Source organism: Oryctolagus cuniculus, chromosome 6, assembly GCF_051225735.1.
Source record: "Oryctolagus cuniculus isolate XC-2025 breed Fujian yellow rabbit chromosome 6, ASM5122573v1, whole genome shotgun sequence".
Taxonomy (NCBI): Eukaryota; Metazoa; Chordata; class Mammalia; order Lagomorpha; family Leporidae; genus Oryctolagus; species Oryctolagus cuniculus.
Genome location: NC_142872.1, coordinates 79,266,334 through 79,554,691, shown reverse-complemented (window position 1 = coordinate 79,554,691; position 288,358 = coordinate 79,266,334). Strand labels below are relative to the sequence as shown.

The window sequence follows — 288,358 nt, the reverse complement described above, 5'->3', positions numbered from 1 at the left end:
CTTTTCCAGTTATATTCAGTGAGTTACAAAACAAACAGCTCGCACAACAATCAACTCTTTCCACGCAAATTCACTGGAAAATCATTTCATTTTGAATCCAATTTTGAACGACACAATCATTTTAGTTTATGCGAGTTTGCCCCTCTTACCTAATGAACATTTTCATGCTTTAAAATAGAAATCTCATTAAGATCTGGGAGCTCCTTGGTCTTTCCTCTGCAGTTTTAAGGAGGACACAGGGGCTCGGCAACCCTAAATTCACTCCCAACACCCTCCAAAAGTGAAAGGCCACGGACATCTCTCGGGTCCCCAGGGCTTCCCCGCCCGCCACCAGCCATTTACCGGTTTCCTGGAGCCGGGATTAGGTTTTAAGTTGGCCAGGCTCACACGCGGTAAAGCCCGCAGGAGGTCCAGGGCCCTGGCCCCTCCGCCCCGTACGGACCCCGCCATGACCTGCCGGGCCAAGAACTTCCAAGGGCGTCTGTAGCCGCCTAGACGCCACGGGGACCCCGCGCACTGCTTTACGGCCGCGGCCCCGCCTCTGTCGCGCTGCAGCCGCATGCGCCGCGAGGCCGGTACCCGGCAATGGCTGGCGAGTTTGTAAGCTGGGCGCTGTTACCTTACCCTTTAGACGTGTTTATTTGCTCATTTTTTAATCTTCGTGGATGTGAACCTGCGTATTTTGGGCTATCATGTTTTGTCCTCGGACTCCCGTTCGACGTGCTTTGTCGTTGTCTGGCCTTGCATATAGGCAGGTGTAGTATAAGGCACATGTCTTCTCTGAGCTCAGAGTGGACCCTGCAGTTTTAAAGCGCGAGCGGTACGTAAATTATCAGTTTTTGCACTTGGGTAATTATATACCGTCATATTTGAAGATAGTATCCAAAATCCAGCCACTAAAACGCCTGGCGGTTGAGATGCCCGCCTCCTATATCTGAGGCCTGGGTTTGATTCCCGCCGATGCAGGCCCTGGGAGGCAGCGGTGATGGGTGAAGTGATTGGGCCCCTGCCACACACGTAGGAGACCTGACCGAGTTCCCTGCTCCACCCTGGCCCGGTTCTGCACTTGCACATTTAGGGAGGGAACCAGGTAGGTGCTGTCTCTCCGCTTCCCAATTAAAAAAAAAAAAAAAGCCTTCTACTACCTACTACCATCCCTTGAATCAGATTGAAACTGTGTATTCTTATCCACGTGCGTCTGTATTGTGAATCACTATATGCCTGCCTACATCACAGTTACTGATGCAATTTTATATATTTGAGAGACAGACAAGCTGGAAAGTTCACATTTGCTGGTTCTTTTTCCAAATACCAGAAACTGTGTTAGGGATAGGAGGAGTTGGAGAAAAAAGCTGGCAAGGATCTCAGTCTGAGTCTCCCATATAGGTGGCAGGAAACTGTCACCCCTGCCTCCCAGAGTTTGCATTAGCAGGAAGCTGCTCTCAGGTGCTGGGGGTAAATATGGAATGCAGGCACTCCAATATATGCTGTGGGGCCTATGAACCACTAGGCCAAACACCGATCCGGAACTCACTTAATGATAGGGGCCATACTGAGCGCTTAGCATGTGCCAGAAACAGTGTTAAGTTACCCACATTCAATTTACTTAAGTAACCAACCTCTCTAGAGGTAGATGTTATCACATTTCACAGAGAAGGTAAGGCTTAGCAAGGTCAGATGGCTTGACCAAGATCTCATAGCAAGTGCAGAGCCAGGATTCAAATTTACCTTGCCTTCTATTTTAAAAATAGTAGTTTGGGTGCCAGTGTTGTGGTATAGGAGATAAAGCCACTGCCTGCTGTGTCAGCATCCCATATAGGTGCCAGTTCATGTCCTGGCTGCTCCACCTCTCTCTCTTTTTTAAAAAATTTATTTATTTGAGAGGTAGAGTTGCAGACAGAGAGGGAGAGACAACAAGAGAGGTCTTTAATCTGCTGGTTCACTCCCCAAATGGCCAGTGCTGAGCTGATCTGAAGCCAGGAGCCAGGAGCTTCTTCAGGGACCCAGGCTTCAGCCTGGCCCAGCCTTGGCCATTGCAGCCATCTGGGTAGTAAACCAGTGGGTGGAAGATCTCTGTTTCTACCCCGCGCCCCTGTATAACTTTCAAAAAATATTTTAGGCCGGCGCCGTGGCTCACTAGGCTAATCCTCCGCCTAACGGCGCCGGCACACTGGGTTCTAGTCCCGGTTGGGGCTCCGGATTCTGTCCCGGTTGCCCGTCTTCCAGGCCAGCTCTCTGCTGTGGCCAGGGAGTGCAGTGGAGGATGGCCCAGGTGCTTGGGCCCTGCACCCCATGGGAGACCAGGAAAAGCACCTGGCTCCTGGCTCCTGCCATCGGATCAGCGCGGTGCGCTGGCTGCAGCGCGCCGGCTGCGGCGGCCATTGGAGGGTGAACCAGCGGCAAAGGAAGACCTTTCTCTCTGTCTCTCTCACTGTCCACTCTGCCTGTCAAAAAAAAAATTTTTTTTTAAATACGGGAATAAAGATAGAAATATATTTTTATAATATAAAATATCTACATCACAAAATACTTAACATTATTATTCTAAAAAATACCAACTTCTTTAATTTTGTTATAAGTGAGTTTAATAAAGGAAAAGCTGTGTTCCTTTTTTTTTCTTTAATATTCTGTTGATATTTCACCATCCTGTTAGGGATTGTTCCTGCTTACTCTAAACAAGTAATCATGAATAGTGATATTGAGAGTATTTTGGAGGACAGTTGTTTCCATGTTTAAATCTTTTTTTAAAAGTTAAAATAGCAGTAATAACTACTTAAGGAAAAAAATCCATTCATTCCTTTAAGTAATATTTATAAACAAGAGATACTCTACTTGTTAGAACACACATGGGTGAAATCAAATAGGGCCAAGTTCGCAGGTTGTTTGAAATATATTAGGAGGGGCCAGCACCATAGTGCAGTAGGTTAATCCTCTGCCTGCGGCGCTGGCATCCCATTTGGTGCGCCTGTTCTAGTCCCAGCTGTTCCTCTTCCAATCCAGCTCTCTGCTATGGCCTGGGAAAGCAGTGGAAAATGGTCCAAGTGCTTGGGCCCCTGCACCCAAGTGGGAGACCAGGAAGAAGCACCTGGCTCCTGGCTTCGGATCGGCGCAGCTCCGTCTGTTGCAGCCATTTGGGGAGTGAACCAGCGGATGGAAGACCTTTCTTTCTGTCTCTCCCTCTCACTGTCTGTAACTCTACCTCTGAAATAAATAAATCTTTAAAAAAAAGAAAGAAATATATAGTAGGGTAGAATTCCCGATAGTATATTTTTAAAACTATTTATTTATTTCTTCATTCATTTGTTTAAGTCAGAGTTAAAGAAAAAGATCTCCCATCTGCTGGTTCACTCCCCAAAATGGCTGCAATTGCCAGGGCTGGCCCAGGCTGAAACCTGGAGCCAGGAGCTTCATCTGGGTCTCCCAGGTGGGTAAGGGAACCCAAGTACTTGGACCATCTTCCACTTCTTTCCCAGGCACATTAACAGGGAGCTGGATAGGAAGTAGAACATCTGGGACTCAGGCACCCATATGAGATGCCGGCATCACAGGCAGCAGCTTAACCCGCTACACCACAGTGAACCCCCTTAACACAGTAATTTAAAAAAAAAAAAAAAAAAAAAAAGTAGGCCTCCTGTAACCTAATTAACAAAAAAGCAAGGAAAAACAAGATATATGAGCTCCGTAAATGTAAGGCTCAGAAAAGCAGAAGAGAGGGGCAAAGAAAATAGAAGCTAGTTCCTGCCTTTCATGATTTTTACTTAAATATTTTTTTTTCATTAGAGAGTTTAAAATTTGGAAAGAAAATTGCAAAGTATAATTACAAACCTTATCCTGATCTACAGAAAAAAAAAAAGATACAAAAGATACACTATTTTCTACCTTAAAAAAAATCATTGTTGGGGCTGGCACTGTGGGTCAGTGGGTTAACGCCCTGGCCTGAAGAGCTGGCATCCCACACGGGTGCCAGTTCACAGCCCGGCAGCTGTGCTTCTCATCCAGCTCTCTGCTGTGGCCTGGGAAGGGCAGTGGAGGATGATGACCCACTCTGACTTAAATAAATGAATGAATGAATAAATAAATAGTTTTAAAAATATACTGCACCTGCATGGGAGACCCTGAGGGGGCTCCTGGCTTCTGGCTTCGGGTCAGCGCAGCTCTGGCCCTTGCAGCCAACTGGGGAGTGAACCATTGGATGGAAGACTCTCTTTCTACCTCTCCTCTCTCTGTGTAACTCTGACTTGCAAATAAATAAATACATTAAAAAAAAAAATTGTTGGGAGGCTGATGTTGTGATTCAGCAGGTTAAGCCACTGCTTTTGATGCCAGAATCTTATATCAGAGTGCTTGTTGGAATCTGGGCTACTCTGCATCTGATCCAGCTTCCTGCTAATGCTCCTAGGAAAGCAACAGATGATGGTATAAGTATTTAGGCCTCTGACACCCATGTGGGAGACCTGGATGGACTTCCTGGGTCCTGACTGCAGCCTAGTGCAGCCCTGGCCTTGGGAACCAGTGGGTAGAAGATCTCTTTGTCTCTGTTGCACTGCCTTTCAAATAAATAAATAATAAGTAGATATAAATAAATCTTTTTAAAACATCGCTTCTATTAGTGAATTTCTGATTGAATATTAATATCAGTAATTATTTTATGGTAAAAGCTTTTACTTGGGGCCAGTGCTGTGGTGTAGCAGGTAAAGCTGCTACCTGCAGTGCTGGCATCCCATATGGGCACCGGTTTGAATCCCAGCTGTTCCACTTCTGATCCAGCTGCTATGTCCTGGGAAAGCAGAAGATGGCCCAAGTCCTTGGGCCCCTGAACCCGTGTGCACATGTGTGGGAGAGCCGGAAGAAGCTCCTGGCTTCAGATCAGCCCAGCTCATTGTTGCGGCCAGGTGGGGAGTGAACCAGTGGATGGAAGACCTCTCTTTCTCTTTTTCTGCCTCTCGTCCTCTCTCTGTGTAACTCTGACTTTCAAATAAATAAATAAATCTTTTTTAAAAAAGGTTTTACTGAGTAAATGAGATACAGGAAATGTAAAGTAATATGATATAATTTTTTGAGGTATACAATATCTTCATGGTATGAATTATGTAATGCTATTGGTGGACACTGCTAATAGTAATGGAAATAATAAATGTTTGCAGTTAATAGTAGGCTGCATGTTTGTTTATCCCAAATCCAACAGGTTGATTAAGCTTATAAATCTGTCAAAATAATTTAATAATAAAGTAAGGTTGTGTGATGACTAAGTTCACAATACTTGATAGATGTAAGAGGACCTTGTTATATGAAAACATTTATTTCAGCAACAACTGAAAGTCCATCCTGATTCCAGACCCAGTTAATAGTGACTACTGGAGGCCAGCATCCCATATTGGTGCCGGTTCAAGTCTTGGCAGCTCCACTTCCATCCAGCTCTTGGCTGTGGCCTGGGAAAGCAGTAGAAGATGGCCCAAATCCTTGGGCCCCTGACCCATGTGGCAGACCCAGAAGAAGCTCCTGGCTCCTGGCTTCAGATTGGCCCAGCTCCAGTCTTGCGGCCAACTAGGGAGTGAACCAGCGAATGGAGGACCTCTCACTCTCTATCTCTCTCTGCCTCTTCCTTCTCTCTCTGTGTAACTCTGACTTCCACATAAATAAATCTTTTAAAGAAAAAAAGTGACTACTGAATCATTGCATTAAAAGAATAAAATGAGCCTCTGAAGATAATATAACTTGAAGTCTCTTGGGAAAACCTTGCACATTCCCAAAGACTCCTCCTCATTGTGTTTCAGTGCATGATAGTCCAATAGTCTGTTAACATAGGGTAATTCCGTTGAGGTCATTACTTTAGAAAATATTGTTATAGCCAGCATGGTGGTGCAGGTTCAAGACCTGGGTGCTCCACTTCCAATCCAGCTCCATGTTCATATGCCTAAGAAATCAGCAAAAAATAGCCCAAGAACTTGGGCACTTACAACCATGTGGGAGACCCAGATCATTTTCCTGGCTCCTGGCTCCTGGCTTTGGCCTGACCCAGCTCTGGCAGTGCGGTCTTTTGGGAAGTAAACACTGGATGGAAAATCTGTTTCTCTTTGTCTCTCTGTAACTCTTTCAAATAAATAAATAAATAAATATTAGGGGGCTGGCACTGTGGTGCAGCAGGTTAATACCCTGACCTGAAGCACCAGTATCCCATATGGGCACCGATTCAATACCCAGCATTTCCAATCCAGCTCTCTGCTATGGCCTGGGAAAGCAGTGGAAGATAGAGGTCCTTGGGCCCATGCACCTGCGTGGGAGACCTGGAGGAAGCTCCTGGCTCCTGGCTCCTGGCTTTGGATCGGCCAACTGGGGAGTGAACCATTGGATCAAAGACTCTCTCTCTCTCCACCTCTCTCTGCCTCTCCTCTCTCTGTGTAACTCTGACTTTCAAATAAATAAATAAATCTTTAAAAATTTCAGGGTGAACAGGGAATGAGAGTGGCAAATGAAAATAAAGGAATAAATATACCACTTGAGCCATAATATGCTACAAAATAGCCAGTCTTACCCAGCCATTCCACTCCTGGGAATTTATCCAAATGAAATGAAATTAGTATCTGAAAGAGTTATTTGAGGGCCGGTACTGTGGCATAGTAGACAAGCATCCACCTGCAGGGCCAGGATCCCATATAGGTGCCAGTTTGAGTCCCAGCTGCCCCTCTTCCAATCCAGCTCTCTGCTTATGACCTGGGAAAGCAGAAGATGGCCCAAGTGCTTAGGCCCCTGCACCCAAGTGGGAGACCCAGAAGAAGCTCCTGGCTCCTGGCTTCAGATCAGCCTACCTCCTGCTATTGCAGCCATTTGGGAAGTGAACCAGCAGATGGGAGACCTTTCTGTCTCTCCCTCTCTCTGTCTTAATTCTACCTCTCAAATAAAGTCATTAAAAAAAAAAGTTATTTTGGCCAGTGCCGTGGCTCAATAGGCTAATCCTCCGCCTGCAGCGCCGGCACCCCGGGTTCTAGTCCTAGTCGGGGTGCCGGATTCTGTCCCGGTTGCTCCTTTTCCAGGCCAGCTCTCTCCTGTGGCCTGGGAGTGCAGTGGAGGATGGCCCAAGTCCTTGGGCTCTGCACCCGCATGGGAGACACCTGGCTCCTGGCTTCGGATCAGCACAGTGCGCTGGCCGCAGCACGCCGGCTGCAGCGGCCATTGGAGGGTGAAACAACGGTAAAGGACGACCTTTCTCCCTGTCTCTCTCTCTCACTGTCCACTCTGCCTAGCAAAAAAAATTAAATAAAAAAAAAAGAAGTTATTTTACCCCCGTATTTATCACAGCTCACTTTGTGATAACTAAGATATGAAATCAACCCAGATGTCCATCAACTGATGACTGGATGAAAAAATGTGGTATCTACACACTATGGATTACTAATTAGCCATAAAAAATGAAGTCCTGTCTTATGCAACAAAATGGATGCAACTGGAAACCATTATGCTTAGTGAAATAAGCCAGTCTCAAAAAGACAAATATCATATGTTTTCTCTTATATGGGGCAGTTAATATAGAATACCAAAGAATGTATAGGAATGAAATGTCATTTGGGGATATGATTGTTTTTAGCCCTTATTTATACTTCTGTATAACTGTGGTCTTCCTACTTCTTACTTCTTGAAAATCATGATTAATGACAAATTAAACCTGTGAATATAGAGTAGATTAAAATTGTGGCTTTGCAAAAACTGATGAAAAGAGGGAAGGGAGGAATGGGGATTTGGGGACAGCAGGAGAGTGAGGGAAGCATGGTTGTCTTCTTGAAACTGTATCTTATGGAATGCATAAAATCTGTTCTCATTATATTAATAAAATTTTTTTAAAAAAATAGCCAAAAAATGACCAGTCTTGATTAACTTAATCCTGCATTTGATATTTAAAACAACATATACACACACTTCCCATTTGATCTTCCTCAGTGAGATAACACATTAAATCATATCTTAATAGCTTGGCACAGATAAGGGGGAGGATAAAGGAATTTCAGTTATTAGACTATTACTAAATTTTACTATGAGTCAAGAACAAATCACTTCTAAAATGGGACCAGGACTAGGCTGATTTTGTGATAATCAGAGGGGCAGAAAACAACTAGGTAAGTGACATTCCTTAGTGAAGGTAAGAGGAAGCCAAGGGCTGGAGAGTCGTCAATTCCTTTGATAACTGGGGGAAACTAATAGTAAGAGAAAGCTGTTATGAGGTCATGGAAAGGGACTGGGAACAATACCTGGTAGGTTTTATCAACTTTAAGGTCTGCACTCACACCTAAATAGGCATTTGTTTTAATTTTTGTAGTATGCTTATATGTTATGGAAAAAAAAAACTGCTGAAGGGCTTATGAGAAGCACACCAATCTCATTTCAAGTTTCACTCCTTATAAGCAATCACTATTAACTCTTTTTGTTTACACTAGTGATTGCCTCTTTTATAAATTAATAAAATGTCTCTATCACTCGTTTTATTAATTTTTAGATTTATTTTATTTATTTGAAAGAGTTACAGAGAGAGACAGGTCTTCCATTCCACTGGTTCACTCCCCAAATGACCGCAATGGCCAGAGCTGAGCTGATCCAAAGCCAAGAGCCAGGAGCTTCTTCCAGGTCTCCCATGTGGGTGCAGGGGCCCAAGGAGTTGGGCCATCTTCCACTGCTTTCCCAGACCATAGCAGAGAGCTGAATTGGAAGTGGAGCAGCCAGGACTTGAACCAGTGCCCATATGGGACACCAGCACTGCAGGCTGGGACTTTAACCCACTGTGCCACAGCAGGTCCCGTTTTATTAATTTTTTTTAAAAAAATTTTATTTTTAATGGTTTCAGACATTTAATGTATTTATTTGTTGTTTGATTAAATATCTTTCAAAAAATGATTTGTTTATTTGAAGGAAGAGTTAGAGAGAGAGAGACCTTGCATCTGCTGGTTCACTCCCCAGAGGGCTGCAACTGCCCAAAGCCAGGAGCCAAGAGCTTCTTCCTGGTCGTCAATGTGGGTACAGGGGCCCATGCACTTAGGCCATTCTCAGCTGCTTTCCTAGGCACATTGGCAGGGAGCTAGAACAGAAATGTAGCAGTCTCTAACTGGCTTTACCCACTACGCCATAATGCTGGCTCCTGATTAATTTTCTTTTGAAAGGCAGAGTAATAGGGAGAGATAGGAAGATCTTCCATTCCCAGGTTCACTTCCCAAATGACTGTAACTGCCAAGTCTGGGCCAGGCCAAAGCCAGGAGCCAGGAGCGCCATCTCGGTCTCCCATATGGGGAACCCAATGTACTTGAGCCATTATCTGCTGCCTCCCAAGGTGTGCATTAGTAGGAAGCTGGATTGGAGACAGAGTTAGGACTCAATCCCACTCACTCCATGTGACAATGGCTGCCCCTATTTTATCCATTTTTTAACATTACAAATTTACTTGTCGTAAAAAAGATAAATATTAAAATAATCTGAACTATTTCCTCCTAGTATTTTAGGTCTCCGGATGAATTTTCTGATTTAAATAATGCCACTTAAGTACTTTAAGCTTCTATTTTGGGGCAAATGTTTAGCATAGCAGTTGTAACACTGGTTAAGACACCATGTCCCATATTGGAATGTTTGGGTTTGATGCTCGGCTCCAGCTCCTGACTTCAGCTTGCTGCTAATGCAGATCCTGGGAGACACCAGCAATAGCTCAAGTAGTTTGTTTCTCAGATTGGCAGTGTCATACAGCCAATTAAGTTGCCACTTGGAATGTTGACATCCCATATTAGAGTGCCAGTTCAAGCCTGGCTCTGCTGTTTTAGATCTAGTTTCCCACTAATGCACCTGGGAAAGCAGCAGAAAATGGCCCAAGTATGTGTGTTGCTGCCACCCATATTGGAGACCAGGCTGGAGCTCCTGCCACCTAGATTCATCCTTACCCAGACCTGGTTGGTGCCAGCATTTGGGGATTGAACTAACAGATAAAAGATTTTTCTCCTCTTTCTCTATGCCTTTAAGGAAAATGAAAATAAAAAAGCATTTTTCAAATGAAAGTAAAATACAGAAGGAATAGTTCAGATATATGAGGACTAGGAAAATTCATCACCAGCAGAGGCCAGTATTATAAGAAATGTTTTTAAAATCTTGCAAGCAGGACAATTATACTAATGATAAATCTGGAAACATAGAAATAAAGAGCACCAGAAATGAGAATTTTGTGAAAAACACCAATTGAAAAGTAGAAACTGTCCTAATATGTGGAAAAGCAGGACATATGTGTGGAAAGCAGAACATATATGTGGAAACTAAAAATGTATTTCTGAATAGCCTATGGGTCAAAGAATTTTTTTGAATGGAATGAAAATTTTGGGGGCGTAGCTAAGCAGTTCCTAGGGGGAGATTTATAGCTTTAAAACACTTATATTAGAAATGAAGGAATTGACCTAAATTTAAGAAGTCATAAAAGAAGTTAAGGGGGCAGCATTATGGCATAATGGGCTAAGCTTCCGCCTGCAGTGCCAGCATGCCATATGGGCGACTGTTCGTGTCCTGGCTGCTCCTCTATTCCAGCTCTCTCCTATGGCCTGGGAAAGCAGTAGGAGATGCACCTGCAACCACTTGGGAGACCCAGAAGAAGCTCCTGGCTCCTGGCTTTGGAAAGGCCCAGCTTTGGCTGTTGCAGCCATGTGGGGAGTGAACCAGCAGGTAGAAGACCTTTCTCTCTGTCTCTACCTTTCTATATAACTCTACCTTTCAATATAAACAAATTTTTTAAAAGAGAGAGCAAAATGAAACCAAAATATGCAAAATAAACAAAAAAGATCCAGGAAATAAAGGGAATCAAATAAATGAAAATGGATTATGTAAAAGATCAATAGAATTGATAACCTCAAACCAGACCAACAATGATAAAACAGAAAGACAAACTCCTAATATCAAGAATGAGAGATCCTTCAGGCAGTTAGGAATGGTATGTCTCTCCCTCTCTGTACTTCTTTTAAATAAATAAATTGAAAATATACCAATATTATATAACTGTATACTTTTAATGTGTGAGTTGTGTAAGAGAATTATATTTTTATAAAGCCATTAAAAGAAAGGAAAAGATAGTTGATCCGGCACCGCGGCTCACTAGGTTAATCCTCCGCCTTGCAGTGCCGGCACACCGGGTTCTAGTCCCTTTCGGGGCGCCGGATTCTGTCCCAGTTGCCCCTCTTCCAGGCGAGCTCTCTGCTGTGGCCAGGGAGTGCAGTGGAGGATGGCCCAGGTACATGGGAGACCAGGAGAAGTACCTGGCTCCTGCCATTGGATCAGCCCAGTGTGCTGGCCGCAGCGCGCCGGCTGCGGCGGCCATTGGAGGGTGAACCAACGGCAAAAAGGAAGACCTTTCTCTCTGTCTCTCTCTCTCACTGTCCACTCTGCCTGTCAATAAATAAATAAATAAATAAATGAAAAAAAAAAGAAAGTAAAAGATATTTGAAAGCAAAAGAGTAGAAAGAGATGGGGCCGGCACTGTGGTGCAGTGGATTAACGCCCTGGCCTAAAGCGCCAGCATCCCATATGAGCACCAGTTTGAGACCCGGCTGCTCCACTTCCAATCCAGCTCTCTGCTATGGCCTGGGAAAGCAGTAGAAGATGGCCCAAGTCCTTGAGCCCCTGCACCCGCATTGGAGACCCAGAGGATGCTCCTGGCTCCTGGCTTCGGATCGGCGCAGTTCCAACCATTGCGGCTAGCTGGGAAGTGAACCAGTGGATGGAAGACTCTCTCTCTCTCTCCCTCTCTCTCTCTCTCTCTCTCTCTCTCTCTGCCTCTCTTTTCTCTGTGTAACCCTTTCAGATAAATAAATAAATCTTTTAAAAAAAAAGAATAGAAAGAGATACAAACAGCAACAATAAGAGAGCTGGAGTAACAATGCTAATATCAGACAAAAAAGGCTTTAATAAAGATAATGAGGAGCCTGCATTGTGCCAGCATTCCATATGGGCCACAGTTTGAGACCTGGCAGCTCCACTTCTGATCTAGTTCTCTGCTATTGCCTGGGAAAGCAGTGGAAGATGGCCCAAGTGCTTGGGCTCCTGCACCCGTGTGGTAGACCAGGAAGAAGCTACTGGCCCCTGGCTTTGGATCAGCTCAGCTTTGGCTATTGAGGCCATTTGGGGAATCAGCAGTGTCAGCATCCCATATGGTCGCCAGTTTGAGTCCTGGCTGCTCCACCTCTGATCCAGCTCTCTGCTATGGCCTGGGAAAGCAGAAGATGGCCCAAATGCTTGGGCCCCTGCACCCGCATGGGAGACCCAGAAGAAGCTCCTGGCTCCTGGCTTCAAATTGGCACAGCTCCGGCCATTGCAGCCAATTGGGGAGTGAACCAGTGGATGGAAGACCTCTTTCTCTCTCTCTCTCTGCCTCTCCTTCTCTCTCTGTAACTTTAATTTTCAAATAAATAAATAAATAAGTATTTTAAAAAAAGAAAGGTAATGAGAAACATTGTAAAATGATAAGAGGGTCACTCAGGAAATATAAACAAATAAGTAAAAACTGATAGAAATGAAGGATGAAATGGACAATTCAGTAACAATGGGGAACTTTAATTCCTCACATTCAATAATGGACAGGAAAAATGGCACAGTATTGCTAGGTTACAGATGATTCCAAAAACACTATAAATCAATTAGACCTAGTAGAAATCTATTGAACATTACCCAACAACAACAGAATATATATTCTTCTTTAATGCACATGGAGTAGTCTCCAAAATACTTCATTTATTAGAGCATTAAACAAACCTCAATAAATTTTAGATGACCAAAATAATATAAAGTATGTTTTCCAATCACATTGGAATTTGTGTAGGAAATTCAAAAATATATTGAAAAACATTGAAAAAATATATTGAAAAACAATTCTAAATAACCATTGTGTTGATACAACTGGAAAATTACCAGTTGAGATGCATGCATCCCATATCAGAGTGTCTGGATTCAAGTCCTGACTCCAATTTTGATTCTAAATTTCTGCTAATGCATACCTGGAGAGGTAACAGTGCTTGGGCCCCTACTACCCACATGGGAGACTCAGATTGAGCTCCAGGTTCCTAGCTTCGGCCTGACCAAGCTCCAGCTGTTGCAGGCATTCGGGGGAGTAAGCCAGCAGATGAAAGATCTTTCTCTATCACTCTCTCTCTCATTCTATGTCTTTCATAATACACTTTTCCATGAACTTTTTAACACCATAGCTATAATTGCTTATAGTAAAAAGGAAAGCTCTAAATCAATAACTTTCCATCTTTTTTTAATAAATTTTTCTAAATGTTTTAATCATTTTATTGTATGAATAGTTTGTTCTTCTATATAGTTGTTAATGTCAGATTCTCACACTGCTTCATCCTTAAAAGTAACTAACCATTTTTTTTTAAAGATTTGTTTTATTTTACTTGAAATTCAGAGTTACATGGAGAGAGGAAAGGCAGAGAGAGAGGTCTTCCATCCTCTGGTTCACTCCTCAAATGGGTGCAAAAGCTGGAGATGGGCTGATCAAAGTCAAGAGCCAGGAACTTCTTCTGGGTCTCCCACCCGGGTGCAGTGGCCCAAAGACTTGGGCCATCTTCTACTGCTTTCCCAAGCAATAGCAGAGAGCTGAATTATAAGTGGAACAGCCGAGACCCAAACCAGTGCCCATATGGGCTGCCAGCAATGCAGGCGGTGGCTTTACCTGCTATGCCACAGTGCGAGCCCAAGAAGTGATCATTTTATTTACTCATGAAAGTCTGGCAGCCCTTGATGTCAGGTATTTTGTATATATTTTTAGATACATCAATGTTTTAAACTGTATTTTGTTGTGAAGAGAACAGATTTTTTAATGAAATTTTTAAAAATAATTACATTGTAAGGGCCAGCGCTGTGGCTTAGCAGTAAATGCTACTGCCTGCTGTGCCAGTATCACATATGGTCGCTTGTTTGTGTCCCGGCTGCCCTACTTCTGATCCAGCTCTCTGCTATGGCCTGAGAAAGAAGTAGAAGATGGCCAAGTCCTTGGGCTCCTGCACCAGTGTGGGAGATCTGGAAGCTGCTCCTGGCTCCTGGCTTTAGATCAGCACAGCTCTGGCCATTGCAGCCATCTGGGGAGTGAACCAGTGGATGGAAGATTCTCTCTCTCTCTCTCTCTCTCCCTCTCTCCCTCTGCCTCTCTGTTACTCTGCCTTTCAAATTAATAAATAAGTCTTTTAAAATAATTACTTTATCATGAAAATAAAAATTGTCCTAAGTAGTTTTTGAATTTTGCAAAAATTTAGTAGGATGGAAGGTAAATGTTTTTATTTTTGCTTACAAAAATGTACTTTTCCAAAGTGTTATAAACTCTAGAAATCACAGGAAAATCATTAAACCTTGAGACAAAACATTTAAATAGAGAACTAACAATATTTTAAGTAAAAGACATAGAAACCTACAATTTTACCACCTGGAGTCTTTATGTAACTACTTTTTTAAAAAATTATTTATTTGAAAGACAGAGTTACAGAGAGAGAGAGAAAGAGAGAGAGAGATATCTTCCATCCACTGGTTCACCCCCCAAATAGCCACAATGGCCGAAGCTGGGCCAATTAGAAGCCGGGAGCCAGCAGGTTTTTCTGGGTCTCCCATCCGGGTGCAGGGACCCAAGCACTTGGGCCATCTTCCACTGCTTTCCCAGGCCATAGCAGAGAACTAGATCAGAAGTAGAGCAGCCCCATATGGGATGCCAGCACTGCAGTTGGCTGCTTTACCCACTAAGCCACAGCACTAGCCCCTGTAATTACTTTTTAATCTTATTTTATCTATGGTAGCAATTTTAATAATCTATCAGTTTTTTAAATCAGAATTTTAAGATTTTTAGGCAGTGCACTTTGTCAGAAACCTGTGTTTATAAATATTTTGAGTAATTTTGGATTGTAAATATTTCTGGAGAAGAACCAGAACTGTAGATGACAAAAGACTTAAAATCACCATAACTGAAATTGGAATAATAATGCAACGGTTAACAAGGAAATTTAGTTATATTTATTGTACATAGTACAATAGGAAGAACAGTAGTGTTTTACAATAGCCATGCCTACCTAGCTTTGTGCCCCGGTTGCTTATTTGGGTTTATAGGCAATAGTGTCCTGAAGCCAAGCCATTAAATAATAGGGTTGTGGGCAGCTAGTCAAACAGATGGGCCTGTTGATTACCAGGTCATTGGTTGCCATAGAGACACAGATAAGGGGGCAAGGGCATAAAGACAAGGAACTTGATAACTTCACTTTCCCAAATTCTTCTCAAAACTCCACTGTTTCAAGTATCCTCGCCTTACAATCTATGTGTGCCTCACCTTCAGGAAAGGTCCCTGTGGGAGGAGTACACATGGAGTGTGGAACGTTACATCCAAAAACCATAACAATAATGCAAGTTACAATGACAAATTATAAGATACAAGTTAGAATACTCCAAAACCCTCACTGGGTTTCATTATCTTGCTCCTGGGATAGAGTCTATACATGAGTCCAAGTGTAGTTTCATAACCAAGTCCAGTGTGGTCAGTGGCTGTGACTACCTTCCAAGGTAGCCCAGCTGCAGTGCTGGCAGGCATCTCAGTGCACATCCAATAAGCAGAAGGGTTAGTCAGTGTTGCAAAGTTGTTCAGTCCACCAGGCTATTTGTAGCCATCATGATGCATCCATTTGATGGGGTAAAAGTCTATCTGCCCTCTCTCAAGGTGAGTAACTGTTTATCATAACATTGTTTACATAACAGATCATATATTACAAACATTGGCCATTGCATTAAACAAGTTATTACCAACTATGACATAAGGTGGTGTAATGTCACAACTACAAGGCTGAGTACACAGTTAGAAACATTCAATGTTTTGGGTTTAGCACCAAGAATAGGACTTCACCCACTCCTAAGCCCCATAATTGGGTGGACTCAGATACCTTGAATAACACTGAAGACTTTATATTGTCCTCACCACAAGAATATTCAACCATTACAATTGTTGGGTGGTCTTTGGCACGGGGTGCCACCTAAAGAGTGATGTCCCCTCTCTTTTAGGGCATGTCCCCAGCTGCCATAGGCTGCACTGTCTTCTCTCTGCCTCCTGCCAGCTGTGGCTGCCTTGCTGCTAACATCTCGTGTCTGCTCTCAGGTTTGAACAGCTGCAGCTTCCCCCTCTGCTTCAGCTGTGTGTTGTCTGCGTTCTGGATCTTGTGCTTCAGGGGGTCTGGGCCTGCTGTCTTTTCACAATAGCAGTAAGCAATGCACAAGGAACAGACACAAGCCCCCGGCAACACTGAGGCCATAGGAGATATCTGCCTTTGTGTCCACAGTGGCGGCCAAACACATAGATGTCTACATACATCCAGTCATAACCATATAACCACACACAGCCTCAGCCACCAATAGCTGCAGCTATCCATGCCCCAAAATTGCTTATATGGGTTTACAGACAATAGGAGCCCAGAACCCATCCATCACATAACAGGGCTGTGGGCAGCTAGCTAAGTAGGGCCTGTTGGTTATGTGAAATCTGTTGCCATAGATGCACATAGATAAGGGAGCAAGTGCATAAAACCATGGAACTTGAAAACTACCTTCCCATGTTCATCTTTTCTCAACAGATAGCCCTCTCTAGAGGTTGTAGGCATGGCAGTATTTTGGGATAGTTTCTATCAAATCAACATGTATAAGAACTTTTTCAATAACCGTTGGGATTTATATATTTTAAGATTGGCACCAGTGACTCAATTTTTGTATCCCCTCCACCTTGTCTCTTTTTTTCAAAAATACTGCTGCTCTGTCATCCTATAGCCAGGTTTTGTTTGCTTTTCTTGTCAGGATGGACTTGGTCCTGGTTGTTTCTCTGAATTAGTCCCATGTTGGGTTGGAAATAATTGAAAGCAAGAGTCAGTGTTATAACCCCCTTCAGCCTAATATTTGACCACCACAGAGGTTATAAAAGAAGGGGTCCTTTGACCAAGTTTATTTGGAATCTATTCCAAAAAAAGCTTAACCAGTTCTGGAGACAAGAGCCACCATGTCAAAATGTTAGGTCAGTAAAAAATTGAATTTATCATCATATAGTAATACCAGATTTAGAAAAACTTTTTAAGTTAGGAAGCCTAACAAAGGTAGTCTTAGATTTTATTAGTACCTAAAAATTAGTACCTAATCTATTAAGAAGTGATCATTTTATTTACTTGAAAGGCTGGTAACCCTTGAAGTCAGGCATTTTGTGTAATTTTTAGATAAATCAATGTTTTAAACTTTATTTTACTGTGAAGAGAACAGATTTTTAAAGAATTTTTGAAAATAATTACACTGTCATAAAAAACAAATATTCTCCTAAGTAGTTTTTTGAATTTTGGAGCAATTTAGTGCAAGGAAAGGTAAATGTTTTTGTATTTGTTTATAAAATGTAGTTCACCAAAGGATTCTAGTCTTTAAGCCTTGAGACAAAACATTTAAATAGAGAACCAACAATATTTTAAGCATAAGACATGGAGACTTACAGTTTTATCAGTCTGAGTTTTTATGTAATTACTTTTTTGTCTTGTTTAATCTGTAGTAGCAGTTTTCTGAGTGTCAGGGTTTTTTTAATCAGAATTTTTGAAATTTTTAGTTAGTTCACTTTGTGGGAACCTATATTTATAAATATTTGTTAGAGTCTTTTTGAATTATAAATTTTTTAGGGAAGAAGTAGAACTGGGGATGACAAAAGACAAAAAAAATATTAAAATTTGAACAACAGTTTAGGGGTTAACAATGAGATTTGATCACATTTATTGTATATAGCATTTTAAAAAGCACAGTAATGTTTCATAAAATATTATTCTGGGCCTCTGGACATGTGAAAGGAGGGGAAACCCTTAAAATCTTTTACAGGCCCACAGGTCTTTTTGTATTATTAACAATCATGATCAATATAACATCACATCAGGATCACCAGAAATTTATAAGTGTCACATAAGCTGTGTTTATATCCATAATTTACCTATATAAATGTAACAAAGTTTATCATGAGTTTACGATCTGACAATACTCCTTATATATAACCCGTATAATCAGCAATCATATTTATAAGGTGAGAGCTACATCCTTTGAGGAGCTCTAGGGGCCCTGCTGGCAATCTCAAGGTCAAAAGATTTAATTTGAGGGGCTGGCACTGTGGTGAAAAGGATAAAACTGCCTCCCGCAGTGCCAGCATCCCATATGGGCACCATGGGCACCAGTTTGAGTCCCGGCTGCTCCACTTCTGATCCAGCTCTCGGCTATGGCCTGGGAAAGCAGTAGAAGATGGCCCAAGTCCTTCTTCCACTGCGCCACCATGGGAGCCCGGGAAGAAGCTCCTAGCTCCTGTCTTTGATCAGCGTGGCTCCGGCCATTGTGGCCATCCGGGGAAGTGAATCGGCGGATGGAAAACCTCTCTCTCTCTCTCTGTCCCCCCACCCTCTGCCTCTCTGTAACTCTCCCTTTCAAATAAAAATAAATAAAATTTTTTAAAAAAAACAAACTTAATTTGAAACTTAAGTAAAAAAATTAATAATCTTAACTCTTAAAACTCAGTTTTTAAAACACTTAAAACCCAGAAAATAATACTAAAGATTACCTTGAGAAAACAATTTGCTTTCCTTGGTCAGTTACCAAAAAGGTAAATAAAAACCCTAAAAGAACCAGCACATGAAAACATCCCATTACTTAGAACAATACATTAGAAAATGTGAAGAATAAAATAATTGTTATCTTTGACAATTAAATACATATATATGTATATATATATATATTTCAAAAAGATCGATTCATTTATTTGAAAGAGAGAGGGAGATTTTTCCATCCACTAGTTTACTCCTCAAATGGGTACAATGGCCAGGGATGGGCCAGGCCAAAGCCAAGAGTCAGGATCTCCATCTGGGTCTCCCGTGTGGGTGCCAGAGACCAACATACTTGGGCTATGTTTCACAACCTCCCCAGGAAAATTAGCAAAAATCTGATTTGAAAGCAGAGAACTGGGACTCGAACTGGCACTCCAAAATGGAACATCGGTGTCCCTTTGGTGACCTAATTTGCTAAACCAGAACACCCACCCCATTAATCATCTTTTTGTAAAAAAAATAAATTTATTTTTCAAGAAATACAGATTTCATATGTACAACTTTAGAAATATAGTCATTCTTCCCACCATACTTGCCCTTCCACCCACACTCCCACCCCTCCTCTTCCTCTCTCTACCCTTCCCAGTACCATTCTCCATTAAGTCTCATTTTCAATTAACTTTGTACACAGAAGACCAACTCTATACTAAGTAAAGATTTCAACACTTTACACACACACACACAAAACTGAGAACAAGTATCACAGTTAACTCATAATACAACTCATTGAGGACAGAGGTCCTACATGGGGAATTAGCACTCAGTGACTCTTGTTGTTAATTTAACAATTAATACTCTTATGTATGATGTCAGTGACTACCCAAGGTTCTTTACAAGAGCTGCATAGGCTATGGAAGCCTTTTGAATCCACAAACTCTGTCAGTATTTAGACAGGCCATAATAAAGTGGAAGTTCTCTCCTCCCTTTAGAGTACTTCCATCTTTGACAGCCACTTCTTTCTGCTGAGTTCTCACTCAGAGATCTTTCATGTCGAACATTTTTTGCCACAGTGTCTTGGCTTTCTACGCCTGAAATGCACTCACTGGCTTTTCAGCCAGACCAGGAAGCCTTAAGGGTTGATTCTGAGGTCAAAGTGCTACTTAAAGCAATTGTCATTCTATGAACCTGCTGTGTGTAATGGTTCCCATGTTAGAACATCCTCTCCTTTTTAATTCTATCTATTATTATTACAAGACACTTGATCCTATTTATATGATCACTTTAACACTTAATCCTATGTATATGTTCACTTCAAAACTTAATATAGGCTGGCGCCGTGGCTCAATAGGCTAATCCTCCACCTAGCGGCGCCAGCACACTGGGTTCTAGTCCCGGTCGGGGCACCGGATTCTGTCCCGGTTACCCCTCTTCCAGGCCAGCTCTCTGCTGTGGCCAGAGAGTGCAGTGGAGGATGGCCCAAGTGCTTGGGCCCTGCACCCCATGGGAGACCAGGAGAAGTACCTGGCTTCTGCCTTCGGATCAGTGCGCCAGCCACAGCACACCAGCCGTGGCGGCCATTGGAGGGTGAACCAATGGCAAAAGGAAGACCTTTCTCTCTGTCTCTCTCTCTCACTATCCACTCTGCCTGTCAAAAAACAAAACAAAACAAAACAAACAAACAAACAAACAACTTAATATGGTCACTTTAACACTTAAGATGGCATTTTTACCACCCACCTTAATGGGATTTGGGGCCCCATGACAAGTTTTTAAGCTGTATCATTCGAAGTATACAGGAATGTATGCAGAACTATACAGTTTTACAGTAACAAACTTCCTCCTCCCTCTTTTATTCCCACTCTTTTTTTTTTTTAACTGAGATCCATCCTCCATTTACTTTACACACATGATTAACTCTATGTTAAGTAAAGAGTTCAACAAATAGTATAAAGAAAAAAAAAGCAGCTGTTCCTTGAAAGTCAACACAGAGGCAACTTAAGTCATCCCTTTGTGAAGTGTCAATTTCACTTCTACAGATTTCATTTTAGGTGCTCTATTAGTTCTCACAGATCAGGGAGAACATGTGGTATTTATCCCTTTGGGACTGTCTTATTTCACTAAGTATGATGTTTTCCAGATTCATCCATTTTGTTGCAAATGACCAATTTCATTTTTTTCCACTGTGCAGTATTCCATAGTGTACATATCCCATAATTTCTTTATCAAGTCTTTGTTTAATATGCATTTAGGTTGATTCCATGTCTTAGCTATTGTGAATTGAGCTGCAATCATCACAGGGGTGCAGACAACTCTTTCATATGCTGATTTCATTTCCTTTGGGTAAATTCTCAGGAGTGGGATGGCTGAGTCATGTGGTAGTCTATATTCAGATTTCTGAGGTATCTCCATACTGTCTTCCATAGTGGCTTTACCAGTTTACATTCCAACCAACAGTGGATTAGTGCATCTTTTTCCCCACATTCTCGCCAAGATTTGTTGTTTGATGATTTCTGTATGAAAGCCATTCTAACTGGGGTGAGGGGAAACCTCATTGTGGTTTTGATTTGCATTTCCCTGATGGCTAGTGATCCTGAGCACTGTTTCATGTGTCTGTTGGCCATTTGGATTTCCTCTTTTAAAAAATGTCTGTTGGGCTGGCGCTGTGGCTCACTTGGCTAATCCTCCACCTGTGGCGCTGGCATCCCATATGGGTGCTAGGTTCTAGTCGAAGTTGCTCTTATTCCAGTCCAGCTCTCTGCTGTGGCCCAGGAAGGCAGTGGAGAATGGCCCAAGTGCTTGGGCACCTGCACCCGTGTGGGAGACCAGGAAGAAGCACCTGGCTCCTGGCTTCGGATCGGCACAACACTGGCTGTAACGGCCATTTGGGGGGTGAACCAATGGAAGGAAGACCTTAAAAAATTAAAAAAAAAGAAAAATGTCTGTTTAAGTCCTTTGCCCATCTCTTAACTGGGTTGTTTGTTTTTTGTTGTGGAGTCTCTTGATATCTTTGTATATTCTGGTTATTAATCATTTATCAGTTGCATACTTTGCAAATATTTTCTCCCATTCTGTCGGTTGCCTCTTCAGTTTCTTGAGTGTTTCTTTTGCAGTACAGAAACTTCTAAATTTGATGTAATCCATTTATTAGTTTTGGCTTTGACTGCCTGTGGCTCTGGGGTCCTTTCCAAGAAGTCTTTGCCTGTGCCAATGTCTTGCAGGGTTTCCCCAATGTTCTCTAATGATTTGGTGGTGTCAGCTCATAGATTTATATCTTTAATCCATTTTGAGTGGATTTTTGTGTAAGGTGTAAGGTAGGGGTCTTGCTTCATACTTCTACATGTGGAAATCCAGTTTTCCCAGCACCATTTGTTGAAGAGACTGTCCTTGCTCAAGGGATTGATTTTAGCTCCTTGAGTTGATTATAGATGCATGGGTTGATTTTTGGAATTTCTATTCTGTTCCATTGGTCTATCCATCTGTTTTTGTACCAGTACCAGGCTGTTTTAATTATAACTGCCCTGTAGTATGTCTTGAAATCTGGTATTGTGATGCCTCCAGGTTTGTTTTTGTTTTATAAGATTGTTTTACTTATTCAAGGTCTCCTGTGTTTCCATATGAATTTCAACATCATTTTTTCTTTTTTTTTAAGATTTATTTTGTTTATTTGAAAGACAGAGTTACAGAGAGAGAGAGAGAGAGAGAGAGACTTCCATCTGCTGGTTCATTACCCAAATGACTGCAATGCCAGAGCTGAGCTGACCTGAAGCCAGGAATCAGGAGCTTTTTCTGGGTCTCCCACATGGGTGCAGGGGCCTAAGGACTTGGAGCTTTCCCAGTCCATAGCAGAGAGCTGGATCAGAAGTAGAGAATCTGGGACTTGAACTGGTGTCCATATGGGATGCCAGTGCTGCAGACCAGGGCTTTAACCTGCTGCAGCATAGCGCTGGCCCCTCAGCATCATTTTTTTCTATATCTAAGAAGAATATTTTTTGGCATTTTGATTGGTAATGCATTGAATCTGTAAATTGCTTTTGGAAGAATGGACATTTTGATGACATTGATTATTCCAATCCATGAATGTGGGAGATTTTTCCATTTGTATCTTCTTCTATTTCTTTCTTTAATGTTTTGTAATTCTCATCGTAGAGATAGTTGACATCCTTGCTTAAATTTATTCCAAGGGGGCCGGCGCCGTGGCTCAATAGGCTAATCCTCCGCCTAACGGCGCCGGCACACTGGGTTCTAGTCCCGGTCGGGGCACTGGATTCTGTCCCAGTTGCCCCTCTTCCAGGCCAGCTCTCTTCTGTGGCCCGGGAAGGCAGTGGAGGATGGCCCAAGTACTTGGGCCCTGCAGCCCATGGGAGACCAGGATAAGCACCTGGCTCTTGGCTTCAGATCAGCGCAGTGCACCAGCCGCAGTGCACTGGCTGCAGCGGCCATTGAGGAGTGAACCAACAAACAAGGAAGACCTTTCTCTCTGTCTCTCTCTCACTGTCCACTCTGCCTGTCAAAAAAAAATTTATTCCAGCCGGCGCTGCGGCTCACTAGGCTACTCCTCCGCCTTGTGGCGCTGGCACACTGGGTTCTAGTCCTAGTCGGGGTGCCGGATTCTGTCCTGGTTGCCCCTCTTCCAGGCCAGCTCTCTGCTGTGGCCAGGGAAGTGCAGTGGAGGATGGCCCAAGTGCTTGGGCCCTGCACCCCATGGGAGACCAGGAGAAGTACCTGGCTCCTGCCATCGGATCAGCGCGGTGCGCCGGCCACAGCGCACTGGCCACGGTGGCCATTGGAGGGTGAACCAACGGCAAAAGGAAGACCTTTCTCTCTGTCTCTCTCTCTCACTGTCCACTCTGCCTGTCAAAAAAAAATTTATTCCAAGGAATTTGATTTTTTTTTTTTTTAGCTATTGTGAATGGGATTGATCTTAGAAAGCTCAATCTCCCTTGGCAATGTCTGTGTATACAAAGGCTGTTGATTTTTTGTGTACTGATTTTTATATCCTGCTAATTCACCAAACTCTCCTATGAGTTCCAATAGTCTCTTAGTGGAGTCTTTTGAATCCCCTATATACAGAATCATGTCATCTGCAAATAGGGATAGTTTGACTTCCTCCTTCCCAGTTTGTATCTATTTGATTTCTTTTTCTTGCATAATGGCTCTGGGTAAAACTTCCCAGGACTATATTTGATAACAATGGTAAGAGTGAGTGGACATTCTTTGCTTGTACCAGATCTCAGTGAGAATGTTTCCAACTTTTCTCCATTCATTAGGACGCTGGCCATGGGTTTGTCATCAATTGCCTTGTGTTGAGGAATGTTCCTTTTTTTTTTTTTTTTTTTTACAGGCAGAGTGGATAGTGAGAGAGAGAGAGACAGAGAGAAAGATCTTCCTTTTGCCGTTGGTTCATCCTCCAATGGCTGCCGCGGCCAGCGCGCTGTGGCCGGTGCACCGCGCTGATCCGAAGGCAGGAGCCAGGTACTTCTCCTGGTCTCCCATGGGGTGCAGGGCCCAAGCACTTGGGCCATCCTCCACTGCCTTCCCTGGCCACAGCAGAGAGCTGGCCTGGAAGAGGGGCAACCGGGAAAGAATCCGGCGCCCCGACTGGGACTAGAACCCAGTGTGCCGGTGCCGCTAGGTGGAGGATTAGCCTATTGAGCCGCGGCGCCGGCCAAGGAATGTTCCTTCTATACCCAATCTGCTTAGAGTTTTCATCATAAAAGGGTGTTGTATTTTATCAAATGATTTCTCTGCATCTGTTGAGATAATCATAAGGTTTTCATTCTTCAATTTGTTTATGTGATGTATCACATTGATTTATTTGCAAATGTTGAACCATCCCTGCATACCAGGGATAAATACAACTTCCTTTGGGTGAATGATCTTTCTGATGTGTGTTGGATTCGATTGGCTAGAATTTTGTTGAGGATTTTTGCATTTATGTTCATCAGGGAAATTGGTCTGTACTTCTGTTTCTTTGTTGCATCTTTTTCAGGTTCAGAAATTAAGGTGATGCTGCCTTCATAGAAAGAATTAGGGAGGATTACCTCCCTTTTGATTTTTTATTAAAGATTTATTTATTTATTTGAAAGTGAGAGTTACACAGAAAGAGAAGGAGAGGCAGAGAGAGGGAGAGAGGTCTTCTATCTGCTAGCTCACTCCCCAGTTGGTCACAATGGCCAGAGCTGCACCTATCTGAAGCCAGGAGTCAAGAGTTTCTTCCGGGTCTCCCACGCAGATGCAGGGGCCCAAGGACTTGTGCCATCTTCGACTGCTTTCCCAGGCCACAGCAGAGAGCTGGATTGGAAGTGGAGACACCCAGACTTGAACCAGAGCCCATAAGGGACGCCAGCACTGCAGGCGGCAGTTTTACCTGCTACACCACAGCGCCGGCCCCAAAGCTTAATTTTTAGAAACATATATAGTTTTCTTTTAATCTCCATCAACCCAATCTCACAAAAGATTTTTTACAAACTTTTGATATATTTTTAGTTATTTGTAGGATAATTATGACTAATCAAAATCTATCTCTTGTAGCCCATAGCTTTACTTATTAAAAACATTGTAATTATTTTTTTCTCTCTCTCTCCATTTGCCTGTCAAATAAAGAAAAATAAATCTTTAAAAAAAAAAAAAAAAAGGGCCAGCACTGTGACCTACACGGTTAAGCATCCTGTAATACCAGCATCCTATATGGGTGCTAGTTCAAGTCCCAGCTGCTCTACTTCCAATCCAGCTCCCTCCTGATACACTTGGGAAAGCAGCAAAAGATGGCTCAAGTGCTTGGGTCTCTGTAACCATGTGGGAGACCTGGATGAAGCTCCTGGCTCCCAGCTTCAGCCTGGCCCAGGCCTAGCCACTGTAGATATTTAGAGAGTGAACCAGGGGATGAAAGATCTCTGTTTTCTCTCTCTGTAACTCTGCCTTTCAAACAAACAAAAAAAAAAACCTTTAAAATTTTTCCTACCTACTAGCATTTTAAAATTTATATGTAGTTTTTATATTTCATATTTAAATTTGAAGCAATCCTTTCAAATTTCTAAGCACAAGGAATTTTTTAAAAAGTACATATACCATTTTTTATTCTTTTTAAAATTTTTTTCTCTTTTACTTTTTGTTTATTTTTTAAATTTATATTTTTGTTTTTTCTTTCTGGTTTAATTCTTATTACATATAGAATTTTAGCCCTTAGTTACTTTGAAATTGTCTTGAATTGTCTATCACATACCAACAATTTATGAAAGCATTTATGTTGGGGCTGGTGCTCTGCCTGCAGTGCCAGCATTCCATAAGAGTACCAGTTCATGTCCCAGCTGCTCCTCTTCTGATCCAGCTCTCTGTTATGGGCTGACAAAGCAGTAGAAGATGGCCCAAGTGTTTGGGTTCCTGCACCCGCATGGGAGACCTAGAAGAAGCTCCTGGCTCCTGGCTTTGGATCAGCCCACCTCTGGCCATTGTGGCCATTTGGGGAGTGAACCAGCAGATGGAAGACCTTTCTCTCTTTTTCTCCCTCTCTGTGTCTGTTAACTGTATCTCTCAAATAAATAAAATATTTTTTAAAAAAGCATTTATATTAACAGACCCAAATATACTGTTTCTATAGAATTTAAGCCAAGAATCATTAAATTTATATTTTGAAATAGCTATCTCATTTACATTTCCTGTTTACATTTAAAAGTTTACTTACATTAATTATGGAAACTGAAATATCAGGCAAGCATAGTCAACTTAAATTGTTATCATGAAACACAAAACACTATTTTACTTTGACATGACCTCAGGTTAGATTTATATTTTTATTTATTTTTTATAAAGTTTTTTTTTTTTACTTATCTTGTTGAAAGTCAGAGTTACACAGAGAGAGAAGGAGAGGCAGAGAGAGAGGGGTCTTCATCCCATGGTTCACTCCCCAGACGGCCGCGATGGCTGGAGCTTGTGCCGATCCAAAGCCAGGAGCGTCTTCCGGGTCTCCCACACGAGTATAGGGGCCCAAGGACTTGGGCCATCCTCCACTGCCATCCCAGGCCATAGCAGAGAGCTGGATCAAAAGAGGAGCAGCCGGGATTCGAATCGGCACCCATATGGGATGCTGGTGCTTCAAGCCAGGGTGTTAACCCACTGCGCCACAGCGCTGGCCACAGATTTATATTTTTATGATCTTAAACATCAAACAGACATGATTATAATCCTGACTGGCTCAGTAAACCCATTTATTAATTTATGTTGACAAATTTAAAGACATCTTTATTTTATTTAACCAACAAATGTTAATAATTATCAAAGACTTATATAAGTCCTATGAACTAAAAGGAAAATGGCTTAATATAGTTTTAATTTATGTAATACTTAATATCTCCCAGTCAATTAAAATAGTTCTTAGGGGACTTTTTTTACTACATAGATGCAACACACAACATGGATACAACACATATATACATATATAACATATATCACGGGAAAAATTCTAACAGTTTTTTTTTTTTTTTGGAAAGGCAGAGTGGACAGTGAGAGAGAGAGACAGAGAGAAAGGTCTTCCTTTGCCGTTGGTTCACCTTTCAATGGCCGCCACGGCCAGCGCGCTGTGGCCGGCGCACCGCGCTGATCCGATGGCAAGAGCCAGGTACTTATCCTGGTCTCCCATGGGCTGCAGGGCCCAAGTACTTGTACTTGGGCCATCCTCCACTGCACTCCCTGGCCACAGCAGAGAGCTGGCCTGGAAGAGGAGCAACCAGGACAGAATCCGGCGCCCCAACCGGGACTAGAACCCGGTGTGCCGGCACCGCTAGGCGGAGGATTAGCCTAGTGAGCTGCGGTGCCAGCCTCTAGCAGTTCTACAACAGCATTTAAAAAGATTTATTCTTCTTTTACTAACATTAATCAATTAGAATTATTTCTTGCTATTAGTTACTTTAATTAGCCATAAGTTTTAGTGAAAAACAATAAAGCAATTTTAAACTGTCATATATAAACATTCAGCTGGAACATGCAGGGCAAAAAATAGTGACTTGAACATTTACCTTCCAAAACAACTCTAATCCCAACAAAGATGTTGAGCATTTTCTCATGCAATGACAGCTACACCTGAATCTCAGAACTTTTAATTGGCATTCTGATAGACGCTTTCTATGGCACTATTCCTATGATTCTTGTTCCCAACTGTCAATTGCACCAGGGGCTTCTGTAGGAAATTATAACTTCATTTAAGAGATCAAGACGATCTCATTCTTTGGCATCTTATGCATACATAGGCTATGCAGCATTGCCAATTTTGTTCTTAGTCATAGGACCATAACTATAGGTATCCTAATTGAGATAGGACTTAGAGGGCTTGTGGATGAAATTTGAGTTCCCCATATTTTACCAAAGATTCTCACTCAGTGTAATTCTTCTTTTATATTTTTTGTTTTTATTGACACACAATAATTGTACATATTTATGGGATACAATGTAATATTTTGATACATGCATACATTGTAGTGATCAAATTAGGGTAATTAACATCCATCACCTCATATACTCAAGATTTCTTTGTAGTGTAAACACTCAAAAGTCTTTCTTATAGCTACTTAGAAATATACAATACGTTATTGTTAAGTATTGTTACCCTACTGTGCAACAGAACACCAGAAGGATTATTTTTACAATAAGGAAAAAATACTTCAATAAAGATAAACCTTTCTGAAGTTTATTCTTTTTTTATTTTTAAGCACTTTTCTTGAGAAACTTACAAAGGGCAGAGAAACAAGATTCCCAGTTGCACCCAGTTCAACTTACCCAGTCTTGGAATCCTATGACTCCCAAAAGTACGGTTTCCTTGTACCAACAATGTGTTTATAGGCAGCTGACATCCCAGGAAGGGCAGAAGGGAAGACATCCAAGAAAATGGAGTCAGTTTATGAGGACTAGATTGCTTGGTGAGCACACTTCCACTCCTGGCTGACTGGCTGGGCATTTACTACCAGCCCAAATTAGGCCCATGCTACTCACTTGTAAAGGCCACCACAAAACACACCAAACGTGGAAGTTAAAGGAAAGGTTTAGTTCTGGGTGGGTGGGGGGAAACCCAGCAGGCTGGAGGGAGAGGGCGAGAGAGGGTGAAAAGGGAGTGCGGTAGAGAGAGAGAGAGAGAGAGAGAGAGACAAAGCCAGCACGTGTGCAGGGAAGCAGGTCCTGTGATAGTCTTGCAGCGGGTAGGGAAGTGGGAACAGCGAATCTCATTAGAGTGGGGTTGGGGTTGCCACTGATGGTTGGGCCATTTGGTCCCCTGACTCCTAAGCCAGGCTGGGTCCTGAGGAGGCCACCATGGCGTCTGGGGCTTGAGATGGTGCTTTTAGATAAGATGGCATCACTTTGTTAACACCACTGAACAGCCCATTCACCAGAGATGAGAGTAGACGCAAGGTAACAGCTTTATGTAAGAAGCCAACATTCTTGGATAAAAAGCATAACTTTTTGATCTCAAATATGCTCTTTCCTAAGAATGCTGGCTTCCTAAAGAAACCTGTTTCTTTTCATCACCTCTCTTGTGAGCTGGATGTACTCTGATATGCTAGTAGACATCTCAACTAGTGACTTCACTGCTAGGTCACTCTTCACTGTCTGCCCCTCTTGTTAGTAAATTTTTTTTTAACTTTTATTTAATGAATATAAATTTCCAAAGTACGACTTATGGATTACAATGGCTTCCCCCCCATACCGTCTCTCCACCCACAACCCTCCCCTTTCCCACTCCCTCTCCCCTTCCATTCACATCAAGATTCATTTTCGATTATCTTAATATACAGAAGATCAGCTTAGTATACATTAAGTAAGGATTTCAACAGTTTGCTCCCACACAGAAACATAAAGTGAAAAATAATAGATGATTTTTTTTAAATGATGATGAAATCAGATCAGACCTATTGCCATGTTTAATCCCAGTGAGAGTCAAGTTGGGAATTGATAATTTCTTTTTTTTTTTTTTTTTTTTTTACAGAAGATCAGTTTAGTATGCATTAAGTAAAGATTTCAACAGTTTGCACCCCCATAGAACACAAAGTGAAATATATTGTTTGAGTACTCGTTATAGCATTAAATCTCAATGCACAGCACATTAAGGACAGAGATCCTACATGAGGAGTAAGTGCACAGTGACTCCTGTTGTTGACTTTACCAATTAACACTCCTGTCTATGGCATCAGTAATCTCCCTATGCTCCAGTCATGAGTTTCCAAGGCTATGGAAGCCCTCTGAGTTCTCCGACTCTTATCTTGTTTAGACAAGGTCATAGTCAAAGTGGAGGTTCTCTGCTCCCTTCAGAGAAAGGTACCTCCTTCTTTGAAGACCTGTTCTTTCCACTGGGATCTCACTCACAGAGATCTTTTGCCAGAGTGTCTTGACTTTCCATGCCTGAAATACTCTCATGGGCTTTTCAGCCAGATCGGAATGCCTTTAGGGCTGATTCTGAGGCCAGAGTGCTATTTAGGACATCTGCCATTCTATGAGTCTGCTGAGTTGGATCACTCTCCCCTTTATTTATTCTATCGGTTAGTGTTAGCAGGTACTAGACTTGTTTATGTGCTCCCTTTGACTCTTAGTCCTTTCATTATGATCAATTGTGAACTGCAATTGAACACTTGGAATAGTGAGATGGCATTGGTACATGCCACCTTGATGGGATTGAATTGGAATCCCCTGGTATGTTTTTAACTCTACCATTTGGGGCAAGTCAGCTTGAGCATGTCCCAAATTATACATCTCTTCCCTCTCTTATTCCCACTCTTATGTTTAACAGGGATCACATTTTAGTTAATTTTCAACACTTAAGAATAACTGTGTATTAATTACAGAATTAAACCAGTCATATTAAGTAGAACAGACAAAAAAACTACTAAGAGGGATAATGTATTAAGTAATGTATTAGTAAATTTTAAATAGCTTTGAATTTTCTTTTTTTCAATTATTAGATGGATTTCATTCCCTTACTTGAGGAAGGCAGATCATTTAATTCAAACTGTAAGAACAACAACAATAAGGCTTTTCAGAGGCTGTGGGATTTCACTGAATCAGGCGGGAACAACAGCAAATGGTTTGGGAAGTACAGGTAGGCAACTAAGACACCTCAACTTGAGCTGACCTCTGCGCCACTTACTGAAGTAAATTTTGATGGAATGATTGCTGGCCCCTGGAATTCCATATATTATATCAGGAGAAAATTCACAACAGAGACTTGTTCATAGTAAGCAGTAAAAATATTTTATATATTGATATCACAATGAAATCACTTAAAACCCTTACATAAATGTGTAAGAGTACATGACACGGGAGTCCTACCATTATCATGTTCAATAAATCATCAGTTTGAGTCCAAAAACTCTATTTAAACTCAAAGATAAAAACTGTACAAATAAGACCCCAAATACATGAGCCCCCAGATCCCCTATGCACCGTGAATGAAAACAGCGATTTCTACTCCCTAGCCCCTCCCATCTGACAAAGGTCTCCCCCAAGATCAACTCCTCTTGGGTCGGGCTTTCGGGCTGTGTTTCTGTGTCCTGTGCCCTCTGGAATTGTACCAAGTATTAGATTGGCAATGGATCTGCGGAATAAACTCACTTTCAAACCTTCGAATCACAATGGGCAGCAGAGGGTTCACCCAGCCTGGTGCTGAAATCAGTGCCTTCGACACCGCTCAGCCGGGAAAGTGGGGACTTTGGGGACAAGTCTCTGTTCTCCTTCCCAACTGTTTAAAGAGAGGGAGAGCTGACCCCAAATCTGCACCCTGGTGTGGACCTAAAGGTGGAACACAGAAACAGCCCCACCCGCCTCTCAGAGTCCGGCGCTCAGGACTCAATGAATAGACTCCGAACGCGGGAAACAAAGGAGCACCTGGCACCGGCCTTGGGGAGCGTTCTTCTCACTCCAGCGCCTGCCGAGCGGAAGGCTGAGGCGGGCTCCAGGGAGTGGCTTCCATCCTGGGACCGAGAGCGCGGTCCCCGCGGTCGGCGGCGACACCCGACTGGAGGCAAAGTCTCCCGGTGCCCGTGAGAGGCGTGGCGACGAAGGGCAGGTCCCCTCGGGCCGCAGCCAATCCCGGCGGAGAGAGAAACTCGGGCATTGTGACGCGTGTAGGGGGAAGGGCGGCGCAGTAGGCCTCGAGGAGTGAGGGCGCGCACAGAGTGGGAGGCGCGGCGCTTGGCGCGCACGCGCCTGAGCGCGCGCCCGGTGGGGCGGGCTGGGACTCGCCGCTCGCACGCCCTTGGGCCGAGGCCGGGCGCTCTTTCTCCCTTCCGCTTCCGACGCGCTGTCGGCCGAGTCAGTGTATGTGCGGTAACACCATGTCTGCTCCGCTGCCCGCCATCGTGCCCGCCGCCCGGAAGGCCACCGCCGCGGTGAGTGGCGGCGGCTCGGGGTACGAGAGGCCCAGTCGGCCCGCCGCCCGCAACTGCCCCTGGCGCGGTGGGCGTCGCAGGCCGGGGTGGGGTGCGGGTGGTCGGTGCGGCAGGGCCTGCGCCTTGCGGGGCCCTCGACGTTGCGGAGGGGGTGCGACCCCGGAACCCCGGCGCCCCTCGGAGGGGGTGCGCGTCCGTGCCTCTACCGCCTGGTTCTGCCGTGTTTGGGGCTGAGAGAAGCGTAAATCCGCGAGGAAATCGCTTCATTGTCTCGCCTTCCACCCTTGTCCTAAATGAAAGAAGTTTGGCGATTTGGGGTCTTCAACGCGTGTGAGGTGCTGGTTTTTAGGAAAGTTGTGTAAGGATCTCAAACTAATTTTCTGCCCCGGAAGCTCCTATTTCTGATGGAAAAAATTTCAGTGTATATGTGAGGCTTTGATGGTCTGGGTGAGACAGACCACTTCTCTTAGGACTTGGTAATCTGCTGTTGAGAATGCTGACCGGCGACCTGTGAGTGCTGAAACCTCACTTGCACTCTCCCAGGCACTGAAGGGGGAGAAGTTGATTCATACTTTGCCATTTAAAAAAAGGCTGCAGAGGTGAACTGATTGACCCCAAAAAGCGTTCTTGGGTTTGAAGCACTTGCGTTCCCATTTTCCAAATGTGTGTAACCTCCTGTGTGTGTGTGTTTAGGCTTTGTTCATTAATTCCCCCTCTTTTCTTCTAGGTAATTTTCCTTCATGGATTGGGAGATACTGGGTAGGTACCATTCCTAGTAACGGTTAGGAAATGGGGTCATGCTATTCTACCTGCATGGTCAAAGGTTCACTGATTAAGAACACTATTCAAAGTTGTATAAAAAAGGACTGCTGGTAATCTTTCTTACAGTCCAGTGATGAGATTCAGTCCTTTCTGTCTTAAAAGCTCCCAAGATTTCCTCCTGTCATGTTGAATTTATCATTTTTTAACTGTTGCTTCTGTAACATAATTAAAGTTGCAAAGGCTTCCTAAGTTGCTTTGGGTGTTGGATACCAGAGATGAGTAGAAACTATGGAGACAGTGTGCAACCCAGAGCTTTCCAGGGGACTTAAAATTTCACAGCAGGTTGAAAATAACTGGTTGGTTTTTAAAAAAGGCATTTGAGGAGGCTGTTCCACTGGGTTATAGCTATTGGCCAGAGTATGTGTGCATTGAGGATAAGACTGTTTTAGGTGATTGAAACATAAAATTAAGAGTAGCAGCATATCTCGGGGAAAAAGCACAGAATGGAAATGAGTAGTAATAACTGGAAATAATACTTTGGGGCACAGATAAGCATAGACTCAGGAATAGTCAAGATTTAACCTGAAATACTATTGCTTTGCCTGTATAATTGGATTGAATGATTGAAAGGCAACACTGTAGCAGCCTCTCTTATTCCAAAGAGTGAGTAACACTAAAAGCCTTTGAACTGCTGAGAATCTGCATCCTAAAGTGCCTGTACTTTATCACAGTGGGCTTCAGCTTTTGTATCTCTAGCTAAATGTATATATGAGAGATATGGACAGGAGAAAATAGCCAAAGATTTATGTGTTAAGGACAGTTAGAAAATAACATTAAATTTTGTTCTGTTTCTCTGGTTACCATAGATTTAAAGCTTTCCTTTCCAATAAACTTTGTAAAGTGTCAGGGAATAAAGTTGTTCATCTTAGCCAGCCATGTTAAGTCAAGCCTCTATTATATGTAGTAATGTTCTGAGGAACATTGTTGAACCTGTGTTCCATTCTGGACTCTAATAGATAGATGGAAGTTGATTTTATAAATGTGGACTTTAGTGACTACGCATTCCCAAAGCTATAATTAGCTAAAATAATACCCTGATGTCTGTGGCTTATTTTGATATCCCTGAGGTCATTAGCACAATTATTGAAATAGAAAACATTCTAATGATATACTTAGATAGTGGAAAAGATGGAAACTCAAGTAACATACATAAAATATTGACAGTGACCATGTTTAATACCTTGGCTATACTGTTATCTATGGATTTGATAGTTTAAATGCTGTGATTTGATAGTTTAAATGCTGCTTGGATCACTTTGTCGCACAGTTGCTAACACTTTGGCAGAGTGTCATGATTGCTTGACCATGTCTGGTCAGGGCCCACGGTCTGGGAGTGGCAGCTAAATATGTCAGGTGTTCATTACTGCTACATAACGTTGCTTATTGTACACATTAAAATGTAAGATACTGTTTGCAAAGCTAATTGTGCATATTGTGAAATACTGTTCCTAATTCTACCCAAAACTTAATGGTCATTAACACACCAAAAGATACATTGAGTAATATATCTCAGTAAGGTGAATAGCCTGTAACATATAACACATAAAAAAGATCAGAAAATACAAAAATGGATTTAACGTAGGGCTGTAATATGTACTTGTGTCAATTATTACAGCACACACATTTCTCTTGGTACATGACCGTGATTCTGCATAATCTAAAATCTTATCTTAAAATAATTTCCCAAATCTCAGGCTAATCTCAGGACAGCTGCTCATTTTCCTCAGTTCATTTCTTTGTATTGCTTACCCCAAGTCAGTAGAGTCTGGATCAGCAGTGAGCAGCAGGAAACCCAAAACAGGCCACACTAAGCCAATTCCAGTGACTATGGCTGAATACTTAGGTAGTGGTTAAGTCTATCAGGTACAGGAGACTGTGTCAGCTGGTTTGCAATTGATACACAGTTCTTAACTCAGATTGGCTCAATCTAAACCTTTTTGGCTTGGATGTGCTGTTTTTTAAAATATTTTGAAGTTTGTATTAGGGCATAAAGTAATCAAGTTTTCAAGCTGGATAAATTTTTATATGAATACACTCGTAACCATCAACCTGATGAAGATATAGAATATTTCCAGTTCCCGGAAGTTTCCTTTGTTCTATTTCTAGCTGTTATCCTCTGGTCCCCAGAGGTTACCATTTTATGTCTTCTATTACTATAGAGGAATTTTGTCTGTCCTTGACCTTCATGTAATATGGAACCACATAGTAGATCTCTTCTGCCTCCAGTTCCTGCTGCTCATTATATTTATGAATTTTATACACTGGAACAATTTTAATTTTTAATTTTAATTGAAATCAATGTGCTTTGTGGATACAATTCTAAGAACATAATGTCTCTGTCCCTCCTCTCCCTTTTTTTTTTTTTTTTTTAGTTTTTGAGATAACATTTTAAATTTATATTACAGCAAAAAGGCTTAATACTTCACTGAATGAGAAGTTTAACAAGTAAAAAAAAAAAGACCCTTGATTAGTAGGATTATAGACAATGGCTATAAATAATAATTGAATGGAAAACTGACCATTTCACCCACATACAGTGTATTTTAAAATAACCACAGATCATTAAAACTATAGTAGTATAACATTCTTAACTATTAAGTTTTACAAAACTATATTTGCAATAATACTGATATACACAGACATTTCTTTTTTCTTCTTTTTTTTTAAATTTTAGCTCCCACATATAAGGGAGAATATGTGGTATTTGTCTTTCTGGGCCCAACTTGTTTCACTGAACATGAGTTGTGTCCATTTTGCTTCAAATAGTAGAAATTCATTCTTCTTTATAGCTGATTAATATTCCATTGTGTATATATACACCACGTTTTCTTTGTCCATTCATCTGATGATGGACACCTTGATTGATTCCAAATTTTGGCTATTGTAAACAGTACTGCTGTTTGATACATGTATCTCTTTGATATATTGTTGAACACAGTTTTCTGTTAAACATACTGTTGTATAATGCTGTGTAATTTTTAAAGGAAATGTATGCTTTTTTGTGAAAATTCTCATATCAGTATCATGGAACTTCCCCAGTTGCTAGTTTTTTACTGCATTTGTTCCATTTTGCGTGCCCTCAGTCCTATATATGCTTTGGGTTTGGGTCCTCTGTCACTGTCTTTTTTCCCTCTTTCTGTGTTTATGTGTATATATCCTAGGGCACTTCAAAACATTTGTAGAAAAATGGAATTAAAAGGTAAGTTTGTTTTGGCACCAAGAAAAATTGAAATCCATGCATATGAGAGTTCTGCAAAATATCTGTGGAAAATGAATGTTATGAAAAATCTATGTAAGACTTTGAAAAGTTTTTGTACCAAAATAAACTTATTTTTTAAAGATTTACTTAATTTATTTGAAAGTCAGAGTTACACAGAGAGAGAAGGAGAGGCAGAGAGAGAGACAGATCTTCCATCCGCTGGTTCACTCCCCAATTGGCCACACCAGTTGGAGCTGCACCCATTCAAAGTCAGAAACCAGGAGCCTCTTCTGGGTCTCCCACACGGATGCAGGGGCCCAAGGACTTGGACCATCCTCTACTGCTTTCCCAGGCCGTAGCAGAGAGCTGAATCGGAAGTGGAGCAGCTGGGACTCAAACCTACGCCCACATGGGCTGCCAGTGCTGCAGGTGGCAGCCCCACCTGTTAACCCACAGCACCGGCCCCAATAAACTTTTTATAAAAAGATTTTTTTTATTACTGTGAATTGTTCTCCATTGTGTAGATATGCCACATGTTGTTACTCGTTTGAGGGGCCTTTGGGTCATTTCCACTTTTGACCTAATGGTACTGAGAACATTTGTGCATGAGTTTTTGCTCGATTATAGGTCTAGGAGTAGTTTGCAGGTCATATCCTAACTTCATGTTTACCTTTTGAGGACCTGCCAGCTGTTTACAAAGTGGCAACACCGTTTACATTTTTACCAGCACTGTGTGAGGGTTCCGAATTCTCTCATCCCCTTTAACATTATATTTTATTTTAATGTCTTCTTTTATTATCTCTTTGATTCTAGCCATCTGGGGTATGTAAAGTGTTCTTTCACATTGTTTGGATTGGTCATTTCCTAATGACTGGTGGTTTTGAACCTTTTTTTCTTTCTTAGTTGATATTCACGGGAAAAAATTAGAAGGCCATGCATCAAAAAATTAACTATTTCTGACTAAAAGAATTATGGTAATTTACATTTCTTTCAGCTTTTCTCTATTTTGAAATATGTATGTGTATACCTATACACATGAGGAAAGGTATGTGAATACCTATACACACAAGTAAAGAATATTAAAATTGTTTTGGTAACATAAGCCTGTAGAGATATTTAAAAACTGGTTACTTTCTTTAAGTTTTTTTCTTTTGTATAAAATGTAATGATAGGGGGCCAGCGCCGCAGCTCACTAGGCTAATCCTCCACCTTGCGGCGCCAGCACACCGGGTTCTGGTCCCGGTCGGGGCGCCGGATTCTGTCCCGGTTGCCCCTCTTCCAGGCCAGCTCTCTGCTATGGCCCGGGAGTGCAGTGGAGGATGGCTCAAGTGCTTGGGCCCTGCACCCCATGGGAGACCAGGAGAAGCACCTGGCTCCTGCCATTGGATCAGCGCGGTGCGCAGGCTGCGGCGGCTATTGGAGGGTGAACCAACGGCAAAGGAAGACTTTTCTCTCTGTCTGTCTCTCTCACTGTACACTCTGCATGTCAAAAAAAAAAAAAAAAAGGTAATGATAGGGGTTGGGGCTGTGGCGCAGCAGGTTAAATCCCTGGCCTGCAGCACTGGCATCCCATATGGGTGCGGTTTGAGTCCCAGCTGCTCCACTTCCAATCCAACTCTGCTATAGCCTGGGAAAGCAGTAGAAGATGGTCCAAGTCCTTGGGCCCCTGCACCTGCATGGCAGACCCGGAGGAAGCTCTGGCTCCTGGTTTTAGATAAGCTCAGCTCTGGCCGTTGCAGCCATTTGAGGAGTGAACCAGCGGATTTAAGACCTTTCTCTCTATGGCTGTATGTCTCTCTATAGCTCTGTCTTTCAAATAAATACAGTAAATCCTTAAAAAAATGTCATGATATCGGGGCTAGCGCTGTGGTAGTAGGTTAAGCCTCTCTGCCTGTGGTGCCAGCATCACATAAGGGTGCCAGTTCGTGTCCTGGCTGTTCCTCTTCCAATTCAGCTCTCTGCTGATGTCCTGGGAAAACATAGGAAGATGGCTCAAGTCCTTGGGCCCCTGTACCCACGTGGCTGAACTGGAAGAAGCTCCTGGCTTCAAATCAGCCCAGCGCCTGCCATTACGGCTATTTGGGAAGTGAAGACCTCTCTGTCTCCCTCTCTATGTAGCTCTGCTTCTCAAATAAATAAAGCTTTAAAGCTTTAAGAAAATGTAATGATAGTATCTGTCATTCCTATTTTATAAACACATATTTCTGAGATTGTAAAAAATTTTTTAAAAAATCTATATTTTGGAAATTATAAACTCTGTGGAAATATATGAAGGCACACACGTTGCTGTTCAGAGTTCATGTTTAACTAAAGCTTAAGTAACAGCCTTTGAATTGTTTTTGGGTTTGTGGTGTTTTAACAGCATTAGTGGTCTACACTTTTTAGATGTTTTAAAGACATTTGTCCTCACCAGTTTTTAAAGTTTTACTCTGTTACTAATTTATTAGGAGTTGAAACAGTATCTAATAGAGTCATCAAAATAATTTTTCCCCAGGCATGGATGGGCGGAAGCTTTTGCAGGTATCAGAAGTTCACATATCAAATATATCTGCCCACATGCGTGAGTATTTCTAATTTCTTTTTTTTTAAGTTCAAAATCTGGAGACCAACAATTGTGATAGCTTTACTTTTTCAGAAAAGCATTTGAATGTAATTTATTTTTGTCTTATTCAGTTTAAAAATAAAGATTAGTAAAATTCTTGAAAATGTTGATTAAATTTAATTTTTATTCCTTTTTTGGTGCTGTTGTTGAGAAACTTAAAAGATTGCTCTTGGAGGTCAGTTGAACTTCAAGCCAGAAAAATTATTGTAGATATACAAATATCTGCAATGTTCTAAAGATGTCTGTGGGAGTATATCTGAAGGAGATTTACATGTAAGATTTTTGAGAAAGCTTTATCATGTTGAAAACACTCAAATTTTGTTGATTAGAGGCAATGTGATGCACTGTGAAAAGATACAGGCTTTGGAATCTTGACGGATTTGGTTTTGAATTCTGGCTCTGAAAATGTGGATCAAAAAAGCTAGTAAATTTTGAGCAACCTCAGAAAACCATTAAGACTGGTGAATTTAGGTAAAAAAGTTGCTCAGAAGCAAAAGCCAGGAAGAAGACTAAAGGGTTCAGGTGCATGCTAGTAAGTTAAGAAGGTAGTAGCAATAGTATTGAGATAGATACATGGAAATGAAAAGGGAATGGGAAGAACTGTATCTGAGAAGATTTGGTAATAAAACCTTCTTCCTTTTTATCCTGAAATAAAGGACCTGTCTTCTATAGGCTGCAGTTGAGCACCATAGCTGTGGTGGCTGTGTCCTGTATGATTCTGCTTATGCAAGAGGCAGGATTCTTGATTATGTTGGAATTTATGCTATATTCTTATTTACTCAAGATTGAATTACTTTAAGGCTATTTCCCGGTGTACGGAAGTTCGTGTTCTCAAATAAATTTGTAAATGGTATTGTAACCTTTAAGGTAGACTTGTTCCATGCACCAGGAAGATAGTGGTAAGGTATAGATATTATATATTTTTTTTTCTTTCCTTTTGTACTTAGCTTAATTCAGATTATCCAGCATAGCTTTCACCCCAGACTTGAATTGGATGCAGTAGACACTTTGACAAATCTTATATTTCCTTACTTATTTAGGGGCTTCTTAATCAAGCAGATACATAGCAGAGAACTAGAAAATAAGAAGTGTGATCTGAGCGTATGAGATCATATCTGTGCTCATGTCTTTAGCCTCTTACCAGAGTCTGGTATTTTGCACACTTCCAACTGTCTTGGTTGCCAGTTTCCCTTCTCATGATTGAGAATTTAAAATGATTAATTATTAAGTAGTTTTTTTTTTTTTTTTTTTTTTTTTTTTTGACAGGCAGAGTGGACAATGAGAGAGAGAGAGAGAGAGAGAAAGGTCTTCCTTTTGCCATTGGTTCGCCCTCCAATGGCTGCCACGGCTGGTGCGCTGCAGCCGGCGCACCGCGCTGATCCGATGGCAGGAGCCAGGTACTTATCCTGGTCTCCCATGGGGTGCAGGGCCCAAGTACTTGGGCCATCCTCCACTGCACTCCCTGGCCACAGCAGAGAGCTGGCCTGGAAGAGGGGCAACCGGGACAGAATCTGGCGCCCTGACCGGGACTAGAACCCAGTGTGCTGGCACCGCAACGCAGAGGATTAGCCTAGTAAGCCGCGGCGCCGGCCAAGTAGTGGTATTTTGAAAGGGAAATTTTTGGATTTGTCAAGCTCAGTCCTTCACAGCTGTTGCATTGTCTTCAGGACACATCCAAAGGCATGGAGAACAGATTTGTTCAGATGTGAACATTGTAAAACAGCTTAGATGTTCAAAACATAGCATATGATTTTGTGTGAACCTTAAGTAATTATTCATTGTTAGTGAAATTTGTCAAATTTTAAGCTTTGCATTCTTACTTTCTTGTTGTTTTTCTTTCCCACATAGGCCCGTTATGCCTGTTACATTAAATATGAACATGGCTATGCCTTCTTGGTAAGTAAGAATTTCCTTTTTCAACAAGAACATTTTAGTATTACGAGAAGTGCTGTTGCATACACAGCAATTTTAAATTAGCTATTTTTGAATTGCAAAGTGCCATAATTTAAATTTAAACTTATTTACATTTTTATACTTTAGACTTGGAGATAAATTTAAGGAACTGTCCAAACAAGTAGAAAAGCTGGAGAGAATGCATGAATTGAAATATTGTGGGAAAATCTATCCTATTGCTTATGGGGCCGGCATTGTGGTACAGCAGGTTAAACTGCCGCCTGGTATGCCAGCATCCCATATGGGTTCAAGTCTTGGCTTCTCCACTTCTGATCCAGCTCCCTGCTAATGTACCTGGGAAAGCAACAGAAGATTGCCCAAGTGATCGGGCTCTGCCACTCACATAGGAGACCTGGGTAGAGTTCCAGGGTCATGGCTTAGACCTGGTCCATCCCTGGCTATTGCAGTCATTTGGAGAGTGAACCAGTAGATGGAAGATATCTCTCTCTCTGTCTCTGTCTTTGTCTCTAGGATCCTCTCTCTTGTAACTCTGCCTTTCAAATAGTAAATAAATAATCTTTAAAGAAAAAAAATCTGTTGCTTGATAAACCTTTCTTCATTTTAGTAAGCATTTGAATGCTCCCATGTGGTACACACTTTGGTTAAGCCACAGCCTCTTCATTCTAACAACTTCTTGCTTGGCTTCCTAGAGAGCTGACTAGCATTTAAGGAAACTGCTTCCCTTTCAGCCTTCTCAAGATATTCTTGCATTAACAGCCAAGAAGTAGGGTCAACTTCCCATTCCTCTTCCACGTTCAGCCTGTGATTACTCCCTGATGTGCCATGAGACTTCTATCAGGTCTTTCAAAAAATGATGACTTTCGAGCCAGCATTGTAAGTGGTTTAAGCCATCACTTGGAATACTGACATTCCATGTTGGATTGCCAGTTCAAGTCCTGGCTGCTTCACTTCTGATTTAGCTCCCTGCTAGTACACCTGGGAGTCTAGTTCTTGGGCCCCTGCTACCCACATGGGAGATATGCATGGAGATCTAGGCTACTGACTTGTACCTATCCCTGGTTGTTGTGGCCATTTGTGGAGTGAACCAGTGGATGGAAGATCTCTCTCCTTCTCTCTGTCACTCTACCTTTTTAATAAATAAATAAATCTTTGAAAAAAAATGATGACTTTCATACCTCATTGATAGTTACCTTTCGACTATAGCTCCTGCTACTATTTTATTCTTTGTGTGGTTACAGGTTTCAATATAAGTTGTCCATCCATAACCTTGACCAACTTGCTACTTCTTTGGCCTCCTTTTTCCCTCAGGGACATTTTTCTTCTCTCAACATGAATCATCTACCGTCCTTCTTGAGGTCATGTCATCTGGAACTTTCCCATTTTTAAGGCCTCTTAATTGAAACCTGTTGAGAATACTGATTGTGTGTATCCTCTGAGCTTACTTCCCTGTATCTATACCGTGTTCTGAGACCTTGTCAGGACCTTCAGTCTGGATCTTCTTGTCCCCTCTACTTGTCCCACCTATCTCCAACCCATCCTTGCATTTCGTTTTTTTATCTACTTTAGATTTCTTGGCAACTTTTACAAGGTTCTATTTACCTAAGCTGTGGTTCTTTCTTCTTCCATATCTGGCAAAATTCCCATTCTAGGATGAAAATGACAATCTAATGTTGCTGGAGTGCACATGTAAGCATATAACCTGAAAGAGACATAGAAAGAGCCAAAGGGAGGCTTCCCTGGTCTCTGGTTGAAGTGTCCATAATGCATGATGAACAAGTTCTGCAGATTATGGATAGGAATCAGTATAAATATCTATTTGTTCAGTAGAAATGAGGCAAGAAGATACATCAGAAAGTTTTTGGAAAAAAGAATAAAAAGCTAAGTTTATTTTGGTATAAAAAGCTTTGAAATTCATGCTTATGAGGGGCCTTCAAAAAGTTCATGGAACGCTTTGTATTTGAAAAAACAATACATGGATTTCAGTTTTCTGCAACAAAATAAGCATCTTTTATTTAAAATTTTTTTTGCTTTTGTTTATTTGAAAGGCAAAGACCATTCTTCTATCCTCTGGTTCACTTCCCAAATGCCTGTAATACCCAGGGCTGGGTTAGGCCAAAGCCAGTACCCAGGAACTCCATTTGGTTCTTCCACATGTGATGGCAGGAACCCAAGTACTTTGGCCGTCATATGCTGCTTTCTTTGGTTCATGTTAGTAGGAAGCTCATAAGAAGCAGAAACAAGAATCTGAGGCACTCTGATATGGGATGTGGTTGTCCTAAGAAGAAGCTTAACCTGCTGAACCACAATACTCACTCTTAAATTCCAGTTTTCCACACACTTTTTGAAGTACATTCTTAGTACATCCAATAGTAACATGATAAAAACATTCCATTCATTGGGCCAATATTGTGGCATAGTAGGTTAAGCTGCTGCTGTGATGCCAGCATCCCATGTGGATGCTGGTTCCAGTCCCCGCTGCTCCATTTCCAATCCAGCTCCCAGCTGATGCCCCTGGGAAAGCAGCAGAAGATGGCCCAAATACTTGGGCCCTGCCACCCACATGGGAGACCTGTAAGACGCTCCCAGCTCCTGGCTTCAGCCTGGCACAGCCCCAGCCATTGTGGCCATCTGGGGAGTGAACCAGTGGATAGAAGATCTCTCTGTGTCTCTTCCTCTCTTTCTGTAATTCTGACTTTCAAATCAATTTTTAAAAATTCCATTCAGAGCTAATGTTGTGGAGTAGTGAGTTAAGCTGCAGCCTGTGATACCAGGATTCCATATGAGTGCCAGTTTGAGTCCCAGCTGCCTTACTTCTGATCCAGCTCTCTGCTAATGTACCTTGGGAAGCAGGAGAAGATGGCTCAAGTGTTTAAGCCCCTGCACCAACATAGCAGACCAGGATACTGCTCCCTGTCTTTGGCCCAGCCAAGTCCCAGCCATTGTTGCTACTTGGGGAGAACCAGTAGATGAAACATCTCTCTTTCTCTCTCTCCCTCTCTCTCTGTAACTCTGCCTTTCAGATAAATAAATAAGTATTTCCAAAAAAAATCCCATTGGACTGACTTAAGATGCACTAGAAGAGGAGGGATTGGCAGAATTTATTGTAAACTTTTCTGGATTGCAGGTTGAGATACCTGCTTATATATGAAATTGGACTAGGTAATTTCTTAGGCTGTTCTTACCCTAAAATTAGTGTCTTGGGGACTTTTTCACATTGAATCTGTATCTATTTGGAGTAAAAGGAGCATATAGAATATCATATTTGTATGTTTAATTGTTTGGGCTCTGTAGACATTTTAAACTGAATTTCGTGTTTTAGAGAAACCCTATGGTTTGTCTGTTTTGTTGAGACTACTGTGAGTTAAGTAAAACATGCTTACCAAGAAGAGCTTTTCTTAGAATCAATTGGTTCTTTAAGATTTTGCCCTTTTTCCAGGTTTGATATTATTGGACTTTCACCAGATTCACAGGAGGATGAACCTGGAATTAAACAGGCAGCAGAAAACGGTAAGGACAGATTATTTTTATGAAAACAAACCACCCTTATTTAGTAGATTCAGTTGTTATTTGATGCTGATTATGTATTACACAGTTACCTGGCCTCAGGAGGCAGTGCTTCCTTTGTGAACTCTTGGGCACTTGTTTACCATGATGTCCATGTGGACTCACTTGACTACTGGGGTCAATGGAAGTGAAGTGACTGAGGATTAGTGGCATTTATCAAGCTTCAGCTCCATCAGATATAGTAATTTTGGTTTGATTTACATAGGCAAGTGGAGAATAGCAGAGTGTATAATATTTGGGCTAATTATCTTTAGTAAGGAAACTTAATGGCATAATTAATACAGTGCTGTAAAGATAATAAACAGTGAAGCTGCTATGAAAATTAATATTAGTGTGGTAATACTAGATACTACTGATTGATCACTTGGCTACTTTCTCAGTGTTTATTATAAATCACCCCATTTAACACCTCAATGATGTATGTAGTTCTGCTTTAAGAATCTCAAAAGCCTGTGCCATGGTTGTTATTCCATTATCCTTTATGACTATGGTTGGTTTGTTTTGTTGGTAAAAATACAAAGAATATTAACTGTGCAGGGATTTTTTTATCATTGTTGTTCTGGTTTTTTGTTTTGTTTTGTTTTGTTTTGTTTTGTTTTGTTTTTCATTTTATTTGAAAGGCAGAGACACAAACACAGAGACTGAACTTTCATCCTCCAATTCATTCCCCAAATGCTGGAAAGAGTTGGGGCTGGGAAAAGCTGAAGTCAGGAGCCTAGAACTCAATCTAGGTCTCCCATATATGTGGCAGGTACCCAAGTATTTGAGCCATCACTTGCTGCCTCTTGGGGTGCACATTACAGGAAACTGGAATCAGAAGCAAAGTCAGGACTCAAACTTTGGCACTCTGATTTGGGATGCAGGCATCCTAAGTGCTGTCTTTTTTATTTATTTATTTTATTTGAAAGTCAGAGTTACACAGAGAGGAGAGAGAGAGAGAGGTATCTTCCATCTGATGGTTCACTCCCCAGTTGTCCGCAATGGCCCGTGCTATGCCAGTCCGAAGCCAGGAGCTTCTTCCGGGTCTCCCATGCAGATGCAGGGGCCCAAGGACTTGGACCATCTTCTACTGCTTTCCCAGGACATGGCAGAGAGCTGGATTGGAAGAGGAGCAGTCTGGACCTTAACCAGCACTTATCTCACTATCCACTCTGCCTGTCAAAAAAATAAATAAATAAAAAACATGCATAGAAGTATCCTTTTCTTTTACTTGGACATGTATGTTCTGAAATACAAATAGGGCAGGTGCCGCGGCTCACTAGGCTAATCCTCCACCTAGCGGCACCGGCACACTGGGTTCTAGTCCCAGTTGGGGCGCCGGATTCTGTCCCGGTTGCCCCTCTTCCAGGCCAGCTCTCTGCTGTGGCCAGGGAGTGCAGTGGAGGATGGCCCAAGTGCTTGGGCCCTGCTCCCCATGGGAGACCAGGAAAAGCACCTGGCTCCTGCTTTCGGATCGGCACGGTATGCCGGCTGCGGTGGCCATTGGAGGGTGAACCAACGGCAAAAGGAAGACCTTTCTGTCTCTCTCTCACTGTCTACTCTGCCTGTCAAAAAAAAAAAAAAAATACAAATAGTACAATAGGATGACTTAGGTTGATGTAAGAAAAACCCAGGTGGTATGATAGCCTGACTGAGTATTGACAGATGCAAAATTGAGGTAATAGCCACATGGGGACTTATTACACTGCCCTTTCCACTTTCAAATGTGTTTGAAATTTTCCAAAATAGATTAGAAACCAAAAACTTATAGTAAGTTCTTTTAAATTTTTTTAAATAACTATTAAGATCTTAGAAATGGGGAAAATATGGCCGGCGCCGCAGCTCACTAGGCTAATCCTCCGCCTTGCGGTGCCAGCATACCGGGTTCTAGTCCCGGTTGGGGCGCCGGATTCTGTCCCGGTTGCCCCTCTTCCAGGCCAGCTCTCTGCTGTGGCCAGGGAGTGCAGTGGAGGATGGCCCAAGTGCTTGGGCCTTGCACCCCATGGGAGACCAGGAGAAGTACGTGGCTCCTGCCATCGGATCAGTGTGGTGCGCCAGCCACAGCGCGGCGGCCATTGGAGGGTGAACTAACGGCAAAGGAAGACCTTTCTCTCTGTCTCTCTCTCTCACTGTCCACTCTGCCTGTCAAAAAAAACAAGAAAAAAGAAATGGGGAAAATACATTGAAAACACATTGAATATTTGGAAATGTCAAACTACACATGCTGACTTTTTGGATCACCAAAAACAATAGAAAACAAATAGAAGCTAGAATCCTAAAGCTAGGCTTTTGTCTAAAGATAATATAGGTACTATCATTGGGTATAGAAATGTGTGTTAGACACTGTGGACATTAGGGAGGAGCTGAGCCCTGTGGAGAAGACAAGCAGGCCTTGTGAGTTATAGAATGAAATGTCCTATCTTAATAATAAACATGGTTTATGAATACTCGCCATTCCTTTTCTCCAAAATGATGAATTATTGGAGAGATTTAGGCTTACACTCAGACTCAGAGCTCAGAAAGAGTAGATCAAGGGAGAGGTTGCCATTGTGGCATATTGGGTTAAGTTGCTGCCCGAGACACTGGCATCCCATAATGGACACTGGTTCCTGTCCCACCTGCTGCACTTCAATCCAGCTCCCTGCTAATCTGCCTGTGAAAGTTGCAGAGGGTGGCCCAAGTCCCTGGTCCTATGCACCCACATGGAAGACTCACATGGAGTTCCAGATCCCTGGTTTTGGCTGGCCCAGCCCTGGCCATTGCAGCCACCTGGGGAGGGAATCAACAGATGGAAGATATCTCTATCTCTCATTTTTTGTGTGTCTTCGCCTTTTGAATAAATTAAATATTAAGAAAGAAGACCAAGAGAAGAGAATATGCTGTTGAACAAAAAAGAGGGTGCTCAGGTTAGGTTTTTGAGTACTTAGTGCCCCTGCCCTTAGGTAAAAGGTGTTTGAAATTAGAACTCAGTACTCCATAGTTGGCTCCTGTTATTGTAGCTTTTGAAGTATCTTTAGCTCAGCGAGGTGGTGTAATCAGAGGGAGTAATGCTTTGGGGGGAAATAGTCCCAATAGTTTGCTGGCTAGCTGGCAGCTAACACTCCCCCAAAACCCCAGCAGCCACCCGCCTGATAGCTGGTCTGATTCTACATCTTATTCCCAACTGGAAATTTGTAGGCTTTGCAAATAAATCCTTTATACTTTCCTTTAATAATGCTTTTATTTCTTAAGCCTTCTTTCTTTGTCTCTTAATTTACTGTCCCATTACCTAGTTGAAGTGCTCCTTAATTCTTAATAATTCTAAGGACTAAACTTTGTATAGAACAAAAACTACTTTTTAATTTGGGCACCTTTTTTGGTAGTGTTACAGTAAAAGCATTTTTGTGTTTTTAATAAAAAAAGTTGTAAATTTTAATTCAAAAGCAATTTCTGTATATATGTAAAAAATAAATCAGACAAATTTGAAAAAGGAATGGTTATTCCAAAAACACAGGATGATAATGATAACGACAATCCTAGGACTCATCAGCTGTTCTACTTGTATGATATATGTAAAAGTATCTTTTAGAAAAAGAAGTATTAATTTGATGTTTCTCTCCCATCATTTATTGGCTATAGAAAAAGAAGTCAGTGCGGTGATATTTTTAATAGAACGGTTTTAAATAGTATATCACAAATTGTGTCATCTACCTAACTACATACAATAAAAACTACAACTTCTAGGAACAAATGCCTAAGTTCATTGAGAAGAAAGAAACAAAATGTCTAGGAACAGACTTATTCATGAAGAATACCCATTTCTTAATGAAAGAACTGTTACAATGTACATAACAAGAAACTTTTGAAGATTTAGTTTATGCTGCACCTATAGAATCTGAAACACTTCATAATGAAAGTGTTTTCTTGTTTTGTATTTTAATGGAGTGCTTTGAATTTTTCACTCATTTCTACCTTGAATATACTTTGTAATTTTCTATTATTGTTTTCCTATTTTAAATTGTATCAATGGACTTAACTTTGAAAGTATCAGTGATTCTGTGGCAAAAAATACCCTACATGAAGGATCTCCGAGTAAGAAGAAGGGGCCGTCGAAGAAGGATGTACTTTTCTCTGAAAGGAGGAGAGAACTTCCACTTTGCTATGGCCTTGTCTAAATACTGATGGAGTCTGTGGTCACAAAAGGCTTCCATAGTCTTGGCAGCTCATGACAAGAACCTCGGGTGATCACTGACATCATAAATAGGAGTGTTAATTGTTAAATTAACAACAGAAGTCACTGTGCACTTACTCCCCATTTAGGACCTCTGTCCTTAACGAGTTGTACTATGAGATTTAACTGTAAAACTTGTTCTCAAACAGCATTTTTTACGTTGTGTGTGTGTGTGTGTGCAAACTGTTGAAATCTTTACTTAGTATAGAGTTGGTCTTCTGTATATAAAGTTAATTAAAAATGAATTTTAATGAAGAATGGGATGGGAGAGGGAATAGGGGATAGGAGGGGTGGGTGTAAGGGGAAGAACCACTATATTCCTAAAGTTGTACCTATGAAATTTGCATTCATTAAATAAAAGCTTTAAAAAAAATAGAAAGTATTAGTGATTAACTTTCTGGTTGTTTTTAGTAAAGGCTTTGATAGATCAAGAGGTGAAGAATGGCATTCCTTCTAACAGAATTATTTTGGGAGGATTTTCTCAGGTAAGAACATGTGTATGGTATGTCAGCACCATCAGCATATTTACCTAGAAATTTTGTTTCAATCCCTTTTCTATGGATGAGTCCTTTTTGAAAATGTCATTCTTGACTGATATACTTAACCTTTACTGCTGAATTTAGTTTGACCTGAAGCTAATTAATTTCTGTTGTGTACACACTTCTGCTCTTCTAGTTGTGAGACTTTTTTAGCAGTAGTCTTCACTTTTCCCTTCAAAATCAATTAAGTAGGGGCCAGTATAGCAGGTTAAGCTATTGCTTGCAATGCCAGCATCCCTTATGGTCACTGGTTCAAGCCCTGGCTGCTCTGCTTCCGATCCAGCTCTCTACTATTGCACGCAGAAAAGCAGCAGAAAATGGCTCAAGTACTTGGGCCCCTGTTATCCATGTGGGAGACCCAGATGAAATTCCTGGCTTCAGCCTTGGCCCAGCCATGGCCATGTGGCCATTTGGGAAGTTAAACAGTGGATGGAAGGACTGTCTGTCTGTCTCTCTCCCCTTCTCTCTGTAACTCTGCCTTTTAAATCAATAAATAAATCTTTTTTAAAAAAATCAGGAAAAAGATGAAGGGTAACCTGGAATGTATTTTCTTAAAATAACCAAAACAAGGGGCTGGTGCAGTGGCATAGTAAGCCAAACCTCTGCCCAGAGTACTGGTGTTCCATATGGGTGCTGGCTCTAGTCCCAGCTGCTCCTCTTCTGATCCAGCTCTCTGCTGTGGCCTGGGAAAGCAGTAAAGGATGGCCCAAGTGCTTAGGCCCCTACACCCATGTGGGAGACCTGGAAAAAGCTCCTGGCTCCTAGCTTCAGATCAGCCCAGCTCCACCATTGTGGCCATTTGGGGAGTGAACCAGTGGATAGAAAACCTTCTTTCTTTCTGTCTCTCCCTCTGTAACTCTACCCCTCAAATAAATAAATAAATAAAATCCTTAAAAAATAAAAATAAACCAAAACAATGTGGTTGTTTCTAAATTAGTTGGCCGGCACCGTGGCTCAATAGGCTAATCCTCCACCTAGTGGCGCTGGCACACCGGGTTCTAGTCCCGGTCGGGGCACCAAATTCTTTCCCGGTTGCCCCTCTTCCAGGCCAGCTCTCTGCTGTGGCCCGGGAAGGCAGTGGAGGATGGCCCAAGTGCTTGGGCCCTGCACCCCATGGGAGACCAGGAGAGGCACCTGGTTCCTTCCTTCGGATCAGCACGGTGCGCCGGCTGCAGCGTGCCAGCTCTGGCGGCCATCAGAGGGTGAACCAACGGCAAAAAGGAAGACCTTTCTCTCTCTCTCTCTCTCACTATCCACTCTGCCTATCTAAAAAAAAAAAAAAAAAAAAAAAAAAAAAAAAAAAAAAAGTTTCTAAATTAGCACCACAGTGTACTCTTTTCATTAAATAGTGCTGTAATAACACAGGTGTAAGTCCCCTGTTCTAAGATCATTACTAAGAACAGTAAGCTAGGAGACTAAAGAAAATTTATTCTCTTATTTGTCATTTAAGATAGGTTTTAGACATAAATATGTGATGTTTACTTTCAGCATCTTTTTTCCATTCTGTTCTTTTCTCCTCCCTTCTATACTTTCTTTGCAGACACTGTTTCCTCACATTGACTGCACATCTTTATTCTACTTCTCACCTGTCTCCATGGAACCCATCCCCAGAATGTTATAGCTTCTAATCTGTAAATCTTCTGAATCATCAACTTGGTGTTCATATAATTTAATTAGGGAAATTTCAGAATTCTGGAATCATTTAAAAAATAGACTTCAATAGAAAGATATTAATATACAGTAAGAAGGTATTATTAATTTGGTGTTTGCTGAAATTCAGATAATGTGCATTGTCATGTGCATTTTGATGTAAATGTAGGGATATGAATGTTTGATTCCAAATGGGAAGTATACATAAGAGTCTGTATTTGAGAGTCATTAATTACATAGTATAGGAACCAACTCTTAGTATATTAAGCCAGAAGGGGTGAGCTAGGAGTCTGTGGCATACATATCAGGGATAAGGATGAAAAAGAAGCACTGTCTCAGGAAGTTGCCAGAACTTGGAAATCCATCAGGACTTCCTCTCCATCCTTCTTCCTCTCTGTTCATTTGCCTCTCCATCAGGTGTTGGCATCTCAGCTTCTGTAGCCTATAGCTTTTTTAGCCCTTAAGCTGACATGTTACAGTTCAGTCATTCAAAGAGACAACCTGCCAGTCACTGAATCCCAGTCGCACAGTTCTGGGAGATAGAACATCCTATCTGGGATAAGAAACAATCTCATATCCCCATGTGGCACAGTGATCCACTGATACAGTCAAGAATTGCATCCAGATGGCTGACAGGGATGCATTTCCTAGGATACAAGGTGATATGAGTTGGGTGGGCAGATATTCTACACAGTCCTAATAGTCCTAATTACCCTGAATCCTTATTTTAAAACATAATACCAATTTGGGACTTGATTTTATACCTAAGACTTTTCAGAGGAGAAAATTATTATAAAATCTTTCCCTTTTTTAAAATTTATTTATTTATTTATTTGAAAGGCAGAGTTACAGAGAGAGAAGGAGAGAAAGATATTCCATCTGCTGGTTCATTCCCCAAATGGCCACAGTGGCCAGGACTGGGCCAGGCTGAAGCCAGGAACTTCATCTGGGTCTCCTGTGTAGGAGGCAGGGGCCCAACCACTTTGGGCCATTTTCTGCTGTTTTTCAGGTGCATTAGCAGGGAGTTGGATCAGAAGTAAGAGCAGCTTAGGACTAGAATGTGTGCCCATGTGGGATGCTGGCATCACAGGTGGTACCTTAACCCACTATATCACAATGCTAGCCCCTAGAATATTCTTATGGCACATTGTAAGTTTACTATGCTATTCACTATGTCTTGCCTGATCCAATAGTAAGTTCTCTTTGTGTAGAGAAATGTATTCCCTAGGACACAATGAGGTCTGTATGTATTTCCACCATTTGTGTGATATGATTTTTTATGGGCAATGTTAATGCAAATCTTTGAAGTTGCTGCTTGTATGCTTGTGTTCATTAACTTTTCCTGCTTGTTTTTCCAGGGAGGAGCTTTATCTTTATATACTGCTCTTACCACACAGCAGAAACTGGCAGGGGTCACTGCACTCAGTTGCTGGCTTCCACTTCGGGCTTCATTTCCACAGGTACAGTAGTTAATGCAACATGAGATTACTGGGCTAAGTAAGAGTTTGCAGATAATGTTGGAGAAAGGGTCATCCTTCATTTTTTTTTTTAATTAATAAACTTTACTTTTAAACAAAATTTACCTAAGAAGCAGAGTGGGAGGCAGGGAAAAAGGGAGAAGAAAAAGAGAACTCCCACCTGCTGGTTCACTCCCCAAATGTTAGTGATAGTCAGGGCTGGGCCAAGGCAGGAGTCAGGAACTCCATCCAGGCCTCCCTTTGAGTGGCAGAAATCTAGTAGTTGAATTTTATCACCACTACCTCCCAGGGTCTACATTAACAGGAAGCTGGAGTCAGGAGCCAGAGACAGGTATCTGACCCAGGCACTGTGATGTGGGGCATGATTATCTTTACACTATGCCAAATACCCACCCTAGACTATACTTTTTAGAGCAGTTTTAAGTTCACAGCAAAATTGAGGGGAAGTAGAGAATTTCCATATACCCCTGTCACCACACACACACACACACACAGCCTCTCTCATACTACAGTAGTACATTTGTTACAGTTGATGAACCTATATTGGAACATCATTACCACCCAATGTCCATAATACATCAGTCATTCTTTTTATTAAAGAATCTTCTTAGACTTTGGTGATGTGTTACTAAAATTTCTCTGTGTACTATTCTGTCTTTACTGTGGAATATATAGACTACAGTAAGAAACTATTGTCATAAATCTTATATTTGAAGAGTTTGATATATCTTAGGATATATATGGAAATTAGGGCTTGTTTAATACACAGAAATATTTTTGAATGTTCAATCTGTTTAGTGTTGGATAGCAGAATTTTGCCATAGAATATAATTTCTATAAATATTCAATATTGAAGCAGTATATTACATGTGGGAGACATGGGCATTATTTTCAAACTGATTTTTACATCGGGCTTGGTATCATCACTATTTCCTTGGCCAAATATTATGTAAATGCAGATTGAATATCCTTAAATTTAAAATGCTTGGAAACCAGAAATATTTCAGATTTCAGAGTTTATTGGACTTTGGAGTATCTGCACAGACTTTTCAGATGAGCATCCCTCATCTGAAAACCTGAAATCTAAAGTATGACTTTGAGATTTGGGAGCATTTTGGATTTCCAGATTAGGGATACTCAGCCTATGATAACATATTGTGTGTTCCTACACACAATATTTAGAACTATTTACAGTTTCATTTGTCTGGGATAAGTGCTATACATTTGAATAAATAATGTTATTTTGTTTTGTTTTTCGCAGGGTCCTATCAGTGGTGCTAATAGAGATATTTCTATTCTCCAGTGCCATGGAGATTGTGACCCTTTAGTTCCACTAATGTTTGGTTCTCTTACTGTGGAAAAACTAAAAACATTGGTAAATCCAGCCAATGTAACCTTTAAGACCTATGAAGGCATGATGCACAGTTCATGTCAGCAGGTGAGTATCTAGAAGCAGTGATCAGAGCCATAGATGCAGCTTCTTCCGTATATTTTTTTCCTTTTCTTTTTAAACACTTATTTAATTATTTGAAAGGGAAAGTTTCAGGGCCAGCGCCGCGGCTCACTAGGCTAATCCTCCGCCTAGCAGCGCCGGAACACCGGGTTCTAGTCCCGGTTGGGGCGCCGGATTCTGTCCCGGTTGCCCCTCTTCCAGGCCAGCTCTCTGCTGTGGCCAGGGAGTGCAGTGGAGGATGGCCCAGGTGCTTGGGCCCTGCACCCCACGGGAGACCAGGAAAAGCACCTGGCTCCTGGCTCCTGCCATCGGATCAGCGCGGTGCACCGGCCGCAGCGCGCCGGCCGTGGCGGCCATTGGAGGGTGAACCAACGGCAAAGGAAGACCTTTCTCTCTGTCTCTCTCTCTCACTGTCCACTCTGCCTGTTAAAAAATAAATAAATAAATAAATAAATAAGTAAAAAAAGAAAGAAAGGGAAAGTTTCAGAGAGAGAAAGAAAGAGATCTTCCATCCACTTGTTTTCTCCTCAGATGGCTGCAATGGCCAGAGCTGGGCCAGGCTAAAGCCAAGAGGCAGGAACTCCTCTGGGTCTCTCACATGGGTGCAGGAGCCTAAGCACTTGAGCCATCTTGTGCTGCTTTCCCAGGTGCATTAATAGGAAGCTGGATCAGAAATGGAGCAGCTGGGACCTGAACTGGCACACATATGGGATGCTAGCATCATAAGCGGGGCTTAACCCACTGTGTCATACAACTCCAGCCCCTGCATGCACTATTTTTAAAATTAATAACATTTGCCTACTTGGGAACTTAGAGGAGTTAATTAATATATTCATCTTAGTTCATTAGATGAAAGTTTATTCAGTTTAATTGAACATATATTTACTGGTTGTTATATATAAGTCTTAAGCATAATTCAAAGACAAACAATAAGCATTACCTTTTATTAGAATATGAAAGAGATAATTTAACAGGGGAGAAAGATGCACATACCTAAGTAATTGTGTAGAAAACAAAATGTTTAGTGAGCTATATTATAAATTTTTTTAATACCTTGAGAAACTGAGAAGAGATTATTCTCTTAGGAGGCACTGAGATCATGATGAAATAGCTAGATTTTGAAGAATGGGTGGGAAATGGATAGCAAGTGCAGGGAAGGGACTGTGGGACAGGAAAAGCAAGCTGCCCAGTTTGGCTGTGGTCTTATGAAAAGCTGGGTGTCACAGGACAGAAGAAAGGGGGCTTTTATGTTGTGCTGAGCTGGAATTTGTTCTCTAGGCAGCAGGGAAGGAAGGCATTGATGTTTTTGATCATAGTGAAATGGGATATTATCTCTGTTCTGGAAGCAGGTGAGGTAAAATCCAGTGGGATTTACAGATTAATTCTGTTGGGGTAGGAAAGAAGTATCAAAGAGGCCTCAGATTCCTACCTAAAATGATTAAGAAGATGTCATCATAAAGTAGGTGCAAGGAACAGTTTTAGAGTAATGAGGAGACAATATATAGGTTGATGAATATATTGAGAATGATGTACCCCATTATATCAAAATAGGATGTTAAGAATACCTGTGTGAAGCTTCATCCAGGAAATAGAGATTTGAAATAATTACCGATATCATTGATCATGAAAATGTGTCATGGGAGAACATCATGAGAAAAAGTGCTGAGGGATAGCACTTTTGAGAGAAATATTTATTGATTAGGATTTAGTTATTTGTTTATGTATTTGAAAGGCTGCATAATAGAGACAGAGGGACAAAGATAGAGATGTCTTCCATTTGCTGGTTCATTCCCCAAATGGCTGTAACAGCCAGTTCTGGGCCAGGCCAAAGCTAGGACACAAGAATTCTATCCAGGTCTCCCACATGGGTAGCAGGGGCTCAGGTATTTGGGCCATCTTCCAATGCCATCCCAGCTGCATTGTCAGGGAGCTGGCTCAGAAGCAGAGCATCTTGGGGCCAGTGCTGTGGTACAGTGGGTTAAAGCCCTGGCCTGAAGCAGCAGCATCCCATATGGGCACCGGTTCTAGTCCCGGCTGCTCCTCTTCAAGGAGAAGCAGCAGAGGAGCAGCCAGGACTTGAGCTAGTGCTCTGATGCGAGCATGCTTATGCTGCAAGCAGTGGCTGAAACTGCTGCACCACAATGCTGGCCCCTAAGAATACATTTCAGTGTAGGCAAAGAGAAAAGGAGGTAGGTGTTCAGAGTATGGGAAGAGTGGAAGGGAGCAGTGTCTCATGTTTCAGAGAAGGGTTAAGGAGAAATGTCCAGGAAGAAGCTATCCAATGTTAATTTACCTGTGACCTGGGATGTTTGGGGCAAGTGGAGCCAAACTTTAGAGTATTGTTGAATAGGGAGATGAGAAAGTAAAGGCACTTAAAAAAATTGCATATGTATTTGAGAGGCTGAGACAGAGTGCTCCCATCTGCTGGCTACTCCTCAAATGTCCACAATGGCTAGGCTGGAACTCATTCCAGGTCTGCCACTCAAGCTAATTACTTGAGCCATCACCTACTACCTTGAAGGGTCTGCATCAGCAGGTAGCTGAGACAGGAGCCAAGCTGTGTGTGGAACCCAGGTACTCCAATGTGGGATGTTTTAAAAAAGGTTTTGGAAAATAGAAGAGCAAGACATCTCTTTTAATGAGATGTGAGAAAGATTTGTGAGTGGGAAGAGGAAGGAAGAATGTGGGATAAACAGAAGAAAATTGCTAAGGGGAAATCTTAGCGGGCTCAATTAGTATGTAGAATTAAGTTCTGAGGTGGGTAGTGCTAGATGGCTAGATAGAAGGGGACAGATGAACATAAAGGGGTTGTCAGAGGAGTGAGTACTTGGAAACTCATATTAGGTACTTTTTATCCTTTCAGTAAAGTGGGACAGATGGTCACTTGATAAAAATGAACAAGTTGTAAACCCATGGCCTGTGGAGATGGCATTCCATATGGGTGCCAGTTCTAATCTTGGCTGCTCCACTTCCCATCCAGCTCCCTGCTAATGCAGCTAGGAAAACATCAGAGGATGGCTCAAGTCCTTGGGCCCCTACACCCACATGGGAGACCTGGAAGAAGCTTCTGGGCTCCTGGTTTCGCCCTGGCTCAGCCCTGGATATTGTGGCCATTTTGGGTGTGAACCAGCAGATGCAAATGGAAGATCTTTCTCACTCTGTCTCTACCCTGTAATTCTGCATTCCAAATAAATAAATAAATTTTTTTAAAAAAAGTAATGAGTTCTGGGTGGATTTGGGGCTTGAAAAAGCCTAGAATAAAAGTTGAATGCCAGGCAATGAGACGATCAATTTTAACAGGCTTACAACTGCTCAGCCTGATTAAATCAGTTTGCTTTAGGGCCAGAGAAAATGAATAGTGATATGACTTATATAGAAAGACAAGGAGGGGGCTGGTGTCCTAGGGTGATATGAGTCCAGAAAAGGGAGGAATGTGCTGGCATCCCAAGTATCCATAGGTGACTGAGAATCTGGAGCAGTTTTCTTCCTCAGGAATTTTGCATCACAGGTTCCCTGAACTTACCTAGTAGGCAAATCCTTGTGCAGTCACATTGACATCACTGAACTGAATGAGCAAGAGCAGGAAGTAGGAATAGGTAGGACAGGAGAAGAGGGTATCCCAGGGTACTTGGAGGACTTCAGGGTGTTGTAAAATAGAACATATTCATGTGTGGCTCTTTGTTGATTGACTATAAGGTTGAAGGCTCTTTGTATTGCTAAGTTATGAAACTGTGAAGAAAAAGCCTTGAAATACAAGAGCTGATAGCCAGAAGGGAGTTTGAGAGAGGTTAGAAAACTGTGAGCCAAGTGCAAGAAATTCCTTCTGTAAGAAATCTTTGGTATATTCATGTTCATATCTTTGCAGGGCTATCTTTGGTATATACTGTCTTTCCAGTGGCTGGTTGTATGTAATTCCTTCTGAAAGGCACAAGATAGCTTATGCTATGCATTTGACATTTCATTCTAATGATGATTGAATAGTAAAAGCCACGCATTTTCACTGATACTTAGGTGTCAGTAATTGTGCACTGACATCCTCGGTGTAGGTCTTGTCACCGCTAAATCTCCTTGCTCCTTAATGTTGTATTTTGTTCAAGTATAGGAAAATAAAGACCATTTTCATGGAACTAGATAATATGAAAGTACTTCAAAAAGTCCATGGAAAATGGAACTTAAAAATAAATTGATTTTGGTGCAAAAAATTTTTGAAATCCATGCATGCATGAGAGTATTCAGAAAGCATGCAGAGGAGCAGGTGTTGTACAGCAGGTTAAACCACCATCTGTGACTCCGGCACCTCATATGAGCACTGGTTTGTGTCTTAGCTGCCCACTTTTCCAGCTCTCTGCTATTGCACCTGGGAAAGCAGTGGAAGATGGCCCAAGTGCTTGGGCTCCTGTCACCCAGGTCCTGGCTTTGTCCTGGCCCAGCCCAGTAGGTGGAAGATTTCTCTCCCCATTTCTCTTTGTAACTGCCTTTCTAATAAAATAAATAAAATCATTTATTTAGAAAAAGCTTATGGAAAATGTATATGATGAAAAGAATATGAATGAATTTTCAGATTTTTTACATCAAAATATTTACTCTTTTTTTTAAAAAAAAAGATTTATTTATTTGAGAGTCTAGAGAGGGAGAGACAGAGATCGATCCTGCATCTGCTGGTTCACTTCCCAAGTGGCTGCAACAGCCAAGGCTGAGCCAGGCCACATCTAGGAGCTTCACCTGGGTCTCACGTGGGTGGCAGGAGCCCAAGCACCTGGGCCATTGGGTTTTCTCAGGCCATTAGCAAGGTGCCAGATTGGAAGTGGAACAGCGAACCTTGAACCGGATTCCAAATGGGATGCAGATGCCATGGTGCTGGCTCTGGAGCTATCATTTCAATGTACAACAATGTTAATAATCTTAGGAAATATCCTGAAATTTCTATTAGAGCCACATTTCTCTTTAATTAAATGTAATTACAAAAACATGGGTTTTGTGTTACCTATGCACACTACAAATGTACTTAATGGCACTGTAGTGGGAATTTAACTTCTGATTAATAATTGTTTATTAAACTACTTTATTCCAAACAGGAAATGATGGATGTCAAGCAATTCATTGATAAACTCCTACCTCCAATTGATTGATGTCATTAAGAGGCCTTGTGTAGAAGTACACCAGCATCATTGTAGTAGAGCATAAACTTTTCCCTGTGCCCAGTCTTGAAACTTCTAATGTTTGCAAGTGTTAAAATGTTTTGCAATTACACGCCAATGACACTGACTAAATAATGTCTCCTCATAGGAAATATATGATATTTCAGTTTCTATACGTGTATTTGTAAAATATGATCCACAATATACTGGTATTAATATAGGTGAAGCAGCTAGCTTCTTTTTCTTAACTGTAACTTAGCAAAATAATAAAATACTTCAGTCAGATTTTTTATTACATGATTTGAGAATTAACAGTATGCTTAAGGAAAATTTATGCAGATATGAATGAGCAGTTAAGATATAAGATTTTTGCATGCTGTGACTTAGTCTGTGGATTTATTCCGAAGTTGCTTAGTCACCATGCACTGTCTGATATTTTTATATATGCACTCATATGTAATGATTGTAATACATAGGAAGGAGAAGGTATTACATTATTCCTAATAATAGGAATAATGCTTTTAAGTGTCAGTAAAGAGTAATATTGTTCTCTTCAAATAATGGCCCTTTTTATTTTGGGGACCAGACTTTTCCCTGATGTCATTTCTGTTTAATATTCTTTTCTCCCCTCAAGAAAAAAAGTATTCTTTCTTGATTTTCCTTTATAGCAGACCAAATACTGCTTTCCTGCCATAGAATCTACTGTCAATAATGCTGTAATTTGATATTCTGAGTCACATACCTATGGTATTGAAAATCTATTTACACTTTAAAAGAAAACAACCGTTACATAAAACTTTCTGTATAACTTATTTCAAACAACTGTACATTAGTGTAAACTTAGACCTGGTCAGTGATTAGAATACAGTCTTCAATCCAGGTAACAAATCATTCTGTGTTTTTATTTTTCTGTATGTAAGTGAAAGAATAATTAGGTCATATTGTAGTATTTTCTGAAATAGTTAAGAACAATCTTAAAAACTAATTTCTGAAATTATTTCATCTCCTGGTAGCATAGTTTGTTTTCTGTATATTTGTTTCAAACCAGCTACTGTAGGAAACAAGCAGTCCATTAGAAAAAGTTGTTTTTTTCTGTCAATGAACTTATTTTAAGTTTTCATTTAGTCAAATGATTTTTAATGATTAGTTTTCTGTACTGACATAAAAACAGCAATCATTTGATTTTAAATAATCAAAATTTCAAGATTACTGAAAAAAATTATTGAAAACAAGTTTATGAGTAATAAACACTAATCAGAACCATGTACTGTGGTATATTTACTGCACAGTTTAATATGTAGCAAAAATGAATGCTTGGTATTTCTGAACTGTGTTAATTTTTCTGCTGTATTTCAACTGACCAAACAATGTTAAGAATGCATCTTTATAAATGGGTGCTAATTGGTAATGAAAATAATTTAGTAATGGACTATATAGGATGTTAATAATGAAGCCATATGTTTATGTCTGGATTTAAAAACTTTAAACAATCATTTACTGAGTAATTTTGCTTTACCTTAAAGAATATAAACTGTTGTTTCAGTTATATAAGTCAGCAAAATCTTATTTATGGCAAGAAATATTCCGTTGAAATGTTATGCTGTAATGTGGGAAAATGTAAATGTTTTCCACAGTTTCTATCAATGTGAAATAAAATTTAATTCTGACTTTTCTGTGACCATTACTATGGAATAAATGACTATACAGAAAATATCAAAGTAATCATAAAAACAAACATTCAGAGAGAAGCTTTCATGATGGTGTAGTTGGCTTGGAATGGAACCAGTCAAGAGAAATAATGTTATTACTCAGTTTTAATCTGCCAAAAACATAATTTTGTTTTTCAGTGTGTGTTTTATTGGACAATTTTTTTGTCTTTTCCTTTCACATAATATTCACTTGGATTTTAAAGTCACTCTCATAAATCAGTTATAACAAGAGTTTTTCTCCTTGTATTTCATCATTGACTTCTAGTTTTTTCCAATACATGAATCTTTTCTGTTCTGTTAATCAGCCTTTCCATTTCTGCTTTTGAATACTTAAAAGTAACCAGCTTACCTTTTATTCTCTGTTCGATTTTTGCGTGATCAGAATGGTAAGAGAATTCTTTACCAAAAAACATTGTCTCTAACTTCAACTCTGGATTTATCCTCCATAGCAGCACCTTATTTTATGGGATGCTCTTTTATTTCCTCATCCTTTTAAAAAATATTGTGGGCCAGCGCCACGGCTCATTTGGCTAATCCTCCAATTGTGGTTCCGGCACCCCGGGTTTTAGTCCCAGTTGGGGCGCCGGATTCTGTCCCGGTTGCCCCTCTTCCAGTCCAGCTTCCTGCTGTGGCCCGGTGCTTGGGCCCTGCATCCACATGGGAGACCAGGAGGAAGCACCTGGCTCCTGGCTTCGGATGGGCACAGTGTGCAGGCCGTAGCGACCATTTGGGGGGAGAACCAACAGAAAGGAAGACCTTTCTCTCTGTCTCTCTCTCTCTCTCACTGTCTAACTCTGCCTGTCAAAATATACATATATATATATTGTGTTCATCATTAGATGTGAAGGGCTTGATGCTGTTAGTATCTGTCCACCAAGATAACAAGAAGGGTGTGTGTGTGTGTGTGAGAGAGAGAGAAGTTTGCCTACTATTGCAATCAATCTTACTGCTACTTTTTAAAAGTATACAAATATGGGGCCAGCATTGTGGCATAGCAGATTAAGCCTTTGCCTGCAATGCTGGCATCCTATGTGGGCATCAGTTCAAGTCCCAGCTGCTCTACTTCTTATCCAGCTGCCTGCTAGTGTGCCTGGGAGAGCAGCAGCAGATGGCCTGAGTATTTGAGCCCCTGCACCCAAGTGGGAGACCCAGATGAAGCTCCTTGCTCCTGGCTTTGGACTGGCCCAGCCCTGGCCATGGTGTCCATTTGGGGAGTGAACCATTGAATGGAAGATCTCTGTCTCACTCTGTCTCTCCTCTGCAGCTCTACCTTTCAAATAAATTAAAAAAAAAAAAAAACAATTATAAGTACACAAATGACATATTTGCCACTCTCGTAACAAGTACCATTTTATTTTGTAGAAATTACTAAAAAGTAATATGTAATCTGTTAAATCCTTAATATATTCAAGGCAGTATCAGAAGAGCCAGGATTGGAATTGATGTGCCTGATCCATGGTCTTTATCACCTTGCTTAGTGCCTTGGAGAAGTAATTTAAGTGTTTTAAACCCTATATATTTCATATAATATAAAACACCTAGAATTGCTGGGTAAAATAGCTGACTTTCTAATCATAAGGAAATCTCCAGCACCCAGAGACAACTAAAAGGAAACTAAAAACCCACGTAATGCACTTAACTTGGGGTTCAGATGAATGAGGTAAGGTGTGGAAATAATTCACCATTATAAAGCCAGAATCCTTTTAAAGGTCACACACAGGTAAACTAGAAATGAATCTGTTGGGGCCAGTGTTCTGGTACAGCAAGTTAAGCTGCCGTCTGCAGCAGCAGCATCCCATATGAGCACCAGTTCAAGTCCCGGCTGTACTGCTTCCAATCCAGCTCCCTACTACTGTGCCTGGGAAAGCAGTGGATGATGGCCAAGTACTTGGGCCCCTGTCACCCCTGTGGAAGACTTGAATGGAGTTCCAGGCCCCTGGCTTCAGCTTGGTCCAGCCCTGGCCATTTGGGAAATAAGCTAGCAGGTGGAAGACCTCTGTCTCTCTCCCTCTCTGTAACTGCCTTTCAAATAAATCTTAAATAAATAAATAAATAAATAAAATAAAATATGGCTCCTAACCGTGGGAAGTGGAAGGAAGCTTATGTTGACCTGGGCTGTGGATTGGATCAGGGATCTTCCCTTGAGATTTTTTAACCAAGAGCTTGTCTTCTGCACTTAGATTTTTAAATTTATAATAATATGGGTTGGCAACACATAAGTTAATCACTTAACATAAAGAAACTTTCTGGATCTGCCGTAGAGGGAAAAACAAATACTTTATGGAAAGTGACACTTTCAAAATGTAAAATTTGAGACTAAAAATATTTAATCCTCTTAAAGGGAGCTTGAGGCCAGTGTTGTGGCTTAATGTCTTAAGCTGGCACCTGTAATGTCAGCATCTCATATGGGCGCCAGTTCGAGTCCTCACTGCTCTACTTCTGAATAGCTCCCTGCTAATGCCCCTGGGAAAGCATCAGAAGATGGCCCGTCACTCATATGGAGTACAGGATGAAGCTCCTGACTTAGGCCTTGCCCAGCCTTGGCTAAGTTCCAGAAACTTTTAAGAAATAGTTTTTAGATGGAGTATGAGAATGTTAAAGACAAAAGAATAAGTACAAAGGAATGCCAGTATAAAAATGCAGCCTTAAAAGTTTTTACAAGTGAAAAATATTCACTCAAAAATCTGAATAGAGAAGTGGCAAAATATTTTAAACTGAATGTTAAGTAAAATGGATCTGCTAAACTCTCAGTGAACTTCTACACAGCTGCAAGAAAGGATGCAATGTATTTAGAAAAAAATTGGGATACATTATCAGAAGAAAAATAATGTAAAAACCAAAAGGGGTGGAAGAAGTAGAACATACATTTGACTTGTCTAGAATTTGTATTTTTTAAGCGCTAAAAGGATATGGAAGAATTTAATAAACATGGTTTTCAAAACTGGCATTTAGCCTAGCACTTAAGACATCTGTATTCCACATTAGAGTACCTGGGTTCTGGCTCCTGACTCAAGTTTCCTGCCAATGCAATGAAAGGCAATGGTGATGACTCAAGGAACTGGATTCCTTCCACTCAGGATTCCCAAGGACTGTATTTCTGGCTCCCAGTCTCAGCCATTGTGGTCATTTGGAGTAGTGAGCTGATGGATGGGAGTTCTCTGTCTACCATTCTCATAAATTTTAAAAAGTATCTACAGAGCATGAATGTGGAAGAAATGAGGTATGTGAGGGCAAGAGAGGGAAGAAGCAAGCTTGCTTTTGGTATACATTGTTCATATTTTTTATTTGGTTAGAATAGTCATACCATAATATGTACCATTCTAACCATTTTTAAGCTTACAGTTCAGAGGCATTAAGTACATTCAAATTGTTGTGCAACCATTGCCACCATCCAACTCCAGATCTTTATCATCTTCCCAAAATGAAACATCTTAACTCATTCTTCAGATTTCCAATCATGATAACATATGACCCACAAAAAGATTCAAGTGGATGAGTTAAACAGTATTAGACACAAGGGAATTGGAAGATAGCTCTTAAAAACTTCAAAGGCAGCCCAGCAAACAGAAGAAGGTGGTAAGAGAATAGAAAAATAGAATTAAGAGGGCCATTGTAAAGTTTAATGGAAATTGCAAAAAGAATGGAATAGGAAAGAAGCAATACATGATGATAAAATTGAATTTTTCAAAACTTGAGAAAAGAGGCCGGTGCTGAGGCATAGTAGGCTAAGGCTCTGCCTGTGGTGCCAGCATCCCACATGGGCTCAACTGCTCCTCTTCCAATCCAGCTGTCTGCTATTGCCTGGGGAAGCAGTAGAAGATGGTCCAAGTGCTTGAGTCCCTGCACCCATGTGGGAGACCTGGAAGAAGCTCCTGGCTCCTGGTTTCAGATTGGCTCAGCTCTGGAAGTTGTGGCTCTTTTGGGAGTGAACCAGCGGATGGAAGACCTTTCTCTCTGTCTTTCCTTCTTTCTGTAACTCTGTCTCAAATAAAAAAAATCTTAAAAAAAAAAAAAAAAAAACTTGAGGAAAGGTAAGAACCCCTAGATTTAGGAAGGAGAAAGAAATGAGATACAAGCAGGACAAATAAAGTGAAATCTATCAGGCTATGTCATGGTGAAAAGTGAAAACAGCATAGAAAATAGCAACCAGGAACAAAGGTCCTGTTTAAACTGGCCTATAGTAAACTCTACAGGAAGACACTATGAGGATAGAAGACAGTAGCACTTCAAAATTTGGGAGAAAATGACATTTGTAATTTTCTACAGAGCCAAACTTGAGACAGGCAAAAGAAAACCATGTATTACATAGAAAGTTTATGAGAAAAGGCAGACAAAGATGTTCTTTCAGAAAAAAACAGTGAATGAGAAGAAAAGAGATTCAATGAATCTCTGGGTATTTGGTGCAGTGGTTAAGTTGCTGCTTGAGACACAAATTGGAGTGCCTGTGTTTAGACATTCTGCTTCCAGTCCAGCTTCCTGCTAATGCACATCCTGGGAGGCAGCAAATGATAGATCAAGTGCTTGAGTCCCTGCCACCAAAATGGGAGACCCATGTAGAGTTCCAGGCTCCAGGAACTAGATCAGCCTTGGCAGTTGTGGGCGTCCAGGGAAAGAACCAGCAGATGGATGATCTCTTTCAGTCTGGCTGGCTGGCTTGCTCACTCTGCCTTTCAAGTAAAATGAAAAAAAATTTTTTTTTAGAGCCGGCGCCGTGGCTCAATAGGCTAATCCTCCACCTTGCGGCGCCGGCACACCGGGTTCTAGTCCCGGTCGGGGCACCGGATTCTGTCCCGGTTGCCCCTCTTCCAGGCCAGCTCTCTGCTATGGCCAGGGAGTGCAGTGGAGGATGGCCCAGGTGCTTGGGCCCTGCACCCCATGGGAGACCAGGAAAAGCACCTGGATCCTGGCTCCTGCCATCGGATCAGCGCGGTGCGCCGGCTGCAGCGGCGGCCATTGGAGGGTGAACCAACGGCAAAGGAAGACCTTTCTCTCTCTGTCTCTCTCTCTCACTGTCCACTCTGCCTATCAAAAAGTAAAAAAAAAAAAAAAAAAAAAAAAAAAAAAAAAAAAAAAAAAAAAAAAAATTTTTTAAATTATCAATGTAGAATTGGAATAAAGTGATAAACAGAAAACTCAGTACTGATGAGCTCATAAAATTAATAATACAAATTTAGGGGCTAAAATACTGGATAAAGTACATGTAAAAATTGCATTTTTATACTAGCAAACCTAAATTGAAAATACAACATATTACAATCACAAAAAGGAATAGTGTGTGTCTTTAAAAAATGAACAGGATTCAGAGGCAGAAAACTACAAAATGCTGATGAGAGACTTCAAAGAATACCTAAATAAGTGGAAACACATACTGTTCATGGATCGGAAGACAAAACCTAGTGAAGATACTAATTCCCATACTGATATACATGTTTAATGCAGTGCATATCAGAATTCCGGCAAGACTGTAGTAGTTACACCCAAGATGATTCTAAAGTTCATATGCAAAGGCAAAAGAATGTTGAAAGTGGCAGGGCCAGTGCTGTGGTGAAATAGGCTAAACCTCTACCTGTGGCACCGGGATCCCATATGGGTACCGGTTCAAGTCCTGGCTACTACACTTCCAATACAGCATCTCTACTCATGGTCTGGGAAAGCAATAGAAGATGGCCTTGGGTCCCTGCACCCACGTCGGAGACCAAGAAGAAGCTCCTGGCTCCTGACTCTTGGCTCCTGGCTTCAGATCAGCTCAGCTCCAGTCGTTGCAGCCATTTGGGCAGTGAACCAGCAGATGGCAGACCTCGGTCTCTGTCACTCCCTTTCTCTGTACCTCTCAAATAAATAAATCTTTAAAGAAAAGAAAAGAAAAGAAAAAAGAAAGTGGCAGGCATCTTTCCATGAGATCTCAACACTTATTAAATAGTTTCAGAGTTACAGAGAGTCATTGAGATCTTCCATTCACTGGTTCACTCCCCAAATGCCTGCAACAGCTGGAGCTTAGCCAGGCCAAAGCCAGGAGCCTGGAACTCCATCCAGGTCTCCCAAGTGGTTGGCATGAGTCTGTAATTGGGCTTTTACCTGTTGCCTCCCGGGGTGTGCATTAACAGGAAGCTGGATTGGCAGTGTAGAGCAGCTGGGAGTTGGATCAAAGCTGTCTAATATGGGATGCAGGCATTTCAAGTGGTGGCTTAACCTGCTATGTCACAATGCCTGCCACAATAGTTGTACATCTTAATTGTAGTAGTGGTTACATGAATCTACACATGTAATGAAAATGATAGATATGATAATGTCAGTGTCTTGGTTTTGCTATCATACTAGTTATGCAAGATGTAACTGTTGGAGGAAATTGGCTGAAGAATACACAGGACCTCTCTATGGAGCTCTATAATTTCTTGTGAATCTGTGATACATCAAGATATATTTTTAATGTACAAGGAGAGGAATGATAAAAGTTGAAATATATTATGCTTCCATTCTTTGAGAAAGGATGAAAATATTTATTTCTTTTTGATTAAATTTTCACAATGTAGGGGTAGCTTGAAAAAGACAATACAAATATATGTCACTTACAAAATATTGAGAACAAGGATAAATGAAAAAAGTTCAAATCACAAGAAGACAAGAAAGGAGGAAAAAGCATAAAAATCAGAACAGGGTATTTAATAAAATGATAGAGACAAATCCAAAATAATAGTAATTACAATTGAGAATGGACTAAACTTATCAATAAGATCACAGAATTTATCAGATTGGACAAAGCAATATTTTAATTACAAGATATATCTAACAGATAAGGGCACAAAAAGAAGTCAAGGACTGAGAAAATAAGCAAACAGTAGCAAAAGTAAGCTGGCTTAACTATTAGTATGAAGTAAAATAAACTTGATGGCAATGAATTCATTGTATGTGGGGTAGGCATTGTAGCAAAGCAGGTTAACAGACTGCAACTCCCACATCCCATATCAGAGTGCTAGTTTGAGTTCCTACTCCTCTACTTCTGACCCAGCTTCCTGCTAATACATCCTGGGGAACAGCAAAGGATTCCCAAGTGCTTGGGCCCCTGCCACCCATGTGGGACACTCAGATGGAATTCAGGGTTCTTGACTTTGGCCCAGCTCTAGCTGTTGTGGACACTGGGGAGTGAATCAGCAAATGAAAGATATCTCTCTCTTTCTGCTCCTCCGCTCCAACTCTGCCTTTCAAGTAGATAAAAAAATAAATAAAGGATTAACATTTTAAAAAATGCTGAAAGGGGCTCTTCAGGCTAAAATAAAAGGATGCTATACAGTAACTTGAAACCATATTAAGAAGTAATGCCACTAGGCTGGTGTTGTGGCAAAGTGGTTTAAGCCATTACCTGTGATGCCAGCATCCCATATGGGCACTGGTTCAAGTGTCAGCTGCTCCACTTCTGATTCAGTTCCCTGCTAATGGTTAGGGAAAGCAGCAGAGGGTGGTCCAAGTGTGTGGGCTCCTGCTACCTACATGAGAGACCCAGAAGGAGCTCCTGGCTCCTGGTTGCCACCATCTGGGTAGTGAACCAGCGGATGGAAGGTCTCGCTCTCTCTTTCCCTCTCCATCTCTATCTGTAACTCTACCTTTAAAATAAATATTAAGAAAAAAGGAGTAATGCCAATAAAGGTAAGTGCATAAAGTGTTAACTGAATTTTTGGCTTGTGACTCTTCTTTTTAACCTATAGGATTTAATTATGATCTAGGTTAATTGATACACTTTAATTTGTGACAATTATATAAGGCAGGAAAGACAGACTGTATAGGAGTAAAGCATTTATATACTACTGAAGCTAAATTGGGATTATCTCAACTAGATTGTTATAGATTCAACATAAATTACATCAATTACAAAGTATCCACTAAGAAAACATCTTCAAAATATGCAGGATAGGAAGTGAGAATGGAATAAAAATGGTATATCACTAAAATCAAAAGAAGTTAGTAATGGGAGCAATTGAGGAAAATAAGGTATGACATATAAAATTTAAGAAGCAAAATGACAGCAGTAAATCTTTCTCAACAATTAATTTAAATGGATTTGTATTAGTCTTATTTGGACTGCTGCAAGAAAATATCACAGACTAGAGCAGGCATTGTGTTGGCAACTTGGGATGCCCACATCCCATATTGGAGTTTGAGTCTTTGCTACTTGGCTTCTAATCCAACATAAAATACTAATATGCTGGGAGGCAGCAGGTGATGGCCCAAGCACTTGGGTTCCTGCCACCATATGGGAGACTCAGATGGAGTTTTCTAGTTCCTGGCATTGGCCTGGCTCTACTCTTGGCTGTTGTTGGCATTTGGGGAGTGAACCAGCAGAATGAAGTTCTCGTTATTCTCCATGTCTCTTTCTTTCTCTATTCCTCTGCCTTTCAAACAAATAAATTCAAGCAACAAATTTATCAAAGTCCTTTGACTGTGAAGTCAAAGATAAAGGTGTAGGCATATTTAGCACATGGTGAGGCCCTATTTCCTGGCTTATAGATGGCCACCTTTCTTGCTTACATGGCATTGATGTGTGCTTGTGGAGAGACAGGTACTTCTCTGTCTTCCTCTTCTTATTTTCTTTTCATTTCATTTTTATTTAAGGTAAACAAATTTCACATAATTCATATATATATAGATTTAAGAACTTATTGGTACTTCCTACCCCATCCTCACTCCTCTCCATATTCCTACCCTTCCACTTCATTCCTATTTTTTAAAGATTTATTTATTTATTTATTTGAAAGAGTTACAGAGGGAGAGAGAGAGAGAAAGAGAGAGAGCGAGTGAGCTTTCAACCTCTGGTTCACTCCCCAAATGGCCACAATAGCCAGGCCTGGCCCAGGCTGAAGACACTAGCCAGGAGCTTCTTCAAGGTCTCCCACATGAGTGCAGGGGCCCAAGGACTTGGGCCATTGTCTGCTGCTTTCCCAGATCATTAGCAGGGAGCCAGATCAGAAGCAGAGCAGCTGGGACTTGAATCAGTGCCCCTGTGGGATGCTGGCACTGCAAGCAGTGGCTTAACCTGCTGAGCCATGGTGCAGGCCACAACCTCCTTCCTCTTTTATTCCCTCTCCTAGTTTTTACAATGATCTATTTTCAGTTTACTTTTTTACTGATAAGATTTATTAATACTGATAAGTAAAGACTTCAATAAATAGTAGCAAAAAAACCCCATATTTCCTCAATGGTAGAGACAAAAACTGTAAACAATCATTGGTCTCAAAATATGAATTTCACTCCTATACATTACATTTTTGATATTCTACGTTTCCACAGACTAGGCAAAATATATGCTTATCTTTTTGGGATTGGCTTATTTCACTAAGTATAATGGTTTCTAGTTGCATCTATTTTATTGCAAACTCAAGATTTCATTCTTTTTTTATAGCAATGGCTGCAACAGTTTACCACCTAATAGTGGATTAGTGTACCTTTTTACCCTGTATCTTCGCCAGAATTTATTGTTTGTTGATTTCTGTGCGAGAGCCATTACAACTGGAGTGAGGTGAAACCTCACTGTGGTTTTGATTTGTATTTAGCTTACGGCTAGTGATCCTGACCATTTTTTCATGTGACTGTTGGTCATTTGAATTTCCTCTTTTGAAAAATAACTGTTCAAGTATTTTGCCGATTTCTTAACTGGACTGTTTGTTTAGTTTTTGTTGAGATTCCTGAGCTTTTTATAGATTCTGGATATTAATATTTTATAAGTTCCATAGTTTGAAAATGTTTTTTCCCATTCTGTTGGTTGCCTCTTCACTTTGCTGAGTGTTTCCTTTGCAGTGCAGAATCTTCTCAGCCTGATGTAATCTCATTTGTCAGTTTTGCCTTTGACTGATTGTGCTTCTGGAGTCTTGCCCAAGAAATCTTTCCCTATGCCAATGTCTTGCAGAGTTTCCCCAATGTTCTCTAGTAATTTAATGGTATCTGGTCATAGATTTAGATCCTTGATCCATTTTGAATTCATTTTTGTGTAAGGTTTAAGGTACAGATCTTGCTTCATACTTCTGTATTTGGAGATCCAATGTTACCTGCATCATTTGTTGAAAAGATGGTTCTTTTTCCAGGGATTGACTTTAACTCCTTTGTCAAAAATAAATTGGTTGTACAGGCATGGATTGACTTCTGGAGTTCCATTGCTCTATATGTCTATTTTTGTGCCAATACCAGGATGTTTTGACTAAAACTGCCATGTTGTATGTCTTAAAATCTGGTATTGTGATACCTCCAGCTTCATTTTTGTTATTTAAGGTTGCTGTAGCTATTCTGGGTCTCTTGTGTTTCCATAGGAACTTTAGCATTGTTTTTTCTAGATCTTAGAAGAATTTCATTAGTACTTTAATTGGAATCACATTGAATCTGTAAATTGCTTTCATTATTATGGATATTTTGATGATATTAATTCTTCTAATCCATGAACATGGAAAACCCTTCCATTTTTGTGCCTTTATTTCTTCCTTAATGTTTTGTAATTTTCATTGTAGAGGTCTTTTACATCCTTGATTAAGTTTATTCCAAAGTATTTAATTTTTTGTAGCTATTGTTAATGAGATTGATCTGAGAAGTTCTTTCTCAATCATGGCATTGTCTATCTATAGAAAGGCTATTGATTTTTGTTTGCTATTTTATATCCTGCAACTTTACCAAACTGAGTTCCAATAGTTTCTTAGTGGTGTCCTTTGGTTACCCTATGAATAGAATCATGTCATCTGCAAATAGGGATACTTTGACTTCCTCCTTTCCAATTTGGATCCCTTTCATTTCTTTTTCTTGCCTAATGGCTCTAGGTAAAACTTCCAGGCCTTATTGAATAGCAATGGTGAAAGTAGGCATCCTCAAGACATTCTATCAAAAAAAAAAAAAAATGACCTAAATGAAAGATCTCCGCGAGTGAGATCCCAGTGGAAAGAACAGGTCTTCAAAGAAGGAGGTACCTTTCTCTGAAGGGAGGAGAGAACTTCCACTTTGACTACGACCTTGTCTAAATATGATCAGGTCAGTGAACTCAAAAGGCTTCCATAGCCTTGGCAACTCATGACAAGAGCCTGGGGTGATTACTGATGCCATAAACAAGAGTGTCAATTTGTTAAGTCAACAACAGGAGTCACTGTGCACTTACTACTCATGTAGGATCTCTGTCCTTAATGTGCTATACATTGTGATTTAATGCTATAACTAGTACTCAAACAGTATTTTTCACTTTGTGTTTCTATGTGGGTGCAAACTGTTGAAATCTTTCCTTAATATATGCTAAACTGATCTTCTGTATATAAAGGGAATTGAAAATGAATCTTGATGTGAATGGAAGGGGAGAGGGAGCGGAAAAGGGGAGGGTTGCGGGTGGGAGGGAAGTTATGGGGGGGGAGCCATTGTAATCCATAAACTGTACTTTGGAAATTTATATTCATTAAATAAAAGTTAAAAAAAAAGAAAGCAGGCATCCTTGTCTGGTTCTGGATCTCAATGGGAATGCTTCCAACTTCTCCCCATTCAATATGATGCTGGCCATGGGTTTGTCATAAATTGCTTTGATTGTGTTGAGGAATGTTCCTTCTATACTCAATTTGCTTAAGGTTTTCATCATGAAAGGATATTGTATTTGATCAAATGCTTTCTTTGCATTTAGTGAGATAATCATATGGTTTCAGTTCTTCATTTTGCTAATGTGATGTATCTCACTGATTGATTTGCATATATTGAACCATCTCTGCATATCAGGGATAAAACCTACTTGGTCCGAGTGAATGATCTCTCTGTTATGTTGCTGGATTTGATTAGCTAGTATTTTGTTGATGATTTTTGCATCTCTGTCTATCAGGGTTATTGGTCTATAGTTCTTTTCCTCTGTTTTATCTTTTTCTGGTTTAGGAATTAAGATAATGCTAGCCTCATAGAAGAAGTTTGGGAGGATTCCCTCCCTTTCAATATCTTGAATTGCTTGAAAAGAATTGGAATTACTTTTTCTTTAAAAGTTGGGTAGAATTCAACAGTCCTGGGCCTTTATTCGTTGGGAGACTCTTTACTACTCATTCAATTTCTATCTTGGTTATTGGTCTGTTTAGGTTTTCTGTTTTCATGACTCAACTTTGGTAGATTGTATGTATCCAGGAATCTATCCATTTATTCTTGTTTTCCAATTTTTGGCATATAGCATTTGTAATAATTCCTGATGATTCTTTTTATTTCTGTGGTATCCATTGCTACATTTCCTTTGTCATCTCTGATTTTATTCATTTGAGTCTTCTCCCACTTTTTTTTATTAGTTGGGCCAATAGTGTATCAATTTTGTTTATTTTTCATTTTGTTGATCTTTTGTATTTTTTGTTTCAATTTTGTTTATTCTCTAATTATTTCTTTCCTCCTACTAATTTTGGGTTTGGTTTATTGTTGTTTTTCTAGGTCCTTGAGTTGCATTGATAGCTCATTTATTTGGTGCCTTTCCAATTTCTTGATGTAGGCACCAATTGCTATAAAATTCCCTCTTAGCACTGCTTTTGCTGTATCCCATAAGTTTTGCTAATGTTGTATTGTCATCTTCATTTGTTTCTAGATATTTTTTGATTTCCATTTTGATTTCTTCTGTGACCCACTGTTCATTCAGGAGCATGTTATTCAGTCTCCATGTTGTTGCATATTTTCTAGAGATTCTTGAGTTGTTAATGTCCAGCTTCATTCCATTGTGGTCAGAAAAGATGCATGGGATAATTTCAGTTTTTTTTTAATTTGCTGAGACTTGCCTTATGGCCTAGTATACAGTCTTTCTAGAGAAGATTCCATGCACTGATGAAAAGAATGTGTATTCTGCAACTGTGGGATGATATATATCACTTAGGTCCACTTGGTCCACAGTGTGGATTAGCTCTGTTGTTTCTTTGTTGATTTCCCAGCTAGTTGATCTGTCCACTGTTGAAAGTGAGGTGTTGAAGTCCCCCATTTCTGTGGTATTGGATTCAATGTCTCCCTTTAGATCCATTAACATTTCTTTTAAATAGTCAGGTACCCTGGCATTGAGTAAATCTACATTTATTGTAGTCACAGCTTCCTGTTGAACTGATCCTTAAATCATTACGTAATGCCCTTGTCTCTTTTTAACAGTTTTTATTTCAATATATATTTTGTCTTATATTAGGATGGCTAAACCTGCTTGTTTTTGCTTCCCATTAGCATAGAATAGTGTTTTCCATCCTTTCTTTGTTGGTGAGGAATGTTTCTTGTAGGCAGCAAATAATGGGACCTGTTTTTCAAACCATTCTGCCAGTTTGTATTTTTTTTTTCAGATTTTTTATTTATGTATTTTTTTTTTTTTGACAGGCAGAGTGGACAGTGAGAGAGAGAGACAGAGAGAAAGGTCTTCCTTTGCCGTTGGTTCACCCTCCAATGGCCGCAGCGGCCGGCGCGCTGCGGCTGGCGCACAGCACTTATCTGAAGGCAGGAGCCAGGAGCCAGGTGCTTTTCCTGGTCTCCCATGGGGTGCAGGGCCCAAGCACCTGGGCCATCCTCCACTGCACTCCCTGGCCACAGCAGAGAGCTGGCCTGGAAGAGGGGCAACCGGGACAGAATCCGGCGCCCCAACCGGGATTAGAACCCGGTGTGCCGGCGCCGCTAGGCTGAGGATTAGCCTAGTGAGCCGCGGCGCCGGCCGTATTTATGTATTTTAGAGGTAGAGTTACAAACAGAGAGAGGAAGAGACACAGAGAGAGGCCTTCCATCCACTGCTTCAATCCCCAAATGGCCTCAATGGCCGGAGCTGGACTGATCCAAAGCCAGGAGCCAGGCAGAAGCTTCTTCAGGTCTCCCATGTAGATGCAAGGGCCCAAGCACTCGGGCCATCTTCTACTGCTTTCCCAGGCCATAGCAGAGAGCTGGATGGGAAGAGGAGCAGCCAATACATGAACTGGTGCCCATATGGGATACTGTCACCATAGGTGGATGCTTAGTCTACTATGCCACATTGCTACCCCCTCCCCCCATTTAGGCCATTTATATTCAAGATTATTATTGATAAATAATGAGTTGGCTCTGTCATTTTCCCATAAACATTCCTATAGTTTGCTTTGGATTTCCTTTGTACTTTTACTGGGAGATTTTCTGCCTTTACATTCTTTCATAATAATGAGTATCTTTTTGTGTTTCTATGTGTAGCACATGCTCAAGTATCATTTGTAAGGCTGAACTAGGGCTTTCCCAGGCATATTAGGAGGGAGTTAGATTGGAAGTGGAGCAGCTGTGACTTGAATTGGCACCCATATCAGATTTTGGCACTGTAGGTGGCGGCTTCAGCTGCCATGCCACAGGGTTGGCCCCTGTTCTTAATTTTTCTAATTTCTTCTTCTTCTTCTTCTCTCCTCCTCCTCCTTTTTTTTTTTTTTTTTGCCTGACTATTTCCAAAAATTAGAAAATCTTTTGAGACAGATGAAAACAAAAACAATACTTGCATACCAAAACTCATTGAATAAAATTTCTCTTGGATGGAAATTTATAGTTGTAAAAACCTACAGGAAAAAAATTTTGGGGGCAGATGTTGTGGTGTGACCTGTCTTAAGATGTTGCTTGTGATGCTGGCATCCCATACTCTGCTTCTAATGCAGCTTCCTGCTAATGTGTCTGGGGAAGCTTGGGCCCCTGCCACCCATGGAGAGACCAGGATGGAGTTCCTGGCTCCTGGTTTTGGCCTGATCCAGCCCTGACTGTTTCATACATTCGTGAAGTGAACCAGCAGATCTCTCTGTTTTTCCTTCTCTCTGTGTTACTCCACTTTTTGAATAAATAAATCTTAAAGAAAGATTTTAAATAAAAAAGAAGGAAACCATTGTAAGGAAATAGTATATATTATGTTATAATATATACTGTTATAAGGAAATAGTATAATTATATTAGATATAAAATAAATAAAAATTAGCAAAACAATGGAGAAAATTGACTATACCAAAATTTGGTTATTTGGAAACAGCAATAACACTGACAAACTTCTGGCTACTTTGATAAAAAGAAAAAGGAGGACTTACCTACAACCACAAATAAAAGTGAGGGGACTGGTGTTGTGGCACAAATGGAGTAAGAAGCTGCTTGAAACTCTAGCATTCCATATGGGTGCTGGTCAAGGCCTGGTTGCTCCACTTCTGATCCAGCTCCCTACTGATGTGCCTGGGAAGATGGCAAAACCTGATCCAGGTGCTTGAGCCTTTGCACTCACATGGGAAACCCTGGTGGAGTTCCAGGCTCCTGGCTTCAGCCTGGCCCAGCCCTGGCTATTGTAGCCATTTGGGGAGTGAACCAGTATATGGAAGGTCTCTTTGTCTCCCTCTCTTTGCCTCTCCTTCTTTCTCTGTAACTCTACCTTTCAAATAAAAATAAATGAATCTTTAAAAAGAATTTCTGTGGACCTATTGAAATAAAAAGAATTATTAAGAAGACTACAAACAATTGTACATGAAAAAATTAGATAACCTAGATGAAATGAAAAAAAGTTTATAATCACACAAACTGCCCAAACTGACTCAAGGAGAAATAGACAATCTGAACAGATTTACAAGAGATTGAATCAGTTTCTAGAACCTCGAACCATGAAAAGCCCAGGACCAGATGGTTTAATCAACAGATTCTACCAATTAACGAATTAACACTCAACTTCTTTAAAATAGAAGAGGAAAGCACACTTTTTGATGCTTTCTATGAGGCCAGTATTACTCAGATACCAAAGCCATTTAAAGACAATTTTAGACTGCTGTCCCTTAACGGGTGTTGATACAGAAACAAAAATTCTCATCCAAACACTAGCAAATCAAATTCAGGACCACGTTCAAAAGATTATATACCATGACCAATGACATATGAATAATTCAAATGTGGTTCAAAAACATATCAAAGTCAATCACTATAATAAACCACACATTAATAGAGTGAAGGACAAATACCGCTTAATCATCTTAATTGATGCAGAAAAAGCATCTGACAAAATACAGCACTTATTCATGACAGGAATACTCAACAAAATAGGAATAGAAGTAAACTTCCTTGGGGTCAGTGCTGTGGCATACTAGGTTAAGCCTCCATCTGCAACACCAACATCTCATATGGGCACCAGTTTGAGTCCTAGCTGCTCCACTTCTGATCCAGCTCCCCGCTGATGGCCTGGCAAAGCAGTGGCAGATGGTCCACATGCTTGGGTCCCCACACCCACGCAGGAGACCCTGAAGAAGCTCCAGATTCTCACTTCAGATTGGCCCAGCTCCAGCCGTTGTGGCCATCTGGGGAGGAACCAGAGGAAGGAAGACCTCTCTTTCTGTCCCTCTCTGTATGCAACTCTTCCTCTCAAATAAATAAATAAATCTTAAAAAAAAAAAGAGAGACATGTTTCCTCAACATACTAAAGATATATTCCATGGTGAAAGACTAAGAAAGCTTTCCCTCTCAGATTCAATACAAAAATTCCTGCTTTCACCACTTCTTCTGCTTAACATTGCACTGAAAGTTCTAATCTGAGCAATTAGGCAAGAAAAAGAAGCAAAAGGCTTTCAAATTAGAAGTAAAGTGGTTTCACAGCTGAAATGATTTTACATAGAAAATCTTAGTGACTCCTTAAAAAACTTAAGAGCTAGTAAAATAACGCAGCAAATCTGAAGTATATGTCAGTACAAAAATATAAGTTGAATTTGAACATGCTAGTAATGAGCAATTTGAAAGGAAAATTAAGAAAATAATTCTATTTATAATGACATGCCAAAAAATAAACTTGGGCCATGTTGTGGCACTGAAGGTTAAGCTGTCTCTTGGGATACCAGCATCTCCTATCAGAATGCCAGTTTGAGTCCTTGCTACTTTGCTTCTCATTCAGCTCAATTAAGTTAATGTTAATGTGCCTGAGAAAGCAGTGAATGACGGCTCAAGTACCTGAGTCCCTGCCACCTACATGGGAGAGTTGGATGGAGTTCTTGACACCAGGTTTCTTTCTGGCCCACTCAACTGTTGTGGTTATTTGGGGAGAGAACCGGGGGTGGAAGATTTCTCTCTCTCTCTCCCATGTATACACTTTTTTTTTTTTTTTAAAGAATAAACTATCTTGAAATAAATTTAGTCAATTTGATGAGAACTACAATATGTTGCTAAAAAAATTTAATGTAGACCTAAATAAATGGAAAGTCATCACATATTAATGGATTGGAAGATATAATATTGTTAAAATGGAAATAGTTAATCTTTATGACATTGGATTTGTTAAGTGTTTCTGAAATTTGACATCAAAAGCACAACAAAAGAAATTAGATTAATCAGATTTTCATAAAATTTAAAAGATTTGTACATCAATAGTCACTACCAAATGAGTGAAAAGACAACCCACAAGAGTGGGAAACAATGTTTGCAAATCATTTATTTGGCAAGAGTGTTGTGTCCAGAATGTATAAAGAGCTTTCACAATTCAACAATAAAAAGCAACCCACGGGCCAGTGCTGTGGCGTTATGCTGGCAGTGCCGGCATCCCATATGGGTGCCGGTTCAAGTCTCGGCTACTCCACTTCCGGTTCAGCTCTCTGAATCACTCTCTGACTCTGAATCACCTCTCTGCTGTGGCCTGGGAAAGCAGTAAAAGATGGCCCCTGTGGGAGACCCAGAGGAAGTTTCTGGCTCCTGGCTTTGGATGGGCGCAGCTCCAGCCATTGTGGCCAGTTGGGGAGTGGACCAACGGATGGAAGACCTCTCTCTCTCTCTGCCTCTCCTTCTCTCTCTCTGGTGTAACCCTTTCAAATAAATAAATAAATCTTTAAAAGAAAAAAAAAAAAAAAGAAACCCAGTCAGAGACTGGTTAAAGGACTCAAATAGCCCTTTTAAAATAAAATATACAAATGGCAAAAAAAAAAAAAAACCACGAAAATCTGCTGAGCACCATTAGTCATTAGGAAATGCAAATCAAAACCACAGTAAGATATCACTTTAAATTCACTAGGATGGTTAGAATGGAAAAAATGGACAGAAACAACTACTGATTAACATGTAGGGAAATAGGAATCCTAGCACATTGGTGATAGGAATGTAAAATGGTATAGCCACTATGGAAAACAGATTGGCAATTCCTCAATTTTATTTTATTTTTTTTTAATTTATTTAATTATTGAAAGAGTTACAGAGAGATAGAAGGAGAGGCACAGAGGGAGGTCTTCCATTGCTGGTTCACTCCCAATTGACTGCAACAGGTGGGGCTGCACCAATCCAAAGCCAGGAGCCAGGAGCTTCTTCCAAGTATTCCACGTGGTCCAGGGGCCCAAGGACTTGGGCCATCTTCCACTGCTTTCCCAGGCCACAGCAGAGAGCCAAATCGGAAGTGAAGCAGCCGGAACTCAAACCAGCGCCCATATGGGATGATGGCACTACAGGCGGCAGCCTTACCTGCTACACTACAGTGCTGGCCCCAATTCTTCAATTTTAAATATAGAATTACAGTATGACCCAGCAATTCCACTCCTAGGTACATATTCAAAAGAACTGAAAACAGGTGTTCATCCAAAACATGTGCAGGAATGGTCACAGCAGCACTATCCACAAGAATTAAAATGTAGAATAGAGGAAGCTGGATGGAAACAACGTGCACATCCATCAATTGATGACATTTCAATATTCAGCCATAAAAGGGAATGAAGTACTGATATATTCTACAACATAGGAAAATCTTGAAAGCATACTAAGTGAAAGAAGCTAATCAGAAAATATCATATTGTATGAATCCATTTATATGAAATGTTCAGAACATGCAAATTCACAGAGAAAAAAAGCAGACTGTTGCTTGGCAAGAATTGTTGGAGTGGAGTTGGGGGAAAGAATCAGGAATGATTGCTTACTTGGTACAGGGTTTCTTTTTTTTTTTTTTTTACAGGCAGAGTGGATAGTGAGAGACAGAGAAAAAGGTCTTCCTTTGCTGTTGGTTCACCCTCCAATGGCTGCCGCAGCCAGTGCGCTGCGGCTGGCACACAGCACTTATCTGAAGGCAGGAGCCAGGTGCTTCTCCTGGTTTCCCATGGGGTGCAGGGCCCAAGCACTTGGGCCATCCTCCACTGCACTCCCTGGCCACAGCAGAGAGCTGGCCTGGAAGAGGGGCAACCGGGACTGAATCCGGCGCCCCGACCGGGACTAGAACTCGGTGTGCCAGCGCCGCAAGGTGGAGGATTAGCCTATTGAGCCGTGGTGCCGGCCCACAGAGTTTCTTTTTGAGATGATGAAAATGCTTGCAAAAGGTTTTGGAACTATCCAGTGGTGACCATTGCATAATATTGCTACAGAATTGTATACTTTAAAATTGTTCAGACAGTATATTTTATGTGCGCTTTTACCACAGATGAAAAGGAATTAACTGAGGAAAGTTAAAATGACAATTATTATAATAATTCTAATATTAGAATTAATAATTTAAGGGTACAAATCCACAACCATAAAGGTATTGTTAAACATACACATTAATTGACGTGTCAAGCAGACAGCAAATGGGGATATAAATATTGGAAAACTGTAATTTCTGGCTAAGGGGCCAACACGGAACCTTATATTTGCCTTATGGATTAACTTGTTTTTCAGGACACATAGAATATTTACAGAAATTCACAAATCTCAACAAATTCCTTTCCCATTAAATACCTGCATTCTTACAATTTATTAGCTATCAACAATAAACACTAGTTAAAAATGGGAGCACGCATTTAGCACAATGGGTAAGCTGCTGGCCTCCCATATCAGAGAGCCTGGATTTCAGTCCTGGCCGTTCTGGATTCCCACTTGCTGCTAATGCACACCTTGGGAGGTAGCAGCTATGGCTCAAGTACATGGGTCCCTGCCACCCACGTGGAAGTCCTGGATTCCAGGCTTTTTTTTTTTTTTAATTTTTGACAGGCAGAGTGGACAGTGAGAGAGAGAGAGAGAGAGAGAGAGAGAGAGAAAGGTCTTCCTTTTGCCGTTAGTTCACCCTCCAATGGCCGGCCGGCGCATCGTGCTGATCGGAAGGCAGGAGCCAGGTGCTTCTCCTGGTTCCTCCACTGCACTCCTGGGCCCTAGCAGAGCTGGCCTGGAAGAGGGGCAACCGGGACAGAATCTGGTGCCCCGACCAGGACTAGAACCCGGTGTGCGGCGCCACAAGGCGGAGGATTAGCCTATTGAGCCACGGCGCCGGCCCCAGGCTCCTTTTTAGCCCTAGCCCAATCTTGGCTGTTGGAGTCATTTGGTGATTGAACCGGTTAGCAGATGGAAGATCTCTGCCTCTTTTTACTGTTCAAATTTTTTTAAAAATTTAAAAAATTTAAAATGCTGCCTCCCAGGCGCATTCGCAGGGAGCTGGGCCTCAGGCACTCTGGTATAGGACGCAGGCATCTTAACCCTGAGACAAACGCAGTCCTTATTTTTAAGGACGCTAACTTCCTCTTCTGTCTTCAGAAGTAGGTGAGTTGCCTTACTTAATTTCTTTGTTCACTAGTACTTAACTCTCCGTATTCAAAGTGCTATGTGCAAGCTTGGTCTGTCCTCAAGAAGCTTACAAACGAACCCAAAAAATGACCAGACGCGTGCCATAATAGGCTCTTTAGGTGCTGGGTTACGTTCTTCTGCGTAGCTGTCTACCAAGGAGACCGCTCGGGATCCTCACGGACTTTCAAACCCGCCAAAGTTCGATTCTCCGAACCCGCCTCCCATTCGAGCAACGTGGGTCCCGCTAGGTTCTAAGGCTCTGGGCGGCTCCAAGGGACCCCGGGGGGCAGAAACCCCGCCCTGTGCGTTGAGAGACGCCCGGCACAACCGTTGCCTTCCTCACCCGCTGGCGGGAAGCCGTACCGCCCTCTTGGCCCTCCTCCCTCAGGCCAACGCCCGCCCAAATCCAGCCCGGTGAAGCCGCGACTCACCCTTTCGCAGCGATCCGCAGTTGATTAGTAGCGCCTGTAGGACGCGCGCGGGCTCTACTAGTGCGGCCTGCGGGGCGGAGCCACCGCTGCCGCCTCTGGTCTGGTGTGTGAGGAAGGCCCTAGGCCGGGGCCTGCCGTGGTGGGAGTCGCCGGACGCCGGGGCTCGCGACCGCTCTACGTCCTCTCCACGCCACCTTCTGCCATTTCGCGGCCCCAGAGGGCTGGGCGCGGGGAAGACCTGCCGGCGCCATGGAGGACGAGGTAGTCCGCATCGCCAAGAAGATGGACAAGATGGTGCAGAAGAAGAACGCGGTGAGTGCGGCGGGTGGCGCGGGCCGGGAGCGAGGCCGGGTAGGGTGTTGCGGTCCCGGCCTGAGGAGGCCCCCGACCCCAGCGTCGGCCCTCGCTGCCTTCTCCGGCGGAGAGTGACGCCTGCCGCCCCCGCGTCCTGGGAGGGCGCCCTGGTGAGGCCGTGCTGGACCACGGCCGCCGGCGTTGGGACCCGCGCTGGGTATTGCGAGGTCCCTGCTGTTGGCACGGCGTAGTGAGCCTAATCGAGTCAGGGATTAGGGTTCGCTCTCCTTTGGTTTCACTTCCGAGGTGGTAAATCCTCCCCAATCTAGTTTAAGCACCGAAAAGTAGAGAAAGCCCTCGCTCTTTGAAAGAATGTGTTCATTACCGCGATCGGTGGTTCCAGACGAGAAATACCGAACAGCATTCCGTAAAGATTTGTGATCACTTTTAGACGCAGTGCTGGAAAGATAAAAGGGAAAACTGCTGGATCTTGGTTTTTGAAGATGAAACATCCTTTTGGTCGTCTCAGTTACATTACAGGTTTGCTTAGGAGTTCGAAAGGTGAAATATGTTGTAGCCTCGCGGCAGGTTGCTAAACGTTTTTTAAAAGTGTATTTTGTCAGGTCGTGGTGTACAGCAGAGCTGTAAACACACACCAAGGTGTGCTGGTAGATGGATTTGGACAACCATAATTGCTGGGTACTTCCTCAATGGTGCACTTAATACCGGTGGCATAATCTTGTTGATGTGTGTGTGCGCGAACGTGTTCTCTTGCGGTCTTTATGAGGTCGTGTTACAACCAGTTTTACCTTGTGTACCTCTTTCGATCCTTTTCTTCATACTTCGCTGTTTTCTGCTAAACTTCCATGATGCTCCTCACCTGAATTTGTTCCTCCATGCTCAGCACATTTTCATTATCAATGTTCCTGAAATTTATTCCCAGCTGTGACTAAATTCCATGTCAAACTAATGAGAAAGAAAAGAGATGCTCTGATTTGCACGACACTTTTAAGAGTTGCAGAACAGCTGCGCAAAATTCTTTTCGCACAACATAACTCTGGGTAGGTAAGGTGCATCCGTTTTACAGATGAGGAGACTGAGGCAGTTAGCGATTAAGTACTTATATATAATTTAAGTACTGTGTAGTTTTGTGTTAAGCTGGAACCAGGTTTTCTACTGGATGGCAAGCTTTACATATGATAACCAGATCAGAAATTAGTGTTACCATTAAGTACTTAAGACTACAAACATCCTCTCTTCCTCTTTTCATTTAACAGGTGTTTTGCCTCAGCGTTCAATTTCATACTCTGTTAATCTGTATTTGCAATTTTGCCTTTTTAAAGTATTTCCTGTTTTCTGTTCCAGAGAGTGCCTTTGCCGTTTATTTTTCTAATACAGTCCTTTCATTCCCCTACAGGGAAGTGATGGTTATTTGATAGGCTAACTTTTTTTTAAGCAAGTTTATTTATTTTCATTTATTTGAATCGCATCTGCTGATTCATTCACCAAATGCCCACAACACCTGGGGATTTGGACCAGGAGAAGCCAGGAGACAGGAGCTCAATCTAGGTTTCACAGTGAGGGTGGCAAGGACATTACTGGAGCCATCACCAGCTGCTTCCCAGGGTACAAGTTAACTGGAATAGAGAGCAAACCTTGAATTTCAATGAAGGTACTCCAGTATGAGATGCTGGTGCCTTAACTGCTGTGTCAAATGCTCAGCCCTAGTTTGAACATTTGTTATTTTGTTTATTGGAAAAATTTTTCTCTGGGTGGAGAGCCTCAGGGTCCCATAGTAGAAGCTTTCAGGGGGGGGAAAATCCCTTTGGTCTAATTCAGACTATAATGTTTATCGCATTGTTTATTTTTGTTTCCATTTCCTTGTAATAGGTGTTTCTTAAAATCTGTAATTCCTCAGCGGGCAGGTATGGAGAAGATACAAATGTATTTACAGTTCTCAAATATCTATATTCTTTAGTAATCAGTGTTGGAAAAAATGAGGGTAAATGCCACAGGTAATTCTCAAATCTAGTTGTCTCATCTCAAATCTTAGTTTTCTGATACTTCGAAACTTGACCAGTGTGATAACTTGCCTGGAAAAAAAAAAAAAAGCAAAGTTGACTCTTTTCCTTTATTTCCCCTCGCCACCTTCGTTTTCATGTCCACACTCTAGAAATTCAGATAGGCTGATGAAATAAAGAGCAAGGTCAGAATGACACTCCTTCCCTCTCCCTAAAGTACACAAGCTACTGGCCAATAGCCTTCTGAGAGTTCTATAATTTAATGAGATTGTTTTGGAGGTGAAAGGATTGTGGTAGATCCCCCCCCCCCCGCCCCGCGGTTTCTAGATTTTTCTCTCATAAGCTGCTTTTTATGTTATTTTTATACTATGAAAAGGTAAACTTTGCTCCAAGAGTAATAATTACCGTTTGAATTGACAAGTTTGTTTAGATGCTGTTATTGGATATCATTTTGTTTTTATAAAACCCTAGGTGTCACACTTAAGCTAAATAAAAGCAGCAACCTCATATTGAGCTGTCACTCTGAGCTAGGTGTTCTGCAAGTACAGTACTTGGGAGGGTACTTCAAAAAGTTTGTGGAAAATGGAATTGAAAAACAAGCCTTGGACCCTGCACCCCATGGGAGACCAGGAGAAGCACCTGGCTCCTTCCTTCGGATCAGCGCGGTGTGCCGGCTGCAGCGCATCAGCTGTGGCGGCCATTGGAAGGTGAACCAACGGCAAAAGGAAGACCTTTCTCTCTGTCTCTCTCTCTCACTATCCACTCTGCCTGTCAAAAAAAAAAAAAAAAAGAAAGAAAGAAAAAAAAAAAGAAGAAAAAGAAAAACAAGCTTATTTTGAGGCAAAAAGTGCACCCCCCCAACCCGATATATACATACCATACGTACCTTTTTTCATTTATTGTTCAGACATCTTTGCAGGGTAAATATTTCTAAAAATGAGGAAACTAGGTTTTTAAAAAATTAAATGAATTGCCCTAAGCTTAATACCTAGTAAGTGGCCAAATGAAGATTTTTGTGAATCTTAATCTTAAGCTGCAAAGCTAGTACTCCTCTATTAACCTACATTGTCTCTCTAAAAGATCCCTGGATCTGTTTTTGAGCCATGATAGACTACAGTTTAGTGAATAGAAGTCCAGGAAGTAAAGCTACTTCTTCTAGGGCAGGTGGGTTTCCCTAAATACTCACCTCCATAACCTGTTCCTAGGACTGCCAAAATAGTGTCCCTGGCTGTTGATGGCAAATCGTGTTCTTTGTGGTTTTTACAGAGTGCACATTCTCAGGCCACAGAGAATCCAGAAAATGCTTTTACATTTTTAGATATTAGCTGTTTTTTACTTAAGCTTTAAGCTTTTTTCTTGTCATTTTCACTTAATGTAAGTAACCAAGTCTTATTCCTAAATCTTCTGAACTTTATCTGTGTGATTTTAGGCAAGTTCTCTAATATCACTTAATATGTTTTTCTTGGTAAATTGGAGAAAATTTAGTAAAGACTGGGTAAATATAAAGTGCTTTCTAGTGCCTAGAATGCCGTAACCTGAGGTTGTCTTTGTAAAGGGTTTAAAGACTTTTTTTTTTGTTTGAAAGGCAGAGAAAGAGAGGATTGATTAGTCTTCCATCCCAAATGTCCTGGATGACAGAGGCCTAAGTACTTGGGCCACCTTCTGCTGCTTCTAAGGCACATTAACAGGGAGCTGACTCAGAATGGTAGTGGCTAGGGTACTTGGACTGGGACACCAACATGAGATGTGGTGGCTTAACCTGCTGTAGCACAACGCCGGCCCTAGAGGAGCTTAAAAATTTTTTTAAAGGGGGAGAGAGAACGAGTGAGAGAGAGAGAAGAGATCTTCCATCCTTTAGTTCACTCCCTAGGTGGCTTCATTGGCTAGCATTGGGCTGGATTGAAGCCAGGAGCTTCTTTTGCATCTCCCATGTGGGTGGCAAAGGTTCAGTTACTTGGGCCATGTTCTGCTTTCCCAGGCTATTAGTGGGGAGCTGGATTGGAAGTGGAACAACTAGGACTCAAAACTGGTGCCCGTATGGGATGTTGGCATTGCAGGTGGCAGTTTTTACCAACTATGCCACAAAGTCGGCCCCTTAATAGCTTTATTGAGATAAAATTCACCCAAAGTATTTGCCTTAGTGGATTTCTAATAAATTCACAGATTTGTACAGCTGTACTGAGTTTGTACAGAGTTTGTATTTAAATATGTCATATACTCTGATATAGCTTGTATTATTAACTGTAAACTCCCCACTGTGCCCTTTTTTATATATATCTTGAGGAGAGGGGTGTTTGTGTACTGTACAGTTTTGTATATACTTGAGCACTCAGTACAAATGTTAATACTAAGTTTTTTTTGTTTTTTTTTTTTTGTTGTTGTTGTTGTTGTTGTTTTTAACAGGCAGAGTGGATAGTGAGAGAGAGAGACAGAGAGAAAGGTCTTCCTTTTTTGCCGTTGGTTCACCCTCCAGTGGCCGCCACGGCTGGTGCGCTGTGGCCGGCGCACCGCGCTGATCCGAAGCCAGGAGCCAGGTGCTTCTCCTGGTCTCCCATGGGGTGCAGGGCCCAAGCACTTGGGCCATGCTCCACTGCCTTCCCTGGCCACAGCAGAGAGCTGGCCTGGAAGAGGGGCAACCGGGAAAGAATCCGGCGCCCCGACTGGGACTAGAACCCAGTGTGCCAGCGCCGCTAGGTGGAGGATTAGCCTGTTGAGCCGCGGCGCCGGCCAATACTAAGTTTTGTAAGAGCACTTGTTTCATTGACAGGAGCACCAACAGTGTAAGTAATGAAATAGCTTTAGATTGTTTTCTAGCCAGTACTGTGAACAAAATTTGACTCGAAGTTAGAATCTTTCTTTGTGTTGCATCATTATCTCTGGGAGATGCTGTAATCTCAGACTTGACATGTAGAGGCAGGTGATGATTGGGAAAGGAGAAAAGAGAGAACACATCATTTTGTTTCACAGTGCTTTTCCCCTGAGCTCCCAGAGCATAACTGTCTCTGGTGGACAGATGGAATGGAAAGGGCAGTGATGTAAGGGGCAGAAGACTACGGTTTTTGCCCTATGTGTTGCACTACCCATCAGTATGTCCTTGGGCAAGTCACTTACCTTCACTGTGTACATGTTTTTTTTCTTTGTGTAATTGAAAATTTGAAGTAGATGATCAGTGTTTTCTGTTTTACAATTCCCTGAAGTTATAGGGTTTCGGTCTTGCTCATTGCTGTGTCTCCAGCACAGAGCAGAGCTTGATTTGTTTTGTTAATGAGTATTTGTTCAGAGGCAGTGGAGTGTAATTTGACAGAACTGGAGTGGATCTCACCTTTTCTAATTAGTAGTTGCATGTTCTTGTACAAGTTTAATGCATCTGGGCTTTAAATTTCCTCATGTCCAAAGTGGATGTAATAGATTACTAGCTTCCATAGGGTTTGTTGTCAGGGTGCAGTGACATAATGTATATAAAGTATTTTCCACAGTACCCAGCACATAGTAATACTCAAGTTTTGTCAGTAAATGACTTATTAACCATCTGTTTTGGCCAGTTTCACTTAAATCATAATTTTTTTTAAACTTGACTGAAGTTTTTTGTTTTTTTTTTTTTATTGTTAGAACACAGTGTAAAGGTCATAGAAGTTTTACTCCATAAGAGTTGGTTTGATTTTTCACCAAAGAGATTTGAGAAGAAAGGCAACATAGCAAAATCAGTGTAAATCTATTACCTCTACTCTAAAACAACTTAAACCATATCACATTACTGATGTGTTATAAGAATCAATTTTCTTTTGACAGATGGCATTATGTAAGCCATGGGGATACCTTTGAAGGAACTCCTACAAGTGTGATTCCTTTTCTTCCTTTCTAGTTGGTGCTTGATCAGAAATGGATACATTGGTAGAAAATATACACATGGTAGATGGAGGATACAGGTCCACAGTCCATTAACCAAAACCTTAAGGTCTGATGTATTTGGGGATCCAAAAATTTTTACATCTTAATAAAGATAATATGGTACATATGTCATATTTTTTATAATATCCCCAGTGGGATCTGGGCAGTTTCCAGTAGTAAGACATTAACATTTATATCGTGAAATGCACTCTTACATTAAGTGGGATAAATATAACATAGATTGCTTTACATTTGTCACTGTCAGATGGGTGTATTAAAAATTTATGAATAATTTAGAAATCTTTTAGTTTTCAGTTTTATTATTTGCATGTAGGGGATTAAAAACTTCATTTGTTTAGAAAATGTTATTTCTGAAGAAATTCTTTTTTTTTTAACTTTTATTTAATAAATATAAATTTCCGAAGTATAACTTTTGGATTATAGTGGCTTTTCCCCCCATAACCACCCTCCCACCTGCAACCATCCCATCTCCCAGGAAATTTTTTTTTTAAATTTATTTATTTATCTGAAAAGTTAATACTGTTTTAGTCCCAAAGGTCAAATCTAATGGCTGTCAGTTTTATGTGGAAAAAATACATGATAGAAGCCCTTACTTGATTTTAAAAAATATTTATTTATTGAAAGGCAGAGCGAGCAACAGAAGGAGGGAGAGAGAGAAAATGAGAGAGATAGGTATTCCATCCACTGATTCATTCCCCAGATGCCTGCAATAGCCTCATCTGGGGCCAGGCTAAAGCCAAGAGCTAGGAACTGCATCCGGGTCTCCCATATGGGCAGTAGTGGCCCAAATACTTGGATCTTTTTTGACTGCATTAGCAGGTATCTAGATTGGAAGTGCAGTAGTTGGGGCTTGAAGGAGCATTCTGATATAGGATGCTGGCATTACAGGGGCAGCTTAACCTGCTGTGCCACAATGCCAGCCCCTTTACTTGATTTCATTTTTAAGAATATGAGTATAGTAATATCATGACAATCTATGCCTGCTTCTTCCTTTAGGATACATAGTATAAAGAACTGCTCTGGGATTTCATATTTTGCTAGGATATGTTTCATTGATTTGTAGGATGCCTAGTTTTCATATTTTAATGTTTTACAAAGCAGGATGAGTTACACTTATCATTGGCCAGATAGCTGTTGTGTACTTTCATTGGCAGAATATCAAACCTAGCATCAAAATTTGCAGAATGGGCAAATCAGTTATCTTGGAAGAAAATATGAGATGCATTTGTGGAGTTTTCTTTGAACCCTAAGGAAGTAAATGGTTGTAAAATTGCACTGGGGGTGAAAAATTGCTCCACGTACTACAGAGAGACAGAGACAAAGGTCTTCCTTCCGTTGGTTCACCCCCCAAATGGCCGCTATGGCCGGCACGCACGCTGTGCCTATCTGAAGCCAGGAGCTGGGTGCTTCCTTCTAGTCTCCCATGCGGGTGCAGGGCCCAAGCACTTGGGCCATCCTCCGCTGCCTTCCTGGGCCACAGCAGAGAGCTGGACTGGAAGAGGAGCAACTAGGACAGAATTCGGTGCCCTGACTAGGACTAGAACCCGGGGTGCTGGCGCGGAGGATTAGCCTAGTGAGCTGTGGCGCCGGCCGGCAGTCTTTTATGAAAGAATGCATTCCTGGTGTTTTTTTTTTTTTTTTTTTTTTTAAGGCAGAATACAGAAATCTTCCATCTCTTGTTTCATTTCCTAAATGCACACAACAGCTGAATCTGGGCCAGGCCTAACCCAAGATCCTGAAACTATTTATTTAGGTCTTCCATGGGCATGACAAGAACCCCAAGTACTTGGGCCATTACCTACTGCCTCCTAGGTGCAATAACAGGAAGCTGGATCAGAAGCATCGAGCATTCAGGACTATAACTGGCACTCTGATATGGGATGCAAGTGTTCCAAGCAACGAACACTGACTTAACATGCTGCGCCATAACACCACTTCCTAGTGTTCTTGCTACAGCTTTTTTTTTTTTTTTTTTTTTTTTTTTTTTTTTTTTGACAGGCAGAGTGGACAGTGAGAGAGAGAGAGAGAAAGGTCTTCCTTTGTCGTTGGTTCACCCTCCAATGGCCGCCGTGGCCGGCGCACCGCGCTGATCCGATGGCAGGAGCCAGGAGCCAGGTGCTTTTCCTGGTCTCTCATGGGGTGCAGGGCCCAAGCACCTGGGCCATCCTCCACTGCACTCCCTGGCCACAGCAGAGAGCTGGCCTGGAAGAGGGGCAACCGGGACAGAATCCGGCGCCCCAACCGGGATTAGAACCCGGTGTGCCGGCGCCGCTAGGCGGAGGATTAGCCTAGTGAGCCGCGGCGCCGGAACTACAGCTCTTTTTTAAGGTAAAAATAGGTATCATTGAATGAGTCAAAAAGTGATTCATAGGCGTCAGACTCTGAATGTAGAGTAGTTTTGGAAACATCTAGGTGATTTCCTTTACTTACATTTTCTGTATATATAAAGGTGATGTATGAGGGCTGGTGGTGTTAGATGGTGAGTATGGCCTCTGCCCCAACTGCTCTACTGCTGATGAAGCTCCCTGCTAACTGCCTTGGAGGGGCAGCAGAGGATGGCCCAAATGTTTGGGCCCTTCCACCCATATGAGAGACCTGGATGAAGCTCCTGGCTCTGGGCCTCTTGGCTTCAGCCTGGCCCAGAGTTGGCTGTTGTGGCAATCTGGGGAGTGAACCTGTGGATAGAGGATCTCTTTCTGTCTCTCCCTTTCTTTTTGTAACTCTGACATTCGAAGTAAATAAATAAATCTTTTAAAGAAAAGTTGATATATAGTAAAATTCTGAGACTAAAAGAATTCTTTCAATAAACAAAGTTGTAAGAAAACATATGTCATACTTTAATCGCTTTTTCTAAGTTGCTGGTATATAAGGTAATGTGTCTAAATACAGTATTTTAAGGAGATATTACACTAAATAAAATATGATTAAGTGAATATAATAGATTTGATGAAATATGATAGGTTAAATTAATATTAAATGGAACATTTGGCCACAAACTGTAGGTGGTGCTATTGCTCTAATTTTATTCCTCTTTTAACTTTAGGAATGTTCTGTGATTCTTTCGTGAGTCTTATTTTGTTCCTTTATCTAGATGGGAGCTTTTTTTTTTCTAAAGCTTATTTATTTAATTTATTTGATAGAGTGAGAAAGAGAGAGAAAGATATCTTTCATCCCCTGCTTTACTCTACAAATACCTGCAACAGCCAAGGCTGGGTGGGCCAGGATAAAAGCCAGAACCCAGAACTCCGTCTAGATCTCCTATGTGATGGCAGAGACCCAAATACTTGAGCCATCACCTGCTGCTTCTCAGGGTGTGCATTAGCAGGAAACTAGGTCAAAGAGGAGCTGGTATTCAATCCCAGGTATTCTGGTATGTGTGTTTCAAGCAGAGATTTACCTGTTGCGCCACAACCTTTGCCCTTCCATGGGAAGTTTTTACTGCATATTGGAATTGATAGTGGAAGGCCTGTGAGCTTAACATAGTTCTTAATTCTAGATTTTCATTCAGAATTTAGTCTTTACCACTATGCAAGAACTGGGTAGACAGTTGTATTCTTATGACAGAGCTGTGAGATGCTAAGAGACCTGATGACAATTCTAGCAGTGATATCCACTCTCCCTTTGCTTGAGCAGATGCTAGAGGGGTGCAGCATCCCCACATTCTCAGACTTGACTCTTTCCTTAAGCAGGTTTTGCATGTCTACTGCAGACAGAAACAAGTACTACTAAAAATAAACTTTCACAAAATAATACTTATTTATTTATTTTTATTTGACAGAGTTAGACAATGAGAGAGAGAGAGACAGAAAGGTCTTCCTTCCATTGGTTCACTCCCCAAATGGCTGCCACGGCCGGCGCTGCGCCGATCTGAAGCCAGGAACCAGGTACTTCTTCCTGGTCTCCAATGCGGGTGCAGGCGCCCAAGCACTTGGGCAATCCTCCACTGCCTTCCTGAGCCACAGCAGAGAGCTGGACTGGAAGAGGAGCAACCGGGACTAGAACTCGGCGCCCATATGGGATGCCAGCACTGCAGGCGGAGGATTAACCAAGTGAGCCACGGCGCTGGCCCCAAAATAATATTTATTTTAAATGCTTTTCATAACCTAGTAAATGGATTTTATGATCTTCTGATAAGTTTCAACCCCCAGTTGAAAAACAGTATATTTGTGTTCTGTGTATTTATGTGTCTTTGTTCTCAAGTGAATAAATGGGCCATTGTATGTTATGGATAGAAATCATAAAATAATTTTTTTTAATTGTATATCACACTCCTTTATTGCTCTGATCTGGAAAAAAGATTTAGTACAGATATACGCAAAATGAGTACCTAGCCTATGTGGCAGGGCCAGGCAACTGGAAAACATGATTCGGAATCACTCACTGAAAGACACACTTTGGACATCCTCAAGAGAAATTTCACTGCCACAAAACAAGGCAGGGGAGAGATCCTAAGACACATCAGGAGGCAGTCCTACCACTTAAGGAGCCAGGCTCATTTTCTGGTGACCACAAAGGGGACTATTTGAATGACTGCTAGGAACCCCAAAAGGGCTTTTGTTTAGTATCAATTTTATATGTGTGTGTTTTTGTAAAAGTAAATGTATCACAGAAACTAAATTCAGGCTTGATCCCAACCTTTCTAGAGCCAGTTTCTCGTGGGTAAGGGAGGAAGTGGTGGTTGTGTTTTTAAGTCACTATACAGGTTACATTAATCTTCCACTGGAATGACTGCAGCCCCCAGGGCAGTGGCCTGACTGCAGAAGCACAGAGGACTGGCTCCTGGGAACACAGCAAACTCTCCTATCTCTCCTAATTGGTCAAGACTTAGCATAACTCCTTCCTCTCCCAACTCCAGCAGGCACTTAGTAAACAGTGCAGTGGCAGACACGAGTGTTTGGACCTCAACTCTGTGGGTGAGAGGAGTCTTCCTTCAGTTGGACCGAAAGCCAGTACCTCATGGGTGCCATCCTGACTAGATTTTGTGAAGGGGACGGTGCAGGAGGCAAAATGGTTGAAAGGAAAGCAGGAGCTCCCAGTCTCCAGCCGCAGCTACAACCTTAGGTGCCTACAGAGGTGGTCAGTGTGACATGTGCAGGAGACAGGTGCAGAAGATTGGGTGGGCAGGGAGGGTAGTGCTGGGGATAGTGTTCTTCCCACTTGCATTCTCTTCTTGTCCTTGCCCTGGACAGCCACAGCTTCTGTAGCTTTACCCATGGTCTCTTTATCCCCCCAGGAACTGCATGGGTTTGACGGGCTTCCAGTTAGCTCCATGATAGCCTCTTCAGAGAGACCCTTCGATGCTTGGCAATGCCCCAAAGGCTGTTGCTATGCCTTGCGATCAGTACCCGTTTCCCCTCCTTTTTTTTTTTTTTTTTTTTTTTTTTTCTTTTTGACAGGCAGAGTGGACAGTGAGAGAGAGAGACAGAGAGAAAGATCTTCCTTTGCCGTTGGTTCACCCTCCAATGGCCGCCACGGCCGGCGCGCTGCGGCCGACGCACCGCGCTGATCCGATGGCAGGAGCCAGGAGCCAAGTGCTTTTCCTGGTCTCCCATGGGGTGCAGGGCCCAAGCACCTGGGCCATCCTCCACTGCACTCCTTGGCCACAGCAGAGAGCTGGCCTGGAAGAGGGGCAACCGGGACAGAATCTGGCGCCCCAACCGGGACTAGAACCCGGTGTGCCGGCGCCGCAAGGAGGAGGATTAGCCTAGTGAGCCGCGGCGCCGGCCCGTTTCCCCTCCTTGATGTGGAGCAGGATCTCTTCGTTGCAGGAGGGCAGGGCTGTGGCCATAGTGTCCTTCAGACTCTCCTAGGAGGGCAGCTGATCTCCAGTGAAGTCTGCATACTTACCATCCTTAGTGATGTTGCTGTGGAAGGGATCAGGCTCCATGGGAGGCAGAGAGACATCATAAGAGCACTGCCAGATCTTCACCTGGGCCTCACCATGCTTGGTGGCAGTTTCTGCTTTATTGAGGCTTGTCACAGCCTCCCAAAGTGCAGCTTGTTGAGGCACCAAGTCCCCACAGCTGGCAGCCACATCTGGTCAGTGACATCCAGCACCATCCAGAGGATCCAGTCTTTCCTGCACTGAGGTAAAGCAGTTGTCAGATTCATAGCCAGCATCTTGCAGGACCTGCCTGCCACACTTTGCCTCCTTGTAGCCTACCTGGCCCAGGTCCACATGGTACTAGCCACTGAGGCGGTTCACTAGGTTCCAGGTACTCTGACCTGGCAAGATCAGCACCGGCTTGTAGATACTTGTGATGAGACTGAGATGCGTGGCGACTCATAATTGTAAATTTCTGACCAGTCCCTGTTTTATTGTCCTGGGAATTCAATATGTAATTATTTTATGTTACAGGCTGGAGCATTGGATTTGTTGAAGGAGCTTAAGAATATTCCTATGACCCTGGAATTATTACAGGTACACACTTATGTTTAAAAGTTTTTGAATCAGTAATTGTCATAAAATACTGAAATTTCTTTAGTACCAGTATGTTATTTTTACTGTCTTATGGTGTAAACCATTACTCTATTTTTTAAAAGATTATAACATAAATAAAAAATTACTGAATTGCCATTAGAGAAAAATATTGCCTTCCCTAGGAAGAATGAAACCAGAATCTCCTAGGTTGATAGTGGTAGTGAAATCTTACTGTGAGAAGATGTTGGACTTGTAGCCTTGAATTGTTTTCCCAAGATTTTACATTCTTGATCTGTCATTGACAGGTGCTGCCAGCTTAAAACTGGCCTCAGGGTGAAAATGATAAGATGTTACTCTCCTCCCTTTTTTTAGCACTGGCTAAGCATGTTTACAGTGGATGTCTAGTAGACATTAATATTACTTGATCACTTCAGTCTTAAAGTTTCATCAAGACTGAAACGTAAAATAAAGATTTAACAAGTCAGAATGTTAAAAAGGAAAGAAAAAATAGCCAGTACTATGAATCTGGCTCTTTTCTTCCAGATAGTTAATATCTACAAGTATTTTCCTTGGTATTTCTTTTTTTTTTCTTTTTTTCTTTTTTAATTTATTTAATGAGCATAAATTTCCAAAGTACAGCTTATGGACCACAATAGCCTCCCCCCCCCCCCCCGTGTCTTCCCTCCCATCCACAACGCTCCCCTCTCCCACTCCCTCTCCCCTTCCCCTTCACATCACAATTAATTTTCAATTATCTTTATATACAGAAGATCAATTTAGCGTATGTTAAGTAAAGATTACCACATTTTGCTTCCACACAGAAACATAAAGTGTAAAATACTATTTGAGTACTAGTTATAGCATTAATTAAACACCTAAGAGTAATTGTGTATTAATTACAGAGCTCAACCAATAGTTTTAAGTAGAATATAAAATGCATCTTTTGCATTGTTGTGGCTTCCCCCCTCCCTCCCTCCCTCCCGTGGCCCTCCCCTCACCCACTTCCTCTCCCCTCTCCCCCCTTCATCACGTTTCATTTTCAGTTACCTTCATATACCGAAGATCAATTTAGTATATAGTAAGCAGGGATTTCAACAGGTTGCACTCACACAACCGAACCAGGTATAGGGTATTGTTCGACTAGTAGTGTTGTTTTTGAGTTTCATAGATAAACATATTAAGGACAGAGATCCTGCGAGGGGAGCATGAACCCAGTGACTCCCGTTGTTGATTTAACAATTGGCACTCTTATTTATGACGTCAGCAATCACCCGAGACTCTTGCTATGAGCTGTCTAGGCTATGGAGGCCCCTTGAGTTCACCAACTCTGAATTTGTTTAGTCAAGGCCATATCACAGTGGAGGTTCCTTCCTCCCTTCAGAGAAAGGCGCCTCTCTCCTTGATGGCCTGATCCTTCTGCTGGAGTGTTGTTCGCCAGGATCCTTCATTTAGATTGTTTTTTGCCACCGTGTCATGTTTTTCCATGCCTGCGAGACTCTCATGGACCTTTTAGTCAGATCCGAATGTCCCAAGGGTTAATTCTGAGGCAGGAGTGCTGTTTTGGGCATTTGCCATTCTATGAGTCTGCTGTGTGACCTGCTTCCCCCGCAGGATCATTCTCAACCCTTTTGATTCTATCTTTCATTATTTGCTTACACTGGTCTTATTTGTGTAATCTCTTCGACACTTACCCTATCTTTTGGATCAGTTGTGTATTTATATTTGTCTATTTACCAAGTGTGCTGGCATTGGTACCTGCCTCCTTGGTAAGATTGAGTTGAAATCCCCTGGCACATTTCCAGTTCCACCATTGGAGGTAGGTCTGATTGAGTATGTGCCGTCCTATATATCTCCTCCCTCTCTTATTCCCACTCCCATGTTCCACAGAGATCAATTTCCTATTAATTTTTAAACGCTTAAGAATGGTTGTGCATTGATTGCAGAGTTCAACCAGTGGTCTTGTGTAGAGCATACCGAGCAACAACAACAACAACAAAAATACTAAAGGAACAAAATAGTAAGTTTTTCCTCAACAGTCTAGAAAAGGGCTGCTCATGTCATTGTCTCTCATAGTGTCCATTTCACTTCAATGGGTATCGTTTTAGGTGCTCGTTTAGTTGCCATCAATCAGGGAGAACATGTGATATTTATCCCTTTTGGACTGGCTTATTTCACTCAGCATGATGTTTTCCAGCTTCCTCCATTTTGTTGTGAATGCCCGGATTTCGTTGTTTTTTACTGCTGTATAGTGTTCCATAGAGTACATATCCCATAGTTTCTTTATCCAGTCATCCGTTGATGGACATTTAGGTTGATTCCATGTCTTAGCTATTGTGAATTGAGCTGCAACAAATATTGAGGTGCAAATGGCTTTTTTCACCCCTTTAATTCCATTTGGGTATATTCCAAGGAGTGGGATGGCTGGGTCCTGTGGTAGTGCTATGTTCAGGTTTCTGAGGACTCTCCAGACTGTCTTCCATAGTGGCTTTACCAGCTTGCATTCCCACCAGCAGTGGATTAGTGTCCCCTTTTCTCCACATCCTCGCCAGCATCTGTTGTTGGTTGATTTCTGTATGTAAGCCAATCTAACCGGAGTGAGGTGGTATCTCATTGTGGTTTTGATCTGCATTTCCCTGATGGCTAGGGATCCTGAGCATTTTTTCATGTGCCTGTTGGCCATTTGGATTTCCTCTTTTGAAAAATGCCTGTTAAGGTCCTTGGCCCATTTTTTTATTGGGTTGTTTGTTTTGATTCTGTGGTGTTTTTTGATCATTGTGTAGATTCTAGTTGTTAATCCTTTATCTGTTGTGTAGTTTGCGAATAACGTCTCCCATTCTGTTGGTTGCCTCTTCGCTTTCCTGACTGTTTCCTTTGCTGTTAAGAAACTCTTCAATTTTAGGCAATCCCATTTGTTTATTTTATCTTTGATTACCCGTGCCTGTGGGGTCTTCTCCAGGAATTCTTCGCCTATTCCAATATCTTGAAGGGTTTCCCCTATGCTCTCAATTAGTTTCATGGTGTTGTGGCGCAACTCTAGTTCTTTGATCCTTGTTGAGTGGATTTTTGTATAAGGTGTAAGGTAGGGGTCTTGCTTCATACTGCGGCATGTGGACATCCAGTTTTCCCAGCACCATTTGTTGAAGAGGCTGTCCTTGTTCCAGGGGTTGGTTTTAGGTCCTTTGTCAAATATGAGTTGGTTATAGATGTTTGGATTGATCTCCGGTGTTTCTATTCTGTTCCATTGGTCTATCCATCTGTTTTTGTACCAGTACCAGGCTGTTTTGATTATAACTGCCCTGTAGTATGCTTTGAAGTCTGGAATTGTGATGCCTCCGGCCTTGTTTTTATTGTAAAGGATTGCTTTAGCTATTCTGGGTCTCCTGTTTCTCCATATGAATTTCAGCATCGTTTTTTCTAGGTCTTTGAAGAATGACTTTGGTATTTTGATTGGTATTGCATTGAACTTGTAAATTGCTTTTGGGAGAATGGACATTTTGATGATATTGATTCTTCCAATCCATGAGCATGGCAGGTTTTTCCATTTTTTTGTGTCGTCTTCTATTTCTTTCTTTAGTGTTTTGTAATTTTCATCATAGAGATCTTTAACGTCCTTGGTTAAATTTATTCCAAGGTACTTTATTGTTTTTGTGGCTATTGTGAATGGGATTGATCTTAGTAGTTCTTCCTCAGCCCTGGCATTGTCTGTGTATACAAAGGCTGTTGATTTCTGAGCGTTGACTTTGTATCCTGCTACTTTACCAAACTCTTCTATGAGTTTCAGTAGCCTCTTATAGGAGTTTATTGGGTCCTCTATATATAGTATCATGTCATCTGCAAACAGGGATAGTTTGACTTCCTCCTTTCCCATTTGTATCCCTTTAATTTCTTTTTCTTGCCTGATGGCTCTGGCTAAGACTTCTAGGACTATATTGAATAGCAGTGGTGAGAGTGGGCATCCCTGTCTGGTGCCAGTTCTCAATGGAAATGCCTCCAACTTTTCCCCATTCAATATGATGCTGGCCTTTGGTTTATCATAGATTGCCTTAATTGTGTTGAGGAATGTTCCTTCTAACCCCAATTTGCTTAGGGTTTTCATCATGAAGGGGTGTTGTATTTTGTCAAATGCTTTCTCTGCATCTATTGAGATAACCATATGATTTTTGTTTCTCAATTTGTTAATGTGCTGGATTACGTTGATTGACTTTCGAATATTGAACCATCCCTGCATACCAGGGATAAATCCCACTTGGTCCGGGTGAATGATCTTTCTGATGTGTAGTTGGATTCGGTTTGCCAGAATTTTATTGAGTATTTTTGCATCTATGTTCATCAGGGAGCCTTGGTATTTCTTTTACAGTAAGTCAGAATTTAGGAAAGAGTGGTGACATTTTATGAATATGGTTGGGAGAAAATAATTTATTTTCACTAAATTCTAACAAATCAACTATCTCTTTCAGTGTTCAAGGCAGTAAACCAGTTGTATTATATTTATGACAAATTAAAAAAATCACAAATATTTTAATTTCAATCAACTTGTAATTATTACAGATGTACTTAAAGTCCATTTTTGCTCACAGTGATGGTTGCTATTATGGTGAATCTTATTTAATGTTTTAATAAGGGAGCACATATAGTATTTTTTTTTTTTTTTTGACAGGCAGAGTGGACAGTGAGAGAGAGAGAGAGAAAGGTCTTCCTTTTTGCCGTTGGTTCACCCTCCAATGGCCACCGTGGCCAGCACGCTGCGCTGATCTGAAGGCAGGAGCCAGGTGCTTCTCCTGGTCTCCCATGGGGTGCAGCGCCCAAGTACTTGGGTCATCCTCCACTGCACTCCCGGGCCATAGCAGAGAGCCGGCCTGGAAGAGAGGCAACCGGGACAGAATCTGGTGTCCCGACCGGGACTAGAACCCAGTGTGCCGGCGCCACAAGGCGGAGGATTAGCCTAGTGAGTCGCGGCGCTGGCCCGCACATATAGTATTACGCTTTAAATATTTTGTAATCATATAACATAATTGACTTTCTTTGTAATTCCTTGTATTTTATTTAAATTTTTTATTTGAGAGGCAGAGAAATGGAAAGAGAGACGGCTAAGAGACAGATAGAGCTCTCATCTGTTAATTCACTTCCCAGATGCCCAAAAGGGCTGGAACTGGGTTGAGGCTGAAGCTGAGAACTCAATCCAAGTCTCCTACATGGGTGACAGGAACCCAATTATTATTTTTTTTAAAGATTTATTTATTTACCTGCAAGTCAGAGTTAAACAGAGAGAGAAGAAGAGGCAGAGAGAGAGAGAGAGAGAGAGATCTTCCATCTGCTGGTTCACTCCCCAGTTGGCCGCAATGGCTGGAGCTGTGCTGATCCGAAGCCAGGAGCTTCCTCTGGGTCTCCCATGTGGGTGCAGGTGCCCAAGGACTTGGGCCATCTTCCACTGCTTTTCCAGGCCACACTAGAGAGATGGATTGGAATTGGAACAGCTGGGACTCGAACCAGCACCCATCTGGGATGCCAGCACTGCAGGCAGTGGCTTTACCCGCTATGCCACAGCGCCAGCCCCAGGAACCCAATTATTTGAGGCATCACTACTATCCCCCAGGATCTGCATTAGCAGGAAACTGGACACATGAGCTAGAGCCAGGTACTCTAATGTGGGCTATATCTTAAGTGTTAAGCTTAATGATTGCCTCCTATGTATTTTATTTAATGTATTTTAAAAATATTCTGAAAAGGACTGTTAAATTCCCTAGACTGCCAAAGAGTTTGATGGTTTTAGAACCGTGGTTAAGAACTCCTTTGAATGTAGCTCCAAGAAAGACACGATGTTCTCCCACCTTCCTAATTCAGATTTCTGTCCAAGGATTGTTAGCTTATCTTCAGTTAATTCTAAACTTCCTTTTGAGACACTATATTATCTATCTGTATGTAATCTTATCCTAGCAGGCATATGTTGGGAAAACCATGTCAAAAATAACAGTAATCCCAGCATTTGTATAAAAGATGTGTACAGTTACAGAGGGCATGGAAATTGGATACCTGTCTCTAATTTTTTTCATATGCTGCTTTTTTTCTTTTTTTGGAAAGTTTATATAACAAAATTTGAGTTTCTTTTTTTTTCTTTTTTCTTTTTCTATTATTTTATTATTATTATTTTTTTTTTTGACAGGCAGAGTGGGCAGTGAGAGAGAGAGACAGAGAGAAAGATCTTCTTTTGCCGTTGGTTCACCCTCCAATGGCTGCCGCGGCCGGAGCGCTGCGGCCGGCGCATCGCGCTGATCCGATGGCAGGAGCCAGGTGCTTTTCCTGGTCTCCCATGGGGTGCAGGGCCCAAGCACTTGGGCTATCCTCCACTGCCTTCCCGGGCCACAGCAGAGAGCTGGACAGGAAGAGGAACAACTGGGACAGAATCCGATGTCCCAACCAGGACTAGAACCTGGGGTGCCGGCGCCGCAGGCGGAGGATTAGCCAAGTAAGCCACGGCGCCGGCCTACAGTACTTTTAAAACTACCTCTTAAAACTGCTTTAGCTGTATTCTACAGATTGAACTGTTTTATTTTCATTTTTTCAAGAAATTTTAAGGGGGCCAGCACTGTGGTATAGTAGGTTAAGCATCCGCCTGTAGTGCTGGCATCCCATATGGGCACTAGTTTGAGTCCTGGTTGTTCCAATTCTGATCCAGCTCTCTGGTATGGCCTGGGAAAGCAGTAGAAGATGGCCAAAGTACTTGAGTCCCTGCATCCATGTGGGTGACCCAGAAGAAACTTCTGGCTCTTAGCTTGGAATCTACCTGGCTCTGGCCATTGCAGCCATTTGGGGAGAGAACCAGCAGATGGAAGACCTCTCTCTGATTCTCCCTCTCTCTGTAAATAGGCTCTCCCTCTCAAGTAAATAAATAAATGTTTAAAACATTTTTTATCTCGTTTTTAAGTTCGATGACTTATTTCTTATTTAGTAACTTGTTTTTCAATTTCCATGTGTTTATATATTTTCTGTTGATTTGGGGTTTTATTCTTTTTTTTTTTTCTGAGAAGATACATGATATGACTTCAGTTTTTTTTTTTTTTTAAATGTACTGAGACTTGATGTGTGGCTGGATATATGGTCTGTCCTAAAAGATATTCCGTGTATTGATAATATGAATGTGTATTCCTATAGTTGTTGGGTGAAATGTTTTGTAAATGCCTGTTAAGTCCATTTACTCTAAAACTTGGCTTAATGCTGATGCATCTTTGTTAATATTCTGTCTGGATGATATGTCAGTTGATGACAGTGGGATGTTGGAGTGTATCTCTCCCTTTGGATCTAATATTTGCTTTATATATCTGGTAGTCTTGTATATCTTCCTGCTGAATTGATCTTCTTTTCAGTATATATAATGCTGTTCTTTGTTTCTTTTTATGTTTTTAGGTTTAATGTCTTTTATCTTATGTGAGCATATTTACTATACCTCATTTTTGGCTTCTGTTTGCATGGTATATCTTTCTTTTTTTTAAACTTTTATTTAGTAAATATAAATTTTCAAAGTACAGTTTATGCTGATCTTCTGTATATAAAGAGAATTGAAAATGAATCTTGATGTGATTGGAAGGGGAGAGGGAGTGGGAAAGGGGAGGGTTGCGGGTGGGAGGCACGTTATGGGGGGGAAGCCATTGTAATCCATAAGCCGTACTTTGGAAATTTATATTCATTAAATAAAAGTTAAAAAAAAAAGTACAGTTTATGGATTACAATGGCTTTTTCCCCCACATAACTTCCCTCCCTCCCACACCCCTCCCATCTCCCGCTCCCTCTCCCATTCCATTCACATCGATTCATTTTCAATTCTCTTTATATACAGAAGATCGATTTAGTATATATTAAGTAAAGATTTCATCAGTTTGCACCCACACAGAAACATAAAGTGTAAAATACTGTTTGAGTACTAGTTATAGCATTACTTCACCTTGGACAACACATTAAGGACAGAGATCCTACATGAGGAGTAAGTACACAGTGACTCCTGATGTTGACTTCACAATTTGACACTCCTGTTTATGGCGTCAATAATCTCCCTAGGCTCTAGTCATGAGTTGCCAAGGCTATGGAAGCCTTTTGAGTTTGCTGACTTCAATCTTATTTAGACAAGGTCGTAGTCAAAGTGGAAGTTCTCTCCTCCCTTCAGAGAAAGGTACCTCCTCCTTTGATGGACCGTTCTTTCCACTGGGATCTCACTCGCAGAGACCTTTCATTTAGGTCCTCTTTTTTTTTTTTTTTTGGCCAGGGTGTCTTGGCTTTCCATGCCTAAAATACTCTCATGGGCTCTTCAGCCATATCTGAATGCCTTAAGGGCTGATTCTGAGGCCAGAGTGCTGTTTAGGGCATCTGCCATTCTATGAATCTGCTGTCTATCCCACTTCCCATGATGGATCATTCTCTCCCTTTTTGATTCTATCAGTTAGTATTAGGTGACATTAGACTTGTTTGTGTGATCCCTTTGCCTCTTAGACCTATCATTGTGATCAATTGTGACCTGAAATTGATCACTGGGACTAGTGAGATGGCATTGGTACATGCCACCTTGATGGGATTGTATTGGAATCCCCTGGCACATTTCTAACTCTACCATTTGGGGCAAGTCCGATTGAGCATGTCCCAAATTGTACATCTCCTTCTTCTCTCATTCCCACTCTTATATTTAACAGGGATCACTTTTCAGTTTTATTTAAACACCTAAGAATAATTGTGTGTTAATTACAGAGTTCAACCAATAGTATTAACTAGAACAAAAAAATACTAAAATGAATAAAGTATTAAATTTTACATCAACAGTCAGGACAAGGGCTGATCAAGTCACTGATCTCATAGTGTCCCTTTCACTTCAACAGGTTTCCTTTTTTGTGCTTGGATGGTTGTCACCGATCAGGGAGAACATATGATATTTGTCCCTTTTGGACTGGCTTAATTCACTCAGCATAATGTTTTCCAGATTCCTCCATTTTGTTACAAATGACCAGATTTCATTGTTTTTGACTGCTGTATAGTATTCTATAGAGTATTTCCCATAATTTCTTTATCCCGTCTACTGTTGATGGGCATTTGGGTTGATTCCAGGTCTTAGCTATTGTGAATTGTGCAGCAATAAACATTAAGGTGCAGACAGCTTTTTGTTTGCCACTTTAATTTCCTTTTGGTAAATTCCAAGGAGTGGGATGGCTGGGTTGAATGGTAGGGTTATCTTCAGGTTTCTGAGGAATCTCCAGACTGACTTCCATAGTGGCTTTACCAGTTTGCATTCCCACTGTTGGTGGGAATGCATGGTATATCTTTTTCCAAACCTTTATTTTCAGTCTCTGCTCTGTGTACCTTGCTTGTGAAGTGAGTTTCTTTTAGGCAGCATATAGTTAAGTCTTTTTTAAATCCATTTAGCCAAGCTATATCTTTTGACTAGGAATTTAATCCTTTTATAATCAAGGTTAATATTGATAGATAAGAACTAATTCCTGCCATTTTGTTGATTGGATACTGATTGTAAGTGCTGTGTTAAGAATTTTGTTCTGTCATGTGTTTTCTTTCTTTCTTTCTTTCTTTCTTTCTTTCTTTCTTTCTTTCTGTCTGTCTTTCTTTCTTTCTTTCTTTCTTTCTTTCTTTCTTTCTTTCTTTCTTTCTTTCTTTCTTTCTTTCTTTTTTTGACAGGTAGAGTTAGACAGTGAGAGAGAGAGAGAGAGAGCAAGGTCTTCCCTTCTGTTGGTTCACCCTCCAAATGGCTGCTATGGCTGGCACACAGCACAGATCTGAAGCCAGGAGCCAGGTGCTTCCTCTTGGTCTCCCATGCGGGTGCAGGGCCCAAGCACTTGGGCCATCTTTCACTGCCTTCCCTGGCCACAGCGGAGAGCTGGACTGGAAGAGGAGCAACCAGGACAGAATTTAGTGCTCTAACTAGGACTAGAACCCAGGGTGCTGGCGCCGCAGGTGGAGGATTAGCCTAGTTTGCCACGGCGCCGGCCATGTCATGTGTTTTCATGATTACTTCTAATGTAGGACACCCTTCAGGATTCCAAGTAAGGCTGGTCTGATGATGATGAATTCTGTCAGTTTTTGCCTGTCTGGAAATACTTTATCTCTCCCTCACTTTTAAAGGATAGATTTCCTGGATAAAATATTTTTGGCTGGAAGTGGTTTGTTTTCATAACCTTAATATATCTTTCCCCTCTCTTCAGACCTGTAGGACTTTTTGCTGAGAAGTCTTCTGTTAGTTTAATGGATTTTCCTTTATGTGTAACTTAAATGTTTTTCCTCTCACTATCTTTAGGATTCTTTCCTTATCCTTAACTTTTTACAATTTCACTATATGGCTTAGAGAAGATTTTATTGTTGTCTAATTGGGTTCTTTCGAGCTTTCCTGGATGTCTGTGTCTCTTTCAAGATTTGAGAAATTTTCAACTATAATTTCAGTAGGTTCTCAATGCCTTTTTCTTTCTGTGATGCTGGGGCGTATAGCACCAAAAACCCTATTCACAGCAATGGCGGATGTTAAGGGGACCTTGCTGTAGTCCTAACGGTTGAATACAAGGTTTTTTTTTGTTTTTTTTTTTTGTTTGTTTTTTGTTTTTTTTTTGACAGGCAGAGTGGACAGTGAGAGAAAGGTCTTCCTTTGCCGTTGGTTCACCCTCCAATGGCCGCCGCGGCCGGCGCGCTGCGGCTGGCGCACTGCGCTGATCTGAAGCCAGGAGCCAGGTACTTCTCCTGGTCTCCCATGGGCTGCAGGGCCCAAGTACTTGGGCCATCCTCCACTGCACTCCCTGGCCACAGCAGAGAGCTGGCCTGGAAGAGGGGCAACCGGGACAGAATCCGGTGCCCCAACCGGGACTAGAACCCGGTGTGCCGGCACCACAAGGAGGAGGATTAGCCTAGTGAGCCGCGTCACCGGCCTGAATACAAGTTTTGCTGGAGATTGTGCACTGGCAGTTGTGGGTCTGGAGCAGTGAAATCCAAGTAGGTTCTTCCCTAGGTGCCACAGGGTAGGTTCCAGTGACTCTAAGGAATCTGGTGCTAATAGTCACAGTTCTGGAGCTACAGGATGCAGTGGGGTCTTTATCTAGGTCTCAGAAGGCAAATAAATGCCTGTCATACTGGTAACTGTGGACTGGCAACCACCAGCCTGAAGCAGAGTAAGGAATCAGGACCCTCCAGATCCATAGGTGAATGTGGGATTTACTTCAGGGGTTGTAACACCAACACTGACAGTCCCAGAGCTGCAAGGTCATAGAGAAGACTCTCCACCGGGCATAGAAAGGTGCCACTAGGAGGGACTGGCACTGTGGCGTGGCAGGTGAAGCTGCCACCTGCTGTACCGGCATCCCACATCCCAGCTGTTCCACTTCTGATCCAGCTCTCTGCTATGGCCTGGGAAAGTGGCGGAGGATGTCTCAAGTCCTTGGGCCCCTGCACCATGTGGGAGACCCTGGAAGAAACTCCTGACTCCTGGCTTTGGATTGGCCCAGTTCTGGCCATTGCGGCCATATGGAGAGTGAACCAGTGGATGGAAGACCTCTCTCTCTGTCTCTGCATCTCTGTGACTCTGCCATTCAAATAAATAAATAAATCTTTTTTTTTTTTTTTTTTTTTTTAAAAAGATCACATTAGAGCTTGTGTCCTATCCACCTAGCACACTGTGCTGAGAGCTGCAGAAAGGAACTTTCTCAGGCCTGATCCTCTGGGATTATGTGTGGACTGCTGCTAGTGCTGAGCTGGAGGAAGATGAGGGGAACTTAGATTGCACAGAGTAAGTGAATGTAGCTCTGGGGCTTGTGACCACATCAAAGGGACCTGCCCTCTACCCTGGAAAGTGTTCTTGCTCTGGCTCTGGGGACTTCTGATAGTAACTTCTGGTCAGAGGCTGCCTGCTGTCCCCTAAGACAAAAAAGAGTTCAGTTACTGCTGGAACACAGCAGCTTGGGTGTAGTTTATCGAAGGCAGAGGGAAGCCATGTGGGTCCCTTTTTTGAAGCAAAGTAGTTGCTCAAACTCCGGTCAGTTTTCTTGATTGGATTTAAATTCAGTGAGGAGTGTGGAATTTCTAGAGTTAGGGCTGCTGGTCTGCTGTGTTGGGGGGGCATGGCACTTTCCAATTTTCCTGGCTAGCTGATGTCCCCTTTGGCTAGGGAGCTTGGAAAGCTGGGATAGGTGTTGTGTGCTTTCTTCCTCTTTGCCTCTGCTGCTTTTGGATTCCTTGTGCTGTTTGCAGTTCCATCATTAAAAAAAATTTCTTTTTGAAAGGCAGAGTTGGGGATAGGGAGTGACCTCCATCTGCTGGTTCACTCCTTAAATGGCCACAACCTGGAACTCTATCTGGGTCTCTCACTTGGGTAGCCAGGGGCCCAGTCACTCAGGCTATCTTCTGCTATTTTCCTAGGTGCATTAGCAGGGAGCTGGATTGAAAGTACAGCAGCTGGGACTCAAACCCACACTCACAGGAGATGCTGGCATCACAGGTGGTATCTCAACCTGCTGTGCCACAATGTTGGCTCCCCCATCACTTCTTTACTGAAGTTTTCTCTCAGTCAGTCTGCTGGAAACATGGTTCTTCCTTTTTCTTACGCATTTTGTGATTAAGTTGTAATTGCATTTGTTTATGGGTACAACATATTTTAAGACATTTGTAACTTAAAAAGATTTTTTGTTTGTTAGAGAGACAAAGAGAAAGAGATCTTGGTCTGCTTGTTCACTTCCCATATGGTCACAACATCATATTGGGCTAAGCTGAAGCTGGGAACCTGGAACTCAGACCAGGTCTCTCACATGTGTGGCAGGGACACAAGGACTTGAACTATCACTTGCTGTCTCTCAGGAGTGCTCATTAGCAGGAAACTGGATCAGATGTGGAACCAGGACTCAAACTATGCACTCTGATATGGGATGTATGCATCTTAGCTGCTGTGCCAAATACCTGCCCCTTAAAACATTCTTTAACTGCATTATTGAGGAATAATTTACATACCATGCAATTCATACATTTGAAGTGTATAATTCAGTGGTATTTAGCATAGAATTTTGCTTCCATTACCACAATTTGAGTATTTCCATCATCCCACAAAGAACTGCCAGACCGTTTAGCAGTCATTTGTCATATCTCCCCAGTTGGACCTCTCTTTCCACCCTAGAATACATAAATAGAATCATACAACATGTGACCTTTTGTGTTTAGCATCTTAGCATAATATTTTCAAGATTTGTCCATTTTCTTTTTTTGACAGGCAGAGTGGACAGTGAGAGAGACAGAGAGAAAGGTCTTCCTTTTCCGTTGGTTCACCCCACAATGGCCGCTGCGGCGACTCGCTGCGGCCGGTGCACTGCGCTGATTCAAAGCCAGGAGCCAGGTGCTTCTCCTGGTCTTCCTTGTGGGTACAGGGCCCAAGCACTTGGGCCATCCTCCACTGCACTCCTGGGTCACAGCAGAGAGCTGGACAGGAAGAGGAGCGACCAGGACAGAATCTGGCGCCCTGACCAGGACTAGAACCCGGGGTGCTGGCGCCACAGGCGGAGGATTATCCTATTGAGCCATGGTGCCAGTCTATGTCCATGTTTTAATATATACCCCTTTTTTATGGCCAGCTAATTCCATTGTATGAATATGCTGCATTTTGCTTATTCGCTTACCAGTTGATGGAATTTGGATTATTTCTCCCTTTTTTTGGCTGTTATGAATCATGACAGTATGTATGTTCATGTTCAAATTTCTGTGAACATATGTTTTTGTGCTTTTAGGTAGATGATACTTAGAAGTTGAATTTCTGAGTCATGTGGTAACTCTGTGTTTAACATTTTGAGGTCCTGCCAGACTGTTTCTCAAGTAATTACACCATTTTACATTCCTAGTAGTAATAAATGATAACTCTGTAGTTTCTCTGCATCCATGCCAGTAGTTGTTATTATTGTCTGTCTGTAATTATAGCCATTCTGGTGGGTGTGAAGTGGTATTTCCTTGTGGATCATGATGATTTCCATTTCCCTAATGATTAATGATGTCAAGCATTTTTTCATGTGTTTGTTGACCATCTGTATTTATATTTTGAAGAAGTGCCTATCCAGATTCTTTGCCCATTTTTTTTTAACTTTTATTTAATGAATATAAATTTCCAAAGTACAGCTTATGGATTACAATGGCTTCCCCCCCATAACGTCCCTCCCACCCGCAACCCTCCCCTTTCCCACTCCCTCTCCCCTTCCATTCACATCAAGATTCATTTTCGATTCTCTTTATATACAGAAGATCAGTTTAGCATACATTAAGTAAAGATTTCAACAGTTTGCTCCCACACAGAAACATAAAGTGAAAAATACTGTTTGAGTACTAGTTATAGCATTAAATCTCAATGTACAGCACACTAAGGACAAAGATCCTACATGAGGAGTAAGTGCACAGTGACTCCTGTTGTTGACTTAACAAATTGACACTCTTATTTATGGCATCAGTAATCACCCTAGGCTCTTGTCATGAGCTGCCAAGGCTATGGAAGCCCCCTGAGTTCACTGACTCCGATAATATTTAGACAAGGCCTTGGTCAAAGTGGAAGTTCTCTCCTCCCTTCAGAGAAAGGTACCTCCTTCTTTGATGACCTGTTCTTTCCACTGGGATCTCACTCGCGGAGATCTTTCATTTAGGTCATTTTTTTTTTTTTTTTCCCAGAGTGTCTTGGCTTTCCATGCCTGAAATACTCTCATGTCTTTGCCCATTTTTAAATCAAGTTGTCCATTTATTACTGAGTTGTAAAGGTTCTTTATATAGTTTAGATGCAAGTTCCTTGTCAGGTACAAGATTTACAAATATTATCTCCCATTATATTCTATGCATTATCTTTTTACCTTTTTTGGTGTTTTCGAACACAGTTTTTATTTTGATGTCGTCTGAATTATCTTTCTTTTCTTTTCTTTGGTTGCTTATGCTTTAGGTATCATATTTAAGATTATTGCTCTGGGAGGGGAAGTGCTTGACTTTGTTGTTAAGATGTCACTTGGGACACCTTGCATCCCATATTGAAATATGTGGGTTTGAGGTCTGGCTTCATTTTCTGTCCCAGTTTCCTGCTGATGTACACCCTGGAAGGCAGCAGGTGAGAGCTCAAGTGGTCCAGTCCTTGCCACCCATGTAGGGGACCTGGATTACATTCCTGGTACCCAGCTTTGTCCCTAGCCTAGTCCCAGCCTATGAGAGTGTTTAGGGATTGGACCAGTAGATGGGAGCCCTGTATCTTTTCTTGATCTTTCTCTCTCTCATCTGTCTCTTGGTCTCTCATGTAAAATTTTTTAGAAAAGCAACCAGTGCTTGATGGTTAATCCAAGGTCATGAAGATTTTTCTTGTATTCCTTTTGAGTTAATCTTTTGTGGTGTAAGGAGGACGTCCAACTTTTTTTTTTTTTTTTTTTTTTTTTGACAGGCAGAGTTAGACAGAGAGTTATAGACAGTGAGAGAGAGACAGAGAAAAAGGTTTTCTTACTGTTGATTCACTCCCCTAATGGCCACCATGGCTGGCGCTGCGCCGAGCTGAAGCCAAGAGCCGGGTGTTTCCTCCCTGTCTCCCATGCGGGTAACAGGGACCCAAGCATCTAGGCCATCCTCCGCTGCCCTCCTGGGACACAGTAGAGAGCTTGACTGGAAGAGGAGCAACTGGGACTAGTACCCAGCGCCCCGACCAGGACTAGAACCCGGGGTGCTGGCGCTGCAGACGGAGGATTAGCCAAGTGAGCTGGCCCCAACTTTGTTCTTTTACAAATGGGTATCTAGTTGTTCTAGCACCATTTGTTTAAAAGAATATTCTTTTCTTCAGTGAATTGTCTTGCCATCTTTGTCTAAAATCAATTGACCAAGAATGTAGGGGTTTATTTTTGGAGTCTTAAATCTATTGCATTGATCTATATGACTTTCCTATGCCAGTACTACACTGTCTTAATTACTGTAGCTTTCTGTATGTTTTGAAATTGGAAGTTGTGAGTCCTCCAAATTTGTTTTTTTTTTTCTTTGTCAAGATTATTTTAGCTATTTGTGGTCCCTTGCATTTCTGTATGAACTTCAGGGTAAGCTTGTCAGTATATGCACCAGAGATTGATGAGATTCTGGCATGGATTGCATTGAATCTTTCTTCCGACATTAATGCGATCTTTTTTTAAGGTCTATTTATTTGAAAGGCAGAGTGTCAGAGGGAGAGGCAGAAGAGAGAGGGATCCCTTGTCTACTGGTTAATTTCCTAAATGGCTGCAAGAGCTGAGGGTGGGCCAGACAGAAGCTAGGAAACAGGAACTCAACTCCATCCAGGTCACCCACTTGGTTAGCTGGAGCCTAAGTACTTGGGCCATCTTCTTCTGCCTTAGGAGGCAAACCAGCAGCATCAGAAGGCAAAGTAGCCAGGCTCCAGTCAGCATTCTGGTATGGGATGCTGCCTTGCAAGTGGTGGCTTAACCTACTGCATCACAGTGTGGTCCCAGTATTGAAATCTTAACATTTAAGGCTTCCAGAGTGTTGAATGTGTGATGTATTTTATTTGTTCAAGTTATATTTTAATTTCTTTCAATGATGTTTTATGTTAGCTATATGTTTCTTTGTTATTTTTTTTAAAAGATTTTATTTGAGAGGTAGAGTTACAGACAGTGAGAGGGACACAGAGAGAGGTCTTTCATCAGCTGTTCTCTCCCCAAATGGCTGCAATGGCTGAAGCTGGGCTGATCCAAAGTCAGGAGCCAGGAGCTTCTTCTGGATCTCCCACGTGGAAGTAGGGGTCCAAGCGGTCGGCCCAACTTTTACTGCTTTCCCAGGCTGTCAACAGAGAGCTGGATTGGAAGAAGAGCAGTCGGGACTTGAATGGAGGCCCATATGGGATGCCAGTGCCACAGGTGGAGAATTAACCTACTGTGTCACAGTGCCATTTGTTTTTTGTTTTTTGTTTTTTGTTTTTTTTTAATTTCTTTTTTTTTTTGTATTTGAAAGAGTTAGAAGAGAGGCACACATACACACAGAGATCTTGCATCTACTGGTTCAATCCCCAAATGGCCACAGTGACCAGACTGAAGTCTGGGCTATCTGTTGCTGCTGTCCCAGACAAATTAGCAGGGAGCTGGGTCAGAAGTGGAGCAGCCAGGACTCAAACCAGCCCCTATATGAAATGCCTGTGTTGCAGGCAGAGGCTTAACTACCGTGCCACAATGCTGGCCCCTGTATGTTGTTTTTATGGTTTTGTATGTATTTTAAGGTAGCTGTGTAGTAGCTATATGTTTTTGGTTGGTTGTTTGTTTTTAACCTTTGTGTGGCTGCCTTCAGATCATTCTGGCAAAAATCCCTGAGTGATTATGAAGGAGATTTTTGTTCTGGAGCTTTATAACTCTACTTGTTTCCTGTGCTGTTAATGGTGTCTCTTGGTCTAGGAACTCATTCCTTTTTGCTTTATCATTATGCAGTTGTCTCCCCCAGTCTGCTCAATATGTTGCATTTTCTAAGGTAGGGATGGGGAAACTTTTTTCTGCCAAGAGTCACTAAAAACTTTGATTAGTCCTGCAGTGAAGAAAGCTGATTTTTTAAAGATTTATTTATTTAAAAAGGCAAGCTTATATAGAGAGAAGGAGTTATTTTCCATTTGTTGGTTCACTCCTAGATGGCTACAACAGCTAGGTCTCCCATGTGGGTGCAGGGGTCTAAGCACATGGACCATCTTCTGCAGAGACAGAGAAAAGAGAAAACTTCCATCCACTGGTTCACTCCCCAGATATGTCCGCAACAGCTAGGGCTGGGCCAGGCTGAGACCAGGAACCTGAACTCCATCTTGGTGTAGGGTTCCAAGCACTTGGGCCATATTTGCTGGTTTCCCAGGCACATTAGCAGGAAGCTGGATTGGAAGTGGAGCATCCAGAACACGAACTGGTGATGATTTACCTGCTGTTCCACAACTCTGGCCCCAGTCATTGACTTTTTAATAATAACAGCCCGTGTTAATAAAGGTAGCCACCTTACTGCACACAGTTGATCCATTTTCTCCTTGTACCTTTGCTCTCCTGCAAGCCTCTCCTAAAATGTCATTTTATTTAGAAAACTTATGTTGTTGACCCCAAATATTTTGGGGGTTTAGAATTATGGGACTCCTATTATCTTCTGCTATTAAACCTGACCTGTCCTGCTAAGTTTCCCAAGCAGTATAATGTAAGGCACACCAGTAAATTATGTATTCTAAGTTCTTGCCCAATACTTGTCTTTGTATTGAGTTAAGTTATTTAAAAGGAAACCTGAACCACCTATTTATTTTTTTGCCTTAAAACTTACAGCAGGGTTTCTCTCTCTCTCTCTAGTTTTTAGCACTAAGAATTCCTTTAGTTGTTTTTTTCCCATATACTTTGTTTTGAAAGATTGTCTATTAACAGCCTAAAGTTACTAAATAATTTATCATTTTATTTGTCAGCTGTAATTGTACTATCATTGCTTATATGTTCTTTGAACACAGTTCAAAAATCATTGATGTGCAGGAAAGGGTGTACACCTTATAAGCAGAGAAAGCTAGATTAAAATCCTAGCCTTGCCAATTAGTCATGGTATAATATTGGGCAGGTTGTTTATTAATCATTGAATCTCTTCATCTTTAAAAATAAGTAGAGTGAGGGGCTGATGTTGTGGCACAGCAGGTTATGCTGCCTGCCTCCTGCAGTGCTTGTGTCCCATGAGCACTGGTTTGAGTCCTAGCTGCTCTACTTCTGATCCAGCCCCCTGCTAATGTGCCTGGGAAAGCAGCAACAGAAGGCCCATGTGCTTGGGCCCCTCCCACACATGTGGGAGTCTTGGGTGGAGTTTCTGGCTCCTGGCTTCCACCTGGACTAGCCCCAGTCATTGCAGCCATATGGGGTATGAACCAGCAGATGGATAGTATCTATTTCTGTTTCTCTCTCCTCTCATTGTACTGCTGCTTTCAAATAAATGAATAAATCTTAAAAATAAAAATGAGAGTTATTTCAACTTTGAAGTGTTAGGAAGATTAATGAATGTGGATGCTCCAGATATCCTGGACACAATATATTATCACATGTTATATTTTATCCATATCCTCTGAAGTTCATTTTAATATCTATGATTATATGCCAGCTACAGGCCAAAAAAATGTCTTTTAAACCTCTGTAGGTAGTACTTTATGTTTAAGTAGACTCATTAAAAGTTGTGCTCTACAAAATTATGTATATAAAAGAATGTCTAAAAACAAAAGGTACATATATTAGTCATTATTTCAGCCTGCTTTATGTACATGTACAATTTTATATTTTATCCTTCCTTCTTTGTGGAAAGACTGATTTCATTTCAGGAGTTAAATAGCCTCATTATGGTAGCAAATCATATATTTGCAGGTCTCTTGTAATAACAACATTGATGTTTAAATTGAAAAGATATGTATCTTAAGTCTGTGATGTTGTAAGAATTCAAATAATTGAAGAGTTGTTCTGAAATGGAAGCAGGAATCTGGGAACGAAGAAAATATGGGTAGAATACTGAATTGCATGAAATAAAATTTGTGTGCAATTTTTTGTTGTTGCCTTGCCTTGCAGTCCACAAGAATTGGAATGTCAGTTAACGCTATTCGCAAGCAAAGTACAGATGAAGAAGTTACATCTTTAGCAAAGTCTCTCATCAAATCCTGGAAAAAGCTATTAGGTACAGTTATCTTCTCATTCATATATTTATGATCTGGTTTATTTTCATGGTTGTTGTACTGATTTGCTCTATGAATCTAGGTGTACATGCCTCATAAGAGGGGTGATGGCAGGTTAGTTTTCACTTTTTAGACCAGTCAAATTTTGCTTTCTTGCCTTCTGACACACATAACTAGATAAATTCTTTATGAAGAAGAGTTTTTCCCCCAGGGAAAGTTGGTGGATACTAAAAAAAAAAAAAAAAAAAAAGCGTGCATACACACTTATGTCTCCGTATCTTGGCTATTATGAATAGTGCTGCAATAAACACTCAAGTACAGATATTTCTTTTATATACTATTGTCAGTTCCTTTGGATTTATACCCAAAAGTGGGTTTGCTTGATCATATAGTAGTTATATTTCTAGTTTTTTGAGGAACCTACATATTGTTTTCCATAACGACTGTACTGATTTACATTCCCATCAACAGTCTGTAAAGATTCCCTTTTCTTCACATCCTTGTCAGTGTTTGTCATTTTTTTCCCTTTTGATAATAGCCATTCTCATGAGATGGGATGATACCTCATTATGTGGGTTTTTTTTAAAAATTTGAGAGGCAGAGAAATGGAGCACTCCCATCCACTGGTTCACTCCCCAAATATCTGAAAAAGTTGAGGTTAGATGCCAGGAGCTGGGAACTCAATCTGGGTCTCCCACTTGAGTGGCAGGAAGCCACTTCTATCACCACTGCCTCCCAGTGTCTGCATTGTGGGGAAGCTGGAACCGAGAATCAAACTCGGGCACTCTCTTGTGGGATATGGCTATTTTTAAACACTCAACTGAATGCTGGCTTACTGATTGTGGTTTTGATTTACATTTTACTGATGGTTAGTGATGTTGAGTATCTTTCATGTGCTTGTTGACCATTTCTGTATCCTCTTTTGGAAAATGTCTATTCATATTATTTTCCTGGTTTTTTTAAATAGGATTATTCTGTTTTTTTTGTTGCTGTTGACTTGTTTGAGGACCTTATCTATTCTGAATATCAATTCCTTGTAGGATGAGTAGTTTGCAAGTATTTTTCTCCTGTTCTGTTGGTTGTCTCTGTGATAATTATCTTTGTCTTTGGTTGTACATACTTTTTTTTTTTCTTAAGATTTAGTTAGTTATTTTAAAGGCAGAGTTACAGAGAGAAAGGGAGAGGCAAAGAGAGAAAGATCTTACATCCACTGGTTTACACCCCAAATTACTACATTGACTAGGGCTGGGCCAGGCTGAAGCCAGGAGCCAGGAATTTCATCTGGGTTTCCCACATGGGTGCGAGTATCCCAAGGACTTAGACTATCTTTCACTGCTTTTCCTGGCACATTAACAGGGAGCTGGATCGAAATGGAAGCAGCTGGGACTTGCACTGACCCTGTACATACTTTTTGAAATAGTTTTTGAGAAAATTTAACTTAACAAAAAACTTGCAAGAATAGTGAATCCTCACATGTATTCTTTTCTACATCATTACTTTTTAATATTTGCCATTATTTTATCATAGTCTCTTTATATGTTCATACACATCCATTTTTTTCTAACTATTTAAGAGTAAGTTGAATATATAATTCTCTTTTATATATACATATATATATATATATATATACTTTAAAGATTTACTTATTTATTTGTAAGAGTTACACAGAGAGAGAAGGAGAGGCAGAGAGAGAGAGAAGCCTTCCACCTGCTGGTTCACTCCCCAACTGGCCGCAACTGCTATAGCTGTGCTGATCCCAAGCCAGGAGCTTCTTCTGGGTCTCCCATGCAGGTGCAAGAGCCCAAGGGCTTGGACCATCTTCTATTGCTTTCCCAGGCCTTAGAGAGCTGGATTGGAAGTGGAGCGAACTGGTGCCCATATGGCATGCCAGCACTGCAGGTGCTGCTCTACCAACTACGCCACAGCACTGGTCCCTCTTTTATCTTTTTTAAAAGATTATTTATTTGAAAGGCAGTGTTCAGAGAGGGGTGGGGAAGAGACAGAAAAAGGTCTTTGATCTGCTAGTTCACTCCCCAAATGGCCAGAACAGCTGGGGCTGGGCCAGGCAGAAGCCAAGAGCCAAGAGTTTACCCTTTTGTCTCCCATGTGGGTGCAAGAATCATCATTCCCAGGCACAATAGCAGGGAGGTGGATTGAAAGCAGAGAAGCCAGGACTCGAATTGGCATCCAAATGGGATGCCAGATCATAGGTGGCAGCTTAACCCAGTACACCACAATGCTGGCCCCTCTTTTATCTTTTAATATGTGTTTTTCCTTAGAGCAGGATTATTTTCTCATGGAACCATAGTATAGAAAACTTTGGAAATTTATCATTGGTGCAGTACTTTGAACTGCAGTCCATATTCCAGTTTTGTTAATTGTCCCAGTTATGTCCATTATAGCTTCCTTTTTCCTCCTTTACAGTAAGATCCAGTTCAGGATCACATGTCTAGTTTCCTCACCTAGAATCATTCATAAGCTCTCCTCTTTTATGATATTGACATTTTGAACAATAGAGCTGCTTTTCACCATTTTTTTTTTTTTTTTTTAATTTTTGACAGGCAGAGTGGACAGTGAGAGAGAGAGACAGAGAGAAAGGTCTTCCTTTGCCGTTGGTTCACCCTCCAATGGCCGCCGCTGCAGCCGGCGCACCGCGCTGATCCGATGGCAGGAGCCAGGAGCCAGGTGCTTTTCCTGGTCTCCCATGGGGTGCAGGGCCCAAGCACCTGGGCCATCCTCCACTGCACTCCCTGGCCATAGCAGAGGGCTGGCCTGGAAGAGGGGCAACCGGACAGAATCCGGCGCCCCGACCCGGACTAGAACCCGGTGTGCCGGCGCCGCAAGGTGGAGGATTAGCCTATTGAGCCACGGCGCCGGCCTTCACCATTTGTTTTTCATGACATGTTCCTTATTTTGGGTTTATCTGCTGTTTTCTCATAAGTATATCAGGTTGTATACCCACAATTTAAATACTATTTGTGTTTATTTTCTTAAAGTATCACACCTAACCAAAGTGTACACTGTGTAGTTAATTATTTTCCTTCTTGTAACTTTAGCTATTTGGTAGGAGACATTTTAAGATCTTAAAACTGTCTTTAACTTTATCAGTTCTTCCTTTTCTCTACTAATTTTGAATTTGATTCTTGCTGAAACCCATTTATATGGTATTGAAAATTGTCATTTTATTTTCAGTGATCTTTTAAAATAGGTATTTTTAAATTAATTTATTTGAGAAACAGAAAATCTGCTGTTTTACTCCCCAAGTGCCTGCAATGGAATCCATCTAAGGCCAAAGCTAGAATCTGGGAACTTAATCTGTATCTCCTACATGGGTTGTAGGAACTCAGTCATTTAGCCATTACTGCCACCAAGAGTCTGCATTAGCAGGCAGCTAGAGTCAGGAGCTGGAGCTAGTACCAGTTATCAAATCCAGGCACTCTGATATGGGATGTAGGTATCTTAACTGCCATCTTAAATGCTAGGCCAAACACCTACCCCAGTTGTAATTTTTCTAACTCTTCCACCTCAATATTTATAAATCATTTCACTATTAAGAAGGAATCCTTTTATCTCCAGCTGTTTTTCTACTACGTATAGACTTACAGATTCTATTCTGTATGATGGATTATAATCCATTGCTAATCAGATTTAATTTAGTATATGTACTATCCCAGATTTTACCAATGGATGCCTCTTCAGCCTGGCTCCTGTGTCCTTTTGAGATGCCCTCTGAAGTTTTTTTTTTTTTTTTCCTGATTTTATTTATTTAAAATTTTTTTATTTATTTGAGAGACAGAAAGTGAAAGCTCCATATGTTTATTTGCTACCCAAATGCCCACAGTGTCCTGGGTTTAAAGCCAATGGCTGGGAACAAAATCTAGATTTCCCACATGAGTGACTGGAACATCACTTCCACTTCACAGGGTCTGCATTGATGGGAAGCTTGAGTTAGGAGCTAGAGCCACGAATTGAACCCAGGTACTCTGATGTGGGACGTGAGTATCTTAACCAGTAGTCTGAATGCCCAGTCCCCATTCGGTTTATCAATTTGTTACATCTGACACCACAGATGATATATTGGGCTCATCTCTCTTGTGTGCTTCATTCTTAGTATCAGCCTGTCTCTAAGAAGCTATTGACTATATGGAAGAGACAAAGAGTGAACATTTTAAAATTTGAGGCAGCAGTGGAAATGAGAAAACCATTTACAAGAACTTGAAAACTAGGAACTAAAATTATAAAGCCTGTAAAACTTAGAAAATCTAATCTTAAAAATAAAATACAGCATATGATTATGGTGCTAGATTCTGGACCAGAAAAAAATGTTTTGCTATGGCAGAAAAAAAAAATAGTTGTTGAAACACTTGGTCTGTAGACTAGTTTTTTTTTGACAGGCAGAGTGGACAGTGAGAGAGAGAGACAGAGAGAAAGGTCTTCCTTTTTGCCGTTGGTTCACCCTCCAATGGCCACCGTGGCCAGCACGCTGCGCTGATCTGAAGGCAGGAGCCAGGTGCTTCTCCTGGTCTCCCATGGGGTGCAGGGCCCAAGGACTTTGGGCCATCCTCCACTGCACTCCCGGGCCACAGCAGAGAGCTGGCCTGGAAGGGGGGCAACCGGGACAGAATCCGGCGCCCTGACCAGTACTAGAACCTGGTGTGCCGGCGCCGCTAGGCAGAGGATTAGCCTATTGAGCCGCGGCACCGGCTAGACTAGTTAATATTGTACCATTGTTAAGCTTACTTGTTATTTTCTGTGGTTGTAGTAAATATCTTTATTCTTAGGAAATACCCAGCAAAGTATTTAGGGATAAAACAGCATGATGTTTGTTTCGTATTTTCAAATGATCCAAAAGAAAGATGTCTGTGCATGTGAGTATTTGTTTGTGTGCATATACATCTTGTCTACTTCTTAGGAAATAAAGGAATAGAAAGCAAATGTGCCAATGTTAACAGTGGCAGAATCTGAGTAAAAGGTCTTTGGAAGTTCTTTGTACTGTTCTTCTTACTTTAAAAAAAAAATGCAACCTTTTAAAAATATTTCTATTTATTTATCTGAAAGGCAGAACTTCAGAGAAAGGGAGAGAAGGAGGAAAGGAGGGAAACAGGGAGGTAGATGTTTCCCATCTGCTAATTCAACCCCTAAAGAGCTGAAATGACCAGGTCTGGGGCAGACTAAAGGCAGTAACCAGGAGCTCTGGGTGGCTGGGGCCCAAGTATTAGAACCATCATCCGTTGCTTCCGAGATGTATTAGTAGGAGGCTGGTTCTGAAGCAGAGCAGCTGAGACCTGAATTGGCACTGTGGTATGGGATGTTAGCCCTTATAAACAGCTACTTAACCTGTTGAGCCACAGTGCCAACCCTTTGTACTACTCTTATTATATTTGTGCAGATTTGAAATAGTTTCAGAATTAATTTTAAGTCTGGTCTGTAATGACAAACCAAAACTCTAGGCTTATAGTTTAAATTTTAAATGTAATTGCATTTTTAAAAGTAATTAAAACCAATCATATAGAAAACTGAGTGAGGCCGGCGCCGCGGCTCACTAGGCTAATCCTCCGCCTAGCGGCGCCGGCACACCGGGTTCTAGTCCCGGTCGGGGTGCCGGATTCTGTCCCGGTTGCCCCTCTTCCAGGCCAGCCCTCTGCTGTGGCCCGGGAGTGCAGTGGAGGATGGCCCAGGTGCTTGGGCCCTGCACCCCATGGGAGACCAGGAAAAGCACCTGGCTCCTGGCTCCTGCCATCGGATCAGCGCGGTGCGCCGGCCGCAGCGCGCCGGCCGCGGTGGCCATTGGAGGGTGAACCAACGGCAAAGGAAGACCTTTCTCTCTGTCTCTCTCTCTCACTGTCCACTCTGCCTGTCAAAAAAAAAACAAAACAAAACAAAAAACAAAACAAAAAAAAAAAACAAACTGAGTGAGAACTATATATACAATTTTTTTTTTTTTTTTGGACAGGCAGAGTTTAGACAGTGAGAGAGAGAGAGACAGAGAGAAAGGTCTTCCTTTTTTCCATTGTTTCACTCCCCAAGTGGCCGCTACGGCCAGCACGCTATGCCGATCTGGAGCCAGGAGCCAGGTACTTCCTCCTGGTCTCCCATGCGGGTGCAGGGCCCAAGGACCTGGGCCATCCTCCACTGCACTCCTGGGCCACAGCAGAGAGCTGGACTGGAAGAGGAGCAACCAGGACGGAATCCAGTGCCCCAGCCGGGACTAGAACCTGGGGTGCTGGTGCTGCAGGCAGAGGATTAGCCTGGTGAGCTGCGGCTCCGGCCCACATTTTTTAATGATTTATTTATTTATTTGAAAGGCAGAGTTAGAAGCAGAGGCAGAGAGGTCTTACACTGCTGGTGTACTCTCCAAATGGCTGCAACAGCCGGAACAAGACCCATCCGAAACTAGGAGCTAGGAACTTTTCTAGGTCTCTTACACGGGTGCAGGGGCCCAAGCACTCGGGCCATCTTCTGCAGCTTTCCCAGGCCATAGCAGAGAGCTGGATTGGAAGTGGAACAGCTGGGACTCGAACTGGTACCCATATGGGATGCCAGCACTGCAGGCAGCCACTTTACCTGCTGTGGCACAGCACCAGCCCCCGTATACATAACCACATATTTTTATTTCTAGAAAGATGATTTACTTTTGTGGGAGGAAAGAGTGGACATTGTGGTTCTGTTCAGTCTTAGACTTACAGAAGTTTTATTTGCTTTTTGTATTTCTTAGAAGCATCTAATTTCAGTTCTAAGTTTTATAAAAACTTTGTTGAAATTTTTAAATGTTTATTAAATGGATTTTAGAGAATTGGAGGGGAAAATCATCCTTGTGTCTGTCTCTGAATACAATGATAAGTTAATATCTTATTGGAATTTCTCGTGTTTTTTTTTTTTTACTTCAGCTATAATTTTACTTATGCTGCAAGTATAGTTAATTGTCCTTTTTTATGAAAATAGTTTGTATTCTATCATAACTGTCATTTTTACTCGCTTCAGGATAATCCATCCAGTGACTATGCCATAACTTTTCTAAAGATTTATTTATTTGAAAGTTAGAGTTACACAGAGCGAAAAGAAGCAGAGAGAGAGAGTGAGTGAGTGAGAGAGAGAGGTCTTCCACCCAGTGGTTCACTCCTCAGCTGCACTGATCCGAAGCCAGGAGCCAGGAGCTTCTTCCAAGTCTCCCAAGCGGTGCAGTGGCCCAAGGACTTGAGCCATGTTCTACTGCTTTCCCAGGCAATAGCAGAGAGCTGGATCAGAAGAGGAACAGCTGGGACTAGAACCAGCGCCCATATGGGATGCCAGTGCTTCAGGCCAGGGCATTAACCCACTGTGCCACAGTGCCGGCCCCAACTATGCCATAATCTAATCTCACCTGGCTATTGTTGGATTTGTTGTTTTTAACTTTATGGCTGTTAGAAATAATGTCTTGATGAACTTCTTTCTAGCCCAGTGCCTTTAGATGATTAGCTATATTTCTAGAAGGTTGACTGTTGCTGCTGCTGCTGGGCAGCACATTTTTGAGTGCTTGAACCATGCTAATCATTGACCTATATTATTTGATTTAGTCCTCACACCAACCCAGTATGATAGGTGCTATTACGATCCTATTTTATGATGAAGCATCTGAAGTATATGTTGCACACAGTTGAATCATTGGTGAATGGCTGAGTTGGGATCAGATTGTAGGCAGTTTGTGTTCAGAGTTGGAGCACTTCCTTGCTGACTGTTGTTGGTTGCTTACAGCTCTGTATCAGGTAGACTGTGTCAGAGCTGTGTGGGAGATCACTTTTATTTCCGTATCCTTGCTTGATCTTATTTCATCACCTTCTCCCTTTATTTTTTTTAAAAAATTTATTTATTTATTTGAAAGTGAGAGTACACAAAGAGAAAGAAATGCAGAGAGAGAGAGAGAGAGGTCTTCCATCTGTTGATTCACTCCCCAATTGGCTGTAATAGCCAGAGCTGTGCCGATCTGAAACCAGGAGCCAGGGGTTCCTTTCTGGGTCTCCCACACAGGTGCAGGGGTCCAACGCCTTGGCCATCTTCTGCTGCTTTCCTAGGCCACAGCAGAGAGCTGATTTGGAAGTAGAGCATCTGGGTCTTGAATCGGTGCCCATATGGGATGCCGGCACTGCAGACAGCTGCTTCACCCGCCATGCCACAGCTCCGGCCCCAAGACCTTCTCCCTTTAAGTAAATCCCTGTTACCCTTATCATGTCATTATTAATCTCTGTTTTCTGCCTCACAGTATGATAGCACTTTTCATCTTTGAGATATTCAAGGTGAATTATAGAATAACAGGGTGCAACACAGTTAGTAATTGGTGTGTACATGTTATAGAGGGCTTACAGGTCACTCGACAGTTGTGATTTGGACCTTTTTTTAAGGACAGTTTATTTTATTTATTTATTTTTTTTAAAGATTTATTTCTTTGAAAGGCAGAGTTACATAGAAGGCCACACACACACACACACACACACACACACAAACAAACACAAGGGGCAGGAGAGTAGGGGAGATCTTGCATCTGCTGTTTACTCCTCCCCAGATGGCCATAACTGCTGGGGCTGGGCCAACCAAAGCTAGGAGCCAGGAGTTTCATCTGGGTATCCCATGTGGATGGTAGGGGCCCTAGTACTTGGGCCATCTTCCACTGTTTTACCAGGCACATTAGCAGGGAACTGGATCAGAAATGGAGCAGCCAGGACTCAAATTGGTGCCCATATGGGATGCCAGTGTTGCAGGTGATGGCTTTACCTGCTAAGCTACAGCACCAGTCTTTGGACCATTTTCTATAAGTGATTCTCATCTAGATAGTACATTAGAGCTATCTGTGGAACTTTAAAAAACTATGATGCTTGTACCTCACTGTCAGAAATTCAGATTGAGTGGCTCTGGATTGGAGCTTGGCTTGAGGATACATTTAGAAGTCCCATAGGTGATCCGGATATCCTTTAGAATAAATGATTTCTGTATCCTATCCAGAGATGTGAAGAATTAACTTACATAGCCCGTTTTACTTAGATAAGGAGCAAAATATATTAAGTGAGGTGATTCTGCAGTGCACTCAAATATTTTCTCAACCTAGCCTCTGTGGGCATTTGTGGTTGATTTAAATAAAATGAATCTTTCTAAAATTCTGTGCTAAGTGTTACATTGACTCAACCTGTTTTAAATACATTATTTTACAGTGTCTATTACCTCTTCGAATCTTAAAACTGTGTATTCTGTATTACTTTACAGATAAGTTAAGACAGAGGAGGTGCTGGGTAGGTCTTACCAATCCTGAGGTGTTTTCTGTGAAAATGTTCTTGGTTTATTGTCTCAGAACATTTGTTTACATTTTGGGTGCCACCTTACATTTTTTGACTTTATGAAAATTATTAAAACAATATTGCTATATATGATTTGTGCTTTCTTTGTTTAAATGATGGTGCTGATGTTTTTCTGCATTCTTTCCTTTCTTTGTTCTTTATACTTTCTTTCTCATTGGCATATGAATTTGTAGTTCCCACCAAATGAGAGAATTTATTTGGGAGTGTTTGGCTGAACATGCATTGTGAAAAACCCAAGTACATGTGCTAAAAAATAATAGCTTACTATATAAACTTCATTTTCTTGTGGGAAACAGAATTTTAAGTTTTGGGGGAGGGGTTATTAATAGCCTATTGACACTCAGTACTCCAGTTGTTTTCTCTTTTTTTAGCAGTGCTAACTTAGGGATTTCATAAATTTTTTAGATGGACCATCAACAGAAAAAGACCCTGAAGAAAAGAAAAAAGAACCTGCAATTACATCACAGAATAGCCCTGAGGCAAGAGAGGAAAGGTATTTCACTTTATGGAAATTCATGTCTGTTGAAAGTTCTAAGTGCTCCATCACTTCCTGCGTGGCTTTATGGCATATCTATACACCTCCTCCTGTTTTGGAATTGTAGGGATCTGGTAATTGTATGTAGCCAATCATTCGAAGGTTTTGTTTTCTTTTACAAGATATCCTGAACACTTATAAAAGAAGTAGAAGATACTGCATAAATAAGAAGAAATTATTTATATTATACATAATAAAATTTAATTGGGATTGCTGGGATCATCACTGATAGAATCAATAATGAAAAAAGAAAAAAAAGAATCAATAACCAAGTACTGACTAGGAGTAAAAATTATTTTGTCTCTTATTTCATCTCTTTATCACATTTCTTCTTTAGACTTACTTCAGCCCTAGATTTCATTCTCCTTTTTATCCTTTCTTTCCCCTTACAAATTTAGCTATTTATCATAACTCAAAATCTGAAACTCAGAATTGAAGGGTTCAAATTGTTCCTTAGCTTCTATGCAGTCTTTGCATTTACTCTTTTCTGTCCCATATCTTGCACTGTGCAGTGTCCCTTGTGTTGTCAGAATAGGGGATATACATAAGTAATGATTATAAGTGGCCTTCAGAAAGTTTATGAAAAAACTATGCATGGATTTCAATTTTTTTGCATCAAAATAAACTTAGTTCTGTTGTCTAAAACTTTTTGAAATAACTTTGTATCAGTACTAACTGTACTTGATATTAAAAATGGTAGGGTTAAATAGCAGTTTTTAATAAAAAATTTATGCAGTTTTTTGTTTTTTTTTTTTTTTTTTTTTTTTGGACAGGCATAGTTAGACAGTGAGAGAGAGAGAGAGAAAGGTCTTCCTTCCATTCACCCTCCAAATGGCCGCCATGGCCGGCGCACTGTGCCGATCCAAAGCCAGGAGCCAGGTACTTCTCCTAGTCTCCCATGTGGGTGCAGGGCCCAAGCACCTGGGCCATCCTCCACTGCCTTCCCGGGGCCACAGCAGAGAGCTGGAATGGAAGAGGAGCAACCAGGACTAGAACCTGGAGTTCCAGCGCGCAGGCAGAGGATTAGCCTACTGAGCCGTGGTGCTGGCCTATGGAGTTTTTTTCTCTTTATTTTGAAATAATTTGACTTTCATAATATTGCATTAATGATACAAAAAGACATTATGCCTTGTATGTCCCTAAATACATCAGTGTATTTTCTAAGAACTTGTATATTAATCTGGAGTAGTTCGTCAATCTATTGTTATCTTTCATGACCTTGATATTTTTTTTTAACTTTTATTTAATATAAATTTCCAGAATACAGCTTATGGATTATAATGGCTTCCCCCCCCCCCCCCATAACTTCCCTCCCACCTGCACCCCTCCCATCTCCCGCTCCCTTTCCCATTCCATTCGCATCAAGATTCATTTTCAATTATCTTTATATACAGAAGATCAATTTAGTATAAATTAAGTAAAGATTTCAACAGTTTGCACCCCCACTGAGTACTAGTTATTACATTAATTCACATTGTACAACACATTAAAGACAGAGATCCTACAAGAGGAGGAGTAAGTGCACAGTGACTCCTGTTGTTGACTTAACAATTTGACACTCTTGTTTATGACGTCAGTAATCACCCTAGTCTCTTGTCATGAGTTGCCAAGGCTATGGAAGCATGTTCAACTCTGATCTTATTTAAATGAGGTCATAGTCAAAGTGGAAGTTCTCTCATCCCTTCAGAGAAAGGTACCTCCTTCTTTGATGGCCCGTTCTTTCTACTGGAATCTCACTCACAGAGATCTTTCATTTAGTTGTTTTGTTTTGTTTTGTTTTGTTTTGTTTTTTTTTCCAGAGTGTCTTGGTTTTCCATGCCTAAAATACTCTCATGGGCTCTTCAGCCAGATCCAAATGCCTTAAGGGCTAATTCTGAGGCCAGAGTGCTGTTTAGGACATCTGCCATTCTATGAATCTGCTGTCTATCCCTCTTCCCATGTTGGATCGTTTTCTCCTTCATTCTATCAGATAGTATAATCAGACACTAGTCTTGTTTATGTGATCTCTTTGACTCTTAAACCTATCATTATGATCAATTGTGAACTGAAATTGATGACTTGGACTAGTGAGATGGCATTGGTACATGCCACCTTGATGGGATTGTATTGGAATCCCCTGGCACGTTTCTAACTCTGCCATTTGGGGCAAGTCCGATTGAGCATGTCCCAAACTGTACATCTCCTCCCTCTCTTATTCCCACTTTTATATTTAATAGAGATCACTTTTCAGTTAATTTTTGTTTTTATTTTGTTTTTTAAAGATTTACTTTTTATTTCAGAGGCAGAGTTACAGAGAAAGGGAGAGACAAAGAGGTCTTTCATTTGCTGGTCCACTCCCGAAATGGCCACAATGGCCTGAGCTAGGCAGATCTGAAGCCAGGAGCTGGGAGTTTCTTCCAGATCTCCCACATGGGTACCGGGGCCCAAGCACTTGGACCATCTTCTGCTGCCTTCCCAGGCCATTAGCAGGGAGCTGGATCAGAAGTGGAGCAGCCAGGATTCAAACTTTACCCATATGGGATACCAGTGCTCCAGGCAGAGCCTTAACCTTCTATGCCACAGCACTGGCCCTGACCTTGATATTTTTGAAAAGTACAGACTGTAACTTAGGATTTTTAAACATACTTCAGTTGTGTTACATTCAGAGTTATTGATTTAATTCCTTAAACATATAAAAGTACAAATGTTTTTTATAGTTTTGTATACTTAAGTTTAGACACAGAGCCTATCCTCAAAAGCATAGAATTAGCATGTATGAAAACTGATAAAGTGATTGGTATCTGCCTACACATATACAAATGCACACTTAAGGAAATAAAGAAGACTGGAGAAACAAGTCAGGGGTTTAATCTAAAGGAAGGTAAGAGGTTCAGTCTAAGTGACTTGTAACTGATCAAGGTTCTACATTTTGAGTGCAAAAATTTGAGAAAGTTACATGCTTAAATGCTTAAAAAGAGGCACCAGAATATAAGAGTGGGGCCCACAATAGTAAAATTAGTGAGGAAGAGGCTCCATCAGTCTGCCCAAGCAGTTTCTAGTGGTTGGGCTAGGCATTTGGCTACAAGCACAGAGAAGCAGAAGTACTTAAAGTATTTATTATGTGGTTTTCAAATTTTTTAACATTGGTTTGTTGACAGGCACTATGCTGGCACTGTGCTACATAGTGAATTACAAAGAGGAGTAAATCCTAGTTTGTACTCTGACGAAATAGTCTACTTGGGAGAATGTATGAGAAGTCATCATGTACAAACCTATATGCAGCCAGTACTTTGGGTGTATCAGAGAAAGCTTTAGGAGGGAACTGACTAAAGCTAGAAGGTTTAGGTGACTGTCTTACTCACAGTGACGTGTTCCTAAAGCTTAACAGTAATTGTATTTTAGGAGATGGCAGCATTATAGCAAATCAGATCTTTGGAGAGAGGATGATTTAATCTAGTTTTGAGAATGCTTATGGCAAATGCATTTTTTTTTGTTTGTTTGTTTTTGTTTTAAGATTTATTTATTTGAAAGAGTTACAGAGAGAGAGAGACAGACAGACAGAGATAGGCCTTCAATCCGATGGTTCACTCCCCAGATGGCTGCAACGGCTGGAGCTGTGCCGATCCGAAGCCAGGAGCTTCTTCCCGGTCTCCCACATGGGTGCAGAAGTCGAGCAGCCGGGACTCGAACCGTAGCTTCAGGCCAGGGCGTTAACCCACTGCACCACAGCGCCGGCCCCTGGCAAATGTTTTTAATTTGGTAAAATGTAATTGAAAACAGAAGAATATTTTGGAAAGAACTTATTTTATTGAAAACCTAATATAAAAAGTTAATCAGAAGCAATTGAAATGATTGGGTTGACTGGAAAGTTAATAAACTGTCCTGACATCCAGATTCAGTTGATATTACTGAGGAGAAATTTAAACTTTTTAATTTCATATTCCCACAACTCATTTCTCAGTGCACATGGCTTTTATTCTGAAGAGAGTGTCTCTTTGGAACAAGGTTTTTAAAATGTTTTTTCCCTGCCTCTTTCAGTTGAAAGCTGCCATATTCTCTGGTCTCATCCATTCACTCTTGTCCTGAAACCAAGATCTGTACTTTGCATTTACTGAACGTATATTTTCTTCACTCAAAATATTGCTTTACTTTTAAAAGAAGAATCAGGGTGCAGTAATTACAAAGACATGAGACTTAACTCTTTACTAAATTTAAAAATTTTAACTTTAATTTTGCATACAAAAATTTTTGTCTCATGAAAGTCATTGAAATACTGTCATTATCTAGGCCAAAATATTTTTCATTTTGAGAATGGTGGTAATGTTACATTAAAAGCATTTTCCTTGCTTTCTCTTTGGTATTTGTGTGCACATGTGTGTATTAGTAGCTCCAGTGGCAACGTGAGCAACAGAAAGGATGAGACAAATGCTCGAGATACTTACGTTTCATCTTTTCCTCGGGCACCAAGCACTTCTGATTCTGTGCGGTTAAAGTGTAGGGAGATGCTGGCTGCTGCTCTCCGAACAGGAGGTAAGTTTAGTTTACATTTTTTATTTCTTAGCCTTTTGATCACTACCACTACCATCACCACCTCATGTTGCATCATCGCATTGAGAGTTGACCACATCTGCTTTACTCAGGAAGTAGTTTGTTGCTAATAGGGGTCCCTGAAGCAAGGAGGAGAAAGCACACTGGGCATCTGCTCATTTCTGAGTAATGTGAGAAATAGATTGCATTTAATATATGGCTGTTTTCCTAAATTAATAGTAATATAAACTTTTTGTCTACAAATCTTTCATTTCCTTGCATTTTTCTGCAAACTAATTACTCTGCCCTCAGATTATGAGTTAATAATACTGAATTGGCAAGTCATATATGCATGTGTATTTGTATATAAATTTTATATTCATAGTTTCATTTTCTACTCTATTAAAGTGGAAAAGAGATCTAAATTTATATGTAGGAACTTAATTTCATGGTACCCAGTTTTAGCAAGTAAAAGTTTGTTTTTTAGCATTTCATATACAGGAATGTTTATCAGCTTATCCAAATCCATATCCTTTTTCTTTTCTGTTGTTCTGAACCATAGCTCATCTAACCTGTTTTTCTCCTTACTCTGCCTTTTCTGCTTTGATTCCTTTAGTGTCTTTTTTTTTTTTCTGCTTTCTCCCTAGTTTCTATTTCGTTCTATCCTTTTGAATATTCATATAGGATTCTTCTGAGTGTGTCCATAAATGTGATTGGCAGATGAAATGAATGGTTTCTTTGCATTGAAGCCTGAGTCACAGGAGACAAGACAGTTCTTTCTATAACTTTCTCTACTCTGCTGGAGCAACCAGAATTTATGGAATTGTGAAATGAGGAATTGCCTGCTAGATCAATTACTTCCCCACTCCTGAGGGATAAGGAATCATCAATGCGGGAGCACTGTGGATATTAGGTGAATCTCAGAGGAAGAGTTTAGTGGGTACTAAGAGACCAGATTTAAATGAAACTGAACTAAAAGAATTTTTTGTATAAGGCAAATGGGGTTGAAGAAATAGGAATGCAGTTTAATTCCTTTATTGGAATTTTTTTTAATGTTACAATAGCTTGATGATTTTTTATGTCTATTTTTAGATGACTACGTTGCCATTGGAGCTGATGAGGAAGAATTGGGATCTCAAATTGAGGAAGATATCCTTTCTGTATATATTCATAATTGTCTTAAGTAACCTAGTAGGTTAGCTGTAGTTTTTTCTTGTGGTATAGAATTCAAAGGTTTACTCTTCAGTTTCTATGTTGATTGCATTGTTTTGATTGGAAAGAAGAAGGGCATCCAGATCATTTTATTTCTTTTATTTTTCCTGTCCTTTAAAAGCACACAGCATCAATGTTAATTTTATTTTTCTGCCTTGCAAATTGAGAACGTCATGTCTTATTTTAAATTGTCTAAAAGGGCATAGAAAGCACACACACAGGTATGACTTTCTTGTATTGGGCCACCTCAGCAGAGCATACACAACTGACAGAGCTCATATACCAGAGAGCAGTGTGTTCATGGTGGGGCCCCATGGAAAGGGCTCCGGGAGATAGTCTTTCATGGGAGTCCAGGAGCAAGGAAGCATCCAGGTGACAGTGTGACTGGTGCTGTCCTTCATGAGGAGACAGCCCTGTTGGGAAGGGAGCTTCTCTAGAACTCAGTCTCTGCTGTGGCCTAAGTTCTGTGTAGAAGAACCTGCTAAACTAGCTTCTTACTGAGCTGGAGGAGGAGATTAACCTTAAAGGCCACAGTGAATAGTGTCTTCTCAGGAGATCCCAAGGAACTCTGTGGTCTTTGAGCCTTATTATCCTTTGTAGAATTCACATTTGAGTTAGCTAAAGCTGTGTAAGTTTAAGTTCCTATACTTTTTGAAAACCTGGTTGGTTTGCCTGTTTCTGGCATTACTCATTAAGAAAAAACCATTACTCCTTCATAGTGTAAAAGTGCTATTACTATTACTTGCCAATTACTAATCAAGGAATCAGACAAAAACCATGACTTGTTTGTAATTTAATCTAAGATGGAAATGATTTTTGTGGATTGCATAGAAATTTCAGGAATTCTTATTTTGTTACAAAAAAAGATCTTGATTTTATAATTTAATTTTTTCCTTAATAGCCTAGTACCTATATACCAAGAAATAAGGAATACAGACATGAAATACAAAAATAGAGTACGAAGTAGGATATCAAATCTTAAAGATGCAAAAAATCCAAATTTAAGGAAAAATGTATTGTGTGGGAATATTCCTCCTGATTTATTTGCTAGAATGACGGCAGAGGTGAGTGTGCTTCATATAAAATTTCCATAATTGTGATCCTATTATGTCAGTGTCAGGTCTATTTAAAGTACTATGTAAATACTACATATATAATAAATTGCTATTAGCAGTGTTAGACAAGTACTTAGGATTATTGAATCTGGTTATCAATACTTATATCCCTTCTACAGCCGTTAAGATGTTCTTTGGGTGATTGCATTAAATTATTGTCTAAAAATGTGTTTTACCTTTGAATTCATGTAGAAACAAAGAGTTGAATCTCATTGCAGACAGACCCTATAACTTCTAAGTCATTTTCATGGTTAAACACTATAAAATTGGTCACATCTTACTGATAATTCACTGAATTTATGTAGAGAATGATGGGAAAAAAATTCATAGACATTTGACACGTCACTATTCATAAGCAGTGGCTATAGGGTATCTGTAATCTTAGTATTTCATTAAGCATCCAAGAGAGTGAGTCTATCTTTCTATACATCTAATAGAAATTGATACATCTTTAGAATTCACTTTTTGGAAGCCTCATTAAGGTAATTCAAAATTTTCACAAAGTAGGGAATCATAGTGTCATGAGACCACATATATCTATCAACCAAACTGAAAAATTTTGACAAATTATCATCCTTTCATCTATTTTTTTCTTCTTTTCTCTTGTTATGTTCATGCAAATCCCAAACGTTATATCTTTCTTAAATACATTGTCATTACCACCACATCTAATAAAGTATTCCTAGTATTACCTAACATGTAATTGAAACTCATATTTTCCTAATTGTACATTTACTTTGTATCAGGATCTAAAGTCTGCATGTTACTTTTAGTTCTGTTTTTTAAGGTTTTTGAATTTTTAAAAAATATGAAATTTCTTTTACCCCTCATGACCTCATGACCCATCTCACTCCTGATTTTTTTCCTTCATGACCTCGATCTGTTGAACAAATTCATTTATATTTTTCTTCCTCATTATATTTAATTTTTAATTCCCTATCTTTTCTATAAGCTTGACTCTAGTTATATAGGCATGATTACATTCAAATTCATTTTTTTTTAATTTATTTTTTTTTAATTTTTGACAGGCAGAGTGGACAGTGAGAAAGAGAGAAAGGTCTTCCTTTTTGCCGTTGGTTCACCCTCCAATGTCTGCTGCGGCCGGCTCACCGCGCTGATCCGAAGCCAGGAGCCAGGTGCTTTTCCTGGTCTCCCATGGGCTGCAGGGCCCAAGCACTTGGGCCATCCTCCACTGCACTCCCGGGCCACAGCAGAGAGCTGGCCTGGAAGAGGGGCAACCGGGACAGAATCCGGCGCCCCAACCGGTACTAGAACCCGGTGTCCCGGTGCCGCAAGGCAAAGGATTAGCCTAGTGAGCCGCAGCACTGGCCTCAAATTCATTTTTTTATTCTCTGCATAAATACTTCCTACGTGATGGTTTTTACTTCAGTTGCAACACATCAGGATGTACAGATGTCTTGTTGCTCTGTTAGCATGCTGAAATTTGTCAGTAGGCCTGGGTTGTGACAGACTGAGGCTTTCATTGTAAGGTTCTCCATCAGCCTTTCCTCTGGTGGTTTCATCCTCTGATCCTTGCCTGAATTGATTATTTTAGTAGGACTTGTGTTCAGTGATATCTACACTTCTGTCATTCCTTTCACATTTATAAGCTTGATTTTTTTTGGTAGTGAAGTGCTTCCGTTTTATAAGCTTGAGCTGTTGTTTTAGATGGAAGAGGCAGAATGAACGTGGAATTCTTTCCCTTTAGTAATCGGTTAGCAGAAAGAGGAGTTGGTGCCCTAGTTTATGCAAGTGGTGGCTTTTGTTTGGTTTTGTATGTGTATACTCTCTCTAAATATCATTATGGACTTGTGGCTTTTTATTTATCCTTTGGGGATTGTTTCTTTTTTAGTAATTTATTGTGATGTTTGAAGAAAGTGTCCTATCTTTGACTGTTAAGAGCTCTGGTGTCCGTTTGGCTCATTCACAATAGGCTTGCTAGCTTCTGTGCTTTCTGGTACAAGGTGATGACCTGGCATGTCCTGTGCAGTTCTTGCCTCAAAACTGGAATCAGGCCGGCGCCGTGGCTCAATAGGCTAATCCTCCACCTTGCGGCGCCGGCACACCGGGTTCTAGTCCCGGTTGGGGCGCCGGATTCTGTCCCGGTTGCCCCTCTTCCAGGCCAGCTCTCTGCTATGGCCAGGGAGTGCAGTGGAGGATGGCCCAGGTGCTTGGGCCCTGCACCCCATGGGAGACCAGGAAAAGCACCTGGATCCTGGCTCCTGCCATCAGATCAGCACGGTGCGCCGGCTGCAGCGGCGGCCATTGGAGGGTGAACCAACGGCAAAGGAAGACCTTTCTCTCTCTGTCTCTCTCTCTCACTGTCCACTCTGCCTGTCAAAAATAAAAAAAAAAAAAAATAAAAAAAAAAAAACTGGAATCAGATATTCCTTCAAAGTTGCCTAACTCCTCTTTAGGGCATAGTGATATTTAGAGACCACAATCTGGGTACCAGAGGTGCTTGTTGCTGTGGATTGAAATTGTTCACAGCCTTTGAAGAGTATTTAACTCCTGTTTTCGTATGTAGACTTGTAAGTATTTGAAGAAATTTTAAAAAGACGCAGATTCTTACATGTTCTGTGAGGAAAAATGTCGATTTTATAGAAAACTTGAAAAGTGATTTTGGGTCTATTATGTTAATTGTGAATAAAAGCCTTCGGATATGGATATATGTGTATCTGTAACTGAGTGGTATTGCCACCTCCCTAATAGGAAATGGCTAGTGATGAGCTCAAAGAAATGCGGAAAAACTTGACCAAAGAAGCCATCAGAGAACATCAGATGGCCAAGACAGGTGGAACGCAGACTGACTTGTTCACATGTGGCAAATGTAAAAAGAAGAATTGCACCTACACTCAGGTTTGAGATTTTTATAGACTTATTTTCATAGTAAGAATGCTTGCAGCTTCTGTTTCAAAGCACATAGCCAAGATACTTAGCAGTAGTTGGATATTTTTCAACAGGAGATATGATCTCTTGACATAAGAATGCTTTGTTATACTGATTCCAGTTAATTGAAAGTAAATAGATATTTTTATACTTTCATTGCAATAGTTACTTTGAAAGGTATATCAATTAAATAAAATTTATAAAATACAGGATGTAATAAAATGGACGTGTTCTTTTCTGAGAGTTTGTAAGCATTCGATTATTGGTTGCTGTGTAAACAGAGTACAATACATTTTTATTTTGCGGAACTATATAATTGAAAGAAAATTCTTCACTTTCTGTCATGTGAAATGTGGGTACTTTAGGCTTAACTGGCTTCCAGATATTTTTTTTCCTTTCTATGACTCACTGATGATTTTTACATGTATGATATAACAAATCCTTTATTTCTTCAACAGCTGAAGAGAATCCTTTGCAATAGTTTGTTATTTTAGTTGTACGTGTGTAAGGGAAATTATTTTTTTCTCTATCTAAATTTCACATGCCAGCTAAGTTATTATATCTATAATTCACTAAACTCAGTATTTTACCCTTAAAGAACAACTTTAACTATAGAGAATTAATTTTTTTTTTCACTGTTAGAAAATTAAGCACTTTAACAGCACTAAATTCTTTAAATTGTAGAAAGGAGCCTTTCCTTATTTTTGGGAATTTTTACATTTTCAAGGTTAAAAATTCAAAAGACACAAAAGATTATGAACAGAAAATTCCCTTCCCAACTTTTGCTTATAGCGCTTTATGTCACCTCCTGGAAGTAAAGCAGCATTATTAGTTCATTGTACAGCTTTCCACATGTTTTGTGTGTGCACATACAAAAAATGGTTTCTTTCTTTTTTTTTTTTTTTTTAAAGATTTGTTTATTTGAAATTACACAGAGAGAGGAGAGGCAGAGAGAGATCTTCACTCCCCAATTGGCCGTAACGGTCAGAGCTGTGCCGATCCGAAACCAGGAACCAGGAGCTTCTTCCGGGTTTCCCACACGGGTGCAGGGGCCCAAGCACTTGGGCCATGTTCTACTGCTTTCCCAGGCCATAGCAGAGAGCTGGATCAGAAGAGGAATAGCTGGGATTAGAACCGGCACCCATTTGGGATGCCAGCGCTTCAGGCCAGGGTGTTAACCTGCTGAGCCACAGCGTTCCCTGTTTTCCTGTTTTCTAAACACATGTGGCAGAATATTATGTGAGCTTCCGCCTCTTTTTAAAATTTTTTATGGATGTATCTCCATTTTAAAATATAGTTTAACTAGTCTAAACCTCTTTATCTCTTTTAGTCACCATTGTGGATCTGATATTTTAGTATTTCATTTTGTAGACATTTTATTACTGATAGTTAAATAGGTCAACATATAAGTAAAGTAGTCTCAGGAAATTCTGAGTTTGAATTGTTCTACTTTGTTTAGTCAGGTAGGAAAATCTCAGCAATAAAATTTTATCCCCAGAATGCTACATGGTGGAAAGTATTAAGTATAAATAGAAAGATATTTAAAGGTTAAGCCTTTTGGGGCCTATGTTGAAGCTCAGATGCCACCACTTATGATGCTGGCGTCCCATTTTGGAGTTCCCATGAGTCCTGGCTTTTCTGCTTCTGATCCCAGCTCCCTGCTAACATGCCTGGGAAAGCAGTGCAAGATGGACAAAGTGCTTGGGCCCCTGCCACCCATATGGTAGACCAAGATGGAGTTCCTGGCTCCTGGCTTCTGCTTGGCCCATTCCCAGCTGTTTTGGCCATTTGGAGAGTGAACCAGTAGATGGAAGATACTCATTCATTCTCCCTCCCTCCCTCCCGCTCTCCCTCTCTCCCTATTACCCTGCCATTAAAGTAAGTAAATAAATAAATCTTTTTTTAAGTGTTAAACTTTCTGAAAACAAAGTAGTTGTATGTTTACATAATGAATTATAAATAGCTAAGATAAACATAAATGTCAGATTTTTTTTCTGTTAACAGAAAGAACCTAGTCAGTTAATATGATTTTTATAGGACCAAAAAGACTGTCTTTAAATAGAAAACTTATGAACTTCATATGAAAATGACAGAGGTGAAAAGAACTAAATGTGATTCTAAGTTACTATATACCTACCACAAGATTTAAAATTTTCACAGAGAGCAAAAGAGTCCTCATATCTACTTCTGGGACTCCAGACATCAATATTAAGTATATGTAAAACGTAGCAGAAAGACTTTTCAAGCAATTTTTGTCTGAAGACCTTAAGTAAGCAGAATATGGCTATTTTGAAAAGAGTGCTTCTTTACCTTCCTTTTGGGTGTTTGCTTTGAGTTATGTTTCCAATTTATGAATCTCATGAAGCTTCCGATTTGAGATTATGTTAAACTAGATTTCATCATCTCACACTAAATTGAAATATACCTTATTCAAAATGCAGTATTGTTAATATTTTGGTTTTTTGCCATAATTAGAAATGACTTAACTTTAATAATTCTTTGTCATCTTCTTCAGGAATGTATAGTTTATAAGAAGAATCTTTCTGTCTTTGAGACCTTTAGTTCTAGTAATTCTTTTCAGGGGAGAACTTCAGAAATCTGTACAGGGCGTGGTGCAGTGGGTTAAGCTGCCACTTGGGCGCCCACATTCCATATTGTAGTGCCAGTTTGAGTCCTGGCTGCTTCACTTCTGATTCAGCTTCCTGCTATTGTGCCTTGAAAGAAGCAGATTATGACTCAAGTATTTGAATTCCTGCCACTCATGCAGACGACCTAGGTGAAATTCCTGGCTCCTGGCTTCTTCATGTCCCAGACCCAACTATTGTAGCCTATTAGGAGAGTGAACCAATGGATGGAAGATTCCCCTCCCTCCCTCCCTCTCTTTCTCTTTCTCTTTCTCTTTCTCTTTCTCTTTCTCTTTCTCTTTCTCTTTCTCTTTCTCTTTCTCTTTCTCTTTCTCTTTCTCTCTCTCTCTCTCTCTCTCTCTCTCTCTCTGTCTTTCAAATAAATAAAAAATCTTTAATGCAGATTTTTAAAAATTATATAACTTTTCCCCAAGTTCTATCTTAATTTCCAATAAAACGCTTTAAAAATCTCTCTGTGTGTGTGTATGTGTCTATGTAAAGAAGGAGAAATAGATCTCCCATCCACTGGTTTCCTCCCCCAGTGGCAACAGCCAGTGCTGGGCCAGGCCTAATCCAGGAGCTAAAAACTCAGTCCAGGTCTCCCACATGGCTGGTAGAGACCAAACTACTTGAGCCATCACTTTTTTTTTCTTTAACTTTTATTTAATGAATATAAATTTCCAAAGTACAGCTTATGGATTACAATGGCTTCCCCCCCATAACGTCCCTCCCACCCGCAACCCTCCCCTTTCCCACTCCCTCTCCCTTCGATTAACATCAAGATTCATTTTTGATTCTCTTTATCTACAGAAGATCAGTTTAGCATACATTAAGTAAAGATTTCAACAGTTTGCTCCCACACAGAAGCATAAAGTGAAAAATAATTGATGATTTTTTAAATGATGATGAAATCAGATCAGACCTATTGTCATGTTTAATCCCAGTGAGAGTCAAGTTGGGAATTGATAATTCCTTTCTTTTTTTTTTTTTTAACAGATCAGTTTAGCATACATTAAGTAAAGATTTCAACAGTTTGCACCCCCATAGAAACACAAAGTGAAATATACTGTTTGAGTACTCGTTATAGCATTAAATCTCAATGTACAGCACATTAAGGACAGAGATCCTACATGAGGAGTAAGTGCACAGTGACTCCTGTTGTTGACTTAACAAATTGACACTCTTGTTCATGGCATCAGTAATCTCCCTATGCTCCAGTCATGAGTTTCCAAGGCTATGGAAGCCCCTTGAGTTCTCCGACTCTTATCTTGTTTAGACAAGGTCATAGTCAAAGTGGAGGTTCTCTCCTCCCTTCAGAGAAAGGTACCTCCTCCTTTGAAGACCTGTTCTTTCCACTGGGATCTCACTCACAGAGATCTTTCTTTTCTTTTTCTTTTTCTTTTCTTTTTTTTTTTTTTTTTTTTGCCAGAGTGTCTTGGCTTTCCATGCCTGAAATACTCTCATGGGCTTTTCAGCCAGATTGGCATGCCTTAAGGGCTGATTCTGAGGCCAGAGTGCTGTTTAGGACATCTGCCATTCTATGAGTCTGCTGAGTATCTCGCTTCCCATGTTGGATCACTCTCCCCTTTATTTATTCTATCGGTTAGTGTTAGCAGGTACTAGACTTGTTTATGTGCTCCCTTTGACTCTTAGTCCTTTCATTATGCTCAATTGTGAACTGAAATTGATCACTTGGACTAGTGAGATGGCATTGGTACATGCCACTTTGATGGGATTGAATTGGAGTCCCCTGGTATGTTTCTAACTCTACCATTTGGGGCAAGTCAGCTTGAGCATGTCCCAAATTGTACATTGAGCCATCACTTGTGCACATAAGGAAGAAGCTGGACTGGAAAGCAGAGTTGAGATTTGAACCCACACATTCCAATATGGGATGCAGGCATCTGAAGCAATGACTTAACCTCTGTGCCAAATAACCACCCATCTTTTTAATTTTTAAGAAAATTTTTGGTTATAGTAAGATATGCATAATCTAAAAATTACTGTCTTAAATTTTAAGTGTAAGTTGAATAATAGATGATACACAGTGCTATGAATCCAGTCTCCAGAACCTTTCCTCTTGCAGAACTGATGACCATGGCACCACTTTTGTACTTTCTGTCTCTTATGAATTTGACTATTCTCTGTCTCTTCCTGTAAGTGAAATTTTGCAGTGTTTTTCTTTTTTAACTGGCTTATTTGACTAACTGTAACGTCCTCAGGGTTCATCCATGTTACAGCATGGTCAGAATTTTCTTCCTTTTTTGGGCCAAACGGTATTCTGCTGTATGTACACACCACATTTTGTTTATTCATTGATGAACACTAGCATTGCTTCCACCTTTTGGCTACTATAAATAATGCTGCTGTGAACTTGTGAATACATACACCTCTTTGAGACTACTTCATTTCTTTTGTTTATCTGCCCAGTAGTAGAATTCTGCATCAGATGGTCAAGTTTTTTTTTTTTTTTTTTTTTTTAGAGCAATTTAATAATATCCACTTAGAGGGAATTTGAAAATATAGAGAAGTAATAAGAAGTTTAAAAAATACTAACATATTTATTTGAAAGGCAGAGCTGCAGAGAGAGAGGTTGAGACAGGGAGATCCTCTATCTGCTGGTTCACTCCCCAGATGGTCACAACAGCTAGCGCTGGGCCAGGCTCAAACCAGTGGCTTCTTCTGAGTCTCTGATGTGGATGGCAAGGGCCCAAGCATCTGGGCCATCTTCCCCTGCTTTCCCAGGCCACCAGCAGGGAGCTGGATCATAAGTGGAGCAGCTGGGACACAAACAGGCACCTGTATGGGATGCTGGCATTGCAGGCAGCAGCCCACCCCACTTTGCCATAGTGTCAGCCCCAAGAAATTTTAAATCATCAATTAGTTTGCCATACAGAGAGAATAATTATCACTACTTCATTGTCTAAGACATTTTCTAATTTTTTTCCTAACTGTAGTTAAAACTAAAACTGTACAAACTTTCTGTACAGCTCTTTTTACTTACCTACTGTAATGTCAGCATGTTCCTCCTAATTATTTACAAATCCCCTTTGTAGACGTCTTAACAAATAATATTCCCTCAGATGGATGTTCTCTTATTTCCCTGTTAGATATTTAGGTTGTTTGCAGTATTTGTGCTATTATAAAATTACACTCTGGAAACATTCTTGCCTACAGATCCTTTGTGTTTTTAATTACCGTCTTGGAATAGATCAAACGTATCAAGTTCCTAGGTTATAGAGGATGGGTATTTAATATTCCTACTTTCTTGCTGCCTTAATTATTTTTAACTCCTTTATTTGAAAAAAAAAATTTATTTATTTATTTATTTATTTATTTATTTTGAAAGAGTTACAGAGAGGCGGAGGCAGAGAGAGATCTTCCGTCTGCTGGTTCACTCCCCAAATGGCTGCAATGGCTGGAGCTGGGCTGGTCTGAAGCCAGGAGCCAAGAGCTTCTTCCGGGTCTCCCAAGCCAGTGCAGGGGCCCAAGGACTTGGGCCATCTTCTACTGCTTTCCCAGGCCATAGTAGGGAACTGGATTGGAAGGGGAGCAGCTGGAACTCGAACCAGTGTCCATAAGGGATGCTGGCACTGCAGGCAATGGCTTTTGCCTGCTTTGCCACAGTGCTGACCCCACTGTCTTAACTTTTAAAAATGTTGGGGCAGTTATATTTGTCAAAATGAAATATTCTTTTATTATTATTATTATTATTATTATTATTATCATTATTACTATTTATTTATTTATTTATTTTGACAGGCAGAGTTAGAGAGAGACAGAGAGAAATGTCTTCCTTTTTCCGTTGGTTCACCCTGCAAGTGGCCGCTACGGTCTGCGCGTTGCGGCCAGCGCGCTGCAACCGATCTGAAGCCAGCAGCCAGGTGCTTCCTCCTGAGTTTTAGATCTTTGCTAATTTATAAGATAATATTTATATATGTTTAAATTTTACATATTCTGTGCTTACTGGTGAATTCTTTTTCTTATTTACTAGCCATTTATAAGAAGTATTATGTCTGGCCAGTGCCGTGGCTCACTTGGCTAATTCTCCGGCTGTGGTGCCGGCACCCCAGGTTCTAGTCCCGGTTGCTCCTCTTCCAGTCCAGCGCTCTGCTGTGGCCCGGGAGAGCAGCAGAGGATGGCTCAAGTGCTTGGGTCCCTGCACCTGCTTGGGAGACCGGTAGGACATACCCGGCTCCTGGTTTCGGATCGGCACAGCGCTGGCCGTAGCGCCATTTGGGGAGTGAACCAATGGAAGGAAGACCTTTGTCTGTCTGTCTCTCACTGTCTATAACTCTGTCTGTTTCTCTCACTGTCTAACTCTGCCTGGCCAAAAAAAAAAAAAAAAAAAAAAAAAAAAAGTCTGGCTTTAGATGATTTTCCCACTTATCTGAGATAAATTAAACATGACACATAAACAAGAAAAGAATTGAAAAAAATGAACTTTGGAAATGTTACTGTGCACTTTTGGCATGACAGCTTATTTGAATTTGTTTCAGGCTCTTTATATACTTTGTTATGGTACTGTTGTGGTTACTGTATATTTTTATGTAGAATGTTCTTATTTAGGTTGGATGTTTTTGTGGTACTGAATATATTAATCTGATATTCATTTGATTTTGCTTCAGGTGCAAACCCGTAGTGCTGATGAACCGATGACCACATTTGTTGTTTGCAATGAATGTGGAAATCGATGGAAGGTATGTTACCCTGTTGAATTCATATTATACACATTTATAATAGAATAACTTCTTCCCATCTTTTCATAAGTATACCTAGATATCTTAAAATAGGTACACACATGCTCACGCTGTCTTGTCTAAAACTCTGGAAATCTGATTAAGTACTTGTAATGTACTATTTTGTCCCCTTCTTGAAAGTAGAGTATATACTTGATTTTTACCACCTTAATCTGTTTTGATGCAGGAATAAATGTTAAGTGTTCAAGTACTTTATCAGTCCTGTATATGTTATTTTCATTAAATTATCTTGAGTCTTCTTTGTCCAGAAAAATCTGCACATGTTTATTTATTACCTGTTTAATAGATTGTGATTCTGAAAAATTTTCTTTACCTGTTGAATCAAGCCCAGTGATTTTAGTATTTATTTTAGTAATTACAGTTAGCACTGTGGTGGTTTATGTCTTGGACTTCCAAGCTTTCATATTACCTGTGTATTCTAGAATTAGCCCCACACAGGCAAATTTATGTCACTTAATTTTTGAGTGTTTTTTGTGAGCTATGAAAACAAGATTTAAAATTAGAGGAATTACACATTAGCCCACAGAACACTTTATTATTAATATAGATGGAGATGTTAGGGATGTGGGGTTGGGATGGTTTGGAGTCATAGACTGTTTTGAACTATTTTTCTACCTATTATCACTAAACTATAATTTTATCATGTATTAAATATAAATATTATCTGTATTTCAGTTGTGATGAGGAGTAAGGATGATAGATTTAAAATGCCTGAAGATTATCAATGTTCCAAAAATACTCGCTATTTTTATTAGTTTTTATGAGCTTTGTACAAGATTCTTTTTTTTATCCCAGTTATACTTAACATAAACATTTCAGTTTAATGCTCACTTGGGTTATTTTTGCAGTTTAAAGCATTTTCTGAATATCAGAAGTAAATTGGGATCCAAATATCTTCCACAAATTTGGCTTGGGAATTTGGCCCTATATGCTATTTAAGGGATGGGGCCATACCTATTAATTTATGTACAAAAATTTCGTTCTGTACAGATATTTGGAATGTCTTCATGGTTAGAAACAGCGTCTCCCACCTTTCTGAGTTGGTAGAAATTTTTTACGGGTCTTGGAGAGGGACATTAGCCTTTTCTTTTATCCCATTCTGTTTAACAAACTTGGCTTTTCCAGAAAACTCTCTCAGATTTGTTTTGTGTGATATATTATCATATTGTTATGAGTGTTTATAGTACAGTTTGTTTTTTTTTTGTTTTGTTTTTGTTTTTTTTTTTTTTTTGACAGGCAGAGTGGACAGTGAGAGAGAGAGACAGAGAGAAAGGTCTTCCTTTGCCGTTGGTTCACCCTCCAATGGCCGCCGCGGCCAGCGCGCTGCGCTGATCCGATGGCAGGAGCCAGGAGCCAGGTGCTTTTCCTGGTCTCCCATGGGGTGCAGGGCCCAAGCACCTGGGCCATCCTCCACTGCACTCCCTGGCCACAGCAGAGAGCTGGCCTGGAAGAGGGGCAACCGGGACAGAATCCGGTGCCCCAACCGGGACTAGAACCCGGTATGCCGGCGCCGCTAGGCGGAGGATTAGCCTAGTGAGCCACGGCGCCGGCCCAGTACAGTTTGTTTTGAGTACAGAGAGTTGCTGCAAAGTTCTGACATAGTACCTATTGTATTTAAGAAAGTTAAGCTTAATGTAGAAAGCTGATGCCTAAGACAGAATATTCTAGAAGTTAAAATTTGGAACTGCTTTTTTTTTTTTTTTAAACCTGAAACCATTAAAAGACATACTTAATAAAAAATGCTAGAAGTCTTTTAACTAGTTTTTTTTTTTAATTACACGTTCTTATGAGTCTAAGTTGGGAAAGCCAAGCACTTAATATAGGTTGACTGTTTTATGTGAAAAATATAACATATTTAAAAAAAATTTTGGTTGGTTTAAAGCAGTGTAAGATATATGCTCTATTAAATGAGGGGAATATACCTCCATTCTTTGTATTTAAAAGCCTAACAAAGTATTTCTTCTTTTTTTACAGTTCTGTTGAGTTGGAAGAATTGGCAAAATATCTGGACCATTAAGAAAACGAATTTTGTAATTAGCTTTCAAACTAGGCCAAGCAACTAGTTTTCCTGCAAAACAAATTTTTAAAGCAACATACATCCCTTGGATTAATCTGTTTTCAACTGAACATCCCTTCCTTTAAATGCCTTTTGTAGTCAGATCAGTAGGGCCACCATATATTAATTATATGGCATCTGTTTTATAAGTAAGTTGACATTAAACTTTCATCAGTTAAACTTTCAGTAATTTAAGGTTTTTTTCTCCTTAAAAAAGTTCTTTAACTTTTACATTCTGAAACATACACAGTAGATATTTTCTGTCACTCTGTTAACCCATAAATGAAAATTACATTGTTTTCTATATTGGCATGTACTTACACCAGATATTACAGGAATATAAAAGGTAATATAATTTTAAGTTTACCAAATATGGTGTGTATTCAAATGATACTTGACCAGCTTATCTAAATTGTATATAATATTTGAACTAGCACATGAATTTGATTTTAATTATTCACAAGCCTGGATAATTAGATATTATTTTGCATCTGTAACTAACCATGATCATCATTTCTTGTATATGTATATTACTTGTTCTTAATAGATTTTACTTTTGGAAATATGACTTGACTTTGTTGAAATCAGTTTGGTTTTGTTGTTTATTTACCTGTTTAACTTCGTAGTGTATTTTAGTTTTGCAGAAACCACCTTTGTAGTTCAGTAGGATTTTCATAAATGCCCTCACAGGCGAGGAATAAAAGCTTCGGATGATTTTCCCCCCTCATGGGAAGACATACTGAGAAGAAAATGTTAGTATCTTAGTATAGGGTAGTTATTGTAAACAGCTCATGACTCGATTTTGATTTGGACATTTATACTGACCAAGGATTAAATGTAAGGATTGTATAAAATAATTAAAGCTGTGGTCTTTAACTATAAAAGTTGCTAGAAAATATTTTTGTCCTGAGTCTTATTTGCTAACTTTTTGTTACATGATGATGAATAAGGTTGTTGAACAAACTGAAAATATGGACTATCGCAAGTAGTTTTATGATAAAAGTAAGTGTTACTTTCTATTTAGATAAACACCATTTGTTCTGGTTAAAATAAGGAAAAAAAAAAGTGTACCCTAGAGTATACTTGTTGTAGAATATCTTAAGGCCACTGTGGCAAAGTCTGTGTTCCATTGTGCTGGATGCATTCTGTCAGACATGTGTAGAAAGACTTCGGTATGCGCTTTGCACTCTCCTTTGCCCTCCTTTTCCCATTTCCTCTTATAAGTCATTTTGATGTATTAGAGAAAACATTGAAAGGGCCCAGCAGTACACCTGTGCTTTGTCAGTTCACAGATGACTCTGTTTTTATCATTTTAAAACCAAACAAGTTTTTGACAGAGTGAATTTAAGAATAATAAAAATAGTCCCACTTTTAAATTAAGTGATCCATTTTAAAATTTGTAATTCAATAAAGATTTTTGTTGTTATTAAATATGTATGACATTTTGTCATTTTTATTTATCCTATGTTAAAAATTTACCCTTTCTTGGAGCTGTGGTGCAGTGTTAAGCCTCTACTTGGAACACTGGCATCCCATATTTGAGTGCTGGTTCAGGTCCTGATCCAGTGCTCTGCTAATGTGCCTGCTAAGGCAATAGAGAATGAGCCAAGTGCTTGGGCCCCTCCCTTCTATGTGAGGGGCCTAGATGGAGTTCCTGGCCAAGATTTGTCTTTGGTAACCATTGGGGAGTGAACCAGCAGATGAAGACCTTTCTTTCTCCCTCTCCTCACTTCCCTGTTCCCCTCTGTCCCTCCCTTCTTCTCTTCTTTTCCTTAAATAGGTAAGTAAAAAAATAAATTCTTTAAAAAAAGAAAACCTTTTCTCCTCTCTTCACTCAGCTACTAAGTATGTTCAAAGTACAGTTTTAATTAATTGAAGCATTATCTTGGTTAAGTAAAAAATGAGTATTGAGCAGTAGTACTGGTACAGTAGCACAGTGAATCCCTGGTGATCAATAGAACAGTGTTTCTGAGTAGACAGGTGAATGCATCTTTATGTGCATTTATTGTGTTGAGTCTTACTATTGAAGAACACTAAGCAGCTATAAAGTAATTTAGAAGGAAACCCTATTAAGAGTATGTTTTGGCCAGCGCTGCGGCTCACTTGGCTAATCCTCCGCCTGTGGTGCCGGCACCCCGGGTTCTAGTCCTAGTCAGGGTGCCGGAATCTGTCCCGGTTGCTCCTCTTCCAGTCCAGCTCTCTACTGTGGCCCAGGAAGGCAGTGGAGGATGGCCCAAGTGCTTGGGCCTTGCACCCGCATGGGAGACCAGGAGGAAGCACCTGGCTCCTGGCTTCGGATTGGTGCAGCATGCCTGCCACAGTGGCCATTTGGGGGGTGAACCAATGGAAAAAGGAAGACCTTTCTGTCTCTCTCTCTCTCTCACTGTCTAACTCTGCCTGTCAAAAAAAAAAAAAAAATATGTTTTATAATAGTTACTTCCAGGACAAAGTAACTGTTAAATGAACATGTAAGGGGATTAAGTTAGGCGGATAATGAACTATCCTGGAAAAGTGGAAAATAACATCATTGACTTTCTTGCTCACCTGAGAGTAGAGGAGCATTGATGTACAAATTTTGCTAAAAACAAGCCAAAAGTTCTGAAATATTTATATATACCCTAACATATATATACCTAATAAGTGGAAAGTATTTAAAATATTAACAAGGCAGCAAAAGAAATAACAGGCTATACTTTGAATTTTTATACCTATACATTTGTCCTCAAAGGTTGAAATATAATTTGAGAATTTGAATTGGCTTCTCAATACAAAAACTACAGTTAAAAAGTTGTGATGTTCACCAGTTCCCTACCCTCCCCCTATTTCACTGTAGAAAATTAGTCATTCAAGAGGAATTAAATTCCCTTCTGGAAAATGTGGGGACAGTCATTTGATGGAATTACCAGTGAAAGCTGCATTTCAGAAAGTAAGCAAAGTGCTACCTTTGAAGATCCTAATTCATAGGAGACTGACAGATTCTTGAGTAGTAATGGAAGAATTGTGTTCAAGAACAGTTAAGTAACTTGAAGTCACTCAAAAGTAGTAGTTCTCATGACCATGGCTGTGTCACATTACCGATAGCTATCAGTAAAAGTGGAGCAAGTTCTTATGGGAAATTTGTTCACATCTGAATCTTCAGCACCCACAAGAATGCCTGTTCCACGGTAGGAGTAGTTTTTTGTGGTGGTATTTATGTCGGTGCATTACAGTTTCTTCTTGGCTGCACACTTGGCTGCACAGAGCTAAGGTGTAAGGAGTGTTCCACACATTGAGGACCTACAGAGGTAGGATAGATTAACTATGGGTTGGTAATGTTTTACACTCTTAACTTTAAAGGAAGAATTGTAATGAGCTAGAGTCTTAAGAGATCCCTTCGGGGCCTTTAATTCTGTGAAGTGATGCAACAGTTTTATTAAATGATTTTTTGCCCCAGATCAACCTGTGTACTCTTGTTTGTCCAAATGGAGAATGGAAAATGAAAGCACAGGTAACCACTTCAAATGCTTCACATTCTTTGATTCCTCTCCCTGATACTATATAAAGACAGTTAACTATCTTTTTGTTTCCTTAATGAACATGACTGCAACAATAAAAACACAGTTCATATGTGCTATGCCACTGAGACTGATTATCCTTCACCCTTCCATGGATGAGTTAACGTTGCTTTGAAATAAAAGTTGCACTTTAATCTTTCTTTTAAATTAAATAAAAATTGTGTAATAATTTGAAACTATAGCTGATTTAAAAAGACAGGAGAGCACTGGAATTTGGGATGACATAGCTACAGTTTTTATCTGGCAATAGTACCCAAATAATTTTCTGATTGATTTAGGGGCACCTTTTCCCTTCCATGTTACCCTGGTGGGTCTCCAGTGTCCCATCCCACCCTGTTCTTCTCTGAGATTATTATGTATTTCAATGATAGCTGTAACTGGGTCTCCCTACCCCAGTTTGCCTACTCTGCAGATTTGTATGTGATGAAGTGGAGGAAACTGGTATGAAGAAAGCCATGACAATATCAAATTGAGCAGTGTGGGTGTTAGCACTACCATGGGCTTCTTATGAAAGCAAAGCCATTTGCTTTCCTCTTAAGCTCTTTTAAGACAGTTTTGTATCATAAGCAACTGGAAAAATCCTAAATTGTTTTGAATGAATACTTAAAGAAATTTTTGATATCAGAATGTCAAAAGTTATAAGAACACTGCAAGGACTACCAGTTCATCTACAGAAGTTTCTATTAGAGTTATGGGTCAATACTGGACTGATTTATGTCAGGATGCCATTGCTGATCTGTTTGAAATTAAGTTTTTATTCTGGATGGTAACATAGAATCTTGCCAATAACAAAGTTAAGTGTTCAGTGTTAACTAAGCACAAAGTTTATAATATTTCTAGAACCTGTTCATCTTGCACAACTGAAGTTTTATACCCATTGAGCAGTAACTCACCATTTCCCCCCATCAAGTTTCACCCATCATTGTAATCCCTAAGTCCTGTCAGAAATGACAGGATTTCCTTCTATTCTATGACTGAATATGTAGGTTGTGTGTGTGTGTGTGTGTGTGTGTGACAGAGTTATAGACAGTGAGAGAGAGAAAGGACTTTCTTCTGTTGGTTCACTCCCCAAATGGCTGCCACCTCCAGTGCTGTGCCGATCTGAAACCAGGAGCCAGGTGCTGCTCCCTGGTCTCCCATGCAGTTGCAGGGCCCAAGCACTTGGGCCATCCTCCACTGTCCTCCCGGGCCACAGCAGAGAGCTGGACTGGAAGAGGAGCAACTGGCACTAGAACTGCCCATATGGCATGCCGGCATTGCAGGCGGAGCATTAACCAAGTGAGCTACGGCGCCACCCCACCCCCACTTTTTTTTTTTTTTTTTTAAAGATTTTATTTATTTGAGAGGCAGAGTTAGAGAGGGAGAGACAGAAACTTCTGTCTACTGGCTCTCTCCCAAAATGGATGCAATGTCCAGAGCTGGGATGATCTGAAGCCAGCAGCCAGGAGCATGGGCCATCTTCCACTGCCCTCCCAGGCCATAAGCATAGAGCTGGATCTGAAGGGGAGCAGCTGGGACACGAACTGGTGCTCATGGGATGCTGGTACCTCAGGCAGAGGCTTAACCTACCACACCACAGCTCTGTCCCCTGTAGGTTGTTGTTGTTGTTTAATATTTATTTGTTTGAAAGGCAGAGAGAGAGAGAGGTCTTCCATCCACTAGTTCACTCACCATTTGGCTGCAATGGCTGGAACTGCTGATCTGAAGACAGGAACCAGGAGCTTCTTTCTGGTCTCCCACACAGGTGCAAGGTCCCAAGGACCTGAGCCATCTTCTGCTTTCCCAGGCCATAGCAGAGAGAATTGGATCGGAAGTGGAGCAGCGGGGACTCAAACCGGCACTCATATGGGATGCTGATCAACTTTACCCTCTACACCACAGAGTCCCCCCCGCCCCGTAGTTTTTTTTTTCCTGTTTATTTTCATCTACGTGAAAGAGTGACGAGAGATTTTCCATCTGCTGGTTCACTCCCCAAATGCAACAGCCAGGGCAGAGATAGGCCAAAACCAGGTGCCCAGGTCTCCCTTGTGGGTGACTGTAACTGTTACTGGGCTAGCTGCTGCCTCGCAGGATGCATTAGCAGGAAGCTGGATTGGAAGTCAAGCATCCAGAACCTGTAACTGGCACTCTCATTTGAGATATGAGCTACCCAATCAGTGGTTTCACTTCACCACAACACCTGCCCTTGATGACACAGTATTGCATTGAATATGTGAATACCTCATTTCCATTATCCAGCAGTCCATTGATGGATATTTAGGTTGTTTCCACATCATGGCTATTGTTATGATACTCCAATAAATAGGAGTATATGTTTCTCTTTTGAGATACTGATTTCAGTTCTTTTGGGTAATTTCCCAGAAGTGAAACTGCTGTGTGATATGGTAATCCTAGTTGTAATTTTTTGAGGAATTGCTATAGTTTTCCAGAGCAGCTGCACCATTTATGTTCCCATCAGCGGTGTACAAGGATTTTAATTTTCCTACATCCTCACTTCTCCCCTTTTGTATTTTTGATGGCCATCCTAACATGCATAAGACAGTATCTGTTGATTTGCATTTCCCTGATGATTAGAAATATTGAGCATCTTTTTCATATAACTATTGGCCATTTGTATGTCTTTGGAGAAATAACTATTCAAGGCCTGAATCCATTTTTAAAATCCGGTAATTTGTTTTCTTGCTATTGAGTTGTAGGAGTCCCTTAAATAATTTAGGTATTACCTCTTAGATATGATTTAAATATTTTCTTTTATTCCACGGATTGCTTTCTCACTCTTTCAGTTGTTCCTTTTGTAGAGCAGAAACTTTATGCTTTGATATATTCTGACTTGCCTTGCTATTGTAGCTTCTGCTTCTGAGGTCATACCCAAGAAATCATCATCAGGACTAATGTCATAGATTATTTTATGACATGTGTTTTGTAGGAGTTTCACTGTGTGAGATCTTAATGTTTAAATCTTTAATTCACTTGGGATCTATTTTCAACATTTTTCTTTTAAAGATTTATTTTTATTTGAGAGGTAGAGTTACAGATAGAGAGAGGGAGAAACAGAGAGAGATCTTCCATCTGCTGGTTCACTCCCCAGATGGCCACAACAGCTGGAGGGGGGCTGATCCAAAGCCAGGAGCTTCTTCCAGATAATCCATGTGGGTACAGGGGCCCAAGTACTTGGGCCATCTTCTGCTGCTTTCCCAGGCCACAAGCAGAGAGCTGGATTGGAAGAGGAGCAGCTAGGACTAGAACCATAGGATGCTGCCACTTCAGGCAGAGGCTTAACCTACTACGCCACAGCGCTGGCCCCTTTTGCATCTTCCTGGAATTATTGTGTGATTTTTATCCTACAATCTTGTGGCGTATCACACTGATGATTTTCTTATGTTACTCTTCATTGTATCCCAGAGGTAAATCCTACTTGATTATTGGTTAGTGATCCTTTTAATGTGCCAATGAATTCAACTTGTTAGTTTTTTGTTCTTTTTTTTTTTTTTTTTTTTTTGCATTTACGTTAATCTTGGGTAGTGGCCAGTAGTTTACTTTTCTTGTGGCATCTTTTTTCTGTCTTTGGAATCAGAGTAATTCTGGCTTCAGAAAATAAGTTTGGAAGTGTCCACTCCATTTTGGAAGAATTTGAAAGGAGCTGTGTTAATTATTATTTAAATGTTCAGTAAAATTCACCAGTGAGGCATCTGCTCCTGGGCTGTTCTTTGATGGGAGACTTTTTATTACTAATTGAATTTCCTTGCTTGTTATTGGTCTGTTTAGATTTTCTGTTTCCTCATGATTTCATCTTGGTAGATTGTCTGTTTCTAGGAATTTATCCATTTTTCACCATGTTGTCTAATTTGTCAGTGTATAAGTGTTCCTAACAGTCTTTCTATATTTCTTTGGTATCCAGTATAATTGTCTCCCCATTCATTGCTAATAATATATATTTTTAAAAGATTTATTTATTTGAAAGGCAGAATTACAGTGAGAGCACACGCATGCAAGATCTTCCATCCACTGGTTCACTCCCCACATGGCTGCAAGGGCCGAAACTGGGCAGACCTGATGCCAGGAGCAAGGAGCTTCCTCTCTGTCTCCCATCTGGGTTCAGGTGCCCAAGCAGGGAGCTGAATTGGAAGTGGAGCAGCCGGAATGCCAACTGGTGCATATGGGATGCCAGCGCTGCAGGTGGCAGCTTTACCCACTATGTCATGGCACCAGCCCCTCAACTTATATTTTCATCTTTCTATTATTAGCTAGAAATTTGTCAGTTTCATCTTTTTCAAACACTGATTTTTTTTAAATTTGTTTTCAGATTTCTATTTTATTTCTGATCTAATCTTTTATTTTCCTTTCAACTAACTTAATTTCTTCTAGTTTCTTGAAAGGTATAAAGTTAGGTTTATTGAGATGTTTCTTCTTTTTAACAAAATGTTTAAAAACTTCCCTGGTACTGTATTTGCTACATTCCACCTGGATATTATGCTTTTGTTTGTCTTAATATATTTTTAGTTCACCTTTTGACTTCTTTTACTCATTGCTCAAAATCTGTCAATTTCCACATATTTATGTATTTTCCAGTTTTCCCTCTGTTCCTTATTATTGTGATAGGGAAAGATACTAGGTGCAATTTCAATCTTTTTAAATTTGAAAAGATTTGTTTTGTGACTTCACATGTGGTCAGTTCTGGTGAATATTCTTTTAATTTTTTTTTAAATTTATTTATTTGAAAGAGTTACAGAGAGGGAGAGACAGAGATCCATCTGCTGGTTCATTCCCCCAGCTGGCCGCAATGGCCAAGCCTGAGCCAGGCTGAATCCAGGAGCTAGGAGCTTCTTCCTGATCTCCTATGTGGGTGGCAGGGGCCCAAACACTTGGGCCATTTTCTGTTGCTTTTCCCAGCCATTAGCAAGGAGCTGGATTGAAAGGAAGCAGCTGGGACATGAACCAGAGCCTGTATGGGATGCCAACACTGCAGGTGGCAGCTTTACCCTCTATACCACAATGCTGGCCCCTCACCTTGGACATTCATTTCTTTGTGTTGGGAAGATTCAAAATCCTCTCTATTAGCTCTGCACAACTGATTTTTGCCAACCATGATTATCCTACTTAAATGTTATTCGTCCTATCCACCTGTACCCTTATCCCCATTAACCATCATCTCCTGAAGTGTGTTTTGTGTGTGACTGAGAATGTATGTTCTGCTGGGTGGAATGGTCTGTAAATGTCCATTTGGTCTAGTGTTGTTCACATCCTCTGTTTCCATATTGATTTTCTGCTTGGATGCTCTACGCATTATCCAAAGTGGAGAATTAATGTCTCCTACCGTTATTGGATTGCTGCCTATTTTTTCCTTTCAGTTCTATCACTGATGTTTTATATATTTAATGCTTTGATGTCAGCTGCATATGTAATTGTTACATGTTCCACTTAAATTGGCCCCTTTTTTATTATAGTACCTTGCTTTGTCTCATGGTATTTTTTTACTTTAAGTTTGATAAAAGTATGTCTTCTATTTGCATAATTTCTCCATTCTTTTACTTTCAGCCTATGTGTGTCCTAAAATCTAAAATGAGTCTCTTATATACAGCATACAGTTTAGGTTTCTTTTTGCCACTTTATGTCTTTAGATTGGAAAGTTTAATCCACTTATATTTAAAGTAATTATTAATAGTGGATGACTTTCTGTTGCCATCTTGTTCATTGTTTCCTGTCTTGGAGCACCCTTGGCTTTTCCTGTCTTACTGTTTTCTTTTGTATTTTGTTGATTTTTTTTAATAGTGACATGTTTTGAATCCTTTTTATTCGATGCATTTTCCATAGGTAATTTTTTGTGGTTACCACAGGCTTGCATAAATGTCCATCCTTTCCCCCTCTTAAAATGGCAGTCCTGTTTCTTTTTTGAGTTAAGACCGGTTTATGAGATCAAATGTTAATTGATCCTCTCCCCACTAAAATTTGGTGTTTAAGTAGGTCATTGTTTTTAAATTCAGACTTCCTATTCACAGGCTATTTAAATTTAGCTCCTTTTAAAAATAATTTGATTACTTATTTGCCTTTGTAGTATCTTCCTACAGGACAGTTAATCCAAATAGGTATATTATAATGTTAAGTCTACAGTTTCATCTCCTATGGGGGTTAAGCTGGCATTACTCAGGAAAAACTCTATTTGGCATCTGCTGTATTTTATCTAGATTAACAGTTTTGTAGACATATCAGGAAAGCAAGAAATGGTTTGGCTTCAAGTTTACTAACAAAAAAAAAAAACTTCATTAGCCGGCGCCGTGGCTCAATAGGCTAATCCTCCACCTTGCGGCGCCGGCACACCGGGTTCTAGTCCCGGTTGGGGCGCCGGATTCTGTCCCGGTTGCCCCTCTTCCAGGCCAGCTCTCTGCTATGGCCAGGGAGTGCAGTGGAGGATGGCCCAAGTGCTTGGGCCCTGCACCCCATGGGAGACCAGGAAAAGCACCTGGATCCTGGCTCCTGCCAGGATCAGCGCGGTGCGCCGGCTGCAGCGGCGGCCATTGGAGGGTGAACCAGCGGCAAAGGAAGACCTTTCTCTCTGTCTCTCTCTCACTGTCCACTCTGCCTGTCAAAAAAAAAAAAAAAAAAAAAAAAAAAAACTTCATTGTTTGACTTGTGTAGGGCAGTACTATCTTCATCTACAAAGCCTATTTTTTATAAATGTGTGTTTTGTTGTGTTAGATTCAGTAAGCAAAACTGGCTGCCTGGGACTTCACGAGTCCTGAGGTAGAGCGCATTATTGAAGGTTCTTACCCTCACCTCTCACAACTGGTTTTAATACCTTCTGTTTCTGATTTTTAGTTTAATTCCATTGTGGCCAGAAAAGGTACATGGGACGATTCTAATATTAAATCTGTTGAAACTTACTTAGTGACCGCTCTTGTGCCTCCTTGAAAACACTACCACATTCCCACACATCCTTTACATCTAGCCTTGTAAATCTCCATAGGGATTCTCATGTCTTCTTCATCCACACGGGGGTTATCCTGAAAGCTCCTTTTTCAGGCTTCAGTTCTCCAGGTGATGACAGTAGTCTGTGTGCTGGAAAGCCCAAGTCGGTGCTGCAGCCTGGAATCTTGATTGCCCAGGCCTCTACTTCTAGCTGGTTTTCAGACATCTCCTTTGGTCTTCCAGTCACCTCACTCAGTGTGTCCATGACTGGACTCATTTGTGATCAATTATAGGTATGTTCCCTTCTGTTTCCAGCACCCCCCACAACATACACATTCTTGTTCTGTGTTTGTGTACTTTGGCTTTGGTGATTACCTACACCATAATCTTCCCATAAACTTTCAGGGCTCCCATAACTGTGTCTGTCCCACTTGGTACCTACTGCACTACACTGTTGCTATTGACATGTCTGTGTGCCTCACTTGAATGTTAACTATTAGAGGACTTAGAGGAATGTTAACTACTAGGGCTTATGACTTAATAACAATGATATCCTCTTGGTTCAGTTAAAAATTATAAGATATGGAATAGAAAGCTCATGTAAGAGATTTATATCTGGGGGACAGTGCTGTGGCGTAGCAGGTAAAGCCATCACCTGCAGTGCCAGCATCCCATATGGCGCCAGTTTGAGATCTGGCTGCTCCACTACCAATCCAGCTCTCTTCTGTGGCCTGGGAAAGTAGTAGAAGATGGCCCAAGTTCTTGGGTCCCTGCACCCTTGTGGGAGACCCTGAAGAAGCTCCTGGCTCCTGGCTTCGAATTGGCACAGCTCCGGCTATTGTGGCCAATTGGGGAGTGAATTAGTAGATGGAAGACCTCTCTCTCTGCCTCTCCTTCTCTCTCTGTGTAACTCTGACTTTCAAATAAATAAATAAATCTTTTTTAAAAAAGATAAAGATATCTGGGAAAGAACACATTATTTTCTGCAACTGGACTCAAGGAGGTGAGCATAGATGCTAATCTACACGTATTTACAGGTTGTATGGGAAGTTGAGGGGTGATTAGGGGCACAATTTCCATAGTGAAGGAAGGAGAAGGTAAAATGGTTTGCTGAGAAAGGGAGAGGGTTTTAGGGTTGGAGCTTGAGTAGAGTAGGGAAAAGAAGTCAGACTATTGAAGTACCAGGTGAAGGAGGTGATCAAGAGGAGAGCTATCCCATATGAGGGGTGAAGCATGGTGTAGGCTTCTTGCAAATTAATTTCTAACCTCACATCATTCCAGACTGTGCACATCTTTCCAGTGTATTATGGCAATGGATTACTTCAGGGGGTTTCAGGTCTTACACATCATTTCACTCATAAGCTATGAAGTTATTCCATTTACCTATGATAAAATTACGGAGATCTAAAGACAGACTCAGTCTGGGAGCTAAAAGATAGGTTGTGTGTATTGCTACTTGTTTAATCTCATAGTTCCTGAATTTTTACATAGGAAAACTAGGATTGAGATAAAACTCTTGTGCTTTATTTTTGTTAAGAGTAAAATGCCCATTTTTGATAGTAAAATGGAAATGTGCTTGTTTTGAAGTTTTACTGTGAACGAGACTAAATTGTGAAGTTTAACATTCATTCTTCAGATTGACAACTTCTGATAAGATAATGGTAACTCTTTTCCATAAAAGGATTTTCTAAGCCCTGTTCTCTTACCAAACATTTGAGACTAACTTACCTAAGAGCACAGCGCTTTACACTGACACACACATAAATGTGTCTACATACTTATACATACTGTAACATAGGTGAGATAACAATTTTACAAGGGTGGTCAAATTTTTTATAAAATGTGAACTCAGGTACTGTGATGGCACTGGTAAATGAAGTATGCAAACCAAAATTGATGGAAGGAAGGGGTGGGTAGCTGAGAAGCACTTGAATGTGTGTTCTTTTCAGGGGAGAGTAATTACTGACCTCATGCAAAACAAAAGTGATCTTATTTGCTCCCGTGGATGTACATGCTCCGGGCAGTAGGGCGTCTTCCAGTGTATCCCTCACCACTGAGAACATACTACTGTTACTGTAAATGCAAATACGCTATCTTCCTAAAACAGCCGTATCCCAGTTTTTCAAAAAATATCACTAGAGGAGGCTGCAATTTACGTTGTGAATATAGAGCTGTCAAAGGAAGCATCTGTTACCAGAGCAGCCTCAGTGTTACTCCAGCAGAAGATAGCCCTACTGCTAAGTTCCCTGTGCTAGATGCAATCCGTGAGTTATTTTTATTATTTTATTAATAATAAATATATTTGAAAACTCCTATGCTTCGATTGATTTCTCAGCTAAGGACTGAAGCAAGTCCTTATAGAGAGAAGAGTTCATGAATCGGGGATATGAGTCTCTGTGCATTAGGGTGTAAATCTGGAGTTGAGCATCATCGAATATGTGTTGGGATGGCTCCACCATGTTTCTGTTGATGACTTCTCTGACTCGGGAGTCTAAGCTGACCTGCCAATAGAAACAAATAAGAGCTGTATTAGATTCTTCTCTTGGTCAGTCCATCTCAAACTCCCGTGGCTTGTTCTGCTTTTTAAAGGTCCCAAACAAAACAATCCAAATTGTCGAAAGAGAAACCAAAAGCATCAGCAACAGGCATTCTTAGGTTTCCGGGGCATCAGCAGCCCTTGGAAGGCTTGCTTACCAGATGGCTGGGCCTGTCCCCGCAGTCTGACTCAGTGGGTTGGGGAGGGGCTTGGGAATGTGTAGTTCTGATAAGTTCTAAGTTATGCTGGCAGGGATCTCACTGATTTAGGAAACCACAACATTATTTTAAAGAAAAGAGGGTGGCATGCCCAGATTTACCTCTTGCTAATTTCCTAATAACACAAGGACCAGGGCTTGGATGCCTCAGGCTTCTGCCCAGCCAGAGCACAGGAACCTTAGCTGGACCATCTCTGCTCCAGTTGGCCTTGCTAACTCAACTGCCATGAAATTATTGTGCTATAATGTAAAACTAAAACCAAAGGCCGGCACCGCGGCTCAGTAGGCTAATCCTCTACCTTGCGGCGCTGGCACACTGGGTTCTAGTCCTGGTCGGAGCGCTGGATTCTGTCCCGGTTGCTCCTCTTTCAGTCCAGCTCTCTGCTGTGGCCCAAGTGCTTGGGCCCTGCACCCGCATGGGAGACCAGGAGAAGCACCTGGCTCCTGGCTTCAGATCAGTACAGTGCACCGGCCGCAGCGGCCATTGGAGGGTGAACCAACAGTAAAGGAAGACCTTTCTGTCTCTCTCACTATCCACTCTGCCTGTCAAAAAATAAAAAAAATTAAAAAAAATAAAAAGCTAAAACCAAAATTGCTAAGCCGTTCATTTAAATTTTGACTTCAGTGGTCTTTCCAGCTGCATGTAAGGGCACTTCCAAAACTTTGTGGGGGGCCAGCGCTGTGGTGTAGTGGGTAAAACCACCACCTGCAGTGCCAGCAGCTGGTTCAGGTCAAAGCTGCTCCACTCCCAATCCAGCTCCCTACTGATTGCCTGGGAAAGCAGTGGAAGATGGTCCAAGTCCTTCAGCCCCTGCATCTCTGTGGGAGACCTGGAACAAACTCCTGGCTCCTGGCTTTGGATAGGCCCACCTCTGGCTATTTCAGTCATCTCAGGGGATGAACCAGCAGATGGAAGACCTCTCTCTCCCACAGGCTCTCTCTCTGCCTCTGTAATTCCACCTTTCAAATAAATAAATAAATCTTTAAAAAAAAAAAAAAGTTTGTAAGGGCCGGTGCTGTGGAATAGCATGCAAAGCCACTGCCTGTAGTGCCAGCATCCCATATGGGTGCCGGTTTGAGTCCTGGGTGCTCCAGTTCTGATCCAGCTCTCTGCGATGGCCTGGGAAAGCAGCAGAAGATGGCCTAAGTCCTTCAGCCCCTGCACCCATGTGGGAGACCTGGAAGCTCCTGGCTCCTGGCTCTGGATGGGTGCAGCTCTGGCCATTGCAGCCACCTAGGGAGTGAACCAGCAGATGGAAGATCTTTCTCTCTCTGCCTCTCCTTCTCTGTGTAACTCTGCCTTTCAAATGAATAATTAAATCTTTGAAAAAAAAGTTTGTAGGAAAAAAGAATTAAAATATATTTAATTTAAAACAGGATTAAAAGATATTTATTTTTGGTGGAAAAATTAGAAATTATATTTTTTTCATAATTGCATTTTCTGTGAATTTTGAAGGCACCTCATACACAAGGGCTTCAACATTTTTGCACCAAATAAACTTATCTTTTAATTGCATTTCTGAAGTACCCTACATATAGCCACCTTCCTTCCAGAAGGCATGCCTGGCCTACTCACAGGTGTACCTCAAACCTGACACATCTGAAGCTGACTCCTGACACCTCCAGATCTCCTGTCCAGCTTATGAAGGAATGAAACATTCTGGCCCCACCCAGTTCGTCTGTATCCTTCCTTTTCCCTGTGGCTCTCTATTGAGTCAAGTCCCAATGACCCTACCTCAGCACTCTCAAATCTGTGCATCTCTTCTCTTCTCTCTGCCATGACCCTGTGGCGGTCATTTGAAATTTCCTGTTGGGTCTTGGCAGTGCCCTCCTACCTACCTGTTCCCCATGCTCCATGGCTCAGCGAGGGGCTCTAAAGGTAAACACCATCCTGACACTCCAGCTCCAGCCCTTGTACTGCCTCCTCAGTGTGCTCAGATCCCAGTCCAAAGCTTATTATGCCAAAGGATGAGCTTCTGAGGCCTTAGATGAACTGCTTCCACCAATTCCCCAGCTCCACTGCACTGTTTCGCTCAAGAGCCATTCTGAGCCACTTGGGACTTAAAGAAGAGTTGGAATTACCTTCTCTTCCCCTGTATCCTGCCTGATGAAATCTGTTTATGCTTCAGGTCATTCCCCACAGCCCTGAGGTAAAGGTGTCCCTGTTCTCCCTGAGCGATTATTCCTAAGGCAGCAGCACTTGCCACCAGGTGATCCTCACTGTCTGCTTCCCGAGTATAAGGGCCAGTGCTTCTGAGCACCTGTTCCTGGGACTGTTCAATACTGATTGCTGGCTGAAAGGATGAGAGTTCCTGCACTCGTTAGGGAACTGGACAAGCAGCAAACAAAAAACATCCCAGTTCACAAACAGAACCTCATTCTTTACTACAACCCAGTGAAGACTGTCCCTGCAAGTCAAGTGCTCCTTGGGTCAAAGCCCCATTAGGGCCTCTCTGTATTCTGCAATGAACAAAGGCTTATAAGAGCCCTGTTGCCAAAGACTAATGCATATCCTTGCTCGCAGCCCTCCCAAATCTGAAGGTAAGTGTGATGTCCGCTCTGCACACAGAAGGAAACCGGCACAGAGCAGGTCAGAAATACACCTGCAGTTATGCAGCTAAGTGAGAAATGGGATAAGAATGCAAGCTAATCTGACTCCTAAATCTATGTACTTTAAGTTTTTCAATTTTTAAATTTCAAGTAATGGATGCTTATACTTGGGGGGAAAGATCATATTATCATTTTTTGCTTCATTAATTTGCTAAGTTTTTTTTTTTTTGGTTGTAGAGTTTGCTTCCTGTATTCACAAGTTCAACATCCACAGATTGAAAATATCAAAAATGTTTTTTAAATAGGACCTGTACTGAACATGTACAGGCGTTTTTGTCAGTAGTCCCCAGAGAATACAGTATACCAACCCTTTACATGGCATTTACTTGTGTTAGGTATTGCAAGTAATTTAGAGATGACTTAGAGTATATAGGAAGATGTGTGTATATTATATCCAAACACTGCCATTCCAAACAAGGAACTTGAGCATCTGTGGATTTTGCTATCTTCTTGGGCTCCTGGGACCAACTCCCTGTGGATTCCAAAGAATGGCTATATACATGAAAATTTTTGTCTTGAAAAAGAAAATCATGACAAAGTATATGGAAGTCATAAATTAAAGAACCAAAAATCTCTTGCTTTTTATGAATCCCACATGGATATAACTTTCTGAACTCATTATTCAGGAACGTCCGCTGAGTGTCTCCTATTAAGGCAAACTTGGTAAGCAACATGGAGCCCTATTGCTCTTCACCCATGTTTGCTTCCCTTCCTGTTTGCCCAGTTTCAACCAAATACCCCACCACCTGGACTACCCAGACCAGACACATAGGAGTCACCTGTTACTAACTGTCCTCTGCCTCTAGCCTTCTCCTAATCCATTCTGCCACCATATTCATCTTTTCTTTTTAGAAAGCTTTTATTTAATGAATACATAGGAACAGCTTTAGGAATAAAGTGGTTCTTCCCCTGCCATGCCCTCTTTCCAACACCCACTCCTGTCCCACCTCCTACTCCCTCTCCTATCCCATTCTTCATTAAGATTCGTTTTTAATTAACTTTGTATACAGAAGACCAACTCTATACTAAATAAATATTCATCTTTTAACATGCAAATGTGGGGTCAGCACTGTGGCGTGGTGGGTTAAGACACTACCTACAGCACCCGCATCCCGTGTGGGTGCAGGTTTGAGTCCCAGCTGCTCCATTTTTGATCCACTTCCCTCTTAATGTGTTTGGGAAAGCAGTGGAAGATGGCCAGAGTGCTTGGCCCCTGCACATGGGAGACCTGGATGAAGCTCCTAGCTCCTGGTTTTGACTTAGCCCAGCCCTGGCCATTGTGGCCATTTGGGGAGTAAACCAACAGATGGAAGACTTTTCTCTATTTTTTATCTTTGCCTCTCCCTCTCTGTAACTCTACCTTTCAAATAAATAAATAAATAAACTTTTCAAAAATGCATTTGTGATGATACAAGGAATCTTCAAAAAGTCATGGAAAACACATTTTGAAAAACTTATGCATGGATTTCAAAGTAAACATTTAAGTAAACATCTTTTAATTCCATTTTTTTCCCACAAACATTTAAAGTACCCTCGTATTACCAGGCTAAAGTCCAAGGGTATCCCAGGACACAAATCAGAAAACCTCAGCATGGCAGCCACATCTCTCCATGCTCTAGAACCATTCCCTTATGGGTGATCCCATGGGACTGCCTGCCCTGCCCATGCGGGAGGTTGGGAGGGATCCCACATCCTGGCTGCTGGCCAGCAGCAGGAGCTCCAGGCCCATTTCCCCCAACCCCCTTACTGTTGGAAGCTTTGTGGCTGTGCCTTTAGGATTGATAAACGGAGCCGATAAGCAACTCCCACATTCCAGATATGGGCTGGTTGCACAAAGGAGCCCAGGGGCCTACGTGGCTGACATGACCTATAAGTTGATTAGTTAGGGATCTTTTTGGCACATTGCCCCTTCTGCCCTATAGAATTGCTGTTACTACCCCAGGTTTTTTATTCCCCTCTTACCCTATAGAAGTCTGTGCCTAATTTCTAAAAAACGGACATGCTCATCAGGATTGTCTCTGGTGTTTCTTGTCTAGAGACACTTGTTGCTCTTCCAGCCCGACAGCTAAGGGTCTCGCACAAAGAGGCCTCATTCTCTTTCTAAATCTCCTCCTACTGCCTGCCCAGTCCTGCTAGGCTGGTCAACACCTACCACTTCAGGTGCATTTCCACTCCCAGTCTCCTACTGTTATCCTTGGCTCTTAAATCCCACCCTTTGAGATGTCCTCATCCCACTGTGTTTCTGCTCATTTCCTTTTGGTTGTCCTCAGTGTCTCTACAGCCTTACCGAGTCCTTCTTCCTCATTCTCACCTTGCCTTACTGTGGACAGCTCACTCCACCAGCCCTGTGCAACTGCTGAACCGTCCCAACAAGGGGCCTTGCCAGTGTGCCCACCTCTCAGTGAGCCCCTTGACACAGGGGGCCCTGCTTAATTAGCCTTACATTCTTTGACACATACTAGGAAATAACAAAGGGTTTTTATAATTCAACCTACAACTTTGAGAACAACCAACCTCCAAGACTTTAGATCTGAAGAAACTACAACTCTGAGAGGTGGAAACTTGCCCAGTTTCACTCATCTAATGATTTCTCTGATAGGTGAAGGACCTCCTGAGGAACCCATTGCCATATCAGTGTCCTATCAGGGTTGTGTAACTCTAACATAAAGATACCTGCAGACAGACTTTGCTTAGGATAATGGATCATTTGATTTAAGAGGCTGCCTATATCCGGTGTAATATTTCTAAACAGTGTTACTAGAAAAATGCATAAACTCCCCCTTCTGGAAAATCTGATGAAAGATATGGAGACTTTCCCAGAAAGATGCATTTTTCACAGATTTCAGAGGCACTTGGGGCTCATCTCTGAGACACTGGTCAAAGGGGTTTGAAAACCACAAAGGAGAGTGGAGTCTTTGTCAGGGTTTGAGGTAGCTGTGACTACAGGGGTGGGTACAATCAGGCACTGATGGGGTTCACGTTACTAGTGGCTCCTGGGAGAAGACCCTTGCATGTGCACACACCTCTTTAGGAGACAAAATGGAAATGTAGTCTTCATATATTATCCTTGCTTTCTCTTCAATAATGTTTTTATTCGTTTCTTTTTTCAGTTCTTCACAGGCCAGCCAGAAAAGCATGTTTTCCTCACTGAATTCTGTGCGGAGGAACTCCCGGAAGGCGTTTCTGCCTGCTGGGGTGACCATCAAGTTGTCGAAGGACTGAGCCCAGGCATTGACTTCCTCCAGCGTAGGACTCGGGCTTGAAGGGGACCAAAAGAAAGGAGGCACAAGAGACCTATTATTGGTAGTGAACCTGAGCTGCATCACCAGAAATCTACCTTCCCCTCCCTCTCTGATAATGAAAAATATGTGAACTTGACCCTTTTGGAAGGGAAGGGAAAGAGCTATTCTCATTTCCTCAAACTTTTGGCCAAACCATACAAGTTCACATCTTCAAACTGTTTAGCTTGGCTGCATGGTGACTGCCCAAATGCTTACAAACCAGTTGTTAGAATAACTGCTAAGAACATATTTCTTACATCTGGACACATTCTGGCAATAATTTCAAATTACAATAGTAAAGAAAAAAACATCCCAACCATCAGACCCCAAACTCCCTAGTCACCTACAACAGAACTCAGACAGATTTAGCAATGCTCAACATGGAGAACAACAATGGAACAGTGTCTTTCTTTTTTTTTTTTTTTTTTCTTTTTTCTGACAGGCAGAGTGGACAGTGAGAGAGAGACAGAGAGAGAAAGGTCTTCCTTTTGCCATTGGTTCACCCTCTAATGGCCGCCGCACCGCGCTGTTCCGATGGCAGGAGCCAGGTGCTTATCCTGGTCTCCCATGGGGTGCAGGGCCCAAGCACCTGGGCCATCCTCCACTGCACTCCCTGGCCACAGAGAGAGTTGGCCTGGAAGAGGGGTAACCGGGACTAGAACCCAGTGTGCCGGTGCCGCAAGGCGGAGGATTAGCCTAGTGAGCCGCGGCGCCGGCTGGAACAGTGTCTTTTTAACACATTTTTAAAATTTATGTAATATTTGAGAAAGAGGAATGAATGTTTGTAATATAAATGCAAATAATGAAGGGTGACAAAGTGAACACTTGTGAATGTACCAATTTACCTTAAGAACCAAGACATCACTGACATAGCTGCTATTTCTCCATGCAACCTGTCGCCCCATGACCTGCCCCAACTCTATTACACTTGATCTGGGGGCTAAACCTTTTTGAGTTAATAATGATCCTTAATATCTCTTTCCTTTGTCCCCCCCCCCCCATAGTTTTCATATGTATGTGTCCTGAGGGATGTACTCCTTAGGTTTTTTTTTTTTTAACTATATAAAAATGGTGTATGTTGTCCTTTTTGCGACTTGGTTATTCTTTACCCAACATTATGTTTCTAAGTGTTGTTGGATTCACCTAGGTCATGGGTGAGTAGGATTCACCTCTAACTTTACATTCTTGAACTATCCTCATCAAGTTGTAGTTCCACTGTTAAACTGTCCTCTTAGATTTCTGAGTAGTTATATGGGAGCTGAATACCCATATTATCTACTCTTTTTTTTTTTTTTTTTTTTTTTTAAGATTTACTTATTTGAAAGACAGAGTTATGGAGAGAGGTAGAGACAGAGAGAGAGGTCTTCCTTCTGTTGATTCACTCCCAGACAGTCTCAATGGCCGGAGCTGCACCGATCCGAAGTCAGGAGCCAGGAGCTTCTTCAAGGTCTCCCATGTGGGTGCAGGGTCCCAAGGACTTGGGCCATCTTCCACTGTTGTCCCAGGCCATAGCAGAGAGCTGGATCTGAAGAGGAGCAGCTGGGACTCGAACTGGCACCCATATGGGATGCCAGCACTTCAGGCCAGGGTGTTAACCCACTGTGCCACATCGCCAGCCCCATATTATCTACTCTTGAAGTGTTTTGTAGATGGGGCCAGCGCTGTGGTGTAATGGGCTAAAACCTCTGCCTATGGTGCTGGCATCCAATATGGGCACTGGTTCTATCCCAGCTGCTCCTTTTCTGGTTCAGCACTTTACTATGGCCTGGGAAAGCAGTAGAAGATGGCCTAAGTACGTGGGCCCATGCACCTGCATGGGAGACCTGGAAGAAGCTCCTGGCTTCTGATTGGCCCAGCTCTGGCTGTTGTGGCCATTTGGGGAGTGAAGCACTGGTAGAAGACCTTTCTGTCTGTCTTTAACTCTACCTCTCAAATAAATAAATACAATCTTTAAAAAAAAAAGAAATTTTTTGTAAAATTTGCCTATAAAACCATCTGGGTCCAGTTTTGAATCTATAGAAAGATTTTGTTTTTAAAGATTTATTCATTTGTTTTGAAAGTCAGAGACACCAACCAGTGCCCATATGGGATGCCCGCACAGCAGGAGGCAGCTTTACCTGCTATGCCACAATGCCAGCCTCTGTAGAAAAATTCTGTGGGTTGAACTGTGTCTCTCCAAAACATATGTTGAAATTCTAACTCCTAGTACCTCAGGACATGACATTTGTAGATTTAACTACATTAAGATGAGGTCACTGGGGCTAGCACTGTGGCGTAGCGGGTAAAGCCGCTGCCTGCAGTGCCAGAATCCCATAGGGGCGCCAGTTTGAGTCCCAGATGTTCCATTTCCGATCCAATTCTCTGCTAGGCCCGGGAAAGCAGTAGAAGATAGCCCAAGTCCTTGGGCCCCTGCACGCACATGGGAGACTCAGAAGAAGCTCCTGGCTCCTGGCTTCGGATCAGTGCAGCTCTGGCCATTATGGCCAGCTGGGGAGTGAACTAGCAGATGGAAGACCTCTCTCTCTCTGCCTCTCCTTCTCTCTGACTTTCAAATAAATAAATAAATCTTGTTTTTTTGTTTGTTTTGTTTTGTTTTGTTTTCTTCAGATGAGGTCATTAGGGTGAGACTTCATCCAGTATGACTGGTATTTTCATAAAAAAGGGAAACTTGAACACAGATACAGACACTTGTAGGGAAAATAAGCAGACACAAAGAGAGGATAGCCACGTGACTGGAGTGAAGTCTACAGGCCAGAGAATCCAAGAGCTGCTGGCAACTACCAGAAGCTAGAAGAGGCCTGGAGGGATTCTCCCCTAGAGTTGTCAAAGTATAGAGAAAGTGTGGCCCTACTGACCCGTTGCTTTTGGACTGCTGTTCTCAGAAACTGTGAAATAATAAACTGTTGTATGCTACCCAGGTTTTGGTATTTTGTTATGGAAGTCCAGGCAAACTGAAATCGAATGTTATTCATTGTTGATACAGCTTGATAGTCATACAACTAGTTTGACCTTTGATTTATTCTTGCATGAGTTTTATTAATTTCTCCCTGTTTAAGAATTCGCTCAAAGTGTAGTGTCTAAATCACCATGTTCATTGGCATAATCTGTTCCCAGTGTTATCATCCTACTAATTTCTGCTGGGTAGTTATTATATTTCCATTTTAATTCCTAATATTATTTCATTATATTTCTTTTTTTGGCCACTCATAGCAAAGGAGGCCCTACTATAAATTATTATAAATTTGTTTTAAAGAATCAGCTTTTGCCTTGGTCATTTCCATTGTATCTGTTTTTTATTTCATTAATTTCTGTGTTTATATATTTCTACCTCCTTCCTACTTTCTTTGTGCATATTCTTAATTTGGACATTTAGTTCAGAAATGACTGGTCCTCCTTTTTGTCTGTTAGAAACATTTAGGGTTATATATTTTTCTCTATTGACCCTTCCCTTTAAAAAAAAAGATTTATTTATTTGAAAGGTAGAGTAACAGACAGGGAGACACAAAAAGAGAGATCTTCCACCTGCTGCTTCACTCCCCAAATGCTCTCAACAACTGGGAGTGGGTTAGGCCAGAGATAAGAGCCTGGAACTCAATACAGGTCTCTCACATGGGTGGCAGGATCCCCAACACTTGAGCCATCACCTGCTGCCTCCCAGGGTGTATAGAAAGCATATTCTATTTCATACATTTATTGAGATGCTTTATAAGGTGATGCTTGGTCACTTACTGTAAAGGTTTAGTGTATACTTCAGAAACATGTATTTTCAAATGGTTAGATGCAGGTTTTCACAGAAGCAGTACAAGTATAGCAGGAAGTGGGAATCTGGGCTTGAAGCCAGGACTCAACCCAATTTACTCCCATGGGTTAAGCATTGTAAAATATGTCTTCACCACTAGGCCAAATACCAATCCCTGCAACAATAATTTTTCATTTTTATGACTTCTATTTTATTCTTTTTTCAATATTCCTTCCTGGTCATTAAAAAGAGTATTAAACTCTTAGAAGTTAGATTACTTTCCTTACTTATATATTGTTTAACTTTTGCAAACCACATATAATTTTTTCTTAAGCTTTTCAGTTTTGAGATAATCATAGGTTCATGTTTCATTGTAAGACTGCTATCAACTATGGGATTTCTTTTTGTAGAAATGAACAGATACTGAAATAAGGAAGTGGTTGCATGCTATTGTGAATATTCTAAAAAGCACCAGCTTGTAAACCTTCAAATGGCTTTGTGTTATGTGAATTTTATTTTAATAAAAATTTTTAAGAAAATTAAGGGAAAAAATACCAAGGGATCTCAAGTACTGTTTGCCCAATTTCCTCAAAGGGACACCTTGCAAACTATGAACACAGTCCTCTTGGCCAGTTTTGATAGTTGAATTCTTCTGACTCATTTTTGTGAATCTAGCTTTCATTTCTTTAAACACTATGTTTTCTTATAGTTAATTCTAACACCTGAATTCCTCTGGGCTCTACATCTGAGTGTTATTTCTACTGATTCTCATTTGTGGTGGGCGGCTTCCTTTCAGTTTGGTCATCTCTTAGACCAAGAGCCCATATTTGGTTGGTCTCAATCTATGGGAAACCTGGGGTCAAAGTTGAGGATGTTGCCTTCCCTCCAGAGAGGATGGGTGTTTGCTTCTTTTGAGACCTAGAGGTATTTGCTGGCCCAGGACCACTTGAGCTTCTTTCAGTGATGGTGGAATCTTCTCCCTCCGGCAATGATGCTACCAGCACAGGTGCTCCTCAACTTACAGTCACTGCACGTAATGGAGAAGCAGTCAAGCCCAGCATGTGTTGAGTTCTTGCCTCCGACCTAGGACACTGTTTGTCTTACTCAGTCTTCAATAGCCTTTCATTGGCTGAGCCACAGCTAACTGTGACTAGCCCACTTTACACATAAGGAAACCGAGGAAGATGGCACTTAGTAGACTGCATGGCCACAAAGGCATGCTGACCCCAGGTGAAGCACTCACACTACGTTGCCAATGTACAAGCTTTTAACAAACTCTTAGCTCTGTGGGAGATTTCAACAGGCCTCCCAGAATTTGTAAAAATCTGGGCAACGATAAATAAGATAAAGAATGAAAAAATACTTAAGTAAAGTTTTGGACCACTAAGTTATTTTCTTCTAAAGAATAACCAATTTGACAGAAAACCTATTTGAGAAATGGCTTTAGGATATTTGGCTAATGCCTGCAATTATAAATGCATAATCCTAAGAATAGGTATAAGAATCGTTAAGTTAAATTAAATTAATTGATAATATATGAAAGAAAAATGACAATTTAAAAATATTGTATTATGTAAATTCTCTGTTTTCCTCCCCAAATACTTAGTTCTTAAAAAATACATTATCCATTTAGTATAAATTTACCACTTTAAAAAAACTTAGGGTGAGCAATGTGGTACAAAAGTTTATGCTGCCACTTAGGATACTCATATCAGAGTGCCAGTTGGAGCTCTAGCACCTCTGTTTCCAATCCAGTTTCCTGCTAATGCACCTTGGGAGGCAGCAGGTGATGACCCAAGTACTTGGGTTCCTGCCACCCACATGGGAAATCTGGATGGAGTTCCAGGCTCCTGGCTCTGGCTTGGCCTAGCCCTGGCTGTTGTGGATATGTGGGAAGTGAAACAGCAAATAGAAGATCTCTCTCTCTCTCCCTCTCAAATAGATGAAAATAAATAAATAAGCATCAAGCTTTTTTTTAAAGATAATTTATTTGAGAGGCAGAGTTACAGAGAGAGGGAAAGACAGAGAGTGGTCTTTCATCTGCTGGTTCAGTCCCCAGATGACTGCAATTGCCAGAACTAGGCTGATCTGAAGCCAAGAGCCAGGACGTCCTCCAGGTCCCTCACATGGGTGCAGGGGCCTAAGCACTTGAACCATACTCCACTTTTTCCCAGGCCATTAGCCGGGAGCTGATCAGAAGTGGAGCAGCTAGGGGACGGCGCTGTGGCATAGTAGCCTAAGCCTCCACCTGTGGCATCAATATCCCATAAGGGTGCTGGTTCATGTCCCAGCTGCTCCACTTCTGATCCAGCTCTCTGCTTATGGCCTAGGAAAGCAGAGGAAGATGGCCCAAGTCCTTGAGCCCCTGAACTCATGTGGGAGGCCTGGAAGAAGCTGTTTGCCCCTGGCTTTGGATCAGCCCAGCTCCAGCCGTTGCGGCCATCTGGGAAGTGAACCAGTGGATGGCAGACCTTTTTCTCTGTCTCTCCCTTTCACTGTCCGTAACTCTACCTCTTAAATAAATAAATAAAATCTTTAAAAAAAAAAAAAAGGAAGTGGAGCAGCCAGGATCCAACTGGCAGCACCCATATGGGACGCCAGCACCACAGAGGCCCAACCTATTCTGCCACAGTGTTGACCCCAAAAAATGGGTTTCTTAAACTTTCCTGAAAATCAAATAGGCATGTTTCATTATGGTCTTTAATTTTGAAAAGCACATTTTGTATATAAAAACAGAGTAACATCATATGTTTTGTCCAGAAGCATCCATTTATATTTGCAATTAGCAAAGGGATTAGGTGGATAATAGAACTGATTTCTCTTCCCCATCATACAATGAGTGAAAAAGGAATTCTACAGGGGGAAAATGAGAAGCCACAGTAGGATTTGATGCTACAAAATTACAAATTACAGTGAGAGAGAAAGAAAGAGAAGAAGGTTAGCATTTCTGATGACTTAGTGAGCTGAACAGCATGAGAGTTCACCTTTCCTCACAGGCTGGAAGGTCCGCCGCTCGGAATTCACGGGAAGCTGCTGTGAGTCTCTGATCTTGGTTTCGAACTGTGAGACTGGAAGAAAAAAAAAAAAGACATTCACATGTTGAATCGAGATCAGTCTGTGTCAAGGAAGGATGTTTTACAAAACACTTTAAAGAGAACTTCAGATCCCCAGATGGAATTTCTTGACGGAATTTTTTCTTGAAGAAAAAGTACCCTGGATTTTGAAATCCCTGCAGTGTTTTCATGGTATACATTTTTCATGAATTCTTGGAAGATTCCTTGTACATGGGTTTCAAAACTGTTTTGCCCAAAAACACACGTTTATTTCAAGAACTCAGACAACTCAAGTAGAAAAACAAGTAACTCAATTTAATAATGGGCTAACGACCTGAATAGACATTTCTCCAAAGATACAAAGATGCCCAAGAAGTATATGAAAAGGTACTCAACCTTATTAAGCATCAGAAAAATGCGAATGAGAACCACTATGAGATACCACGTCACACCTGTTAGAATGGCTATTATCAAAAAGTCAAAAGAATAATAATTCTTTTCATAAAAACAGGTTCATTAGAAAATAGTAAACAAGTGAGGCTGGTACTGTGGTGTAGTGAGTAAAGCTGCTGCCTGCAGTGCTGGCATCCCATATGGGTGTCGGTTTGAGTCCTAGCTGCTCCACTTCTGATCCAGCTTGCTGCTATGGCCTGGGAAAGCAGTGGAAGATGGGAGACCCGGAAGAAACTCCAGGCTCCTGCTTTGTATTGGTCCAACTTTCGTTATTGCGGCCATTTGGAGAGTGAACTAATGGATGGAAGACCTTTCTCTCTTTCTCTCTCTTTGTCTCTGTTTCTCTGTAACTCTGCCTTTCAAATAAAATTTGAATAAAAGGGAAAATAGTAAAAAACAGGAATATTTTGGGGTTTTCATTTAATTTTCTGCACCTTAAAATATTACACAATGCCTCGTCAAAATGGAGATGTTATATATTTATAGGCATGTGTACAGAAAAAGCCAGTGCATAACCAAAACCTACCACTGGGGACCGGTGCCATGGCTCACTTGGTTGATCCTCCGCCTGCGGTGCCGGCATCCCATATGGGCACTGGTTTCTAGTCCTGGTTGCTCCTCTTTCAGTCCAGCTCTCTGCTGTGGCCCAGGAAGGCAGTGGAGAATGGCTCAAGTCCTTGGGTCCCTGCACCCACATGGGAGACCAGGAAGAAGTGCCTGGCTCCTGGCTTCAGATCAGCGCAGCTCTGGCCATTGCGGCCATTTGGGGAGTGAACCAACAGAAGGAAGACCTTTCTCTCTGTCTCTCTCTCACTGTCTAACTCATCTGTCAAATAAAAACAAATAAAAAAAAAACCCTACCACTGTTTCTTTCAAGAGAGTTTGATTGCTTCTACACATTTGTATATTTCTTTGCAAATTTATTCCAATTATTTTTGTTGTTATTGTAAGTGAAATTTCACTCAATCTCATCTTCTAACTGGTTACTGTTTGTACATATGAAGCCCATTTATTTATTAAAGCTTTATCAAGCCATCATTTATATGCCATACCCTTTTTTTTAAAGTAATCTTTTTTATTTTTTTTATTTTTATTTTTTGACAGGCAGAGTGGACAGAGAGAGAGACAGACAGAGAAAGAAAGGTCTTCCTTTGCCATTGGTTCACCCTCCAATGGCTACCGCGGCCGGCGTGCTGCGGCCAGCGCACCGCGCTGATCTGATGGCAGGAGCCAGGTGCTTCTCCTGGTCTCCCATGGGGTGCAGGGCCCAAGTACTTGGGCCATCCTCCACTGCACTCCCTGGCCACAGCAGAGAGCTGGCCTGGAAGAGGGGCAACCGGGACAGAATCCGGCACCCCGACCGGGACTAGAACCCGGTGTGCCGGCGCCGCAAGCGGAGGAGTAGCCTAGTGAGCCGCGGCGCCGGCCTATATGCCATACCCTTTACACAGGTAAAGAGTATGGCATGATTCAATGGCTTTAGTATACTCACAAGGTTGTGCAACCATCAACACTATTTAATTCCAGAATGTTTTCATCACCCCCAAAGAAACTTTGTACTTTTTAGCGGTCATTCCTTATTACCCATGTCTCTTAACTAAACGAGCCCCAAGGAAACACTAATCTACTTCCTGTCTTTATAGATTTCTCTATTCAGAATCATAATATGTGGTTGTTTGTGGCTTGTTTCTTTGACTATTCACTATTTTCCAAGTTCACTCATATGTACTCATATCAGTATGTCATTCCTTTTTATAGATGAATGACATTCAATGTTATGGGTATTACACATTTTGTTTATCTATTATTAGTCAAGAGACATTTGGGTCACTTCCACTTTTTGGCTGTTGTGCTGTTATGTCCATTCATATGCAAATTTGTGTGGACATCTATTTTCATTTCTTTTGGAAAGATTCCTAGAAGTGGAACTAGTGAGCTATATGGTAACTCTATTTTTAACATTTTGTGGAACTCCCAAGACCGTTTTCCAAAGTAAGTGCACCATTTTACATTTCCATATTTAGAGGATCCAATTTCTGCACATCCTTGCCTACATTGCTATTCTTGTAGTTTCGATTCTGGCTGGTGAACTATGAATGAAGTGTATCTTCCTGTGGTTTGGATTTGAATTTTGCTAATGGCTAATGACATCTATCATCTTTTCATGAATTTGTTGGCCATTTGGACCTCTTCTTTGACAAGATATCTGTTCAGATCATTTGACTGTTTTAAATTTTTAAAAAATTATGGACTGTAAGTGTTCTGTACATTTTCAGGTATAAGTCCTGAAGGCTATTGTTTTTTATGTTAATTTTATAGCCACCTTATTTGTGGAATTGTTTTATTTTTTTCATTGGTTGCAGCAATAATTGTCTTGGAGTTTCCAAGTATACTCTCATATCATCTGCAAATACAGAGAATTTCACCTCTACTTTTCCAATTCTTATGAGCCTAACCGTTTTCTTTCATCTAACTGAATTTACCGATACCTAAAGTATAATGTTAAATTGTAGAGACTGTGGACATTCTTGCCTCATTCTTGATTTTTATCATGAATGCTTTTATCATTCTATTAATTTAAAAATGTAATTTATGATTGTTTATCTGAGTTTGCTTTATCTTGTTATGGCTATCATATTATTTTAAATATTCCTTTTGTCATATCTTTCCTGAAAACACTTTATTCCATTTTAAAATGGTCTTCAGTCTAATTTCAAGTGCATTTGCTTTATGAATTTGCAGTAAGAGTGTGTCTTTAGTTTTGTATTTCTTTAGATGAAAAATCATTAGAAATGCAGGAACCCTTTTGACTTGTTGCTTTCATGATGCCAGGCTAAAAAGTTTCAGTAAACAATGGTTTCTTAAAATAAGAAAACTACAAAAGAAAACTTGAGAGGCATCTGGGTGGTATTCTCTCTGCATGAGGATTAACACTCCTACTGCCCAACCTCCTAGGCTTCTTTTGTAAGCATAACACATTATTGCACAGTGGGTGTGAAAAAGCAAAGAGAAAAAGAAATGATGAATTTGACACAGCGTTTGTAAGAGAACTGGAAGCTATACTGTGAACTAAATAATGCAAAAACTTATTTAAGCTTTGACATTTTCCCCCATTTCATTTTAAGTAGGAATATTTTTTAGAAAGACAGAGTATTCTTTAAAAAGTGAAGAGCATATTTTTGTCAAGTTTCATTTATGTGGGTCTATTGTTAGTGTTAAAACAGAACAAGAAAATGCTAATAGAAACCAAGATAGTTGCTCACCAGGTTTTAGAAATAGTAAAGTAAGACTATGGTTAGATATATTTTGGTAAAATTTTGAGTTACAAAGGAGAAAAAAATTCTTCAACCTTTTAGAAGGAAAAGAAAACTTGATTTTCAAAGAAAACAAGAATCTGCAGGTCTTCCTTTATAACACTAAATACCAAAAGGCTGGGAAGCAGAACTTTGAGAAAGATATCACAAAGCCTTAGAAATGTATTGTCACTTACCTTTTTAAATTTGTTTTTAAAACCATTTATTTATTTGAGCAGCAGCAGGACAGAGAGAGCTGCTGTCTCTCGTTTACTCCCCAAAGGCCTGCCATGGCTGGAACTGGCTGACTGCAGCTCGGAGCCGGGAATTCAATCCGGGTCTCTCATGTGAGTGGCAATGGCAACTACTTCAGCCATCACAGCTGCCTCCCGGCACCTGCCCTGACAGGAAGCTCAAGTCAAGAGCTGGAGCCGGGAATCAGGAATAGAGCTCCGGCACCCCCACGTGTGATGCAGGTATCTTAACCATCTATCTACCTACCTCCATCTACCTTTCTTAAAATTGTACTCTAGCATGTATATTAACATGGATAAATCTTGGCCATGTTGAGAAAAAAGTCAAGGGAATTAAACAGTAAAATGGTTGAAATTTACTTGTATTTTTTTTCTCATTCCATTTCCCAGTCTCTTTGCTCTACAGATGACCACCATCCTTGATTTGTTGTTCATTGTTATTATTCATAGTGATGCTAACATGTATTTATATACATACTTCAGAAATTTCATGGGAAATGGAACTAAAGGACATTTATTTTGGTGCAAAACATATTGAATACATACAAATGAGGGGTCTTCAAAAAGTTTGTGGCGGGGCTGGCACAAACTGTGCCACTGTGGCACAGTGGGTTAACGCCCTCGCCTGAAGCGCTGGCATCCTATATGGGCACTGGTTCCAGTACCGGCTGCTCCACTTCCTATCCAGCTCTCTGCTACGGCCTGGGAAAGCAGCAGAAGATGGCCCAAGTTCTCGGGTCCCTGCACCCACGTGGGAGACCCGGAGGAGGCTCCTGGCTCCTGGCTTTGGATTGGCGCAGCTCTGGCCGTTGAGGCCAATTGGGGAATGAACCATCAGATGGAGGACCTCTCTCTCTCTCTCTCTCTCTCTCTCTGCCTCTCCTCTCTCTGTGTAACTCTGAGTTTCAAATAAATAAAAATAAATCTTTTAAAAAAAGTTTGTGGAAAAATGTGTATTATAAAAAAACCTATGTATGGATTTCAGAACTCTCTACACCAAAATAAACATCTTTTAATTCCATTTTCCATTAACTTTTTGATGCTCATACACGTATACATGCATACAGACCATTCATAATGTATCTTTCAATTTTTTATAAAAATTGTATAAAATCTATTGCTTTATAATTTGTTTTTCTCCAGCACATTCAATTTAAATGTTGTGTGATATTGCATGGTACAACTAAATTACAGTGTGCTCTTCTAGTCTCTTATTAATGTACTTTAGAGTCATTTTCATTTCTTTCACTCAGATTGCTGCTGCGGTGATCTCTCATGCTAATCTCCTTTGGATGTGTAAGAGAGGGTATATGTTTCCAAAGTTTACACAGTATTTAGAAGGCTATGGTTTTAGCTTTTATTTCTCTGATCCTTGTTGATAGGAACACAAGTGGTTTATTTTTTCCATTCATTTTCACTTACTTACATTTCTTTTGGTCATTATTTTCTTATTCATTAAATAACCTAAATGTGAGTTCTCTGTTTAGTGCACTGTAATTATCTTCTCTGAATATGTTTTATCTTTTCATTTTATTTCTGGTATATTTTGTAAAACACATTTTTTAAAAAAAATCTGTATTTATTTATTTGAGAAGGAGAGAGAGAGAGAGAGACAGAGAGAGCGCCCATCTACTCATTCACCCCCCAAATGCCTGATAGCCAGAGCTGGGTTGGTGCCAAAGCTAGGAACTGGGAAATCAATCCAAGTCTCCCATATAGGTTGCAGGGACCCAGTCGACTGAGCCATCATTGCTGCCTCCCTCGGTCTGCATTAGCAGGAAGCTGCAGTCAGAAGCCAGAGCAGGGGAACGAATCCAGGCGCTCCAATGTGGGACAAGGCTGTTTTAACTGGCACCTTCATTGTTAGGTCAAACGGCAGGCCGTTTTATTTTATTTTATTTATTAATTTTTTTTTGGTGTACTTCATAGTGTGAGGCACACAGGCATATTTTTAAAACTTCTTGAAAAATGGAATTCTAAGGTAAGTTTATTTTGGTGCCAAAAAAAATTGAAATCTGCACAGCAGTCTTCAAAAATTTCATGGAAAATGCATGTTATGAAAAAATTATTCATGGATTTCTTTTTATTATTTTGGCACCAAAATTAATCTTACCTTTGAATTCCTCTTTTCCATGTGCTTTTTGAAGCCCCTCCCCCCATGTAGTAGTTACTTTAAAAGCATGAAATTAAGCCCTACCTGGCACCTGTTTCCTCATGAGGAGCATATTAATAAAACAGCCCCAGACCTTACCACGAGCAGCTACAGCAGCAGCACCAGCAGAAGCAGCAAGCATTGGACCCTCGACTTCCCGCTCCAGGCTGGCTGGGGATGGAGGCTGGTGTCCCCTGGGCAGCTGACAACTGTCGCTTCCGCATCTCCAAGTGCTCAGATCCCATAGGCTGCAACCGGGAAAGTCAAAGTGGGTGGGGAAAGCAAAGTTATGAAGACATAAGCCCAGGGATGCAGCTGTGTGGCTCATGGAGAATAAACCCTGTGATTATATCCAGGTCATTCTAGCTCATTCTGGTAAAATCTGGTAATTAGAGTCACTGATAAACACTGACTTGATGGCTCCCATCTGCCAAATACTGTGAAAAATTTCAGGAATAAAATGGTGACTGGAGGGTTCTGCCCCTAGGTGCTCACCGAATATAAAGCAGACAGACAGGGACATCCAAGATGCTGATGTTGTATCTTGCAATAGTGCTTTTCCTGTCTCGTCTCCAGATTCCCGTTTTACTGAACCAAAGTGGAGCAGTGATAGGTGACAGTGACCACTTATGGCTGCCTCTGAGACCGGGGTACAGACGGAGGAGGAGGCCATGCTGAAAAGGTCATGCATACACCCGTATCAGTCTGAGGAAGAGGCAGGACAGAGGGCCGCAGGTCTGACCCATGAGATTCAGATCTTTATGATTGCATCACCTTGAAGAAGTGAACAACCAGATACACACAAACCACTTACAACACAGCCTGATATGTGGTACTTGCTCAATTTTTAATAGAAGGCAAGACAGGAGAGCACAGATGGTGGCCTGCCCAGACCTGCCCTTAGCAATGGCACCTGTTGTCCACCTCAGTGAAGGTGAAGCCACTGGACACAGATCCTGTCCTTTTCTTGAGGATAACAAGACTGTGATGATGGAGAGAGCACACAAGCAGGTTAAGAACCAAGATACTGCTAGGCCTGTTTTTACGTTTGATGTTAACATTAAATTCTTAATGGAGCTAATTGCAAGCCCATTTCAAAGTTGCATTAAAGAACCATAAATAGGACTTTGGAATTAAGTTCTAGATTTGTTATTCTAGTCCAACATTAGACTTGTGATTGAATATGATCTAATGATATATGCCATGGGCATTGTTTTAGTTAGTCTAACTTAATTGCATTTTTTTATTGGGTGGGTCAATTTCTGTTCATTGACTTGAAAGGGTTTTTGTTTGTTTTTTAGGTGGGAAGCTATTCTTCTTGTCTGTTATTTATTCTGTTGAATTTTGGAATCAGCTTGCGTAGGTCCAAAAATATCATGTTGGGAGTTTGATTAGGACTACGCTGAATTTATAGATTTATTTATGAGGAATGACATGTGGGTTTCTTTTAATTATCCTGATATGAAGGCCTCAGGACAGCAAGAGAGATCCATCAAAGGATTTTACTGTTTTTCATTCATGGTGAACACAAGGCTCACAGCAGCAGGTTCTGTCTACCACCCCAGCCTCGGCTGAGCAGTCCACAGCTCCTTGTTAAGAGTGGGAGGCAGAGACATTTGACAAACTCTCAGTACACTTTCTTAGCACCAATGGGAGAAAGCTTCAAGGGCAGAAAGAGCTCTAACTTACTTTAATGCTCCCAAGACAGAAACTCAAGTGACTCCAGGCATCACTTGTCCATCTCATCTGTGGCATTTCAATGGAGACAGACTGACAATGGCTCAGTGCCTTCAGGGCACAGAGATACAAGGACAAGCCAACACAATCGCCAAAGATGCTTTGAACAAAAGATGCTCTAGGTAACTATTATTTTTAAAAAGATACTGATGCAACTTACTTCATTAAAGAAAAAAAAAGTCCCAGTTGCTTCAGAGAAGTAAAAGATTCTGACACTGTTCTGTCCAGGAGTTTCCAGGGGGCTCCTATTTAAACTCCAGTTTTTGCAACATTAGGTATTTCCAATCAGCACATGGCATACCCGTTCATTTAAATCCTCTCCTAAGTATAGCTTATGAATTTTCTTCAAATCAGTCTTGCACATTTTTCATTATTGAATATTGTGTATATCAATTGTTAAAGTTGTTCACTTGAAAAACAGAGTTAGAGAGAGAAGGAGAGAGGAGGAGAGAGAGAGCCTCCATCCACTGGTTCACTCCCCAAATAGCTGCAATGGCAGGGGCTGTGCCAGACCAAAGCTAGGAGTCTAGAACTTCATCCAGGTCTCCAATGAGGGTGCAGGGGCCCAAGCACTTGGGCCATTTTCTGCTGTTTCCCCAGGTGCATTAGCAGGGAACTGGACTGGAAGTGGAGTAGCCCAGCATTTGAAGCAGTGCCCATAAGGGATGCTGCTGTCACAGGTGGTAGCTTAACCCACTGTACTACAACATCAGCCTCTATATATCAGTTTTTGCAGCTGTCATAAATAATATTTCCTCCTCATTCCCAACTGTGCTTCTCAAAATAGTTATTTTGGTACATAAGAAGGCAAAGATATTAAACTACGCTGAATTCATTCTTTAAAAATTAAAAAAAAATTTAAATTTGAAAGGCAGAGTTAGAGAGAGAGAGAGAGAGAGAGAGAGAGATTTAAGAAGAAACAGAGATAAAGGGATCTTCCATCTGCTGGTTCACTCCCCAAATGGCTGCAATGGCTAGCTGGGATAGGCCAAAGCCAGGAGCCTGGAGCTCCATTAGGTTCTTCCATGTGGGTGCAGGGCCCCAAGCACTTGTCCATCTTTCCCTGCTTTCCCAGGTACATTAGCAGGGAGTTGGATTGGAAGTGGAGAAGCCAGGATTCAAAACAGTGCTGGTGGTAACCTGCTATATCACAACTCTCTTATAGTTCTGTTAGTCTTTCTTTTCTGTTGATTCTCTTGGATTTTCTAGTTAGATGATCACAATCATAGTGTCTATAAGTAATCATACTTTTCTCTTTGCTTCCTGTTCCTTTCTAAGGCATAAGCATCTTTTTTTTTTTTACTTTAGTCTTACTTCATTGGCCAGGAAATTCAGTAGATATTGAAAAGTAGCAATACTATTAGGCATCCTTCATGACTTATTTCATTGAGATTGATAATGCTTTGTCAATACATCTGATGTGTGTTAGAGACTCCTTAAAGGTAACTCCCAAGTTAAAGAAGCTTTCTTATATTTACTTAGTATAAAACAAGCTGAGCTGTGGTATAGTGGGTAAAGCCGCTGCCTGCAGTGCCAGCATCCCATATGGGCGCCGATTTAGTCCCAGCTGCTCCACTTTCTATCCAGCTCTCTGCTATGGCCTGGGAAAGCAGTAGAAAATGGCCCAAGGCCTTAGGCCCCTGCACCCACGTGGGACACCCGGAGGAAGCTCCTGGCTCCTCTCCTGGTTTCGAATCGGCACAGCTCCAGCTGTTGCGGCCAACTGGGGAGTGACCCAGCGGATGGAAGAGCTATCTCTCTCTCTCTCTCTCTCTCTGTGTTTCTCTGCCTCTACTTCTCTCTGTGTGTAACTCTGAATTTCAAATAAATAAAAAAAATCTTTAAAAAATAAAAAACAAGCTGAGCTGGCCTTATTAGTTGACATATTTTGTTTATACATATCTATTTATTTGTAAAGACTTGAAAAAATGATTTCCTCAGCAAACTCTTAGAGAACATCGTAGTGTTGCTTGTGTAAATAGTCTTTAGAAGTCAGGAAAATTCTTATTGGTCTACTCTCAGACGTTTTTAAAAAATATTTATTTATTCATTTTTATTTTTATTTTTTTTGACAGGCAGAGTGGACAGTGAGAGAGAGAGACAGAGAGAAAGGTCTTCCTTTTTGCCGTTGGTTCACCCTCCAATGGCCACCGCGGCCTGCGCGCTGTGGTCGGCACACCGCGCTGATCCAAAGGCAGGAGCCAGGTGCTTGTCCTGGTCTCCCATGGGGTGCAAGGCCCAAGCACTTGGGCCATCCTCCACTACACTCCCTGGCCACAGCAGAGAGCTGGCCTGGAAGAAGGGCAACCGGGACAGAATCTGGTGCCCCAACCGGGACTCGAATCTGGTGTGTCGGCGCCGCTAGGCAGAGGATTAGCCTAGTGAGCCGTGGTGCCGGCTAGACTAGTTAATATTGTACCATTGTTAAGCTTACTTGTTATTTTCTGTGGCTTCATCCAGGTCTCCCACATAGGTGGCAGGGGACTAAAAACTTGGGCCATCCTCTGCTGCTTCTTCCAGGCTATTAGCAGGGAGCTGGACTGGAAGTGGAGCAGCCAGGACATGAACTGGCGCATATATGGAATGCCAGCATTGCAGGTGGCGGCGTTATCTGCTATGCCAAAATGCATTTTTAAAAGTGCTTTATTGAGGTCTAACAGACTAACTGTACAATAAACTACACATGGTTTAAGGGTATAATTTACTGTAACTTCTTATTAGTCATCTTATTGACAGAACAAAATAAATTATTGTGTATTTATCTCAATGACAAATATGCAGTTGCTAATCGAAGAGTTGCCTATTTAATGCCACTAATATGTTTAGAGAATGTTTTTTAATGTAGCAAGTAATTAATATGAAATTGAGGGGCCGGCACTGTGACGCAGCGGGTTAATGCCCTGGCCTGAAGCACTGGCATCCCATATGGGTGCTGGTTCTAGTCCCGGCTGCTCCTCTTCTGATCCAGTTCTCTATTATGGCTTGGGATAGCAGTAGAAGATGGCCCAAGTCCTTGGGCCCCTGCACCCACGTGGGAGACCCAGAAGAAGCCCCTGGCTCCTGGCTTCAGATCGGCGCAGCTCCATTGCAGCCATCTGGAGGAATGAACCAGTGGATGGAAGACCTCTCTTTATTTCTATCTCTCTCTGTAACTCTATTTTTCAAATAAATAAAATAAATCTTAAAAAATATGAAATTGAATGACACACATTAAATGAATGATACATGTTTAGAAGGTTTTAAAAATATATGTGTTAATTCAACCAGTTCTTCTAGACATTGATTATAATCTGATCAGCCAGCCCAGTTTCACAATCTTTTCCTTTGCCTCAATCCTATCTGTGGGAAAGCTGGATATACCTTGAATTTCCATTGTGTTTTCTAACAACATGGAATCAGTGCTTCTTTGAATGGCTGTTCTGTTCCTTTTTCCGTATGTATCTGGCAGGTAATGGAGCATCGACACACTGTCTACTGGGATGACTCAAGCATGTCACATGCGTCATCCCCCATGTGCTGGCTGCCTTCACTTTAGGAGCCGGAGGCTCAGAAGTTCGATGAATGTAAAATCAGGGTTAACAATCTCAGATGCTTTCTTCTATAATTTATGGCATTTCAAAAGCAGCCTGAGGAAATTGACATAATACAGGTTGGTAGCTGATTAAATATTTCAGATCTCAATTGGTACCTAATCTTGCTCATACATTGGCAGTTCCTAGGCACTCCAAGTTTAAAAGGATTCTTTCAAAATTCAACTAAAAGTCAAGGCCAACTCTCTTAAGCTTGATCATAATTGTTTAGTTATTTGGGTTTAAAAGCAGTAAAATAGCTAGAAGAAAACTTTACCTTAACCCTAACTGAAATTAGTTCAGCAAAGTTATTTTTTATTTCGAAGTACGCCTAAGCTGGGTAGCTGGAGTCCATTAATAGCTGTTTAGTTTCATTACAGGTTCCAAATTCTGAACACATCCATTATTGAATGATATGCTGAAAACATGATGAAATACCAAGTATTGTGTGAAAAGAAATCTCTTATCTCTTAAGGTCTATGATGAGAGCTCCTGTTCCCTAAGGGTATGGAATCACCCACGAGATCCAACACAAGAACCTAAAAAGATTGAATTCCAGACCTTCCTCAAAGACTCTTAGAAACCAGATGCTACCATTAGGGGGCAGTTTAGGGTCCTGAAAGAGTTTGACCAGAATGTGAGGAAATTTGAGAGGATATTTGAGGAAATTTGAGGGACTTGGAGAAAACTCAAGTCCCAAAACCACTTAAACAGCCTCTGAGCTATCTGTGATTTAACAAGTCTTGGCTCTTGGAGTATTTTTCCTTTGAGAAGTGCTGTGGGGAGATCATGGGTACTTGTTGTGCTGCAGGATGTCAGTTGAATCTCTGTCAGAACAAAGTACTACACAGGTGCTTGTGTACTGCAGGGCCTCAGTTAGTTAAATCTCTCTCAGCACAAAGTACTACTAGAGTGCTACCTTGTTGTCACCTCTGACCTAAGCCAGACTCTGACTTCACACATCTTACTTAGTTATACATTCTGCTCTGCAGCCTTGCACAGAAACCAGTTCATGATTCATTTTCCTGCCTTGTTGGGAGCCCTGCTGCAGGTGTCACCATCACCCTATCCAAACTCTGATTCCTTTCTTTCAGCTCTTGGCTCAGTGTCTGGTTGACCTATTCTACCCATCACTTTTTCTCCAGAAAGCTACTGGGAGTGTTACAGAGACACCAAAGATGAGAAGTAGTTGAATTCAAATTCAAAGTAAGCTTGGGCCTCATTGGCCACTTATTCTTATCCTTCATTGCTGAACTCAAAAACAAGATACAGATACCCTCAACCCAGAAGGGCAATGGGAATGTTAATCAATGGGCAGAGTGGAAGCAGTGGCATACTTAGCTCTTGATCCAAAAACCAAGAAGAGGCAACATTGGCCCAGAAGGTAAAAGGAACTAAATTCAAAGATTTGGGGGCCAGGAGCTGCATTCACTGCCTCACAGATTGGGACTAATCTTTTGTTTCTTATGAAAGAAAGAAAGATAAAATAAAAATAAAATAAAATAAAAACAAAAAACCCAAACAACTACATTGGCTAATGTCTGATATGGGCCTGCGCATAAAAGAATAACAGGATCTAGACATTTCCAAGGTGACAAATGAGTTAGAACTACTGAATCTGAGATCACAGGGAGCAGAAATTCTATAGCATCATCCTAAAGTCAGGCTCTCAGTAGGATGCCCAGATTCCCAAGTGGAGGAAATCATAACATTTCTAGACAGAGCTAAATTATTTTTTTCCAAGGGAAGATAGAAAAAAAAATCAGCAATAGGAATAAAAAGGAAGAAGTAATTCCTATAAAATGAGCATACAAACCAAAATTCCAAAACACTTGCATAAAGAGAAGTCTCAGAAAAGTAGCCATTACTATCATCCATGTCCACATTAATTTTATATAAAGGAAGAAAATGAAAAATACATGATACTTAAAGAGATATTGAAGAGATAAATTTCATTTAAAATGTCAGAAAAAGGAAATAAAAACAGAAATGAAACAAGAACAGGTTGATTGAAGAAAAAAATAAGTAGAAAATTTCCAGGAAATCAGAAAATAGCATTGAAGGAATAATTTTGAATTTCTTGCAAAAAGACCAAGGGATAAAAATATGGGGGAGGGGATCCAGATCTTCACTGTCACAAAACAATTATTCAACAGCTGAAAGTTATGAACAATGATTTATACATTTATTGTTCCAAATTGTATACATGTACTGAAAGAGCATACTATTACATAAAAATAAGCAATTATCATGTGCTCATTAAAAAAAAGGAATATCGGGGCTGACATTGTGGCGTAGTTGATTGGACTCCTGTATGGGCACCAGTTTGAGTCCCGGCTGCTCCACTTCCAATCCAGCTACCTGCCAGTGCACCTGGGAAGGCAACAGAAGATGACCCAAGTGCTTAGGCCCCTACCACCCACTTGGGAGACCTGGATGAAGCTCCTAGCTTCAGTTTGGTACAGCTCTGGCCATTACAGCCATTTGGGGAGTGAGTCAGCAGATGGAAGATCTTTGTCCTTCTCTTTCTCTAACTCTGCCTTTCAAATAAGTAAATCTTAAAAAATAAAAAAATAACAAAAATGAAATCAATAATTTACAGGCTCTGGAAGCTGACCTATATACAATTTAGATGCAGCAAATGGAGAAACATTTATTCAAGAAAATCTACTGAATATCAGCAGGAACAGTGAGTAGCATTTGAGCCACAACCTGCTCCTGGCCTCTGCACTTCCAGCTCTGGGTGCCAGAAGCTGTATTCTAAAGTATTATAGCCAAAAAGGCAGAGGAGCCCTCTCCTTCCAGCTTCCTGACCTAGTTGGGTCAGGCCACCAACACCTCTCATCCCTCCTCAGTTCAGTGTTATGGAGGTAAGTGCAGCCAAGAAGACTAAGGTTCCCTTCCACCTCCGAATCCCTCCTTGTAAGGCAGAAGCCCTAGTTTTCCGGTAGAGCACAGGTTCTACAGTGGGAGGAGCCAGCTGAGCAAATTTGGGGCTGACATCCCTACCTGACCCCAGTTCCTGGTCCTGAGGTTGGGGTAAGGCTGTAGGAAAAGCAGCTGCTGCGGTGCTGATGTTCTCCAGGCTTAGAGGGGCTACTCTCATCTAGAACAGAGGATTTCATGCCTAAGGTCATTGTCAAAAACACTGGAGGCTTTGGTGGTAAGCAGTTAAGAAGGGACTGGCAACTCCATGATAATAAAGGCAGACCAGCCCATGTATAACAGTAAGGGAAAGGGACACAGGCAGAGTCCGGGGGAATCCATGTGCAGGCTGATCCTTGTGCCCTCCTTCTCATGAGGAATCACACAGCACATTCACCCAGCAACAAAAATGCAGCCACATTTGCAGCTGTCCCTGTCCACAAAGCTCATTAGAGACTCAGGGCCCAAGATTCTTGTTGAGGGCTGGTATTATACTGGTATTCTAGCTAACACATGGCAAAATTTAAGGCTTCCAGAAGGAAAGCACATATTCAACAGATATCATCGTGTTCACACAACACTCTCGGCAAGGGAATCACTGATGGCAAACTATTGATTGAAATCACTCAGAAAGCCAAGTTCCCAGACACCAGCCAAGGGCCAATAGTATAAGCCAGACTTAAAGTTTCTAAGGATCCAAGCTTTGTTAATTCTTCTCTACATAAGAGCAGAAAAAATATTTGAACAAATAAAGGGTATAAACTTCCTAAATTTTATGAGAATCACTAATCTATATAACTAAGCAGTGCAATCAACTCCACGTGGGATAAAGACAAAGAGAACCATTCTCAGACACAGCATAGTTACAGTGTTGGATGGTAAAGGTAATCTTAAGGTAGCAAGAAAGAACTGGCTCATTACAAACATGTAAATCTCAACAAGATTAACAGTTGACTTCTTATTATAAACAAGAGATCAGAAAGTGGTGGACAACATATTCAGAGTGCTAAGTGATAAAAATGTGAACCAAGAGTTCTATCAGCAAGGTTATCTGTAAAAAATGAAGGTAAAATAAAGATATCCCAGACAAGCCAAAAACTGAGAGAATTTATTGCAAGGAGATTTGTCTTATAAGGAACACTAAACAAAGTTCTTCAGGTTCAAAGGAATTAATACCAAACAGTAAGACAAAGGCGCACACGTGCACACACACACACACACATGCCAGTAAAGGGGATTATTTATGGCAGGTGTTATGGTGCAGTGGCTTAAGCTGCCTCTTGGGATGCCAAATGGGTATCCCATAAAGGAAGGGCTAGGATGGAGTCCTGCCTCTGCTTTCAATACAGTTTCCTGTTAATGCACTACGAAGTCAATAGATGATGACCCAAGTACTTAGGTTTCTGCCACCCACATGGAAGACCTGGATCAAGTTCCTGGCTCCTGGCTTCAGCAAAGCCCAGCCCAATTTGGGAAGAGAATCAGCAAATGGAAGATCTCTCCTCCCCACCAACCGTGTATGTGCTGTCTCCCTCTCTCTCTGCCACTCAAATAAATAAATAATTTTTAGGAATGGTGATTTTCTAGGTAAAGATAAAAGACAATATGATTATTTGGTTTTCTTTCTTCTCTTACTTGATTTGAAAAAGCAATGGCATAAATATCTATAAATTACATTGTTGGATTGATGACATATGCAAAGGTAATCCATTTGATGAAACAGAGAGAAGGAAGGTAGGAATACAGATGTGCTGGAGCAAAAAATGGGATCAGAAGGTCACTCAAATCCTCAGGAAGCAGTGAACAGAGACAGAAATGTTGAATAAGAAGGTTTGATATTTCAAAAAGAGACTTTATACATATATTTTCTGCTCTTATTTTTTTCTTGTCTTATTTCAAAGAAATAAGATTATATAAATTAACAATTATAACAATATATTATTAGATTTGTAACATATACTTAACTTATATAACAATAATAGCACATAAAGTAGGGGGAGGAACTATATAGTAGTGAGTTTTTTGAATCTTATTGGAATTTAGTATACATCTGAACTTGATTCTGCTACAATAAGATATTTATATTAAAACCTATAGAAATTAAGAAATTTGTTCAAAAACATTCAAAAAAATCACTTCACTAAGAAATTAAAACAGTATACCAGAAAATATCAACTTAAGACTAAAGGAGTTAGGAAAGGAAGCAAAGAGTAGTCAAATACATAAAAAATAAAAAGCAAACTGTAGAGGTACATCCAACCATGTCAATGTCAACATGAAAAGTTCATGAAGTAAGCAACACAGTCAAAAGGTAGAGACTGTCAGAATGGGCAAGAACATAATCCACCCACATGCAGTCTACAAGGGACATGCTTCAAACTAAAAAAATAAAAATAGATTGAAAGTAAAAGGATGGAAAGAGATGTATCTGGCAAACAGGAACCATAAGAGGGCTGGAGTGGACCAGTGTTCAGAAACAGCTGAGTAATGGTGCTCAACATTTGTCTTCTCCTTTGCAGAGAAGAGACAAACTAAGAAGTAAATAGCTGCACCTAGAGGTGAGTGCCTGAGGGAGAGAACACTGGAGCTCAGCCAGGGAGATACAGGAACCCCACAGGACGCAGCAACCTAGGATGACAGCATAAAGAAAGGAACAAAACACACCTGCAACTGTGACCCCAGCCCAAGGCCAGGGGGATTCCGCATTGCAGGTGGAAGGGTAAGCACACACACAAACATACACACATATCTTCCATCTGCTGGTTCATTTCCTACAATCTCCTAACAGCCAGGGGTGGGCCAGGCTGGAGTCTAGAAGTTGGAACACAATTTGGGTCTCCTATATGGATGGCAGGGACCCAAGCACTTGAGCGATCACTGCTGCCTCCCAGAATGACTCAGCAAGAAGCTGGACAAGAATCAGAGGTTCTGGACTTGGACTGACCCTCTGATATGGGATGTGAGCATCCCGAGTAGTGGGTTAACTTGCTGTGCCACAATGCCCACACCTGTGATGCCACCTTGAGAAAAGAACTATCCTCAGAGCCTATTCCCCAGGAGAAGCTTCTGTGTATGCCCATTGCCAGGACCCTACAGACGGTTTGTCACTCCAGCAAAAAGGTCTGCAGCCTCACAGACCCCACTGCTGCTGCTGCTGACAGTGGAAGAGGACACAGGGAAAGGGCATTTCAGTGCACATATGGACCTAAGGCCAAAGTAGCCAGCCAAACTGACACTCAAAGACTTGTCTTCAGGGAAAATTCTTCAACCCACGAAAGGTACCCTTTAAAAGTAATCCACCAGATGCTCAACTATAAACTTGAGGACAAAAGGAATATGAAAAAGCAAAGCAATACAATGCCCCAAAAGGAAAACAGTAACATTTTAATATCAGACTACAAAGAAAGACTGACAAAGACAGACTAATAAAGAATTCAAAAAAATCTTAAAATATACAGTTAAATAAAATTAGGAAATCAGTGCATGATACAAATGAGAAATTCATCAAAGACATAGAGATCTTGAAAAAGACCCAATCAGAAGTGAAGAATTCAATATGTGAAATAAAAAAACACAGTTGATGGGGCAGGCATTGTGGTGCAGCAGCTAAGGCCACTTGGGACACCCAATGCCATATTGGAGTGCTGGTTCAAGATCTGACACATCTGCATATGAATCAGCATTCCTGATAATGTATCCGGGAGGCAGCAGATGATGGCTCAAGTGCTTGGGGCACTACTAGCCACATGGGAGACTAGAATGGTGTTCCTCGGCTCCTGGCTTCAGCCTGCTCCAGATCTGGCTGATAGGGAGTCTCTCTCTCTCTTTCTCCCTCTCTCTCACCATCTTCCCCTTTCTCTGTCACTATGCCTTTCAAGTAGATGAAAATCGATAAATAAAACATTAAAATCTAATCATTAAAAATACAGTTAGAAGCCTCAGTGACAGACTAGGTCAAGCAGAAGAAAGAACAGATGGACTTGAAAATAGCTATTTCGAAATATCACAGTCTGAAAAATAAAAAAAAAAGGACAAAAGCCTCCAAGACCATTAAATGAATTAATATTAGAATTTTGGGAATCCCTGAGGGAGACGAGATGAATAATGACATAGAAAACATATTTAATGAAATAATACATGAAAAGTTCCCCAAGCTGGAGAAAGATATGGAAATCCAAATTTAAGAGACTCAAAGGACCCCACATAGACAAAATCAGAAAATCTTCTCACCACAACACATTATATACAGACTCTCCAAAGCACAACAAAGAGAGATCATTCTAAAAGTTGCAAAAGAAAGTGTCAAGTTACTTTTAAGAGAACCTTCATTAGAATAACAGAAGATTTTTTTTAACGGAAACCTTATAGTCCAGAAGAATGGGATGATATACTCCAAGTCTCAAAGGAAAAAAAAAAAATCTGTCAACTAAAAATACTTTACTGGGGGCCAGCACTGTGGCACAGTAGGTTAACCATCTGCCTGTGGTGCTGGCATCCCATATGGGTGCTTGTTCAGGTCTTGGCTACTCCACTTCCAATCCAGCTCCCTGCTGATGGTCTGGGAAAGCAGTAGAAGATGGCTCAAGTGCTTGGGCACCTGCACACAGTGGGCAACCTGAAAGAAGCTCCTGGCTCCTGGATTCAGATTGGCCCAGCTTCAGCCATTGTAGCCATTTGTGGAGTGAACCAGCGCATGGAAGACCTCTCTCACTGTCTCTCCTTCTCTTTGTCTGTAACTCTGCCTATTGAATAATTAAATAAATCTTATAAAATATGTTACCAAGCAAAGATAGCATAAATGTAAGAGAAATAAAGACTTTCCAAGATGGGTAGAAGCTGAGGGAATTCATCATTACCAGAGTAGCATTACAAAAAAATGCTCAAGGAAATCCTACATACAGAAGCAAAGAAGGATGAAAATGTTTAAAAGTATAAAACCCACTAGAAAAAGAACAAATGATTGTCAAACTAAATAATTCAATTAATTTCAAAAGATAAGAATAGGTCATTACTTATTAACACTGAATATAAACAGTTTAAATTCCTCAATTAAAAGATACAGATTGGGTAAATGTATAAATAAATAAGACCCAATGATATGATGACTACAAGAAACTCATTTCACCAGAAAAGATACACACCTATGGAAAGTAAAAGGGTGAAAAAAATTTCATGCAAACAAAAGCAAAATGAGTGATGTAGCTAAACTTATATAAGAAAAAATAGACTTTAAGATAAAAACTGTAAAAGGTGACAGAGAAGGTTACTATATAATGATCAAAGTATTAATTCAACAAAAAGATATAATGCTTGTAAATGTATATGTACCTCATGATGCAGCACCCAATTTCAAAAATTATTATGACAAAAATTATTATTCAAAAAATTATTATTATAATCCCTAATACAGCAATAGTAGGTGATTCTAAAACCCCAATTTTATCAATGGACAGATTCTCTTTCTCTCTCTCTCTCTCTCTCTCTCTCTCTCTCACACACACACACAACAACAACAACAACAACAAGGAAACATGAGTTAAACTATATTGTACACAAACGGCCCTAATAGTCTTTTATGAAACACTCCATTCAACAGCTCCAGAATACATATCCTTTTCACCAGCACATGGAACATTCTCCATATTAGACCATACTTTGGTCCACAAAACATGTCTCAACAAATTAAAAAAAAAAACTGTTACCATATCTTGTATCTTTTCTGAACACAATGGAATAAAATTAGAAATAAGCAACAAAAGAAACTCTAAAAATTATACAAGTAACATGGAGACTGTACAACATGCTCCTGGATGAAGAAATAAAAAAGAAAATGTAAAATTTCCTTGAAACAAATGAAAATGGAAACGCAACAAACCAAAACTTATGGGACACAGAAAAAAGCAGTTTATAGTAATAAAAGTCTACATAAAAATAGATACCAAATAAAAAGCCTAGATATGTATCTTAAAGAACAAATGAAATCAAAAGTTATTACAAAGAAAGAAATAATAAAATATAGAGCAAAAATAAACGAAATAGAAACAAAAAATGCCTTCATTCCTTGAAAAGGTAAACATAATCGATCTTAAGCTAGACTAAAAGACAAGAACAATCAGAAATGTAAAATCAGAGGTGACAAAGGAAATATTACAACTGATATCACAGAAATAAAAAGGGCAGATTCCAAGATGGTAGACTATGGAGGGAGCTTACCTCTCTAGTCTAGGGAAAGATAGTTAAAAAAAAAAAAGTGGGGAGAGTGCAATCTCAGGGAAGAATTAGGGGGAAAATTGCAGAGAAAAGTGCACACAAATTAGAGGGACACAGTGGATCCATGTGGAGGATGTGGATGCACACAACTCAGGAGCCGAGAGCCTCAGCACCAGCTTTGGAGAGTGAGGTGAGACCAGACTGCAGCAGCCCAAGCCACTGCTGATAAAGCTGCGGGAAGAGCCTGGCGAGAGTCTGGCATGGAGTCCTGTGGGAGACAGTGTACCTGCCAACCTAGAAGGACAAAAAAGAAAAAGGGGGCACGTTTCTCTCTTCCCAAGAAATCAGCACTGGTGTCCTGTAAATAGCTGAGAAAGGATGGATGCCATCTTAGACATATGTAACAGCTGTACCAGCTTGTGTCCATGTGCCCATGTGCCCAGCAACCAACTGAGAGAACATGTCTAAGTCTGGCTGGGGAAATTGACAGCAGCTGGGCGCTCATGAGTGTGGAAGCCTTATGTACAGGGAAAGACTGTGAAAAAAACTGCAGCTTCGTGGGAGGGCACAGGGTGTGGCTGGGTCTCTGAGCAGTCACTGTAAGTGGCTCCACATGCTCAGGGCTGCCTGATTGCTTGGTGGGAGTTACTGCTGTAGGGTCCATGCTCACACTGTGAACTGCACAGATCCTTTGTGCGGTTCTTGTGGCAGTGAGGATGAATGTTGCATCAAATGGAGCTAGTGCCTGGGCATTGGTCTGGAGGAGAGGAGGTGACTGTGAGAAAATGCCAACAGAGCTGATCAAACTCTCCTCACTGAAAAAAAAAAGAGAGATTTTTTTTTAAAGATTGTTATTTATTTATTTGAGAGGTAGAGTTACAGACAGAGACGGGGAGACAGAGAGAAAGGTCTTCCTTCCATTGGTTCACTCCCCAAATAGCCTCAATGGCTGGAGCTATGCTGATCTGAAGCCAGGAGTTTCTTCCCAGTCTTCCATGCGGGTGCAGGGGCCCAAGCATTTGGGCCATCTTCCACTGCTTTCCCAGGCCATAGCAGAGAGCTGGATTGGAAGAGGAGCAGCTGGGACTAGAGCTGGTGCCCACATGAGATGCTGGCACCACAAGTGGAGGATTAACCTAGTGCGCCATGGTGCCGGCTACAAAAAAAGAGATTTAACATACCAACTAGGGTGTCACCTTGGACACTCCTCACTCTAGAGCACTGAACAGAACTCCTGGACCACATACAGCACATGCCTCTGGGTATTCACTGAAAGAACAGACACTTCACTAAGCCATAGAAGCAGAGTCCAAAGATAAAAGACATCACGGGGGGCGGGGGGGAACAACAAGTATCTCCACAAATGCCTAAAAGTAAATGCAGAAATTCAAGAAACAAGAATAAGGAAGAAAACATGATGGCCCCAAAGGAACACAATAACACTTCAATACTAGAATGTGAAGATGAAGAGACTGAAGAAATGCCAGAAACAGATTTCAAAATATTGATCGCAGGTTTACTTAGAAGCAATCAGAAGCAAATCCACAAATTAAAGAAATCAATACAGGGAAGCAGGATACACAGCAGACTCATAGAATTGCAGATGTCCTAAACAGCACTCTGGCCTCAGAATCATCCCTTAAGGCATTTGCATCTGGCTAAAAAGCCCATGAGGGTATTTCAGGCATGGAAAGCCAAGACACTCTGGTAAAAAAAAAATTACCTAGATGAAAGATCTCTGTGAGTAAGATCCCAGTAGAAAGAACGGGCCATCAAAGAAGGAGGTACCTTTCTCTGAAGGGAGGAGAGAACTTCCACTTTGACTATGGCCTTATTTAATTAAGATCGGAGTTGGTGAACTCAAGAGGCTTCCATAGCCTTGGCAGCTCATGACAAGAGCCTTGGGTGATTACTGACATCATAAATAAGACTGTCAATTGTTAAATCAACAACAGGAGTCACTGTGTACTTACTCTCCATGTAGGATCTCTGTCCTTAATGTGTTGTACTATGTGAATTAACGGTATAACTAGTACTCAGTACTTTATACTTTGTGTTTCTGTGTGGGTGCAAACTGTTGAAATCTTTATTTAGTATATACTAAATTGATCTTCTGTATATAAAGATAATTGAAAATGAATCTTGATGAAGAATGAGATGGGAGATGGAGTGGGAGATGGGATGGTTGCAAGTGGGAGGGACGCTATGGGGGGGAAAATGCTGCTACAGTCCAAAAGTTGTACTTAGGAAATTTATATTTATTAAATAAAAGTTAAAAGAAATCAATACAAGACATGAATGAAAATTTTCCCATGAAATTGACATTTTAAAGAGAAATAAAAATGAAATATTAGAAATTAAGAATTCAATAGATCAAATAAAAATGTGGTAGAAAGCCTTAAGAACAGACTCAGTGATGCAGAAGAAAGAATATGAGTTAGAAGATGAATCTCTGGAAATTTTAGTTAGACCAAAAAGAGAAGAAAGAAGAAGGAAGAAGAAGAAGAAGAAAGTAGAAAACTAAAAAACAGTGTTGGAGATTTATGGGATACCAGCAAACAACCCAACATATAGGTCTTAGGAGTTCCTAAAAGCATAGAGAGAATGGATTAGAAGGCTTTTTTAGTGAAATAATTACAGAAAACTTCCCAAATTTTGGAGAAAGAAAAGGATGTCCAAGTTCAAGAAGTACAAAGATCTCCTAATAAACCTGATCAGAAAAAATCTTCACCATGACACACTGTAGTCAAACTCTTCACAGTAAAACATAAACAAAAGATTTTAAAATGTGCACAAGAGAAACCCTATATTACTTTTCGAGTATCTCTAATTAGACTCACAGCTGACTTCTCAACAGAAACCCGATAGACTAGAAGAGAATGGCGAGATATCATCCAAGTCTTAAGAGAAAAAAACTGTCAACCCAGAATACTCCACCCTGCAAAGCTCTCATTTATGAATGAAGGTAAAATAAAGACCTTCCATAACAAAAATTGAAAGAATTTGTCATCATTTGTCCAGCCTTACAAAAGATGCTTAAGAATGTGCTACACACAGAAACACAGAAACATGGTTCATACTATGAAGGAAGGTGAAGGCAGAAAATCTCCCAGTAAAAGTACAAAGGAAATCCAAAGTTAACATAGGAATATTTATGGACAAATGGCAGGACCAAGACGTTACTTATCAATAGTAACCTGGAATGTGAATGGCCTTAACTCTCCAGTTAAAAGATATAGATTGGCTGAATGGATTAAAAAAGAAGATCCATCTATTTGCTGCCCACAAGAAAGATATCTCACCAACAAAGATAGCTACAGACCAAAAGACTGAAAGTGAAAGGATAGAAAAGGATATTCCATGTTAACAGAAACCAAGAGAGCTGGTGTAGCCAACCTATGTCAGAAAAAAAAAGCAGACTTTAACACAAAAGCTTAAAAGAGACAGAGAAGGGCACTATGTAACGATTAAAGGATCAATTCAACAGGAAGAGGTGTCTCTAATAAATATATATGCACCCAATTACAGAGCACTTGGCTATTTAAAAGAAATACTAATAGATCTAAAAGGAGACACAGATGCTAATAAAATGGTAATGGTGGACTTCAGTACCCCACTGAAAGCAATGGCCAGATCAGCTACACAGAAAATCAGTAAAAAAAAACCTGAGTTAATTGACACTATAGAACAAATGGACCTAACAGATATCTACAGAACTTTTCCCCCTACAGTTACAGAGTACACATTCTTCTCTCCAGTGCATGGAACTTTCTCTAGGACAGACCATATGTTAGGCCATAAAGCAAGTATTAGCAAATTAAACAAAATCAAAATCATACCATGCATCCTCTCTGATCACAATGGAATGAAGCTGGAAATCAACAATTCAGCAATCTCTAGAACATATGCAAACACATGGAGAACATGGTTCAGTTTGTTCAAAACATGAACAACATGTTCCTGAATGAACAGTGGGTCATAGAAGAAATCAAAAAGTTTCTGGAAATGTATAAAGAAAATATAACATATCAAAACTTGTAGGGTACAGCAAAGGCATTGTTAAGAGGTAAGTTTATGACAATTGGTCCCTACATCAAGAAATTGGAAAGGCACCAAATAAATGAGCTATCAGTGAATCTCCAGGACCTAGTAAAACAACAGCAAACCAAACCAAAAATCAGGAGAAAAAATAATTAAAATTAGAGAATAAATAAACAAAATTGAAACACATACAAAAGATCAGTGAAACGAAGAGCTGGTTTGTGGGGAAAAAAATAAACACAATTGACAAAACATTGTCCCAAATAACTAAAAGAACAGAGAGATGACCCAAATCAATAAATTAGAGATGAAAAAAGAAAGGTAACAACAGATATCACAGAAATAAAAGGAATCTTCAGAAAATACTACAAAGAGCTATATACCAGCAAATTGGGAAACCTAGAAGAAATGGATAGATTCATGGACACATACAACCTACCTAAGTTGAGCCATGAAGACATACAAAACCTAAACACACCAATAGCCAAGACAGAAATTCAAACAGTAATAAAGACCCTCCCAACAAAGAAAAAACAAAGCCATCCAGGACCAGATGGCTTCACTACTGAATTCTACCAGACATTAAAGAACTGACTGCACTTCTTCTCAAGCTATTCAAAACAATTGAAATGGAGAGAGTCCAAACTCCTTCTATGAAGCCAGCATCACCTTAATTTCTAAACCTGAAAAAGATACAATAGAGAAATACAGACCTATTTCCATGATGAACATGGACACAAAAGTTCTCAACAAAATACTAGCCAATCAAATCCAACAACACATCAGAAAAATCATTAATCCAGATCAAGTGGAATTCATCTCTGGTATGAAGGGATAGTTCAACACTCACATATCAATCAATGTGATACATCACATTAACAAACTCAAGAACAAAATCCATATGATTATCTCAGTAATGCAGGGAAAGCATTTGATAAAATACAACACCCTTTCATGATGAAAACTTTAAGCAAATTGGATATAAAAGGAACATTCCTTAGCACAATCAAGACAATTTATGACAAACCCACAGCCTGAATCCTATTGAAGTGGGAAAATTTGGAAGCATTCCCAATAAGATCCAGAGTCAGACAAGGATGCCCACTCTCACCATTGCTATTCAATATAGTACTGGAAGTTTTAGCCAGAGCCATTAGGGAAGAAAAAGAAATCAAAGGGATACAAATTGGGAAGGAGGAACTCAAACTATTCCTATTTGCAGATGACATGATTCTATGTATAATGGACCCAAAGACTCCCCTAAGAGGCTATTGGAACTCATAAAAGAGTTTGGTAAAGTGGCAGGATATAAATTTAACACACAAAAGTCAATAGATTTTGTATACACAGACAATGCCACAACTGAGAAAGAACTTCTAAGATCAATCCCATTCACAATGGCTGCCAAAAACATTAAATGCCTTGGAATAAATTGAACCAACGACATAAAAGATCTCTACAATGAGAATGACAATACTAAAAGAAAGAAATAGAAGATACAAAAAACTTAATAATCTTCCATGTTCATGTATTCAAAGAATCAATATCATCAAAATGTCCATACTACCAAAAGCTATTTACAGATTCAATAGATACCAATCAAAATGCCAAGGGCATTCTTCTTAAATATAGAAAAATTGATGCTGAAATTCATATGGAAACACAGGAGACTATGAATAGCTAAAGCAATCTTTTACAACAAAACAAAGCTGGAAGCACAACAATACCAGATTTCAAGACATACTAGAGGGCAGTTATAATCAAAACAGCCTGGTACTGATACAAAAAGAGATGGATAGACAAATGCAACAGAATAGAAATGCCAAAAATCAAGTCTTGTATCTACAACAAACTTATCTTTGACAAAGGAGCTAAAATCAATCCCTGGAACAGGGACAGTATTTTCAACAAATGGTGCTGCAAAAACTGGATCTCTGCATGCAGAAGTATATAAACCTTATACAAAAATCCACTCAAAATGGATCAAAACCCAAATCTATGACCTGATAACATCAAATTATTAGAAAAAATTAGAGAAACCCTGCAATACATTGGCATGTGTAAAGAGTTTTTAGGGGCCGGCGCTGCGGCTCAATAGGCTAATCCTCCACCTAGCGGCGCCGGCACACCAGGTTCTAGTCCCGGTCAGGGCGCCAGATTCTTTCATGGTTGCCCCTCTTCCAGGCCAGCTCTCTGCTGTGGCCCGGGAGTGCAGTGGAGGATGGCCCAAGTGCTTGGGCCCTGCACCCCATGGGAGACCAGGAAAAGCACCTGGCTCCTGGCTCCTGCCACTGGATCAGCGCGGTGTGCCGGCTGCAGCGTGCCAGCCACAGCACGCCAGCCACAGCACGCCAGCCATGGCGGCCATTGGAGGGTGAACCAATGGCAAAAGGAAGACCTTTCTCTATGTCTCTCTCTTTCTCACTATCCACTCTGCCTGTCCAAAAAAAAAAAAAAAAAAAAAAAAAGTAAGAGTTTTTAGGAAAGACTCCAGAGGCACAGGCAATCAAAGCCAAAATTGAAAAATGGGATTACATCAAACACAATTCTAAGATTCACACTGAGGCCCACAAGCCCCAGAATGGTCAAAGCAGTCTTGAACACGAAGAACAAAGCTGGAGGCATCACAACACCAGATTTCTAAGTCATTATTCAGCACTACTTTAACCAAAATGGTATAAAATGAATAAAAACAAGACACATAGACCAATGGAACAGAATAGAGATCCAAAAAATGAATCCACCATCTACAGTTGATATTTGACAAAGTCACCAAAAGCATAGATTGGAAAAGGGCAGTCTAATAAATGGTTCTAGGAAAACCACATGCAGAAGATTGAAACATCACCCATCCATCTGCCCCCACTTCACACCCCATAGAAAAAGCAACTCCCTGAATGGATCAAGTATCTCAAGGTAAGACCTAAAACTATGAATATAATAGAAGAAAACACAGGCCAAACAGTCCCAAACACTGTCACTAGTCTTGAAATCAATGATTTTTGGATAAGATCCACAAACTGCAAACAGCAAAACAAAAAATAGACATATTATGTCAAACTAAGAAGTGTCTACACAGCAAAGAAGACAATCCACAGAATGAAGAAGCAGCTGACAGAATGGAGAAAATATATGCCAACTATTCATCTGACAAAAGATTAATGTCCAGAACATACAAGGAGCTCAAACAACAACAAAACCCCAAATAATTCATGTAAAGTGGGCAAAGAATCTGAATGGACATTTCTCAGAAGAAATACAAATGGCGAACAGATACATGAAGAAAATGCTTGATATCACTAGCCATCAGTAAAATGCAAATCCGAGCTACAATGAGATATCATCTTACTCTAGTTAAAATGGCTATTCTTAAAAAGATAAAAATTAGCCAATGCTGGCAAGGACATAGAGAAAAGGAAATCTTTACACATGGTTGTTGGGGATACAAATTTGTACAGCCATGATAGAAAACAATAGGAAGGTTCCTCAAAAAATTAAAAATACATTTACCATATGACTCAGTTATCCCACTGAGATTATATACATGGTTTATATATATATGATGGATATGAAGTCAGTATATGAAAGAGATATCTACATTCCTATATTCATTGCAGCACTATTCACAATAGCCAATAAAAAGTTAACCTAGGTGTCCATCAATCAATGAATGGGTAAAGAAAATGTGGTATATATACACATAATGGAATATTAACCACAAAAACCAATGAAATCCTATCACCTGCAGAAAAATTGATGGAACTGAAAATAATAAGATTAAGTCAAATAATCTGACACAAAAAGGCAAATAAATGCCTTATGTTCTCATTCATATGTGGAAGTTTAAAAAAGATATAGATATAGATATAGATATATAGATATAGATCGGAACTTAAAATAACCATACTAGAGGTTGGGGAGGGTGGGGGAGAAGGAAACAGGGATGTGGGATAACAGATTCCAAAACATAGTCAAATAGAAGTAACAAGTTCTAGTGTCCACAGCATAGTGAGGTGACTATAATTCACAATGATGAGCTGAAGAGGGGAATTGGTAGGTTCCAAACACAAAGAAAAGATAAGGAAATGGAAAGGCTAGTTGTTGGCTCAATTGGTTTATGCTGTGTATGTGTGTTGAAATATTCCCTATAGACCATAAAAGTACAAGTAATATATATTTATGAAAAGTATATATAATAAGTGAAAAAGGGAGAGAAGTTATATTAATAGCAAATAAAATACTCTTAAATTCATAATATGGCCAGAGATTATGGGAACATTTTATAATGATGAAAGGGCCAATATTTCATGAAGAAATGAAGCATAAATATATGTACACCTAACAATGGAGCTCTGAGATACATGAAGCAAGAACTGACAGAAATGAAGGGGAAACAGACCACACAACAATAAGAGTAATGGCATTTGTTAGCCCATGTTCAGTAGAACAACTGGAGAGAACAGCATCAGGGCTGCACAGGACATGAGGACACTGTAAGGTAAAGTAACTACACTAACAGATACCTGCATAGGACTCCACCTATCCAGAGAAGTATGGATGAGGGGATTTCAAAAACTTTGTGGAAAAATGGAATTAAAATATCAACTGATGCCATAAATAAGAGTGTCAATTTATTAAGTCAACAACAGGAGTCACTGTGCACTTACTCCTCATGTAGGATCTTTGTCCTTAGTGTGCTGTACATTGAGATTTAATGCTATAACTGTGGGGAGCAACTGGGAGCAACTCGGACTAGACTAAGTTACTGGAATTAGGACTTATTCTATGCATCTGCTCTCCCACAATATGGCGCTGGGAGAGGAGTAAAAACAGCTTCTACACAGCTGCCTCCAGTTCAACCAATAGACTGTGGGACCTGCTCCTGATTGGAGGAGAGCAGCGTACTCGGCGTGTGGGTAGCAGAGTTGGGATTGGTGGAAGAGGACTATAAAGGAGGAGAAAGACAGCATGCACCAGGAACATCTAAGGGGAACATCTATCTGAAGGAACACCTGTGCAGCCCCCGAGAGAGCCGGCTGGCGGTGTGCCGCTCCCCGCGGAAGTGGGGAAAGTGGCCAGGGGGAACCGCCCTTCCACGGAGGTGGAAGGGACGGCAGCCAACCCGGGAAGAACCAGCAGCAAACCCGGGGAGGGCCGAGCAGACGAAAGAACAGCGCAGGGTCCTGTGTCGTTCCTCCACGAAGACGGGGAGCGACAATAACTAGTACTCAAACAGTATTTTTCACTTTATGTTTCTGTGTGGGAGCAAACTGTTGAAATCTTTACTTAATGTATGCTAAACTGATCTTCTGTATATAAAGAGAATCGAAAATGAATCTTGATGTGAATGGAAGGGGAGAGGGAGTCGATAAGGGGAGGGTAGTGCGTTGGAGGGACGTTATGGGGGGAAGCCATTGTAATCCATAAGCTGTACTTTGGAAATTTATATTCATTAAATAAAAGTTTTAAAAAAAACATCAACTTAAGTCAAATGCCCATCCCTGGTTTGTGTGTTTTTCCCCCCTTTCATCTTAATCTGATTTACCAAAGGTTAGCCTATAGTTCTATTTTCTCAATAAATGGCTTTAGGTTTCATGGATCAATTTTACTTTTTGTTAACTTTAAATTTTGTGCTATCATTTCCATTATTCTTTATCTATCTACTTTCTTGAAAATTATTTTGCTAGTTTTCTCCTATGTTTTTATGCTAAAGTCTTAGTTTATTTATTTTTAGAGATCTCTGTTTTCTAATAAATGCATTTAGGGCTGTCCATGTTTATCCAATGCTGCTTTGATCATATCCAGAGAGTTTTGATATGCAGCACTATTTTTATTTCCAAATACCTCAGATCTTGTAGCTCAGCTCCAAATACCTCAGATATAATTTTGGCTCAGATTTATTTTTTCTTTTTTTTCAGATTGATGTATTTATTTGGAAAGCAGAGTTTCTGAGAGCAGGGAGAAGGGGAAGAGATATAGAGATAGAGACAGAGACAGAGAGAGAGAGAGAATCTTTCATCTGCTGGTTCACTCTCCAGATGGCTGCAATGGCCAGGATAAAGCCAGGAACCAGAAGCTTCATCCAATAGCCCACCTGGGAGGCAGAGGCCCAAATACTTGGGCCATCTTCTGCTGCTTTTCCCAGGCTATTAGCAGGAAGCTGGCCTTCAGATTTCTTTTTTGTCCATTTAAAAAAAAAAGATGTTATGTAGTTATTTGAGAGGGAGAGTTACAGAGAAGAGACAGAAAGAAAGGCCTTCTATCTGCTGGTTCACTCCCCAGATGGCTGCAACAGCCAGAGCTGGGCTGTTCTGAAGCCAGGCCCATCTTCCACTGCTTTCCTAGGACATAAGCAGAGAGCTGGATTGGAAGAGAAGCAGTCAGGACATGAACCTGCACCCATATGGGATGCCGGTGCTAAAGGTGGAGGCTTGGCCTACTATGCCACGGAACTGGCCTCTGACCAAGGTTTTAAAAAAGTTTATTTTTAATTTCATAGCTAGCACACTTTTTTTTTTTTTTTTACATTATGATTAGATAATTGAGTTTCAGGGCTGGTGCTGTGGCGTAGTAGTTTCATCTACGGCACCAGCATCCCATGGGCACCAGTTGGAGACCCAGCTACTCCACTTCTGATCTGGCTTCCTGCTGATAGCCTGGGAAAGCAGTGGAAGATGGCCCAAGTGCTTGGGCCCCTATACCCATGTGGGACACCTGGAAGAAGTTCCTGGCTCCTGGCTTCAGATTGGCCCAGCTCCAACCATTGTGGCCATTAGGGGAGTGAACCAGCAGATGGAAGACCTTTCTCTCTCTCTCCTTCTCTCTATCTGTAACTTTGCCTTTCAAATAAATCTTTAAAAAATATTGAATTTTAGCTCCGTTGAGTTCCAGGTCTATCTTCCATTAAAGCTTCCTGCTGATGTGCACCCTGGAGGCAGCAATGACGGCTCAAGGGTTGGATCCCTGCCACCCATGTAGAAGACCTGATTGGGTTCCTGGTTTCTGACCTCATTCTGGACCAGCTCTGGCTGTTCTGGTCACTGGGGAAGTAAACCACTGGATGGAAGATACCTTATTGTCTGTCTCTGTCTCTCTGCCTTTCAAACAAATAAAATAAATACATTTTACAAAAAATTTAAAAAGGAAAGACAAAGAGAAGTGTGGTTAAGGAAAAAAAAGTGTGGCCATTTTTAATATTCTGAGACTTCTCTGTAGTCTTATTTGGTTGTTTTACTTTTTCTGGAATGGCATATAAATAAAATCATACAGTTGTAGCCTTGTTAGTTGGAACATTTTGCTTTTGAGATTCATATATCAGTAGTTAATTTCTTTTTATGGCCCAGTAGTTAATTTCTTTTTATGGCCCAGTAGTACTAATACTAATTGTATGGTTATACCAGTTTGACACCTGTTGACAGACATTTGGATTATTTCCTGGTCTGGTGATTATGAATAAAGCTCTTACAAACATTTGTGCAAAGATTTATGTGTAGGAATCTATTTTAATTTCTCTTGGGTAAATACGCACCGAGTTATACAGTAATCACATGCTTGTTAGCTTTAGAAGAAAACGTCAAACTGTCTTTCAAAGTGGCTGTATCTATTTTCCATTCCCATCAGCAATGAATGAGAGTTTTAGTTGCTCCACATCCTTGTCAGCAGTTGATGTTGACAGGCTTTTCCACCTGGCCACTCTAACAGATGTGGCTCATGGGTTTATTTGCATTTCCCTATTGACTAATGGTATTGAGCACTGTGTTTATCTGCTATATATACATCATCTTTGGTAAGGGGTCTTTGTAAAGCCCTGGCTCACAGCCTGAAGCAAAAGCCCCATCACATATCAGCTTTTTGCTTTTACTGGTACCACTGCATCTGTACTTACACTGGCTAGGTGGTTTCTTGAAGTTCCTCATAGTCTTTTGCTCAATTCTATTTTGCATAGAAGTATACAATAAATGGTGAATGCAGAACTAATAATGACTTCTTTGTTCTCATGACTCAGTGCATCCTAACCCTTTCTGTCTGAAAACATACCTGGGAACTTACTGAAATGTATCAGCCCTCACCAAGAGGGCATTTCTCTCTGCTCTGCTCAACTAGCCATGAGTCAGCTTCATACCCCAACTCTCACAGGTTCTAAATGGCTCTAGAGGTGAGACAGAAAACACATCATAGACATTTTTTCCCATAGTTAACAAGTTTCTTATCACCTCTGCCCTTCCACTTCAGTCAAAAGTTATCAGACTAGTGCTGTTACCCACTTAATTCAGTTTTAGAAATGGTTCATCAGCATAGCAACTGCCTCTTTTGCATCTCTGTTTACTATATTTACTTCTCCACCAGAAGCAGGACATCTCAAATTTGAAGTACCAATATTATGATGTCATTCTGTTATAGGAACTTTAGCATATCTTCAAATTTTTAGTATAAATAGGTACCTAAATATTAACCTGCACACTATTATTTTTTAAATGTTACTGTTTTTTAATTTTAGAAGAAGAGATTCAGAGACACACAGAGCTCCCATCTGCTTGTTCATTCCCCAGATGCCTGCAGTGCCAGATCAGTGCCAGTGCTGAAGCCAGGATCTGGGAATTCAATCCGGATCTCCCATGTAGGTGGCAGGAATCCAACCACTTGAGTCATCACATGGCCTCTCAGGGTCTGCATTGGCAGTAAGCTGGAGTTGGAATCAAAGCCAGGCATTCCAGCATGCATGTGGGTATCTTAACTGGTGCCTTAACCACTAGGCTAAACAACCACCATTTTTATATATTTAACAGGGTATCTGGAGTCAAATGGAATTAGTATCGCTACTACTTCTGTGACTATAGTCAACTCATTGCAACTTCTGTAAGTGTCAAATCAGGAAAATAATACTAAGTAGCTCAATGGGTTGTTTGCAGGAATAAATATGAAACAGTCATCCTGCAGTATCTTAGGTTTCTGGACAACTCATAGATACCAAATTTGTGGATGCTTAAATCCCTCATATAAAATGGTGTAGAATTTGCACATAACCTATGCACATCCTCCCTATGCTTTAAATCATCTCTAGATTACTTAAAACACCCAACACAATGTAAATGCTAGGTAAATAGTATTCCAGTATGTTATTTAGGGAATAATGACAAGAAAAAGGTTTGTCCATGTTGAATACAGATACAATTTCTCCCCATGAATATTTTCAATCTGCATTTGGCTGAATCCACAAAATATGGAACCCATAGACTTGGGACAGGGAAGCAACTGCACATGTAAAAGTTAGCATGGTTCCGGGAATTATTGAATGATGGATAACTGTTACCTGTTATAGTACTTAAAATAATAACACACCATAATCCTACCACCTCAAAATATTTTACTTTACTTTTTACACTTTGTTCTTTTTGTTCATAAAAATGATTATTTACATGACTATAAGACAGTGTGCATATATAATTTTGAATGCTGCTCTTTCATTCAGCATTACAAATGAATGATTTTTATACTGATATGTAGTCTTCATAAACACGTTTTAGTGGCTCTGTATGTCAATCTCTTTTATTCTTCATATCCTTTTTCTATTGCATTATTCCAGCTATTGCTTTAACTTTCATGACTTTCTTTCCATAACTACCATGTCTGTGCATGCCTTTCTTTCTTACTTGCTGCATACAATACTGTATAAAGAAAATTCCTAAAAATAAACAAAATTGCAAATTATCTTATATCCTGTTTCCTCTCCTTTTATTCTATACACACACATCATTTCTGGCAATTCTCATGTGCAGGAACCAATGAACAGCACACTGATAGCTATGATAGTATCAGGCAGCTATGACCTGAACTTGAGGTTCCATACTACACAACACATGTCTAAGTTTTTTAATTAAAAAAATCTAAATTTTTATTTATTTAATTTCTCTGAAAGGAAGAGAGACAGAGAATTTCCTATCCACTGGTTCACCTTTCAAATGTCTGCTAAAGCTGGGCTCTGGGTCTCCCTCATGAATGGCAGGGATCCAACTACTTGACCCACCACCTGCTACTTCTCAGGGTGCATATTAGCAGGAAGCTAGAGTCAGGAGTACTGCAAGGACTGGAATTCAGGCTCTCCAATGTGGAATTAATGTGTCCCAAGTTGTATCTTAATTACTGCACCAAAATGCCTGTCCCTACATAGGTTTTCTCTTGGCTGACACTATCAGCATTATAGGGCCATACCTTCTATTTCTGATGGCTCCACAAAAACCCCACACTTAGAAATGGTAGCAAGGTATGAGATTCGAAATTCTAGTGAGGTTTGATCTAAGACATTCTAATTTTCTCCCATGGAGAAAGCGTCCCACCTTTATTTTTACTATTGCTGTGTCTGTTATCTTTCCTTTGCTTAACTACAACAGCATAAAAAGTGCTGTTTAAAATTGCAGGGGGATTAGGCAATTTCTTATTCTGTTTTATCTGCAATCAAATAAAAATCTTTGAGCTGAAATGTAGGAAGAAAGGACTCTAAAGAGTCCAAGGTGGATCCAGGGCTCATCCTCTGAATCCTGGAGTTCACACTGCTCTGGGAAGTACACAGGTGACCTGGCGGGACAGGGCAGCATGAGGTTACTGCTTCACTTTAGGCAAGGATGGGAACTGTTTTTTTTTTTTTTTTTCTGCCAAGGGCCATTTGGATATTTATAACATCATTCACAGACCATACAAAATTATCAGCTTAAAAATTAGCCTGCTATAGATTTACTGGATTTCCTTTTATAAAAATTAATAATTTATGTATTTGAAAGACAGAGTTACAGAGAGAGAGGAAAAGACCAAAAGAGAAATCTTCCATCTGCTGGTTCACGCCCCAAATGGCCACCACAGTTGGGGCTGGGACATGCTGAAGCCAGGAGCCAGGAGCGTCTTCCAGGTTTCCCACATGGGCAGCAGGGGCCTAAGCACTTGGGCCATCTTCTGCTGTTTTCCCAGGCACATTAGCAAGAAGCTGGATAAGAAGTGGAGCAGCAGGGACTTGAACCTGCTGCTCCTATGGGATGCTCGGATCGCGGGTAGTGGCTTAACCAACTGTGCTACGATGCCTGGCTTGATTTATTGGATTTCAAGTACCACCTGTGGTTGTCTTAGCGGCACCTGACCAAATGATTTTCCAGGCCTTATACAGCCCCCAGGCCAGATGTTCTACACTCCTGCAGGGCATTTGATGGCAGTCCCAGGGATTTAAAATGTTCTGTGATAATTATCAGATATTCTCTATTTTCGGGTGATCAGCATTTAGATTCATCTGAGTGAGGAAAACAAAAAACCTTCTTAAGGTTCACGCAGACCCTGAAATAATCTCTGAATTGATCCAATCTCTCCTGGAGTGTGGGAATGGGACATCACAGCCCTGCTAGATGATTACTTTCAAACTCATTCTCTATCTTGGGGAAATCTTTAGCCTCTTCATTTCCTCCACCTCTAGACTGCAAAACCTACTTTTCTGGCATCCTGAAGCATCATTATGTGCAAGAACCTATCAACCTGGCCACTGGCATCTCAGTAGAATCAGCCCTGGCCCCCATGGTGTCTATTCTTAACTATTTTGTAAAAATTATTTCAATCCTATAGATACAAGAGGCCATGAAGCCACAGAAAACATCAATGTTTCAGAAGAAATGTGACATACAAATCTGAGGAATTGTTAGTCGGCTCACTTAACTGAGATAATGAGAGCTGAAATGGCAGGGTGACAGCTCGTGGTACCCACCCATTTGGCCAATCGTTCAGTCATCCCTACTAGGCTGCTGTTTCCTCTTTTTGACCTCTTTTCTGTTCTCTTACTACTATGACATTAAAACAAGTGGGAGCTAGAGACAGAACTGTTTTCTGGGTGGTTCACAGCTTTAGTCATTCAAAATATACCAATGGTACTAGGCTAACTACAAAACCAAAGGAGTCTTCCTCCTATCCCACTGGTGTAAGGCTTCCCTTGCATTATATTAGGATGCTATAATTATCCCTGTTTCTTGTTATGCTCTATAAGTACCTCTCCAGATATTTTTCTGAGGCTGCTCAAATAAGCGTGTCTTTGTTGCTACTCCACATCAGAACCAAGGCTCCTTTCCTCACGAGACCCACTAATTTTAACTTCGCTGCTTTCTGAGCTTCCACTGAGTGTGGTGCACTGAGCATGAAAAACACGGTGATATTCCAGGAATATTCTCTGCACTGTGGCCTCAAAATACACACGTACACACTCGTATTTCCCCACTCTCTGTAGTGATGTTTCTGAGTATGTGACATAACGTGTTCCTATCTGCTCCTAATTTTACTCTCCTTTTGGTTTTCCTGCCTTATAGGTTTCCCCTGCCTGGGAACGCTTTTTCTAGTATTATTTTGCCCTTGATGAAGAATTTTTCTCATAGATACCACAGGTGCTATCACATTCAGGATGTGGTCAATAGCAAGGTGGCAGAGGCTTGGGTGTGAGTCTCATGCAGGCTCCTCTGCAAACCCTTGGTCTTTTGCTTTTTAATTGACACTTTCCATTTTATTATTTTTTACTTATTTGAAAGGCATAAAGAAAGAGAGATCTCCCACCTTCTGGTTCAGTCCCTGCATGCCTGCAGCATCCTGGGCCAGATGGAAGTCAGGAGCCAGGAATTCCATCTGGGTTTCCCCTGCGGGTGACAGGGACACCATCACCTACTGCCCTGCAGGATGTACATTACAGGAAGCTGAATGGAAAGCAGAGCCGGGTCTTGAATCTGGGAACTCTGATTAGAAATGCAGGTGTCCTACGTGATAACTTCACTGCTGTGCCAACACCCACCCAGACACTTGGTCTTACAATTGGGCACTCAACCACCTGTGGGGCGAGGAGGAGGAATCTATCATTCCAGTCCCTCTCGACCCATGCCTCTCTCCCTCTCTTTCATGCCAGAACTGAAGGAGGAAAAGCCAACTGTCTGGGCACAGTGGACATAAAGTGTGTTGGAGGGGGCTACATACCCACATGATGTGAAGAGCCCTGGGTTCCTGGAGCCTGCAGAGAACAGTTTCTGTAATCACTCTTGGCATCGAGGCTGATTAGCCCACAGGAAGTCTTCGGGCTTTTAATTCCTTTATTCGAGAATCTACACAACGAGGTTAGCAAAACAGACCCATTGGAAACAGCAGGGCCTATGGCATGTTAACCTCTCCCTGGGGTAAGTGGCTTACTCTGAAAATAGCAACAGGTGAATGCAGCTTTCTCTGAATCACATCCTGCAAGCATAACACCGGATCACCTGATGCTAATTAAGTCACAAACAGGCCCTCTGCCTTGCTCAAGGCTTCCACCTGTTATTATTAGCTGTTGGAAAAGGAGCTGAGTGCTGGTCAACAGTGCTGTTTCCCTCTTGTTCAGCAAGATGCTGAAATGAGCCCATTTAAGTTAGAGAGAATGCAGGCATATCGCCCTGTGCAGGAGTCAGCACCAGAAAAAAATCCATCTCACTCCAGCGTATGACATATTAATGAAGAGATGGAATTACTCACACTGACTTCAGTACAAATAGACCAAAAATCAAATCAAAGCTGTGGCTCCCACTCGTAGGACACAGAAAGTGAATGATGTTTAGTAGCTAGTGGGACTCAGGGGGAGGGGTGGGGACCGGTTTCTAAACTACCTCTGTGCGAAACCACCAGCTTTCAAACATTTCTGCCTTTTGGTTTATTGTCCGAATAAACAACAAAATTGGGGGCTATTTTAAGAAAAGCTGGTTCATTGTTGTCCTAGTAGGGGAAGTCAGCTGAAAGCCTAATAGTAACAAAAGACTTGTTTGACTCATAATTACTTCCAGATGGATGCCTTACACATGTCCTCATCTTAAAAAAATCACTTAAGCATATTACCATCTGTTTTTCAGGGCCTTATAATGGAAATCTTTACACTTCTGTTTATAGAGCTGCTGCCAAATGTGAAAGCCACTGGGGGTTTAAGACTATAATAGCAGCGTCTTTCTCTTCTCTACTGATCCTAAATGAATATGTACTGTGTAACAACTTTTACAATGGCCTTTTGGGAAATATTAGAAATAATACGAGTATGACCCAGAGGAAATTATTAAATTATGCATTTTTTAAAACTTACTTTTTTTTTTTTTGGACAGGCAGAGTTAGTGAGAGAGCGAGACAGACAGAAAGGTCTTCCTTCTGTTGGTTCACCCCCCAAATAGCCGCTACGGCTGGTGCTGCGCCAATCCGAAGCCAGGAGCCAGGTGCTTCCTCCTGGTCTCCCTTGCGGGTGCAGGGCCCAAGCACTTGGGCCATCCTCCACTGCACTCCCGGGCCACAGCAGAGAGCTGGACTGGAAGAGGGGCAACCGGGACAGAATCCAGCGCCCCAACCAGGACTGGAACCCAGGGTGCCAGCACCACAGGCAGAGAATTAGCCAAGTGAGCTGTGGTACCGGCCTAACAACTTATTCTTTCTTAATACCAACCACTAATTAAGGAGCATTTTATAAAAACGGAGAAATCTTTATCACGGCTGCCTTCCTTCCAGGAAACCAGGGGAATGTCTCACTGCAGGTGTGTGTGTGGGGCGGGGGGATGTGCATCCCCAATGAAAACCTAACCCAGGGCACCTCTGAAGGTCTGAGACACTTAAAGAAAACATTTGTCTGCGGGCTGTACTAGGGACTCTGAATCACTAAAGACTGCGCTGAGTAGTCCGTTAACAGACGCTTTTCAGTGTTTCCCAGTGAGGAATAGGTCCCTAATGAGACTTTCTGAGTAATCACTGCAAATTATGGAAAACACAGTAATATACTTAGAAGGTGGAAAAATTAATGGCTAAAATCAAGCTTATCATTTCCCTGGACAAATTCATTAACTTGCCTCTTCCATTTTGCTCACTAGCGTTACTCTCTGTCTAGCTATTCAGAAGGCTTAAGCTAACCTCAGCTCCTCTGACTTCTGGCTCAGGGCAGAGGCCAAGGAAGACAATTGCCCAGAATGTCTTTCTTGCCCACCTCCAATTTTTTTTCTCCATGTGCAAGGCCTTAGTGGATGTCTTAGGTCTCGAATATAAGAGAAGTAGCTCTGTCAACCACTTTGCCTCCAATGTCAACTTGGATCACTAGAAAAAAGTTAAAATTGCCATAGGATATCTGAGAGCCTTATATGCCTTCTACATTATTCTGTGGTCTCTCTGCTTTGCTGCTTCTCCTGAAGCAGCACTTAGTGGTAAGAGTCTTGGCAGGGACAGAATTGGCTTCTGGGGATGCTGTGGCTTGAGAAGGGCTGGCTCCCCAAACCCATGCAGATGCTTCAACCCCGAAGCCTTCTGTTAAAGGTTGATGGGTTAAGGGTGGAACTTGATCTAATTATGGCCTCTGAGAGGTGGGCCCGGCCTCTGGGAGACCTTTAAATCCCTGAGGGCCCCTTCTCTGCAGGTAACGCTCACCTGAGGGTTGGTTATTTAAGCCACACTCAGCCTAGCTTCTCTCTGCTTCCTGGCTCACCATGCTATTGCTCCTCTGCACCTGCCAGCCTCCACCAGACACCCGAATGATGGGGCAGCCCAATCCTGAACTGTGAACCTCCAAACTGTAAGCTGAACTAAACCTGTTCCCTCCAGAGAAACTCTCCTCTGGTGTGTTAGTTAACATAACAAAAAGCTGGCTAATAGAGGTGGAATGTGCTTTGCTTGTGAAACACCTGTCACTGTTGAGAGCTGAAAAGGTAAGGTACCTGATGTTGCTGTTCCTGGCTCTGTGCTGGGGGGAGAAGCATCAAGATTGCTGATGAAAAAACCTTGGTCACCAGGGTTGGGGAACTGGCCTAGGCTGTGGGCAGACACCAGTCAGGAGAACGGTTTACTTTCTGTGTCTTTTCATGTGCTGTCTACAAGGACCATACTGCTATGGAAAGTGGCCAGCTGGAGTGCAGATGTAGCCACAATAAGATTAAAATTAATTCAGGGAGAGTGGAATTGGAATTCCAGGTCAGTCAAGTTTGATCTATTTCACTAAACGTGTATTTCTTTTTCTAGAACAATTGTTGGAAGTCTCATTATGTGTTCACTGTATTTAGAATGTGTTAAAAAGAGCCTACATTCAGGTCCAGCATTATGGTACAATGTGTTAAGCTGCCACTTGCCATACCGACTTCAGAGCACCAGTTCAAGTCCTGGCTGCTCCACTTCTGATCCAGGCCCCTGCTAATGCACCTGGGAAGGCAGCAGAAGGCTCAAGTGCCTGGGGACCTGCTACCCATGTGGGAGACATGGATGGAATTCTGTGCTCCTGGTTTTGTCATGGACAAAACCATTTGCAGCCTTTTGAAGAGTGAAATCAGCAGATGGAAGATTTTTTTTCTAGCTCTCTCTCTCACTCATTTTTTCAAATAAATAAATAATTTTTCAAAAATATTTATTTATTTATTTGAAAGGCAGAGTTACAGAGAGGGAGAGGCAGAGAGAGAGAGAGAGAGAGAGAGAAATCTTTCATCTGCTGATTCACTCCCCAAATTGGCTGCAAAGGCCAGGGCTGGGCCAGGCTGAAGTTAGGAGCCAGAAGTTTCTTTCAGGTCTCTCACATGGTTGCAAGGGCCCAAGCACTTGGGCTATCTTTCACTGCTTTTCCCAAGCACATTAGCAGGGAGCTGGATCAGAATGGAGCAGCCAGAACTCAAACTGGCACCCATATGCGATGCCATTGCTGCAGGTGCCAATTTCATTTGCTATACTACAGTGCCAGCCCCCAATAAATAATTTAAGAAAAATAAATTTACATTAAAACCTTGTTACAGTGCTTTTTTTTTTCATGAGGGTAGGACAGTGCCTAATGTATAGCACTTACTGTGTCAACTAAAATATACATGTTTGCATATGTATACACATACACACACAAACACACCCATGCATACATGCATGCACAATATTGGTTTTAAGATGTAATACATCTGCTTAACAAGTCAATCTATCCTTTTGATTGAGAGGAAATAAAATTAACCAACAGTGTATTCATTTGCCTGATCCCTTGGTCAAAGATACAGTAATCAACCATTTTGCTTTTACCTTTAAAAGCCTTCATTTTATTCATTTTTATAGTAGCAACCATAATCTAATAGTCCACAACCTATGAATACACACTGAATGACATGCACTCACCCACACCCACCAGAACAGCAAAAATAAAGAAGAAAATGCCACATGATGGCAATGATACGGAATAACCAGAACATTTACTTTGCTTATAAGAGTGTAAATTAGTACAACCACTTTGGAATACTATGGAATCTACTATAACTGACCATAGTCACACTTAGAAAAGTTGTACCAAAAGTATGCATGATGATGTTCCTGGATACTGTACACAGAATAGCCTAGAACAATTCAAATATTTATGCATAATGAATGGATAAATTACGATATATTCATACAATGGAATATTATTCAGCAACAAGATTAATGATCTCCAATCATTCAACATGTGGATAAATATGACTATGTTGAATGAAAGAAGCCAGAGGAAAAAGAGTACATACTGTCTATTTCTATTTAAAGAAAACATGAAACTTGTCAAAACTCTTCTGTGTCTTTATGAGTCAGAATACTGCTTACCATGGTGAGGGTGCTTTTGGGTGCTTTTAATGAGTTACTGCATAATTTGGGTGCTGGTTCCATGGACAGGTTCAGTTTGTACAAATTCATCAAATGATATGTGCACTTCTCTATTCATATGTTCTAATTTTAAAGAAAGCTAAAATGAAAATAGGAAGGCAGAAGGAGGCCTGATCAGGGGAAAAGTGTGGAACAGAGGTTTAACAATTCTCAGGTTGTGTATAGCCTGCCAGGTCATTTGACTTCTGTGAGTCTCACAGTGGGAGTGCTTCCAGCTGCAGCAGATCACACACAGGACTCTAGAAGCTTGCCATCCTTTCTCGTACTTAAGTGCTCCTTTTTGGTTTCACTCTCACTACAGGTTCTTTACTTTGTTCTTTCAGTGTTTTTGATCGTTGTGTCAGAGAACTAGAAAGCCCAGGGGAGGAAGAACTTTTAAAAATACATATAGTGGCCAGCACTGCGGCTCACTAGGCTAATCCTCGGCCTGTGGCGCTGGCACACCGGGTTCTAGTCCCAGTCGGGGCGCTGGATTCTGTCCTGGTTGCCCCTTTTCCAGGCCAGCTCTCTGCTGTGGCCTGGGAGTGCAGTGGAGGATGGCCCAAGTGCTTGGGCCCTGCACCCCATGGGAGACCAGGATAAGTACCTGGGTCCTGGCTTCGGATCAGCGCGGTACGCCGGCCACAGTGCACTGGCCATGGCGCCATTGGAGGGTGAACCAACGGCAAAAGGAAGACCTTTCTCTCTGCCTCTCTCTCACTGTCCACTCTGCCTGTCCAAAAAAAAAAAAAAAAAAAAAAAAAAAAAGAAAAAGAAAAAAGAAAAAAAGAAAAAACATATAGTAGTTATTATGTGTATCTACTTCATGCATAATTCCTGCACACATCTTTGCACAAATCTAGAGCCCAAATAAGCAAAATCATGGCTTTGTGAAACACTTTCACAGTCACCTGGTGCTGGGTGCCATCCCCAGCACATTGTGAGCAGTGGTGGAGGGGATCTGCCCAGAACATCCTTTCGGGTGGTAGGCGTCACAGTTTTTCACATGTGGAAAATGTGCTGAATTTTACTTATGGGACTTATCAGGAGGATCAGCTGAAACATGACCTAATCATAAACTGAAGGTATAAAGTTCAAAGATATGCCTCTTGTTTGCCTTCAAAGGTCTCCAGTTGAAACTGTTAGAAACATTGTTGAGCACCACTTGCTTCAGTCAGCGCTGCAGGCACTGGGCCTACAAGGGTGTGCCACAATCTCTGCTAAGGGCCTATGTCTCAGTGAAGGAAGCAGCAAAAACCACTGCCATCAAACAGGTAAGAGAGCCTAGGGGCTGAGGAGTATTTCAGTTGGTAACACCCATGCCAGCTGGTGGCCTGCGAGGGTCTCTGGGAGGTGACATGTGTGGACACACTGATATCATGGAGGCAGGCCTACGTAACATGGGGATGAGGCTTCTAGGAAGGAACTGTGAATGTATGTGAAGTTGGCATGCTCCAGAACATTCCAGAGCTGAGTTGAGACTCAGGAGGATCAATATGCTGTGGGCCTTAGGGACGGGAAGCTTCGGGTGAAAGGCCCTGTGTGAGCAACAGGGAAGGAGATAGAGGTAACACACGGGGGTTTGAGGATGAAGTTTCTGAGGAGATGCAGTTGGTAACAACCAGCTCTGGCAGGTGACCCTGTAAGTGAGAGCTGAGGTGAGGTGAAAATTTCTGGAGCCAACCAGTGAAGGTGTTACATGGGTCTTTACAAGGATGTGGAAGGAATCAGGAACAGAGCAAATGGTGGCCCATGTGCTGGGGAGTTTTCCACATGAGGGGCAGGGCCAGCAGATTGACTGGAAGGGGCAGTACAGGGCTTCAGTCTAAGGACATGCACCCAAATGAAGTGTTTTTTTTTTTTTTAAAGCTATGTAAAATATACATGAATTTTACCATCTTAATCATATGTAAGTATACATATAGTTCAGTGGCATTCAGTATTATCATGCTGTTATGTAAACATCACCACTATTCATTTCTAGAATTATTTTCATTTTACAAAACAAACTCTGTACCTGTTAAATGCTAACTCCCCATTCTTCCTCCCCCAGTCCTTACAACCATCCCTCTACTTTCTTTTTTTAAAGCTGAGTTTTTTCCTTAAGATTTATTTATTTATTTGTATATCAGAGTTACAGAGAGAGAAGGAGAGACAGAAAGAGTGAGAAATCTTCCATCCACCAATTCATTCCCCAAATGATCTCAATATCCAGGGCTGGGTCAGGTCAAAGTCAGGAGCCAGGAGCTTCCTCCAGGTCTCCTATATGGGTAGCACGAGCCCAGACACCTGGGCCATCTTCTGCTGCCCTTCCCAGGCCATCAACAGGGAGCTAGACTGGAAGTGGAGCAGCTGGGACATGAACCAGCGCCCACATGGGTTACCAGCATTGGAGGCAGCAGTCCCACCTGCTATACCACAGCACTGACCCACCCCTCTACTTTCTGCCTCCATGATTCTGACTACCCAAGTAAGTGGAATCTCCCAGGATGTGCCCTTGTGTGCCTGGCTTACTTCACCCTACCATAACATCCTTGGGTTTGTCTGTGTTGTAGCGTGGTCAGAATTGAAGAGGGAGATTTTTTTCAGAGAAGAAATGTTTTAGAAGTGGCTACAAAGAGTCAAGACACCGGTTCTTTCTTCTAAACCCTTAGTAAGTGGTGGAATTTTGGTGGAAAAACATCTTGCATTAGGAGGATCATGGGGGAAGCAGTGTTCTCAAAGACGAGCCAGATTCCAAAGAGAGATGAAAAGGAAAGGGCCAGTGAGAACTGGCCAGTGTATGCCACTGTTGACAGACTGAATTGCAGAGAGCACCATGGGAAACTTAGTGGGAGTTGCTAGGCTCCCCCAAAAGTCACATTAGGGCATGAGAACCTCCAAGGTGACTGGAGTCAGAAAGGCCAAGTGAGAATATGTGGTTTACTGGGGAGTCTGAGAGACTTGAACTGGCCTCCCAGCCCATGGCTAGTAACAATGTAAGAATCATTGAAAAGCAATCTATCAAGAATTCCAAGTCCTGGTGAGCAGCCCATGCCATAGAGGGAAGAACCTGGGATGTGATCCAGAGGTGCCCTTCCATCCTTCCTACCACTTGTGAGATCTGGACCAATTACTGCTCCTTCCTAAGCCTCCACCTCCTGATCTGTATAATACTGGCTACCTTGACATTTGTTAAAAGTACTGAGAGAGGCAATGTATAGGAAAGGTGTCTGCAAACTAAATGAAACTCTGGTGCCACCATTTATTATTACTAACTTAGCACTTACTGATATTTAATGAAAAAGGATGAGTAATGTGGGAAGACATTATATAGGTTGACTATCCCTAAAGCACAAATCTAAAACAAATGCTCCAGAATCCAAAGTCCTCCAAAACCCAGAACTTTCTGAGTGCGACATGATGACACAAGTGGAGAATTCCACACCTGACTTGATATAACAAGTTATAGTTAAAACACAGAAGCACTAACAATATGGTATAAAATTGCCTTCAGACTATGTGAATAAGGCACAAATGAAACATAAATGAATTTTGTGTTTAGATTTGGATCTTATCCCCAAGAGATGTCTCTACAAATATTCCAAAATAAAAAAAACAAAAACAAAAAAAGGTCAAAAGAGAAACCCTCCTAGTTTCAAGCATATTCAACCTGCATTATCTTTTTAAAAAATTTTTATTTATTTGAAAGGCAGAGTTAGAGAGAGACAGAGAGAGAGAGGTCTTCCATCCACTGGTTCACTTCCCAAATGGCCACAGCAGTTGAAGCTGCACTGATCCAAAGCCAGGAGCCAGGAGCTTCTTATGGTCTCCCATGAGGGTGCAGGGGAGACTTGGGCCATCTTCTACTGCTTTTCCAGGCCATAGCAGAGAGCTGGATTGAAGTGGAGCAGCTGGGACTCGAACCAGCACCCATATGGGATCCTGGCACTGCAGGCAGCAGCTTTACCCACTACGCAATAGCACCAGCCCCCCTGCATTATGTTTTACAATCATAAATAAATTGCTCCTGTACCTTTCTATCTCAATTCAGCTACTGGACCCTGCTTATCTACCCTCAAACATTTGACACCTTGACCATTCACAAAACTAGCAGTAACCCAAAATGCCTACAACTGCATGCCAACAGTGATAAAGACAGCTGAGTTAAAGCTGAGAGTGAAAACTAGGGAAAAGCAATGTAAATCTCGTTTACAAGCCAGCCTCTCACACAGAGCACATCAGAAAACCTGCTGGGTGGGCTGAGCCACAGGTCCTGTCCTCTCTTCCACAATGGGGATTTGAGGTCTCAACCATGAAGAAATCTCCTTGACCCTTTTTTTTTTTTTTAATCTGGGAATTGGAGAAACAAGGTGATCACCACACCAAATTTTTCTTCTCATTCTAAAGTGCTGTCTTTACATTCTACAGTGTAGCCACCATGATACCAAATGAAAGAAGCCAGTTGTGAAGGCCATCTAGTATGTGACTACACTTGCACGCAATCTCCATACCAGACAAATCTGTAGAAGCAGAAGGAGAAAGGAACTTGGTGGGTTATGGCACAGGGGTGTTTGGTTGCTTCCTGGAGTGATGAATTTGTCCTAAAATGGACTGAGGTCATTGTTATACAATTCAGAAAATACTAAAAGCTGTTGAGTCATATGATTTAAATGAGTGAATTTTATGGTACATAAATTACCTATCAATAAATAGTTTTAAAATGCTGGTATTTTCATTAACTTCAAAGGTAAAAGAGCAGATTGGTATGAGGATAAAAAAGAATAGACTCATGGGATGCAAGGTTGGTTAAGTCACCAACTTGGTGGCCCTACACAAGTCTGCTCTAGGCTGCTATTGGCTGAGCCAACCACCTGTTCCACAAGGCTATGATCTTGTGACTAAAAGATCACATCAGAAAAGAAAGAAAAAATACTCAAGGAAGACAAAGAGAGTAAAAAACCAGAGGGAAATAGCAGCCATGGTGTGCTGGTAGTGTGGGCACTGGGAGCTGTGACAAAGGCACCTGGCAACAGGAGGAACAGGAGAAACATACAGGATAATATAGCACAGTCTGTGTGGGGACCATCAGTCCAGCTCCTGGAAGAAATGCTAATCACAGCCCAGACAATGTATTGTCCCTAATAATGAGCATAAATTTAATGTGGATGTATTTAATGTGGAAAAATGTGCCACACAAATCATCTCCTTGAATGTTAGTGTGAGAAATGCAGATAAACATGACAGTCATGTTCTGAAGCATTTCAGCATTTTCCCTTATAGATCCAAGTCAGTACAAAGACAAGGAATGTAAGCTCTTTCCCCAGTGAAAAGCACTTGAAGTGCTTTTTGAACAAGGGAGTTATTGCAATTATAGTCCTTCCTATGTTCACTAGGGGAGAAGTGGGTTCCCACAGTGCATCTGGAGAAATAGCAATGCATAAAGCATAACTAATTACATTTCAGGTTTTATTTAATAGAGAAGACCATCAATATGTGCAATTAATGCCACATAAGCCTTTACTGTGCTCAATCTGCTACATATTTCATTTCTACCTCTGGCTCTGAAATCTAAGTAAATCTAGAGCCCACAGGGTATCTCATGTATTATGCATGCTTCAGTATAACCCTATGAATGTGAATTGAAATTTGATGTGCATTTAAATCCTCTACAAATCCATGCTTCTATTAAAGGGCCTGGAGTAATGATGAAAGGCAATGGAGCATTAAGAAGGAGGCCACTTTTTTCTTTGGTTCTGGGCTGGTACAAGGAACATAGCTTCCCAAAGGAAAAAGGATAAAGCTCTTCTGTGTTCCCCAATCACCACACCTGCTTTTAGGTACACGCTGAGGACCCTCAATACCAGGACTAGTGGCTGGCAGCATCTGGTATCCTTAGATGCATTTCTGAAGGTGATGCAGTTTCCTAATACAAAACATTCTCCAAATAAACAGTGCAGATGGAAAACACATCATCATCATCATCATCATCATTGCATTGTGTCCACTCCATTCTGGATGCTTCAGTAATCAGAAGACCCCTGTGATAAGAGTTGCACCTGTTACCTTTACAGTGTGTGCCCAGACACATCTGAGACCTATCAGTCACTCTGTAAATGTTGAACTTACCTAGTAGGGTTTGGGTAACTAAAAGTGAGCCTATCATGTAAATACTGCATCCTTCTGATGTGATGCAATAGCAAGAGCATGCACCCTGCAGCAAGCCTTGCACCATGCAGCAGGTCTCCTTGCCAAGTCACTGAACTTGAATCATTTGAATCCAAGCTTTTGTATCTAGCGTCTATTCTGCAGGAATTTCGAGAATGCACAGTTAAGTAAAAGTATTGTGGTTATTACATGATGTGCTTATTATAAGGTTATTGCATTTCTTAAAAATAACATTCATCTTTATCTTTCATGTATAACATTAATGATGCTTCTGATCACTACCCCTAAACTATTAGGAAGATCTGATGGACAAGCATCCTTGTTTGCCCACACCTGAGAAGATGGACTCCCCTAGTGCTGCTGGTAGCCCCCTCCAGTCTGGTTCAATCTGATCAGCTCCCTATCCCATTCTGCTTGTACTGGCACAAATCTTGCAGACATCGGGCTTGGATGAGTACTTGTTGGCTAAAGTTTTCTATCAGTAACAGCCGAGGGGTTATGAAATGGGTTCACACACATGCAAAAAGTGTGTTCATAAATAACTAATCAGTTTTCCTTAATCCTTATAGATGTGTCTGGGAAAGTTTTCACTTGTTTCACAAATTCTGCTTCCCCTGTAGAAAATTCTTCATGACCTTTAGATTTAGCATCATTGGCCCTTGGAACTTTGCCTTGTGTTCATTATTAGTTAGAATTTTCCATCCTGGGTGATGATCCTACTATAAATGATAGAAAATAGTGAGCTCCCATACTATTTAAAGCTTTCAAGCTGTAAGTAATTTGAATCTTTATAAGCCATCTAAGCTCTCTTATCCACAAAACCTTTGTGCAAATTATTTCCCTGTGGTCCTTAAGGAGTACATTCAGGGCTTGTTAATTGCCAGTATGCTTTTCTGTTAATTTGAAAATGCTGAATGTTGAAATGGTAGATACTCAGAGGAACCTTAACTTGGGTTCTTTGATTTTATTGCCTATGGGAGACTGCTTGCCTTTTGGATTTTTGGTTTGCCTCTTTGAAAAAAAAATTTTTGAGAGTGGACTATTTCTGTAAGGAATAACATTGTTGTTGGTAGGACTTCATATTTACTTTCACAGAGATGATTGCCTACAAGAATCTAGTAGTACCCCGTGCTTACAATGGATCTTCAAAAAGTTTGTGGAAATGTGAATTGTTTTCATCCTATGTCCCACAAAATTTTTAGGGTGCCCTAGTACCTCAAATGTGAAATAGGTCAACGTTTTCTGTAAAGAACCAGACAGAAAATAGCATTGGCTTAGCAGGCCATATGGTCTCTGTGCAACTCATTGGCCATGCCTCTACAGTGCAAAAGTGGCCACAACATCATATAAACAAGTGAGTGTGACTGGATTCTAAAAAAAGCTTTATGAACAATAAAATTTGAATTTTGTAAAATTTTCATGTGTCACAAAATACTAATGTTTTGATTTTCTTCTCACAACAGTTTAAAAATGCATAAGCCATTCTTTGGCGTACAAAAGCCATACAAAAACAGTGAGCTGCACTGGGCCTATGTGCCTTTGGCTGCTGACCCCTGCTTTAAATGCAGTCAGCCTTCTCTATTCTGGGGTTCCACATCAGTGGATTCAATGACCAACCACAGTCAAAAATATTTTCTAGGGGCTGGGCTGTAGTAGGTTAGCCTCCGCCTGTGGCGCCGGCATTCCATATGGACACTGGTTCATATCCTGGACGCTCCTCTTCCAATTCAGCTCCCTGCTAATGGCCTGGGAAAGCAATGGAAAATGGCGCAACTGCTTGGGATCCTGCACCATGTGGGAAGCCAAGAAGAAGCTCCTGGCTCTGGCTTTGGATCGGCCTAGCTCCAGACATTGCAGCCATTTGGGGAGTGAACCAGTGAATGGAGTGAATGAAAGACTTCTCTCTCTGTCTCTCCATCTCTGTCTGTAACTCAGCCTCTCAAATAAGTGAATAAATCTTTAAAAAATATTTTCTAAAAATTGGTTATGCATTGAACATGTCTGGACTTTTTTCTTGTCATTATTCCCTAAACAAACAACACAGTATGAGGGACTTTAAAAGTTCATGGAAAATGGAGCTAAAAGGTAAGTTTGTTTTTATGCAGAAAATGTTGAAATTAATGCAGAGCTTTTCATAACATGCATTTTTCTATGAACTTTTGAAGACCCCTGGTATTTACACAGCATTTGCACTATATTAGGCATTATAAGTAATCTAGAGATGATTTAAAGTATAAGGAGGATATGTATAGGATTTATCCAAATACTAATCTATTTTATACAAAGGGCTTGAGCATCTGCAAACTTTGATATCCATGGGGGTCTTGGAACCAAAGGACCACTGTGTACAGAAACTTTCAAGGAGGCTGTTTGCAGATAATTAAGAAAAGGGAATGCAGATTCTAGAACAGTAATATCCTATTGATGATGCCCAAGAGTTCCCCAGAGGAATCTGAAAGTGACTGAGCATAGAACAGCAGGATACATAATATGAATAATCCTCGAACATTCACATTTCTGCCTGTAGTCCAGGCTATTCCCTGGACTGCCATACACATAGATACAAATACCTACACCACAACTGGAGCTGTTGGGCACATCACAGATTTTAGGGTCCAAAATGGATTCTTGAGTCTCTTACTCCAATCTCTTGATTTCTCCTGTCCTCTCCATGGTATACATGCAGTCACCATCCACCCATATCCAAGGCATCACCTCTAGCCCTCCCTTGCCTGGGTCTTCTGCATCTCACTGCGTAGCAGGCTGTCTATCTCCAGAATGCCTTTCAGGTCTACGGCCTGGATCTCTGCTGCCCCTCCCTGGCCCAGGCTGCGGTTTTGCCTAGAATGGTGACAATAAGCCCCTGATCTAAACCCTTCCTATATCGCCCACACCTTTCCTACTACTGTGGCAGAATTGAGTTGTTACAACGGAGAACATATGGCCTGCAAAGCCTGAAATATTTTTCAACCGTTTGAAAATAGAACCCAGGTTGTGTTAGTCTCCTCTTGTGAACTTCAGTGCAACCATTGCACCCATGACACCAGAAGAAATCTGAGCTCTTTACCAAAACCTGTCTTCACTAACAATGCCAAATAGATGCTCGATTTGCCCCGTAAGTCCTCATGCACAAATGTATCACAGCTCACACTGGAATTTTGAGATGATTCTGTGGAGTAGAATCATTCAAGATATCATTTTAGTCAGTGAAGAAGCAGGCTCAGAAGAGTGCGTGATGCACCTAACGTCTGCAGCTCAGACCCCTAGCAGCCCCAAACCCACATCATTAGGCTCCAGGCCCAGGATTATCTTGCCATCCCAGAGCTTTGCTCTTCACACAGCAGCTGTGACAGGCCACAGTGAGATAGAGCAGTGCTATTTTTTGGGCACCCATCAGCAAACGCCTCTGGAGTCCCTTCTCCAGCAAGTCTGCTGCTGACCAGGATGGGTTAACAGGACCTCCAGTGCATTACTTTGTCAAATACTTGCTTGGTGTGCCCAGGACAGTTCTGTGCAGGCTGAGCTGATGGCATGTTTTGATCTGTCATTCTCAGGGTGAGTGACAGAATCTCTGTCCCTCAAGGTTTTGGTTTGCTAAAATTTACCATAAGAGTATCAGCTGAATTTTAGGTCCTTATCCCCTTGGCCCAAAGTGTCAAAAAACTAGATATGTTGAAGAAACAGATGTAAAGACGCAGAATTTCAAAGAATTGAAATAGTGGTGATGTTCTCTGGGTGCTTTGTGGGGAACCGCAGCTATTTATAACCTTTCCATGAGACAGCATAAGGCAGTCAGATACAGAGACCTGGGAGGAAAAAAAAAAAAAAAAACATACTAAGGGGTAGGTAAGAAGATGAGGCAGGGCCAGATTCATTTATGAAAATATAATCTATAGGTAGTCTTAGGATTCTCAGAACAGATTTGATACATTACAACAAATATATCCTCTATCTAAATCGGTGTTTATGGCTTTCAAATGCCTTCGTGATCTTGAAAACCGATCACCAGAAGATAAGGAAAAGAAATAAAGCTTGTTGTATAGTTTGTGACATTTGTTTAATATTTCCAAAGTGAGTTTTTCACATTAGATTTTGCACAATTTTGCCTTTTTTCATAATACTTCTTAGTACCCTTTGATGTTTAACCCTATTTGTTTTACATGGACTAGTTTTGATGTTTCAGTGCTTTTGTTTATAAGCACAAAAGAACAGTGCCAAAAGAACAGTGAAAGGGCCAGAAATGACTTATTTGCTTTAGCAAAAGCTTAACTCCAGTGAGAGCATGACACATTCCAGGTTGTTGCGTAACTAGATCCTGTAACTCGTGTGCCTTAAGTCTGACCACAAGCAATGAAGAGTGTAGTCCTCAGTAAATGGAAGTCAGGTCACTAAAGAATTGAAAATTGACATGTATCCATAGCCTCAGGGGCTGCAAAGTGAATTGTTTACCTTGCCAAGGTCAGGAGAATCCTGCCTCCAGAACTACTATTTCTCCTCAGATTTAGAGTAAATCTCATTGTTTCTGTATATTAATATTTTTTTAAAGAAATGAATGCTGAAGTCAAAATTAAAGAACAGCTCAGTAACAGGAAGTTTAATATGAAAATTAATTGTATTTAAATGATTCATAAAGATAAAGCTAAAATTAAAGTTCCTACCCAGACTACCCTCTGCACAGGTCAACCAGCTGTCTTTCCACAAAATACTGTTAGCGTTTCCTTAATATTTTTGAATGGTGTTTTCTTATTGCCAACATCTATTGCCAATTCATTCTGAATTCAGCTCTGCAACTAAATTTTTTTAGAAAACTTCTATTTAATAAATATAAGTTTCGAAAGTACAACTTTTGAATTATAGCAGGTTTTCCCCCATAACCACCCTCCCACACACAAACCATCCCATCTCTTACTCCCTCTCCCATCCCATTCTTCATTAAGATCCATTTTTAATTATCTTTATATATAGAAAATCAACTTAGTATATACTAATATTTCAACAGATCGCACCCGCACAGACATACAAAGTATAAAGTACTGTTTTAGTACTACTTTTACTGTTAATTCACATAGTACAACACATTAAGGACAGAGATCCTACATGGGGAGTACGTGCACAGTGACTCCTGTTGTTGATTTAACAATTGACACTCTTATTTATGATGTCAATAATCACTCAAGGCTCTTCTGCAACTAAATTTTTTTTTTTACAGGCAGAGTGGACAGTGAGAGAGAGAGACAGAGAGAAAGGTCTTCCTTTGCCGTTGGTTCACCCTCCAATGGCCGCTGCCGGCGGCGCGCTGCAGCTGGCGCACTGCGCAGATACAAAGGCAGGAGCCAGGTGCTTCTCCTGGTCTCCCATGGGGTGCAGGGCCCAAGCACTTGGGCCAGCCTCCACTGCACTCCCTGGCCACAGCAGAGAGCTGTCTGGAAGAGGGGCAACCGGGACAGACTCCAGCACCCCGACCGGGACTAGAACCCAGTGTGCCGGCGCCGCTAGGTGGAGGATTAGCCTATTGAGCCGTGGCGCCGGCCTGCAACTAAATTTTTTTTTATTTATTTTTTTATTTAATGAATATAAATTTCCAAAGTACGATTTATGGATTACAATGGCTTCCCCCACATACCGTCCCTCCCACCCACTACCCTCCCCTTTCCCACTCCCTGCAACTAAATTTTACCAAGTCTTTTTTTTTTTTTTTAAAAAGATTTGTTTATTTGATTTATTTGAAAGGCAGAGTGACAGTGAGAGAGGGGGAGATGAAAGAGGGAGAGAGTTCTTCCTTCTGCTGGTTCACTCTCCAAATGGTTGCCAGGAGTTAGGGCTGAACTAGGCCAAAGCCAGGAGCCTGCAACTCCATTTGGGTCTCCCAGATTGGTGGCAGGGGCCCAAGCACTTGAGCTATCATCTGCTGCTTTCTCAGAAGCAGAACAGCTGGGAATCGAACACCACTACAACACCAGCCCCTTTATCTAAAGTCTTCAGTTTTGTCGAGTCTTTGTTTGTCTTTGGCCTATAAATGACGAAGACTTGGCCAAATATGAATTCCTAAGCTTATTCGGTAATATCTTCCTAGATTCTAAGTCATGGGTACAGATTTTTATTTAAAAATCTTTTTCAGAATTTTGTTCAAATGGTAAAAATTACGAAATCTGTAACAAGTAGAAGTGTATCACATATAAATGTTTAGTCGTGGGCGTTTGGCATAACAGTAAAGATATTGGTTATGATACCTGTGTTCCCACTGAGGACTGTGCAGATCTTTTGTGTAGTTCAGGCAACAGCATGGGTGAGGGTTGTACTCACTATGGGCCAACCCTGGTCATTGAACACTTTGGAAGAGAGGAGGTGAGGTTGTGACTACTCCAACAGGCATGATCATACCCTACCCCCTGCTGAAAATAGAAGAGATCTAACATGCCCAACTTGGGTGTCACCCTGGAGCATTGACCAGAGCTCCTTGCCACACCCAGCACATGCCTCCGGTTATTAACTGAAAAAGCAGACACTTGACTAAGCCACAGAGGCATAGTTCAAAGATAAAACCCATCAGTGGAGAAAATTAACAAGTGTCTCCACAAATGTCTAAAAATAAATGCAAAAAATATAAGAAACAAGAACAAGGAAGACAACATGACTCCCACAAAGAAATACAGGAACATTTCAATATTAGAATGTGGAGATGAGGAGAATGATGAAATGTCAGAAAAGGAATTCAAAAGAATGATCATAGGATTACTCAGAAGCAATGAGACGCAAATGCATGAGTTAAAGAAATCTATACATGATATGGATGGAAAATCTCCGAGTTACAGGTTTTGAAGAGAAGTCAAAGTTAAATATTAGAAGTGAAGAATTCAGTATGTCAAATAAAAAAATGCAGTGGGAAGCTTTAACAAGACTTGGTGAGGCAGAAGAAAGAATATCTGAGCTAGAAGACAAATCTTTGGAAATATCTCAGACTAAAATTTTCAAATTTTAAAAATTTAACAAAAGAATTTGAAATTTTTGGGATACTGTCAAATGACCCAATATATGGGTCTTGGGAGTTCCTAAAGGTGTGGAAAGAAAGGCTGGATTAGAAGGTCTATTCAATAAATTAAGAACAGAAAACTTCCCTAATTTGGAAGAAAAAAGGGACATCCAAGTACAGGAAGCACACAGAACTCCTTTTAGACATGACCAGAAAAGATCTTCACCACAACACATTATAGTAAAACTTTCAACAGTGAAACACAAAGAAAAGATTCTAAAATGTGCACAAGAGAAATGCCAGATTACCTTCAGAGGATCTTCAAACCTCATAGCTGACTTCTCATCAGAAATCCTACAGGCTAGAATGAGAGAATGGAGATACACAGTGCAAGTCTTAAAGGAAAAACACTGTCAACCCAGAACACTATACCCTGCAAAGCTCTCATTTATGAGTGAAGATGAAATAGACACCTTCCATAACAAACAAAAATTTGGAAGAATTTGTCACCACTTGTCCAGCCTTACAAGTGATGCTTAAGGATGTGCAACACAAAAAAACACAGGAAGACAGTCATCATTATGAAAGAATGTGAAGGCAGAAAAAATTTCCTAGTGAAACCAAAAGTAAATCCGAAGCAAGCAATAGGAATATTTGTCGAAAAATGGCAGGACCAAGTGATTACTTATCAATAATAACCTTAAATGTAAATGCCTAAAGTCTCCAATTAGAAGATAGAGAGCAGCTGTATGGGTTAAAAAACAAGACCCATGTATTTGCTGCCTGCAAGAAACACACCTCAACAACAGATACCTGCAGACTTAAAGCTAAAGAGTGAAAAAAGATATTCCATGATAGTGAAAAGCAAAAAAGATCATGAGTACACATCCTAATATCATACAAAATAGTCTTTGACACAAAAACTGTTAAGAAACAAAGATGGGCATTATGTAATGATTAAGGGATCAGCTATACAGGAAAATGTGACTGTAGTAAATGTGTATGCACCGAATGCCAGGGCACCTGGCTATTTAAAACAATGTTAGTGGATCTAAAGGGAGAAACACACTACAATACAATAATATTGGGGGGCTTCAACACTCCACTGTCATCAATGGACAGATCAACCAGACAGAAAATCAACAAAGAAATAGCAGAGTTTATCTACCCTATGGACCAAATGGATCTAACTGATATATACAGAAAATTTTATCCCATAGTTGAAGAATATACGTTCTTTTCATCAGTGCATTGAACTTTCCCTATGATAGACCATATGCTAGGCCATAAAGCAAGACTCAGCTAATGAAAAACCTGAAATCATACCAGGTATCTTTCCTGACTATAATGGAATAAAGTGGAAAATTAACAACTTAAGAATCTCTAGAAAATATGCAAACACATGGAGACTGAACAACATGCTTCTGGAATGAACAGTGGATCCTAGAAAAAAATCAGAAGAGAAATAAAAGAAATTCTGGGACACAGACGAAAATGACAGTGCAACATATAAAACTTATGGGAAACAGCCAGAGTGGTATGAAGAGGGAAGTTTATAGCAATTAGTGTCTACATAAAGAAATTGGAAAGGCACCAAATAAATGAACTATCAATGTATCTGAAGGACCTAGAAAAATCATAATAAGGAAAAAAATAACTAACATTAGAAAAAGAAATAGAATTAAAACAAAAAATACAAAAGATCAGTGAAATGAAGAACTGATTTTTGGAAAAAAAAAAGTTGATACACTACTTGCACAAGAAACCAGAAAAAGAGGGAGAAGACCCAAATCAATAGAAATAGAGATGAAAAAGGAGATATAATAATGGATGCCACAAAAATTTAAAAAATCATTTGAATTACTAGAAATTTTCTGGGAAAATCCAGAAGAAATTGATAGATTATTGAATACATACAATCTGCCAAAATTGAGTCATTAAATCATAGAAAAGCTAAATATACCAAAAACTATGACAGAGATTGAATCAGTAACAAAGACCCTCCCAAGGAAGAAAAGCCCAGGACTGGATGGCTTCACTGCTGAATTCTAGCAAACTTTTAAAGAACTAATTCCAATTCTTCTCAAACTACTTCAGACAATTAAAAGGGAGGGAATCTTCCCAAACTCCTCCTGTGAGGCCAGCATCACCTTTGATGACAGTTATAGACCAGCATCACTGATGAAATAGATGCACAAATCCTCAGAAAAATACTAGCTGATCAAATCCAACAACACATCAGAAAGATCATTTACCTGGACCAAGTAGGATTTATCTTTGATATGCATGGATGATTTAACACACAAATCAATCACCATGATATATCACATTAACAAATTGAAGAATAAAACTCATATGATTATCTCAATAGATGCAGAGAAAGCATTTGATAAAATACATACTTTCATGACAAAACCCTTAAGAAAATTGGGTATAAAAGGAATATTCCTCAACACGATCATGACATTTTATTACAAATCTACAGCCAGCATCTTACTGAATAGAGAAAAGTTGGAATCATTTCCACTAAGATCTGGAAACAGAAAAGGATGTCCACTTTCATCACTGCTATACAATATACTTCTGGAAGTTTAGCCAGAAATATTAGGCAAGAAAAGAAATCAAAGAGATCCAAACTGGAAAGGAGAAGTCAAATTATCCCTGTTTGCAGATGACCTGATTCTTTATAGAGAGGAACCAAAAGACTCCACTGAGAGACTATTGGTACTCATAGGAAGGTTTGATAAAGTTGCAGGATATAAAATCTACACACAAAATTCAATAGCCTTTGTATACATAGACAATGCAATATCTGAGAAAGACACTGTAAAATCAGTCCCATTCACAATAACTGCAAAAAATTTAAATACCTTAGAATGAATTTAACCAAGGAGGTAAAAGATCTCTATGATGAAAATTACAAAACATTAAAAAAAAGAATAGAATAAGACACAAAAAATGGAAAAATCTTCTATGTTCATGGATTAGAAGAATTAACATAATCAGAATGTCTCCGTTAATTAAAGCAATATACAAAGTCAATGTGATCTCAATCAAAATACCAAGGACATTCTTCTCAGGTCTAGAAAATACAATGGTAAAATTCATATGGAAGCACAAGAGATCCCAAATAGCTACAGCACTCCTAAACAATAAAAACAAAGCCCGAGGCATCACAATACCAGATTTCAAGACCTAATGCAGGACAGTTATAATCAAAACAGCCTGTTATTAGCACAAAAATAGACATATAGACCAATGAACACAGTAGAAACCCCAGAAGTCAATCTACACATATACAGTCAATTAATTTTTGATGAAGCAGCTAAAATCAATCCCTGGGGAAAGGATAGTCTCAACAAATGGTGCTGGGAAAACTGGACATCCAGATGCAGAAGTGTGAAGCAAGACCCCTATCTTACACCTTACATTAAGGAACTCAAAATGGATCAAAGATCTAAATATAGGACCTGATACAATCAAATGAGAACATTGGGGAAACTGCAAGACATTGTCATAAGCAAAGATTTCTTGGACAAGACCCCGGAAGCACAGACAACCAAAGTAAAAAATAGACAAACAGGATTACAACAAGCTAAGAAGCCTCTGCACTGCAAAGGAAACACTTAAAAAAGTTAAAAGGCAACCAATGGAATGGGAGAAAATATTTGCAATCCATGAAACTGACAAAGGATGAATATTCAGATCTATAAAGAGCTCAAGAAAGTCAGCAACAACAACAAATAATCAGTGAAGAAACGGTCAAAGGCCTTTAACAGGCATTTCTCAACAGATGAAATTTAAATGGCCAACAGACACTTGAAGAAATGCTCAGGATCACTAGCCATCAGACAAATGTAAATAAAAACCACAATGAGGTTTCACTTCACCCCAGTTTTAATGGCTTTATATAAAAATCAATATACAATAAATGCTGGTAAGTATGTTGGGGGAAAGGTACCCTAATCCACTGTGAGTGAGAACACAAACTAGTACACCCACTGGGAAAGCAGTACTGAGATTCCTCAGCTACCATATGACCATGCCATCTCACTCCTGGGAATTTACCCAAGGGAAATGAAATCAACATATGAAAGATTTATCTGTACTTCCATGTTTATTGCAGCTCAATTCACAATAGCTAAGATATGGAATGAATCCAGGTGTCCATCAACTGATAACTGGATGAAGAAAATCTGGTATATAACACTATGGAATACTACTCTGCCATAAAAAGAATGAAAGCCTGTCTTTTGCAATAAAATGGATGCAACTGGAAAACATTATACTTAGTGAAATAAGCCACTTCCCAAAAGACAAATACCATATATTTTCCCTAATCTGTGTCAACTAAAAGAATACAAAACATGTAATGTATATGAGCAAAATTGACATTTTGGGAATTGATTATTGTTTTCCACTCTTGTCTCTACTGTTGAAGACCAGTGTTTTTTATTTTTTTATTTTTTATTTCTACATTGGATTCTTTACTTGGTGGAGGATGAATCTTATGATTATAAAATAAGCTAAAAGTATGTCATTGCAAAAATTACAAGAAAGAAAAAGGAAGGAGGAAAAGATGTAGGAATATGGGTCAGAGGTAGGGTAGGGTGGGTCACATCACTATGCTCTTAAATCTGTACATATGAAGCACGTGAAATTTGTTCTATATATATTTGTTATATGTATATATATATATGTTACATATATATTTGTTTTACATTATGTGTAAATAAAGATGCCTGTGTTTTATATTGGTGTTCCTGGGTTCAAATTCCCAACTCTGGTACCTGACTCCAGCTTTCTGCTACTACAGACTCTGGGCAGTAGGAATAGTAACCCAAGTATCTGGGTTCCAGCTGCCCATATTAGAGACCTGGATTAAGTTCCAAGCTCCCAGCATTAGCTCTAGTTCAGCCCCTAGTCATTGGCATCTTGGGAGTGAACCAGTAGATGGGAGCCATCTCTCTGACTCATAAATAAAGAAATAATTTTAAAAAATATATAAATGTTTAAAAGTAAGTGATCTATCTGCATCAGCTTAAAATAATGATAAGCATTGGATGAGTAATTATAAGAGGTATCATTTATGGAATACTTCCTTGAACCTTCTGCTGTACACTTATTATTTTAAAGTGATATTATCCATGCTATACACATTCAGATACAAAGGCTTATAAAACTACCGAGCAAAGTCAAAATTTGAGTCCAGTTCTCTTTCATTGCAATGCTCATGCTTTTTACAATTACATGCAATTGGATCTTCTATCTGAATCATACTTATAAGGACTATGCCATACTTCCTTTCCTTCCAATATTTTAAAACTCACAACATATATTACACTTTACACCTGTGAATAACAACGTTTAACCATTCACATTAAGAACTACAATAGGAATAAATGATATAACAGAAAGATAAAAATGTAATCTAAAATTCAAAGGAAAAGAAATATAAGAGACATGTCAATAGGTCAAGGCATATCATTGGTCCTATGCAACAAGTAGAGTCATTTCAGATAATAAATAAACAGGCAAATAGATAAAATTAAATTTCTAAAGTTACCAGAGAGCTGTGGAAGCATTTTGGAAAGGGAGATTCTTCCTAGGTGAGCAGTTTGTTTTATTCCCCGTGGATCTTTGCTAACTGTGAACATGGGTAGGAGATACAAGGGATGTAATCTCACGTAGGAGAACTGAGTCCCATTAGTAGAGGGGACTTCCTCGAACAATGGCTAGCTTCCTCAACACACTGACCAAATGTGGAAGCTACATGGAGAAGGTGAGAATGCAGACCGAAGCTGAAAACCTCTGAAGGAAAGGTCACATTTTTCCAAGACCACGGAGAGAGAAACACATCAGGCTCTCAATCAAAAGCCCAGAAGAAAATTCCTGAGGAATAGGAAAGAATTGAGATAAGAGAAATCTTATTAAATCTACAACCAGCCCCAATACATTTCAGTATCTGCTAGGCCTGATATAATCAGCCCCTCATCCTCAGGGAGGAAGTCCCTCTGATGGAGACTCCTGGCTAAGCAAAGATACTATTTGAATGCCCAGATTCTTTATGTACAATGTCTACACGCAATAAAAATTACTAGATACAGAAAAAGATGAAAAATGTGACTGATTATATATAGGTAAACAGATGGTCTCAATATTGGATTTAACAGGCGATTAGGGGAACAAAATAGATGAAAAGGTAGAGAAAAACATCAGAGAATCAAGGGGGTGGGCATTTGGCCTAGCAAGCAAGATGCTACTTGGGATGCTTGCATCCCACAGCAAAGTGTCTGCATTCAAGTCCTGGCTTCTCTCCCGATTCCAGCTTTCTGCTAATGCATACTACACAAGGCATCAATGATAAATGGAGTATACTTAGGTCCCTGCTACCCACATGAGAGAACTGGATTGAGTTTCAAGCTTCTAGCTTTGACTCCATCCCAGCCCTGGCCATTGTGGGCATTTGGGAGTGAGCCAGCATATACAAACACACACACAAGCATGCTATCTGCCTCTCAAATTAAAAATAAATCTTTTAAAAGAAATTTATAAATGAAATCATATACAATATGTTCAGAACAAACATGTCCTGAAATTCACAACTCATTAGATGGTCTGACATTAAGTAAGCAGAGTAGAATATAGATTAAATAAAGTAAAACTCTGATCAATATATTCAAATTGAAGCAGAGACAAAAAAATGGACAAAACAAGGCAGAAACTAAGAGATTTAAGGGAGGAAAATGAAACAAACAAACAAAAACAAAACCCCTGATATAAGTATGATTTGGGTCCCAGATGGAAAGAAAGAGAGAAAATAGGACAAACGTAATATTTGCAGAAATATTGAGTGAAAAGCTCCTAAAGCTGATGAAAGACATCAATTGACAGATAAAATAAGATCAGTAAATCCAAAGGAGAACAAATTCAAAGTAAATGACACCTAACCATATTATGTTCACTGTGGTAAGTCAAAAAGTAAAGGAAAAACTTTAAATCAGGCAGAAGAAAGGTTGTTATCTTCAAAGAAGCATGACTTTTCAAGAGAAACTATGGAAGTAAAAAGATAATAGAATGAGAGTGCAAAGGCAAGCCACAGACCAGAAGAGATTTGTAACACAAATACAAAATGTTTGATAGTTTGTATCCAAAATATTGGGAACTCCTTCAGATCAATAATGATAATAATAATAACAATAACAATAATAATGATATTAATAGATGAAAAATGGGCCAAAGACTTGTAGAGGCAGATTTCAACAGAAGATAAGTGAATGGCAAAAAACAAAACAAAACAAAAAACCAAAAACATTTTTTGAAACACGATGGTATACTGCTATACATCCACAGAATGACTAAAATTAAATGGTTGAACAATACCAAGTACTGGTCACAATATGAACTAATTTATACTTTGCTGATGGAAATGCAAATTGATTTGGAGTATAAAAACACTTTGGCAGTGTCTTCTAAAATTAAAGATATACTGGACCTATTCACAGCAATTTCACTCCTGGGTATTTACCCAGTGGAAATAAGTTCATCAAAAGACACAGACTAAGAATGTCCACATTAGTGTTATTCATAATAGCTCCACACTGGAAACAAATGTCCTTCGGTAGTGAAATGGATAAATACAATGTGGTATGTTCACACTAAGAAACACTGCATAGCACTGAAAGATAGCAAGACCTGCAACAACAATGGATAAATCTCAAAAACATAATGTTGAACAAATGAACCAGAAGCAACGATTATATACTGTAGAGTTCCACATGAAGTTTAAAAGGAGGCACAGCTGACATGTGGTGGCAGAGATTATAGCGGACTTAGAGGAAGCAACACAAGGTGTTGAGACAGGATAGAAGCAGGAATCACTGAATTAAACCCCTTCTCACCTGACATGGATCCATTCTCCAACTCCAAACCAATTGGGCCAAAGACCATCTGGACCCTAATCACAAAAGACAAACCACTGCCCTGTCAGGGACTTCCCCATGTGACCAATATGTGATCTTCCTGGGGTGGCTGTAGTTACTATCATGAGTCTGTCAAGCACACACACACAAAAAATAATAATAATAAGTAAAAATAACAGCACCTGTGCAGAACATTGAGCCAGGTGCAAACCAACGTGTCATGTATTGAGGCGGAAGAACCAGAACTGCAGGCCAGGCAGAGACTCAAGTGCTGCATGCTGAGGGGAACCAGCACGCAAGCCAACCCCATAAAAGCACCTGTTTAGTCCCATTAGAGAGCCAGTTGGTGGAATCTCTTTGGCCTGTCCTGTCTCCTATGTGTTCAAGCATAGCCCCCAGCAAACTTTGTTTGGGTTGTGTGTTGGCTTCTTGTCAATTTTCTACTTGTAAGTGAGCCAAGGAATCTGGGGTCAGCAGCAGTATTACGGGGGTGCTAAAAATAACCTATATCTTGATTTAGAGCAAAGGTGAGCAGTTTTGCCCTCCAGGGAACATTTAGTAGTAACTAGAGATATTTTTGGGTATCACATCTAGAATGAGGTGATTGTCATATGTAGGGAGCAATGCTATAGGCACCCTACAACACACTTATCAGACCCCACAAAAGGAGTTATTCAATCCAAAATGTCTCTAGGGGGGCCGTGGCTGTGGTGCAGCCGGTAAAGCCACCACCTGCAGTGGCGGCAACCCATGTGGGTGCCAGTTGGAGCCCCCAGCTGCTCCACTTCTGATCCAGTTTCCTACTAATGTGCCTGGGAAGGTATCAGAGGATGGTTCAAGTTCTTGGGCCCTGCACCCACGTGGGAGACCTGGAAGAAGCTCCAGGCTCTTGGCTTCAGATCAGCCCAGCTCCGGCCGTGGAGGCCATTCAGGGACTGAACCAGTGAATGGAAGACCTTTCTCTCTCTGCTTCTGCCTCCCTGTAACTCTGCCTTTCAAATTAATAAATAAATCTTTAAAATATTGCAAAAACATTTACAATGTTATAGAAATGAAATCATAAAGGATATAACCCTTTGGAATTTGTCTTTTTTAAAAAAATTTGTCTAGTGCTGAGGTTTCAATATGTTGGTCTGTGGTTATATGGGGGTATACTTATGTAGTTTTTAAACCAAACTCTTTTTTTTTTTTTTGACAGGCAGAGTGGACAGTGAGAGAGAGAGACAGAGAGAAAGGTCTTCCTTTGCCATTGTTTCACCCTCCAATGGCCACCGCGGCCGGCGCGCTGCGGCCGGCGCACCACGCTGATCCGATGGCAGGAGCCAGGTACTTATCCTGGTCTCCCATGGGGTGCAGGGCCCAGGTACTTGGGCAATCCTCCACTGCACTCCTGGGCCATAGCAGAGAGCTGGCCTGGAAGAGGGGCAACTGGGACAGAATCCGGCGCCCCGACTGGGACTAGAACCCGGTGTGCCGGCGCCGCAAGGTGGAGGATTAGCCTAGTGAGCCGCGGCGCCGGCCTAAACCCAAACTCTTAAGATGTGTACACTTAACCATACATTATCACTTAAGTCCACAAAACTAAAACCAATCACAATTCTCACAAAAGTACCTGATAGCTCCTCACCGAGCAATCTTACAAAGAAACTGTTAGTTTTATAAATACTCTAATTCACCAGAGTCCTAATAACCTGAATTTTCCAGAAATTACAATAAATCAGGAAGAATGAAACTCTTTTTTTAAAGATTTCTTTATTTATTTGAAAGTTAGAAGTACACAGAGGGAGAAGAAGAGGCAGAGAGAGAGAGAATCGGTCTTCCACCTCCTGGTTCACTCCCCAATTGGCCATGACCAGAGCTGTGCTGATCTGAAGCCAGGAGCCAAGAGCTTCTTCCTGGTTTCCCACGTGGGTGCAGGGGCCCAAGGACTTGGGTCATCTTCTACTGCTTTCCCAGACCATAGTAAAGAGCTAGATCAGAAGTGGAGCAGCCAGGACTCGAACTGGCACCCATATAGGATGCCAGCACTGTAGGTGGTGGCCTTATCTGCTATGCCACAGTGCCAGCCCCAGAATGAAACTCTTTAAGTAAAGTCTCCATTCAATGCAAAGAAGTAGCTACACTGAGGCCGGTGCTTTGGCATAGCAGGTCAAGCCGCCACTTACAGTGCCGGCATTCCGTATGGGTGCTGATATGAGTCCCAGCTGTTCCACTTGTGATCCAGCTCTCTGCTATGGCTTGGGAGAGCAGTACAAGATGGCCCAGGTCCTTGGGCCCTTGCACCTGCATGGGTGACCTGGAGGAAGCTCCTGGCTCCTGACTTCGGATCGGCACAGCTCCGGCCATTGCAGCCATCTAAAGAACCAGCAGATGGAAGACCTCTCTCTCTCTTTCTCTGCCTCTGCCTCTCTGTAACTTTGCCTTCAAATAAATAAATAAATCCTAAAAAAAAGAAGTAGCTATGCCTTTCTATAAATCAAAAGATATATGAGATAGTTATGACCGGGAATGTGCATGTATGCAAGTACAATAAAGGCCTATGGTAGACATGATAAGCCAGGATTCACTTGGAGCTATCAGAAGATGAATAGAGAAAAATACATATGTACTTGTATAAGTAGTTCAATTTTGATCCCAAGGATAACAATTTCTTGCACTAATTATCAAATAGGATTTTACACAATTTAAGAAATATACTAGTCCCACTATGAGAAACGGTGACTTGATCAGCATAGCCCTGACTGTTAATGAACAACTTAATACATTATCCCTCTTAGTAGTTTTTTTTTGTCTGTTCTACTTAATATGACTGGTTTAATTCTGTAATTATCACACAGTTATTCTTAAGTGTTGAAAATTAACTGAAATGTGATCCCTGTTAAACATAAGAGTGGGAATAAGAGAGGGAAGAGATGTATAATTTGGGACATGCTCAAGCTGACTTGCCCCAAATGGTAGAGTTAGAAACATACCAGGGGATTCCAATTCAATCCTATCAAGGTGGCATGTACCAATGCCATCTCACTATTCCAAGTGATCAATTTCAGTTCACAATTGATCATAATGAAAGGACTAAGAGTCAAAGGGAGCACATAAACAAGTCTAGTACCTGCTAACACTAACCGATAGAATAAATAAAGGGGAGAGTGATCCAACATGGGAAGCGAGATACTCAGCAGACTCATAGAATGGCAGATGTCCTAAATAGCACTCTGGCCTCAGAATCAGCCCTAAAGGCATTCGGATCTGGCTGAAAAGCCCATGAAAGTATTTCAGGCATGGAAAGCCAAGACACTCTGGGAAAAAGATCTCTGCGAGTGAGATCCCAGTGGAAAGAACAGGTCTTCAAAGAAGGAGGTACCTTTCTCTGAAGGGAGGAGAGAACCTCCACTTTGACTATGACCTTGTCTAAACAAGATACGAGTCAGAGAACTCAGAGGGCTTCCATAGCCTTGGAAACTCATGACTGGAGCATAGGGAGATTACTGATGCCATAGACAGGAGTGTCAATTGGTAAAGTCAACAACAGGAGTCACTGTGCACTTACTCCTCATGTAGAATCTCTGTCCTTAATGTGCTGTGCATTGAGACTTAATGCTATAACGAGTACTCAAACAATATATTTCACTTTGTGTTTCTATGGGGGTGCAAACGGTTGAAATCTTTACTTAATGCATACTAAACTGGTCTTCTGTAAAAAAAAAAAAAAAAAGAAATTATCAATTCCCAACTTGACTCTCACTGGGATTAAACATGACAATAGGTCTGATCTGATTTCATCATCATTTAAAAAAATCATCTATTATTTTTCACTTTATGTTTCTGTGTGGGAGCAAACTGTTGAAATCCTTACTTAATGTATACTAAGCTGATCTTCTGTATATTAAGATAATCGAAAATGAATCTTGATGTGAATGGAAGGGGAGAGGGAGTGGGAAAGGGGAGGGTTGTGGGTGAGGGACGGTATGGGGGGGAAGCCATTGTAATCCATAAGTCGTACTTTGGAAATTTATATTCATTAAATAAAAGTTAAAAAAAAGAAATATACTAGTCCCTTAAATCTCATTATTAGCCCACTCTGAGATGTAAAATCATTTACAAGAGTGGGGTAAGGAATAAGATGCATAATTTTGTTATTGTGTTGACTTTTTTAAATAAAGGATTTCTTTATTTATTAGAAATAATGACAGAAAGAAAGAAGAGAGAGAGAGAGGAAGAAAGAAAAAGAAAGAGAGACAAGCAAGAAAGGGAGGGAGGAAGAGAGGGAGGGCAGGAGGAAGAAAAGAAAGAAGGAAGGGAGGAAGGGAGGAAAGAAGGAAGGGAGGGAGGAAAGAAGGAAGGGAGGAAGGGAGGAAGGGAGGAAGGGAGGAAGGGAGGAAGGGAGGAAGGGAGGAAGGGAGGAAGGGAGGAAGGGAGGAAGGGAGGAAGCTTCATTCCCCCAAAGCCTACAACAGCCACAGCTAGGTTAGGGCGAAGCCAGAAGCTAGGAACTTCATCCAGGTCTCCCAAGTGTGTGGTGGTTATTCAAACACTCGGGTCATCATGCACTATCTCCCAAGCACATGAACAGGAAGCTGAATTAGAAACACAGAGTAGCCAGGACTCCAGCCAGGCACTCCATTCCAATATGGGTGCGGGTGTCTCAAGCACAGCTTAACCTGCTGCATCACAATACCTACCCCAACTGTTTTTTAATTTTTTTTTAAAGGAATACAAATTTCATAAGTACAACTTTAGGAATACAGTTATTCCCACCATATGAGTCCTACTACCCATACTCCCACCCCTCCTTCTCTCTCTCCTCTTGCCAGTCCCATTCTGCATTAAGATTCATTGCCAATTAACTTAGTACACGGATGACCAACTCTATACTAAGTAAAGATTTCAACAATTTGCACACACACACACAAAATGTTTGAGAACTGCTTAATTTATTGATTTATTTTTTTGTATTCATTTATTGGAGAGAAAGAGAGACAGAAAAATCCCATCTGCTTGTTCACAGACCAAATGCCTGGGATGCTTAGTTGGGAATTCAATCTAGATCTCTCATGTGGATGACAGGAGTCCAATTATTTGAGCCATCACTTAACTGCCTTCCAGGGTCTACATTAGCAGGAAGCTAGAGTCAGGTACCACAGGTGGATATTGAACGCAGGCATTTTCATATATTTAAACAGGCATACTAACCACTAAGCCAAATGCCCCCTGCTCCTATGTTAATGCCAGCCATACAGCCCCAGAAGAGGTAGATGTTACTAGCCTTAGAGCAGCAGTACAAGCTTTTGTTCTAGCCATGAGCAACTGCTGTTCAGTTGCTCAAGTGGAGACAACCCAGATAGCAGGGTCCCCTCTATCTCACTTCTGGATAGGGGTGCATGTTGTACAACTCAGCACCTTAGCAAGTCAAACTTCTGGGTAACTTTGCATTAGATGCCTTTCTCTAAAACCCAGATACTGATATGAAGTAGGAATGATTTTACAATTTAGAGTAGGATTAATTAATAACCATAAGAAAGGTCAACTAGCTTCAATAACTATTGAATTAATTCATGTAAAATATCATTTCTGGGCAATCGATCATATTACTCATTTTTTACAAGTAAATCCCCATGCAATTAGCTAGAATCTAATCAGATGGATTAGAATCCAGGTAACCTATTCTATGAATTCTTAATCATGCAATATTACTTTGAGCACTCAGTCACATCAAACTTTATTATGAATGGCCCCTATAGGAGCCAATTGTACTATGAACTGACTCACTTGCTACATTGCTATTTAAACCCTTGAACGAGCTGCTCAAGGTAACATTCAGGGACCATCTCAGATGGTGCCGGGTGGTCAATGACTCAGATTTATTGTACTAAACGCTAAGCTCTGACTCAGAGTGATCCCTATTAGCTGCTGACTGACACTGTACTTATTTGAATAGAAGCTAACATTGTGAGTCACCTGGTGGTGCACTGAAAGCCAATCTGAGATATACCCAATTGGACAGTGATTCACATTATAATCATATTGGGACTTGACTTGACACATGTGATTTCAGAACTCAGTTCTGCCAAACTGGTTTGGGAGCATGCTAGAAAGTCACTCCCTGCTTCATGTCCTGTATTTCTGTCTAAGAACATGTGCAGACTCTCCTGAGTCGCAAAAGTCAAGGGTAAGATATTCAGTTAATGTAACGGACTGAACCAGGGTTTCCTTCCTCAAAGATACAGGCATAATTCCTAGAAGTGCCCTCTCTGGAAGATATTGCTATAAATAACTTTGCAAGACCAGTTGCTCTCTTGAGCAACTGCCATGTAATTCCTAAACTGTGCCTGTGAGGGATGGACATTTAAGCCACTGCCAGTATCTGCTTACCCGTGGAAGGTGAATGTCATGAAACTGTCGCATGCAGAAATGAATGAGCAGTTGGATTTTAGGAATTGATATTCAAGTGTCTGCAATGAAGGCATGCGATTTTTTTTTCTTTTTCACTCGTTAGTCCACACAATCTAGAATATTGAAATATCCTTCTGTGTAGTCTTAAAGGCCTTTCCTAAGCCTTTCTTATAAGAAATACCCTCAAAGCTTGAAGGAGGGAGATTTTAAGAATTTAAGAAAAGCTCAAAAGTGATCTCCAATCTATCTAAAAGTGCTTAAAGGATTGCTAGAACATGCAACTGAAAATATACTTCAGTGCCCCCGTAAATTCTCCTGCTGACTGCACTCGCTTGACCTGTGACCTCATCTAACCTGAGGCCAGCCATGTGGTCACATCTCATAATGTGAGGGACCATGACAAAGCTGTGTGACAACAACTGCCATATTCCTGCCTCTCTCCTTTGGTGTTGGAGATAGCAAACACTTGCTTTTCCCCCCTTTTATATACTTTCCGGTTTCCTGTCTCTTAAAGGTTCACAAACCTGCAGTAAACAGGAAATCATCAGTGTGGTGCATCTGAGCCCTGGGGAGCAAGTCAGAAGGTCTAATTCTAATCTTGTTTCATCCCCCTCATTAGCTGGGGATCTCTAGCCAAGACCTCTCACCTCTTTGAATGTCTCCTCCTCTGCAAAAGGAAGGAGGCAGAATAAGTAATTTGATTTCATCATCCTATGTTTTTGTTATAAAGGTAAGCTAAAATGCTTACAGTGATCTCAGAGAATTTAGCAGTAAACTAAGCTCCCACATTCATCTAGCTCTTTAGGTTTCAGATTCTCTTAAATAAAATTAACTCAGTGCAGTGTTTCCATGAAGATATTGGGCTTTCTGTAAATACCTTGATCTAATGTGGTTTTAATCCATATTTGTTTTACAGAGCAAACTCTTGGGGAGGTTAGAAATTGACCTAAATGAAAGATCTCTGCAAGTGAGATCCCAGTAGAAAGAACGGGCCATCAAAGAAGGAGGTACCTTTCTCTGAAGGGAGGAGAGAACTTCCACTTTGACTATGACCTTGTCTAAATATGATCAGAGTCAGAGAACCCAAAAAGGCTTCCATAGCCTTGGCAGCTCATGACTAGAGCCTAGGGAGATTACTGACACCATAAACAAGAGTGTCAAATTGTTAAGTCAACAACAGGAGTCACTGTGTACTTACTCCTCATGTAGGATCTCTGTCCTTAATGTGTTGTTCAATGTGAATTAATGCTATAACTAGTACTGAAACAGTATTTTACACTTTATGTTCTGTGTGGGTGCAAACTGTTGAAATCTTTACTTAATATATTCTAAATCGATCTGTATATAAAGATAATTGAAAATGAATCTTGATGTGAATGGAATGGGAGAGGGAGCGGGAGATGGGAGGGTTGCGGGTGGAAGGGAAGTTATGGGGGGGAAGAAGTCATTGTAATCCATAAACTGTACTTTGGAAATTTATATTTACTAAATAAAAGTTTAAAAAATGCTGTTTGAAACTTGTGAGTATCTCATAATTATTTGAACAGATTTTGTAGAAAGATGTTATTAAGTGCACATACTGACAGAAAACATTTACTGTTTTCCTAATTTTGATGATGCGCATGTATTTCATCATGCTTCTTCTTCTTCTTTTAAAGATTTATTTATTTATTTGAAAGGCAGAGTTACAGAGAGGCAGAGGCAGAGAGAGAGAGAGAGAGAGAGAGAGAGAGAAGTCTTCCAACTGCTGGTTCACTCCCAGATGGCCACAATGGCTGGAGCTGAGCCAATCTGAAGCTAGAAGCCAGGAGTTTCTTTCAGGTCTCCCATACTGGTGTAGGGACCCAAGGAGCTGGGCCATCTTCTGTTTTCCTGGGCTATAGCAGAGAGCTGGATTGGAAGTGGAGCAGCCGGGACTCGAACCGGTAACCACATGGGATCCCAGCACTGCGGGCTGGGCTTTAACCGCTACACCACAGTGCTGGTCCCATGCTCATTCTTCTATAGCACACAAAAATAAGTATTTTGTCTCTGATCTGTTTTGTAGATTTATTTATTGATTTATTTGAAAGAGTGGTAAGAGACAGGAGAGTCAGAGAGACATCTGCTAGTTCACTCTCCAAATGACTGCAAGAGCCAAGGCTGGGCAGCCAAAGCCAAGAGCCTGCAACTCCATTCTGGTTTCCCATCAGGTGGCAGAGACTCCAATACTTGGGCCATTGTCTGTTGTCCTCCTAAGCCCATTAGCAGGAAGCTGGAACAGGAGGGGAGTAGCTGGGATTCAAAGTAACACTCAGATGCAGGATGCTGGCAATGCAAGAGGCAGGTTAATCTGCTGCACCCCAACGTCAACCCCTGTTCTTGATATTTTTGTATTATGAATTGAACTCAACCAGTTTATAATCAGTATAGTAATAGTAATAGTAATAATAGCTTTTTGTCTCCTTCGTTTTGTTTCAGCCAGTTAGAACTCTACTGTATTAACTAATAGAATTACATCAGTTACCTCATGAGGTAGATGCTTTTTATTATCCCTGTTTCAGAGATGATAAAACCAATGCACAGAGAGGTTAAGTGACTTGCGTATGGTTACACAGCTAGGTTGGGATTTGAATGTAGACAGCTACAGACCCCAAGCTCCTACCCTTGGCAAGATTGCTTCTCCTATGCATTGTTGCCATGTGATATAAAAGAGGATACTTAATGGACAGAAAATGAACAGGATGAGATTCGAAAGAAAATCAGGCTTTGCATAGTAACAGAAGATTAACAAACAAAAAACCCCAGTAACTTAGAAATCATGGTTGTGCAAAAACACTTTCAAATACAGTCATTTCATTACAAACGTCCTTGACAAGTCTTGGGAGCAAGTCAGACCGTTTAGTGAACTTGGACCTTTGTTTACTCAAGTCCACCGTCTGAAATCAGTAGCAGGGCACCGACCCAAGGATCTAGGCTGGAGTTCCCTGTTTCCCACACTCGGGGAGGGGGGTGCTGCACGGAGCCCCCGGGGGCGGGCGGCCGCTTCTGCCAGCCAATGAGTGAGAAGGAGTCGCTCGCAGTGGGGCCCTGGCTAGGGGTGCGACAAGGGGGGAGCGGGAGCCAGAGGACTGGAGGGGAGGGGGCGTGGAGTGGGGGTCGACAAAGAGCCCCTGGTCTCCGCCAGAGTCCGAGAGTCAACGAGTCTCCGCCGCATTCCGCCTGCGGCTGAGGTCTCTCGCTGGCCCTGGCTGCTCGTTCGGGTTTTCCTTGGAAACCCACAAGTGCGGGAAGCTCACCACCCACCCGCGTCCCGGCGCGCCGCCTCTCCCAAGGCCCCTCCCACAGGCGGGTGGGTGTCGCGGGGAAGATCGCGGCGCACAGACTCGCGCTCCCCACGCTTGCCCCCTCTCTCCCACACCCGCAACCCCAGCAGGGCTGCGGCGCACGCCGTCGGTCCCCTGGTCGCCACCTCAGTCCCGCAGCAGCCCGCCTCTCCACTCCCAGCCATCTAGAGTCTCTACAGCCCGGACTCGTTCTAACTTCCCAAGCGCGGCACCGGAGCGCGGAAGAGAAATCCCGGCGGCTCCTGCACCCGCTGGCGGCGAGTCTGCCTCTTCGGTTTTCACGCACGTAAAGAGAGGCTCGGAGTCGGCCCCTCCAGGGTCCGCGCGGGCACGGCAAAGCCAGGACTGCCTCCTCTCCCTTCCCACCTCAAACTGCCCGCCCTGGGCGCCGGCTCCCCTCCAGCTCCTTCTGCCCATCGGATGAGAACTGCGACTTCGCCACCCGCCTGGAGTTTCCCAAACGCGTTTCGGTGGTCAGTGTGCATTTTACACTTTGAAGTCTGCATTCCCGCGTCCTCCACCCGACCACAACCAGGGTGTCAGGGGACAGGATCGCGCGGATCCCTGGGGGAACTGGTTATAAACTGATCCTGAGCGCTCGCACCCTGTTTCAGACACAGAGACATCTGCAACCTCCTGCCTCTGCCAACAGACGTTGGCTAACAGAGGGGGCTGGACCCCTGGAAGAGGCAGGCGACCCGCACCCGCTCCCACCGCCGCGGCCACCAGAGCCCAGGTCCCGCCGAACGCTCGCGCCCCGCCCGGCCTCTGCCGCTTCGCAGCCGGAGGCCGCAGGGCGAGTCTGGGGGGTGAAGAAGGGAGTGTGGAGGAAGTGGGGTACTCACGGTCCCGCCGTCCACCCCATCAGCCTGAGGAGCCGCTCGGGCCGGCTCGCCTCCGTTGGCCGTGCGCATGCGTCCCGCGACTGCCTTATTTTTATTACAATACCCAGTGCTGTCCTTACTACGCCGGCGACGGCTCTCCGCGGCTCTCCCCTTCCTGCAGCTCACGGTCTCTGCGTTCGCCCTCTCCTCCCTCTCGTTTCCTCCCCCTGCTCTGCCTCCTCTCCGCCCCCTCACGCCTCCTCCCCGGGCCAGGCAATCCCCGGGCTCGCCTCCTCCCGCGGCGGCGGCGGAGGCGGCGGCGACGCACTCCCGGGCAGCGGGGGCCGGGGAACACCCCCGAGGCCCCACGTAGGGGCGCGACTCGCTCTTGGGCCTCCAGACCCAGATCAGGCGCTGCAGAGAGTGTGGGTGCAAAGCGGGGACGGGAGTTGAGGGCTCGGCACAGCCTGGTCTCTTTTGCCCTCGCCTCGGCGTGCGAGGGCCAAGCGAGAGACCCGTGTGTGCGGGACTGCGTGCTTGGGACCTTGTGAATGAAATGAGGCGGAGGGAGGAGCGCGTGGGGCACCGCGAGGGGAGGGGGTGCTCGGTCCCCGGAGAGTTGTGCCCAGGCACCTGGCCGCCTCTACAGGGCAGCCCCCTCCCCGCCTCAGGCTCCGAGCACTTCTCTGCACTCTGCTCCTCTCCACAACCCCTTGCAGCCTCCGCTTCCACATCTTCCGCACTGAAAGGGGGTCCTCGCCTTGCCCGGGACAGCCGGAGCCCGGAGGCCCCACCTGGTGACCGCGTGGGAAGGTGGGATGGAGTGGAGGGAGCTATGACCCTAGATCAGGATCCTGCTGAGGCCCTCTGTTCCCCCCTTTCTCCCAGGTCTCCACGGTCCTCCAGGGAGAAGGGAGGATCAGAGAGGGGAAGAGGACCCCTGCCGCCCAGTTCTGCGGTAACAGAGCTCCTAGGGTCCCACTGGGAATTGGCTGGGCCACTCGGGTCCGTGCGCCCGGGCTCCTAGGGCTAAACTGAAGCTGGAAGCTGACCTGACACAAAAAATAACATCACGTCATTTCCTCCACCGCCTGCTGAGGGGGCAGGGGTGGGAGCGCGAGCGCAAGGGGCGGGCGGAGGCGCGCCTGGGGGCGGCTCGGCGGAGGGGGCGGAGAGCGACGCACTGGGAGCCTGGAACGGGGCCTTGGGAGGGGCTGCCGCCCCCTCCAGCTTCCAAGGGCCCTGGAAAGGAAGTGGCCCAGTAGAAAGTCGCCTAGGTGCCTTCCGGGGTGTCCGGGGCTCCCCACACCCGTTCCTCCAGCTTGCCCTGCACGTCCCAACCTTCCCAGCCTCCCCGTGGGCCCCGGTGGAGTGGGTCTGGGGGTGAGGAAGGGGCCTCAGAAGCCGGCGTCCACGTGGGGCCGAGGCGGGGAGTGGTGGAGACCACGGTACTCACGGGCATGGTCGAACTCTGCCCGGCGCTGGCGTCCTGTCTCCCGGACTCGGCGACCCGACGGGCCAGCTTCCGTGGGCCACCCTCTGGGGGGCGGCCGGGCATTGCCAGCGCAGCCCCAAGCAGGAGCGCGAGGCGGCCGGGCAGCTCCTCGTGTCCCCAAGAGGGTCCGGCAGCCCGCAGGGCGGGAAGCAGGGGAGAGAAGTCCGGGCGCCGACAGGGAGCCTCAGGAGGGGGTCGCCGAAGAAGGTGAGAGAAGACCCGCGTGAGGTTGGAGAGCGGGCTAGAGAGGAAACTGAGCAGCTTCGGGGCAGCGGGCGAGCCTGGGAGCTGTGCAGGGCCGAGAAGGGCAGGGGCCAGGGCGGGAGAGAGAGAAAAAACCAGCACACCGTTACTGACGTGTCCTGCCGCTTGCAGCAGCATTTTGAGGCGTTGCTTTTAGGGTGCAAGACAAAAGTCGGTTGGGAGCAAAAGGGCAGGCCACAGTTACCTGCTCTCCTCCTTTTCTCTTCGCCCCCCCCCCCTTTCTGTGGCTCTCTATTACTTAAAGTGTGGTTCGCAGAAATGCAAAATCTCAGGCCCCATCCCAACTGACTATATCCAATGCGCCATGTTGTATTCCCAGGGGATTCGTTCGCACGTTAACTGTGAAGTGCAGCGAATGGAAGGGGTTGAGTTGACGTCTCTTGGGTCTTTATACTGTATGAGAATCTCAGTTCATTTTGTAACTCTTGCTCTTTTCCCTTGCTCTTCTGATCCCTAGTTCCTCCATCTCTTCCCCCTTCTTGGAGAGCCTCCAGGTCTTCCAGAGGCACAGAACTGAACTTGGGTATCGGTTCCCTCGGGATAGTTGTTTAGGGAAGACTTGGGTGGTGGGTAAGAGTGGCTGTGGAAACCCCAGACCCTGGGATGGAGAAAAGGACTGCCCCGCTTGGCTTTGCAGGTGCTGGGTGGAATGTGGACACCCAGACTCAATGTTGGGGTTGTTATTACAGCCCGTTCCCACACTCCAAATGTACTTATTGTAGGGAACATAGATACTTTCATCTTCTGATTGTTACTTCGGAGACCTAAGCAATGGTGGGGAAGGGCAAAGTTTTTTTTTTGTTGTTGTTCTTTTGTTTGTTTGTTTGTTTGTTTTTCCTCTTGGAAAGGAAAAGATGACTCTTGGGAACCATTAGTTTGGAAATCAGGAGTTCAGGGTTCTAGACTCAGCCTCACCACTATCTTGACGTCTAACTTGGGGACTCTGTTCATTGAGTTCATCTGTTTCACTTACAAAGTGAAGGAATTGAACTCTGAGGCTGTGGAAGGCCACCTGCCTCTTTCAAGTTGTCACCTTTCAGATGCTCTCTGGCTTCCTGGTGAGCCAACGTTTAGTGTGGTAACAAACCGGAACATAATTTAGCCAATCCAATACACCTCCCTCAAGCAAAACAATTTAATCTGTCTGTGAAAAACAGGAGTGGTAGTTGCCAAGAAAAATGAAGGTGGAGGCGGGAAGCAGAGAATGAAAGTGACAGGGTGGGGGAGGCGGGCGCGGGTCCCAGGGGCGCCGCGGCCGCTCTCCAGGGTCCTGAAGGTGGGCGCGGCCCGGGCTGCTTCGTGGGCCTGGCGCGGTTCCCTGGCCGCGCAGACGGCAGGCCTGGCGTGTTTTCCTTCAGTGGTGGAAATCTTGTGGGAAGAGCTCGTGAGAAGGGAGGGAGGAAACCTAGCAACCCATTCTCATTCATGAGGCCCTTTCTGGGAAGCCGCCGAGCGCGTTGGCTGATTTGTCTATCAGGCGTTTGTATGCGCCAGGGAGTCAGCTCGGTTTGCATTTCCGAGTAAGTTCACACTGTGTCGCTTCCCCTTGTTACCTTTTCCTGGGGAATGGGGTCGTTCTCCTAGAAATCGCATTCTTCTAGTTCAGATGCGCCCCTCCCCCGCTCCCCGGCACGTTGCTTTTATCTTAAGAGTTGGGGCTGGGAGCAGAATCGGATTCTGGAGGAGAGCCCACCGCTCCCTGGAGGCGGGGAAGCGCGCGATTTGGAAAGCTCTCAGCGCCCGACTTGGAGTCCAATGATAGAGCAGCAGGGGCCGGCGACATGTGCTTGGGGCTGGGGATTGGAATAGGGATTCCGCTGGCGCCCTCGCGCACCTGCTAGGGACTTTAGGGCCAGAAGCCATGTCTGCGCCCAGGTTCCGATCCGTGCGTGGTGAGGAAGGATCCGAGGCCGGAGGGAACCCAACGCTGAGAAGTCAAGAGAGGACTGGCCGAGTCTCCGGAGGCCAGGAGCGTGACTGTGCCCACTCGCGATTTCCTGACCTGCCCTGGCGCAAGGGCTTGAATGAAACCGGAAACCCTGAAAGTGAGTGCCGCACATCCTTCTGCTGCTTACGCCCAACTCCCAGAGGCCCGAAGGAGCTTTGGGGGCCTCGCTTGGGTCCCAGAATTTGGCATCCCCAGCTCCTGTTTTCAGTGGTTTTGTGAAGGCGTGCGAACCGGTAACCTGACCCTTCTCTGTTCTTCCCCTCGCTCCAGCTCTTGCCCCCAAGGCCCTTGCACGCCCCCTCCTCAGGCACGCTTCATTAGGCATTTTGCTTCGCTCCTGTGCTTCAAGACAGAGGCTCTTGTAAGGGAAGTGGTGGAAATGTTCAGGCAGAATAAAAGTCCCAAACCCGATCCCAGGAAAACAAAGCTCTGGCTCCTTTGCTCCCCCGGAGGCATTCACCATTTGCCCTGGCCCAGACCGGTCTCCCCGCCAGTCCTGGCTGGGGGCCGGCTGCTCCGTGGCCACAGCAAGCCTGGTGTGGGACCCAGCAGCTTCCCCAACCAGCGCAGGTGCGAGGCAGAGACGTGAACGGCGCTCCTAGGGACCTGGTTCCGCCCTGCTGGCGGGGTCACAGGTTTCATCCATAGCAGAATTAAACTACTCTTCACAAAAAATTTCTGAGCACCTTTCAAATTAAAATTACACTCAGGATGGAATACGAAATTAGATTTAATGCTATGAAGTTACCTCCCCAAACTGTATTTATTAAACTTCATTTTGCTAAGCTTTAGCAATATTATGTATTTTTATTTTGTCATTCATTTAGAGACATAGTTCTTCCCTTTGGGTCTGAGTTGACAGTGATTGAAAACCCTCAAAGCCTCATTTTTGTCTGCTGTGATGATAAATCACATGGATTTGAAGGTGGCAATAAATAAGTCAAATATGTTATGTCTTTTTGAGTTACAGGTTTATATGAATTTGAGGCCAATCAAACTATTAATACCAGTTTCTATTAATGTTTCTTAGAATCTTCATGTTCTAGTAAAAGCACAACTGTAAAAAAGAATATTTCTGCCGTTCATACTTAGGACTTCATCCATTCTTTTATTAACATTTAAAATGTGTTCATATCTATGACTTATGTGGAAAGCTCATAGAGATGTTATAGGAGGGTGCTTCAAAAAGTTTGTGGAAAAATCAAATAGGGTGGGCATTTAGCCTAGCAGTTAATTTGCCTGATGTGTCCCATATGGAAGTACCTGAGTTTAATTCCTGGCTTTGGCTCCCAACTCCAGCTTCCTGCTAATGTAGACTCGGGAAGCAGTGGAGTTGGTGCAAATAACTGTCTGTCAAGGCCTGTGGGAGACCTGGATTGAGTTACTGGCTCCCAGCTTTGGCCTTGCCCAGTCCTGGGTATTGGCAGCTATTTGGAGAATAAACCTGCAGACAGGAACTCTCTTTATCACTCTCTCTCTCTGCCTTTAAAATACATTTTTTTAAAATGGAATCAAAGGGCTACAACTGTGGCATAGTAGGCTAAGCCTCCTCCTGTGGCGCCAACATCCCATATGGGTGCCTGTTCCGATCCAGTTCCCTGCTAATGGCCTAGAAAAGCAGTAGAAGATGGCCTAAGTACTTGGGCCCCTGCACCCATGTGGTAGGCCCAGAAGAAGCTCCTGGCTTCTGGCTTCGGATCAGCTCAGCTCTGGCCATTGCCATCATTTGGGGAGTGATCTAGTAGCTGGAAGAACTTTCTTTCTGTCTTTCCCTTTCTGTCTGTAACTCTACCTCTCAACTAAATACATAAAATCTTTTTTAAAAATGGAATTAAAACATAAGTTTTTTATTGTAATGTTTTTTGAAATTGTAATATGGGGAGCTTCAAAAAGTTCATGGAAAATGGACATTATGAAAAAACTGCATGAATTTCAAAATTTTCCACACCCAAATAAATATCTTTTTAAAAGAAGATTTATTTTATTTTTTTGAAAAGCAGAGTTATGGGGCAGGGGTAGGGGTGACAGAGAAGAGAGAGAGAGAGAGAGAGAGGAGAGAGAGATCTTTCATCTGCTGGTTCATACCCCAGATGGACACAATAGTCAGGGCTAGGTTAGACAGAATCCAGGAACTTCATCCCAGTTTTCCACATTGGTACAGGGGTCCCAGCACTTGGGCCATCTTCTGATGCTTTCCCAAGCACATTGACTGGGAGCTGAATTGGAAGTGGGGCGGCTGGGACTTGAATCAGTGCCCATATGGGATGCTAGCATAGCAGGCAGCAGCTTAACCCACTGTACCACAGCGCCAGTTTCTAAATTTTTCTTTAAATTTTATTTTCCAACAAGCAGTTGGAAGTAAACAAGTAATGGAGAATATGATATTGAAAAAGGAGGGACTTGGAATGGAAGCAGAATGGACAACAAATGAGAGTGTGGCTTAGAGGTGATGTGTGTCTGTAAGAGACAAGACTGTCTGCCTTGTTCTTGCAGAGAAAACTGGGCCCCATGCCTTTCCCACAGGCATTGCTACCTGTCTCAGGTTAGGATATGGGGCTTTATTAGAAAACTGAGTCTGGGGCCAGTGTTGTGGAGCAAATAGTAAAGCCACTGGCATCACATGTGGATGCTGGTTCATGTCCTACTCTTCTGATCCACCTTCCTGCTAATGGACTGGGAAAAAGATCAGAAACCAGCCATGTGGGCAGAAGCTCCTAGCTCCTGGCCAAGCCTAGCTGTTGCAGGCTTCTGAAGAGTGAACCAACAGATGTAAGATCTCTCTCCTCTCTGTCTCTACCACTATCTCTGTATCTCGGACTTTCAAATAAATAAATAAATCCTTTTTTAAAAAAACTTTATATTTACTGCAGTTTGAATATGTGTGTCAACAGTTTGTATGTGGGAAATCTGGACATCAATGTAGCAGCTGAGAGGTAGCACCTTTGAGAGTTATTAGGTCAGGAAACTCTGCCCTCAGGAGTGGATGAATCCATTCTTAAATTAATGGATTAATGGGTTACTTCAGAAGTGCTTTTGTTATATAAAAAAAAAAGGTTTGGGACTGATGTTGTGACATAACAGGTTAAGCCACTGCTTCAACACCCCTTCTATACACATCGGAGACTCTGGCCTGGCCCCAGCTATTATGGCTATTTGGGAAGTAAACCAGCTGATCCATATCTCTCTCTCTCTCTCTCTCTCTCTCTGCCTCTCCCCCTCTCTCTTTATCACTCTGGCTTTCAAAATAAATAAGTGGATTTTTAAAAAAGATGTATTTATTTGAAAGGCAAAGCTACAGAGAGGCAGAGGCAGAGAGAGAGAGAGAGAGAGAGAGAGAGAGAGAGAGATCTTCTATCCTCTGGTTCATTCCTCAAATGGTCACAACAGCTAGAGTTGGGCAGATTCGATGCTAGGAGCCAGGAACCTCTTCTGGGTCTCCCACATGGATGCAGGGCTCAAGCACTGGGGCCATCCTCCACTGTCTTCCGGAGCCATAGCAGAGAGCTGGATAGGGAGTGGAGCAGCTGAACCTTGAACTGGTGCCCATGTGGGATGCTGGCACCACAGGTGGCAGCTTTATTCCCTGTGCCACAGTCCCTCAGTCCAGACCCCAATAAGTGGATTTTTAAACAAATGAAAAACAAGGTATCTCTGGCTTTGCTGCTTGGTCCCACCCTGTTATGTCCCCCAGCAGCTCCCAGGCAGATGCTGGTGCCATTCTCTTAGACCTCCCAGATTCTAGAACTGTGAGCTAAACAAACCCCATTTCTTGATAAATTACCTGGTATTAGGTATTTTGTTACAGTAACAGAAAACACACTAAGATAATTCCAAAACTGAACTGCAAAACTTATCCTTCTGCAATTTTCACCTCAGTAAATGTCAGTTTGATTCTTTAAGGCTGAAAACATTGACATATCCCTAAATCTCTCTTTTAGACTCTGAAGCCAATACATCTTGTTATATTCCCATCCATAATCCTTTGTTGTAGGATGACTTGTTCTCCCCTACTCCCATTTATATGTTGTAATCCCTATTCCAGTGCCTCACAATATGGCCTCATTCAGACATAGGGCTGTTGCAGAAATAATTAGTTAAGATGAGGTCATGTAGAAGTAAGGTAGCCACACTCCAGCATGACTGGTGTCTTAACAAAAGGGGGAAATTTGGATACAGACATATACACAAGGGGAATACCATTTAACATGAAGGCAGAAATTGATGCATGTGCCAGTCAAGGAATATCAAAAATTGTTAGAAAACCACCTGATGCTGACAAGAGGCATGGAGCTGAATCTCCCTCACAAGAAATTAAGCCTCAAGATTGCAACACAGAAACCCTGAGTTTCCACCCTGCCTGTTCTGTACTGTGATTTCAGACTCAAGACTGTGACATCAACTCTTATTTGAATGTCCAACCTACAGTCTTCAGACTTGCTAGCTTCCAGAATTTCATAAGCTAATTGCTTAAAATAAATCTCCATCATTCATACACAGATGCATGCACACATCTGTGCATCCTATTGTTTCTGACTAATATACCCCGCTTACTGGTCTTTCTACTTCTCTTTATCCACGTTTCCTCCATCATCTAGTCTCCACACTGAAGTCACAGCTGTTTTTTAAAACATAGGTCAGGGCCGGCGCCGCGGCTCACTAGGCTAATCCTCCACCTGCAGTGCCAGCACACTGCGTTCTAGTCCCTGTCGGGGCACTGGATTCTGTCCCGGTTGCCCCTCTTCCAGGCCAGCTCTCTGCTGTGGCCCGGGAGTGCAGTGGAGGATGGCCCAAGTCCTTGGGCCCTGCACCTGCATGGGAGACCAGGAGAAGCACCTGGCTCCTGCCATCAGATCAGTGCGGTGCGCCGGCTGCAGTGGCCATTGAAGGGTGAACCAACGGTAAAGGAAGATCTCTTTCTCTCTCTCTCTCTCTCTCTCTCTCTCTCTCCCCCCCCCACTCTGCCTGTCGAAAAAAAAAAAAAAGAAAAAAAGGTCAGATTATGTTACTCTACATCTTCAGATTTCTTTTTTTTTCTTTTTTTCTTTTTTTTTTTTTTTTTGACAGGCAGAGTGGACAGAGAGAGAGAGACAGAGAGAAAGGTCTTCCTTTTGCCGTTGGTTCACCCTCCAATGGCCGCCGCGGCCGGCGCACCGCGCTGATCTGATGGCAGGAGCCAGATACTTATCCTGGTCTCCCATGGGGTGCAGGGCCCAAAGACTTGGGCCATCCTCCACTGCACTCCCTGGCCACAGCAGAGAGCTGGCCTGGAAGAGGGGCAACTGGGACAGAATCCGGCGCCCCGACCGGGACTAGAACCCGGTGTGCCGGCGCCGCAAGGCGGAGGATTAGCCTGTTGAGCCACGGCGCCGGCTTACATCTTCAGATTTCTATTGGCTTCTGCGTCCAGAATAAACACCCAAGTCTTTATACTAGCCCTCAAGGCACTACATGAATGGCCCTACTTGCCTCTAAGAGCTTGTCTTCCTGTATAGCTGTCCCTGCAATATTGTTTTTTTCCATAGCACTTGTCACAATCTGATATCTATCTTCACTAATTTATTTGTAAAAAGTAATTTTGTCTCTCTTGTCCATTGCTATCTTGATAGAATGTAGAACAGGGCTTGGTCTTTTAGAAGGTGCTCAATAAATATTTATTAGGCAAATGGATTAAAAATACATGATACTGGCGTATTTCAAAAAATTCATAGAAAACAGAACTTAAAGATAAATTTATTTTGGTGCAAAAAACCTTGAAATACATACATAGAAGGAGTCTTTAACATGTTCATGAAAAATGAGTATTATGAAAAATATGTTCATGGATCTCAAAACTTTTTGCATCAGATAAGCTTACTTTTTTGTCACCTTTTCCATAAACTTTTTCAAAGTACCCTCATATAGCACATATGGACCTTGAAAATATTATCATCAGTGAAAGAAGCTAGACACAAAAGGACAAATATGGAATGATTCCATTTATATAAGTTATCAAGAATGGAAAAAACTTAGAGATATAAAATAAAATGGGGGGGGGGGTGCTGTGGCACAGCAGATAAAGCTGCTGTCTGCCAAGCCAGCGTACCATATGGGTACTGGTTCGGGTTCCAGCTGTTCCACTTCTGATCCAGCTCCCTGCTAATGGCCTGGAAAGCAGCAAAGGATGGTCCAAGTGCTTGGGTCTCTGCACCTAAGTGGGAGACCTGGAAAAAACTCCTGGCTCCTGGCTTTGGCCTGGCCCAGCCCTGGTGATTGTGGCCATCTGGGGAGTGAGCCAACAGATGGAAGATCTCACTTTTTTCTTTTATCTCTCTGTAATTCTGTCTTTCAAATAAATAAATAAAATCTTTGTGTTTTTTTTTTTTTTAAAGGAAAATATAGCAAGCAAGTATTGTGGTGCAGTTAAGCTGCTGCTTTGGGCACTCACATCCCATATAAGAGTGATAGTTCAAATCTGGGGGATACTCTACGTCAGATTTAGCTGTTTACTAATGAATACTGGGACACAGAGGAAGATGGGCCAAGTACTTGGGTCCCTGCATCCCATGTGGGATACCCAGATAAAGTTCTTGGCTCCTGGTTTCAGCCTGACCCAGATCTGGCTGTTGTCACCATCTGGAGAGTAAACCAGTGGATAGATGGTGTCTTTCTTTATTCTTCTTTCTATTAGAGATTTATTTAATTGAAAGGCAGAGTTACAGACTGAGAGAGACAGACAGAGAGAGAGGTCTTTCATCCGCTGGTTTACTCCCCAAATGGCTACAATGGCTTGAGTTAGGCCGATTCGAAGCCAGGAGAAAAGAGCTTCTTCTGAGTCTTCCTCTTGTGTGCAGGGGTCCAAGCAATGGGGCCCTCCTTAGCTGCTGTCCCAGACCATAAGCATAGAGCTGGATTGGAAGAGGAGCAACCAGGACACAAAGCAGCACCCATAAGAGATGCTGGCACTGCATGTGAAAGCTTAACCTACTATGCCACAGTGCTGGCCCTATTCCTTTCTTTCTTTTCCTTCCTTCCTTCCTTTCTTCCTTCCTTCTCATCTCTCTCTCTCTATCCCTCCCTTCCCCCCTCCCTCCCTCCTCTTTCTTGGTCTCTCTCACTGTGGCTTTCAAGTAGATGAAAATAAACAACAAAAAGAAAGTTGTGGGGCTAGCATTGTGGTATAGCGGGTCAAACTGCCACCTGCAATGCCAGCATCTCATATACGCATTGGTTCATGTCTTGGCTGCTCCACTTCTAATCCAGTTTCCTGATAATGGCCTGGAAAAAGCAGCAGAAGGTGGCCCAAGTGCTTGGGCCCCTGCCATCCACATGGCAGACCTAGATGAAGCTCCTGAGTCCTGGCTTTAGCCTAGCTGAACCCTAGCTTCTGTGGCCATAAACGGAGTGAACCAGTGGCTGTCTCTTTCTCTGTCCTTACCCCATCTATAACTCTGACTTAAATAAAGAACTAAGGGAAAAAACAAAGAGCAGAAAACAAGAAGAAAGTGGAATATACATTGTTAGGGTTAGAGAAATGGAAGAAGAAATGAGGGGTTACCATTTAATGGAATCAGAATTTCTGGGAAAATAAATAAGACTTGGAAATAAATAGTGATGGTTACAGAACATTGTAAATGTGTTAGTGTCACTGAATTATACACTTAAAACAGTTAAAATAATAGGTTTTATGGTATTTTCATTTATATTTTACTACAATTTGTAAAAACCTTCAAAACTCTTCAAAATGTGTGGAGAGGATCCCAAGAAAATCCACCCACGGAAGAAGGACAGTGGGAAGAAGAACAGGATCACTCCTGATTCTGGCACTGAGCTTCCACCTGTCTCCTGGGATTCTCTCACTTTGATTTCAGCTGCCACCATTCAAAGTGTTTGCAAGGTAGACAATGCTTGGTCTCATTGTACTGCCAGAGTTTTTGGAGCATGGATGGTGACATGGGAAGCAGAAAGAAAATAGCTGAAGCAGGGACCAGACCAAGAAGAATCTTGTAAATCATTCATTTGTTCATCATTTCAGCAATCACTGGGTAGCAGGCAAATACAGCTGGCACCATCCTGGATGCTTGGGATTCAAAATGAGTGAGAGAAAAGTGAGCTTCTCTCGTGCTGTGATGAGTTGAGGAGTACTCAAAGTCTATGGAGACTGAGCAGTGCAAGCTCATGGTAAGGATTTTGAATTCTATTTCAAAAGCAAAGGGAAGTTACTGACAGGTTTTCAGCAAGAGAGTAACATGATCTGGTTTGTATTTTAAGGAGTCCCCTTGGCTGCTGTGTGTTGGAATGAATGCAGGGTACAAGGACAAGGGTAGCAAAAGTAAAACAGGTGAATTTGTACTGGTCCAAGTAAGAGAAGATGATGATGTGGACAGCTAATGGGAGTAAACATAACAAGAAATGGGGAAGTTTGCTATAAATTTTATAGAGAGAATTAGCAGAAATTCAAGTAGATTATAAGTACAGGCTGAGAAAAAGGGATTCAAAGATAATTCTTAGTTTTTTTGGCTTGAGCAGTTGAGTGGCTTGCTGAAATGAGGAAGACTGGGGGAGGGAAATAAAGAATTCCAGTGAAGACAGATTTTTGAGATGCCTATGAGTCATTCAGTCGGAGATGTCAAGTGGCCTTGAGCTCAGGTAGAGGTCTGGGTAGGAATCTGGAAGATGTAAACTTGGGAGTCATTAGCATAAAATGGTATTTAAAACTATTGGAATTGGGTTAGATCCCTAGAGACCAGGAGAAGGGAGGGTAGGAGGAAGAGCAAGACTGAATCAACTTACAGAGTTTGAACCACATTGAGGATGTTAGCACAATCACATTTGTATTTTAGAAATATCTCTTTGTTCTTTGATGTTACTTAGAAGTAGGCATGACTGAAAAGAGGGGACCAGGGAAGAGGCTGTTACAATATTTTTTTTGGAGAAATAATAGTGACTTGATCTAGGGAAGTACTAAATGGTATGGAGATAAACAAACAGATTAAGGGATTTTTAAAAACATTATTTGAGAGGCAAACAGAACACACACACACACACACACACACACACAGAGATCCTATTCAATGGTTCATTCCCCGAATGCCTTTAACAGTCTGGGCCAATGGCCCAATCCAGGAACCAGGAACTCAATCCAGGTCTCCCATGTGGGTGGAAAGAACCTAGTGACTTGGGACATTATTACTGCTTTCCTAGGTTTGCATTAGCACAAACTTGGAATTAGGAGTGGTGCTGGACATTGAATCCAGGCATTCCAATATGGGACACAAATGTCCCAACCAGTGTCTTAGTTACTGTGCCAACCACTTGCCCCCAAAGGGATAATTTTGAGTGGTGTGCACAAAGCTTGGGGGTTGTTTGAGGTGGGAAATAAGGACAAGATCAAGGTCAAGGATTATGATCCTATTTATCTAGTTTGAAAGTAGGTGGAGCATGACACTATTTGTTGAAATAGAAAACTTAGGAACAGGAAAGTTTGGAGGAAGGTAAAAACATATTGCTAATATGTTTAGCACATATATAGCACAATTTATTAGCACAACTAATATGTTTAGACATAAAGCAGCTAATAAAAGTGCAGGGAGGTCACCCTGGGTGGGACAATGGTGAATGGCATGGGTGGGATGGAGAATTACAAAAAACTTTTTTTAATTTGAGAGGCTGTTGAGATGGGAGTGGGGCAGAAAGACAGCAAGAGAGACAGACAGAACTCTCATTTGCTAACTCACTCCCTCAATGTCCACAATGGCCAGGGCTGGGCTGGGCTCTGGCCAATTCAATTCTCTTACATGGATGGTGGGATTCAATTACTTGAGTCATTACCACTGCCTCTCAGGGTTTGCATTGGCAGGAAGCTGGAGTCAGGAGCCAGAGCCAGAAGTAGTTCTCAGACTCAGACAGGGGAAACAGGCATCTGAACTGTTGGGTTAAATCCCCCACAATGTTGCTAATTTTCAAGTTTCTATTATACAGGAAAATCTAGATGTTTAACAGACATTTGTGTATTAATGTTTGGACTGCAGGAGATGAAGCTGAGTGGAGTCATCAATCAATCAGGATTTAAAAGCTATTGACGCAGCCAAGATTATGTAGGGAGAATGGGTCAAAAGAGAACAAAAGGCCAAGAATGAAAACCTAAGCAATTTCCAATGTTTCAGAGTCAATAGGAAAGAAGAATTTGCAAATGAGGCTGAAAAAGAACATGGAACAAAAAGGAACACCATTTGTTAAACCCAAGACAATGTTCACATGATGTATTGATGTGTCATTTACTTTTCATAATGACCCTGCAAGCAGGCGTTAGTCTCACATGCATTTTGCCGAAGACTGTAAAGATGTAAGAGACTCAGAAAGGTGAAAAAACTTGGCCAAAGAGTCGTATCTAGAACACAGCAGAGCAGGTGTGAAGGAATTTTAAGCAAACCCTGGTCTAACTGGGTGCTGACCCTTTGCTTAGTAGAAGTGAGTGTGTGTGTGTGTGTGTGTGTGTGTGCATGCATGTATACATATATATGTACTATCTCTTTATCTCTCGGAGGACATAAAGCAGCTAATAAAAGTGCAGTGAGGTCACCCTGGGTGGGACAATGGCGAATGGCATGGGTGGGATGGAGAATTACAATAACATCACTTTATTCTTTGTATTACTATAATCAAGAGATTGAATTTTAAAAAATGTGACTGTGACAGTTTTTATTCTCCACCACTTCCCTCTGCATTTTGCCTTGCCTCTGGGCAAGCTGATAGTTAAGATAAAACCCCCAATAACCTGGATGTTCCCCCTTCTGAGAACCCAAAGCTATGCTGCATTTTCTGCCCTCTCACACCATTTTTGGACCTGCTTGGATCCTGCCATGCTCTCCACAGAGCACCTCATTATGTGACTGGCAAAACTCCCTTCATGTGTGTATGTGTCTGAGTGTGTGTGTATGTGTGTGTGTGTGTGTGTGTGTATAGCTTCATCAGTCTTTGCATCCCAATCAAATTCTGGGTATGGGAATTCATTCTGCCTCCAGGACATAACCACACATTTTGGATATTCTAATTCAAAAATGTGAACTAACTAAATACAGTTTTAAATGGTAGGGGTAAGAATAATCCAGGTGCCCAAATCTCAAGGTTTCAAGAACTACCTAGACTTTCTCTCCCATTTAATAACCTATTAAAAAGAAAACAAAAACTGAAATAAAATAAAGCTTGTGCTTTTTCTTCTATAACATTTCTGTATCTTCAGGAAACAGGGTGGGAATTATTACATATAATATCAGGAAATTGAAACAAAAGTTCAAAACTCATTTTTGAAACTTTAGTGTTTTTTTTTGGGGGGGGGGAGTAGGGATCTCCATCTCCACAAAAATTGCCTTTGTTCAAATTACTAAAGTACTTTTAAAAATGTTTATTGCTTGTTCTGAGAGTCAGAGGGACTAAAAGAGAGAATGAGACATCTCCAATCTGCTGGTCCACTCCCCAAATGCCCACAATGGTCAGGGCTGGGTCAGGCTGAATCTGAGAGCCAGGTCTCCCATGTGCTTGGCAGGGACTCAACTACTTCAGCCGTCACTTGCTACCTCCCTGGGTAAACATTAGCAGGGAGCTGGAATAGGAAGCAGAACCAGAACTCAAATCCAGGAACTCTAATATGGGATGTATGCATCCTAACCATCGGGCCAAATGCCCATCCTTCAGTGTACTGTAGTTTCTTATCATGGAAGTTTACAATTAAAAAAAAAGCATCTGTATGTTTTTTAACCAAACAAGCAATTCCTGGAGAACAGCAGGGAGATCCTAATATAGATCACTATATTTTACATACTTATCTTCATTGTTCAAACAATTGACTTTTGTTTTATCCTGAGGTAAAAATCTTTATAAATGTCCTCAAATATATTATTTCAGTAATTCCCTCAGACCCCTCCCCTTCCTCACTCCCTACTGTAAAACATAAACTGCAAACCAGTGAGAGGTGAGAAGACTTCTCTTAGGACCAGTAAGAGCAGAGCTGGGCCCTCAGCCTCTGCCTCCTCCCAGTGATGTTTCTTGACCCCACCTCCGGGAGACATATGGTCATTATTTCCTGATGCCAATGACAGTAATCCAGGACAGTGATACGGGTGAGTCATACTTTCAGCCAAATTAATTCCTTTAGAACAAAATTTCCGTTTTTCCTTCTTCTCCCACTCAGCAACTAATGGCAATTCTGTGACGAGTTACACTTACAAATCACTCTGGAGATTGAGTATCTCACTTCAGTTCTATAGAAGATTCTAGGTCAGTTAATCACATGGGTGCTATTTTTCCACTTTCCTTATTCAACTGCTTAATTGTCTGAGATTCTAACAGGAAAATGCAGCCCCTGCAATGGCATGATTTTCATAAAACTAAGGAAGAGTACTTTAGGCATCAACAGGGCATTAGCAATTATAGCAGCCCCTGACATTTCAGGGAGTGAGAATACAGACCAGCATGAAGGTGTTAGGATAATCTGCCTCACGTAATGTCAGACACCTTTGATGAATTAAATCCATATATCCCAGAATATTGTGAGTCTGAAATGAAATGCAGTACTCAGAACTGTGTGTTTCTCAAGTTCCTATTTAATTATTCATTTTTTTGCAGGAAAGTGTGCAGTCTCATATAGTAAGACTTTTCAAAATGATTGACAGTCAAGTCTAATAGCATTGTAAATCATATTTCTTTTTGCTTCATATGCAATTTTCCTTAAGAAAATATAAAACAGGCCAACAGGAGTTCATATCTAATATTTTATCCTAAGGCTTTTCAAAGATTGATGCTAGTAACTAGGAGAAATGAAAAAAATTCTTTCATCAAAGTCCTAAGGGCTGGCAGAAGCAAATGCAAGCACAAAAAGCAGAGCTGCTCAGAATAATAAAATCTGCTATATACATAATATATACGTAATAAAATCTGTATATCCAAAAGGTGTGTTCCCAGCACTGCTATCTTCTGAGTCCTAACATTCTCCCTGGCCTCTGCTGCTGTCCCAAGGCACCCAGGGAAATGAAGGGAGAAGGCTAACAGAGGCACACAATAGAGAAGCCATAGATATAGGGAGCGGGCAGAGTCAGGAGAGAGAAACCCTAGGACAAGTTTCCCTTGAGACTTCAACACTTGAGCCATCACTGCTGCCTCCCTGGATCTGTGTAAGCAGGAAGCTGGAATCAGGAGTCAGATGCAAATAGTGAAACTCAGGTACTCCAGTGTGGCATACGACATTTCAATTGGCATCGGCCAATCATCTAGGCCAATTGCCCACCACCAGATCATGTTGTTTTGAAGTTCATTCATTGAATGCAAACTATGTCCTGGTACTGCTTAGGAATTTGAGACACAGTTCTGAATAAGGCCAAATCCTGATCTCAGGGAGCTGAGAATCCAAGGGGCACCAGATCATCACTGTTTAGAGTGGTGTGTACTGTGACAAGAGAAGGCACAGCAGAGCACATCCAATTTGGAAACGGCATCTAAGCCAAGACTTGGAGAAGTACGAGGCTTCCCAAGGCAAAAAGAGGAGCATAGATGCTTCTACTAGAATGAGAAAGGTATGGCCTTGGTAGAGGGAACAGTTGATGTAAAGTTCCATGAGAACTAACAAGAAGATTTTAAGGACATTAACATGACTGGTGCTTTAAGTACAAGGGAATGCGTGAAAGAAAGATGGATAAACAGAGTACAGTGTTGTGCCTCATAAAAATACATAAATATTACCTGTTGATCAAAATTTTTTTAAATATCTGTTTTCGATAGAAATCACAAAATGTTTCCTATGCCAGACAAAAGTTCCTTGGACTTTGTCTTTAGAGCAATGAGCAGTCCCTGAATGGATAGAGACAGGTGGGTAACACGGCCTCATTTGTCTTTTAGGAGGATGGTAATCTGCAGGGTAGGGCATGGTGGGAATGCGCAGCTGTGCTGTGTAGGCTCCCAGCAGAACTGTTCAGGAGGTGTTGTAATTTAATTAAGAGCTGAAGCAGTCTCAGTGGGGATGTTGCTAAGTGCAGGCTTGGGGAAGCTGGTTGGCTCTGGAGCTTTCTCTGGGGCTTCTGCTGAATTCCTGCTTTAAGGTAGGGCCAAGGTGTGAGGTTGGCCTTGGGAGTTTGGGGACTGCACCAACAGATGGGTATGCTCCCTTTCCCTCTCTTCTCTCATAAATAGACTTTTAAAAAGTGACATGATCTAGAGCTGATGATTATCAAAGGTGGGTAATAGACACATAGCATTTTATTAATGCTATTTTCTCTACTTTTGTCAACATAGCTTATCTTTTTTGTGATAAAAGGATTTTTCAATAGATACGGTTTTTAATTTAACAATGCATCTCATCTCTTCTTCAGTTGCAGTAGATGAGAGACTGTGGGATGGAAGCTGCCACAATTGTATGTACAAGCCTCATGGGTAAGAGGTTTGTTAAAATTCATGTTCTGAGTAGGCCTGGCAAAATGTAGTGCTCCGTTTGTCCCCATCGTCCCAGGCCGGATCTCCAAATTTCACACTGCTGGAGCCTGAAAATCAACAAACAAGATGGCAAGGACAAGGGCAGACATTGTTCTGTCCGAAGTGGACAATTTGTGACAGGACTCAGGAAGGCTGCCTGGGCTTTGTAGCTTTTCCAGTGGTTCCCAATGAACTGGGCTTTGTGCAAGCCTCACTGAGGCCATGCAGAGCCCCATGGTTCTCCGGCTTTCTCCCTCTTCTGGCTTGGCTGCCTGGAGAACTTGTTAGCAGTCATTGATTTCTTTGAGTTGGATGCAACTGAATTGTACTGTTCTACTTGGCACTTTGAAAGGATGCTTTTCTTGGGGGAAGTTGGAATTGGCACAGCCCTGAAATTACACATTTTGGGAGCCATTCAGGATTTGTAAGTAACATTAATTTCTTTCAGGGTAAAGGAGACATTCATTTGAAGGAAGATTTTAACAATTTGAAGAGATCAAGAAAAAAATGTAACCTCTCTGATTAAGGTTCATCTACCTGGTGATGATGAAGTTAGGGAAATAATGCATTTCTGTCTACTGCTCCACTGGCCAATCAGTATTGACTACATTCCTATTGTGGCCCACCTGCAGATGGAGATAGCTATGCTAAAACTGTTATGAGGGGAACTGGCGATAAACCAAGCCCCAGGGGCTCTGGGTGCCATGGCAGAGTGTGGTTTGTCCTTTGGAACTCAGGTAGGAGTTTAAATCCCAGAGCCACAATTTCAAGGAGTCCAGAGGTGGGGCCTTTGGGAAGTAATCAGATTTGATGAGATCATTAGGGTGGGGCTCCATGATTAGATCTGGGTGGATTTTTCAGAAAGGAGAGTGATGACACAGATGCACGTGTGCTCCTGCCATGATGCGAAACAGCTGGGAGGTCCTCATCATAGCCTGCATGATGCTGTTTGAACCTTGTACCTTCAGTACTATGAGCCAAAATATACCTCTTTTCTTTATAAAGTAGCCTGACTTGGATATTTTATATAAAATTTTGTTATAATGACAAAAAGCTAATACATAGGGAGTTCCCAGGAGAGCAGCACACAATTAGTAGGAACTTGGACTTATGGATGAAAGCTTTTCTATGTTTTAATTTTTAAAAAAGATTTATTTTATCTATTTTAAGGGCAAAGTGACAGAGACAGGGAGAGAGAAATCTTCCATCCACTGGCTCACTCCCAAAATGCTTGCAATGGCCCATCTGGGCTAGGCTGAAGCCAGAAGCCTGGAACTCCATCTGGGTCTCCCATATGGGTGGCAGGGGTTCCCATACTTGGGACATCATCTGCTGCTTTTCCAGGTACATTAGTAGGGAGGTAGATTGGAAACAGGGCAGTTGGGACTCAAACTGGCAATGGGATGCCAGTATCACAAGCAGTGACTTAACCCCCTATGATGCAATGCTGGTTCTGGATGCACGTTTAAACAAAAAATTTAAAGTACCTGATTTTCCTTTTTTTTTTTTTTTTAAATCCTTACATCTTTATAGTTAACCAACATTTTAACACTATCACCTTTGACTTTTCCCAAAGCAACCCATGGAAATTGTATATGAGATATTAATGCCTTGATTTTATGATGATAAAACCAAGAGTGAAATCCAATTTAGACCTGAATTCTAAAACTTGTTCTTGCCTTTACATTCTCTTTTTCACTAGGTAGAAGAGGATGTCTTCAAGTAATCAAACTTCATTTAGCGACAACTGAGCCTCAAGTTTAACTAGCATGAAATCCTGCAGTGCTTGAATTCCCACCAGATGTCACCATTCCCCATTCTTTCACTCCTTGCTTTATTAGGAAAGAAGAGCCCATCCAGCTCTTGGACTCTTCATGGTGTTGATTGCATCTGAGCCTGAGGAAGGGCTGTGTGCACCAAGGGAGCAATTGAGTTCTGAATCTTGACTCAGGGACAAAGAATTTGAAAATGCACTGAGCCTTCTGGTCCTTTGATTTCCTAAAGTCCAAATGCATTCGTTTTCCCTCCTTTCCTTTGAGATGCCATCTTATGGATGAGCCCAGTAGGATTATAACCTCGCCTTAGTCAAGGCTACATGGAAAAAGGGGAGGTTTGGAAGTGAAGAGAGAATCCAAAAATGTTGCATCTTCCCTGTAATCAACAGTGGAAAGCAGTGACATACACAGCTGGGATTTGAACTAGGCTGTAGGGTGGCTTCTGAAGAGGGGCCAGAAAGAAGCCCAAACCTCAGGTCTTTGTCCTGCTCAGATTTTATGGGCCCAAGTTATACTTTTGGGGTTTCATTCCTGTAGATCTAATATGAGCACTCTCTTTAGATTTCCTGACTAGAATCAATATATTAATTCATTTTCATCTAAGTGTCTATGAACTTGACTTTATTATTTTTTTCCTAAAGGGAGAAACCAGGCAAGAATGAGAGGCCTAAGGTATGCCTGGAGGTGTTGGGAAAGGGTGTAAGGTAAGGAATGGGTGACAGAGGTAAGGAGGCAGACTGCTCTTGTTTCCCATTTTCTCCCATTTTGGCCATGGCTAGTAGACCTGATATTTGTGGGACCTTTGTTTGCTTCCTGACCCTTAGACCCTCCTCATCACTATATGTGTATCAAGTGTTGTAAAGAACACACATGAGACAATAATTGGCACCCCATGCACCCACAAATGAATGACTGGTTTTCTTTTGCAAAACTGTAGCTCTTGGAAAGAGGATCCTTACAGACTTTAGTGAATCAATTAGTTGTTAAAAATAGTTTGTAGCTAGTTTTTTTTTTTATCATATTTCTTTTTTTAACTTTTATTTAGTAAATATAAATTTCCAAAGTACAGTTTATGGATTACAATGGCCTCCCCCCCATAGCTTCCCTCCCACTCGCACCCCTCACATTTCCCGCTCCCTCTCCCATTCCATTCACATCAAGATTCATTTTCAATTATCTTTATATACAGAAGATCGATTTAGTATATATTAAGTAAAGATTTCATCAGTTAGTTTGCAGCAAGTTTTAAAGAAAAGATAAAAATGGAAGGAACAGTTGCTGATGATAAGCTTATTTTTCAACCAAAGTTATTCTGTAACGAGTGTCTGTTTGATTAAATACATGTCCTCCTTGGATGATGCTGATGGTAGTAAAGTTCTCTCTCTAATTGAAAACTCAAAACCGTGCATTTCAGAATGTGGAAAGTTCTGGAAAGTTAGAGATGAAAGTTGTAAATCCTACTTACAGAAGTTCAGGGTAGATTTGTTATAGGGTTCAGAAATGTGGTGTGAAATTGGTACTACCCAGTGTTTTGACCATTTCTTTCAAGTAATGTTTTATTCATTTCATTTTAACCATATATTGTTCAAGTATTTTATATAATATCCCGTAATCTATATACTTTGTTGATCATTTGCAGATAAGATATCCATGTGATTGGGTGTCACATGATTCATGCTAGATCAATCTGGCCTGGCCTAAGGAAGCAGAGAAAAAAATTCCCCGGGGGCCGGTGCTATAGAATAGCGGGTAAAGCCACTGCCTGCAGTGCTGACATCCTATACTGGCACCATTTGAGTACTGGCTGCTCCCTACTAATGTGCCTGGGAAGGCAACAGAAGATGGCCCAAGTCCTTGGGCCCCTGTACCCATGTGGGAGACCCAGAAGAAGCTGCAGACTCCTGGCTTCAGATCTGCCCAGCAGCTGCCATTGCAGCCATCTGGAGAGTGAACCAGAGGATGGACGCTCTCTCTCCCTCTCTCTGCCACTCTGTCCTTCAAATAAATAAATAAATCTAAAAACAAAAACAAAAACCTCCCCAGGCCTCTGTGTCCTGCAGAAATTGGTCTGTGACTCTAGATGTAGGTTGACTAGCTTAGGCAGGTTTTGTTGCTACAATGAGATGCTCGAAGCAACTAATTTTATAAAGGGAAAAGGTTGATTGAGTTCACACTTTTGGAGGCTGAAAGACCAAAAGGCCTTTGATTTTTTGATGCAGGTTTTGGCAAGGGCCCCTTGTCAGGTGATGGAGTGTATGTGGAGGGAGGATCACATGACAATCCAGGACACAGAGAGTGGCGGGGCCCAAACTTAGGCATTCCTCTTGTGGCAACTCAAGAGGTTACATGAGATATCTACTTTCTGAGGGCATGCCCTCTAATAACCTAATGACTTGCTACTGAAGGAAGTTTTGTCATCCCCCTGGACCAAGCCTTTAATATACAGGTTTTTGGAGATACCCAAACTAATATTCTATTAGTAAAATCCATCCAAATAGGGTGGGAGAAATGGGATAAAAATGGGATGTGTGGACTTATCTCTCAGATGTGATTATAAAGCTTATGAATGGCAGTTGTAGAAATGCTAGGACTCAAATAAAATCAGCACAGTGTCCTTTGAGTGTCCTGATTACTTTGGGAGTTGTATAAGCTGGCTTAAAGTTGCAGTTGCCCAAAAATATGCTTGACAACTTTAAGATTGTTTCATAAGCCATGGAATGGCTGGAGATGATTCTCTCTCCTGAGTTTTCTTTTCTTTTCTTTATTTTTTTTGACAGGCAGAGTTAGACAGAGAGAGAGAGAGAGAGAGAGAGAGAGAGAGAGAGAGAGAGAAAGGGCTTCCTTCCATTGGTTCACACCCCAGATGGCCGCCACGGCCGGCGCGCTGCACCAATCCGAAGCCAGGAGCCAGGTGCTTCCTCCTGGTCTCCCATGGGGTGCAGGGCCCAAGCACTCAGGCCATCCTCCACTGCCTTCCCAGGCCACAGCAGAGAGCTGGCCTGGAAGAGGAGCAACTGGGACAGAATCCAGCGCCCCAACTGGGACTAGAACCCGGGGTGCTGGCGCCGCAGGCGGAGGATTAGCCTAGTGAGCTGTGGCCCCGGCCTTCTCCTTAGTTTTAAAATATACTCTTAAGTGACACAAGCTTAGGCTGAATGGCTTTCATCTGTAGAATATAAATGACTGGTTCCTATAGAACCTATAACAACAAGTTTACTCCCCAGGATTCCCCAGTGGAGTTTATCTACATCTTTTCATTGCAAGAAGGCAGAACTTTAGGGATGGGCATTTGGCCTAGCAGTTAAGATGCCAGTTGGGATTGCCACATCCATATCAGAGTGCCTGGGTTTGAGTTCTGGCTCTGCTCCCAATTCCAGCTTCCTGCTTATATACACCCTGAGAGCAGGTAACAGCTCAAGTAATTGGATATCTGCCACCCAGGTAGAAACCTGGATTGAGTTCCTTAGCCTGGGGCTATTGCAAACCTTTGGAGGATTAAACCAGTGGGAGTTCTCTGTCTCTCAAACTAATAAATAAAAGAAATTTAAAAACAAGGTAAAACTTTAATGTAAATATTCTAAGACATTTATAGTGATTTGTGAAGGCTTAGTGCATGCCGGCTTCAGTTCAACAGGGAAGCCAGCATAATTTTGAGACCTTTGAATAGTGTAAATCAGACTTAGATTTTTTTTCCCTAACCAGTAGTTTATAATTTGGGAGGTATGAAATTTATGAAAAGGAAAATAGACCAACCAGGATTGTTACAATATTTTTTAGACTCCATTTAGCATCTTTTACCATTTTTAAAGATTCCTCTGAAAGGTCAAGATGAACTGTGCTGTCCATTGAATGGTTGCTAGGAGACATATACCAGCAGTCCTCACTGTGGTGTACAAAGAGAATATGGAAAGTTGCATTTATTTATTTATTTGGCATTTAATTTTAAAGGGTAATGTCTAAGCTCCTGTCTGGGATTCTTTAAAAATCATATTGTTATGTTAATTCTGAAAATAAAAGAGTGACTACGCTCATGAGCTCTCATATCCATAATTCAGTTTTAACAATGAACAACATATTGCCAATTCTGTTTCATCTCTTACTCCCCTACTTCTCCCCCACACTGGATTATTTTACAGCAAATCTCAAATCACCTGTCACCATGTTTGAAAACACTTGCACATGCCCCACTTCCTTAGGGACTTTTTCTAAATTGGCATATAAAAATTGTAGAAATTTATGGGGCATCTCTGAGACTTTTTAAAAAGCATAGCCACTGTCCTGTTTAAACGGGCTATTCTTCAGACAGTCCAGAAGGCACCCTGCATGGTTCTCGGGACTCCCTCACAGACAGGTTAAAAAACTGGGGCCACATTAAGACTACTTCAACCAGCTTCAACCAGCTGATCACTGCAGGGCTTCCTCCATCTTCCTTCCCTGGAGTCTCCTCAGTTATTTCTAGAGTCCTGCAGGGTTAATCATGTACTCGTAACCAAGGTATTGCAGCTAACACATGCTACCCCCACTTTCCCCTTCTCTATTTCTCTTTCTTTAGCATTGCCACCTCTGGCACTTTGCAGTACTATCTTGCCATGCCACTGACCTTCTTCTTCTTCTTCTTCTTCTTCTTTTTTTTTTTTTTTGACAGGCAGAGTGGACAGTGAGAAAGAGAGAGACAGAGAGACAGAGAGAAAGGTCTTCCTTTTGCCATTGGTTCACCCTCCAATGGCTGCCATGGCCGGCGCACTGTGGCCGGTGCACCGCGCTGATCTGAAGGCAGGAGCCAGGTGCTTATCCTGGTCTCCCATGGGGTGCAGGGCCCAAGCACTTGGGCCATACTCCATTGCCTTCCCTGGCCACAGCAGAGAGATGGCCTGGAAGAGGGGCAACCGGGACAGAATCCGGTGCCCCAACTGGGACTAGAACCCGGTGTGCCGGCACCGCTAGGTGGAGGATTAGCCTAGTGAGCCATGGCGCTGGTGCCACTGACCTTTTTCAAGACAATGTATATCTGAAAAGTACAGATAGACATTCTTTATATATATGTGTGTGTGTGTGTGTGTGTGTGTATGTATATGTACATGCATATGTATATATATGTATGCACACATATCTTTAAGAAGATACACATGCACATGTATGCACAACAGTACCTTAAAAAGTTTGTGGAAACATGGAATTAAAAGATAAGTTTGCGGGGCCAGTGCTGTGGTGTAGCTGTTAAAGCTGCTGCCTGCAGTTCCAGCGTATCAATATGGGTGCCAGTTGGAATCCCAGCTGTTTCACTTCCGATCCAGCTCTCTGCTATGGCCTGGGGAAGCAGTGGAAGATGGCCCAAGTCCTTGGGCCCCTGCATCCGCATGGGAGACTCAGAAGAAGCTCCTGGTTCCTGGCTTCAGATCAGCACAGCTCCGCCTGTTGTGGCCATTTGGGGAACCAGTGGATGGGAGATCTCTAGCCCCACCTGTCTCTCTTTAACTCTGCCTTTCAAATAAATCAATAAATCTTTTTTTAAAAAGATAAGTTTGCTTTGGTGCAAAAATCTTAAAATCCATGCATAATTTTTTCATAATAAGCATTTTTTTTTTACTATTTTTTTTTGACAGGCAGAGTTAGACAGTGAGAGAGAGAGAGAGAGAGAGGGAGAAAGGTCTTCCTTTACCATTGGTTGGTTCACCCTCCAATGGCAGCCATGGCTGGCGCATTGCGCTGATCCGAAGCCAGGAGCCAGGTGCTTCTCCTGGTCTCCCATGTGGGTGCAGGGCCCAAAGACTTGGGCCATCCTCCACTGCACTCCCAGGCCACAGCAGAGAGCTGGACTGGAAGAGGAGAACTGGGACAGAATCGGCACCCCGACTGGGACTAGAACCCCAGGGTGCCGTTGCCACAGGCGGAGGATTAGCCTATTGAGCCATGGTGCCGGCCTCATAATAAGCATTTTCCACAAATATTTTGAACACCTCTTGTGTGTATATGTCTGTATATACTTTCCTGATGTATAAAAGACATTTTAAATTTTATTATTATATTTTTGGTAGGCATCTGGGTTTTCTATTTACTACTACTCTTTCTCTCTTTTTTAAACAATTTACTTATTTGATAGGAAGAGTTACAGAGGAAGAAGGAGAGGCAGAGAGAGATGTTCCATCTACTGGTTCACTCTCCAAATGGCCACAATAGCTAGAGCTGGGCTGGGATGAAGCCAATAGCCTGAAATTACATCCAGGGATCCCTTGTTGGTGGCAGGGTTTCAAGTACTTTGGCCATCTTCTGCTACTCTCCCAGGCACATTAGCAAGGAGCTGGATTGGAAGTGGAGCAACTGGGACTTGAACCAGCACCTATATGGGATGCTGGTATCACAAGTGGTATCTTAACATGCTATGCCACGACACGGGGTCCTATTTCCCATTTTTCCTGCTACTAGCAGGTTTTTTCACAATCAGATGCTATTGCTTTATTGGTGGAGGGGTTTTCCATTTTCCTGGTCAAGGTCCTAACTATAATTTTGATCTAAATTTATAAGTGTCCTGATTAGAGCTGAGCGGATAGTGTGATGGAGACTGTAAACACTCAATAGAACATTGAATTTCTCTATTTTTCCCAGCCTCTTCTGCAATAAGATTGGCCGTGGGCCTGATGCTTGTCAAAAATGTGAATTTGAATGTAAGCTATGAGTTCAGCCTCCCTGTAATATCTTAAGTGTTTGTTACTACAGCCTAACCTATCCTGCCAGACTGATAGAGACAGGTTGAGTTGAGATACCATGTTGATCCATTTTCTACTGCTACTACAGAATACCATAGACTAAGTGCTTGTAGAGAAAAGAAATTTACTTGGCTCATGATTCTGGAGGCTGGGTAGTCCAACGGTATGGCTCCAGTGTTGGGCAGACTGCATTACATCATGGTAAAAGGTGAGAGGTCAAGAGTGAGCCCGCAAGAGAGGGCAGGAGTGAGAACAGACCCCTTTTAGAACAACCCTCTCTTGCACCAGCTAACACACTCCCACAACAGGATGCTAATTCAATCTTGTGTTCATGACCCAGTCTGTTCTCAGTAGGCTGCACCTCCCAGAACTTCAGCATTGGGAAACCAGCCTGCAACACAAGGATTTTGGGAGACTCACCCAAACCAGAACAGCTACCACCACTGACACTATAATATCTATTTTTGGGTCTGGTGTTTGAATCAGTCAATTTAAAATATTTTTGTTTGTTATTGATGCAAACATCTATCTTAAATTTTGCGAGATTTTGAAGGCTTCCTTTTCCCATTGTCTTTAAAATGGATCACATTTTCATATACTACTCCAATGGGCATTAGCTGGTATCTTAGATGTTTCATCAAGTTAAGGGATTGTCTAAATTAGGCGTGTAAGGGGAAGTCTCAGGGATAATGACAACTTCTATGGTAAGCTGAAAGGCTATTAGACTTTACTTTTCTTCATTTTGTTTTGTTCTTTTAAAATTCATTTTTTATTGAAAATAATAATTGTGTATATTTGTGGGATACAGATGATGCTTTGATATATGAGCACACTGCAGAAAGATTAAATCAAGCTAGTTAACATTCACAACTTCATCTATTTACACTTTTTTTTTTGGTGTATGTGTATTGAGAACATTTAAAATCTACCCTTAGGCCTGGATCTCATATTGAATACTTGAGTTTCAGTTCTAGTTCTTCTCCTAGTTTCAGCTTCCTGCTGCTATGCACCCTGGGAGGCACCTTGCCACCTACATGAGAGGCCTAGATTGAGTTCCAAGCTCCTAATTTCAGTGTGGTCCAATGTCGCTCCCCCTCTTCGTGGAGGAACGACGCAGGACCCTGCATTGTTCTTTCGTCTGCTCGGCCCTTCCCGGGTTTGCTGCTGGTTCTTCCCGGGTTGGCTACTATCCCTTCCACCTCCGTGGAAGGGCAGTTCCCCCTGCCACTTTCCCCACTTCCGCGGGGAGCGGCACACCGCCAGCCGCTCTCTCGGGGGCTGCTCAGGTGTTCCTTCAGATGTTCCTGGTGCATGTTGTCTCTCTCCTCCTTTATAGTCCTCTTCCACCAATCCCAACTCTGCTACCCACACGCCGAGTACGCTGCTCTCCTCCAATCAGGAGCAGATCCTGCTGTTTATTGGTTGAACTGGAGGCAGCTGTGTAGAAGCTGTTTCCTCCTCTCCCAGCGCCATATTGTGGGAGAGCAGTTGCATAGAATAAGTCTTAATTCCAGTAACAGTCTAGTCCGAGTTGCTCCCCACAGTCCAATTATGGCTGTTTTGGGCATTTGGGGAATGGACCAGTGAGTGAGAGTTTTGTTTGTATTCCTATGTCTGTCTTGTCTGTTTCTCTGCCTTTCTCATATAAATAAATAAAAATTAAAACATCTACTTGTACAGCAATTTGCAATTTGCATTGTTATCAACTATGGCTACCATGCTATACAATGGGTCACTAAAACATACTCCTCTTGTTAAACGAAATAGATCTCTTTGATCAACATCATCTCCACCCTATCCCTCACCCTAGTTTTATTCTTAATGTCATACAGATTGCCTTAGGTTCTGGGAGCTGGAGACTGAGCTGTCTTCCCTTTTCCAAAGACTACACCCACGGTCTTCTTTATAGATCCCATCAAAGGAAAACAATGTAAGGATGGCTCACTGAGAATGCAAGGTCTTTTGCTTTATTTGGAAAGACCCCACAGCAGGTGCTGGAGGATTGCCAATGAACACACATGTGCTCACTATGGTGGAGAGAATCGGGAAGGAAGTTCAAACAAGCCTTCTCTTAAACAACAGCTTTGTGAACATCTCAAGTATTAAACTCACTACTATGTAAATCTTCTCAGAGGGCCTTCAGATGGATGAGAAACAACTTCATTCTTCTCAGTGAACTTTCAGATTCACAAATGGAGGCAGCATAGCAGATTTTTGTCTTCTAACTATATTTTGTTAAAGTATTGGATACCAGAAGCATAGTTACTTTCTTAGTAAGATGTTTTTCTTCTTTCCTCTGTCTTTTTCATCACACAAAGCTCCATTGTCTTTGTAGCTGCCCTTAGGGGTCTTGAAACTTATTTTTCTCTGTTCAGTGTATAAAGTCTCATAATAACAGCTTTGATCATCTGCTCAAGGGATTGCACATCTGGAATGGTGGCGCACTTGGAACCCACATTCTTAGAAAGATATTGATGTTGGAATGAGCTGAAAATTTGTGGAAACCAACTCTAAACTCTGAATATGTTTACTATGATAAAAGAACGCACACACTTCTGCACAAATGAGTATGTATATTGAGAAATGACAGATTGACTTCTCAACATCATGAGTGTAATGCTTTTTCTTTCTCATGTTTGTTTTCTGGAAGAGGGATGGCCTAGAGTATACCCTACCTCCAGGTTGCACTCCCTGCCCTGAAAGGAAGCAAAAATCCTGATGGAGAAAAAATAATCTGATGAAGACAGATACGTGTGTGTGTGTGTGTGTGTGTGTGCACCTCCACATGTGTTTATTTTATAATTGAAGTTTTTGGGGTGGCATGTTTAGAGAAAGAAGATGCATTTAGAAGGCTGGCTTTAAATCCATTAAATCAACCCACTTTCTAAATCAATTTCAGAAGATATTAAATTAGTGTTGAAACCAGCCCAGAAACGTTGGTTCAAATCCCTTCTCAACTGACTTCACATTTGTAACCACTGGGATTTCCAAACTTGTTTTCTTATCTGTAAAACAGGTCTGATGGCATCTGTGCTACTGACTTAATAAAGTTGGTTTAGAATGCAAATGAAAGGAACAACCAGAAGAACCACAACAGTGTGTTGATGTCATCCATCTAATCTGTCTTTGGAGGGTTATTTTTTGTAAATTTTTCATTTTGAAATAATCTGAGATAACACAGGATGTTACAAAAAAATGTACAGGGTGGTCTCATGTGCTCTTCACTCAGTTTCCCCCAATGCAGACCATACAGCTAGAGCACAACATCAAAACAGGAAATTGACATTGGTACTCAGAGAACTTATTCAGATTTCACAAGGATCCCATGCATTTGTGTGTGTGTAGATTTATGCTATTTTATCACAAGTATAGATCTATGTACCACCTCTGCAATCAAGATACAGACCTGTTCCACCACTGAAAGACTCCTTCTAAAGTACACCTCTTGGTAGCTGCATGTGCCACCCTTCCTTCCTCCTAATCTTTGGCAACAACTAAACTGTTCATCTCTATAGTTTGATCACAAGAAGGGTATATAAATGGAAGCATATAATATATGACCTTTTTGGATTGGCTTTTCTCCAAGCAGTGCCATGCCCTTTGTCCAAATTGTTTTGTTTATTAACAGTAGATTCATTTAAGTTGGTTCCTAGTATTCCATGATGTGGATGTACCACAGGGTGTTTAACCATTCATCCCTTGAAAGGCTTTTGGGTTGTTTCTAGTTTTTGGCTATTATGAATAAAGCTTCTGTAGATGTTGGATGGGTTTGTATGAATGTAAGCTTTCATTTCTCTGGGCCATATGTTACTTTTATAAGAAACTGCCACATTATTTTCCAGACTGGCTGTACCATTTTACATACCTTCCAATAATGTAGGAATGATTCAGTTTCTCCACATCACAGCCAGAACTTTGTTTGTCACTATTTTAGCCATTTTTATAACTACTTTTTCTATTTTGGCCATTCCACTAGGTGTGCAGTAATATTTCTCTGTGACTTTAATTTGCATTTCCCCAATGGCTAATGATATCTACTATCTTTTCATCTGTTCATGACTTTTGCCCATGTTCTAGTTGGATTTTTTGACGTTTCACTTTTTTCAAAGATTTATTTATTTGAAAGTCAGAGCTACACACAGAGAGGAGAGGCAGAGAGAGAGAGAGAGAGAGAGAGAGAGAAAGAAAGAAAGAGAAAGAAAGATCTTCCATCTGCTGGTTCACTCGCCAGATTGCTGCAATGGCCGGAGCTGTGCTGATCAGAAGCCAGGAGTTTCCTCCGGGTCTCCCACGTGGGTGCAGGGGCTTAAAGACTTGGATCATCTTTTACTGCTTTCTCAGGCCATAGCAGAGAACTGAATCGGAAGTGGAGCAGCCAGGTCTCGAACTGGCACCCATATGGGATGCCAGCACTTCAGGCCAGGGCGTTAACCTGCTGTGCCACAGCACCGGCCCCCAAATATTTATTTATTTGAAAGAGTTACAGAGAGAGGGTTCTTTCATCTGTGGGTTCACTCCCCAAGTGGCCACAACAGCCAGGGCACCACATGGTTCATCCGAGTCTCCCGTATGAGTGGCAGGTGCCCAAACACTTGGGCCATCTTCTGCTGCCTTTCCCAGGCCATTAGCAGGGAGCTGGATTGGAAGTGGTGCAGCTTGTACTCAAACTGGTGCTGATGTGGAACACCAGTGAGGTAAGTGGCTGCTTCACCTGCAATGCCATGATGCCAGCCTCCTGATGTCTTACTTTTGAGTTTTGAGAGCTCTTCATGTATTCTAGATTCAAGGCCTTTGGCAGATACAGAGTTTGCAAATGTTGTCATGCAGTCTGGCTTGTCTTTCATCCTTCTAATAGGGTCTTTGGAAGAGCAATAGTTTTAAAATTCTGATGAGGTCCAATTTATCAATTTTTCCTTTTATGAATCATGCTTTTGATGTCTGAGTACTCTTTGCCTTACCTTAGGTCACAGAGATTTTCTTCCATATTTTCCCTAAAAGTTTTGTAGTTGGACATTTAAGTCCATGCTCCATTTTGGGCTAACTTTCGTATAAGGTATGAGGCTGAGTTTTCATTGCTGGCCCCTGGGCATGTAGACACATTTTAACCCATGTTTCTCCTTTCTCCTTTGTACTTCTCTACATTCTGTTTTTTTTTTAAAGATTTGTTTATTTTATTTGAATGTCAGAGTTATAGAAATAGAGGGAGAGACAGAGAGAGTGATCGAGTGAACTAGAGAGATGTTCCATCTGCCAGTTCACTCCTCAAATGGCTGCAACTACTGGAGCTGGGCCAGTCTGAAGGCAGGAGCTTCTTCCAGGTCTCCCAGGTGGTTGCAGAGGCCCAGGAACTTGGGGCATCCTTTGTTGCTTTCCCAGGCACATTAGCAGGAAGCTGGATCAGAGATAGAACAGCCAGATATCAAATGGGCACCCATATGGGATGCTGGCACTGCAGGTTGCAGCTTTACTGGCTATGTCATGGCACCGACCCATTCTCTACATTCTTAGATTTTCACATGTAACTTAAATTTCACTCTTCTTACTATAGTAGGTCTTTTCCAGTTGTTTTACCCTTTTCCAGTCACACTCCATCCCTAAATTCTTACTGCCTTACTTGAAAGAATGTAATTACATGAATCATCCCAATAATATGCTGATATGTCCATCTTTCTCAACATATTTCAAGTCTATACACAGGAGGGAGCACATCTTTCTCTTTCTCATTTGCTGCAGCATCTAGCCCAAGGCTTGCTGGTAGGAAGAATTCAGTGGTTTTTGTAGAGTCAAGCAACTTGAGTACTGCCATCCTTGCATTTGCCAGAAGAGAGACATTTTCCCCCCTGTATTCTGATGCAATCTAAAAGGTTTTATAAAAAGAAAAAACTGGCCGGCGCCGCTGCTCACTTGGCTAATCCTCTGCCTGCGGCGCCTGCACTCTGGGTTCTAGACCCGGTTGGGGCGCCGGATTCTGTCCCAGTTGCTCCTCTTCCAGTCCAGCTCTCTGCTGTGGCCTGGGAAGGCAGCGGAGGATGGCCCAAGTGCTTGGGCCCCGCACCTGCATGGGAGACCAGGAGGAAGCACCTGGCTCCTGGCTTCGGATCGGTGCTGCCTGCTGGCCGTAATGGCCATTTGGAGGGTGAACCAATGGAAGGAAGACCTTTCTCTCTGATTCTCCCTCTCACTGTCTAACTCTGTCAATAAAATAAAATAAAATAAAAAGAAAAAACTGAGGGAACGGAGCAGTAGTATCCACTGGATCGCTCTCTGCTGTTGTCAGCTACTGCTGTCTAAGCTGGAATCTATTTGCTTGGGTTAATGAGGTCAGGCCAGCAGCATAGACTTCCCATGGGCAGAATGCACAGTCTATTCCAGGGGCTACAACAACATTCAGAACTGATTCTTGAATATATTTCTATATCCTTTGTCTGTGGTTCTGCTTAAAGCATACCCTCATCAGACAGTTAGAACTTTGTAATCTAAGTGTGTGTGTGTGTGTGTGTGTGTGTGTGTATGTATACAGCTGGCCCTCTGTATCCATTGATATGGTACTTGGGGATGCAACAAATTGTGGATGGAACATATTCACAAAAAATTGCATCTGTAACTGAATATATAGAGACATTTTAATTGTCATTATTTCCTAAATAATATAGTATAACAATTACTTACATAGAATTTACATTGTATTAGGTATTATAAGTAAGCTAGAGATGCTTTAAAACATACTAGTGAGTGTTCATAGGATATATGCAAATATTGCATCATTTTACAGGAGGGATTTGAGCACTGGCAGATTTTGGTATCTACAAGGGTCCTGGAACAAGTCACCCACAGATATTGAAGGATAACTATACAGACACATAAAACAATGTATGTATTAGCTCCCTGCTAACGTGCCTGGGAAAGCAACAAAGGACGGCTCAAGTGCCTGGGCCTCTGCAACCACCTGGGAGACCTGGAAGAAGCCTCTGGCTCCTGCCTTCACTAAAAATATATATACACACAACATATGTGGTTTTATATAGTTGTGTGTTCACAGCAAGATCTATGTTATGCTCTTTCCTTAGAGAAGCCTCCAAATTCTACCTTTCAGAAATATCTTCTGCATGAGTTGTCTATTTATTTATTTATTTATTTATTTTGGCAAGAATCTTTTTTTGAAGGTTTTTATTTAATGAATGCAAATTTTCATATGTACAGCTTTCAGAGATTATAATGTTTCTTTCCCCCATCCTTGCCTTCCCACCTGCACTCCCATCCCACCTTCCACTCCCTCTCCCGTTCTATTTTCCATTAAGATTTGTTTTTAATTGACTTTATATACAGAAGACCAACTCTTTACTAAGGAGAGATTTCAACTCTTTTCACACACACAGACACACAAAGTATAAAGTACAGTTTGAAGACAAGTGTTACCATTAATTCTCATAGTATAACTCATTAAGGACAGAGGTCCACCATGGGGAGCAAGTGCACAGTGACTCCTGTTGTCTATTTAACAACTGACACTCTTATTTATGAAGTCAGTAATTACTCGAGGCTCTTGACATGAGCTGCCAAGGCTATGGAAGCCTTTTGAGTTCACAAACTCTGTCGTTTTTCTTTTTCTTTTCTTTTCTTTTCTTTTCTTTTCTTTTCTTTTCTTTTCTTTTCTTTTCTTTTTTCATTTGACAGAATTAGTGAGACAGAGAGATAGAGAGAAAGGTCTTCCTTCCATTTGTTCACCCCCCAAATGGCTGCACACTTGGTTGATCCTCCGCCTGTGGCACCGGCATCCCATATGGGCGCTGGTTCTAGTCCTGGTTGCTCCTCTTCCAGTACAGCTCTCTGCTGTGGCCCAGGAGGGCAGTGGAGGATGGCCCAAGTGCTTGGGCACCTGGACCCGCATGGGAGACCAAGAAGAGGCATCTGGCTCCTGCCTTCGGATCAGCGCAGTGCGCCGGCTGTAGTGGCCATTTGGATGCCGGCGCTGCAGGCAGAGGATTAACCTAGTGAGCCACGGCACCGTTTGCACAGGGCCATGTGCAAAGTGGAAGTTCTCTCCTCCCTTCAGAGAAAAGTACCTCATTCTTTGATGGTCCCTTCTTTCCCCTGGGGTCTCACTCACAAAGATCCTTCATGCAGAACTGATTTTTGCCACTATGTCTTGGCTTTCCATGCCTGAAATGCTCTCATGGTGTTTTTAATCAGGCCTTAGGAGCTGATTCTGAGGTCAGAGAGCTGCTTAGGGTGTTTGTCATTCTATGAGTCTGCTGTGTGGAAAGCTTCCAATGTTGGAATTTTCTCTCCTTTGTAATTCTATCTATGGTTATTACCAGGCACTTGGACTTATTTATATGATCCCTTTGACTTATGGTCCTATGTATATGATGAATACCATACTTAATATGATCACTTTATCACATAAGATGGGATGAGTGCCACCCAACTAAATAGGATTTTGAGTCCCCTGATGAGTTGCCTACTTTTAGATACCCATTAATGAAAGATTCCTGGCCAGTACATCCATTTTATTATAGTTTCCTAAAGACCTAGTGTCTAGGTGATGATAGGGGTGTATGAAAATTCATGTGTTATATGTCTGAAAATTCAAATGCAAAGTCATTACATTTCTACAGAAAATATCTCCTAATGACTTTTTAAATTTTTCTTCTGTTTGTTCTGATTGGCTGAAGTAACTTCAGGGGAAAGGGCAGCTATAAACAGAGAATGCAACAGAGTCTGCAGATAAATAATGGTTGTTATTATCAGGATATAAGCATAACACAGAGACAGATGACTCTTTTAGAGTTCAAGTATTTGGACAGGTGTGCTGTAGTGTGATCTTGCAGCATTTAGTTCTGATTTCAGCTTGCTATTTGTGAGACATTAACATGTATTCACTCCCTCCACACCAAATAACCTTTTAAGAGACTGTTCTATTAATAGTTAAGAGGATTTACAGACTTACAATGGACTTTCTGCAAGGATACCACACAGGAGATCTGTCATTATTTTTGGAAAATAAAATAACTTCATGGTAGAAATTTAAATATGAGCACTTCAAAAAATTCATAGAAAATAGAATCAAAGATAAATTCACTTTGGTATGAGCATTTTTTGTAATTCATTGATTTTTTTTCATAATGCATATTTGTCATGAACTTTTTCTCATATGCATGGATTTCAAACATTTTTACATCAAAATAAACTCATCTTTTAATACTATTTCCATGAATTTTTAGAACTGTTATATTTAAGGAAGTTCACCTTAGGAAACTATGAATATAGAACACTAATTCTTAGCTCTGTAAGTTTCTTCCTACATTCTTGCATTTGTTGATGAATTTTTTTTCTCTAGTGATTTTCTTAGGAAGCAGCCTATCACTTTTCTTTCTTTACTCTATGGGCTATTATATTGGAGAAAAAATCTGAGGAGTAATATCAACAGCCACAAAATGTATATTCCTATTTTCTGCTTCTTAAAACATCATCTCCTAAAATAAGCAAGCAAGAAATAAATCAGCATTTGTTTTGCTGAGGGAAACAGTTGAGGCTGGAGAAACTGTACAAGTCAGTCATTACCACACAAGCTCGACTTTTTCCTTAGAGTTTGTTGGAAAACGTTTTAGATAAATCTTCAGTGAGATAAAGTGAGTGACAACGCTAGAGCTGACTTGTGGTTTTATACTTTCTGTGGATTTACCCTCCCCCTTGTCAAGAAAGTGTTGGAGATGGTGGGGATTGTCTTACCTGGACGTCAGGCAGAGCTTGCAGGACCCCTTCATTTTCTGTGGTTTGGTGAATATTGGCATTATATCGCTCAGTCCTAAACAAGGGCTGAAATTGTGTCCATATAGTTGGCCTGGGGAAGGGCTTCTGGAGGCACTCTTGGTTGTCTTGGGTAAGCCTTGGCATGTTCTTACGACAGAGGCCTCACGTGAATCCTGCTGCCTGGTTTTTGCTCAGGACCTTCTCTGCTTCTCTTCATCTGGCTTGTGCTGGGTCCTCTCAGAGTCTGCCTGGAGCCTCCCTGGAAAGTCACATGGATCAAAGCCCAAGGATTATCTGTTCTGTGGGTCAGTGGCCCTTAGTGTTCTATTCCAGGTAGAGCCGCTTATTGTGAATGCCTAAGTGTGTTATGACTGCCCTCTATAGGTAGGAACTAATTCAAATACAACCCTAAACCAAAATGGAAAGGATTCAAGTGATACACGGTCTAGTACATGATGATAGATTACATAGCAAAAATTGCTTGGCAAACATTCTGTGTTAATAGTTTGTGACAGGTAATCGTACCTGACAATCTTGGGCTGTGCAAGTGACAGCAGATTGTCAATCTAATTTCTCCAGAGTTCTTAAAAGATCACTTTAGTGATAGCATCAAAACTTAAGCTTAAAGGTTATTACACTTTTTATTGACATCATGTGGAACTAGTTATATTGGTTTTCTTAGAGGTTGCTAGACACCCAATGATTAAGACAAGAATTGGCTTGTATTACCATACTTCATATTTATAAACTACTTTATAAATAGGAAGTTATCAAACAGATGTTAAAAAGTAGAATATAATACCTTAACCTCAAGAAGTAACTAATGCCTAAGTAGTTTCTGTTGGGTTCACGGGGTATAAAAAGATAAGGGTTCCAGATATACTTGGGATTATGAACTAGAGAGGTTTCCTTTTGTAAAATGATCCCAGGTCCCCCAAATAAATCTATGCATTCATTGTAATCCCTCTCAACATTCCTTTTTTGCAGAAGGTAACATTTTTTGTAACTTTTTAAAGCATTGTTTAAACTCACTTATGGGGCTGGTGCTGTGGTGCAGTAGATTAATCTTCCACCTGAGGCGCTGGCATCCCATATGGGCACCGGTTCTAGTTGCGACAGCTCCTCTTCTGATTCACCTCTCTGCTATGTCCTGGTGAGCAGTGGAGGATGGCCCAAGCTCTCGGGCCCCTGCATCCATGTGGGAGAACTGGAAGCAGCTCCTGGCTCCTGTCTTTGGATCTGCCCAGCTCTAGCCATCGTGGTCATTTGGGGAGTGAACCAGCAGATGGAAGACCTTTCTCTCTGTCTCTCCCTCTCACTGTCTGTAACTCTACCTCTCAAATAAATAAATAAAATCTTTAAACTCACTAAGAAGAAACACACAAGATACAAAGAAATCCCAGTAACCCTTTCAGTCCCCAGAAGTTAACAAGTTGATCTTAAAATGCATATGCAATTGTAGAGGACCCAAAATATTCAAAACATTACTGAAAAAGTAGAACACAGTTGGAGAATTTATATTTGCCTGGTTTAAAACTCATCACAAGATTATAGTGATTTAGATGGTGTGATATTGGCGTAATAAGCACAAGCATATAGATCAATGGAATAGAATCAATAGTCCATAAATAAATCCATATAGTTATGATCAAATGATTTTCAACAAGGTATAAAGACAGTTCAATGGGGGAAAGAATTATCTTTTCAAAAAATGGTGCTGGGACAATTGGATGGCATTCACATGCAGAAAAATTAGTTTGGACCTCTATCCCACACCATAAATAAAATTAACTCACGGAGGGCATTTGGCACAACAATTAAGTCCCCACTTGGGATGTCTACATCCCATATCAGTGTCGGGTTCAAGTCCCAGCTAGTCTACTTCCAATCCAGCTTACTTTTGAAGTGTACCTTGGGAGGCAACAGATGATGGCTAAAGTGCACAGAGCCCTGACACTCATGTGGGAGACCTGGATTGAATTCCAGGTAGTTGGCTTCAGCATGGTGCAGTCCGGTTGTTGAAGGTATTTTGGAGTGAACCAATAGATGGGAGATCTCTGTCTGTCTCTCTGCTTTCCAGATAAATAAAGAAATACAATTTAAAAATGATTATTTTGTCCTCCTTTCCATTATGTCTTTATTTAATTTTTACCTTATTTATATGAGAGGCATGTATGCACATGCACATGCACACACACACACCACACACACACCACACACAGCACTCCCATCCACTGATCCACTCTGAAAGCCCACAACTGCCTGGGCTGGGCCAGACTGAATTCAGGAGCCAGGATCTCAATCCAGGTCTCTCACGTGAACAGAAGGGACTCAAGTATTTAAGCCATCACCACTGTGTCCCAGAGTGTGCATTAACAAGAAGCTGGAATCAGGAGCCAAAAATGAAAATGGAACTCAGGTAATTCAATACGAGATGCAGAAATCTTAATCAGCATCTTACCTACTAGGCCACATGCTCTCCTTATGTATTGATTTTTTTGAATGAGAAAATTTGCATGAGACATTAAATGATATATCTAAGGGCTATGTAGAGGAGAACAGTTGGGACCAGCCTTTAGGCCTCCACACATTAGGGCCTGATCACACTGCTGATGCTACTCTGCAGACCAGACCAAATCATTTGTGTTCTTTCCATTCAAGGCTATCATGTAGGTGCAACAGCCTTTAAGTCTTGCTCTCAGATTTGCTTTTGCAGCTTCTATTCTGGTTCAAACTTTGGAGGAAACATTTCATTTGAATATGTAAGTTCTCTTTAACACTTTTCTCAGACTTGTAAAGTGTCTCACTTTTGGAAACTTCTAACTAAAAATTAAAAACTATAACATTCTTTCATCTTAGATTTTGTTAAAAACTTTTATCTGAGTGAGTGTGCTAAGCAAACAATGTATCCTCAATGCTTGTGAGATCCTAGCATATACTACTTCTGTTCCACCCAGAAACCTTTTATTTAAGGTATACTAACTCCATGCATTTCATAAATACAACTTTAGGAACACAGTGATAATGATTCTTCCCACTGTACCCACCCTCCCACTCCCACTTCTACCCTTCTTCCTCCTTCCTCTCTTATTCCCATTCTTATTTTTTACTAAAATATATTTTCAATTAACTTTATACACAAAAGATTAACTCTATACTAAGTAAAGATTTCAACAAAAAAACTATTCCTCTTTTGAGTTCTTCTATGACCCATTGTTCATTCAGGAGCATACTGTTCAGTCTCCACGTTGTGGGGAGCAGCCCGGACTGGACTGAGTTACTGGAATTAAGACTTATTCTATGCATCTGCTCTCCCACAATATGGCGCTGGGAGAGAAGTAAACAGCTTCCGCACAGCTGCCTCCAGTTCAACCAATAAACTGTAGGACTTGCTACTGATTGGAGGAGAGCAGCGTACTCGGCGTGTGGGCAGCCGAGTTGGGATTGGTGGAGGAGGACTATAAAGGAGGAGAGAGACGGCATGCACGGGGAACATCTAAGGGGAACATCTAAGGGAACACCTGTGCAGCCCCCGAGAAGAGCCGGCCGGCGGTGTGCCGCTCCCCTGCGGAAGTGGGGAATGTGGCCAGGGGGAACTGCCCTTCCACGGAGGTGGAAGGGATAGTAGCCAACCCGGGAAGAACCAGCAGCAAACCCGGGGAGGGCCGAGCAGACAGAAAGAACAGCGCAGGGTCTTGTGTCGTTCCTCCATGAAGAGGGGGAGTGACATAATGGTGCCGTGACTCGGATAGGAAACCTAGGACGGATAGGAAACTTAGGAGGGAAGAAACGGGAAGAACTGGGAAAATACCGGAGAGAGAGACTAGCAAACAGCCTAGGGAAAAGCCGGACGAAAAAGGTGCCGGAAGAAGCTATTGAAAGCCTAGGCATAGACTCGGATACGGACTACGGGGGGAAGCTGGGAGAAATCTCTAAGGTCGAAAGCGAAAGTGAAAGCTAGAACAAACAGACTCGGATGCGGACTGTGGGGAGAGGCCAGGAGAAATGAGGGAGGAATATTGTTGGAGGAAAGCTTGGGGAAACATACCGGGTAGAGAAAAATGTTAGGGAAATTGAAGCCGCGGGGGGCAGGCCGAGGCGGATACGAAAGCCACTTTGGGATTCTCAAGTTAGCCCGGGAATAGGGGGCAAAAAGTTGAAACCAGAAGCTGAAACGTGAGCCTGGTTGGGATCCGTCTGATTAGCCCGGGGAGCAAAGGACGGGAAGCCAAACCGTGGGGGCGGAGACGTAAGCTGGGTTGAATTCGCCAGGCTAGCCCGGGGAACTTGGATTGAATGCTAGTGGTGGAGACGCAAGCTACGCTGTGTGACCCGCGGAAGCCGCCGCGTGCAGAGAGAGCACGGGGCGTGAATAGATAGGGAACGCGAAAGGGCTAGTGCGAGACCGCGGAGTGTGCGCGCAAAGCCGAGCCGCGCAGAGCCGAGAAGCCGCGCAGATGAGAGAGACGCGGGCTGAAGCAGCTCAGAGCCGGAAAGCCGCCAAGAAGCAGCCTCGGGGCGGGCACCGGAAAGCCGCAGGGATAAGAGAAACAGAAGTTTAGAAGTAAAATGAGAGAAATAGGAATGCTGGAAGATAGAAGTGGAATGGGAGAAATAGGAATGCCCGGAGATAGAGAAATAGAGAAATAGAAAGGCCTCCCCTCAACATGGCAATGAGAAAGCTTGGATTCGGTCTGCCTGATTAAGTGAGGCGATGAGCACCTGCGGCGGCTAGCAGCTTATGCGCCGCAGGTCACCGAAGACAGGCACGAATTAACATCAGTAAGGCCTCCCCACAATACAGCAATTAGGAGGCTTGGATTCGGTCTGCCTGATTAAGGTGGTAAGCGCCAGCAGGCGGCTCGACCAAAGTATGAGCCGCAGGTCACCGAAGACAGGCACGCATCAGCGCCTAAAAACCTCCTCACAATATGGCGAAGAGAGGACCCGGATTCGGTTTGCCTGATTGATAGGACTTGTAAGAACCTGTGGCAACTCTAGCAAGTAGAGCAGAGTGTGTGCCGCGGGACACCGAAGACAGGCGCGTATCAACGCCAAAAAATAAAAAGAAAGGGGGATCTGTGGGGAGCAGCCCGGACTGGACTGAGTTACTGGAATTAAGACTTATTCTATGCATCTGCTCTCCCACAATATGGCGCTGGGAGAGAAGTAAACAGCTTCCGCACAGCTGCCTCCAGTTCAACCAATAAACTGTAGGACTTGCTACTGATTGGAGGAGAGCAGCGTACTCGGCGTGTGGGCAGCCGAGTTGGGATTGGTGGAGGAGGACTATAAAGGAGGAGAGAGACGGCATGCACGGGGAACATCTAAGGGGAACATCTAAGGGAACACCTGTGCAGCCCCCGAGAAGAGCCGGCCGGCGGTGTGCCGCTCCCCTGCGGAAGTGGGGAATGTGGCCAGGGGGAACTGCCCTTCCACGGAGGTGGAAGGGATAGTAGCCAACCCGGGAAGAACCAGCAGCAAACCCGGGGAGGGCCGAGCAGACAGAAAGAACAGCGCAGGGTCTTGTGTCGTTCCTCCATGAAGAGGGGGAGTGACATAATGGTGCCGTGACTCGGATATGAAGCCTAGGCAGGGCTTAGTGTCGTTCCCCCATGAAGACGGGGAGCGACACCACGTGTTTGCATATATTCTAGAAACTCTCGAGGTATTGATCTCCAGCTTCACTCACTGTGGTCAAAGAAGATGCATGGTATGATTTTGATTCCTTTGAATTTGCTGAGACTTGCTTTATTGCCTGGCCTGTGGTCCATCCTAGAGAAAGTTCCATGCACTGGTGTGAAGAATGTGTATACTGCAGATCCATTTAGTCTATAGTGTCAATTAACTCTTGTTTTCTCGCTGATTTTCTGTCTGGTTGATCTGTTCATTGCTGAAAGTGGGGTATTGAAGTCACCCATTATTATTGTATAGGAGTCTATGTCTCCCTTTTGATCCATCAACGTATCTTTTAAATAGATGTCCTGTAACTAGGTGCATATACATTTATTATAGTCACATCTTCCTGTTGAACTGATCCCTTAATCATTGCACAATGCCTTTCTTTATCTCTTTTCACAGTTTTTGTGTTAAAATTTATTTTATCTGATATTAGGATGACTATTACAGCTCTTTTTTGGTCTCTGTTAGCTTGGAATATGTTTTTCTATACTTTCACTTTCATTCTGCATGTATTTTTGTTGTTGAGATGTGTTTCTTATAGGCAGCAAATATGTTTTTTTTTCCATTCAGCCAGTCTGTATCTTTTAACTGGAGAATTGAGGCCATTTACATTCAAGGTGACTTTTGATAAGTAACAACGTGGCTCTGCTGTTTTTCCATGAATATTCCTATTGCTTACTTTGGATTTCCTTTGTACCTTTATTAGGAGATTCTTCTGCCTTCACCTCTTTCATAGTGATGACCATGTTTCTGTGTTTCTGTGCACAGTCCCTAAGCATCTTTTGTAAGGCTGGATGAGTGGTGACAAATTCTTTCAATTTATGCTTGTTATGGAAAGCCTTTATTTCACCATCATTCATAAAAGAGAGCTTTGCAGGGTAGAGTATTCTGGGTTGACATTTTTTTTTTTTCTCTTAAGAGTTGGAATATATCTTGCCATTTTCTCCAAGCCTGTAGAGTTTCTGATGAGAAGTCAGCTGTGAGTCTAATTGAAGATTCTCTGAAAGCAATCTTTTTCTCTCCTGCACATTTTAGAATCTTTTGTTTATGTTTTACTGTGGAGAGTTTGACTGATCTTTTCTTGTCATGTCTATTAGGAATTCTATGTGCTTCCTGTACTTGGACATTCCTTTCTGCAAATTAGGGAAGTTTTCTTAATTATTTCACTAAAAAGAACTTTAAATCCATTCTCTCCTTCCATGCCTTCATGAACTCCTGAGATCCATATGTTGGGTCATTTGATAGTATCCCATAAATCTCCAACATTGTTTTTTATTTATTTATAATTTTTAAGGAATCCAAATTTCATAATTACAACTGTAGTAATATAGTTATTCTTCCCACTATACCCGCCCTCCCATCCACACTCCCACCCCACCTCCTTCTCCCTCTCTCCTTGCCAGTCTCATTCTCCATTAAGATTCATTTTCAATTAACTTTGTACACAGAAGACCACCTCTATACTAAGAAAAGATTTCAACAGTTTGCACACACACAACTGTTTGAGAACTAGTTTTACAGTTAACTCTCATAATCCAACTCATTGAGAACAGAGGTCCTGCATGAGGAGTTAGTACACAGTGACTCCTGTTGTTAATTTAACAATTAACACTCTTATGTATGATGTCAGTGACCACCTGAGCTGCTTAGGCTTTGCAAGCTTTTTTGAGTCCACAAACTGTGTCACTATTTGGACAAGGCCATAAGCAAAGTGGAAGTTCTCACCTCCCTTTAGAGAAAAGTACATCTTTCTTTGATGGTCACTTTTTTCTGCTGGAGTCTCACTCACAGAGATCCTTCATGTAGAACATTTTTTGCCAGTGTCTTGGCTTTCCATGCCTAACATGCTGTTACAGGCTTTTCAGCCAGAACAGGAAGCCTTAAGTGTTAGGAAAATGGTGCAGTTTTATCTATGGTGTGATCTACACCCTGACACCATCCTAGGCTCCAGCCCCTGCCGCCACTGCTGGAAGCCAGATGGCCACATGGCCCAACCACTGATGTCAAGCTCCACCCTCATCCTAATGGGATTCACTGCTTCTGCTCCCTACCCGCCCTCCGGCAAAGTTTTAAAAGGACCTGTTCATGAACACGTGGCTCTCTCTCTCTTCTCTCCTGCTCACTCTCTCTCTTGGCTCTCTCTTCTCGCTTTCTTCTCTGTGCTCTCTGCTCTCCTCTCCTCTCCCCCTCTCATCTCTGTTCTCTCTCTTCTCTCCTCGCTAGCTCCTCTTCTCTCTCTCTCACACTCTCCTTCTCTCCCTTTTTCCTTCTTTGCCTCTTCCCTCTGGTCTGCTAAGTTTTTCCCAATAAACCCTTTCCCTTACTCCAGTGTTTGGTGTGTTTTGTGATGGCCTAACATTAAGGAAGGGCTGATTCTGAGGTCAGAGTGTTACTTAATGTGATTGTCAGTAATGAGTCTACTGTGTGGACTGTTTCCCATTCAACACTGTTTTTTAGTTTTGTAATTTCTTCTTCTTCTTCTTTTTTTTTTTTTTTTGTCTGACTATAAGATTTCCAGAGATTTGTTTTCTAACTTGGATACTTTTTCTTCTGCCTCACCAATTCTGTTTCTAAGGCTTTCCACCACATTTTTAAATTTGTTCTATTATATTCTTCATTTCCAATATTTCATTTTGCCTTCTCTTTAAAAATCTCAACTTCATGAGAAAATTTTTTTTTTCATGTCATGTATGGATTTGTTTAGTTCATGGATTTGCTTCTGATTACTTTTAAGTAATCTTATGATCATTTTTTTTGTGAATTCCATTTCTGGCATTTCTTCAATCTCTTTATTTTTACATTTAGTATTGAAGTGTTGTTATGTCCTTTTAGGAGTGTTATGTTGTCTTCTTCTTTTTTTTTTTTTTTTTTTTGACAGGCAGAGTGGACAGTGAAAAAGAGAGAGACAGAGAAAAAGAGAAAAAGGTCTTCCTTTGCCGTTGGTTCACCCTCCAATGGCCACCGCGGCCGGTGCGCTGCGGCCAGCGTACCGCGCTGATCTGAAGGCAGGAGCCAGGTGCTTCTCCTGGTCTCCCATGGGGTACAGGGCCCAAGCACTTGGGCCATCCTCCACTGCACTCCTGGGCCACAGCAGAGAGCTGGCCTGGAAGAGGGGCAACCGGGACAGAATCCGGCGCCCCGACCGGGACTAGAACCTGATGTGCTGGCGCCGCAAGGTGGAGGATTAGCCTATTGAGCCGCGGAGCCGGCCCCTTCCTTATTCTTATTTCTTGAATTGCTGTGTTTATTTTTTGGGCATTTTTGGAGATACTTGTTGGTTTATCCCCCCTCCCCCCTCATGGTGACTTTTATCTTTGCACTATGCCTCTGTGGGTTAGTGGAGTGTCTGTTCTTTCAATGAATACCCTGAGGCATGTGCTGGGTGTGGCCAGGGAGCTCTGTTCAGTGCTCCAGGGTGAGGGCAGTGTCCAGGATGACACCCAAGTTAGCCTGGTAAATCTCTTTTTTTTAATAAGAGAGGAGGTTTGTTTAGCTTTGTTGGTGTAGTCTCATGCTCACCTCCTCTCCTCCAAAGAGACAAATGCTGGGTGCTAGTCCCTGTGGGTACAATATTCATCAACACTGCACAAAGGATTCACTCAGTCCTTGGTGTGAGCACAGATCCTGTGTCAGTGATCCTTACCAGAAATCAGGGAGTCCTGAATGTTTGGAGCCACCCACAATGACTGCCTAAAGACCCAGCCACACCCTGCACTCTCCCACGCAGCCACAGTGTTTTCACAGTCCCAGTACACAAGGTTCCCACAGTCACAAGCACCCATCCCCCTGTCAATTCTCCAAGCCAGACTCAGGTGTCTCCGCTTGGCTGGTTGCATGAGCTGTCACAGCTATTACATATGTCTAAAATGGTGCCTGCCCACTCATGGCTAGTTGCAGGACAACTTTTCCTCCAGGTTGGCTGGTATAGTGTCCTCCACAGGGCACCAAACCAGACTCACACCGGGCTCTTCCCACAGCTTTATTGCCAGTGGCTTGGGCTGCCACAGTCTGGTCTCACCTCACTCTCCAAAGTTGGTGCTGAGGCTCTTGGCTACTGGGGTCCTGAATTGTGCATGTCCATATCCTCCACGTAGATCCATCGTGTCTCTCTAATTTGTGTGGTTGCCTCTGCCATTTTCGCCCTAACTCTTCCCTGAGATTGCAGTCTGTCCACATCCTAGACTAGAGTAGTAAACTCCTTCT

The 288,358-nt window shown here is 41.6% G+C and overlaps 4 protein-coding genes, 3 long non-coding RNA genes and 1 pseudogene across 23 annotated transcripts in view; 4 read left to right on the top strand and 4 right to left on the bottom strand.

Moving 5' to 3' along the window:
- MRPL15 (mitochondrial ribosomal protein L15) overlaps positions 1 to 479 on the bottom strand; it is a 10,624-nt gene extending 10,145 nt beyond the window's left edge. Inside the window, exon 1 of the mRNA XM_051832529.3 lies at positions 343 to 479. Coding sequence (XP_051688489.3) covers positions 343 to 450 — 108 coding nt within the window. The 5' untranslated portion in view covers positions 451 to 479. The remainder of the gene's footprint in view (positions 1 to 342) is intronic.
- A 50-nt stretch (positions 480 to 529) lies between these two features.
- On the top strand, positions 530 to 5,659 carry LOC127487315 (uncharacterized). 2 transcript variants are annotated; one of them, XR_016235655.1, is made up of 3 exons: positions 530 to 820; positions 4,768 to 4,892; positions 5,336 to 5,658. It is a non-coding gene; the product is annotated as an uncharacterized LOC127487315 (long non-coding RNA). The 2 variants fall into 2 exon arrangements; XR_016235654.1 differs by having other exon boundaries at positions 547 to 820; positions 5,307 to 5,659.
- Positions 5,660 to 26,325: 20,666 nt separating this feature from the next.
- Positions 26,326 to 31,700, bottom strand: LOC149126196 (uncharacterized). Its single transcript, XR_016235653.1, has 3 exons — positions 31,434 to 31,700; positions 28,341 to 28,407; positions 26,326 to 26,604 (listed from the first exon to the last, which is right to left on the bottom strand). It is a non-coding gene; the product is annotated as an uncharacterized LOC149126196 (long non-coding RNA).
- Positions 31,481 to 64,213, top strand: LYPLA1 (lysophospholipase 1). 4 transcript variants are annotated; one of them, NM_001109817.2, is given in 9 exon segments: positions 31,481 to 31,936; positions 32,664 to 32,695; positions 38,452 to 38,517; positions 40,408 to 40,455; positions 43,910 to 43,980; positions 48,638 to 48,711; positions 51,774 to 51,875; positions 53,155 to 53,331; positions 58,422 to 60,559. In NM_001109817.2, coding segments are annotated over 9 exon segments (693 nt in total). In that variant the 5' UTR covers positions 31,481 to 31,867; the 3' UTR covers positions 58,476 to 60,559.
- Positions 64,214 to 81,187: 16,974 nt separating this feature from the next.
- Positions 81,188 to 143,804, top strand: TCEA1 (transcription elongation factor A1). Of its 4 annotated transcripts, XM_089335232.1 has the most exons (11): positions 81,693 to 81,921; positions 91,069 to 91,174; positions 93,649 to 93,711; positions 113,250 to 113,355; positions 123,082 to 123,169; positions 127,575 to 127,720; positions 128,810 to 128,866; positions 129,839 to 129,993; positions 132,757 to 132,903; positions 140,186 to 140,257; positions 142,292 to 143,804. In XM_089335232.1, the coding sequence occupies exons 3-11, from the start codon at positions 93,691 to 93,693 to the stop codon at positions 142,298 to 142,300; spliced, it is 801 nt and encodes a 266-aa protein (XP_089191358.1). In that variant the 5' UTR covers positions 81,693 to 81,921; positions 91,069 to 91,174; positions 93,649 to 93,690; the 3' UTR covers positions 142,301 to 143,804. The 4 variants fall into 4 exon arrangements, with proteins under 4 accessions (XP_089191357.1, XP_008253752.1, XP_089191358.1 ...); XM_089335231.1 differs by lacking the exons at positions 81,693 to 81,921; positions 91,069 to 91,174 and adding an exon at positions 81,188 to 81,378 and having other exon boundaries at positions 127,578 to 127,720; XM_008255530.5 differs by lacking the exons at positions 81,693 to 81,921; positions 91,069 to 91,174 and adding an exon at positions 81,188 to 81,378.
- Positions 92,731 to 93,573, bottom strand: LOC103348050 (phosphoglycerate mutase 1-like; annotated as a pseudogene).
- A 10,528-nt stretch (positions 143,805 to 154,332) lies between the features above and the next one.
- RGS20 (regulator of G protein signaling 20) lies at positions 154,333 to 242,471 on the bottom strand. 7 transcript variants are annotated; one of them, XM_089335239.1, is made up of 7 exons: positions 205,882 to 206,164; positions 205,471 to 205,583; positions 174,914 to 175,092; positions 174,518 to 174,666; positions 168,198 to 168,281; positions 161,217 to 161,451; positions 154,333 to 155,331 (listed from the first exon to the last, which is right to left on the bottom strand). In XM_089335239.1, the coding sequence occupies exons 4-7, from the start codon at positions 174,661 to 174,663 to the stop codon at positions 155,143 to 155,145; spliced, it is 654 nt and encodes a 217-aa protein (XP_089191365.1). In that variant the 5' UTR covers positions 174,664 to 174,666; positions 174,914 to 175,092; positions 205,471 to 205,583; positions 205,882 to 206,164; the 3' UTR covers positions 154,333 to 155,142. The 7 variants fall into 7 exon arrangements, with proteins under 7 accessions (XP_089191365.1, XP_089191364.1, XP_089191363.1 ...); XM_089335238.1 differs by having other exon boundaries at positions 205,471 to 205,550; positions 205,882 to 205,942; XM_089335237.1 differs by lacking the exon at positions 205,471 to 205,583.
- LOC149126195 (uncharacterized) lies at positions 208,214 to 218,641 on the top strand. 4 transcript variants are annotated; one of them, XR_016235651.1, is made up of 3 exons: positions 208,214 to 208,598; positions 211,645 to 211,793; positions 218,306 to 218,641. It is a non-coding gene; the product is annotated as an uncharacterized LOC149126195 (long non-coding RNA). The 4 variants fall into 4 exon arrangements; XR_016235652.1 differs by lacking the exon at positions 218,306 to 218,641 and adding an exon at positions 214,380 to 214,520; XR_016235650.1 differs by lacking the exon at positions 218,306 to 218,641 and adding an exon at positions 214,930 to 216,752 and having other exon boundaries at positions 208,217 to 208,598.
- Positions 242,472 to 288,358: the final 45,887 nt, after the last annotated feature.

What these genes read in the sequence shown, in the direction of transcription:
- LYPLA1 (XM_051843290.3), top strand. Translation starts at nt 31,868, where the DNA reads ATGTGCGGTAACACCATGTCTGCTCCGCTGCCCGCCATCGTGCCCGCC. An exon ending in CATGGATTGGGAGATACTGG is followed by an intron (nt 32,696 to 38,451) that starts GTAGGTACCATT and finishes ATTTTTCCCCAG; the next exon opens with GCATGGATGGGCGGAAGCTT. An exon ending in TTTTGGGAGGATTTTCTCAG is followed by an intron (nt 48,712 to 51,773) that starts GTAAGAACATGT and finishes TTGTTTTTCCAG; the next exon opens with GGAGGAGCTTTATCTTTATA.
- TCEA1 (XM_008255530.5), top strand. Translation starts at nt 81,316, where the DNA reads ATGGAGGACGAGGTAGTCCGCATCGCCAAGAAGATGGACAAGATGGTG. An exon ending in TGACCCTGGAATTATTACAG is followed by an intron (nt 93,712 to 113,249) that starts GTACACACTTAT and finishes CTTGCCTTGCAG; the next exon opens with TCCACAAGAATTGGAATGTC. An exon ending in TTGCTAGAATGACGGCAGAG is followed by an intron (nt 129,994 to 132,756) that starts GTGAGTGTGCTT and finishes CCTCCCTAATAG; the next exon opens with GAAATGGCTAGTGATGAGCT.
- RGS20 (XM_070076609.2), bottom strand. Translation starts at nt 205,572, where the DNA reads ATGGTGTCCCTGTCACCCGCAGGGGAAACCCAGATGGAATTCCTGGCT. An exon ending in TGCTGCTGTAGCTGCTCGTG is followed by an intron (nt 168,282 to 174,517) that starts GTAAGGTCTGGG and finishes TTTTTCTTCCAG; the next exon opens with TCTCACAGTTCGAAACCAAG. An exon ending in CTTCCAGCCTGTGAGGAAAG is followed by an intron (nt 161,452 to 168,197) that starts GTGAACTCTCAT and finishes GTCCCCTTCAAG; the next exon opens with CCCGAGTCCTACGCTGGAGG.